The 239,895-nt window shown below is 40.0% G+C and overlaps 2 protein-coding genes, 1 long non-coding RNA gene and 1 pseudogene across 15 annotated transcripts; 1 reads left to right on the forward strand and 3 right to left on the reverse strand.

Annotated features, from left to right (window-relative positions):
* Nucleotides 1-29,158: 29,158 nt before the first annotated feature.
* LOC309621845 (hsc70-interacting protein pseudogene) lies at nucleotides 29,159-32,826 on the reverse strand (annotated as a pseudogene). The gene has a single exon. The product of its transcript is annotated as a hsc70-interacting protein pseudogene (transcript).
* A 14,813-nt stretch (nucleotides 32,827-47,639) lies between these two features.
* On the forward strand, nucleotides 47,640-104,728 carry JADE1 (jade family PHD finger 1). Of its 11 annotated transcripts, none has more exons than XM_082409166.1 (11): nucleotides 47,640-47,833; nucleotides 65,115-65,192; nucleotides 74,765-74,850; nucleotides 77,924-78,081; nucleotides 79,988-80,175; nucleotides 82,733-82,944; nucleotides 85,922-86,089; nucleotides 87,283-87,399; nucleotides 91,028-91,549; nucleotides 96,995-97,112; nucleotides 100,840-104,728. In XM_082409166.1, the coding sequence occupies exons 2-11, from the start codon at nucleotides 65,141-65,143 to the stop codon at nucleotides 101,748-101,750; spliced, it is 2,532 nt and encodes an 843-aa protein (XP_082265292.1). In that variant the 5' UTR covers nucleotides 47,640-47,833; nucleotides 65,115-65,140; the 3' UTR covers nucleotides 101,751-104,728. The 11 variants fall into 11 exon arrangements, with proteins under 11 accessions (XP_082265292.1, XP_082265295.1, XP_082265298.1 ...); XM_082409169.1 differs by lacking the exon at nucleotides 47,640-47,833 and adding an exon at nucleotides 48,006-48,123; XM_082409172.1 differs by lacking the exon at nucleotides 47,640-47,833 and adding an exon at nucleotides 48,029-48,050.
* LOC309621847 lies at nucleotides 104,184-113,157 on the reverse strand. The gene is made up of 2 exons (XR_014240290.1): nucleotides 106,530-113,157; nucleotides 104,184-106,149 (listed from the first exon to the last, which is right to left on the reverse strand). It is a non-coding gene; the product is annotated as an uncharacterized lncRNA (long non-coding RNA).
* A 3,413-nt stretch (nucleotides 113,158-116,570) lies between these two features.
* Nucleotides 116,571-238,289, reverse strand: LOC309621848 (sodium channel and clathrin linker 1-like). Of its 2 annotated transcripts, none has more exons than XM_082409176.1 (12): nucleotides 237,099-238,289; nucleotides 233,119-233,210; nucleotides 223,514-223,691; nucleotides 220,512-220,610; nucleotides 216,464-216,535; nucleotides 202,113-202,187; nucleotides 200,050-200,195; nucleotides 192,297-192,489; nucleotides 186,597-186,793; nucleotides 129,091-129,160; nucleotides 120,691-120,786; nucleotides 116,571-116,857 (listed from the first exon to the last, which is right to left on the reverse strand). In XM_082409176.1, exons 1-12 carry the CDS (start codon nucleotides 237,108-237,110, stop codon nucleotides 116,795-116,797), a joined length of 1,293 nt encoding a protein of 430 aa, XP_082265302.1. In that variant the 5' UTR covers nucleotides 237,111-238,289; the 3' UTR covers nucleotides 116,571-116,794. The 2 variants fall into 2 exon arrangements, with proteins under 2 accessions (XP_082265302.1, XP_082265301.1); XM_082409175.1 differs by having other exon boundaries at nucleotides 129,082-129,160.
* Nucleotides 238,290-239,895: the final 1,606 nt, after the last annotated feature.

Below are 239,895 nucleotides of genomic sequence, written 5' to 3' on the forward strand. Positions count from 1 at the left end.
TTTTTCTTAGATTCCATATATATGTGTTAGCATATGGTATTTGTTTTTCTCTTTCTGACTTATTTCGCTCTGTATGACAGACTCTAGGTCCATCCACCTCACTACAAATAACTCCATTTCGTTTCTTTTTATGGCTGAGTAATATTCCATCGTATATATGTGCCACATCTTCTTTATCCATTCATCTGTTGCTTCCATGTCCTGGCTATTGTAAATAGAGCTGCAATGAACATTTTGGTGCATGACTCTTTTTAAATTATGGTTTTCTCAGGGTATATGCCCAGTAGTGGGATTGTTGGGTCGTATGGTAGTTCTATTTTTAGTTTTTTAAGGAACCTCCATACTGTTCTCCATAGTGGCTGTATCAATTTACATTCCCACCGACAGTGCAAGAGGGTTCCCTTTTCTCCACACCCTCTCCAGCATTTATTGTTTGTAGATTTTTTGATGATGGCCATTCTGACCGGTGTGAGATGATATCTCATTGTAGTTTTGATTTGCATTTCTCTAATGATTAATGATGTTGAGCATTCTTTCATGTGTTTGTTGGCAATCTGTATATCTTCTTTGGAGAAATGTCTATTTAGGTCTTCTGCCCATTTTTGGATTGGGTTGTTTGTTTTTTTTTGATATTGAGCTGCATGAGCTGCTTGTAAATTTTGGAGATTAATCCTTTGTCAGTTGCTTCATGTGCAAATATTTTCTCCCATTCTGAGGGTTGTCTTTTGGTCTTGTTTATGGTTTCCTTTGCTGTGCAAAAGCTTTTAAGTTTCATTAGGTCCCATTTGTTTATTTTTGTTTTTATTTCCATTTCTCTAGGAGGTGGGTCAAAAAGGCTCTTGTGATTTATGTCATGTTCTGCCTATGTTTTCCTCTAAGAGTTTTATAGTGTCCGGTCTTACATTTAGGTCTTTAATCCATTTTGAGTTTATTTTTGTGTATGGTGTTAGGGAGTGTTCTAATTTCATACTTTTACATGTACCTGTCCAGTTTTCCCAACACCACTTATTGAAGAGGCTGTCTTTTCTCCACTGTATATTCTTGGAGGAGGCAGGTACTTGAACGTGGATGCATCAGAAGATTCAAGGAATGAAGGGAAGAGTGAAGATGGTAAAAGGAAGAGAAGTGATGGAAAGGCAGAGGTCTTAGATGAGCCAGTTCACAGAGATCCTTAGTTCCAAATTATCCTTTGTAAAATCATGCCAACAAGAAAAGAAGTGGACTTTTAGTGCAGTAATGGTGGAGCGTGTAGTTAGCAAGAGTTTGAGAAGGGGGTTTCAGTCGACTGAGAAGTTCTTATGGGAGAAGTAGGATCAAATAGAGAGAACAAAGACGCTTCACAAGGAGCCAGGAAAGAAATTTCCAGCCCAGTGGTCTGATGATGAATCTGATCCTATCTAAGTTGTAGCCCCACGATTATTAAAGAAAAAGTTATTCCAACGCTTGTTAAAACAGTAAGGAAGACTTTATTCAGGACTATTTTGATAGGTATCAAGACTATAGCAATAGGGGAGAGAGACTGGGCTCAACTCTAAATGCAGCAAGGATGAGTGGAGATTTGTAGCCAAGGAGCAGTGGGGCAGGGGTAGGGGTCCGTGGGTAGAAAATTACTGAGAGGAGACATCAAGAGTAGGGGGATTCTTGCTGAATTGACTTAACAGGATTCTTGCTGAAGGCAGGCCAAGGTGATCAGTTAGCAAAGGTGGGAGATTCTCTCTAACATGACTTAGCAGAATTCTTGCTACAATTGAGCTGTGCAGCAAGGCTGGGGGCCACAGTTGAGGCCAAGTCCAGAAGAGGTTCAGAGGAGTCTAAAGTTTGGTCAAGGAGAGAGTCTTTGTTAGTCCCTGTGAGAATCTGCTGTTGCCAGTGAGTATCCTGGTGCCAGAGAGAGTGTGACATTAAATAGCAAATAAAAAACACTGTGAGGGACTTCCCTGGTGGCGCAGTGGTTAAGAATTCGCCTGCCAATGCAGGGGACACGGGTTCAATCCCTGTTCCAGGAAGATCCCACATGCTGCGGAGCAACTAAGCCCATGCACCACAGCTACTGAGCCTGTATGCCACAACTACTGAAGCCCATGAGCCCAGAGCCCATACTCTGCAACAAGAGAAGCCACCGCAATGAGAAGCCTGTGCACCACAACAAAGAGTGGCCTCCCCTCGCCACAACTAGAGAAAGCCCGCGTGCAGTAATGAAGACCCAACGCAGCCAAAAAAAAATCAGAGGACTAGTGTGGTCTGTTTGCCTAAAGAATTTTTAAAAAACAAAAACAAAAACAAAAAAACACTGTGAGAAGTAGAGAAAGAGACAATGGAAGAAAGGGAAAAGCTTTATATGTTAGTACCTTTAATGGCATTTTTTTCTTGCTTTTTGAACAAGGGGCTCCACATTTTCATTTTGCACTGGGTGCACAGATTGTGTAGCGAGCCCCGTATACAGCCCAGGTCACATGAATATGTTCTCATCCATTTCCTTGGGATTCTATTTCCTCAGGCACAAACATTATGTCTGCCACAATCTGGTTTCCTGATCTCCTTATGAACAAATGCTTGGACAAGGCCAACCGCATATCTCCCAAGAAAGAACTTATTTTTAGGCATGAGGCAGTTGAAATTCAGATTATGGGGGAAAATACTTTCTATCTCTGAAGAGGCATTATCTATCTCTGATAATGAACTAATTTAAATGGTTAAGAAGAACATTATCATCAGGTTTTACATTTGTGTAATTTACTGGTTCAGGGTTTCCCTTGAGGGGTGATGCTATGGTCTGAACGTGTTCCCCCCCAAATTCATATGTGAAAATCCTAACCCAGATGCGATGGTATTGGTAGGTGGGGTTTGGAGGAGGTGCTTAAATCATGAGAGTGGAGCCCTTATGAATGGGATTAGTGCCCTTATAAAAGAGGCTCCAGAGAGAGATCCTTAACCTCGTCCACCACTTGAGGACACCGCAAGAAGGCACCAGCTGCGAACAAGGACATGACCAGGACATGACAAATTGCAGATTTCCAACTTCAAACACTTGAAGATCCAGCCTCCACCAGTTCCCTGATAGCGAAAGCTTTTGCTGCTATAATTATTATATTAAGATTCTTTGATTTTATCTTCACCAGGCTTTATATATGCACCTTATGCCACACTTTTCTGCCTTCTGAACTTGCCCTTCAACAGTTTTCTTCACTTTCTCACTTGTAGAACGGGACAAACTTGACAGGAAAGGTGAGAATGGGGAAATTATTATTGAAAATAAAATTATTTATTGATCTCTTCATTCTGTCTACATTTTAAATATTTATAAAAATACATTATATCTTAGTCTCTGATTAGTAAAACTGGGTGAAAAATGGATTGAAATTCTAATATTTTCATTCTGAAAAACTACTGCTTTATGAAAACTTCATCTGCACCAGAAGACAGCAGAGGGAATGATTATTCGTACTGCAGTCTAATCTTCCCCTTTTCGGGATATTTTACAGAGAACTTCTCCTTGCCACCAATTCATATCCCAACCTTTCCTTTCTTTCTTCTCTACCAAACACTTTCCCATTTTTGCAGGTCTTATAATCTCTTAATATAAACATTTGAAATTTAGAGTTTTTATGTTCGAGAATGACATTTTGTCTGACATTTCATTTAGTTTTTAAGACTTCAAAGCCTTAATCTCAGAATGGCAAACAATTTCTTCTAGAGGGCTAACACCAACAGGTGAGAGTGGCTCTCTGAGTGGCACACCTGAGTTTAGCAAAACAAAATCATGGTAGACTAGTGCCGTCTACCCTGAGCGTGAAATGGGGAGTGATGGCATGGGTGCCACATATTTTCTAACCTTCTTTAGCCCAAAGGGAGGGTCATATGACCTTTTTCAAACACCATGGTGGAAACATCCTGTGGTAGGAATCAATAAATGAAGACCATTTGGATTGAGAAGGCCTTTCAGTGCCTCTAAAATCTCACTCTGCCTACTCCTCAGATTCTAACTATGTACCCTCATGGTTTTGCCTCCTTCTGGTTGGTCACCTTTTGATGATTCTCCTGTTGTTATGTATAACCCATGACGGAATGGGTAATAGAACATGTTATATAAAATGTAATACAAATCTGTCAAATGTGACATTTTTTTTTAATTGGAGTATAGTTGCTTTACAATATTGTGTTAGTTTATACTGTACAGAAAAGTGAATCAGATATATATATATATATATATATATATATATATATATATATATATATATCTATCTCCCCTCTTTTTTGGATTTCCTTCTCATTTAGGTAAATGTGACATTTTAATTGAGTCAATTTGATACATTTAATTAACCCAAATGCCTCTTCAGGGTTATGTATTTCTCTAGAATTTTGTAGGGGAGGAGAAAGCATAAACAGAAATCAAGACTGGAGGGTCGACTTAACACATGCGTTTGAATATCCTAGACTACTGATCCTTCTAAAGCTGGTGGTGGGTGACATGGTTAAAGTGGAAGGAAGCAGGGCAAGTCAGAAGACCACGATATCCGTAACTTTCATAAAGAAACTGATAGAGGATGGGCTTAACAGTTTGGGCAAATGAAGCTTGTATTTTGTCTTGCTATACCTATCTCTGATTACCAATAATGAGCTTCATTATATATAAAATGAAGTTACATATCAATCTTCTCAAATGTCTTGGCTTATCCTTTAGTTGTTAGTTTAATATGTCATGATAGTGATGTTTATTTGACATGAGTTTTCCTAAAATCTGGCATGAATTCTTTTGATTTGGAGACCACATGAGTGCTTACCAGTCTTTAGATGGCACAGCTGCAATACAGAGACTGAGTTCTTCAGCAGATTTCTGCTGAGTTTAAAGATTTAAGAAGAATGGAGGAAGAAGAGGTCTAGTTTTGCTTAAAGAGACCCCAGGAGTAAAAACCTAGGTTAGATTCTCTGTAAGCTGCTTTTGAATTAAAGTTCAGTTTCAAGAATTAAACTGGGTCAGATTAACTCTAGAGGACCTCAGGGTTTCTGGGATACCTCAGAATCCCAGAAAGCTACTCATCTTCAGAAGACTCAAATCAGGATAAGCCTGGAAGATGACCAACCAAATACTATGGAGAATCCTGACTGTAGAAATCAACCCTAAAATAGCTTTTCACTCTCGAGGCGACCTCAGTCTCCTCCAGGACTAGCACAGGAGCCAAGAAGTTATTAGATATCCAATTTTGTGTTTTGAGCAACAGATGAGAGCGTATGTTAAGTTAATGGGCATAGGAAATCCTTTTGGTCATATTGTGATGGCGCTTCGTTTTATATTCTTTGAGTAGGGAAGACTCCAGAAGGAAACTCCTCGTAACAAATCACAATGGCTTCCATAATGGCAGTGGTTCTTGAGAAATGTCATGTTGCTTGACATGCAGGCTTTTTAAACTGTGCATCAGAGTATTTGTGTAAAACAGTGCTGTGAGAATCCTTCCTGCAAAGATGTCTATAAACATTTTCACTTTCTTGTAAATAATTACTGTGGTAAAAAAAAAAAAAAAAAAAAAGACCAACTAGAAAGTACAAGTTCAATGTCCTAAGTTCCTGTGCCCCATCCAAATTTGCTTTACAAAGTCTCTTTGGAAATACCAGGGATATGAATTTAATGGCCTGGGTGGGTTCTTGCATTGTAAGTTTACAAAGCAGTATGTTGAGAAAGCTTAGTGCTTGGAATCACCCAATGTACTTTATACATTTATTTAGAGAAGAATAGTTTCGTTTTAATTATTTATGATAATGGCTCTCAGTATACTAGTAAATGTCCTTGGGTGCATATTTTGTAAAAGTAATGAAGTCTTTGTAATGTGAGCTTTCTCTGCAGCTCTAAGCTGCCCTGTCTTTGCTAAAGAACCAGGGCAAAAGAGTGGGTCTGTGTTTTTGTATAAAAGTGTGTATAAATTACCAGGCTTGAGATTTAGCAAGGTGCTATTGAACTTGATCAAGGATTTCTAAGAACTATTCCCGGGTATCCTCACTACCCTCACCCCCATCACCCTCCCTCACAATCAACATTAGCAACTTAACCAGAAAACATCACCATGAGGGGGATGAGCAGCCCGTCAGAATATTGCTGTTATTGTGTTTCAGTGTTTTTCTTGTTGTTCTTCCTTTGTTGGTACTATCTTATGGTATTGCAATAAAACACATAGCAAGAAAGAATATAAATCTACTATATTTCCCTCTGGCCTAAGTTATATATGCTGTGGTTTATGGATAAGTCTTATTATGTCAAGGAACCTTCTTTCTTCTTTGGCTTCTTTCTTCTGCTCCTCTCACCCCACCTTCTCTGCCTGGGATTAGCTTTTTTTTTTCTTCACCTCTGGGGACTCCTACACACCAAAAGTGTGGGAGTGTCCACAGAGCAATCAGCATGCATATGTCATCCATTTAGCTAACAATTTGAAGGGCTAAGACCACCAAAATTACAGGTTCTGTTTTATACTTTTTTAGTAGCCCCCGTAGTGCCTAGTTAGGGGTTCAACAAACCTTGATGATGATAATGATCCATGCTCACATTAGAGTCAATGCAGCAAACCCCTGGCACGCTTTGCTTTAACATTTACAGCTTTGCTATATGCAGGTGACCTAAAAGGTGCTGGTGTATTGTTGTCTGCAATCAGAAATCCTATCTCATAGGCGTTTTGTGAGAGTTAGATGAGATGATGCCTTTAAAGTACTTTGCAGGAAAGAATCAGCCAACCTCGAAAGCTGGTGGGTGAGATTCACTTAGCTAGTGAACAAACCTAGATGTGTCTTAATTACTGAATGGTGGAGATCTGGAGACGCAGGAAGTCTGTAGCTATAGCCCTTAAAATTTTACTGTAAAAATATTGTTCCATTTAGCCTCACCATCAGTCCATAGGCTCCCAGGCAGAGACTGATTGTTAAGAAAGCTGTATGTAAGCGCCTCATACTCAAATGAGATCCCAAGCGAATCATTGTCATTCAGACAGGAAAACAGTTCTAGTAATATCAGAAGTATCCTACAAATTAGACATGGCTTCTGTGTGAGTCAAGGAGACTGATCAATTTTGCTTAAAGTTCTGTCTTCAGAAAAAGAGCCTGCTGGACATTGGATTTGTAATAAATGGATCACCAGTGAATTAGAAGCAATGGCAGAAATCAGATAACCTGGCCATGGGCAAGGGGTTGACTCTCGAGAGGCAAATGTAGTACATGATCCACGAGGCAATAAAGCCAAACCAGACATGAGGGGAACACGGACTGATCAGGCAACCTGCTACACATGGATGGGCGCAAAATGGGGAGCAATTTCTAAAACTAATGGCAAAGCCACCTGCCCATCAAGAATGGAATGCTAGCTCATGGATGCAGCAGAAAGGACAATGCAAAATGCTTTAATTAACACCTCTGGGCTTCCCTGGTGGCCCAGTGGTTAAGAATCCCCTTGCCAATGCAGGGGTCACAGGTTCGAGCCCTGGTCCGGGATGATCCCACATGCCGCGGAGCAACTAAGCCCGTGTGCCACAAGTACTGAGCCTGCACTCTAGAACCCACGAGCCACAGCTACTGAGCCCACGTGCTACAAGTACTGAAGCCCGTGTGCCTAGAGCCCGTGCTCCGCCACAAGAGAAGCCACCGCAACAAAGAGTAGCCTCCACTCGCCGCAACTAAAGAAAACCCTCACACAGCAACGAAGACCCAACACAGGCAAAACTAAATAAATTAAATTAATTAATTTAAAAAAAAAAGCCTCTATTCACAAAGTTTTCTCTCTCTCTTTTTTTGTTTTCACAAAGTTTTCTCTTTAAATGAAAGGGGACTGTTGCAGTTATGTACTGCCATGTAACAAACTACTCCAAAATTATTGGCTTAAACCACACCATTTTATTTATTTGCTTACAACTTATGTTTAAATCCATTAGTTCGTGATGAGATTCCCCCCGTTCTTGCCCCAAAATACAGACTCCCAATCTTATTGATCACCTTTGGAAGAAACTGGGAACCAATTAGCTAATTTAAAATCTGATTAATAGAGAGACAGAATTAAGAACTTATCTTGTCCTTCCCATATGATCTGCATTTCAGTATAACGAAATATTTGAAAGAGGAAATGTTTTTTCTACAAAAATTTTCCAGCTAATAAACAAAGAAGCAAAAAGGAAAATACATCATCATTTGTAGCCCCTACTTAACTACTGATTGTGGGCAATGACCATCAGTGTCTGATAATGTCGTAAGAAGAGACAATCGGACATCATGTGTCTCCTGATACACGTGTGCCACACCATCCATGAAGCCACCTTGCCAACAAAACCACACACATAAACAAACAAAGCCCTGAATCTGCTCAAGACTTTAGATCTAACTAAAATTTCACAGGAAACATAAGAGAGAGTGGAACATATTTTCTTAAAATACATTATGAGGATGCAATCAGCAAAATGTAGACTGTGGGAAACTTAGTAGGTAAAACAAGTTTCTTCATTTAAAAAACAAATTACAAGATAAAGCAGAGAGAAGCAAGGGAAACAGAGAGAGAGAGGGGGGAGAGAGACTTAAAATACTTATCAAAGAATTGCAATGTATGGACCTTATTTGGATACTGACCCAAACAAATAAATTGCAAAAAAAGAAAAAAAATTATAAGACAAGTGAAGACAATCAGGGAAGTGTGAACACCAACTGGATATTTGATAATATTAAGGGATTATTTTTAATGTTTTTAGGTGTGATAATAGTATTGTAATTATATATATATATATATATATATATATATATATATATATATATATATATATATATATATTTTAGAAAGAGTCCTTATCTTTTAGAGATACATAGTAACATATGTGCAGGTAAATTGATGTACTGTCTAGGATTTCTTCAAAATAATCAGAGGTGGAACAAAATTGGCAATTTATACCTTATGAAGCTAGGCAATAGATACATTGGGAAATTTATACTATTCACTCTATTTGTATGTGTTTGAGAAATCCCACTGTATTTTTTTAATCAATGGAAACCACTAAAAGAAATGAAACATCATCACCCAAACCAGCATAGGGTGAGGGGAGGACACAGAGGATCAGGGGAAAAAAAAAAAATCCCACTGTATGTTTTTAATCAATGGAAACCACTAAAAGAAATGAAACATCATCACCCAAACCAGTATAGGGTGAGGGGAGGACACAGAGGATCAGGGGGAAAAAAACAAAAACAAAAACAGAAAATATTATGCATCTAATAGAGGTAGGAAAGAAGCAAGGAACAAAGCAGTTGCTCAAACAGTAGTCTCCCAGTAAATGAAGGCTCTTTACTAAGCCTTACACAGCCATGCTTAGACTCCACAAATCTTGCCTCTGTAGTGAAAGTACATTTTGAGCTAGGACACTGGGTTCTAATCCTGACCCTCCCTGCAGTAAGCCGTGAAGCTCTCCAGGCTAAATTGTGCATGAATGCTCAGGCTATAAGAACCCAGACATCATTTGGCCACTGGCAGCTTTGTGACGGCTGGGGCTAGAGATTCAGTTTGCGCCACAAAGAAAGCAAAGCCACTGGGTCGCCTGAGGAAGTAACCTGAGCCCTTAGCTCTAACCTGGTGAGCTAACTTTCAACCTACCACCTGCTGCTGTGGCTATTCAGGCAGAGCCTAAAGCTGTGTGACCTAACAGCCAACCCCTCAGACACTATTCCAAGAGCTCATCTCTTACAGACTTTTGAAATATGATTTGGCAAGTTTCTAATAAGAGTGATTTGCAGCCTATTTGAAAGAGAATAAATGTCAAAAGAGGGGGAAATGGGGTTGGAGGCGTGAATACTGCAAAGACTGCTGCTGGTGAATACCACACAGATAGTCTATATATCTTAGAGACTGTATTTTCAGAAGGCATGGGAATCTTGAAAAGGAAGAAAACCTTTCTTCACTCTCTCAAATGTTGTGAATTTAAGCTCTTTTCTTCTTTCCAGGTTCATCCTTTCAGGTGCTTTCTATTTATTTCCCCACATCTTCTCTGATTTTTTTTCTTTTTTTCCTCTTGATTTCACTTTAGAGTAGAATGGCGCTTATTGCCATCTCCTAATCACTGCATTTATTCCCAGATTTCTCCCTGGATGTGTGGCTTTCTTATGGCATTTCTCATCTCCATTCCTGTTCCCATTAGCTCTTTGTCAAAACTTGCTCTTAAAAAAAAAAAACCAAAAATTCTCCTTTTCTTTTTCCTCTGAATCTCTGAACCTTATTCTCTCTGAAACTCTATGGCTTATGCTGTTCTTGCTCTCGTCCCCTCTAGTGCGTAAGGCATCCATGAAAGGATTAAGTAGCAAAAAGCTCTCAGCGTAAGGTCAGGATGTGTTGTGATGTGGAAAAGCTTCTGTAGTGACTGTGCTTTATTGGTTGAGGTTGTTGTCCTTTTTATCCTCCTGGGGCACTCACTAGGTATAATGTCTGGATTCTTTGTTCATTTTGCTCATAAACTCTCGTAGGGCTCTAAAAGTCAGATTGCCTTTTCCTTCCTAACTCGCTTCTCAATTTGAATATCACCTTAAGTGGCATCTGGTTGCGGATGAGAAGAAAGGATTCAGAGAAAGAAATAGAATGAGAAGAAAAATGACCTATGTTACCTACCAAAACTGACCTTGAACTTTGATAAAGTCATAGCTAACTTTTTCCGTAGGAGATTACGTATACCAGCACAGGTACTGAATAATATATTTTGATGATGATGGGGATCTACAGCTGTTCTAAAAAGGGAAAGCCGTATGAAAGAAAGTAAAGAAAAAGAAATTGTAAAAAAAAAAAAAAAAAAAGAAAAAGAAAAGAAAGTAGAACAGTCCCAGATAGTAGACCCACAAGTTACTTATTTGGGCAGAACTAATAAACTTACTACGTCAACACTGTTCTAAGTACTTTACGTATATTTGCTTATACTCTTCTTCACAAACTTATGGGGTAGGTACCATTACTAGCCCAACTCTGCATATGAGAAAACTGAGGCACAGAGAGGTTAAATGTCTTATCTATGGTTATACAACTAGTAAGTGGTAGCTCTGGAATTTGACCCCAAGCAGCCTGGCTGCGTTGTCCATATAAGAAACTGCAGTTGCATTTTGATTTTTTAAATAGAATTTGTACTTGCCTTCATTAATAAAGATTTAAATGAAGTTTATTTCTCCAATATTTCAGTAGAAAATGAGTCTCAAGATACGGGCAACTTAAAAATTTTGTGTGGACCTGATCAGATTCCAAATCTTTGTTCATATCCATGTGTCCAGTTAAGTTATAATAAGAGTGTTTAAAAATAAGGCACAAAATTTTCAACAATAGCGTTACGGGACATAAGACAATTGTTAAATGATAGTTTTCAGAGAAAAATTATGTGAAAAATTCTAAGTAGAACCATAACAGAATATGTTAACATAACAGGAGAGAATCTGTTAAGGTTAAACTCTAAAAGATCAGAATGTATATACTGGATGAAAATAAGTGATTTTAAAAATCAATATGCAAAATTTAATTTAGGGGAATTTTAACACAGAAGTATACAGCTGTGACATGGACGTGCTATTTATATATATATCATAGGTAAGTTGTCAAGATGATGTAAATCTACCAATGCTAGTGGTAGCAAGGATAAAACTCAGATATATAAACCAAATTAGGAATTATCTATCACTCAGAGAAAGAATTACCTGCAAAATATAAGATTTTGACTATGAGCTAGAAAAAGCCTTTTGAGTCTTACTGTTAGCTCTTGCCCCTGTGAGGCTACAGAAATCTGTCTCTCTTGTGTTGTTTACAGTGAATTATCTGTAACCTTTTAATGGTTGGCAATGAACTTGCTGGCATAGCTGAGTGATTATCACTTCTTTTTTTCTTTTTAATTTATTTATTTTTGACTGCATTTGGGTCTTCGTTGCTGCGTGCAGGCTTTCTCTAGTTGCAGCGAGCAGGGGCTACTCTCCTTGCGGTGTGCAGGCTTCTCACTGAGGTGGCTTCTCTTGTTGTGGAGCACCGGCTCTAGGTCCATGGGCTAAGTAGTTGTGGCTCGTGGGCTCTAGAGTGCAGGCTCAGTAGTTGTGGCTCTCAGGCTTAGTTGCTCCGCGACATGTGGGATCTTCCTGGACCAGGGCTCGAACCTGTGTCCCCTGCATTGGCAGGCGGATTCTTAACCACTGCGCCACCAGGGAAGTCCAATTATCAATTCTTATATTACACAGATCAATACTCCATCATTAAACTTAGGACATAAATTTCAGCTGTCTGGGCGGAGGAAGAAACTGACCAAGTTGCTTTCCCAACATCCTGGTGGCAGGTGGCATAGGAGAGTAAACTGAGATTGTAGCTCATAGTTAAATATCATTTAGACTCAAAATTCAGAAGATTGCCAGGACATTGAGGGTGACTTAGACCCACCTCTTCCGTACCTGGTTCCTGGTTCTGCTCTATTCACATCGGTGGGTGTTCTGTGTGGCTTACAGGCCTTGATAACAGACTTGGATCTTCTACCATGGTCTCTTCCTTTCTTTTCTTACTAATATAAGGTTGAATTAGTGGCACCGTGGGACAAAATTCTTTTGATGTATGTGTACAAGCGTGTATGTATGCATGCCTGCTGTTCCTATTCCATATTATAAATATTCAGAAAATTTTCTTTTCTGACCCAACAACTTTTTAAATTTAACTTTAAAAAATTTTAAATAGGTAATTTACATAATTCAATTTTAAATTATATAAAAGTGTATACAGTAAGAAATCTTTCTCCCCTCTCTGTTCTCATTCCAACCAACACATTCCCATTCCTGCAAACAACCAATGCTATTAGATTTTTTGTACCCTTCCAGAGATAGTTTATGTATATATAAGAAAAATTGTATAGATACACTCTTTTTCTTTCCTTTTTCACACAAATGGCAGTCTATTTTATACACTTTTTAGCTTACTTTTTTCAGGCAACAATAAATCTTGATATCTTCTAACATTTTCTCTGGCCTGGCTATCTCTCCTTTCTTTTCCCACTCTCCCATTTGTCTCCCCTAATATGCATTTACTCTGCACTTTTGTATGCTAGAGACACATTGGTCCGTTCACTAATTAGTTGACTTCTTATTGTGCTAAATCTTGTACTTTTATGCACTTGATGTTGTCCATTTAAATGTAACCCCCAAATGATATAATATGCACACTTATGTCCTTTTTTGGTACATAGCACCAAGAATAATTATGCGTTTAATGAATATCTTTTCCTGACTTTGACTTCTGATATTTTTGCCACCCACGTAGTGTTTTGAAACCAATTCTACTTTTACTGCTATTCAGTTAAATGCTAGCTTGTTAATAGACAGCATGGATTGGCCAGGTTTTGATAGAAGAGATATAGGACCATTCCTTCATTATGTCAGTATGACAGGAAAACTGATGTGAAATAATTATAAACCTGTCAATTCTTTCAAATTGTATCTATAAACTCAGTACAACCTTAATCAAACTATTAAAATTTTTAAAAGAACTTGATAACCATACCTAAAATTGATATGGAAATGGCATATGAATAGCTAACTTAACTTTTAAAAACAAGAGTTTTTAAGCAAGAGTTTTTTAACTTTTAAAAACAAGAGTTTAATTTAATATTAAATTAAACTAAAAAGCCTTAGTAATAAAAACAGGGTAGTACTGGCAAAAGAACAAATTAATGAATGGAACAGAATAGAATAGACAGAGATACACCAATGTGCATATGATAATTATTGCTAATTTTGAGTTACCATAAAACAGTGAAGAGAAGATAATTTAGTAGATGGTTTTGGGAAAATTTACTCATTATATAAGAAAAAAATGTAACTGGATGCCTGCCTAAAGCCACACCTGGATTAAAGACCTAAACATGAAAGTTGAAATTATAAAATTAATAAAAGAAAATATAGAAAACTATTTGTGACTTAGGGGGAGGAAAGAACTTGGTTTTCATTTTTTCATTCTGAAAAATTTCATATATGTCAAAAGTAGAGAGAATAGAACAAAGAGCTTCCATATAGCCATCACCCAGATTTTAAAAGTAGTAAGATTTTGTCATGTTTGCTTCTTCTAGCCATTATTTCATTAATTTTTTTTTACTTTGTCAAAATATCTTAAAGCAAATCCAAGATTTCATATAATTTCATCCTACATAGTATACACAGTATACTCTTAAAAATATGGACACATTTTCTATATGTATCCACAATACCATTGTTGCACCTGTAAAAGATAACTCTCTCTCTATATATATTTTTTGGCCATGCCGCGAGGCTTGTCCGATCTTAGTTCCCTGACCAGGGATTGAACCCAGGCCCCGACAGTGAAAGTGCCAAGTTCTAACCGCTGGACCTCCAGGGAATTCCCAAGATAACAATAATTAAGTAAGGGCTTTTTAAACAATCAAAATTCTTCACATTAAGTACATTAGAATAGTTTCCTGGGGTGGGGGAGGAAAGGAAAAATGGGAATGGAGTATGGAGACAAAAGAGAATAAATAAGTAGAATAAGTGCAAAAAGTTGCCTATATTACTGATGATAATATATCATGGGCTGAGGATTATAGCTAACTCTCTTCTATGCCCAGGCAGGGGCAGGGGTGGGAGGTAAAGAGCTGAGACAGTTGATATCCTTGGATGAGCCTAAAATAACAGGCACTTTCATCACAGGATTTGAGAAACTAGACACAAATATCTGAACAAATATCTCTCCCACTGCCTGAATCTCAATATTAGAGACTGACTATAAAATGTTCTTTCTTAGACTGAAAAGGGGTCATGAAGTTCTCAAAAACCAAACCAAGCCAAAACACCATATTGAGGGGGAATGTCAAAGGGTCACAGGAGCCAACTAAAGAGCTCCCAGTAGCCAAAGTTGGAACAATTCAAGTAACTAAATAATAAGGTACAGTACCTTGGATTATAACCCGACATATAAATATCCATGAGTTCATACTAATATAAATAAATTATTGAATAAATTAATAAAAGGGGAAGAAGAGAAAAATGTCTCGTGCTCTCGTGCAGAAGAATTCCCAATAATTTATGTACATGTTCCACCCACAATAAGGGGGAACATAACGCTGCATTCCTTAAGTGTGGGCTTCACATAATGAATTCCTTCCAAAGAGGGCAGTATGGGAAAGGGAGAAAGGAGAAAAGAGTAACTTCACAGTGGAGGAACCTGATAGACGCTATCTCAGCCAGGTAATCAAGGGCAACATCAAGAGTCATAAATCATGTTGATAGAATGTACTCTGGGTATGATGTGATGAAAACATCACTATACCCCAATGAACTTCTCCCCAACACCCCGTAACCCCAGGCTAATCATGAGAAAAACATCACAACAATTCCAGTAGAAGAGCATCCTGCAATATACCTGACCAGTACTCCCTGAAACTGTTAAGATCACCACAAAGAAAGTCTGAGAAACTCTTACGGCCAAGAGGTGGCTAAGGAGACATGACAAATAATATAATGTGGTATCCTGGAACCAAAGAAAGGCCATTAGGTAAAAACTAAGGATATCTAAATAAAATGGGCTTCAGATATTAATAATGTATTAATATCGGTTCATTAATTGTAACATGTACCATACTAACGTAAGATGTCAATAACTGAGGAAACTTGGGGGTTGGGTGGAGTGGGGATGGAATATAGAAACCCTCTGTCTCCATTCTTCTGTAAATCTAAAACTGTTCTTTAAAAAAGGGTCATGAAGTCAGTGGTTAATGGAATACATGGTAAAATTTTCCTTTTCTCCATTCCAGCTGGGAAAGATTTGTCTGTTTGTTTTATTTTTTTTTTGTTCGTTTGTTTTTTGCTAAACACAGAAGAGATCTTTGCTCAGAGACACAGGAAGTGTTTTCCTTCTCCCACTTCTGGGGTTATGAGTGAGCTTGCCAAGTTGAAGGCAGATACCTTAGAACCCTTGAGTAGATAATATAACTATATAATTAGTTGGAACTTGGAGAGATTCCCAAGACAGCTGAGAAATGGCCAGTAGTGTACACTGATGGCCAGGAGCTTCTTAACGTTAGAATAAGGGGCTCATTCCCTTGCAATCCTCGAAGTTCAACCACATGCAGTTAGAATGATAGTTTCAACCAATCTGAAGTAACATAAGTGATTCTAGTCGTAGGATCTCTGAGCAAAGTGTTCAGACAGGATTACCTGTTGAGGCTTTCATCTCCTACTCCTAGCATGGTGCCTGGCACTCAGTAGGTACTTAGCAAATGTTCATGAAATAAATGGTAATGTGCTCCTAGAGCTCAGTGCAGTATTACAATATTTTACATTCGGTTCTAATAAAGTAAAGAGCTGTATAGCCTGGCTGGCAAAATGTTATAATTATCACCTGAAAAAACATTTATTAAATATCTTCTAATTCATGGAATTTATCTTTTATTAGTTCATCTACTATCAGTTTCAAATCTCTGAATAGCAGAACTGTGTCTTTTATTATGGGAAATATTGGACCATATGTCACTTGAAAGGTATTTTTCCCTAAATATTTATTAATGTGCTAGCTTGAACTCAGAACTGGCCTATCAGGAATGGTTAATGTTTGCCTCATGAGGAATCTTGACGCAGTTGAACGTTATAATTTTTGTGTGTATTTTTATTAGCTCAGAACCTTGCCAGTTCACTCATGCTAATCTGCAATTCCTGTAATTATCACACACAAAAAAAGTTAATGGGGCAAATTAACCCCATTTCTCAATGCAGGCTTAATAGGAAAAAGTTATTTTGAAAGCTCAGTGGCTTATAAGCGCTGCTTTACAAAACACACTGTAACACGCTTCTACTTCGAGATACAGCCTTAAGTAGTTAAACAAGTTCACTGGTATTAAGTGGGTATATCTCCATCCTTTATTTTTCCCTATTGACTTCATTACTTAAGATATATCTGACTAGATGCTGGCAAAGGACCTTCTGGAAGCATGCAGCCATGGTGGAGGGGAGTGGAGGGAGCGCCCTATTTGGGGAGGAGAGTGGACATCATTGGAGATAAGTGCGATTGAACAACTAGCTCTCATGGAATATCGTTGAGAGAGTAATAATTGGTTTTAATCAGGGATTATGCAGTGAATCTGTGGATTGAAAGAGACTAATAACTGCTTAATATAATCTAAGACTCAGAAAGATCCACGATAAAATAACTACAAAGAAGTAGAATCAAAACACATTCCTGGATGTTTTAATCATTGAAGTTGGAACAAAAGGGATAACCATGAAACCTTATTTCTAAAATAAATCCTTCCAGGAGTCAGTGAGTGGAGACCAAAGCAGACTTTAGAAGAACTAACTTCAAAAGAGATTCTCTATATTATAAGGGTGCAATTGTTAAACTAAAATGATCAAGACCTCCCGGAGATTCTAGGTCATGACTAAACCATCACCATCGACTCGGACATTTCTAGAGACCTAGCACACTCACCCGTCCACCCTCGGCTCCACTCACGGCCAAGGCTGGGCACTGAAGTTCCCCATCATTCGATTGGACAGTGCTACAGGACAGACCTCCAAACACAGAGCTTCCTGGGCACTGAAGTACACTGGAAAAGCTCTAGTGAGAGCGGGTAAGTGCAGCCTGAGTGTCTGGTGAGATCAAACCTGAAGAGAGAGTGAGATAAGGAGAGAGTTGAGTCATTAGTCAATTCTTTTAACTAACTCTGAAGTTGGCTGGCTTCACACTAGACCTGGTGATTAATGGTAGAGAGATAGCTCTTACAATTCAACTTCTGTAAGTAGAAAGAAATTTAAAGCTTCCCCTGAGCATTTGCTTCCTCTTTAACTGCTTCAAAACAAATCTCAGGGGCTTCCCTGGTGGCGCAGTGGTTGAGAATCTGCCTGCCAATGCAGGGGACACGGGTTCGAGCCCTGGTCTGGGAAGATCCCACATGCCGCGGAGCAACTGGGCCCGTGTACACAACTACTGAGCCTGCGCGTCTGGAGCCTGTGCTCCGCAACAAGAGAGGCCACAATAGTGAGAGGCCCGTGCACCGCGATGAAGAATGGCCCCCGCTTGCCGCAACTAGAGAAAGCCCTAGGACAGAAACGAAGACCTAACATAGCAATCAATCAATGAATGAATCAATAAATAAATCTTTAAAAAAACAAAAACAACAACAACAACAAAAAACAAATCTCAGTGTCTCTAGGCTGATGCCAGTTCTCATCTTGCACACAGCCCTTGATGGGAAAGAGGGAGCAGGCCAGCCGTCCCCTATCGGACAGTGACCCAGGGTTCTGTGCCTTTTCACAGCAATCTCCCAAAGGGAGAAACAGAGTCAAGACATCAAGGGACAAAATGGCAACCCTGAGAGGTCATTCCACGGTCAGAAAGCACACACAAGCTATTATTCTGAAGAGGGGAAAACTACTTGCAGTTTTCCAAGTGGATAGTCTGGAGTTTGCTATAGCAGTGCTTTTTAGTTCAATTATCCCTTGCAGAAAAGTATGTATATAAAAGTTAAGAAGATTCAATATGGAGAATAATTTTTTTCTGGCTTTGAAAATTTTTCAAATACGTAAGCACAATTCTTAGTTGCAGAGACTCAATTACTCAGTTATTGAAGATGATATGGATAAGGTGACCAGACCTACCATCTACCCGGCTGCACAGAAATCTAGGATTCATGCTGTTTCCTCTCTTCTCATACCAAATCTGTTAGTTTCATTAATTCTCCTTTCAAAATATTTTAATTCATCCAATTTTCTCCATTCTCATGACACCATTTTAGTTTAAATCACAGTCATGTCTCACCTGAACTATTACAATAACCTCTTTAATAGAACTCACTCTTGCTTCTCTATAATCTACCTCATGGCAGCCAGAGAGATCTTTTTTCAACATTTGTGAGATCACACCATTCATGAAATCATGTCATCTTCAATGGCTTCCTTCCAGGGCTATAGATGATCTAGCCCTTCCCTACTGTCCAACTTCATTTCCTATTACGTTCTGCCCTAATACCACTGGCCTGTTTGGGGTTCCTTGACTAAGCCAACCTCTTATCTGCCTCAGAGACTTTGCCTTCATTTCCTCTGGCTGTAATGCTGACCTCCTCATGACTGGTTCTTTCCTGTCTTCTAGGTCTTAGCATAAATGTCACCTCCACAGATAGGATCCCCCCAACCTGTCCCCTTCCCTTGTTATTCTCCCTTTATTAATATCCTTTGCTTATTTTGTTCACAGCACTTATAATCTGAAATTGTCCTATTTATTTATTAATGTATATACTTACTCTTTTTAACTTAAAAAAAATAAATTTATTTATTTATTTTTGGCTGCGTTGGGTCTTCGTTGCTGTGTGCGGGCTTTCTCTAGTTGCAGTGAGCGGGGGCTGCTCTTCATTGCGGTGCACGGGCTTCTCATTGCGGTGGCTTCTCTTGTTGCAGAGCACGGGCTCTAGGCATGAGGGCTTCAGTAGTTGTGGCACGCAGGCTCAGTAGTTGTGGCTCATGGGCTCTAGAGCGCAGGCTCAGTAGTTGTGGCGCATGGGCTTAGTTGCTCCGCGGCACGTGGGATATTCCCAGACCAGGGCGCAAACCCGTGTCCCCTGCATTGGCAGGCGGATTCTTAACCACTGCGCCACCAGGGAAGTCCATCTGTAACTTTTAATTCATGGAAAATTTCAAGCATTGTATATACTTACTCTTGATCTCTTCTCTCCCACAATAGAATCTAAGCTTCTCCAGGGTAGGAACCATGCTTGTCTTCGTGACATCATTGTATCTACAATACTTAGAACAGTGCCTAGAACATAGTAAATATTCAGTGGATATTTGTGAAATGAATGAAGAAAGAAAGGTCATCTAGAGCAGGGGTTGGCAAAATTTTTCTGTAAAGGGCCAGAGAGTAAATATTTTAGCATTTGTCATTTACAGTCTCTGTTGCCTATTCTTCTTCATGTAAAGACCATTCTTCACTCTTACAAAAGCAGACCACAAGCTGGATGTGGCCCAAGGGCTATGGTTGCCAAACCCTGATCTAGATCAAAAGAGAAGTTCATCCATGACCCTAGTTACCTCTAATATCTAACTTTTGTTTACTTGTCTGAGTTCTAGGGTGTAGTAGATAAACTGGAGTAGTATGTCAGCTGTTACCTCCTTGTCCATGACCCCTTCTTAGTGAACCTGTTCCACCCACAGTTCCTGGAGAGGAATAGCTTTATATGCTACCTGATTTCCTCTATACCTCCTACTTCCTACTCATGGCTGATTGTACTAGAGCTGAACTCTACCCTAATCAGATGATGAGGTCTCTATGGAATTTGGAATTGGGCCACTAAAATTGAACCACTTAGATGCCAGTGGGCTCTTGACATAAAATAGTAGGGTAGATCCATGACAAACCAAAGCCAAATGTAAGCTCATATGTTCAGGGAATAGAGATACCGCAATAAAAAGGAGGTCAGACTACTAAAGACACTGAAGGAGATATACAGGTAGAAGCACAGACCTGAAACCCCAGGGTCCTGAGAAGAAAGGAGTAGCCTTGGGTCCTGAATATCCAGCTCCGTGTCCCATGTGGTCTAGGCGTGCTTTGCTTATGTCCTTGGATATCTGTGAAGTGGTCTGTTGTTATCTCTCCTTAACTGACCTAATTTAAGAGAGCTTCTATTCCTGACAATGGGGCTGGGTGTTTCAAGTTACTATCAAAGCTATCGATCAATACACACATATTTAACAGATGTCTGCTATGTTTAGGATATCTGATAGACATCATGAGAGCAAACACATATGTACAAGAAATTGTTATTGCCTTCAGGGAGGGTAAATCTAGTTGAGGGATGAGACGGAGACATATGAAATCATAATTAACAGCGTAAGGCCATGTGCAGTTAAACACCTCATGACAGGATTCTATCTACGTGTCTAAGACTTTTTAAAAATCAATTTTAATGGTATTTAAAGCAAAATGAAAATGGATGCTGAGGAAATAATACTGCTTCAAAAGAATTACACAACAGTGCATACTGACAAATAAAATTGCTTTTTATCAAGAACTGTACTTTTGTCTAAGTATCTAAGGCACATTTTAACAGAATTTTGAAACTGCTAACGCTGAGTCAAATCTATCCAGATTAACTGAGAATAAGCCACTCCTGTGCTCTTTCTGAAAGAGATAACGACTCTCCCCAGACTATCTAAAAAGTGTTTGGTCTTAACAACAAAGGTTAGATAAAGTCCTGGGTGTGTTCAAAGCGAACTCTTGGGTATTTTATCAATACAGGTATCAGGTTACCAATTGCTTTAAAAATGCACTCCCTGATATTGTCTCTATGCTGACAAAATATTCACTCAGAAAAACAAGCTCTAGAGACCTGTGTCTGATATAAGTGCATATAGGAATTATTTTTTCCTGAACCAAGATTTGTAGAAGTACCACCTTCTAGGGATGCTACCTACAAGATCTACTCAGTCTGAAGTGGAAATAAACTCTATAAAGGCAACAAGTTTATCAGGATTTTTTTTTAAACATCTTTATTGGAGTATAATTGCTTTACAATGGTGTGTTTCTGCTGTATAACAAAGTGAATCAGCTATACGTACACATATATCCTCATATCCCCTCCCTCTTGCGTCTCCCTCCCACCCTCCCTATCCCACCCCTCTACGTGGTCACAGAGCACCGAGCTGATCTCCCTGTGCTATGTGGCTGCTTCCCACCAGCTATCTATTTTACAGTTGGTAGTATACATAAGTCCATGCCACTCTCTCACTTTGTCCCAGCTTACCCTTCCCCCTCCCCGTGTCCACACGTCCATTCTCTAGTAGGTCTATCAGGATTTTTTTAAAGTAAGTTTTTATCAAAGCATTGTTTTAAAAGGAAATAAAGATGGGAAATGGGGAGTAATAAAATAAGTTTTCTGTCATATCAATGCATAGAAATTCAGCATAGGTACCATAATCTACTACTTAGACCCCAATGGTTTTTCTTCATCCATGGAGTATATACACTGGATACAAAACAGGGTATGAGTCAGTAATTGATTTGTGCGCCAGTGCTGATAGTACTATACCAGTAACTAACCAGTGGTTGTCCAACTCGAGTGTGGATCAGAATCACTTGGGGGCTTGTTGAAACAGATTTCCTGGGCCCCACTCTCAGAGTTTCTGATTTAGTCGGTGGGCCTGAGAATCTGCATTTCTAACAAGTTCCTAGGTGATACTGATGCTGCTGGTCTGGGGGACCACACTGAGAACCAATGAACTGACAGCATTCACATAGGCTTTGGCCCTATCACTAGCCTGGACTTCCCTGCTGGACACACCTAGAGAGTCCACTAGGACTGTATGAAGAAACAGTCCGAGGTGGTTTCCATATGAATTCTATTGCCCAAAAGTCATACAGTGCTTTGGCGGATTCTGTCTGTAATTCTGATTAATTTTTTTTTTTTTTTAATTTAGTGGGAGATTTTTGAATGAAATTGATATGGGCTAAAGTCTTTTTTTTTTTTAATTATTAGCACCTTTAATTATTATTTATTTATTTATTTTTGGGGGCTGTGTTGGGTCTTCGTTTCTGTGCGAGGGCTTCCTGTAGTTGCAGCAAGCGGGGGCCACTCTTCATCGCGGTGCGCGGGCCTCTCACTATCGTGGCCTCTCTTGTTGCGGAGCACAGGCTCCAGACGTGCAGGCTCAGTAGTTGTGGCTCATGGGCCCAGTTGCTCTGCGGCATGTTGGATCCTCCCAGACCAGGGCTCGAACCCATGTCCCCTGCATTAGCAGGCAGATTCTCAACCACTGCACCACCAGGGAAGCCCTCTGATTAACTTTTAATTCCCTCATTTTCATATAAGGCCCAATGCCAGCTGCTAGTGGTGGCTTAGGTAAAGAGGCACACGTAGCAGGCTCCAATGAGATTCACCAGCAAGGAACCACAGCAGAAAATCTTCTCACCAAAGAAGTTCACACTGATGGCTCCAGTGACAGTGCTGGGCCAGGCCAGTTTTGGTGTTTAGAAAGGACTGTCCAGAGAAATGGAGTACTGACACATGCTGCAACATGGATGAACCTTGAAAACATTATGCTAAGAGAAAGAGACCAGTCCTCAAAGACCACGAACTGTATCATTCTATTCACATGAAAGTCCAGAACAGGGAAGTCTACAGAGACAGAAAGTAGATTAGTAGTTTTAGGGCTGATGGGGAAAGGGACAAGTGTGGGTGTTGGGGAGGAGATTAGCTCAAGGGTACAAGGTGTCTTTTTGAGGTGATGCAAATGTTCTAAAATTGTGGTGATGGCTGTACACGTCTGTGCATATACTAAAAACCATTGAATTGTACACTTTAAATGGGTGAATTGTGTGGTATGTGATTATATCTCAATGAATCTGTTAAGGGAAAAAAAAGGACTGTCTGCTGGCAGTTTGTTCATCCTCATACCATGCTCACTGTCTTCCTACTATCCAAAAAGCTTTCCTTGGTACTTGTGCATGCACAGACTGTCTCAAAAAAATGGCAAGATGCTAATATTAGTGGCCATTTCTAAAAGGAAAGAAGGGATTCCCAAAATATAATTAAGTCTTTGTTACCTATTATTTTTATCCAAAGTGGAAGAAAAAAGGTTATGAAAAAGAACAAAAGGGGACTTGCCTGACGGTCCAGTGGTTAAGACACCACTCTTCCATTGCAGGGGGCACGGGTTCGATCCCTGGTCAGAGAACTAAGATCCCGCATGCCGGATGGTGCAGCCAAAAAAAAAAAGAAAAAAGAGAAAGTGCAAAATGTATAAGACTGACAGAACAGTTTTCTGGTTTCTTTGGAAGGTGGTTTGTAAAATTAAAATTAAGTGTTCCAAGTGTGAGAATTAGGAAGAAACCACTGAGGCCTCCAGTCCAGGAAACACAGTTTGAAGGGGACCGTGAGACTTGGGCTCCAGAAAGCATCTTTATACATCCCACAGTATAGAGACGGTATTAAGAAATGAAATAACATTTCCTCTCAAGGGCTATATGAAGAAGCTTGTGTGTGAAGGAAAATGCCCTGAATAGTCCAGGCTTTGGACACACACACACACACACACACACACACACAAAGCAAATGGTTCAGAAAATGAAACTCATCCCAGAAGCAAATTACCTACAGTTAATTCATTAATATGTTTGCAAAACATTTTCTGAGCACATATAATAGCCCCCAACACTGTAGTCAGATATTGCCCTGCGCTCAAATGATACAAAGAAAAGAGAGGCTGCCCCAGTCCTCAAGGAGCTTATTGTCTAGGGGGAAACTCAACAAACCAGTGGTCCCAGTACTTTCTGGTGACCACTTTGATAAATGGTGCTTTGGAAGCACAGAGAGGGACAGGTAAATTACACTGTGGGCTTAGAGACAGCTTCCTGTAGAAAATGACCCTTGATCTGAGTTTTAAAGGAAAAGTAGAAGTTAGCTAGCTAGAGAATGAAGGGATAGATTGTGAGAGTGTGGACTTAAGAGAAGATTAGGAAGCTCAGCTTTGGAAGGCACTGTTGGCAGTGGCTTGGCTCCTTCATGGTCCCAGAACATGCAGAACAGGTCTACCGTGGTTCTAGCTTTCCCTGCGTAACCTTGACCCTTGGGGGTCTGGTGACATCACTTCCTCCTTTTATTCCTCCACGCCCAGAACTTGCCATTGGTGGTGGCTTGCCCTTGTTGCGCACTTCTGCTTGCCTCACCATCCTGATTGACTTAGCTCTTCCATTACCCGTGTAACCAATTCACTGTAATAAATGTCTTCTGCTCCAAAGACCAAAAAAAAAAAGGTGGGAGGGAATGGAAACAACAGACAGTATCATTTCTGATAGGAAACTGCAATTACCTGTGAATGGCTGGGGTGAACGGATGCGTGAGAGGAGAGGGACAAATAAAACAAGAGAAGTAGGGTGTTAGGTGCTAAACTGAAAGCAACAGGGAGCCATTGATGGATTAAGTAGGAGTCTGATTAGCATTTAGTAAGATCACCTTGGTAGCAATGCAGAGAATGGGTTTATTGGGGTTGGCCATGCTCAGCTTAGCGGTAGAAAAACTATTTAGGAAACCGTTTCAATAACCTAGTGAAAGATAATACTGGCACAGACTAGGCAGCAGTTCTCAAACATTTTGTTCTCAGGAGCCCTTTATACTCTTGAAAATTATTAAAGGCTCCACGATTGCTGACTTAGTTCTCCACAGCACATGCAGATACAACAAGGTGATAGAAAAGCGATTACCTGCTGATGAATATTTCTGTTTAAGAGCCAGGATAACTTCTCAAAAATCTCTCAGCTGACTCTCTTCCAGTACTTAAACTAGTCACTGAAAAGAGGGGGCAGGGGACGCATCATGCCTGGTTTAAACTAATCATGATTCTGTCTCTGGGGCCAGGGTTGGGGCTGGATCCAGCCTCCTCTGAAGCTTATAGAGGCACCTACTAGCAAGGAAGGCAGTGCAAAGGGTAAGTGCCATTAGGGTGGCAACTATTGGTGGCAGTCATAGGATTCACCTATGTAGAAGTTGTCAGTTAAAAGTCCCATGTCTAGTGATGATTAACCAGAGAGATAATGAAGTAAGATGAGCTGAGACCTGAGGACTGGACTCTAAGGAACACTGACACTTAAGGGACGAGCAAAGGAAAGGGAAGCTCTGAAAGAAACCCTGGGGCAGAAGGGACAGCGGTTCGAAGCGTGTGGCTCTAAGTCAGACTGCTGGAGTTGAGCGCTACGAACGCTATTAGCTGTCTGATCTTGAGAAAATCACTTAGATGTTCTAAACCTAAGTTTTCTCATCTATAAGATGATGGAAATAATTATGCTATTTCATTAGTGCTATTAAGAGGGAGGATTAAATACAGTAATTGTGTAGTTGGCACAGAACCTTAATAAATGAGGGCTATTGTCTTATTAGTATTAGTATTAATGAGGATCTGCTTCAGAAATGGAAAGATAATCAGGTGTAACAGAAGCCAGGAGAGAAGAGAATTTTTAAAATATCTCCAGTGGTAAATACTGAAAAGAAGTCGTTTAAGGTAAGGACTGTCAAGAGATACTTAGGGGGTGTCCTATTCACATTTTTAGCATCTACTATTGGCTTATATTAAACTAGCAGTCAACTAAATAAGATCTTTTTAGACAAACTCCAGGCAAACTAGGGCTCCTTCTTTCTGTACCTGTGTAGCTGACCGCAAGATTTAGTTTATCCACTACATTGTATCTAACCCTTGGTTTTAATCCAGTGTTCTAGCCTGACAAGACGAATTTGAATCTTTGATCTATTTGCTCACGTCAGATGGCATTTCCAATGTTAATGTCATCTGCATATTTGCTGTGTACATCTTGTATATTTTTATCTATTTTAACAGTTAAGTGGTAAGAATATTTAAAAGGGAAGTTACTTTTCTCTAAGCTTCATTCAGTTTCCTCATCAGTAAAATGAGTATAATTATATTTATTTCACATAGGGTTGCGATAAATAAGTAAATGCCTGAACGTGCCTAGTACTGTGTATAGCACAAAGAAGATGTTCCTACGTTCTTCCTGGTTCCCTCCTCTCTTCCTCCCTGTATCACTTTTTTCCTTTTTCTCTCCTTTCTTTTAAAATTTCTTTAAAACTTTGTTTTAACATACTGCCTTGCTTACAAAGAGAAACTACATGTAGAATAGGACAGTGTTTTGAAATCCAATTGGCTAGAATAGATTAAACTGAATTTCATGCCTTGAATTGGTGACAGCTCCCTTAAGTAAATATAAAGGCATAAATATACTTCTGTCTCCTTTTCTCATGATCTCCTAATCCCTGCTTACACACTCTACCTCCCATCACCTCCTCCCACATCCCCTCTAGCCCCTCCAAGCAGACCATAGTCACTTCACTGCTAATAGAAATATATTCACTGAGTATCTACAACGTGAATAGCCTCAGGTTAGGACTGAAGTTAAGATACTAGAAGCCGAAAACAATCTTGCTGACTTTTAGGACCTAATGAACTCTGAGTATCTGGGTTTAATCCCCTTAGAGTCTCTCCATTCTCCTGTAAATCAACTACCTCATGGTAACACCTGGGGGAAAGAAAGAAAGAAGACCCGTTATGGACTTTTGCCCTCTCTCCCAGGTAATATGTACATTTTATAAGTGTATTCTTTCATGCTTCCAACAAATATTTTTGAAACTTCTATTATGTGCCAGGCATGATTATAAATACTAAGGATATGTGGAGAACAAGGCAGGCAATGTCCCTGTTCTCATGGGATTTACAGTCTAGAGGGGGGAGATAGACAATAAACACAAAGAAAAATGCTTGAACAGGACAGTATTGGACATAAATGTGATATAGAACATTTGAACAAGTGACATGCTCCAGAGTGGCTCGTTTAGGTTGGGTGGGCAGGAAAAGTCCCTCTGAGCAGGTGACATTTCAGCTGAGACCTGAATCACAAGAACCAGTTACACTAAGATCTAAAGAACATTCCAGACAGAAGAAACACTAGTACAAAGCCCCTGAGGTAGGGATAAAATCGCTGTGTTCACAGGGCTGAAAGGAGGCCAGTGTGGCTGGATTACAGCACCCGACGGGGAGAGTGGCATGAGATAAAGTGGGAGCGCCACAGGCGAGGTCACCGGGCAAGGCCTTGCAAACCTGGAGGTCTGTTAGAATGTCCTGGGGAGCTTTAAAAACTATGTGGACCCTCTGCCAGAGATTCTGATTCACTTGATCTGAAGTGGAGCCCAAGCAACAAAAGTTCCCAGGGGATTCCTCTGTGCAGCCAGGGTTGAGAGTCAGTGATGTCTGTGCTTCGCAAGCTGTGGTAGGGAGTTTGTATTCTCTCCTAAGGGGAATGGGAAGTCACTGAAGGGTATTCAGTGGAGGAGAGATGGGATTTGAGTAATTTATTTAAAAGATCCCTCTAGCTTCTATACGGAGAATGGATTTAGTGGATCAAGAGAGGAAGCAGGTGATTGTCGTCTCTTTGTGCACATATGCTTTCATTTCTCCCGGGTAAATACCTAGGAATGGAATTGCTGGAAATAACCCAAATGTCAATCAAAAGTTGAATGGATAAACAAACTGTGATATGTTCATACAAATAAAATACTGCTCAGCAATAAAAACAACTACGGATACATGCAATAACATAGGTGAATATCAAAACCATTATGTTGAGCAAAATCAGGCAGACACAAAAGCATATATACTGTACTAATCCTCTTACGAGGAATAACAGTCAGAAATGGTTGCCTCTAGGGGGTAGAGACTGACTGGAAGGGGGTTAGTAGGGAATTTATTAGGGTAATGGAAATGTGCTACATCTCGATTACATGAGTATACACGTTTATCAAAACTCATTTGAACTGTACACTTAGAATCTGTACATTTCATCGTATGTGGATTTTACCTCAATTCAAAAAATGAAAAAGGACTACTACACACCTACTAGAATGATTTGAAAAAAATTCCAAGTGCTGGAGAGGATGCGGAACAACTGGAACTCTTAGATGTTCCTGGCGGGAGTGCAAGATGGAAAATAGTTCGGCAGTTTCTGATAAAATTACACAGGCACCAACCATATGATTCAACAATCTCACATCTAGTTATTTACCCAAGAGAAATAAAATATGTCACACAAAGACCTGTATGTGAATGTGTATATAGAAAAGCAACAGGGGTTACAGTTAGGAGGATCTTTGCAGTGTCCTGGTGAAAGATGATGGCATAGTCTAGGCTAAGGAGATGGAGATGAAAAGATTGGAGATGGTGTGGAGATAGGATATGGAGATGAAGAGAAGTCAACAAATTCAGGATATATTCTGGAGGTAGAAGCTGAGGGAACCCCAATGTTGATTGTATGAGAAGAAGAGAGGAATCAAGAATGACTTTTAGGGGCTTCCCTGGTGGCGCAGTGGTTGAGAATCTGCCTGCCAATGCAGGGCACACGGGTTCGAGCCCCGGTCTGGGAAGATCCCACATGCCGTGGAGCGACTAGGCCCGTGAGCCACAATTACTGAGCCTGCGCGTCTGGAGCCTGTGCTCCGCAACAAGGGAGGCCGCGATAGTGAGAGGCCCGCGTACTGCAATGAAGAGTGGCCCCTACTGCAATGAAGAGTGGCCCCCACTTGCCGCCAACTAGAGAAAGCCGTCGCACAGAAACGAAGACCCAACAGAGCCATAAATAAATAAATAAATAAATAAATAAAAGAATGACTTTTAGGTTTTTCGTGTAAGCATCTGGATGGGTGATGCTGTCATTTACGGAGCTGTGGAAGACTGGGATGAGTAGGCTAGGGGAGAGGAAAATCAAGAGCTCTTTTTTACCATGTTAAGTCTGAGATGTTTATTAGACTTCTTGGGTATTTTAGCAGCGGATTTCTGGAAAAGGTGCTTCCATCTTTTATTGTTAAAATATAAACTTTCAATCTGGTCCAGTGGACGATGCTGTGATGATCGGTGGCAGTAGAATGTAGTTCCTTGAATTTGTGGTAGAGTCAGGAACAGGCTTATAAGAAGCAGAATTAGATATACTTTAATGCTTCTGTATGATTGTGAACCCAACAGATAGAATAAAAAAAAATGTTGAGAAGGAGATGAAACAATAAGTAGTTTAATCCAAGCAATGGTGCAGTCACCTGACTGGAGGTTTCTAAGAACTAATCAGGCTTGAAAATTAGATAATGATATGATTTGGATTTAGGGATGTTAGTTATCTGCTGCTACATAACAAATTACCCCCAAATTTATATTAATAACAATATAAATGTTTATTATCTTACACAGTTTCTGTGGATCGGGAATTTGGGAACAGCTTAGTGAGTTTTGTTTTTTAGCAGGAAGGGCTTAATTGTTGTTGTTGTTTTAATATTTTTCAGGTTTAAAAAGTGTTTATAAAGCTTTTAATTCCCAGTAGGAAAATGTTATCTGAATGATTGTTCTAATAGCAAACCACTGTAAATTGTTTCAACTGCATTTGGGACAGAGGGAGAGAGATTATTTTCAAAGCACCATAGCTTTCTTCATGAGAAGGTCAGAGGTACACTGCTTTGTATTATTGCGACATCCATTAGGTGATCTTTCCTTCAGCATGGGCTTTATTTGTCAGAAGGGCCTTAGGCTTGACCTCCCAATTTGGCTGAAGATTTACTGATGAGATTCACAACCTTTGGGTTGCTCTGATATTTCAACATATTTGCCAAGTTGTGGGGCACATCCTGGAAGGCCGTCATAACTTCTGGATCCTGCATGGCCGCAAGAACCTCTGGATCACTAATACTGTTATTGAGCCCAGGCATACCCCCTGCCATTCCAGGCATTCCTCCAGGAAAATTACCAGGTGTTGGCCCAGGAAAGCCACCGGAAAAATAGCCATATTGAGTTCCTGATCGTCTTCTGACTTATTCCTCCCTCTGGGCTCTCTTTTGTTCTTCCCGAGCCTTCTTAACCCTTTCTATTTTTTCTTTGATCTCTCTCTCTTCATGTTTTCACTCATACTTTCTCTGATGTTCAGCAATTTTCTGGGCCCTTGGTTGAACTTCTTTCAGCTTTGCACTAGCCTCTTCGTCACAATCCAGTTTAAAGGCGAGGGCAAGATCATGGACTGCTTCTACACAATGGCCCAGAGGTATGTGCGCTTTCCCTGCCCACTCGTAAGGCTGAGCTGAATCAGGATTTATTTCAATATCTCTGTCACAGTCTCGGATGACAGCATTTGGCTTCTGTAATTTGATGAAGACACTGGCTCTCTTGGCATATGGAATGGCCAAGCAAGGATTCAGCCTGATGGTATCTGTGAACAAGTCAATGGCTTTCTGTAGTTCACCATCATTCAGGGCCTCAATGGCAGCCACACTTTTATCCTTTGCCTCATCCGTCATCCCCTCAGTTATCTCACCATTTTCATCTCCCATTTCTTGAGGGGGCGTCCGTGTCTGGTTCAATCGCACCTTCAATTTCTAGATCACTTTCCTCACTTGACGTTTCATCTGTCTTTATGTTTTCCTCTGCTTTCTCACTTTCTGGTTTTTCTTCCTTGGTATGTGCTGATTTAGTTTTATGAGTAGCAGGTGGTATTTTACCTCCAGTGACCTCCACCCACTCCCTCAGGAAGTGCATTTCTTCAGTGTTCAGGACACTGGCATCCTGCTTACACATTTTCATGAAGGTTCAAAGCTCGTTCACTTTGGGAAGGTCCATGGTCCGGCAAGGCTGAGGCTGAGGTCGGATTCCAGCCCAGGGCGCTAGCTCAGCGTGACTACGTAGAAGGGTGAGGCTGCTTAGTCTTGAGTCCAGGTCCCTCTTAAAGTCACAGTCAGTATGTTGGCCAGGGCTACAGTTTTTGAAGGCTTGACTGGGGCTAGAGAATCTGTTTCCCAGATGGGTGATTCATACACATGGCAAGTTAATGCTGGCTGTTGGTAGGAGGACTCAGTTCCTTACCACGTAGACGGCTCCCTGGGCTGCATGAGTAGCTGGCTTCCTCCACAACAAAAAATATCCAAGAGTGTGCAAGGTAGAAGAAGCAATGTCTTTTATGTCCTAGCTTCAGAAGTCACTCTCCATCATTTCCACAACATCCTATTGATTACAGGTCAGCCTCATTCAGAGTAGAAGTGTCTACACAGGGAAGTGACTAACAGGAGGAGAGCATCGTTGGAGGCCATTTTGGAGGCTGGTGTCAGCCCCCTCTTTAAGTTTTGTAGTTTATGATATATTAGTAGTATAAAGGGACTCATCTTCGTAGTGTTGTATGAGAAAAATTCCCCTAGATACTCGTGGCTCCAGACCTCATATGCAATTCAACCAGCTTTAGAAGATACCATCAAAAGAATTTGAGAAGATAAACGTTTTTTAAAGCAATAAGCATTTTTTAAAACATTGAGAAGGCTTACAATTAAATACAGTAGTGTTCTAAAAATCAAACACATGGTATTAGTAGTTTTGTGTAAAGGAATCTGTATATTTAGTGTGTCAAGTTTTTATAATGTTTAGGAGAATATGACCTATTGGAATGACACATTGTATGTGTAATGCTTATTTAAAATGTGTAACTAAGTAATTGATTTACATTTGTGATTTTAAGTGGAAATTTTTCAAATGTAAATACACTATTAGACATTTAAAAAACTTAAAATTAACATATTTATAAGATTAATTTATTAGATATATGTGAATTACTTAAGTCCTTGGGAAGTGTTTTTTGGTTTTGGTTTTGGTTTGTTTTTTGGTCAGACAACTGAAGAACTTAAAAAAAATAAATTGAATATATTAAATTTATAAATGTAGTTAAAATATTTAAAGTAGGTTAATTAACTGAGACCAAACATTCATCAAAAGTCCCCTTAGAGGGACTTCCCTGCTGGTCCAGTGCTTAAGACTCTGCGCTCTCAATGCAGGGAGCCCTGGTTCGATCCCTGGCCAGGGAACTAGATTCCGCCTGCCACAACTAAAAGAGCACGCATGCTGCAACTAAAGATCCCGCACGTCTCAACGAAGATCCTGCATGCGGCAATTAAGACCCGGCGCAGCCAAGTCAAATACAAAAATAAATATATATATTTTTAAAAAGCCCCTTTAGAAGGGGTTGTTTAAATTTAGCTATATCTATAAAATTTTATAAATTTATAAGCTTACAGGAAAATCTCCTTGGGTTTTGATTTTGTAAAGTCGAGCATTAATTTTTCAAAACCAAAGTAACTTTTGAATACTTTTCCTTGAATGCACGAAAGTTAACCTTAAGTAAATAGATCCACTTGGATGGCAGTGGGGGAAGGGGGAGAAGAGAGATTTTGGCTGATGGGCCAAGTGTTGCCTGACTAAACTTGGGCCTGACTCTTACTCCTGCCTGATGGCTGAGCTGGTCCACCAATATGAGCTCTTCCCTGCTAGGGCCAGTGGGGGAGGGGAGGAGGGCAGGGAACCAGGACTCCACCTGGATTGTCTGTTCCCCCCTCCCACCTCCTTGATCTCACTGTGCTCTGTGCATGTGATAAGTGCTGCACTAGCCTTAATACCGATTCACAGCATGATTCTCGCTCTCTCCAAAGAAGCTGAGCACATGGTATAATGGTCTTTATTAACTTGCTCTCCGATTGTCCAAGGGACTTCTAATGGACCTGCAGGACGAATTGTGGCTGTATTAAGCAGAGAGTACAATAAAAAACATCAGAGGGTCCTGGCCGCAAAAGCTGCAAATTCACCACATTGTAGTGATATGACTTATTGATATAAAACAAAAAAATAGCCAAACATTGATTAGTATGGGGTAGCACAGTCTCACATTTAGCTTTGGGTTGTAATATTGAAGTTTTTAATTTACTATAACTGAACTATGCCTGAACACCCTACCCAGCTGGGTTGTGGGCAGGAATGCTCTTAAATTTCCTATTAACTGTATTTTTGTGTCTTCCATGAAAGTTCACCTCCCAGTTCATGCTTTTTGCCGGGGATGGCACCTAGGTGCCTGAGGAGAGCCTCAGCAGTCCTGAGCGCCAGAACAGGGGCTGCTTTTTGTCACAGGATGCCCTGTTCTTCAAAATGGCACCTGTCTAGTGCCTGACCCTGCTGCCCTTCCCATGGGTTTTAGCATAGTTTCCTATTGCTGCTGTAACAAGTTATCACAGACTTGGTGGCTTAACACAACGCTTTATTCTCTCATAGTTCTGGAAGGTGTAAGTCCACTATCAAGGTATCATAACCTCCTGCTGAAGTTCCCAGGAAATACTTCCTTGACTCTTCCTAGCTTCTGGTGGCTCCTGGCAGTCCTTGGCATTCCCTGGATTGTAGCTGCATCGTTCTCATTTCTACCTCCATCTTCACATGGCCATCTTCCCTCTGTATGTCCCTCTGTGTCTTCCTGTGGCCTTCTCATTAGGATGAGAAGTCACTCATTGGGTTTAGGGCCCACACTAATCCAGCAAGATCTCATCTAAACTAATGACATCTGCAAAGACCCCGTTTCCTAATAAGAAAGGTCACATTCTGAGGGTCCAGGTGGACATGGATTTGGGGAGATACTATTCAACACAGTATACCATTCAACACACAAAGGTACTGGGGCTGCAAGTTCAGGCCATGTTTAGAGCCAGGTGCTCGAGGACATGGAGCGTTCGTTGTGATGTGGAGGATGCTGGGGTTTGCTCTCCACCCAAAGGGGAGGCATCAAGTGCTCTGTGCAGGGGAGTATCATGGTCAGAGGGGCATGAAGGATTGCTTTGGTCACAGTGTGTAAAATAAATTGGAGCAGGGAGGGCTAAGGAGGAAAGAAAACCAGTTTTACCATTGGATAATCAAGTGATAGGTAATACAGCCTTGAGTCAGGATAGATGGTATAGGAAGAAGAGGAAAGGGACAAGTGGGAGACGTATCGTAAATTCAGAGTTAACCAGACTTGGCAATTAACATGTGGTGGGTGGGAGGAAGCGAGTGAAGAAAGGGAAGCGTGTAGGGGGCTGAACAATATGGGTGGTCCCTGAACATCGTTGACTGGTTGCCAAATGAGAGATAGTATTACCCAGAGGGCTGGGATTAAAGAGAAAGGCAAGGCTTGAGGATCCCACAGTGGTGGACCCCAGAGACATTATGAGTGGTTAGGGAGTTGGAAGTAGGCTCTTTCAGTTGGATTACTTCCATGAAAGGTATTCTATGTTTGTATAAGAGGATTCCATGGCATAGTCCTTACCTGCTTTTGCTTTTGGTTTTTTTTTAATTTTTTTTAAACAAACCCAATTTTTATTTTATTTATTTAGTTATTTACTTTTGGCTGCATTGGGTCTTTGTTGCTGTGCATGGGCTTTCTCTAGTTGTGGCGAGTGGGGGCTACTCTTCGTTGCGGTGTGCGGGCTTCTCATTGCGGTGGCTTGTCTTGTTGTGGAGCACAGGCTCTAGGCATGCGGGCTTCAGTAGTTGTGGCTCTAGAGCACAGGCTCAGTAGTTGTGGCGCACGAGCTTAGTTGCTCTGCGGCATGTGGGATCTTCCCAGACCAGGGCTCGAACCCGTGTCCCCTGCATTGGCAGGTGGATTCTTAACCACTGCGCCACCAGGGAAGTCCTGCTTTTGTTTTTTTTAATACTCTTTACCTACATCAGGTTCTTTGTCTGGATAATGTATCTTTAATTTTAATAGATATTGCCAGGTTACTTTCCTAAAAGGCTGTAACAATTCACTTTTTTACTGGCATTGTATGAGAGTTCCCTTTCCTCCTTATTCCCACGATTAGTAGGTATTTCACTCTTTAATTTTTTCTATTTGAAAGTATGACTTCTTTAAATGGCTGCAAAACATTCCACCATATCCATATCAACATACCGTAAAATACTTAAACATTAAAATACTTAAACATTAAAATACTTAAACATTTTCCTATTTTTGGACATTAGATTGTTTCCCATTTTTTGCTGTAATAAAATTAATAACCCAGAAATGGGCATTTTTATACATAAATCTTTGTCCATCCAATGATACTTACAATGAAACTTATAATTTGAAAGAGGATGACATAGGTATAGTTTCCTCAGGCTCTTGCTTTGTTGTTTTTCTTCCTGTGTGCCTTTCTTTTCACTGATAATATTTTAGGTGGACTGAGAGAGTTAAAAGAAAGGGAAAGGGTTAAAACAAATAGATTTTTATTCCTTATTCACTACCAAAGTGATCTGGAATTGTATTAAGCTACTATCAATTCCCTAATTTTCCTATATGCATAAATGAAGTTTCTCATTTTATGGAGGGAAGAACAAATGCATCTTAGTATCCTAGCACTGTCTATAACCTACAAAAGCAGCTTAACTTTTTATTTTCTTAGACATCGAACTTCTGAAAAGCATCAAACTTTTGTTGCCATGATGATGAAAAAAAAAGATGAGATTTAAATCTTGATACCATGAATGGTATATATTATAATATATGACTGGAAAAATAAACAGCCTTTCTATATTCTTCTCCCTTAAATTTTAGCTATTAGAGTCAGAATGCTTCGATTGCAGAATTCTCACTTGAGCAAGGTTTTGATATAACATTATTCATATTCTTGGCCTTGGATGCCAATTAAGTCTCTCAAGTCTAAAATTGCTTGTTTGCTTTTTAAAGAAATCTGCCCACCTTACAGACCTACAAGTTAACTAACCAGCCTGCTTTCTTTTCCCCCCAGAGGACTTTGCTCTGTTGGTTTTCTGCCAGCTCTTCCTTTCAAACTGAAATAGTTCAGTTTCTCTGTTTCTAGAACATAGAATTCATTACTCCTGGATTTTTGCCAACAATGTCCCTCTCATGTTTTTAAAACTAAGATGAATGTTACAGAGTGACCTAGTGGGCTCGACCCATGATTAGAAGTCAGTCAGTGATATATTAGATGTCTCCATGGATGCTCTGTTCTGGGTAGTGGGGCTGCTAGGGGAATGGGCCTCTGGGAGGGCGGGGAGGGCGTCCAGGGCGAAGCCTCGGGACTGGAGGGGAGAAATATGTGTGAGAGATTAGGTAAGATTTGGCTGATGTGAGGCAAGACTCAGATTCTTCCCCTGCCCTCAGGGCCCTGGTGAGTCTCTACCATAGAAAGGGCATAGTCATTAATTCCTTCTGGCCATTTAGATGGAAAACAGAAAACCAGGTGACAGAGAATATTTATAAAGGGCTCTAGGAAGAACCACTCCATTTTTTTTTTTTTTTTTTAATCTTTCAGTTCTCCTTTTCTCTTCCTACCTCTGCAACCCTCCTTAGCCTCTTGTTTCTACTAGTATTGAAAAGGTGGGCCTTCCTGCAACAGAGCGGAAGTCTTAGGAATGTATACATCTGCACCACCTTAGGCCAGGTGAATTTTTCATTCATGTGGCTCTGCTGAATAACATAGGGAGATTTCTTTACTTTTTAGGCTACTTTCTAAGAATATGTTAGTGTTTAAATTCTTTTCCAGTTGGCTATGTATTTTAAAATTAAGCTTTTCATGTTGGGATAATTGTAGATTCACATACAGTTATAAGAAATAATGCTGGGACATCCTGTGTGCCCTTTATCCAGTATCCCACAATAGTAACATTTTGTAAAACTATAGTTCAATATTATTGTAGGATACATTCATGTATAATATCATTGGCATTGATACAATCGAGATATATAAAATTTCCATCACCAAGGATCCCTCATGTTGCCCTTTTACAGTCACATACACTTCCATGCTTCCCTAACCCCCTCATTATCCCTTGGTAATCACTAATCTATTCTCCATTTCTATAATTTTGTCATTTTAAGAATGTTATGTAAATTGAATCATACAGTATACAACCTTTCAGTATCAGCTTTTTAAACTCAGCATAAATTCTTGGAGATTTGTATATGTATCAATGGTTTTTTTTAACTGCTGAGTAATATTTCATGGTATGGATATAGTGCAGTTTGTTTACTATTCACTCATTGAAAGACATCTGGGTTGTTTCCAGTTCTTGGCTACTATGAGTAAAGCCGCTATGAACATTTGTGTACAGGCTTTCATGTGAACATAAGTTTTCATTTCTCTAGGCTAAATGCCCAAGAGTGCAATTGCTGGGCCTTGTGGTAGTTGCATGTTTAGTCTTATAAGAAACTGCCAAACAGTTTTCAAGAGTGGCTGGACCATTTTACATTCCCACAAGCAATGTATGAGCAATCCAGTTTCTCCACATCCTTGCCAGCATTTGGTGTTGCCACTGTTTTTTTTTTTTTTTTTTTTTTTTTTTTTTTAGCTATTCTGATAGTAGTGTAGTGATATCTCATTGTGGTTTAAATCTGCATTATTTTCCTGATGGCTAATGATGTTGAACATTTTTTCATGTGCTTATTTGCCATCTGTATTTCCTCTTTGGGAAATGTGTTCACGGTTTTTGCCCATTTTCTAATTGAATTGTTTGATTTTTAAAAATTGTTGAGTTTTGAGTGTTCTCCATATAGTCTAGATACTAGTTCTTCGTTGAATATGTGGTTTGCAAATATTTTCTCACAGTCTGTAGATTGATTTTTCATCCTCTTAACAGAGTATTTTGGAGAAAAAAATTTTTATTTTGAGAGACCCAATCTACCAATTTTTCCTTTTATGGATTCTGCTGTTGGTGTCAAGTGTAAGAACTCTTTGTCTACACCTAGATCCTGAAGATTTCTCCTATATATTTTTCTCTAGGCTTTATAATTTTACATTTTACATTTAAGTCCATGCCACATATTTTAAAGTAAGTTTTTAGTTCTCTGCTGTCTGAAATAAGCCTGAGCATGTGGAATCCGTTTTGCCCTCATTTTCTTTCTCAAGCATCTACTGAGTGCCAACTGACTCAAGTCACTGATACAATTCCTGACTGGGTACATGATCCTGACTTTGTAATGAGTTAGCTGAGTGATATGCTTAAAAGCATGAACTATGCAGGTAGACTGTTTGGGTTCAAATCCTGGTGCCACCTCTCAAAAGCTTTATGATCTTTGGCAAGTTACTTAATCCCTCTGAACATCAGTTTTTCACGTCATTCAGATCTGGGTAAAAATAATAATACCTACTTCTCAGATTTGCTGCGAGAAGAAAATGAGATATTAGGTATAAAATGCTTAGTGCAGTGCCTGGCACGTGCACAGAAAACATTCAATAATTGTTAGCTGCTCTCCTTCCTGCTCCCTGTGCAGATTCTCTAGGCACCTTCCCCAACTCAGTCTTCCCCACAGTCTCCATTTCTTTCTTTCTACCTCTCCTGGTCTTAATCATTATACTTCTTTTATGAAACCTGTTTAACCTATTTTAGCATTTAGTAGAATTTCCTATCTCCAAATTATTGTGGTATTTATATATATGGTCAGGTTACCTTTATTGTTTCATGTATGTATTATGTATCTTTCCAAATATGTATCTCTTTGAGGGCATGTTCCCAGCCCTCCATAGAGTCTAGCTCTGTGCTGGGTAACTGTCAAACACTCAGCAAGTCCCCAGTACAATGGTAGCGGTGAATCTAAATCACAACATGTTTGGGACTTCCCTGGTGGTCCAGTGGTTAAGACTCCATGCTCCCAATGCAGGGGGCACGGGTTTGATCCCTGGTCTTGGGGACCAAGATCCCGCATGCCAGTGAAATGCGGCCAAAAAAATAAATAAATTACAACGTGTTTCATTGAAAGCAATTTGGCAAAATTAATCCAAAGCCTTAAAATCTTTGACCTAGTAATTTACCTTTTCAGAATCTATCCTAAGAATGGTCAAATAGTTAAACAAAAATTTATGCATAGGAATATTTCTTACAGCCTTATTTGTAAAAGTATGGGTTAGAGAAAAACATAAATGTGTAACAATAAAGAATCAGGAATCATGCAAATTCCATTTATATGGTAGATTATTACACTGTCAATAAAATTCCATTTTCCTAATCATGGATTATAGAACTATAAGGATATAAGGATATTCACTAAAGCAGTCTATATTAGTAAAAGCATAGAAATAACCTAAACCCCCAACTATATGGATAAGTTAAATAAAATATTGTCAGAAAACAGAAATACAGTATGATCCCTTTTGTCTAAAAAATGTATGTCTATTTAGAGACACATAAATATACAAAAGACAGGAAAAATATACTCCAAGATTTTAGTGGTAATTGTCTTTGAGTAATAGCCTTTTGGTGATTTTTTGGCTTCTCTAAAATATAGTATTTAATACTTTTAGCATAAGAAAATAAGAATGAAAGTTATCTGTTTTTTAAATGGTGTTTTGGAGACTATTTAATTACACAAATATATTGATCATTCATCCATTGCATTAAAAACATTTATTAACTGCCTACCAACAGTTAGACCTAGTACTAGAAACATAACAGAGAGAACAATTGACAAAGTCCTTGAGTCACAGTCTAGTGAGGGGTACAAAAAATTACAACAGTGAGGGAGTATAGTGATAATACTGAGTGTCATAGAAGCCTAGAAAAAGGTGGGGTTAGGGAGGTAGGATAAGCCTATTTGGTAGAACTTGAGTGAATTAGAGCCAAAAGCAGGGGTGTAGATAGGGAAGAATGATCCAAGTTTAGGGTTACGCATTTTCAAAGGTTCTGAATGGAAACCGCTGAAGAAATGTGAAAAGCCATGGAGCAGGGGGAGGGTTTGGAAGGGGAACTAGCAAAAGTTAAGTAACTATGTTGATCACACATTCTATCCTTAAGAGTAAACACAGAAGAAAGGGCAATTAATGGTGTTAAATGAGAATGCTAAGATCATATTTTTGCTTTAAAAGATCACACTGACTATTGAGTAGGGAATGAATTAGAGGGGGACAGGAATGGAGGCAGGGAGACAAGTTAGATGGTGGTTTAAGTCACTGAGAAGATGGTAGTGGCTGTAGGGATAGAGAGATGAAGCCTGATGTAGCTGTGACCTGGTGATAGATTGGATTGGTGGTGGTGGTGATGATGGTGGAGGAGATGTCAAAGGAAAAGCAAGAGTCAAGGATGATGTTTACTCTTGGGTTTGCAAATTGTGGATGGTGGTACCACTAATTGAGATATGGAACAGATGCGGAAGCACCAATTGGGAGGGAAAATGAGTTCACTTTGGCTACACCGAGTTTGGACTGCCTGTGGGAAGTCCAATGGGGTGTTCAGAAAGTTATTGGAGATACAAGTATAAATGTATGTTTTGGGGGGCAGTCATGAGAGTAGATGAGAACACCAAGAGATACATGTAGAATGAGAAGAGAATAGGGCTTAGGACAGAACCCTAAGGAAAACCAACATTTAAGAGACTGAAAGTGAGAAAGCAAATTGACTGAAAGCTCGTCTGGGACAGAAATTTTTTGTGTGATGTAATTTACAACTCCTTCTGGGAAGCAATTAGCATTCCTGATAAAGTGCGTGAACAGTTTTCTGACAGACTTTAATAAGACTGAGAACTCCTTCTGGGAAGCTAGGGTTACCCATCCAGCTGATTGACTAGCCTAATAATCTTTAACCAGATGTTCTTTTTTTTGTATCCATTTCTAAACATGGCTGGTGAACCATTCCTTTTTTCTTATAAAATGTCTCAACCAAAATTACTCCTACAGTTGAATTTTCTAAAAAGCTTCTCATTTACTCAAAAACAATTTGTCTGAGGCATTGCTGTAACAAAAGAGAAAGAGGAGCCTGCAAGAGAATCAGAAGAGGCCAGAGAGAGAGAGAAACTAGAAGGGTGTTGATGTTATGTGAAAGAAGACTTTCACCAGGTGAAAGTATTTCAAGAAACAGGGCATGAACAGACAACAGTGTTAAATGTGAGTGAAAGGTCAAGTAAAACAAGGATGAGAAATTGCCCCTGATTTTAGCAGTAAGAATGTCAATGGTGATCTTGGCAAGGGCAGTTTCTCTGGGGTGATTGGGGGGCATAAGTCAGATTTCAGTAGGCTTGAGTGAGTACAGACCATTCTTTCAAAAAGTGTGACTATAAAGGGGAAGGCAGGGGAAGGGAGATTTGAGGCTGTTTCATTTTAGAGGGAGGCAGAAGTATATGAAATATGTTTAGGAAGGAGTTAGTAGCCAGAGAAGTAGAAGGTACCTGAAAGAGAAGGGCTAATCTTGAGTCAGAGACCAGAAAAAGGTGAAGCCAGTCTCAGGAGACTGAGCCCAGGTGAAGGAAGGTCACATGCCTCCCATTGTGATAGAAAAGGGGGAAGGTGAGCCTGCAGGGAAGGCAAGTTTGGTGGTAGAAGGTCAGAGGCATTCCTCTCCAGTGGCTTCTGTTACATCTGTGATGTAGAAGGCTAGGAGCTCTGCTGAAAATGCCTAGGTAAGTGGCAGGATGGCAGACTGAGGACAGGGAGAAAGTTCTGAGTAAGATCCCAGTAAGAATGGGAGATTGAGCTGTCTGGGGAAATAGCGAGTGATTTCAGGACATGGTGGAGGTGAGGATAATGAATACTTCTTGGAAACAACCGGCACAGGTCTGTGATTTTTTTCCTATGGTGCTTTGAAGTCCTGATTTAGGCATGAGGACAAGTAAACTGGACTGTTCTCAATGAAACCTCTGAAACTTTGCAGCTCCCTCTGGCCATCCGTTGAATATGACTCCTTAGTTTGGAGCCTAGGCTCTGTTTTCTTCTTACTTTATAGACACTTCCAGTTGATCTCATCCACTCCCATGGCCTCAGTTAACCTCTCTATGCTGATGAATCCTTAACCAATATTTGCAACCCAGCCTTCCTCTAGAGCAGCAGAATCTCAACCCCATCTGCCTTGCGGGCATCTTCAGTTGGTTGTCTCCTCAAGCTGAACTCATCATATTTCCACTCTCGCATTTCCTTTCCTCAGCAATTTCCTTCCTTTCCTTTGCTCCGGGAGCCAGGGGTTTGTCGTTTTCACCACGCAAGCCTCTCAGCGCTTAGTGAATGTCTGGTGGAATTTCAAATGAATCCACTCAGTTCTCTAAGCCAGAGGCCTGGGAGTCATCTTTTAATCCCACTTCTTCACCTCTGACATCCAATCCATCACACACAAGTCGTGTCCACAACTAAATGTGCCTCATGGCAGGAAAAAGAAAAAAGTGAATTATCAAACAATTTTAACAAAGAAACTTAAGTGTTGGCTTTAACTCCTTTTCTTTGCTTCCTTAAAATTGGAACTAAACCAGTGTGTGGGGGGTGCCTCCCTCCTTGCTTTCTCTCCCCCTCTGCACCCTGCAGCCCTAGAGAAAGTGGGAGCGAGTTTTTCATTTGCTAATGATTTGGGCTCAGGTTATAATGGACCATTAAGGTGTTTTGTGGAAGAAAAGAGGAAAATGGAGCTTTCCGGTGAGGGATAAAGAGACTGTGGAGGGGCACCCCGAGACTCGAGGGAGGAGGGGCCTGGGATCTGACCCAGACTTTTCCGAGAAGGGGGTCCGAGAAGGACCCTGCGAGGGGCCCGAGTTCTCCTGACCGTGGCCGGCTCTTTGTCCGCCCCGGCTTTGCGTGCAGGGACAGGGCTTGGGCAGCTCAACCCGTTCACTGCCCAACAGGACCTTCCTTTGGTTGCCTAGACGTTGCTCCCTCCCGGGACGCCACAGGGACCCCGTAAGCCCCAGAGACACCCCTTGGGCACCTAGATGGCTGGGGGAAGCTCTCACACCCCTGCCCGGAGCAGGCGCTGAACTGGGCGTGCTAGAGACCTCCGGAGGACCGGGACAGCCTTCAGCATGCCTCCATCACAGGCTGCTTTGCTTGCTTGTCTCCCCTCCGTGATCAGGGGCTGTCCTCCACGCCTCCGTCTCTCGTCGGGTAACTGCAGAAAGCCTCCTGCCTCGTGTCTCACCTTCACCATCTGTTCCTCACACAGAAGCCAGAGGTTTTGTTTAAAAACAAAACTCCAAACAACAACACCCCACTAGACCCCCATCCTCACCCCAACCCCAACCTGGCTAACACCTATAATCTTTCAGGTGTATGCTTCCCCCGCACCCTGTAGTTAACTGTCATCACCTGTTTATGTTTTTAACTACCCTAGGAATAGACCTATTTGCCTCTTTACTTGCAACCTTGTCTCCGGTGCTTCGAATGTGGTGGATGGAAGCAAGATCTACTCAGGTGGTTCTCAAACTTGAGCGTGAATCCGAATTACCTGGAAGGCTAGTTAAAACACACATTGCTGGATCCCCCTTTCCAGTTCAGTAGGTCTGGGGCGGGGATGGAAATAATGGATTTCTGACAGGTTCTCAGGACCAGTTGCTGCTGCTGGTTGGAGATTACATTTTGAGTTACCACCGCTCTGCATCTAGTTAGAGAAGACTGGAGGGGTAGATTGGAGCGACTTTTCAGAGAAGAAGAAAGGTGGGTGGGAAACAAGCTTTGGAAGTCTTGGAGGTAGTGGCTAAAATAGAGCTATTTGAATTTGATATTAAATTTGGCAAAACTTCCCAATAGTTGACAGGTTTGAGGGAGTAACTATGAGAATACATGGTTGAAGTGGCCTGTAAATGAAGTTATGATATGCAGGCTGGCAAAGACCTGGAAAAAAATTACTTTAAAAAGTAAAATACTGAAATGATAAAGATGAAAGAAGTGAAAAGGAAGATTGTAAAATGAAATATGTACCATCATTCCAATTTTATTAAAAATGCCTAGGAAAAAACCTGAAAAGATATGGCAATGTTTATAATAGTTATCCCTATGGGTGAGTTTTATCACCTTTCTTCGCCTTTCTAAATTTCGAAAATTCTCTCCATCATCTTGTTTTCCCTTCATGACTGAGAAAAGCTTCTCCTGTTTTGAACCTCCACAGTCTTGGGCATTTCCATCTGGCTGAATTAAATTATTTCGTCTTCTGTCCCTCTGTCAGACTTATTTCTCTTTGACATCTTAAATTTTGGCAGAAGTATGAAAATCAACAAAATTAAAATAATCAAATCAAAGACAAGCAAAAGAAAACAAAGAAAAGGAAGAAAGAACCTCAAGAAGAGAAATAATTTAGTAAGTCCTGACACCAGCAAGAAACTATCTTGGTCATTGGCCTTCCAATCATTCTATATATTAGACGGTTGTAACCACCTGCCTGCCAGGCTGTTCATGACTGGTGACCTCATCGACTGGTCAGTCAGGGAGCTCTATTCCTAATCTCTTACCCATCACCTCCTGTTTCTTCTCATGGGGTCAGGCATGTGCTGAGGATGGTTCCCAACTTTACTCTTCCTGTACAGAGTTCTACCTACTTATCCCTCTTTGAATTAGATCCTCTCCCAGCCAAATAATATCACTCAAAAAAGTTATTCTTTTCTGTAATTTATTTATTAAAATTACTTTAAAAAAAAACTGCTTGACTTAAGCTCTCTTAATAAAAAGGTTTATTTGGGGCATAAATTCAAAGTTCCAAACAGTTAAAGTACATATAAACTTTTAGAACACAATCCGTTTTATCCATGAGAGCACTTGTGCACTAAAAATTGTGTATACATTATTTGTTGTAACATATACCAGTTGGCAATGGTATTTGCCAGGAAGAATTTCTTGCTCATTTCTTTAAAGGAATGAGATATATAGGACTTTGGCATATGTATCTACTTCATTTCAAAGATGAACAATTCTGAATTTTGTGTCTATGCCTTATAATTCTTTACGTACAGAGTAGAAACAAATGAAATAACTAAACATTTACAGGTTTAATCATGTATGGTTTCAAAATCAGGAATATGAATATATATTCAAATTTTTTCTATAAAAATCTATTATTATGGAAGAAAATAATTAAACCGTATGCCTACAGCAAAATGAAAGGGATATATAAAATTTTAATTATCACCATGCACACTGATCCAACCAGGAAAGACTAGAATCTTGATATTTCAACTACAGTGACTACTCTGTACCTATTTTCTTGAATGTCCTTTTATCTCTGATAATAAAGTGTGAATTAACAGGACCATTCTAGAGACCAGGAAATGGTGATCATGAATGATTTGGTAAGTTACGACAGTAAGTGACAGAGTAGAACCAGAAACTCATTTTTCTAATTGCCAGCTTAGTACTTCTTATTCTAGACTGTATTAAATGTGCTGCCACAAGGCAAACCATGTCATTGCTGGTCCCATTTTAGAAATAGGTTGTATAAAAGTTTCCTTTGTGGTCAGGCAAAAGACACCTATTATTTAAAAAATGTCAATGGCTGATCATTAATGACGAAATGTTTTTACACCTTGTTTATTGATTCAAGTTGTCCTCCATTTCTACAAATAATCATTACCTTCTAAGTTTGGTAAGAACAATCAGAAATTACTGAGAAAAGGGATGTTGGATATCATCTTGTCTATCATCTCAGTGGGGAAACTAAGATCCAAATAAATTTTCCAGAGTTATAGTGTGAGTTGATGGGAGTCTCCAGACTTTTAGTCCAGGGCTATTTATGGCACACGGCACTACCTCAGCAGATCAGTATTCTGAAACTGTGGCGTAACTGAGGGGATGTTCCTGGGACCATCAGTCTTGATCAACGTTATCAGTGTTGGGAGTTTGTGTGCCATTTTACCTCTTTATTTTTCTCATCCATTTATTCAATACACTTTCATTTTGTTGCCTGATGTTTCGGGAGTGGGGATAGTGAGAAAAAAACAAGTTAAAAGCTAAGTGGCAAACGTGATTTAATTTAATTTATTTTTGATTTTTATTTATTTTTTTTGCAGGGGAATGAGTGAAGTAAGGTTGGCTGGAATGTAGAAAAGTTGCAATTTTCAATGGAGAGAAGGCCAAGAAAGAGAGATGGGAGGGATGGCCTTCCTACTGCCAGGGCCTCTGCTGGGCACTTTTATGGAGTTATCTCATTCCCCTTAACACCCCTTTAGGTATAGGGCCTGTTAACCTCATTTTATTACTCATGAAGAAATTGAGGATCAGAGCAGTTTTGTAATTTACCCCACAGTCACACAGCTGATGTCAGATTCAACGCAGGGTCTGTATGGCCGCGAAGCCTGTGTCCTTTTACTTTTGCTGTAGAGTATGTGAAAGGTGAACCAATGAAAATAACAGTAACTGCAGTGCAATATCAATAACAGTAATAATGATAGCATAGTGCTTTACATATGTGCTCTCTTTGAATGGGATTAAGTGAGCACATGAACAGGACTGATAGGGTGTCTTCATTAGTGAAGCAGGCAAGGGAGAAAGAGGACATATACTTAAGATTTCCTTTGGTTTACTTTGCTTTCTGAAAAATAATTGGAAGGCTCAATTAGTTTTGTTTTGCCACGTTTATCAGATTATTATGTTCTTGATGTGGGTGGATGGGTTGGTGTGTGATTGTGTGAAATCAAACCTGATATATTCAGAAGAATTCTCCCAGTGGATAAATATGCCTTTGGGTTTGATATTGAATTTTGTAATTAGTGATCTCTGTTCCTGTTTACTGAATGGGATTTTTAATCTGTACCCAGGTCTTTTCCCTTCTGAAGCTGAATGTCATGTATACTCATTTCTTTTGGGGACCCACAAAAGACGTATGTTAAACTCCAATGAAAAAGTAAGTTATACTCCTAAATTAATCTCTGGTAACTAATTTTATATTAGTCTGCAGCTCCAGTTTTAGAATTAAGCCCAATTCTCATATTTGGAAGGCCATGTCCAGTTCTGTAACACTGTGTAACATAAAGGTGGTGTCAATTTATAAATAATTACTGTCTTCTAATGAATTAGTGCTCACTTACAACTATCATTTCGATACAAACTTCGGTAAAGATGGGTTCCGGCTCCAAAACTGGATTTTCTGTATTTAAAAATGTCATTCTAATTCGCAACTCCCCAAAACTGTTACTACGAAAGAACTATGCCATTCAGCCTAAAAATAAAACCTCTCACCCAAACTACACTCCTTAATAGCCACATTTTAATCTACATAATTTTAAGCTAAGTTGAAAGAATCCATTTCTAGCGCAGTGATGTCAGACAGGAGTTGGAACTGGGACAGTGTGAAGGGGATAATTTAAAAGCCCCCCCCCTGCTTGGAGACACCTCAAGAATTTCTAGGCTCACAAGGGAGACGAAGGAAGAGATTTTAAAAGCTCAAGAGTGCTGCTCTCGGCAAGCCCCTGCGGACACAGGCCGAGCCGGCTGCGGCGAGGGCCGCGAAGAGTTAACAAGGGACCGAGCCCCCCTCTCCTCGGGCTCTCCGCGCGCTCCCCCCGCCCTCCTGTCCCCACCCTCTCGTTTTGGCAAGGGATTAAAGTGCTCCCCCCTGTGGCAGCAGTGACCCAGAAATGAGTTTGATTCACACAGTCCTTCCTCCATAACCAGCCAAACGCCCGTCCGAGAGTGCCTCCCTGCGCGAGCGCCGGGTGTGTGCGCGCGGGCGAGAGCAGGGGCCCGCCCGGCTCCCCGCCCGCCAGTCAGTCCGCCCGCCCGCCGCGGCCCGAACTCATGCGGCGCGGAGCGAGCGGCGAGGAGCCCAGCGCCGCGGCCGAAGCCCTCCGCAGCAGGTACGCGCGCGGGCCGCGGGGGGCGCGCGGGGAGGGCGCGCCGGGCGAGAGTCCGCGCGTGTCCGCGTGTGGGTCTGTGTGCGCGTCCCGATCCCGCGGCGGCGGCGGCGGCGGCGGCGGCGGCGGCGGCGGCGGCGGCGGCGGCGGCGGCGGCGGCGGCGGCGGCGGCGGCGGCGGCGGCGGCAGGACGAGCAGAGAGGCTCAGCCATATTTGATGGTTTTGTTGCTTTGCTCGGGAGTTCTCGGGAGTAATTTAATGCCGAAGGTCGCTGCCTAGTGGAAATAATATAGTACGTCATTAATATGGCGCCAAAAGATTGGGTTCTCGATATGTAGCGAGGAGGGAGGGCACGCAGCCGCCGAGTGCAGCGTTACTATCCCACCAGTAACTTGGGCATTGCCGGGGCGGGGGCCAGAGGAGGAGGAGGAGGAGGAGAGGATGATTTTTGGATCCTGAGAATTGATCTATGTTGGATTAGTAAGTTTTATTATGATTATTTTTCAATTTTGGGGAACTGAAGACTTAGAGCTTTTTCTTCTTTTGGGTTTGTGAAGAACATGCGGTTTTCAGGCGAATCATCAATTAAAACGCGTTCAGGAGCAGAAGCCCAGTTTAGTTGGCTTTAGTTTATTAGAATTTTTTAAAAAGCCGAAGTGCATTAGGTTGCATGAAAAGTGGAAAGCATAGTAGCAAGTTGGTAGACAGATGGCAATGGCAGAACACAGGTCCGTGTACATATATGAATCCAGAGTGTGTGACCGTGGTGGTGATGGTGGTGGTGCGGGGGGAAGGGACGACGACTGTATTTGTCCAAACATAGGTGTGTGTGTATAGGTACATCTATGTAGGGTGGCCGCAGCGTTAGCTCTTGTCACCGCGTCACCACATGTCCAAAATATTCATTGCATCAATTCAAGGGCAGTGAGGGAGGGGTGGGGGGGGGTGGAGGAACAGTTTAGCAATTAGATTCTTCCAAATTGGGTTTCCAGTGATCAGACCTTTTACTTATAACGAGACTGCCTGTGAAGTGTAAAACCCTTTATCGGTGAAATTAGGAAGGAGTTGCACTGGTAGAGCAAACTACCGATTAACCATGAACTTAAAACGGATTGCAACTTGCAACCTTTGGCACCATCTGCAAATTGTGGAGGTGGTATCGCTGGGTCTTCGCTGCCTGAAATGAACGTGCAGTGTGCACCCCGGGACTGCAAGTTGTAAAGCCCTTCAGTACACGTGTCTTGTGCCTGCGAGTGTGTATTTGTGAGTTGGGGGCTGTTGTTCTATAGCTAGCAGGCTTTCCGGGTTGTTGGCGCTGGCTTGCAAATGCGGGAGAGGGATGGAATGTGGAATGTTGACCGGGGAACCGAATCCTGTCGGAACGGTCCCATTTGCTGGAGAAATTCGATCCCTTCCACCTCCTTCCCGCTCCCCCCGCCCGCCTGCGGGCTGGAGGCGGGGCCGAGGACGCGGCTGCTGCTCAAAGTGGTGGAGCGCGGCGGCGGGAGGCAGGTGCACGGCACCCGCCAGTGGGGGTGCCTCAACTTCCGCGGGCGTTTAAATAGCAGCCTCTCTCCCCTCCCACCGGTAATAGGTGACCTGGCGGCCGAGGGCGGCGGGGGGAAGGGGACGGGGGATACCCGGGAGCGAGCCTCCGCGGCACGTGGGCAGGTGCTGGGTGGCCCTGGGGCCAACTTTTGTGGCCCGCCTTTGGCGTTGGAGGAGAGGTGGCTCCATGTGGAAATGGGGGCGGGCGGCGGCTGAGGCGCTGCTTTCTCGGCCGCGGCTGGAGCGTCACCTAACGGTCCCAGCAGAGCTGCCGGGCCCGGGGTGGGGGGCTTCGGGGGCGGGGACGCCCGGCCCACCGCGCCCGCGCCGCGGGAACCCCGCACAAAGCCCGAGGCGCGGGGGCGGCCACCGCGCTCCCGCCTGGGGAACTGCCCGAAGCCCGTCGCCGTCCCCGCGCTGATTCCGGCGGGCGGCCGCAGGCGTTTGTTTGTTGGTTCCGCGCCGCCTTCCTCGTCGGATGGCTTCCTGTGACAGAGGTGATACACAGTTTCCAGAACTGTCTGGGGGCGGGAGCGGGAGCCGAACCCTCTCCGAGCTGCTCGCGGTCGCCGCTGCTCCCGCTCCCATCTCACAACCGTTTCTCGCCGGCGCGCCCGCCCCAGCCCGAAGGTGCCGCCCGGGAGGGACTCGGGGAGGGGGACGGCGCAGCCGTTTCCAGCGGCGCAAGTGGCTTCTACACGCGAGGGAGCGTTTGATTTGCAACTGGGGCCGAGCGGATTGGTGCAGCTGGCGGCGGCGGGGCGGGAGGAGCGGCGGCGGCGGCGGGGGGTGGCCACTTTCAAATGGAGAGGGCGGCGGCGGGGACGCCGCTGCGGAGGGAGCGGGGCTTGGTTGCGCCACGAGAAGGTGTCATCACTGCACCGGGGCTAATTCCGGCGGAGGTGCCGGGAGTTACTTTCCCCTCCTCCCGCGCTGTTGTTTCTGTCGCCTTGGGAGGAGGAGGAGAGAGAGGGAGGGGGCAGCGTCGCCGCGCGAAGCCGCGGCCTTGCGCACACCCCGGCGGGCCGCGGGAGCCGCGCGGTGCGTTCTCCGGTGCGGGGCGGCGGCCCAGTTCTCCCCTCCTCAGGATCCCCCCCCCTTCCTGGGGTCCTCAGTTTTCTCTCAACCCACCCGCACCCTACCCCCTCCCACACGGGTTCCGCATCCACGGGTCCTTCGCCCCGGGTGCTCCCTCCCCTGTCGTACACCCCCGCCCCGGCTTCCCCACCCTGGGCTCCCCCTCCCCGGCGCGCGGGGGCGGCCGTAGTCCCGGCACCCCGTGAATGCAGCGTGCAAACAAAAAAGCGGGCGATTTAAACGTGCCTTCGAAACCCGTTAGGAATGCGTCGTCACCCGGAGACCGTTTAAAAGCAGCTTGGGCTGGTTTTCTAGTAACGAGGAGGGAGGCGCCCACCTCGCTTCGGCGGCGGCGAGGGGCTGCCGCCCTCTGTTTACCACAGCCTAGGGGGAATTTAAATTTTCTTTTTGTAAAGTGATAGCTGCAGTTGAATGACTTCAGACGGCTACATTTTTAGGAAATTGCGAGAGAATCTGAAGTTTCCATTAATGGGAATGCTTAGGGGCTTCTTTCCCAAAGGTTTTTATTAGGGAACTATTTTTCCTTTTTAGAAAACCCGCTGTGAAAGGCTAGCTCTCTAGTTACCTGTAGCTCGAGGCTAATATCTTTCGAAGTTAATGAACTAGTTTTAAGATCCAGAGAAATTATTTCCCTGAAAGCTGATTTAGGTAGTGATCCACCAGTGGTTGGAGATTACTTTAGTAAGTGGTATTTGACCAAATCACAGCTAATCAAGATTTAATCGCTTTTAGGTGGAGGAAGGAAGCGTTCGGTGTAACTAGACCGTACTTCCACAGACAACACTCTTGATACAATAATGTGTGGTAGTAGAGTGGGCAACACACACTGGAGAGCTAACAGGATGTTCCGTGTGTGACACTCTAGCAGATATCTGGAACTGAGAATTCTTAGTGTTCTTTTGTCCCAAAGGTTTCAGTCTCATCTAATGTCACTTTTAAATCAGATGACTTTCGGATTGTTTGGTTATTTTGCTTTCTTAAGTTTGTGTATTTTTTATGTGTATTTGATGACCTGGCATTTTCAGCTACTTGTGTTACGCATCTCCTTTCCTCCTTACACCAGCCAGAGATAAAGGCAGTAGAACTTGAACTTGATTCCATCTTAAGGTCATAGGCTGCTTTCCAAGAAGAAAAGTTGAGTGGGTTGTCACAGAGATTTTTAACTTTTGACAAAGGTTAGATATATGTTCATTTAGAAAGAAAAAGATCACCCCCCCCCCGCCCAAGTTCCTCCTCCATCACTTGACAGGTTTTCAGCCTATAAATTAGTATTTTAGTTTTATATTCGTTACGGAGGTTGAAAGAGTAGCTATAAAGGGAAAATAGTGAGAAATGATGAGTGTGCTGGAGAGACCAGGGAGAGAAACCTTTTTGGAATTTAAGAAAATGTTGTATTTTAGAAATGAACAATTGCTTAGCCCAGACACTTTGGGCAGAAGGATTAACTAAAAACAGAAACAGAACTTGGAGGACTTGGTGAGAATACAAGTAGATCTCCATGTGTTTCACCTTCATAAATACTCATTTTTGACTTCAAGGAGCCCTTAGTGGCTTAAAGTATTATTACAGAAGTGGTGTTACGTGTACATTGTTGAAAATTAGAGAAGCAAATATAAAAACACATTCCTACCACCTAGAAGTCAGCATTGTATCGTTTTCCAGATAATTGTGTACACGTATGTATGTATGTTTTAATCAGAATGAGTCATACTGTCTATACAGTTGTGTAAGGAGTTTTTGCTTTTTGGTTTTTTTTTTTTTTTTTCCCTGTTAGCTAGCTTGTCTCTTATTGGGAGATATTCAGATTTCCTCACTCGGCCCCAAAATATAACAGAGCAGCTTTGTCTAAAACACTGTCCAGTCAGAGATCATTTATTGCATCTGGTTATTTCCCGTAAGTAGGTTTTAGTCTGTGTAGTAACTTTTTGACAGAACCTCTGACATTGAGGAGGCATGCCTTTGGAATTAATCATGACTGGATTTGAAAGAGTTGGAATTAAACTAGCATTTTATTGTGATTTGGAAGTCTTCAATTTGGAGATTATTTGTTTGAAAACTACTTTAAAGACATTTGCGTGATGTTTTTATCCACAGACTTGCTGGAAAAAGAATTATCAACTGTTTGTGTTCCAGTACTGAGGTGGTTAGAACAGCAAACATCAAGACATCAGGCATTGACCAAACGCTTTATCTTTAGGGTTTGTCAGGAGTGAGGAGGAGGCATATGAATGTCACAGTTCGGTTTGCTGTCTTACTTTCTGTTGGGGAAGCTCTTTCCTCATTTAGTAATACAGGGCATCTGTTACACTATTAATGGTCAGTCAGAATTTGCATTCTAAACCCAGTTTTCCCACATGGTTAATAACAGTAAGACTTATCCTCTGGAGGAAAATATGACATCTTAGCCAATATCTTGCTTTTTATTTGGATTGGCATTAAAAATTGTTCAAACAGTGGGAGTTACACCAGTTAAAGTTTTTCCTCCCCTCTTTGTCCAAGCCTGTGCTAGCTAGAACTGTCACCATGTTTAACAATACCTTAAAAAAAATTTTTTTTTTTTTTCAAATAAAGGCTGGCTTTGTTTGGAATTTGTTAGTTTCTTAGGCGGTGTCAGAAGCCTGGTAGGAACCTTAGTTGGGAAAGTTTTAGTTCCTGAGACAGTAAGTTGTTTCCTTGAACGTTTTAGTGTTCAGTCTATTTTGTCTCTTTTCAAGACCTGGCAGCACTTTATTTGGTTATGAATTAAAATTTGGACAATTAATATGTTTATTTTTGTAGTATATAATACTTCAAAAAGTTGAGACTTAATTGAAAGAGTCTTGCCATTTGCCTGGTGTACTTATACGAAAATATTGTTCTGTGATTGTGAGGGGTATATATTCTGATGTTTTCACAGTTGGTGGGCTCTGATGGAATAAGTTTACTCTGCATTCCTAATAAATGGAAGAGTGTCCCTGGAGGGCCTTTTTACCTTTGAGTGGAAGTGACATCTTGTCTTTAAGTTTAGCTAGGGTTGACTGTCATGGAACAGAGAAAATCTAGTCTAAGGATATTATTGATCGTGACTCTGGCCATGTTATTGTGGCCTGGCCTTTATCTAGCCTAGACCTTGAATGATTATTAAGGATGTCTTCCTCACCTGAAAGCAACAAAAATAGATTGCCAGAAATGGAATAGAAAGCCTAGTCTCTGGGGAAGAGACTGGGTATTTCCATTTTTGAGTCCTTTTTTAACTCTAGAGCAGTGGTATATTATGTGCGCCTAACACATGTTCAAGGACCAAGCTTTTGATGAATATTCTAAAACAAGTCAGATATTAACTTTTTGCTTTTGGTTCTTCAGGTAGAGTTAAGACATAATAAGGTGACTGAGGACAGTTGAAGTAAGTTCATTTTTAAAACTTCAGGTTCTTTTGGGCTTATTTGCTGAAGGAATTAATCCACAGTTTTCTCTTGGTTGCTCTTCCAATTGGCAATAATATATACTTTTTAATATTGAGCATTTAATGTTTGCACAGGAGATTTTAATTTGAGAATTCGTGACAGCTGCTAAGAGTTTCTAAGCAGTTAAGTGAAGGTTTCATGGTTGAGGGTCCAAACTGAAGAATAAAAGAGCATTTTTTTTTTTTTTCTTTTACTCCTTACTCCAAGGTAAGCAGCAAGAATTGGCAAGGTTAACAAGTTGCTGGAGTTTGAGCTACCTGGTTTGCATTTGTTTAGCACAAAGTACACTTAACATGATTTAAGGTTTTTCTTAATGACTCATGGTCATTTTTATGAGCATCAGTTATTTCAGTGTTGAAATAAAATGATGCACTTAAAGATGTGTAGGCTGAGTTCTGGTGGCTTGTAACTTTTTTAAGGTCAAGGATACTTGAGATCCAAAACCTGTGGAATCTCTCCCACAGAAACAGCGAGTTGCACCGAAATTTGCATGTCATTTCAGTGTTTGGATGAATACCTTTAAGTGCATCCTGGGATTTCAGTTTAGCATTTAAATTCTGGTGACTTCTTTTTATGATTTCTCTCTGATCCTTTTACATCGCTGTTAACCATGTATTGTGGTTAAAATGCCTGTCTAGAACAGTCATTTTTCTGCTTATTGGTCACTGACTTGAAAATCAGATAAGCGTGTTAGAAGTTTTTATAACTTAGTGTACACTGGCCCCAAGTAGGAGCCTCAGGGGTTTCCTTTGAGAAAAATTCATGGGCTTCTTGGCCTTTATTTAAGTTGCTTAGAGCACCAACCCCCCCCCCCCCCCGCCCCTCCCTCTCACCCCCTTACTGCCAGTCTGTTGATTTATAGCAGGGATCAGTAAACTTTTTTAGTAAAGGGCCAGATAGCAAATATTTTAGGCTCTGTGGGCCTGAGGGTCTCTATTACAGCTGTTCAATTCTGCCATTGTTGCGAAAGCAATCAGTGGACAAGAGGTAAATGAATGAATGTGGCTGTCTCCCAATAAAACTTTATTTACAGACAGTGAAGTTTGAATTTGGTGTAATTTTCAGGTGTTCTGAAATGTTCTTTTGATGCCCTCTCCCCACACCATTTAAATATGTAAAAACCATTCTTAGCTCAGGGGCTGGACAAAAACAGGCTATGGACCCCTGATTTATAGTGATGCAGCCTTACTATACTATATGTACTTATAGTATATACCTGTAGTATAGTATAGTGATAACAGCATCACCTAGTCACCAGATTGTTTCTGCTGGGGCTGAATTCCCTTTCTGATAGGAATCTGAAATAGCAAGTTGAAATCAGAAGTTTGTTTGATAAATATGGAGGGAGTTGGCTAGTCTGAGGGCTGTGGCTCTTAACTCTTTGATTCCTGGATCCCCTTTGAAGATAGGATGTGTAATACAGGACCCTGTGTACCTAGGAAAGCACAGCTAGAGAGTCACACCCTCCAAGGGGACCAGGCCAAGAAGGGGGTATACATTATAACCTGGGGATATACATTATAACCTGGGAATATATCCAGAGGGAGATAGATCCAGAGGAAGATAACCTCTCTCCAAGTAGGGTGTATGTGTCACCAATCAGAAGTTAATGCCAGCTGCTCAGAGGTCTCATACCCCTGTGATAGTGTCCAGGGAACTACTAGCACACTCGCCTTCCAGCTCTACCTTCTGTATGCTCTGCTCCACCAGGCAAAATGGCATTTGCGACCATATTCACATCAGCTTCCAGGAAACTGTGTTTTCAAGTTCCAAGTTAACAGACTGTTACTTACTGAGTACATTTTAGTTGTCGGCTCCCTGGTAACATATAGTCCATGGCCTTAATCTTTGAGAGATGACCTCTTTGTAAATCACAGGAGGTGTCCAGGAGCAGGAAGCCTGTGGTACAGGCACTTGGGAGGAGGGTGGATGGCACAGGAGGGCCACCCATCTTGGGAACTGGTCTTTGGTTCAGCCACTGGCTTTGCCCTAGACCTACCTGTTTGTGTGTCCTTGCTCATGCTGCTTAACCTCGCCGGAATTTATTGTATGTACTTGTCTTTTTAAAGTCGGGAAAGGTAAATTATCTCTAAAATGTGCTCTAGTTCCGCAATTATGATTTTATGGGTTTCTTTGCGGAGGATTTCCTGTAGACACAATCCATGAAAAGGGTGAGACTCTTCAGCTTTAGCCTCAGAGAATACTTTCCAGACCTTGTTGCTTGGCTTTGAGACTGTCTTATGTTTCCATGACCATAATAACAAAACTTGTACAATTGTGATGAAATGTTTGTTTTCATATGTAATTCAGATGATGTGTAAATGCAGTTTTTGTTAAGTGTGCCATCTAGGTCTTCTAATGTACAACACTGGGAATCTGAATTTTTTTTTTAAACAGTACTTTAAAAAGTTTTGGTGACTTAACATTGTTAGTGGTAACTGATAGTTTCTGATGACCGGCTATAATCAGGGAACAAAGTTCCTCAAAACAGCTGCATTTCAGTCTGTGCACAGTGTAATTGTCATTAGCTGGTTGAGTCTGCTTTCTGCAGAAGCTGCTTTGTATATCCTGTATAAGAACATCTGATTTGAGCATTTAAAAATCTTTTAAAATAACCTGTATCACTTGGCATTTATTGGCTTATTCTTCCAAGGGTAGAATAAGGGGTTGTAGACTTCTTTCCATCCTATCCTTACCTTGGTTCATTCAGAACTGTCTCCTGCTAGCTAAGTTACACTTAGTTTTTTCTCAAGTGTTATTCTTCAATGAAGTTTTAGAGTTTGATCTGAAGATGTGCTTGTGTATGTGTTATAAATTAGAATTTGGTTCAGAGATCCCAAGAATATATTCTAAAGAGATTGGTCTTCCCTTAGTTTTCCCTGGTAAATTGTCAAAAGAAAAGTGTGAAAAGAGGACCTATAGGGCAAATAGGCTTTGTTTTTCCTATGAATTCTGACTAATAGCAATGTGTTAAGGAGGATTCTGAAGTCACGCCTGGGCTTGCGGGGCGGGGTGGGGGGGGCGGAGAATGACCTAATTTATTAACCATGCCTGCAATGGGTAGAGGAAATGGTGTGTTTGCTAACCATCTCTGGAATGTAGCTTTTTTTTTTTTTTAACTTTTTTTTCCGAAATAGTACTGCTCTTAAAGTGAATAGGAAGTTGAACATTTATTCTTTAAAGGTAGTTTAAACCCTAGTTTTCCTGTCTGCCTTAGTTTTTCTAATTGCATATGTTTTTAGTGACCTGCTACTGGCACTGGGTATTCTTATGTTTTGAAACCTTTACTTTTGAAGTAAATAATGAATGAGTGATGGTAGCATTTTACAGCATTATCCTGTTACCTTTTCTATTTTTTCCTCCTGTGCTATTTTATCAGGTATTTTGAAACAAGACAAGCCTTTGATACCCCATCTGAGGAAGGAGGTGGAATATATATATAGTTTATTGATGGCTGCTCATTTTAGGCTGGTGCCTGCCAGGGGCCAAGAAGGTGTGTTCCCAGGGTCTTCTATAATGTGAGGAGCAGGGAGGAAAGGTTTTGGATTTTAAATCTTTACTGTTATAAATAGCGTAGTACAGGATCATGGTAAAAAATTAACAACATGTAAAAGGTCATAAAGGGAGGTAAAAGTTCCCAACCTATTCTATCTGGAACACTTCAGTCACATTTCTCAGAGATAAACACTATTAACCTTAATGTTCTTCCAGAAATTTTCCATGAGTATGCAAGCATTTGGTGTATATATTCTCTTCTCTCCTCTTTTATATGTAAATAGGCTGATATTTCATTTTTTCCCCCCCCCCTGCAGTTTGCTGGTGTTTCTTTCTTGATATGTCTTTGGTATCTTCCATATCTGAGCATATAGATCTAACAGAAAGGATTTTGGGTAGATGGAAATAGGGATAGAAGCTCAGAATTGGAGGCCAAGGTGCTTGATCGCTTTTATTGTTTGGGGTGAATTCATTTACTCTCATGTAAAGGGAAGCTAACAAAGATACATTACAAATACAAGTGATTGGAATGTATTGTCATAACTGCTCTTTAGGTGTTGACTCTAATTGAGTCATCAATTATGGAGACCTGGGAAGGGTTTAATAGATTGTTTTAGGGCTCATAGGCAGAGATTGGATTATTTATAAATTGCCAAATGGAAGCTGCCTGATTCATTCAGAACCACTCTTACTTATGAATTCCTTAAAATCTTGAAAAATTGTTTTACTAACTTTTAAAGTCTGAGTTTAAAAATAATTTATAAAGAATTTCTGGTGAGCTAATGTGTTGTAGCACTTGGACTTTATTAGTAACATTCATAGGAGTAAATATTGCAGTTACGATTATCTGGTCAGTTCTTATAATCTTTTGGGAGAGGTGGTTGTTTATTGCTAATATAAACTCTTTTCAGCTGAATATTTTCAAGTATGATGTCTTTGCAAAGGCTCTGTAGTAGCTTGGGCAGCATTTCTTTCTCTTTTTCTTTTTTATAAATTTGTTTATTTTTTGGCTGCGTTGGGTCTTGGGTCTTCGTTGCTGCGCGCGGGCTTTCTCTAGTTGCGGCGAGCGGGGGCTACTCTTCATTGCGGTGCGCGGGCTTCTCATGGCGGTGGCTTCTCTTGTTGCGGAGCACGGGCTCTAGGCGCACAGGCTTCAGTAGTTGTGGCTCGAGAGCTCAGTAGTTGTGGCTCGTGGGCTCTAGAGCACAGGCTCAGTAGTTGTGGCGCACGGGCTTAGTTGCTCTGCGGCATGTGGGATCTTCCCGGACCAGGGCTCGAACCCGTGTCCCGGCATTGGCAGGCGGCTTCTTCACCACTGTGCCACCAGAGAAGCCCCTTTAAACACGTTTTGATGTACGACATTATAAAGGACACATTTTTAAAAGTTCCATTTTTCTGGGTTGAAATATTTAGACAAGGTTAAAACTTTAACATTTAATATCTAAGCAGTTTGTCAGTTAAATCAAATCTGTGACTATCTTTTTGACCAGATATAACCCTTTGGTTAAAGTGAGAAATCTGGGTTTGAGTTACAGTCACACTAGTATTTTTACGCTCTGAGCATATGAATTAGATAGTGTTGTCAATTTGAAAACTTACTATCTAGGCGATTAATGTTTGCTTTAAAAACTGAGGTAAGAAACCAGCTGGATTTCCTTCACATTCACTTAGGGATAGGAGATTACTGTGAAGTATAGGTCATTATTATATTTGGGTATTTTGTTACCTTGGGTACTGTATACTTCATAGAAGACAGAAAGAAGACATATTAAGGAAATGTAAATCATTTTTTATAGGGGAGGTAATAGTCTATGACCAATAACTTAGCAATAAAATTATCAGCTGCATAGTATTTAGAAATAATATTTGAATTGTGTGAACTTAGCAAACAGAACTAGCTCATTATAAAATACCTTTTTCTTTATGTAAGACTACTTGGTGTCTGAAAATACATTCTTTAACGTACATTTTTATATTATACATTTTCTAAATACATTTTAAAATATAGTACATTTAAGTGTTAGATCATTAACTTTGACAGAGAATGGAAGGGCACCTATAAATTTGAAAATAAAGTAGTGGAAGTTACTCCAGTTAAAGGTCATTTAGATATTAAAGTGAATCATTTTAAATTCCATAAAGCTGAGTGAGCATAGGCTACAGTTTATGTACAGGAACTCAGTCATTCATCCTATAGGTTATTTTAACACATAGCTAATCCACTACATTGCATTAGGTAATACATAGAGAAGTAGTATGTAGAGGTCTTTAACTGAACTTTAATTGAAGTTCTAGAACTTCTCGAGAGTGAAATAAATAAGAATGAAAACAGAGTGGACAAAATTGATACTTTGAAGGAAAAAAACAGCCTTTCTGCATATAAACCATAAGATAATTAAAACCACTAGGGTGTAGTCCTTATTGTAGCTGTAGAGTTTATGGCCTGATAAATGGTCCCTGTTCCACCACAGAGAGTAATTCTAGTGACTGGACAGTTTGTTTTCCTCACATCTGTCTTCTTCCCAGGAGTAGCATTGAGCAAACATCCTCAGATTCTTCATCATCTTATTCTTTTGTAAAAGCTCTTCTCTCTTTGTCCTCCAGGTCATTTCCCATTCTTTCTTAGCTGGAGTCGCGTGCCAGTCATGCCTCCCTGGCACCACACCCAGGTCACTGAACTTGCTCCCTTACAAATTCCTGAACCACTTGGGGATGGGTTCCTTCAGCTAATGGCTGCTCTTAACTTAGTGCCTGCTGACTTTCCCCCCGAATTTCAGTCTGAGGAAACTTAAATTTGAAAGTTTTGAGGTACCTTGCCATCTCACATACATATCCCATGTCCCACTATAATCCATGAATCCTGTAACCTTTATAGTAGTTATCACACTGAGGCTACTTATCTAGTTATTTGCTTACTGTATCTCCCTGTGGGCCATTCCGTACCTTGTTCACCGTATTTTTGGCATCTAACTTGATACAATTTTAATTGAATTAATATATTAGCTAATCCACTGCATTTTAACCTGTGTGACAGAAGAGGCTGCAGGAGAGTGATCTGCATGTAGGATGTTACCTGTGCTTCCTGAGGAGATGGTGCCCTTAGCAGCTACCACTCGTGCCTGGTTGTCTTGGCATGTCCCTGCGTGCTGCCAAAGGATTGTTACTTGACTGATCCAGCCAGGGTCTTTGGCCAGTGACTTCCTCTTACTTGGCCTTTCCAGGCAGTGTTCTGATTATAATCAGACTTCCTAGGTAATCTTTCGCTTTTTGGGCAAAGTCCCAAATGCCCAATAATTAGTGTTTTGTCTGCCTAGCTGTTATGCTTCTCATGGCAAATGGACACTCCAGGCTCCTGTAAATTGCATCACTTGGAGCCAGTTTTGATGAAATCAGACAGGATGTCAGGACATGCCCTATTGAGGACTGGACCCAGAGTTCTGGGGGTATCTGTTGTAGCTGCCCTTTGAAGTCTTGTTTTGCTCAAGACCCCTCTCTGTGATGTCTTCATTTCACATTGAATTCGAGAGAATCTCTTTTCTGGAACTTACTTTAACCTTTTAGAGACACACATACATAAAACATTTAAGTGATAATGCAAGGCAGGAGTTGATTGGCTGTTAAAGAAAATAGTACATTAAAAAGTAGGGTGAAAAAGTTCTAAAAGAAGGAAAAATGTGAAATGAGTGGTATAGAATGTAAATGCTTTTAATTGGAATGGTTGACAGGGTACTTAGTGACTTTGAGCTGAGCACTGGAGAAGAGGTGGGGTTGGGATGGATGGGTGGGGAGGAAAGGGCCAAAGGACCACCGTCAGCAGAGACTGAGGATGGAAAGAAGAGGTGTTTTCAAGGATAGAAGCCAGGCAAACTGGTTACAGGGGCTTGTTAGGAGAGATGTTTGGGTAGAGCAGGGAGGGGCCAGGTGGTGGAAAACCTGAGTTTTCTGGCTGGACCCATGTGCAGTGTGGAACAGAGGGAGAGATTGGCATAGGGAACAGCTTGATGAGGTCACCTCGTAGGATGGTTTAATTTGTTGTAACAATTGGAAGGGGTAAAAAATTGTGGGCATGGAGGACGGAAGGGTGGTGCCTAAAGTAATGTTCCATACAGGTGGCTGAAGACCTGGTGGGGCAGTAGGGGGACTGGAAAGGGTCATACGTTATGAAATGACAAGCCTTGGCAATTGAATAGAGAGGTAAGAAGGGATGTATATTAGTAAATAAATGGGCAAATAGCAAGATTCTGAATGGGAAGGTGCTGCACAGAGGAATACGCTAGGTTATATGTACATTAAGTATTACAGTGTTTTGCCCAAAATGTGCTGCTGCTTTTTGTTACCTCCCCTTTGTTCTTCAGGACTCGGCTCAGAATCTTACCGACTCAGTCAAGCTGTGTTTCTGTAGAGTCTTGTGTTTACCACTGTCGAGCACTAACCATGCTGAATTCCTGTTGACTTGTCTGTCTTCTCTACTAGACCAGGAACTCCGTAAGATCAGGGGTAGTCATTTTGCTCCAGCACCTCCTGATATATTAGGTATTCAGATGTTTGTGGGATGTATCATATGCTATTATGTTTTCTTGCTGCTTTCTCTGGAGTGTTGCAAGTAGCCCTTTTAATTGATTATTACTTATCCTACTACCATCTAGATAATAATCAGTGATTGCCCTAAATGATGCTAAGGGCCCTCTGCTTTCTCTCACTGGCTTTCATTGGACAGATGTTTGCAGCATGCAACCACTGTAGTGTCTGTCTTAAAGATAGTAACATGTGTGTACTTGGCTTTCTTTTTTTTTTATAGTTTTTTTTTTTTTTTAAACTTCGGGGTTTTTTTCTTTTTATTTATTTATTTATTTTTATTTATTTTATGACTGTGTTGGGTCTTCGTTTTTTCTGTGCGAGGGCTTTCTCTAGTTGCGGCAAGTGGGGGCCACTCTTCATCGCGGTGCGCGGGCCTCTCACTATCGCGGCCTCTCTTGTTGCGGAGCACAGGCTCCAGACGCGCAGGCTCAGTAGTTGTGGTTCATGGGCCCAGTTGCTCCGTGGCATGTGGGATCTTCCCAGACCAGGGCTCGAACCCGTGTCCCTTGCATTGGCAGGCAGATTCTCAACCACTGCGCCACCAGGGAAGCCCGTACTTGGATTTCTTGATGGAGTAAGTAACCCCAGGTGAGATATATCAGGCTGATGTCAAGGATTAAGTACGTTAGAGCCGCAGAGGAGGCGATTCTGGCGTGCACTCACCCCGTTACTGTACCAGGTTCCGTGGAGAAGTACAGCACAGCATTCTCAACTTTCTTTACCCAAGATCTTTTAGGGCTGGTGAAAACGGAATTTATTAAAACAAAAGTACTATTTTTACTCTTCTTTTACTTGCGTAATTTTGCGTGAGAGTATTTATGTGTGTGTAGGGGCATCGTTCCATTTTGGTCAGTGCTGGCATTCTGCACGTAGTGACTGAAGTGCGTGCTTCCTCTGGGAAACTGTGTATGAGAGCTAGCAGGAAAACATTTTGATTTTAAAAGATTCTCAGTTTTCCAAACGCTTCTCTTCAGGTAAATGTTAGTTGTCCAGATCCACGAAGCTGTGGCCAGCGTTTGTGCGCTCGTTTCTAGCTGGGGAGTGTGTGTGCGTGCGCTTCCTCAGCCTCTGCCTCTTCCTCGCGGTTCTTACACCCGCTCCTGAGGTGGGAACTGCATTCTTCTTGCCCTGATGCTTCACGCTGTTACTTTTAAGGAATTCCTCTTTCGGTAGCACTTTCCTTTTCTTTTTTTCTTGTGTTAAAGCTCTCTTGTAACGTAGGCCCCAGGGAGCTGGGGCTGAAGCTGTTGTTGGGAAGGAGTGGTCTTCGCCTTTCCGTCCCCTCCTTGTACGTCCTGACAGGTCAGGTCCGGAGCGGGGAGCAGGGGTGCCTTCTAGGAGGCTGGAGGAGAGTTCAGCTGTCAGCAGTTGGTGTTTTGGCACATGGTGACAGGGCGGGGAAGATAATCGTTTCAAGAGGGGAGGGGGCCACAGGAGTGTGTTGTCTGCGGAAGTCCTTCTGGAGTGGGCCTGCCCCAGGCCGAGTTGTAGGTTGCTGGGTGTCAGAGTTATGGGTGAACGGGGCTCTGCAGAAAAGCCGGGGAGGGGCAGTGAGGGTGGACTTTAGGACTGTGACCCCGCCCATGACCCGGGTCAGGACTCACAACGTCCCGGCTTCCTCGTGGAAGTTCTTTTAATGGTTTTGGAAGAATCATTTGGTAAAAACACACCAACTTTACCTGGTGAGTGTCTCAGAAAGAAAATATAAACTAGAGATTAGGGGCCTGAATATTTGAAAGAATCATACAGGTCTGTTTTGTAGGTGTGAGCGGACTGCAAAATGGTGTGCTTTCTGCTTCTTTTGACTTCAGTTTTACAGTTCTGCTTAGAGTGGACCTTTGGGCTTTTCATTTCCGACTTGTTGTAGAACAGTGTCTGTCTCCTTGGAGCACAGTGGCTCTCCACCTTGTTTTCCCACACCGGTCCTGTGTGCCACACTCTTAGAAGCTCATCACGTTGTAATGCTGTGATGCCCAATGCGGGGGAGGCTGGGATATACTTTTCTGAGGGGCTGGATGGGTAGGGGATGGATGGCCAGCCGTACTCTGACTTGGCAAGCCCTCCTCCCTCATCGGGAACCACTGATCCGGCACTAAGATCAGGGCCCTGAAGATGTCCAGGTGATCAGTGATTTTAGTTTGGAAAAGCGTTTTGGATTTGTTTAGAAAGCTGCCCTGTGTGAATATAACCTCGAGTTCATCTGTGTAAGTTCAGTGACTGGCCATTCAATCTTGGTGCACCGCCCTCTTTCCTAAATGCAGTCTTTCTCGATTCCGTGGTGCTGGAGGCCTGTTACCACCTGGCAGGAGTTGGCAAGGTGGGCTGGGTGTCTGCACAAACTGCTTTCTTAGTTTGGCTGAGTTAGGTTGGACAAGGCCTGTAAGGGGTTGGGGTGAAGAGTAGTGAAACTGGATTTGGGATTAGAAGTTCCCTACTCACAATGTGACCTTGGGTAAGTCACTGCTTAAACATTTTTTTGGCCTGAGTTTCCTAATGAGTAAAGGGGAGGGGTCTGGATCGGAATGAATCGCTGAGGGGTTGGAGATGACTAGAGGGTACATTTGCATTCCCAGTTGTCCCACTGGTTTTGTTCCTAGGACTCCAGGTATTCAGCTTTTAGGGTTCTTTTAGCAAAATTTGCCCGACAAGCATAATCATGCCCAGCGCGGTGTAAATATTCACACGTCCCGGCACATCCCCATCCCCACGCGCGCGCGCGCACACACACACACACGCGCGTAAAATACGCATCTGTCTGTGGTGAGGAAGCGCTGTGCTCATTGCCATGGGTTTTTTCCTGCAGAGCTTGCTGCCAGTCAGCTAAAGAGACTCCTGGAGTAGTTGTAGTGATAATGTCACAGGAATGAGAGAGAAGGCCTGGCACCTTTGGGAGACCTGCTGATCTGTGATTTCTCCACCCCTCCCCCTCCTTTTTGAACCTGTTCTGTTAATAATTGCACCTAATTAGGTATCTTTGGTCTTTTTACTGCTTGTAATTCAAATGCTACTTAAAGCCGATTGTTTGCTTTTGTGTGCTGTAAATCCTGGGCTGCCATCTGAAGCACAACTTGATGATTGTGTATTATCATGTTGGGTTAAGTGCTGTCTCATTGCCTTGCAGGCTGCCTGCTGTTTCCCGGGGAGATCATGAAACGAGGTCGCCTTCCCAGCAGCAGTGAGGATTCTGACGACAATGGCAGTAAGTCCTGCTTTGTTGTTCTTGGAACCTACCAGGGTTTGGGTCAGTGTAAAAACATGGTTCTTTAATGTAATGCTTTAAATAGCTGAGGCCCTTCGAATATCGGGGAGGTCAGCGAAGAGCCAAGGCCTGAGAAACACATCTGAGTGTGATACTGCAGGTCTGTAACCAGATCTTTCTGGGTAAGGTTGACTGCAGGCAGGCATTCCTCAGGCTTCCTGTTTGTTTTCCAGAGATGAATAATCCAGTTTCAAGAGTCACTGGTGTGTCTGTTTTTCCTAAACATCATTTACAGCACTTCACAGTTGCTCTTTATGAAAAGGGAACTTAATCGAAGCCAGTTAATTATTAACTAGTCCAACCCCGATACAAAGGGAGACTGAGGACTGCCTAGTGTGATGTGAAAATATTAAGCACACGAGTCAGCGCTCTTCAGTTGACTTGAGCATGACTGTATTTAATAATACTACTGTATGCATCTCAGCTCTCTGGCATCCTCATATTTTCACAGTGCAGCTGAGAACCAGAAGTTAGTTGGCTTCCAGGCAGTCAAAATAAATGTCACACAGCGTCTGTGTATTGGGAAGCTAACAGACGATCCGGGGAAGAGCTCCCTTCAGATAACAAGGAAATTTTGTACCTATCACAGTGCCTGAGCTCCGGCCCGTTATCTTATGTTTTATATTACAGATCAAATTTGGGAAACCTTGAAAGAATGCTTGCTCTGCTGAGTGATGGGAAAAGTATTGGGCCTGCTTTCAAGGAACTCTGTCTTTGGCATATATAAAATTGAGCTCCGATGGAAAGTCATCAGGACAGTCGGAGATGCCTTTTTGATGCACTGTGGAAAAGTATATATGTAGACACAAACTCAGGAGGGGAGGGCAAGGGAAACCTACAGAGGAGATAAAAGTTGGTTAGGTCCTGACGGATGAAATCGTTTTAGGCAAACAGGGTTGTTTTTCCACGCTCCAGGTTTTCGGCAGATTAAAAGCGGCAAATTAGAAAGCAAAGCGTTGCTGTAGGTGGCCACACACAGCCAGCGGAAACATTAAAAACAGAAGAACTCAAACACAGCAGTTTGACTGGCGCGTTGGGTGCAGGCATGGAGCAGTGGGAAGGAGAACTGGTGGTGATGGGAGGGTGTTGTGGGTGCTGGGGGTACCTGCGAAGTAAGCTGAGACCGGATGGTGAAGGGCTGGGAGCTCTTGGGACAGATGGTGGGAGCTGATGTTTGGCATGAGAGAGGAGTGAGCTGGGTACGCACTCCAGAGAGAGGGGTGTTCCTTCTGTTTCAGGGAGCGGTATTAAGGGGCTGTACCCCGCCTGTGGGAGCCTTCGGGAACCTTGAACTTCTTAGCGCTTATCTATTCACGGCCCTCACTACCTGTTTTCTCTATTTACTTAGGCTTTTTACTCCTTGAGACAAAAACATGCTTAGGTATTTCTTTTCTGCCCCCTGTGGTGCCTATCAAAGTGTCCTCTGGAGTTATAAGCACTCAATAAACACTTGCTGTTAGCTCGTGTACACAATTTGTCCTGCAGCAATTAAAAAAAAAAACTTGCTTTTTAAGTTCAGAATTAATCAGAAGAAGGGTTCATGAATTATGTTCGTGTACTAATAGTGCCTGGTAAAAGGCTGAGAGTCCTGTTTTCCTCTGATTTGGGTTGAGGAGCAGGTCCGGGCTCACTTTGCTGACTCTCAGCATTGCCTCACATCCACTGTGGGAGAGCTGGGTTAGAAAAGGTTCTCCTGGAATGTTCTCTCAGACTCAGACGCTTCCCCCTTCTGGACTAGAGGGTGTGCATTCTTGATGTCTCTGTGTGTCTAAACGTCCTCCTGTAATCCAGTGACATCGGATTAGGGCCATTTTAATTTAAACGCCAATTTAAAGGCTTTATGTCCAAATACAGTCACATTCTGAGGTATTGGGGGGTTAGGCTTCAACATATGAAATTTTGGGGGATGCGGTTTAGCCCATAACAGCCCTAGAAGACCAAATGCTTCATCTAAACCTATATTTCCACGCAGAACTCTAGGGGAAGAGAGTACCCGAAGTCCCCACCAAAAGTCTTCCCATCAGGTCACCTTACCGGTAATGGGCCTTTTTCGTCCTCCAGCTAATATGCTTATGTCTGTGCTGGCCTCCCTGAAGAAGGCAGGGATGGAGGACTAAGGTCAATATTTATAGGGTACAACCTGGGTTTTGTTCCACCCTAGGCTACACGTGGAAATAGAGTGGTGGTGGTAGAGGATGACGATGATAGCTGCTAGTGGAAAGGAGGCGGGCTGGCCTTGGGTCGTATCGTTGATTCCGTGTAAAGCGAGTGGTGACACACTATGGCCGTGCTGTCTGTCCCGGCCGAATGATTTGGTCATCATGGCGGATGATGGTCGTGGTAAACAGCTCTCAGTAAGACCCCTAGAATGCCAAGCCGTGGGAACACGTGTACATATCTGCACCGCGGAACACGCTTTCTCCCCGTTCTGAGGGCAGCCGCTCCCCAGCGTGGGCTTCTGCCACCGGCCTGCCTGTCTGCGCTGGAGCCCATCCTCTTGTGTAGGCACGTGGTGGGCGTGAGTAGGCGCCTTCCGCCCCTGCAGTCAGGTGCACAGAACCGAGCCTGCCCTTAGCTGAGTCTGAGTACTTGGCAGCCCTGCTCGTGAGGTGGGCGGTCCGTGCAGTGGCCTCTCCCCAGCCTTTCCAGCCTGCAGTCCCGACGGAAGTTTGGCAGCAGCTCCCGGCCCAATGCAGAGCATGTCCAAGTGGAGAAGAGGCAGCTGCGGGCGTCAGCTTGCGGCCCCAGCACCAGCCACAGTCACGGCTAGGCCCCGCTGGCCTCCTGGGCTGGAGCCCTTTGCTTTGATTTCTGGCCTGGCCCAGGGGAATACCGGTGTGGTATTTACAGTTGGGGGTGGACGGGCATTTTCTGTGCCAGTGCAAGCCCTCATCCAGCTGCGGTCATAGTTGTTGAAGCCTTTCTCCAGGTGCCCTGGACTGCCAGCCTTGGCAGTTGGATGCAGTAGCACTGGGGTGTTTGCAAGCTGTGTCTGTAATTGCTGGGCTCCTGGGGCTGGGTGGCTGGCCCAGCCGCTCTCTGAAGTTATGCGTTGTGCCAGGGTGTGGCTCGGGGAAACGAGCGCTTTCTTTCCTGCTTCCCAGTCCATGGTCCTCTGTGTTAGGGGTTTTGGCAAATGTGGCAGTGGGTCCACCAGCTATTTTTGGTGTTTCCATCCAGCCTGCAGGGAGGAGGGAGGAGCTGGAGGTTGAATCGGTCATCATTGGCCAATAATTTTATCAATCACGCCTAGGTAATGAAGCCTCCATAAAAACCCAAAAGGACAGAGCTCGGAGAGCTTCCAGATGGCGAGCGCGTGGTGACTGGGAGAGAGAATGGTGCGCTCTGAGAGGGCACGGAAGCTCTGTGCCCTTTCCCCATGCCTTGTCCTCCGTACCTCTTCATTTGGCTGTTGACTCATGTCCTTCAATATCCTTTTAGAATAAATTGGTGATCTAGTAAGTCACATGTTTCTCTCAGTTCTGTGAGCCGCTCTAACAAAGTAGTTGAACCCGAGGAGAGGGGCTCATGGGAACCTCTGCCAGTCAGAAGCACAGGTAATAACCTGGGCTTGGCAACTGGCATCTGAGGTGGAAGTTGGTCTCACGGGACTGAGTCTGGAATCTAATTCTATCTCCGAGTCAGAATGGAGTTGAATTCTTGGACACGGTGCTGGCGTCTGACAGTTGCTCGTTGGTGTGGGGAAGCTTCCACAAGCACGTGTTGGAGTTGGGTCTGGGAACCATTTTCACCTGCCTAATGCCCTAAATTTCAGGGCTGTGTTGACCTCCCTGTGGGAAGGCCTGGGGTGCGGCGAGGGGTCCGGGGCCCGGCACCTTGTGGGGACCCTGCCTGGTCTCCCGGCTTCCACACCTGCGCTGACCCTGAAACACTTCTGTCTTCTCCAGTTACCCGGCCAGCCTCTGCTCCATCACTGGTGATAACGAAGGCACAGAGAGTAGCTGAGTAAAATTCAAACCTACTAATTCTGCACTTAGTAATGCAGGTCGATGAGGGGCAAACATGAAGTTTTGTGAGGACTTTTGTTTTTCTGGGCTCTCTCCAGCTTACAGATAAAAAATGAAGAAAGACCAGAATTTTTAGTGGATGAAACATACTTTCTGCTTTGGACCCTTTATGTTACATTTTTAAATAACTTGCTGTCATTTTTTTGGTTTGGCTGTGCTTGGTTTCCTTCATGGCAAGTCTTTGGAGGTTTCTTGGTGGTTTCTCTTTTGCATAAAAGTTAACTCTGCTTCCACTTCTCTTCCTGTTTGACTATACCTTTAATTTGCTCCTTTCTCCCCCATCAGTTGCATCTTGTGACACCGCAGAGTTGTGTAGGAATTCTTGAAATGTGGAATTTTTGGCTCAAGTACTGCAGAATGTGGGCTGTACCCATGTCTCCTCCAGGCACACGGAGATGGCTTTACCACTCTTCAAACCCGACTTGTGGCTTGTCCTTGACATTGATGGGCAGAGCATCATCTTGGGCTTGAGGAGTAACTAGCACATCGTGATCTGGTTTGTGGACTTGGACTTAACAGAAGGGCTGGGTGACCATGAAACATTGTGTCAGTTGGTCAAAGGCCCAAGTATGTTGAAACATTCCTGGGCCAGTTCTCTTAATGTACCCATTAAGCTTTGTTTTTTGGAAGGTGGAAGTGAGTTGGACCGTAGAGCTAAGCCATGCTGGGATGGAAGGGCTGGGCTGTGGGAGACGTGGGGTCAGACCCTGATAGGAACAGCAGTGGTGTGAGAGGCTTGTCTTCTATCATGCAGTTCAGGCAAACAGAACTACATGACGTCTGTTTTCTTCTTTCAGATAGGACTTTGCACAGCACGGCGTTACTGGCACGGGGCTGGCCTCGCCTTGCTCTTTGCAGTCTGCTCTGTGCTGGCGGCACCGGCTGGCCCGCCCGGCTGCCCGCTTGCTGGTCCTGAGCACCTTCCCTTGTTAAGCCGGTTTAGCACTCCTGAAGACAGGGGAGTAGCGTTGAGCAACTAGAAGCGGGTCTGAGACACAGGAGACTCGCCATGTGGTCAGTGGTGAGGTTCTTCTGTAGTTTGCATCTGTGGTGATGCGAGCCGCCACCCAGGCCGCCATTCCTTCTCGTTTCTGAACCTTTCATGCGCTGCACCACCTGGGAGGCTTAACACACACGAACTACCAAACGTCGGAGGTGTGTGCAATATGTATTCGATTTACTCTTGAGGTTTTTTCCTTATTTTAGATCTAGGGCAAGACAGCGTGACTATTTTTAATATTTCAAAGGAGAGTGTTCGAGATAAATGCATAATAGCACCAGAAAGCAGGGTTCGTAACGCAGTGCCCGCACAGGATCCACGCTCACGATGCTGCGACCTGTGCGCCTTTTATGACTTGGATTATTCCCGCCACGTTTCTGTCTTAAGGGAAGTTGGGGATAGTAAAACAAAGCAAGGGTTTATTTTCTGTTAATTCTTCTCAGTGTTTCATGGAGATTAATTGTTGATACTCAAACAGCGTGTATGTCAAGAATTTAAAAGTCACGTACCCTTGTCACTAGAGCGGACTTAACTTTAGGTAGTAATATCTTGTGTGTGGGCAATAAAATAATTTTAGATATTATTGCCAAATTTTTAGAGTTCCTAACTGCTCCTGAAAGCAACAAGAAAATAAAACAAAATTTTACTTGCCATATTCTTAATTTAGCTTGTCATTAAATGTTAGCATTCTGAAAACAACAAAATGCAGCACCAACCCAGCATCATCTGAGCACGTGGTTTTTAAGAACTAACAGGTGGCCAGTGTTTTACTATAGTGTAAATCAGAATCTCCCAGTCCTTTTGGTGTTTGAAATACTCTTAATTTCTGGTTTAAAATTTTTTTTTCTCCAACATACTTTCAAAAAAAAAGTTCTATGACATAACTTTTTAAAATTAAAATGGGTGCGAATTAGTTTTGCTTGGATCATATTCTGGGATGTATCCAGAGGGAACATGGATGAGGGAGAACTGGCGTGGGAACGTCGAGGCACTTGCTTGGAGTCTCCTGTGGACTTGCCGTGGATGTCTCTGTACATGGAGGTGTGTTCCAGTCAGGAAGCAGTGCCCCCGCCATGCTGTCTCGAAAGGCGTTAGTGCTTTGTTTTCCATGGCCGCATCTTCCTCGGGCTCAAAAGCACGTCTTCTAATAGGTGAAACGGGGGTACGTTCTTGGTACCCGCCACCTTCAGCTCTTGAGCCACAGTCCCGAACAACGGCGCTGTGTTTTTGTTCACTTAGAGACGTTTTTTAAAAAATTGAGGATCTGCTGTGTGCGCAGCGCTGACTTCGGTATACTGTATGTTGTAAATAGTTATTACACAGTTTTAAAGTGAGTTAGAAGGAGGAAATCACCATCGACAACTGTCTGCTGCTGGACATGGGAGGGTCCAGCTTCTCACTGTTCAGCAGCGAAGTCTAGGTTTTACACAAACCACCTGTGTAGGGTAAAACGGAGCATTTTCTTTTCCTCTACTGTTAATGGATGGTAGAAAACCATCAATGATTTTCTGCACACATTTAAAATGTACACTTTGATACATTTTGACACGTTTACACCCATGAAATCATAAAACTCATGATAATCCTTCTCTCCCCACTTTCCCCAGTCAACCTCTGATCTACTTTCTGTCACTACAGATTAGTTTATATTTTCCAGAGTTTTTATGTAAATGGAATAATACAATACATATTCTTTTTATCTTTTCACTTCACATAATTATTCCTGCATTCATCTGTGTTGTGTGTGTCAACAGCTCGTTCTTTTTTATTGCTGGGTAGTATTCCGTGGTATGGCTATGCCACTGTTTGTTTATTTATTCACTCTGTCAGTGGATGCTTGGGTGGTTCTATAAATAAGCTAAGAACATTCCTTATGTCAGTGATAATTTAAACTTAGGTTTTCCCCCAGTCTTTCCCTTTCTGCAAAGTGAGTTTAATAAGATTAATTTTTCTCTTCCTCTTTTTGCATTAGGCAAATTAAAAGGAAGAGGAACAGACTGTTTCTGGGTGGACCAGAATTTCTCTTGGGTAATACAATCAGATACCAAATTTGTAGCATTTTTGAATATCTGTTTTTAAAAGCAGGCAACATTTTTCAAGAATATAAAAGCAGCCCTAGAAAAAGTTTCTAAATGATTGCTATTACTTGGATGTGTCCTATGCCAGCAAAGCTGCAAGTTTCCTGGCAACCTTGGAAACTACCCTGGAGGGATCCTGACAGATCCCCAAAAGGAGGCAAAAGAGGGTCATAAAACTTAAGAGTGCCTGAATTTGTTGTTGCTGCTTTAACTCTGAAAGTGTTTGACGTAAGCGCTTGTGTCCCCCGACCCCATGTTAGTTACTGAAGTACAGCAATGGAATGGTTTAAAATTCCTGATCATTTATAACCCTTTACCTAGTGATTCACAGGAGAGGGCACATCCCTTTCTGCCCTGCATCTCTTCCCCTCCCTGCGCCCCTGGGCCGTCCCATCTAGAGCTGTCTCGTGCTCTTCCCCGCCTCTTCTTTCCGCCTGTGGGCTGGCCGGAGGATGGCCTGCAGGACCGGAGGGTGGAAGAGAGGCCTGTCCGGAGACGTGAGCTGCCTTCCTCACCAGGTTCCTAATTTGGCTTCTGTCTTCCTTTTTCCAGTGATGACCAGATTCAGAACTTCCTACAAGTCAGGCTCACCCCAGTGTGCCCAGAATATTTCTTTCAGCATGGGAGTGAACTTATTCTTGTTCATTTAGGAGTCTAAAGAGATATACTTAGGATTGTTTTTTAAAGAAGAATTTTCTAAACTGTTACTGAACAGTGCAGTAGGGTCACCAGTAGGAAATCTAATTCCGCTGGCCCAGCAGCAGACAGTCAGTTGACCCAGTAAACAAGCCTCAGAACTGGCCAATCAAGGGTGGTGCTCTTCCCTGTCAGAGGGAAGCCTGGCAATCCCCTTTAGTCTCTGTCATTGCAAATCTGATGATAGGCTTATGGGCAGAACCTACTTCTTAATGTCCCCAAGGTTTTAAGGATGCTTTGATTCTGTGTCCCTTGTCTCTGGAATCTGTAGAGATGAGGGTTTCCTGTTTTGAGTGGCAAGTGATTTTACCGGTAGAATGGCAGTTCCCTCAGTTTTTAGCTTTTATTTGGGGGCGGGGAGTTGTTAATTTCTGGGAAATGGTACAGTTTGTTCACCATGGAGGCAAGTTACTGGGAAGGTAGACAGGTCGTCAGGAGGGCTGTTTCAGATCTCTGGTGTCAGTACGGCACCCACAGACAGGAGGCGGTGGCAGAGGCGGAGAAGAGGAGCTGGGTTCTGAGCTATTGGGCAGTTGAACTGATAGGACTCGGCCGTTGAGTGGGTGTGTGCCGAGTGAAGAGAGTCTAGCACGACTCTTTGATTTCTGACTTCAGGTAGAGATGGTGGTGATATGCGTCAAAGTAGGAATAGAAGAGCAGGTTTCAGTAAAATGTCTAGCCCAGTTGCTGTTGTGCTGGGTTGACTGATCTCAGGAACGCCGTGGGCTTGACTGATGTCTGATCTGAAGGTGAACACGGACCCGGTGCTTGGGAGGGAGGTTAGTGTGGGAACGCAGGTCTGACAGTCTCCTGGGCCCGCCAGGTAAGACTGTGGGCGTGGATGGGCGCTCCCCGGGGAGGGCACTGGAGCAAGGAGGTGAGAGAGCTCACGCGTGGAAGACGGGGACCCACAGAGTGGGGACACCAGGAGGGAGAATTGCCGCTACGGCCGAGGGAGCACCTCAAGCAGGGTGGAGCCGGTGCTGCAGAGCGGCCTCAGGCGCGAGAGGAGCTCAGACGTGGTGGCAGTTAAGAGACATAGGTGGCCTGGTAGGGCTTCCAGTTCCCATGGCTTGGCGGGGGAAAGGCCCCGCGACAGGGGATAAGAACATCTTGTCCTCAGAGCTCAGAAGAGAGCTGACAGGCATTCTCTGGGAAAGGGGAGTAGGCGATTTTAAAGGTGATTTGGCCGGAGCACCTAGTCTACGGCGGGTCTGAGTTTCCCTTTTTCAGGGATTGCTAAGTTCTGTTGTGGAGTCAGACCTTTTGGGGGATGGCTTTAGGATTTAGCACAATGATGTTAGTGTTTAAAAAGTTACTGAAAGTTAAAAAAGAAGTTTCTGAATTTATATTTACCAATGCGAGGCTTTGAGCCTCTTAAGAAGTGCAGGCTTATGGATGAAGGCCCTACCTGCATGGTGTTCTTGAAAGGCCTCTCGCCTCCTGTGAGCTGTACCTGTGACACCGCAGCCCTGAACACACTGTGTACGGAGTGGTCTTGTTGGCCTGCTGTGGGCAGTGAGTGTTTAAATGAGTAATGGGAGTGGAGGAGCTCCAGGGGAGAGAGGAGAGCTCTGGCAGAGCATCGGGCCGTCTCCTGGGGTGGTGCGGAAGGGAGCCTTGCTGAGTTTGGTTAAAAAGAAGAACCCTGTGAACACTCAGTGATTTGTGTACTTTTAATTATTCCTATTCGGATATTTGTTTCTTTAGGCCTGTCAACTACTTGGTCACAGAATTCCAGATCCCAGCACAGGAGAAGTTCATGCTCCAGACATGAAGATCGAAAGCCTTCGGAGGTATTTCTTGAATGCTGGCGTGACTGTGCATGTCGTACGTGTGTGCATGAGTACATGTGGTTGACACACACACCTGGTTGGTTGATATTGGTGTCCGTCTGTGCATTCTTGGGTAAGTTACTTAACCTCTCTGTGCCTCAGTTTCCAAATCTGTAAGATGGGGATAATGCAGGTGTTCACCTCATAGGATTTTTGTGAGAATTAAGTGGGTTAATACCCAGAGGTTAACATGTAGAAGGTAAATCCTGCTCAGTAAATGTTAGCTATTATTATTAATTCTTTTTATTTATTTTTTTCCTTCTCTGTTTCACCTTTGCTGGCTCCCAGCAACTTTTCCTATGGCCTGGAGATCAGCATGTTCAGCTGCTGCCGGTCACTGCCAGCCTCAAGTTAGTTTTAGTCATGAATTTGTGGCTTGTTTGGCAAAACCCAATGTAATTCTGGGATTTTGTTTAGGGGATCATGCTTAAGGCTTTTTCCCCTTCTTTTGAAATTTGTTTCTCATCTTACATTTCCCTGCTCCCTCACATTTTGTTACTATCCACCTATCTGTCATCTGTCTGTCCAGAATTGTTTTGGGGTGAGTTGCTTTGTGGCCTTTGTTGGTTAGGGGCCCCTCCCGCTCCTGAGATCTGCGCTCTGAAAGCCTTGGGCTGGGCTCTGAGGATCTGAGGGATTGAAGAACAGGCATTTTAGCTTGTCACAGTGTGTAGGTGAGCAGGTTATGGGGAAGAGAGTTTTCGGTCCAGCCCCTTGGTTTTGCACTGCCTCTTAGTGGGGTGACTTCAAAGACAGCTTCATCCTGTAGCGACTGAGCAAAGGCCGCCATCCATGAGGAACTTCTTCGCCGGTAGCGGGGAAGCCGGGGCGCTGTGTTGAGGAGCGTAGGATTATTTAGTTGTGGAATAACTTCCTCCACGAGGAAGTAGTATATAATATACTTTAGAATTGTGGAAAACCATCCCAGGGGACACTTAAACATTAGATCAGATGTTCACGAGAAGGTGGCCGTTTTATCACCTTGATTTATTCCAGGCCTTTGTCCTTCTGAGTCTGCGGTGCTGCCTTCCTTTCCTCTGGTATCGGGAGTGACTCTGCTGCTCTTTTTTATCTCTCTAATTCCCTCCACAGCCCCCTCAATACCTTTCTGATGTCCACACTGCACTCCTGTTAGTTCAGGGCAGGAATACAGGGCGCTCCCACAGGGAGCTGATGCCTGTGTGAGAGCACCAGTGCCCCTGGTGCAGCTAGAACCCCTCCCAGAGTCGGCACTGGGAAGTGTGGATGGCGCCGGTCTTGTCCCTGACCTGTGTTTTGTTCCAGGGTTTTTTTTTGTTTTTTTTTTTTTTAATTTCTGAGTTGAAATTACTTTATACTTGAAGTGCTAAGGTTGAGCCCTGCTGGGGACTCAGGAGCTCACGTCCATTTGAGGGCATCTGTTTCTGTCCTTGACCATCCTCATCCAAGTCTCTGAGTGCAGGAACGTTGGGCTGCCTTTTCTCATCTTGTTGCTTCAGTTTGATTTTCCTTCTTCTTGGGTAAAATCCCTTACTTATTACTTATCAGACTTAGTTGGAATGTGGTTTTAACTGATGTGCTTCCTGAAGATGTAGATCTGTGACTTTGTTTGAAAGGACTTTTTAGGGGTCTGGAGGGCGTGGCTGACAAAGTTAACGCTCCCTGGGGCGCGGGCATCTGCTGCAGGGCTCAGTGCTACAGGGGGACCTGACCTTGTGCTTTTGTGGGAGGTGCCCAGCCAGGGTCTTGCTTGTTACTGGGACTTTAGAGATGAGGAGCGGCAAACTGGGGGTAAGTCGGGCCCAAAATGGCAGGCTGGAGACATGGCCCTCTTAGTCAGACACTGCCTCAGACTTCCTTACGGCGGTGAAGTTCATTAAAGTGATCACCAGCCTGAAAAGCCACCAGGAAAAACAAATACGGACCTATTAGCAGGCATATAATGTGAACTGAGCTTAGCAGCACAAGAAAGAACTCCCTGTCCCGAGAAGAGAGAGTTCAGCATTGTGACTTGTGTAAACAGAGAGTGTAGCTTACAGATGCAGGCACACTTGGTGCCAAATACAACTTAGGGCCGGCGCTAGTGCCAGGGTCAGAGCTTCCTCGTGTGGCCCTGAGACAGGAGTGGCCTGGGCTCCGGCCGCGTCCCGCCCCGTCAGGAGGAGCGGGCCCGCGGGGCCGCCTCTGTGGCGCTCCCCTCCTGGCCCGAGTTGAGGCACTGAGGGGCCCTCTTGGCCGAGGGGTACTTTTGAGTCTTGTGCGTCTGTTTGTGGCAGGGTGAAGAGAGGGTGGTAGCTTGCTTGCTTTCTTCTTTCTTCCTCTCTGTCTCCTCCCCTCCTTCCCTCCTCTCCTTTCCCCACAAATGCTGCTTTCCTAGTAGAAGTTATGCCAGGTGAAGGTGTGCAAACAAACACATTCTTTACCAGCCCATTTTCTACCTTGCCTCCATTGGTGTGTCGTTGCTTCTCTCCCAGATGTTTCCATCCTGTACTCTGCCTGGCTCTAGCCAACCAGGACCCGCCCTCCCCGGACACCTTGCTGTAAGCCCGGGTGCCTGGGCAGGCGGAGGTTGGGGAGAGGCAGTCTGAATAGAGAAGAGGGATCCCTGGTGGCTCTGGGTTTTGGCTTGGAGTTGTTACGTGGTTAGTGGAGTTGTATTTCTTAAACATTTACGAGAAAGGCACCCTTGAGTGAAATAGCTCCCTCCAGGGCTTTTTTAGGCGCGTGTTTTCAGCAGCCCGCTTGGTGAGTTGGGAGATCTTAGAAGATTTTTCCGGGGACGACAGCGAGGCTCCTGTGTTGCGGTAGCTGGTGCAGACGCTGCCATCTCTCGGAGCTGGCGAGGGAGGGAGGGCGTGCGAGCTGCTGCCACCTCCGGCCCTGAGCGAGGCCCAGGGCGTGGCGGGCCGAGGGGTTTCCTGTAAGAGGTCAGACTGGGTCTCTGTTGAAACAGTGACCTTGTTACGTGGCAGCCCCATGGTTACCCTGCAGCGGTCAGCGCTCTGAATAAGAATGCAAATATCCAATGGCAGTGACCCTTTCTTTCCCTTTCCAGGTGTTTAGGACAGACCTGATCACCGCCATGAAGTTGCATGACTCCTACCAGCTGAACCCGGATGAGTACTATGTGCTGGCAGATCCCTGGAGACAGGAGTGGGAGAAAGGGGTCCAGGTGCCGGTGAGCCCTGGGACCCTCCCTCAGCCCGTGGCCAGGTAGACGTGCCCCAGGGGAGGGGTGCCGCCTCTCTGCCCGGGCAGCCGGGCGCCTGAGAGGAGCAGCAGTGTTGGGGTTAGCGGTGCGGCTTCTGGGGAGGGAGAAATGCGGTAGAAACACACCTCAGGTCCGAAGGGAGCGCTCTTAAGGGCCACGGGCCTCCGAACTTAACACTGCAGCCCCCTTGGGAAGGTGCCTCTCTCTTAGAGAGGAAGGTAAATGCCAAGGCTTCCTGGGGAGCGGCTGGCTGGGGAGGGACATTTGGCTGTTGGCACAGCTGCTGGAGAGAGGCGTCTGTCTGTTGGGTCCTGCCGGGGCCCCTCCGCCTCTGGGGAGGACGGGTGTGGGCAGCCCTGCGGGCGGGGAGCTTCCGGAGGTGTGTGTTGATGAGTGCCCCTCGGGGGCACTCCGTCCGGGCGCGCTGGGGCTGTCTCTGGATTTACTTCAAACCACGTTTCTCCTTAAGGGTCTTGAGGGTCGGCGCTTCGCCGACCGGCTTCAGCATGAGGCAGGGCCGGTTTGCCCGTTTCCTCGCCGTCCGGCTGCACTGGCCTTGAGGCTCCTCGCAGGGAGAGGGAGCTGAGTGCCCTCTGTGCTCGGCCGGCAGCCGGCTTTGCCGCCGCTGCGTTGTCAGTCACCTGCCTGCTTTGCGAAATGACCTCTTTCGCCATTGCCGAGTGTGGACTGAATTTACCCCTTGGCCCTCACCCACGTCCTGTCCCCCCGGCACCGGCGGTGGTCGAGTCTGGTTATGGTGTTTGGGGTCTCTGTGACAAATGTGCCCATAAAGATGCAGGCTGAAATGACCGCTCCGATGCCTCCACAGGTCAGGCTGCAGGTGTGGAGTGGACGGAGTGTTTCCCTGGGCTCTGTAGGGGAAGCACGGTCTGGTTGCCTCAGGGCTGCATCTGGGGCACAGCAGCGACTAGCTGTGCAGCACTGGCGATCCCAGTCCAGGGGTTACGAGCCCAGCACAAGACGAGTACACGCTAACCCAGCTCGTGGAAGTGTCGGCTGAGACCCCGCCCTTAGTTGAGTCGGAGGAATAACTCCCTTAAACGTGCCTGTCTCCGTGTCCTGTAGGTAGAGCCACCCTGGTAATCATAGGGTGACGGACACACCTTGACAGCCTCTCTGGACAGCTGGGTGTTAACGCGAGCTGCCGACACGCTGAGACGTGCGGGTGGAGGGCCGTGGGGCCGTGGGGCGCTCCTGAGGCCCCTTCGCTCCCCGTCGGCAGTGACTCGCCCTCTTCCTGCGCGGACTCTGTTTTGCGGGGGACGGCACTTCTCCAGGCGTTCCCGGGGCGGGGGGCGAGGGTGGGAGTGCGGAGCAGAGGGCACTTGCGCTCCTGCCCTGGGTCCCCAGCTGTGCTGGCCGCATCCCGCCCGTGGCTGGGACTCTGGCTCTCAGACTGCCCAGCGATGGCAAGGCCTGAGCTCTAGAGCCGGAGGTGACGGTTTCTCCCCTCGGCTCCCCAGCCTTCTGCTGTGTGAGCCCTGCCCGTGTGGCGTCTCCTGCCTCCTCCGTGTCCCTGGGCGCCCGGGCTTGGTGGCCTCCAGCAGGGGCGGGCAGGCCTGGTTAGAGGACACTGCTGTGATCTTTAACCCTTGACACTGCTGTCACAGCTGCTGGCTGGGCACGGCAGCGTCCTGGGAGGCCGCGTGGGGGAGGCTGATTTTGAAGATTTGTGCAGCGTTTTCACTTGCATCTATTTCTATTGTAGGGGTTTTAACGACTCCTACTTTGCTTTATCAGCAGTGGCGTTAGGGTTTTAACTCTCTGAACCCGGCAGTGGCCTAGGGTTTGGGGGCTGGAGGTGGAAGCTCGCTTGGGGCCTTCTGGCAGACTTCCTTCCTTGTGGCAGGAAGGGTAAACCGGCCGCCTTGTCTTCTCGTTAACCAGGGTCGTGTCTGAAGAGAAGTCCCTCATGTTCATCAGACCCAAGAAATACATCGTCTCGTCGGGCTCCGAGCCTCCAGAGCTGGGCTACGTTGACCTCCGGACGCTGGCCGACAGCGTGTGTCGTTACGACCTCAACGACATGGACGCTGCGTGGCTGGAGCTGACCAACGAGGAGCTGAAGGAGATGGGTGAGAGGCGGGGACCCTGCCGCTCGCTTGCGGACGGTGGGCAGCGAGCGCGCGAGGCCTGCGGCGAGGGGAGAGGCTCCTCGCCGCTGGCCACGCCAGCTCCGTCTCGGCCTCGGTCCGGTCTCAGGATCACGGGCTCTTTGTTGGAGACGCGCGTGTCCAGCTGCGGCAGGTGTGCCGAGAGGGACTCAGTCTGTGTGCGGCTCGTGGACAGAGCGGTGGGATTGAGGAGGGGTGTTTTCCACGGGCAGGAAAGCGGGGCTCCCAGTTCCTGCCCTGACCTACACCCCGCAGCCCCGCCAGTTACCTCAAGGGAACTGAGGCCCAGAGAAATGCAGTGCTTCCCCAAGATCGCACAAGGGTCTGGTCCACAGTTCCCTGCCCCGGTGTTGTGTTTCTTCCCCCTCCGGCGGTGCTATTCGGATGCCGCCTTCTTCAGCCGTGGCCTGCAGTTTCTCACAGGAAACTCCACTCCAGCCAAGCTCACCGTTTTCCAAACACATCCCTCGTGTTTTCACCTCGGTGATTCCCCTTAAGTCCTTTTCCAAACCTGAGTGCTTTCTCCTCTCACCCGTTGATCTGTCCTGGCTTTCCTTTGGTGGAGCCCTGCCTTAGCTGGGTGCCCTGCCCATTGCGATCTTTTCTGCAAGTCAACCGTTCTTGTGCACGTACAGCTCAGAGTACCGCGTTTGCTTGCATCTCCTTGTGTCACGACCAGGATGACGCTTGGATCTCGGCCCACACACCACTTCTGATTGCTAAGGGTTGCCTGAAGTGTGGTGATGGCAAGTCAGGGAGACCAAGTCTGGGCTTCCTGTGAGAGGCTGTGCGGATTAATTAGCATTGTGCTGTATTGTAGGTCAGGGTCGGGAAGTGGTGGCACAGGCTGTTTGTCTGCAGTCTAGCACGTGGTAAATAGTTACAGAGTGTTTCATGGAGGATGTCAGAGCCGTGCAGGACTAAGGCTTTATTTCGTGTGGGTGCCTGAGCCCAGCACCGGGCCTGGCATGTGACAGGCCGCCGTGCACGCCGCTCCCCAGCCTTTGAATGGGAACGTGGTGCGGACGGGGCTGGGGAAGCTGGTACTCCGATATTTTGATAAAGAAGGTCTCTTTCCTTATGGTCCTTGGTTTTAGGTGTTAGTGGCCGGGATGTTGGCAGGCGAGGAGGTGGGAATCTGTGCAGAAGTTTTCAGTGCTCTCTTGGAACTGAATGCTATGTTTTAGCTTCAGAGACTATAAGATCCTACTTTGTAAAGACAACTGTGACGCACTGGACCGACTGGGTGTCCGGTGTTAAGGCAGAGGGACAGACGGCCAGGGACCGGGGCTTCAGTGGCCGGTCTAGGTGGTGAGTGCTGGGCTGACTGATCAGAGTGCAAGGCGGTGCCGGCTACTTCGGCAGGATAAGCGAGGCAGTTGTAGAACATGTATTGAACGCGTGCTTAAAGACGTTTGTCTTAGCTTTTATTGGTCTTTTTAATGGTAAAAATTAATTATAGGGCATAGGACTGTAGTTTCAAAGCCAGTGGTGTTTTCAGAACTGGTAGGAGGAATTGAGATGAAGCCTCCTGGCCACGCGGAAACGATCTCGTCATGAAATAAGGTTTGAGATGATAGGTGGCTTTTTTGCATACGTGTTCAGGGCTTATCACAGTGTCAGCGCTAATGTGTTCTCCAAGTTTTCAAAAACTTGAAGTGTTAATTGAATTTATGATAATGCATGTAAGTTGTTGTTGGCCCTAATGACACTTCTGTTGTTTCTTGCCAGTTACATGTGTTTGAATATTTTTTACAAGCTGTTTTTTCTTTCTGCATGAGTATTTTCATTGTAGGAAGTTTGGAATACGTCCACAAATGGAAGAAAATAAAAGTCTTATCCCCACCACTAGCTATAACCATACCATGATAACCGCTTGAAGTTTGTTTTTGGCCATTCTTGCATAAGAATGCATTTTCTTTGATTCACCAGGAAGCTGTCTGTCTCCTTTGCTTGAGACGTCCCTTGTGTTTCCGTCTTTCATGTGTCTGACTAACTATGCATTTCAACTTAGTAAATTCAGAGGGTGAGGAGGGATAAACCAGGTAAAAAACATTTGAGTGTTCACAGTGAAATCTGTTCTTAGAGCACCATTTTAAGTAGCAAGAATGGAAATGTTTTTTGGAAAAAAATACCCAAACCATAATAGGTGGTCATGGTTTTGAAGTCACTTACATGCTAGTTGTTATATATAATATTGTAATGAAATGACAGTCTAACAATATATGTATTTAATATCCTGGAACCCTTTTGGGATTGATCTTTTTACAGCAAGCACTCCATCTTCAGTGCCTGACCGTAAGGAACAAACTGTTGGGTGAAAGTCTCTTTCTGCCTTTGAATTTAAAGACCCTTCCTTGGAAGGGTCTGAGGGACATCCAATAGAAAATATTTGGGGGCACTCAGGATAGATTTGTTTATAATGTTATTTATTCACTGTGCATTTTTATTAGTATAAATAGTATTATATTTATTAGTATGGGTTTATTAAAATGGTTTTGTGGCATTTTCCCTCCAGGAATGCCTGAGTTAGATGAATACACCATGGAAAGGGTCCTGGAGGAATTTGAACAGCGATGCTACGATAATATGAATCATGCTATAGAGACTGAAGAAGGCCTGGGGATTGAATATGACGAAGACGTTGTCTGTGACGTCTGCCAGTCGCCTGACGGTGAGGACGGCAATGAGATGGTGTTCTGTGACAAATGCAACATCTGTGTGCACCAGGTATGTGGGCAGCGGGGCCCGGAAGGAAGCCCCCTGGGGTGGTTCCTCCAGACAGGGTCCATGAGTTAAAGACGTGTGCCCATCTTTTTGTTCCTGACGGGTTCTTAGTGTTTGAAGGATTTCTTGTTACTTTTACAACCAGGAGAATAGGATCCTCTGTGGACCTCATTCTTTCTTCGTATAGTATCTTTATTCCTATCCACGCAAGTCAGGTTTACTTAGACTGTATGAGCCCCTCTGCCCTGCTCCAACACCTGGCTTTAGCTATTGAGAACCCTGGCGGGGGGACTCTTGAAAAGGCAGTTAGTTTGCTGTGTTAGTTGCCGTTGCACAAGCTGGATGGCTTAAAATCACAGAAGTTTATTGTCTTGCTATCTGGAAACTAGAAGTCTGAAGTCAGGGTGTCGGCAGGGCCATGCTCCCTCTGAAACCCGAAGGAGAATCCTTCCTCGCCTCTCCTGGCTCCTGGTGGTTTGCTGGCAGTTGTTGGCGTTGCTTGGCTCGCAGCTGCACAACGCTGGTCTCTGGCTTTGCCGTCACTTTGTGCCCTCCCCATGCATCTGTGTCTTCACATGTTGCCATCTTCTTGTAAGGACACCAGTCACGTTGGATGAAGGGCCCACCCTACTCCAGTGTGACCTCATCTTAACTGACTACATCTACTGTGACCCTATTTCCAAATAAGGTCACATTCTGAGGTACTGCGGTTAGGACTTACTTTAACATATACTTTTCGGACACTATTCAACACACAACATTTGCTAACATGTTAGTATATAAACTGAGCCCTTGAACAAGCGGAAAGGGTCCCCTTTTCTTGAAAGTTATTTCCTGTCCTCCGTGATGTCAATAGGATTTGGCGGTTGCTTCAGTAAGGTTGGGTACTGGGTAATTTAAAAAGCTTGGGGGAGAATCTTAGTCTTGACCCTTACCTCTTTCATTTATTTTTTAATGCAATAATGAAGTAATTGGTATTTCTGTGGGGACATGTGTTCACATACACTCTTTAGTTAATAGGCTCTCCAGAGGTACTTTCTTTGAATTCACCTGTTGATGCTGAGATTTAAAACAAACTTAAAGGCTTGTGTGGGACAGTGGCTTGGGTGACCTCTTGGGAAGAAGAATCAAGTTTGCTTTGTGAAGTTCCTGACTGTTGTTTTCTTTATAATGTGTCTGCTTCCTGGGTTTCCCTTCTGCCTGAGGACTTTACCAGTGGTGACCTTGTCCCATCTCATCCTGACGGGGAGACCACAAGTCTCTTGCTTATGAAGTCATGTTATAGCCCATCTTGTAGCTCTGGATTTTCAAATTATCTAGGCGCTTTCCTTGGGATAATGGAGAATTCTTATAGAGATTTTGTTGTTTCAAGGTCATGAGCAGTGTGACTGCCATTGTTGCTTTTATGTTGTTGGTGCCATTTACTTGGATGACGTTTCAGTTTTTTTCCTGCCATTTTACTTTTTTCCCCCCCACGAGACAAATCTTGTTTGAAAAAAAGGGTTCTGCTTGAAAAGTGCTCAAACCCTCTGTTTATAAATGAGTTAACTCAAGTCAGGGTGGGCTGTTCAGCGTCCCACTGCGGGTTAGTGGCAGAGTTGGAACTGGAACTCGGGGAGCTCTGGACGACACCCCCCCGCACACCCCCCGCCCCTGCCCCCACGCCCCGTGCCTGGTCTCCTGTTCTTTCAGCCATGCCACATTGCCTGTTAGCATTTCCTGTGGTTCCTTTTTCTTTTGAGATGTTCTTCATGACTTGTCTTTCAGGCATCCTTTATTTAATCTTCTATTTTACTTAGACTTGCTTTTCCAGTAAAAAAAAAAAAAAAAAAAAAAAAAAAAAAACCTCTTCAAATGAGACTTTGTCTAGAGTGCCTGATACAGACCTTTCTGATATTTGAAACCTTAATAGTGTCAGTTAGCTCTATTAAAAAAAAAATTTTTTTTTTTTTTCTTTTTTCAGTAAGTCTGTGTTGACAGTGGCTCATTCATGGCACCGACACAGCGCTCCTAAGCTCCAATCTTAGTGTCACTTAACTTCCCTGAACTATCATCCTGTGGTTTTCTTTTTGCGTCCTGGATATTCAGATTGCATAGCGGCTGTGTTTTTCCTGTCTGGAGAATTGGAACTATGTTACTCTGTCTCTCCACTTCCTGACTTGTAGTTCATTCAAGGATAAAGTTCTGAACAGTTTGGTGTTTTTAAAAGGCTCTGAATGTGCTCCTGGTACCATCATGGTTTTGTTTCTTCACTTCTTTAACGTTTGCCTTTTCTTTCTTTGAACCCTCTTAATGACTTTAAGTTGCCTTGATTCCTGCAGTTTTTGCTGTCTTGTGTAATTTACCATCTTATGCAAAGCAGGCTTTGTTTTAAGTATCCGCCAAAGAGACCACATTCTCTTTGTCTAGAATGTCTCATTTTTCTGCGCCTGTTGTGCTCACTTGTGTGTGGGAGGCAGGCGGGGTGTCGGCACCTGGTTAGTAGAGCTTGCTTAGCCCAGGGAGCGAGGCTGCTCCTTAGTTGCTTCTCGTTTTCACTGGTGTCTCGTGTAATAGCTTTGGGAGGCTCTCAGCCGCTTTGTGTTTTTTTCCCTCACTTTATAGCCCACCTATATCAGTAAATCAGAGAGGGATGCTTTCCGCCATCTAGCCCTGGAGAGAGTTTTGAGGATTTGCCGCCCAGTATTTAGAAACTTGGTATAGATGGGTGTGTGTAGCAACACGGCAGATCTTTTACAAACCTTTCTGTCCTCAGGTAGTTTTCAGGACCACCCTCTGGTAGGTAAGTACGTTGTGCCTTGTACCCGCCTCCTGACTGCTGCTGTGAGGCTGCCCGGCTCTTCCTGAAAGGAGTGCCTCTATTTTGGGGGTGCTTCTGTTAAAATCTTTCTAGGCGTTTTAAAATTCATAGACACACAGGGTAAAAATAACTCTCTCTCTCTTTCTCTCTTTTCCTTGGGGATGTGCTGTGGCTTTACAGGCCTGTTACGGAATTCTCAAGGTCCCAGAGGGCAGTTGGCTGTGCCGGACGTGTGCCCTGGGGGTTCAGCCCAAGTGTTTGTTGTGTCCCAAGAAAGGCGGAGCGATGAAGCCCACCCGCAGTGGGACCAAGTGGGTCCACGTCAGCTGTGCGCTGTGGATCCCCGAGGTGGGTGCCCTTCTTGGTGGTTCACCTTAGGAGCCATTCATCACTGGGCCACATTGTAGCTGAGGAGTAAAAAGACACCTTTGAATTGCTACCCTGTTTGCCACCTTAAATTGAATCTCGAGCATGCTGTCATGTGGTCAGTGGTGTGTAAATTTGTGGAAATGTTAACTGGAGGCAGCAGTGAGTTGGACTCTGGGTGGAGGTGTTCAGACTTCCCTTCTGATGCCACTGCAGCTGACCCTCCCGCTGCTGTCACGTTCCCAGAAGCGGACCCGCGGCCTGGGTGTGGCTCTGTCCTTGCCCTGGGGTGGGCCGTAAACTCCTGGGCCTGGTGAGCCATGCGAACAGCACAGTCATGGTTAAAGAACCACTGCTCTAGGTCACATTTTTGTGATTTTTTATTAAAATTCTTACTTAGCCTCAACCTTTTTAATTTCAGGTCTGGTCTAATTTATTTCAAGTCCCAGACCTTGACTAATTTAATTTGCTTGGCTCACTCTGAGACTATCATTTGTGATTCAGATTTCAGCATTTTTTGGCATATGATTTGGGTGCATTTTCCTCCTGAGGAAAAGTATCTGGGAGTGATTTGGATTGAGGCTTCACGACTTGGGTCTTGGTAGCATGGGATCTCACGGTTTGGTATTAACAGGGATGCAGTTCAGTGATCCAGGCTGAATACGGAGAGGGAGGGGACCTTATTTATCTTGGTAGTTTTCCGCTTTGTATGTAGTGGTAGTTTCTGACTGAAGAGAATGGTTTTCTTTAGTGAGAGCGAGATTAAAAGTGGTCAATATTTACTTCTGCTCCATCGTCACAACTGACTGTGGTATGTTCAAGATGGATTTCCAGTCTTGACCACTTCGGAGTGGACCGGAGGTGTAGTAGACCACCTTGTCTTTGCTGTCACTCAGGTGAGCAGTGAACACTGGGGTGTCTGAGCGTTTTTACAAGCAGGACGTCTGTGTCGGATGGCCCCCCGAGGAGGGCGTGGAGTCGGCCCAGAGCCGGCCCCTGTGCCGTCCTGGTGCTTTAAGGTGGGGTTTCACCTGCGCTCGGAGGGTGAGTGCCCCTTGGCACCCTCTGCTAGGAGGGCCGTGGGGAAGGAATGGAGCTCTAAGTTTCTGCTGTCTGTGTTCAGCCCCTGTCTGACGACCTCTGCCACCCTGTCTCGTCATGTCTTGGGCCTCTAGGTGAGCATCGGCAGCCCTGAGAAGATGGAGCCCATCACGAAGGTGTCTCACATCCCCAGCAGTCGGTGGGCGCTGGTGTGCAGCCTCTGCAATGAGAAGTTTGGGGCCTCCATACAGGTAATCAGCTTAGTCAGGATGGCATTTTTACCCTTCCTCGTGTTCCAGGGAGCGGGATGGGGGAGGGCTCTGCGAACTAACCGTCACAGGGCTTGGAGATGGGGCTAGAATCCAGGAAGCAGGACGAGCTTCTCACGGCCCTTCTGAGGTCGCTGAGGGGCGTCTCCAGCCCCGTATACACACCTTTATTGGTGGATAGTGTCCAGTGTGGCCGGAACCCCAGCTGTAACCATCACAGGGCAACGCAGAAGTCCGCCTGAGCTGCAAGGCAGTTCCGGTTTGTGTCTGGTTTCTCCCTCCCTGCCCCAGGCCTGGCATTGCAGCTCTTTCCACAGGCCGACAGCTCTGGGGAAGAACTGGAGTCTCGGCACTGGAGGCTCAGTCACCCTCTCGCCTGCCGAGCGGCAGCCCTGCCTCTGTGGCCGCCCCCGACGCCGCTGGTTTCAGGGGTGTGCACGTGGGGTGTCTTGTCTTGGCGCCAGTGTTGGAAATCAGCTTGGCACGCCAGCCCTTTTGCATTTGGTAAACGGGGACTCCTTGGAGCACCGACCGGCTGGGTAGAGGGACACCCATGAGGTGCTGCACCAGGGGTTCTGCCCAGTCTGAATATCTGATTTTCTTACGGCACCGTGTGGCTGGGGGAGGGTGGGGCTGGGGGAGGGGAGCTTGTACGTAAGAAGTCGGCCTGCGTTTTCTGTGTCCACGTACAGGCAGGTGTAGACAGCCATGAGGCAGATGACAGAATCACAGAGAGACTGTCGACGGCGTGCTGTTTCTTGGTGTTATCTAAAGCGCTGCCTGAGCAGTTCCTCTCCGGGCCTCACGTTTTTGGCATCTAGACAGTCGTGACCTCGGAGGCCTGAGGTGCTGTCCCACCACCGTCTCCAGACGCTGTCTGTGGCTGCCGTTGGCCCTTTGCGTCTGTGGGGGGCGCCAGCGCAGGGATACCGGCTTCTCCTCGGTCCCTACGTCACAGCCCGTGGGCAGAGGTGCCGCTTTGGGGTGGCTTCTCTCTTGCTGCAGGACGCGCAGCGGCAGCTCGGCGCACACACACACACACGCACGTGCGCACACACACGCACGCGCGCGCGCGCACACACACACACGCACGCGCGAGCACCCCCCCCCCCCCCCCCCACAGGCTTGGTCACACTGCCGGTCGTGGGTTTTAAAGAAATGACCTCATTTGGCAAACTCAGTTTGTATTTTGGCTGATAAATATTCCTCTCTGTAAGGTATCCACTGACTGGTGTTTCTTTTTAAAAGTTTTCATTTTACACGCCAAGCTGTTGTGCTTTTCTTCGTTATCACTTCCACTGGTGTTCAAGAATCCAAAATGTAACAAAATATTCAGAGGGTGAGGCATGAGACAGCTGGTGGGATTTGGCTGTGGACCTTGAAAATAGTGCAGATTTTTGTATGTGAATGGAATCTGCTTAAAATTAAAACATGACAAAAGCCTCTGGCCTGAGAGTTGTGTTAGGAGGGAGTGGAGGAGAAATTTTTTAAAAGCCACAAAATAAAAAAAGACACAGAGCTGGGTGTGTGTGTGTGTGTGTGTGTGTGTGTGTGTGTGTAGATGACCCATGTGAACACTTGCAGGGAACAAGCTGGGGCAAACCAAGGAAAATGGAAATCGTTTTCTTCCAAGTTACCCGATGTTCTTCTGAGGGTAGAAATTACGCCCTTTACTGAGTAGGTCCTTCACTGATGTTTCCAGGAGGCAGTCGATTGGGATCTCTGTGTCTCTTTTGAAGAGAGACGATAAAATGACTTTTTTGTTGCCGTTGACCTCTTTTTCCCAGAACATGAATTTGAAGGAGGAGAGGCCAAGGAAGTGTTTGATGATTTTTCGTATCTTCACAGAATAGACCGATTTTATTAAAGAATTCCTGTCTGAAATGTCTGCAGCTGGAAAGGCTCTGGCTTACGTTTCTGTAACATCTGTTTGCTGAGTCAACCTGAATAGGAAAACCCAGAGGAAGGCCATTTGGCGTCTTTACAAAGCCCCGTATAAATGTTCTGCTGTGGCGAGTTCCTCTTTTCAGGTCGGGGCGCCGAGTTAAAGTGTCGTTTAAGCCAAACACTGGTAGTGTCTCCGTCATCTGTTCCCACTTTACTTCCCACTTGGCTGCCTGCTAGGAGGGAGGAGCACTTTGTCTTGTACTGATAGTGACCAGGTGTGTGTATGTGTGTGTGTGTGTGTGTGTGTGTGTGTGTTCTGCCACTAAAGCTGATTTCACACATTTCTTGGAATTGAGGTTATTATTATAGATAAAATTACAGATTTATGTTAGTTCATGCGCTTTAAGTGTTTTCAGTGGGGGAATTGATTTTCTGTGAAGGGAGCTAGATTTTCTGTACTTCTGGGTAAAAGCGACTTTTTAATAATGGAAGAAATCATGACTGGCAATGAGTCACCTCTTAATACTGAAATGATTAGGGGACGAAGCCCCAGCCCACGCCTCTGCGATGTGTGGCGGTGCCGTGCAGGGGTCTTGCTGAGTGAGTTTAATTAATGAAGCTTGTCAGCTGGCCTGGGGCCGCCCGGCTCGGCTCCTCTCTGCAGCGCTGGCGCGCCCGGGATCCCTCGGCCTCACACGATACAGTGTTGCTTTTGAAGGGACTGGCTTCAGTCACCACAAGGAGCCTCCTTCCAGGAATTCGCCTAGCAAGATCAGATGGGGAGAAATCACTTTTCTCCTGCTAGGCCTCTGGCTTGCCGTCTGGATCAGAGGCACCACGGGGTTCCCTGGGGGGGGGGTGGTGAGAGTGGGGGGAGGCGTCTGGTAAGGACGGGGCAGAGCTGGGTGAGGCCTGGCCTCTAGATTGACCTCCCTTCGACCCACAGGCAGCAGGTCGCTCACGGTTGCGCTGCCAGGCGAAGCGCACACAGATCTCAGAGCTTGGTGCCCCCTGGCCTGGAAGCCCCCGCGTCTGGCAAAGCTTCCTCGGGTGCGGAGACCAGGCCCGTCCTTCGTGCCCTGGATTGTCCTGGCCTCCTCTTCCTTTCCAGTCTTCGGGAGTTTTTAATTCACCCTCCTCCGTCTTGAGCAGCCCTCCCTGCTGGAGGAGGGGTGTGCCATTTCTTTTCCCACTGGTGCTGGGACTCGTCCTGGCTGTGGGCTAGAAAGGAGGGTCCACGTTCCTTTAAATACTCTGGCGAGTGGTCATTCTTCCTGAGGAGATTCTCACCACTCAGGCCTTTTATATAAACATTACAAAAGCCCAGACCTATAAGAAAAGACAAATGAATGCCTCAGAATATACTCTGCATATTGAGCACACGTTCTTTTGAGTATAATCGGAGTGCCAGGGCCCCCTTTGTCTACACGTGCCATCTGTATGATTGTGTCTGCTTTAGGAGGCAATTTTGGGTGCAGTCGCTTTTCTAGGAGAGTTATGGTTCGGTTTATGAAAAAGAGTTCCCTTAAGTCCCAAGCTGTAGCTTATTTAAAACACGACTGGATCTGCCAGGGTTAATCCTCGTGAAGCTTCTCTGTCCTGGCACGCGCCCCAAGTGTAGCTCTTCCTGTGCGTGTGTCGGGAGGGGGTGCCTGGCACCCGGGGCCTCAGTCACTGTCACTCCCTAATCTCTCTCCTCTTGCTGTCTGCGTGTTCTTGCCAGTGCTCTGTGAAGAACTGCCGCACGGCCTTCCACGTGACCTGTGCTTTCGACCGGGGCCTGGAGATGAAGACCATCTTGGCTGAGAACGACGAAGTCAAGTTCAAGTCCTACTGCCCTAAGCACAGCTCACATGGCAAGCCCGAGGAGAGCCTCGGTGAGGGGGCCGCTCAGGAGAATGGGGCCCCTGAGTGCTCCCCCCGGGACCCGCTGGAGCCCTTTGGCAGCCTCGGGCAGAATCCAGAGGAGGCCCGCCGGGTGAGCGTCCGGAAGCAAAAGCTGCAGCAGCTGGAGGATGAGTTCTACACCTTCGTCGACCTGCTGGATGTTGCCAGGGCCCTGCGGCTGCCCGAGGAGCTGGTGGACTTCCTGTACCAGTACTGGAAGTTGAAGAGGAAGGGCAACTTCAACAAGCCCCTGATCACCCCAAAGAAAGACGAAGAGGACAATCTCGCGAAGCGGGAGCAGGATGTCTTGTTTAGGAGGCTGCAGCTGTTCACTCACCTGCGGCAGGACCTGGAGAGGGTAATGATTGACACTGACACCTTGTAGTGACTTAGAGAAGAAGATGGCAAAGAGGCGACCGCTTGCCCAGAGCAAGGAGTGGTAGCCAGTTCATTTACTCTCAGACCCTTGTACATACTTCAGCATGAGGTTGTGTCGGCCACATCTGTTTATGGGCTGGTAAACTTACCGTACACACACGGCCACAGAGTGGGGAGCTTCTCTGATTTAATTTTAAACACTTTCTCGTTAGTTCTTACTGTTCTTCTGGAAGATCAAATGGGGTGTGTCTTCCCCTCCCCTCTTCATTCTAGAGCTAGAGGGAACTGAGCCCCAGGAAAACGGCCAAGGGGTGGGCTCAGAATTGTTTACCAACTGAGTTAGCAAACCAGAGTGGACTTAATTGCCGGTGAGGGGGTGGGGCGGGCGGAGGTAGGGCAGTCTCTTGCTGAACCCGGGGAAACACTTACTAGGTGCTGGTCATGGGCTCATTAAGGAGAGGGAAGCACTGCCTCTCTGACCCAGCTCTGCCTCCTGTCTAACTCGCGGGGGCCTTCCCGGTACAGTCACTGAGCAGAGCAGGGCGCGGGTGCTGTTGTGTGTGCACGAACTTCCCTACACATGCGTCTCTGTTCCCCAGGGTACTCCGGCAGTGAGGTGCTAAGTCATCACTCAGGCTGTGTATATGTCGTGTGTGCATGTGTGTCTGTGTCCGTATGTGTCTGTGTGCTGTGTCTGGAGTGGGCGTGGGGCGGGACTCCTGGTGCGCAGGGGCCTCCGGTCTGACTGGGGAGCCCCCGGTCCCGCGCCACGAGCGCCCCCACCACTGGATTGGCCCACGTGCTGGCTCGTGGCTGCCTGGAGCCGCGGCGGGTGGCACTTTCCTTCAGCTGTTTGCTGGTTTGCGTCTCTCCCACTCTCCAGTGCCTCTGGAGTCCCAGTCTGGACCTCCCTTCGTGCTACAGGAATCATTCTAGGAGCGGGCTGTCTCTTCCCCGGGGCCCCCTGCTCCCTGCAGGTAGTTTCTGACTGAAGCTTGCTAGTCGGGGATGTGTCTTAGAGCGCTTTCTCGCGTCAGCTCCCCTGACCGCCCCGACTGCCGACCGTGATTAAATTCATTAGTGCACAGATGGAACTAAGGCTTCGGGCCCAAAGCAGCCCGTGCTGAAAGGCACCTAAGTGGCCTGAAACGGTTAACGCGTCTCCGCCAAGCGCCTGACTTATTAAATGGGGGCGGTGATGCACCTGCCTGGGAGAGAATCTGACTCAGAGGTGATTTGCAGCGAGAGTGCAGGCAGAGAATAGGGACACATGGGAGAAGTACGGAACCAAAAGAGACCTGCACTGCCCTGGTAGAGAAGGCGTGGCAGTGAGAGTGTGTTCCTTAGAAGAGACCCTTTCCGTACCTGACAGTGCGGGCTGCTTGTGACGCCCCTTCCGGCACCAGGTTAAGATTCCGGATTCAGGCGGATTCAGGCGGAGGCCAGGCGGGAAGAGGGTGTGTGAAGCTCTTGTGCTCCCGTGCCCCCCCTGGTGGTGAGTGTAAAGAAGACCTCGCCTCTCAACCACATGTATGTGTGGCCTTTTTGTTAGAGATGAGAAAGGGATTCAGAAGGGAGGAACTCGCATCCTGGTGAGAAGCCTTATCCCAACCTGACAACTGCTGTACTTGGGGTGCATGAGCTTTGGAGTCAGATAGTCCTCAGGAGGGAGGACGAAAAGTCTCATGTTTGGACTGTGTTTGTCTCACAATCACCACAAAATAAAAGTGTAGAAAATGCTTGTGGTGTACTAACTCTTTTCTGTACTTAAGTTACTCAGATTAACACGCACTTATGATTAAATTCTAAACATTTTTTTTTTTTTTTGGAGTCATCACTGTTGCGTTTTAAGTAGAATGATGCCAATGATGTATGAGAAACAGGGAATAAATCAGGATTTTTGTGTGTGTGGTATTACTTATGTTTACTGTATTAAAGAGTCTAAGAGATTTGAGGGCATTTAGCGTCAGTTTAAAACGGGCTTATTAAAATGAAAAATGTGTTTTCCAGAATTTTCCACGAGGCCTGCGATGGTGGAGGCTTTAAAAAGTGGAGATCTTGGCCGCCATGCCCCAGAATGCACAGTTATTTGTAACTATAAACAAGAGGTGTATTAGGCCAAAGACTCATCAGGGCAGGGGTGACAATAAGAATAAATCATAAGTCTGTTTTTCAAGTAACTTAAAGTCCTGCCCAGTTCACACAACAGCATTTCGTAGCAGGTTAACATGTGGGACTGTGGTCAAGGCATGTGGTCACTTCAGAACTGACAAGTGAGCAGCCTTCATTAGAGAGGCAGACAACTCTTGGAGTGATAACGGTAGCTGCTCTTTCCCGCAGGTATACACCGTGGGGCATTTTGCACACCCGGGTTCCAGTTCTGGATCAGAAAGTTAGATGACAGAAATGGACTCAGCAGGGTTTGGGAACCTGAAGACACGATTGCCGATATATGGCGGGTGCCATGCCAAGTTCCCAGGGCTGCCACTTCACTCTGGTGGGATTCCTTTCCCCCAAACATTGTCTTCTAAAGGATGCAATAAACACGAGTTCAGCAAATGAGTGCTTGCTCAGATAAAAAACATGCTACCTCTGCACTCCCGGCTGGGGCATCGAAAGGGGCCAGGCCCCGGGGGACCATTTTACTCAACATTTGGTGGAATGGTCACCTCTTGACAGTCTGACAGAGGCTACAGTTGTCCCTGAACAAGAGGCATGTTAAGCTTTAGTGTTGCAAGCAATGTTTGGGATTCAGGAAAACTTGAGATCATGATTGAGTTCCTGAGGGCAGTGGTTCTTAGCATGTGGTCCTCAACCAGCAGCAACATGACCTGCAGAGTTTTGGATCCCACCTCTGACTCCAGAAACGGTGGGGTTGGAGGCCAGCATTCTGTGTTTTAGGGCCCCTACGTGTTTGTTTGGGAACCACTGCTTTTGGGGAAAGCCTGACTCTTGGGTTTAACATGGTATGAGGGTGCAGCCGAGAGCTGGTTGTTTTGCGTACCACCTCGCTGGCAATTGGGAGAAGATGAAGCGGGGTTGGGGGGGAGGTTAGGTCTAGCCGTCTAGCAGTGTACAGGAAGGGCCAAGCAGGGTGTGTGTTGAGGACAGAGCCTCAGTTCAGCTCTACATACAGGGGCTGCTTATGGAAGTTGCCCTTTGGGGTGTTCTGTGCATGAGAGAGGTAAGGTTTGGGGCAGTCACTATACTAATGTGGTCAGCCGGCCTGGTTTATTCAGGGGCTGATTTGCTCCAATTGAAAACCCCGACCTTTGCTTCTTGGGGTCACAGTTAGATGTCTCTTATCAGAAATCATGGGGAATGGAAGTGGGATTTTCCCACCTAACAGCCAGGGTGGAAATCTTTCCTGGGGGAAGTGGTTGAAGACACCAAAATTAAATGTGAGTAATATACAAAGTTCAGGTTCTCTGGCTCTGCTCTTTCCATTGACAATTTTAAGTAAAAAAGATGTATCTCTGTTGTACATCTGACTTGAACAGGAGAGTAACCTTGTCCACTCCTACGGTGTCAGACAGTTGGTTTCCATTTCCTATTTCCACAAGTTGGATTCCCTGTCGTAATGTAAAAACCGTTCTGTATGTTTTCCAGTTGTTTTGAGCCTGTGATAAGGATCTAGTTTCGGCCCCTTCCTCTTTTTGACCTTCTACTCTTAATCTCCCCTGGGTGGAACAATATTTAGCAAAGAGAGTCGCCTATTAGCTACCTCCATCCCCAAACTGGTCAGAATTCTTATAAAGGACACCTACTTCCTGGCCTGGGGGGGGGAGGTGTGCCTGTCAGAGAAAGAATGTGCTTTAACCAGGGTGAATGACACTGAAATAAGATTTACTTTGAGACAGGAAGAGTGATTTTATTCTCAATTCTTTAAGATAATTTTTATTTTTATCAAGAAGTGTTAGGAAGATCTTAAACAAATAGTGAATCGGTTAGGATCAAGAGAAGCCTGACTTGGTGGTCCTGCTTTAGGCCAGGAAATTACACCACTTAACAACGCGAACAATGCAAATGTGAAAGCCAGCTGACCTGTTCCTCTTAATGCCTCGTGTCCTCTTGGAAAGGAGGCTGCCTTGAACACAACTGGGGAAGAACAGCTGGAATTGTTAGGGTTCTTTAGGGGTGGTGTATCTGTACATAAGCCAAAATGCAGGGCTGTGTGTGTCGCTTGTTGCCACTCTCGCTGCCAAAAGGTTAGTGACCTTCGGGGAAGGTGGCAGGAGAAGGGATTGCCCAAGCGTTAGGAGAGTGCAGTCATGCCTTTGGTGTAGGAGCTGATGGGGATACGCAGTCACTGTTTTCAGTCTTCCCACTGAGCTTACTGGGGTGGTCTTGTCCACATCTTCCTGAAGAAAGGTTTAATTGTGTTATCTGGTGTGTTGCATTTGACGTTTGTGTTGTCAGGCCCATGCAATCTAATCAGGTTTTACCAGTAGGTTTTAGGACTGAGAGATTTAAGGGGGTTTATTGATTAAGTCATTAAAATTTGATTCTGTATTGACTGATCACAGGTGGCTTTGAAAATGGGGAACAAATTTAAGTGTTGATTAGTTACTACTGGTTAATGAGCATATGCATGCAGTTCCCCAGTGGTTGCACATCAGACGCAAAGTGGAGCTCCTAGGGCTGGGGTCTTCTCAGTTACTGACCAATGAATCGGGAAGAGGGCAGTATCAATTTTTCAAGTGGTGATACAGAAAGCTGGCCTTGAGAGGCTGACCTAGCAAGTCAATGGCAAAGCAAGAAGGATGTTCCCTAGGTGTTCACATGCTGTAGGAACACATTAGCGACCTTTAAGTTCCAAGGTAATTCAGAGAGTTCAGTGTCCAGTTAACAAAAGAAGTTTACTTGGATTCCTGGTGACTACTTGGCCTTCTAGTGAGAGCCCTGTGTAGGGACATTTTTTGTGAGGGGCTCCTCCCTCTGATGGCCCTTGACCCTAATGCTTATCTAGTTCCATCTTCAGAAGATGCTTGATAAAGTGCAGCAGAGGTGGCTTCTGAACTGCTCTGAAGCCTCTGACGATAGAATTCATGGGAAGAAGATACTGAGGGGTGATAAGCAGAGTCCTTTGGCAAGAGCTGGCGCGTTTGGACTTGGACACCGATGGGCGTCTGTCTGTCTCTTCACCAGGAGGAGCCTACGGCCAGGTGTGGTGCAGGGGCAGGACCTCCTCTTACAGCCTCTTTTGTGCTGCTACCCACCTTGAGGGGTATACGCAGAATACTTGTTAGCACCCCAGAGGGAGGCTTAGAGATTAGATAAAATGTTTAAAGTACATTTGGATATCAAAAGTCACTCAAGGACCTAGTAGGACAAATTTTTCTCAGGTAAAGAGAAAACAAAACAAAACACCAAAGTCCTGTTATAATGTATTGCTTACTTAGAATCTTTATTCTCTACGTTCTAGGTTCGGAACCTCACTTACATGGTGACCCGCAGGGAAAAGATTAAACGATCTGTGTGCAAAGTCCAGGAACAGATATTCAATCTTTACACTAAGCTTTTGGAGCAAGAAAGAGTTTCAGGTATGCATTAAGCCCCGGTAGGTCAAACAGTAGGGCAGGGGTTTGTAAGCCCTCTGTTAAGGGAAAAAAAATGCTAGTTTCTTTAATTTTCTTTTATACTGTAGAAGAATCAAAGAAGCAAAGGCTTTCGTTGTTGAAGAAAATCTTTAGGCTTTCGAGGCACCATAGTCTAGAGGAGAGGGCTATGAATTGGGCCTCATGTATGGGTCAAATCCGATATTGTCTACTTAAAGGCTCAACACAAGCGAGTCTTAAGTTTTCTAAGTCTCCCCCGTTTCCTCACAGGGCCTCATGTATGGGTCAAATCCTATATTGTCTACTTAAAGGCTCAACACAAGCGAGTCTTAAGTTTTCTAAGTCTCCCCCGTTTCCTCACAGGGCCTCATGTATGGGTCAAATCCTATATTGTCTACTTAAAGGCTCAACACAAGCGAGTCTTAAGTTTTCTAAGTCTCCCCCGTTTCCTCACAGGGCCTCATGTATGGGTCAAATCCTATATTGTCTACTTAAAGGCTCAACACAAGCAAGTCTTAAGTTTTCTAAGTCTCCCCCGTTTCCTCACAAGTAATGTGAGGATGAGATCTCCAGCTACCTCCTGGGAACTACTGTGAGACTCGAAAGAGTAACTTACATATTGCAAAGCACTTGATAAATGTAAAGTATCATGGGGATACCTAAAAAGATTTATAATTATCTAGCCTTTGGATCTACCTGTAACATATGGTAAATGTATCTTAAGACTGTGTACTAAAGGCACACATCCATGTTTAGACAACATTCACAGTGGATTATTTTGGTGTAGTTGGAATTTTGAATACTTTTGAGATTCAGCACAACGTATTTATTTAGTGCTGCCTATTTTGCTTTGCTCTGGAAAAGAGAAAAAGAAAACTAAGACAGGGACTTCCCCCCTCCCGCTCCAGAGAACACTTCAGTGACTTTGAGATCAAGTGCATAGGAGGGCAAGTTGTTTAACCTCTCTGGGACTCTGTTGGTCTGTAAGAGGTTCGGTCCAGAATCCTGCCCTCTGAAGTGCTTTTCAGCACTAACATTCTGTGGTCAGAAGCCCCAGAAAGCAGGCGTTATAAGGATTTCAGAGGAGGAGGAGGGAGTCTGTTGAGTGTGGATCAGGCAGGACCATGACCCACGAGCAGGCAGGTCTTAGGGGACCTCGTGTCTGCTGCCCTTTGAAGTTACAGCAGCAATGTCTGCACTGCTTGCCTTTTGTACAGTCAACCGGCTTACTCTTCCCTTCTGCTTTTGTGGCTTTTCGTCTCTGTAGATTAGGAAACACGGATACAACAAAGAAGTTGTTATAACCTATGATGTTGAAATGCAAATTCTGGGTTTACCTAAAACTAACTGGATATGTGCGACTAGAGGCAAACTGGTCAGCCGAACAAAGAGAAAAAAAGCTTGGGGAGTTTTAAATGATATTCTTCAAGTGTGTTACATTGTTTTGATAGCATTAATGTATTAATAATATTATCCTAGGTAATTTCCTTCCCAAGAGTAAATATTTCCCAGATACATCGTGTATATCGTCAGCTAGACTTTAGAGTTTAGTTGTCAGACTTTTAAAATAAATTTTTCTGAGTTAGGGTATCACAAGTACAAGCAGCTTGACTCGGATTCTTTAAGGTGAACTTCTGTCTCTTCATTATTCCTACTTGAATGCAAATAAAATAGGGGACCTGTTTTCTCCCTTGCCCGTGTGTCCTTGTGTAAACAGCAGCCCCCCGCCCAAGGCTGTCTGGTGCGGATCACCCAGCCTCCAGCTGCAGAGGCCGAGCTGCTGTTGCCCAGGATCATTCGTGCAGGTTGTGTCTGTGGACCTTTGCCAGTGGAGGGCTTTCTGTGACTCTTGTTGAAAGTCCTGATGTAATGAGTGACTACCTATGAAGATAAGCTGTAAAGAACGTTTTCGTCTGATTTCACTTGAGTCGTTTTTCATGGTTATTGCAGGCAGTTGTTTTTTTTTTTTCCCCTTGTATTTCATGGCTGAGGTTTTTTGGTAAGCGGTTGAGCTTCTTAACAAGGTTAGGAAGTGTTTTGTGTAACAGCTGTAATGCAGATCTACGTTCAGAAGTCCTACTGCTGTTTCAGAACAGGAAAAGGGGTCCTCCCCACCCTCTGAGGAATGACCCATACTAGGTATGACGGGTTGGAAGCAATGGTAATCTTCCTGTGAACTGCCCCAGGGAACGAAGTGGAAACCCCTTAGGCTGCCGTGTTTCTTCTTCCAGTTTCAGACTTTTCAGTTGTGTCATTCGTGCCTCACACTGATCTACCTTGTAAGAGAGATGATTCCGAGTGAGGCAGAGATGGCCCTGACTTACACGTGTCACTAGGGTCCATGGTTTAAACTGTCCCGTGGTCCCGAGAATGGGCAGGGCCCTTCTGCTGGGTGAGTGTACTCAGTGGAGACAATACTTAGGGGAGTCAGAGGCTCTTCAGAGACATGGATCCCAAGTCAAGAGAGAAATCAGAGCTCGGAAGATGTCAGCCCCTCTTACCTTCCTATTTTCCCACAGTAGGTGACCGAATAAAAGAAATAGACGTGTGGCGTGAAGGTTGACCCTGAGTTTGATTATTGAGAAAGCAGGCATTTCTAAACCAGCAGATTGTAAAACGCCCTCCCCTACGGTCATGATAATTTTACGTTTAGAGTTGCTAGCTCTGTTCTGTTTACGTGCAGTGTCCGTTTCCGCTCGGCAGTTAAGCTCTCACACGGGCTCCTGCCTGCTACTCTGGGGTGGAACCTTGTTTTCCGGGTGGTTCATAACAACTCAGAAAACATGAGAACTGCTCTTTGTAGATGCCCTGGAGGCTCTTGCAGGAACGTGGTCCTTCTGATGAACTCTAGTATGTTATGAGTTCACCCTGTATTTTTCAAACTGAGGGTTACAATTTATTACCGGGTTGTGAGATGAATTTAGCAGGTCATCACTAGCATTAACACAAGTGAAATAGAATAGAAACTGTCAGAGTGCCTATCAAGCGATGAAGGCTAATATGATTGCATGAAAAGTGAGCTTTTACTGGGTTACATTGTGAAACTTAGTTCTTAACTGTGATTTGCCTCAGAAATGTTTGAAAAACACCAGTTTAACTTATCCTTGTGTTGGATGGCAATTCAGTTTAATTCCACAAATGGGTTTTACATATGAGAGTAAACAGATGTACTCTGTGTCAAGAATGATTTCAAACACCTTCCTTTATTCATTTCACAATTGACGTGTATTTATCCTCATCATAGCCATGTAGCCCTGTGAGGGTGCAGATAATTTGGAGAAAGAACCTTAAGAGCCCCAGTCCCCGCCCCCGTCTGTAGGTGTGGCAGGTGGCAGCTCTTGGCAGGCGCTGCTCTGAGACCGGGTGGAAGCAGTGCTTGCTTCACCGCAGACGGATTCCGCAGTGAATCCCATTTGAAAATCAGATCAGTTATTTTGTTTGACGGAAAATGTATTCCTTGAAAAGACATTGTTTCATGAAAAAGTACATGAACTTAAGCTGTTTTAGAAAATAGAGCATATTGAGTATTCAGATTCTCACGGCAGGTAATACCTTTACTATAAAAACCAAACTTTTACAAACTGGGTGGCTGTATGTTTTACTGTCGGGTGGGAAGTCTGCATTAGTAGGCCCTGCTAGGGGTCTAGAATTTTATTATTCCGGATTTGCTTCTGCTGTAATTTTTTCTTTATCTGTGGTTTTATGTTCATAGGTGTGCCTTCTTCTTCCTGCTCCTCCTCCTCACTGGAAAACATGCTTCTGTTTAACAGTCCTTCTGTGGGCCCCGACGCCCCCCAGATAGAGGACCTGAGGTGGCACTCTGCATTCTTCAGGAAGCAAATGGGCACTTCCTTGGTTCACGCGATGAAAAAGCCCCACAAGCGAGATCCATTGCAGAGTAGTGCTGGGAGTGAAGGCAAAACCCTGCTAAAGCAGCCAGACCTGTGCAGTAGAAGGGAGGGGATGGTGGTCCCAGAGAGCTTTTTGAGTTTTGAAAAGACCTTTGCAGAAGCACGTCTCATATCAGCACAACAGAAAAACGGTGTGGTGATGCCAGACCACGGGAACAGAAGAGACCACCGTTTTCATTGTGATCTTGGTAAGGGAGACTTGAAGGACAGACCTTTCAAACAGAGTCACAAGCCTCTCAGGTCCACAGACGTGTCCCAGAGGCATGTGGACAACACAAGAGCTGCCACCTCCCCTGGAGTGGGGCAGTCAGCACCCGGCATGAGGAAGGAGATGGTGCCCAAGTGCAACGGCTCCCTAATCAAAGTAAACTGTAACCAGACTGCAGTCAAAGTGCCTACAACACCTGCTAGCCCAGTGAAAAACTGGGGAGGATTCCGGATTCCAAAGAAGGGGGAACGGCAGCAGCAGGGAGAGGCCCGCGAGGGGCCCTGCCGCCAGCACTCAGACTACCCCTGTTTGGGCTTAGGCCGAGTTCCAGCCAAGGAGAGGGCAAAGAGCAAGCTGCAATCTGACCATGAGAATGACGGGTACGTCCCTGATGTAGAAATGAGTGACTCTGAGAGCGAGGCATCGGAAAAGAAATGTATGCATGCCAGCAGCACTATCAACAGGAGGACAGACATTATCAGGAGAAGCATTTTGGCCTCTTGATGAAACAGAGACGGCTTGGGAGCACCACGGGCTTGTCATCGAGCAGGCGAGAGTTCGGACACGGGGGACGAGCAGAAACCCATCACTCCTGAGCTACACAAACAAACACATTTACTTGCAATTCAGATTGAATTTTTTTTTTTCAGAGTCATTTATAAATCATTGTTGTGAGAAGTGTGTTATTTGCAACTTGTGGAGGAAACACAAAGAGTTAGATTGTAACCGTAAGACACTGCTAAGACTAGAGGCTGAATGAAACACTAAAATAAGGATGGATGAAACAAGTTTCTAAAGAGGGCAAGGCTTTTAAATAAGCCTTATGAGGTTTTATTGCCCTCTGTATTCTTCCCAAAGCACAAACTCTTGGTTACCTGAATATACAGAATCAGATATGGTTCTTGAGAAACGCTCACGTACCATTTAATAGCCCATAAAACTTATTTTCTAGGACTGTGGTGGATCTTGAAATCGTATTTATACTTTGGCCCACAAGGCTGTTTTTGTTGCATTATAGTATACGGGCAGTAGCTCTGAAGCTTCAGTAACTCTAGGGAATTCATGTGTAAATATAGCAGATGAGGGAAGAGAAAGTTTAAAAGTCATTACTGGAAGATCTGAAGGGACAGGGTAGAGCTGCTGGAGCTTGGAGATTTAGGGTAAATGTAAGCAAGGTCCTGCTGCCGGAAGCCCTTGAATGTGTTGTGGACATAGGGCTGGTGGAGAGTGAAGCCATTACAAAGTTCCATCTATGAGAAAGGGCAGTTGAGGTCCCGTCTTTACCAGTCCTCTTGACCTTTCTCTTCCCTAACCACTGCCTTTTGGGCCAGCTTGGAATTTCGCTGGCCATTGGCAAAAACTGGCCATCATCTGGCTTCCAAGAATACAATGGCTATTCAAGTTCAAGTGATGAACTTCCAGACTCTGGTGACTCATATTTCCCAGAGCCGACCACTAGTGCATATGTTGGGGAATCCGGCCTTCCAACATGAACGGATTCCTTTAAAAAAAAAAAAAAAAAAAAAAAGGAAAAAAAAAGCAAAATAGGTTATATTTAAAAAAAAAAAAATAGAAAGGCAATAAGTTGCGATAACCTCTTACCACATTGATTGACCAAGGTTATACAGGAAAGAGATTGAAGTGTAATAGGTTTTCTGGAGTCAGAGTTCTAAGCTCTAGTTCGTAACTTGGACTTTCTAATTGCAAACGGCAATAACTAGGAAGTTATCAGCAATAACAAAGTTAGCATTAAATTTCAGTACAATGTTCTGTTCTTGCACTCACTGCAGTGCATTATGTATTAAGACAGTGGGTAGTGTTAAGGTCCTGTTAATTTTTTTTGGAATTCAATGTAGTTGTGAATCAAACTTAAGGAAAGTTTAAGTAGCAATGAGATTTAGAATTATGGGCACTTGGAACAAGCCCAACTTCCCCTAAATTATCCTTTAGTTTGTTAATATCAGTATCCAGATTCCTGATTCATTTATACATTTGTTTCCATGTGGCAGGGACATTCTGATACTTAATGAGTAATGCTTTGAGTTCTGTAGTTACCTTTCAAGTCTTCCAGATGATTGTCAACAAGGAAAAAGGCTTATTGAATTCCATCTTGCTATGCAAGTTTTATCAGATGATCAAATAGTAGATCTGATACATCCCCATTGTATGTATGACATTTTCAAACCAAGTCTTAACTTTTCGAATACATTTTAGTAGCTAATTCAGGGGAGGGGAAAGAATGACCCAGGTTTTTAGATTGACTATTTTTGAGCTATGGGGCTCATTTTTCAAAGACTGTTGTCCAGATAAACTGTTGCTACAGATACTAGAAGTTTCTTATGAATCCAAGTTGTACATTAACTTGGCATAATTTAAAAAAAAATTTTTTTTTTTTCTGCATATGAGCAAAAAACCTTTTGCTGGATACAGGAGAAGGTGGACTCGATTTACAGTTATCTTTTGACTACAGCAACAGCTCTGGGTGAGAGTAGAATATATAGAGGGATAATTTGTCAAGCCATAGAAAGAAAATCTAAATTCTAGTAAGTGTATGACCTCTCACCATTATAAGAGGTACCAGATTCATTTGCACTATTAGGAATGCTAGTTTTGTGCAAAAATAATGCCTTACCTGTTTTTTCCCCACATTTAGGTTGAAAAGCTTTCAAACGTTCCAAGTTATGCTGAACCAAAAACAAAACAAAACAAAACAAAACAAACAAAAAAACCCCACACAAGAACAAAACACCCAAAAACAAAAAGCCCACACTGTTAATTCCTGCTCTGAAATGCAAATGGTACAGAGCTCGGTTTCTCTGACAGTGTAATGGCAGCTCTGTGAGTGAGTGAGTTTCATGTCCTGCTGGGAACTCTGTACGAGGCGGCATGAGCTGCAGCCAGCAAAACCTGCCCACTTGCCCTCTGAGTATGGAACCATTTGCTCTTCTCTCCTTCTCCTTCTTCTTCTTTTTTTTTTTTTTTTAAAGCTTTATCTTTCCTTGTGCATCCTGACCAAGAAATATCTTTGATTATGATCAATGATGTATTATGTCAAAATGTAGGCTAGTTAAACTTTTGTAAAGTTGCCTGGAATGTCATTTGTTAGGTTATAAACACAAAATCTAAATTGAAGGGTTATATGTGTTGTGTACAGATCTTAATTATTTTGAAATGGACAAACTTGTCATTACATTTGTAACCTTGTACAGAGGATTTTTCACTATGTGCCTAGCTTGGTGTCCATTCAGCTAAAGTTGAAAAAAAAAAAAGGTGCATGAAGAGTTAAAAATCAGAATTAAACAAAGTATATGTAGAGATGACTATTTTATATGACATGGCCCAATCCTGTATTTATTTCTACCCCCTTTTTGAAAGTATTTATAAAACTAGTTGAGGACAGCTGTATTTTTTTGTTGAACTATTTAGTAGAATTTGTGCCTTTTTGTCTGTATGTGAATAAATGCTGTACATTTTGCAATACATTTGAGAGTGTCTTGAAATCTGGTTTTGCTAAACATTTAGATGTATATGACTTAGCTGCATACGTGTGTGACGTCTCACATGACGGTACACGTCGACAGTCTCACAGCTTAGATCAGGAACGCGCACTGCAGGGAACGGGACAAGACTGTGTAAGAGCACAGGTTCACTAGGCTGCTTTCTGGCTCAGCTTTGATGGTGAGACACTGACATATGATAATGGTTTGATTTTAGGGTTCCCCACCTGGAGTTCTTTCCAGAATACAGTTTTAGATCTGAAAACAACCAGTTGAAGCAACTTACACATTAGGGTTGGAGACACCTGGGTTTAAAGGCTGAAGTACAGTTCACCAGCTGTGTGACCTTTGCCAAGTCACCTAACCTTTATAAGCCTCAATTTTCCCTTCTGTGAAAAGACAGTGACATCCTACTATCTTCCTGGGGTTGCTGTAATATTTAAAGCAAGCTCATAGAGCATCTCATATAAAGCATGTAGTAGGCATTTGGTAAATGTTTGGCTATTATTTTTATGATTAGGAACAAGACACTGACTTCTTCAACATAATGTTGACTGATAAGCCTTCTGAGGCAAAAAAATGTTATTTCTGAATGACAGGGAGACTGTGTTTATAAGGCTTTTAAAAAATAATTTTCAAAGGGCAGTTTCATTAAATGCATTCTTTTGATCACAGAATTCTGGAACATTAGAGCAAAGAAGAGGTATCTCTATTCTACAAAGAAGACATGTCCCACATCATAGCATTAGGCATTGGCGGGACTGGGCCAAGGCCCTAGTTCTAATTTCTAGTTTGGTGTTCTCCCTGCCTGAAAGAGGCTTTACTCAACCACTACATGCAGGCATTAGCATATAATGAAATGCACCTTTGTGTTGGGAACAGCAAAAGCCGGGAGGGTTACATATTCTCATGTAGATTACAATGTACAGGAGTCACAACAGGGTAGCGGTACAGTCCCTAATTTACAATTTTTGTAAATATTTGGCCAGTTTTTTTAAACATGAATTGTTCATACATTTGGCTAAAAGCTTGTTTATTTCTCCTTGTTCCTCCTTAGTGACTATTTACTTCCATGTAGCTTGCTCTGAGTAAGACCCCAGAGAGAAATAACTGTGATTCTTCCTACAAGGTCTAAAGTTGAATAACCAAGATAGTTCTCTAGGGAAATTAAGTCCCCAGGAGCCAGAGGTAGGGCCTATTGCTGGCAATTCTGCAACATGTGATGGGAAACGTGGCACCAGGGACTCGTGTATGTGTTTTTAGCCAGATCACTTAGAAAACGGTTTCTACCTTTGAAACATTCGCCATCTGCAGCAAACTTCGCAGTTAACTTCAAGGTTGAAATCTTCAATATGATTTCCCTGCAGTGCTCAGAACTGCATTAGATGATGTGCGCCAGACTTTGACTGAAAAAGAGGGTAAAAGCAAATCTGTTATCTCCTTCCTTGACTTTGACCATTCCCTATGCTGCTAAGTTTGATGTTGCTGCAATCCAGCTTTTCCTGAGTGCTGGTGGACTGCTCGTTGGGCATTTCCTCTTTGATGTATGCAGGTACTTGAGATTTTTGGAACTCATCCTTTTCTATATCCTGCCTTAAGAGAATGCCATCCAAGCCTGGAACCTGTTCTTATTTCTTCAACTCCTGTAGCCAAATGGTGATCTAGGTCTATGTATTATACGTAATACCTCTTCAGCATCTTTTGCTTCTCTTAATCCCACTACCGCTTGCCATATAGTGTTCAAGCCTCATCATTTCTTGCCTGGATTACTGCAGCAGCCTCTTACCTGGTTTCCTTGATTCAAGTCTTGCTGAAATTAATCACTCCTCCCAGTTTGCTGCAGTCTTGCCAGCGCTATCTCCATAGTGATAACTTCCACAATAAAAACTGACTTTGTTATTCCACATGCTTGTCAGAGAACCTCCAGGCTTCTGTAGATGATTACAAAAGGCTTATCAAATGGCAAAAGCACTGCTTGGTATTTTATGCATATTAATTTGTTTAAACCTCACAGCATGTGAGGAAGGCACTATTATCTATCTGCAGATGAGGAAACGGAGGCACAGAAATTAAGTAATTTGCTCAAGGTCAGTAGGTGGTAGAGCTGGGCGTCAATCCTAGCCAGGCTGCAGCTAAGCCCCCTGGGCTCTACTGCCTCTCAGAATATAAAAAGAGTTCACATAAAGTAGTTCACGTGTTTTTGAGTATATGGAGGAGTATACGTGTGAACTTTTAGTTCAATGAATTTCTGTAAAGTAAAGCTAATTATCTTGGTTTAAAATATTATGTTAATGTACTGCTTGAATGACTATGAACATAACCTAATGGGTAATGAGCAATATTGTTGGCTTGTAGTCAGTTAGTCCCTGCCTTCTTCTAGGGAGAATGGAATTAGTTAATTTAGTGTCCTATACATTTATGTAACACACACATGCACACACGTATTTACAGATATAAAATATATGCCTATGATAAAAAAATAGCACTGCTATCAAGAACTCAAAGAATAATTTTCTCTATATCCTGACACGTTACTTGGAAAGTTAAAGAGAATTATTTAAAATCACATTGCTTCTTGACGATGAATCTGCAGTTAGGACTAATGTCTTAAAACTTTGATGCTATGCAAAACCTTCAATTCAGTATTTTTGTGATATAAAGTATAATAAATCTGGTTAGCTTTTATAAATAAGTCAAGCAGATTAAATAGCAAAGATAAAAGAAAAAAAATGCATACCATCATTCCTAATGTATCACTAAAGTATCCTGATATTCTCACTACTACTTGGCTTATATATGGCAGAGTTCTAAATAGTACATTTATAATTATGGGTTAATTATGGTTAGTTTACCTATTAATCTGGCTGATGGCTTAATTTCCGGATTCTCATCAGTGTGAGACCATTTCTTCATGAAGCAAATCTTTTTCTCTGGTGTTTCCCTCCTCCATGTAGCAGCCTCAAAGGTGCCTTCCTTCTTTGCTTGCTCATTTTGGCTCTGCTCCAGCTTTACAGTTTGAATCATTTGAGCTTCTCTTTTTCATATCAAATGCTTGTGGTCATATCTTTGCCTCAAAGAGTCCCAAATACTCAAAGTAAGTAAATACTTTTCAAATACCTTGCTTTAAAATACCATGCTTATTTCGACACAGGAAAATCATATAATATAGTATCAACCACTTTATAATTGCTAAACACAATTTAACATATTTATTATTTTTTGGTAGATATTTGGTAAATTTTTTTTGGTGAAATTGTCACCACCTATTAAAGAAATCTGTCAGTATTTTTTTTTTGATCTGTCTCCTAAAGCAAAGGAAATAAAACCAAAAATAAACAAATAGGACCTAATTAAACTTAAAAGCTTTTGCATAGCAAAGGAAACCATAAACAAAATGAAAAGACAACCTACTGAATGGGAGAAAATATTTGCAAATGATATGGTTGATAAGGGGTTAATATCCAAAATATATAAACAGTTCATATAACTCAACATCAAAAAAAAAAACCTGATTAAAAAATGGGCAGAAGACCTGAATAGACATTTTTCCAAAGAGGAAATGCAGACGGCCAACAGGCACAGGAAAAGATGTTCAACACTGCTAATCATCAGGGAAGTGCAAATCGAAACCACAATGATGTATCACCTCACACCTGTCAGAATGGCCATCATAAAAAGAACACAAATAACAAATGTTGGCAAGGATGTGGTTGGTGGGAATGTAAATTCCATACTGTGGAAAACAGTTTGGATGGTCCTTAAAAAACTAAAAATAGAGCTACCATATGATGCTGCAATTCCACTCCTGGGCATATAACTGGAAAAGACGAAAACTCTAATTCAAAAAGACACACGCACCCTCACTGTTCACAGCAGCATTATTTACAACAGGCAGGACATGGAAGCAACCCGTGTCCATCAACAGATGAATGGATAAAGGATATATATATATAGATAGATACACACACACACACGTCTATGTATGTGTATATATACACACATATACATGCAATGGAATACTATTCAGCCATGAAAAAGAAAGAAATTTTGCCATTTGCAACAACATGAATAGACTTGGAGGGTATTATACCAAGTAAAATAAGTCAGACAGAGAAAGACAAATACTGTATGATATCAGTTATATATGGAATCTAAAAAATACAACACACTGGTGAATATAACAAAGAAGAAGACTTACCTATATAGAGAATAAACTAATGGTTACCAGTGGGGAGAGGGAAGGGAAGAGGGGCAATGTAGTGGTAGAAGATTAGGAGGTACAAACTATTACGTATAAAATAGGCTGCAAGGATATATCGTACAACATGGGGAATATAGACAATATTTTATAGCTTATAACCTTTAAACATTGTGAGTCACTATATGGTACACTTGTAACATAATGCTGCACATCAACTGTACTTCAATTGAAAAAAAGAAAGCTTTATAAGGCAATCAAAAAAAAAAAAGTAAAGAAATCTGGAAACCTTTAAAGGAGGTAACCCACTAATTTATATAACTTCCTTTGCTTAGATCTATATTTTTCACTAAAGTTACTTGACTTTTTAGGTTATGGCCAATTTCTTTTCAAGGTTTGAAAAAATACCCAAATCCCACTAGATATGAAGATGCTTTTCTTAGGAAGTTTTCTATGTAATGCATATAATTTGATAACCAAAAGGGCTTTTTGGGTTAGAGTCAGAGTCAGAAAAGGCAAAGAAAGACTCGGTCACAGCTCCGACTCGTTATAATAAGGCTGATGAATGAAAAAGTGAACGCAGAATTTTTCAAAACCTATTTTGTGTCTGTATTTTCTATCAAGAACACGAATCCTTGAACTGAAAAGGAAAGAATGGACACTAGTAAGAGTTACCTGAAGTCTAGGATGAAGCACTTGTTTGAGAGTACCGAGCTGTTTACAGTGAGTTCGAGCCTTGGGATGCAGAGGAATTAAACCCCGGGGCACCCGTAATTCCAGTTGGGCTTTGAATGCAGTCACTTTATCTGCCAACTTGAACACAGTTGCCGTTCTCCCTTGAAGTGACAGATTGAGTTTGTTGAGCAGGTTGAATATGCCACACAAGTAAGCAAGTTTTGCGACCCATTCTGTGTCACTGAAATGTGCTGCCAGTGGTGACTGTTTTTCTAAAAGAAATCTTTGAAGTGGTTCTTGTAACTCAAAAGCTCTGGCCAGTGATCTACTTTTAGAAAGCCATCTCACTTCTGTGTATAAGAGAAGACGTGTGAACACTGGGATTTTTGACATGTTTCAAACATTAGCAGAGATTTTGAAAGAGACTAAGCCAGGGCCTTCTTTCTCCGAGCTGGTGCATGATCACCTATCTCAGCTTTCAAAAGACTTTGAGCACTACTTCCCAACCACAAAAGACCCCTGAACTGGGAAGGAATGGATCTGCTACCCATCTGTGAATAAGCCTGGTGAATCAACGTTGTCCGTGCTAGAAGAGGATCAACTGTTTGAGATCACAAATGACGGTGGCCTTAAAAGTATGTTTGAGACAACTTCAAATCTCCCTATGTTCTGGATTAAAGTCAAGGCGGAATATCCTGAGATTGCCACCAAAGCACTGAAAAGCCTGCTTCCATTTCCAACATCCTATCTTTGTGAAGCAGGGTCTTCTGCAGTGACAGCGACCAAAACGAGATCACGGAGCAGACTGGACATAAGCAACACACATCGGTGTCACTGTCTCCCATCCCTCCCAGATGGGACCATCTAGTTGCAGGAAAACAAGCTCAGGGCTCCCACTGATTCTGCATTATGGTGAGTTGTATAATTATTTCATTATATATTATAATGCAATAATAATAGAAGTAAAGTACACAATAAATGTAAAAAACAAACAAAAAAACCCTGGGGGCACTCAGAGAACCTGTAGAGGCGACTACTCAGTCACTGTCAGCAAATGGGGGAGGTGTCAAAAGCACGAATTCTGCAGACTCTTAAGGATGCAGTGTTGGCAGAAGGGATCTGGTGTTGGAGAGACCTGGTTTGAAAGCCTGCAGTGCTACTCTCCATCTATGTGACCCTGGGCCAGGTGTTTAACTTTTATGACACCTTATATGTTCGGAAAAGGAATGGCAACACCTACCTAGCAGGGTTGTTGGATTATACAAGATAATAAATGCAAAATGCTAGCACAATGCTTGTATAAGGTAGGTGCTCAATAAATAGACATTATTAATACAGATCGGCATGGTTATTGTAGATCCAGGGGAAGATTCTCCAGTGGATCCAATGGATTCTTTTGGTTATTTGCAGAAACATGACTGTAGCTACTCTCCTTCTCCCTTATCCCCTAGAGCACGGTTCACATGAAAGGAAATCCTAGTCTCGTATTTTTAATCTTCACAGATCTAAGTGCCAACAGATTTCCTCATACATCATATTATGATCTGATGGCTTTCTTATTCTTGGAAAAAAGGATAAAAATCATGACCGAAGAGTTTCCGTGATGCCATACTAAAGGACTGAAAGGGTTTTAAATAAACGTAAAAGGAACAAGCAGTGATTACTAGGAAGCTACATGGATTTACTAAGAAGAAACCCATCTAACTTGTCTTCTCAGACAGGATTACTAGATTAGGTCTGGGAAGTATGACAGGTGCAGCATAAATGAACTTTCCTAGGCAGAAGCCTAGGTCTTTCTTGATGTTTTTATGATAGCGTAGAAGCTGCAATATGGGCTCGATTAAAAACAGGTTGACTGACCATGCCTCATGGGTCCTGATTATAACCTGTCATGGGAGGTGGTGGTTGGTGCGCTCGAAGAGACTGACTGCACTCAGATCTGTCAAGTTCTCATTTTTTCAGTGATTTTCATGAAAATATGGGTGGCATGTTTATCAAAGCTGTAGATGGAATTCACTGTAAATAAAAAATTGTCATGGATGCAAGAAATATAGCAATAAAACAAAATTAGACACAGTTCCTATGCTTATAGGTAACAAACTGGATGACAGAATTAGGAGGTAAAATGACTTCAGCACGCTGTAATAATATAATGAAAAGCGATAAATGACCAGTCCAGCTTCTGGGGCAAAGATCTGGCTTAGCAACAAAACCTTCAGAAAAAACTTAAGATTTCAGTCAACAGTATGCTCAATATCTGTCCAACAGTGTGATTCAACTTCCAAAAAAACTTACATGATTTTAAGCTGAATTAATGGATGGCGTAGACTCCAGACCAGTAATTCTCATTTTTCTGTCATCCTAAATACTAATGAGAAATTATATGAACATTTTCCTGAATCACTAACTCAGTAATTGTCAAAGCAGGCTTCCGTAAGAGAATATGTCACTCTTCTTGGGGTGAGGGAAAGGGGAAGGGTATGTACTGTGAAGCCACAGTTCCCTGGAGATTCTAATAAGCTGTCCCCCCCTCTCACCCCCTTGGGCAGGTATCACTTACCCTCTCCCCACCATTCCCAGTCATGATCCAGAACAAGGGAATTAATAGTTTATACCCTGAAAATAATGTTTGGCTCTGGGCATAAGACTGAGGCATCCCAAGCATACCTGGTGTAAAGTAAGGTGCTCGTAAATAGCTATTGAAAGAGTGAAAGGAGATATATATGTTTTCAGAGACCAGTGACTGGCTGGTGCAAGGACTCAAAACCAAGCCCTCTGAGGAAATGGAGATGCTTACTAAGTACAGGGAGAGCATGATAATTACTTTTAAAAGGCTGAAGATCTGCCATGTGGAAGATGGTTTAGACTAACTCTGTTGTACAAGGCAGAACGGAGGGAGGAGACACATTTCAGTTCAGTATCAGCAAGAACTTTCTAGCGGTCAAGGCTGTTGCAAAGTGGATTGGGCCACCTCGAGGCACAGCGAGCTGCCTACCCCGCCCCAGTGAACTTCAGCAGCTGTGCACAGTAACACTGGTAATTTGTTACTAAAAATAAAGGAGTGAGCTACAAGAACATGTACTTAAAAAGGAAGAAACTAGAGCAGGTTCAAAGTTATCTCTATAATGTTTTCCTCCTTTGCTTACATTCCAAAATACTTTTTGAGCGGAAGAAATAAGTGTAGGGTTAGAGCTAGTGCATTGGGAGTGTCTACGGGCATGTGGGGCACGTGTGAATTTTTGTGGTGAACCCTTGGGCTACAAGGCCACTTACTTAGTGTAGATTTTTTTCTTGGTGGTTGGGTGGGTGCCAGTGTTGTAAAAAATTACTTTAAAAATGCCTTTCCACCCTATGATTTTTGTTATCTAAGTATATACATATTTACTTAGTTCTTCCTTACGTAAATACTAAGAACATTAATATTGTCAAAAAAGCTACACATTTTTTAAGCTTTAACAGCTGGTAGTGAGGACTCCTCTTGGCGGTCCAGTTAAGATTGCGTGCTTCGGGGCTTCCCTGGTGGCGCAGTGGTTGAGAATCTGCCTGCACACTGCAGGAGACACGGGTTCGAGCCCTGGTCTGGGAAGATCCCACATGCCGCGGAGCAACTAAGCCCGTGCGTCACAACTACTGAAGCCCATGCACCTAGAGCCTCCGAGCCACAACTACTGAGCCCGTGCACCTAGAGCCCGTGCTCTGCAACAAGAGAAGCCACCGCAATGAGAAGCCCACGCACTGCAACAAAGAGTAGCCCCCGTTCACCGCAACTAGAGAAAGCCCACGCGCAGCAACAAAGACCCAATGCAGCCAAAAATAAATAAATACAATAAATAAATTAAAACAAAAAAAAAGATTCCGCGCTTCCACTGCAGGGGGCACAGGTTCGATCCCTGGTTGGGGAATTAGGATCCTGAATGCTGTGCAGCACAGCCAAAAAAAATTAAGGAAAAAAAAAAAGTTGGTAGGGGACAGATTTCATAGGCAACACTGGGGTGTTGCAGTGTCTGTCTCCTCTCTGTATACATATCTATATGTATACATACATTTTAAAGTAAGCTAAAAAAAATTAGTCATTATTTTTGATTAAGAAGTTTACAAAAAAAAGCTTATTACAGATTTATTTTGGAAAAATTGATAAAACACATTATGGCTAAAGAACAGAATTTATAATAAAATGTTTAAAAGTGTATTTTCGCTCTTCCTTGGTTTGTCTGAGTTGGCTTGGCAGACTGTGCAGCTATGAAATATTCATATTTGTTGAATAAACGAATGACTGAATTGTTACTAATGTTCTCCCATAGTTCTCACACCAGAGGAGAAATTAGAAGATTGTTGGCTGTCCCAATTTGCATATTTGTATACAAAGTGAAGAAGAGGTAATCATATCTCTTTTCTTCCTCAGGGAGACACGATAAAGAAACACAAATAAATAAAATGAACTAGCTATGTTACCCCCAATTTCAGATTTATATCATTTCTTTTCTCCCTTTCCTATTCATTTCCCCTGTCTCCTAAAATAAAGCTCACAGAGTAAATGATACTGTCTGTGTAAATGAAGTTAAGACTGACCAATATGAGGAATGTCAAAAACACTACTACATTTTTACATTAGAAATCATTAGCTAACAAACTTTTCTGGAAGAAAAATAACCATACACGTTCAGTTCTGTTGCTAATAGCTGAAGTCTCTTCAAATTGAACAGAGGTCAGAGAAGGGCCTATTATCGGCATTTTAGCAGCTTACCCTTTTCTTGGAGAATATCTAAGTATTCAAGAAAGATAGCCAACTGGAGGGGGGAGGTTATTAGTATTAAAATGTAAAGAGTAGGTACCTTTGGCCAAAGTTTGGAGAAAGTGCTTATGTTGAAAGATTTTACCTTAAAGAAATAAGTCTGGAAAGTTAGATTTTCTTTTTAAAACAGGATAATAATACTTATATTTCATTTGTCTACAATGTTAGTTTCTTTAGTGCTTTCTCTTACAGTCTCATTCTTTTGTCAGATATAATTCTAACATTTTCTCTAATTAAAAGTTTTAAAAAATAAACACTATATTCTATAAACATAAATATGAACATAACTCTTATTACATGGAAATCAGTCTGTGAATGACATGGGAAGGAATTTAGAGAATCAAATGAAAAATGCTTTAAGAAATGGAAATAAGCTAAGCGCCTATCTGCCATTTAACTGTCATGTCTGTATTATTTGGTCTCATCGTTGTGTCTGACACTAGCAACCATTTGCCCCCTCCTGCCTATAAGATCAGATTTCATCCGTCCTTTAGTTTTTGTCATCTTGGATTCTCTTGGTTACCAGCCTCTCACTGCTCCTATTCAGTCTCCTCCAGTGACTCTTCTTCCTGAGCTCATTCAACCAACGAAGACATTTTCTAAGGGCCTGTCCTTAAAGACTCTTTTTCAGTTTTTGAACAAACAATTCTTAATACATTCCATGTCCCAAGGAACCGTGTTGAGTGCTAAGAATACAACGATGAATGATAGTAAACCTGAGTCCTACTCTCAAGGAGCTTGCAGTCTGCTGGGGAGGAGATGACATTAAAGAAAAAAATTTCAAAAACAGTTATTTACAAATTTTGGTAAGTGCTATACAGGAAAAAAATATAGCATATATTAAGAGCAGTACAACAAGGGGACCTAACCCAGTCTGGAGGCTAGGGAAGGCTCTCGGAGGCAGTGGTGTCTGAGTAGTGATCTGAAGAACGTGCAAATGGCAAAGTATGTGCGGAGGCCCTATGTGGGGAGGGAGGATGACGTAATGATGGAAGATAAAGAAGGCCATCATCAGGGATACAGCATGAGAAACGGAGGGGAAGAGGTGGTCAGTACCTCACACGAGGCCTGGAGGCAAGCCCCTACACTCCACGGCTTCAGATCTCAGCTCCACGCCAAAGACCTCACGACTATCCCAATTTGTTGGCACCAGTCCTAAACTTTTGACTGCTGGTTGGATACTTACACATGCATATTTTCAAGTCACCTCAAACGCAACTCATTATCTTTTATCTGGACTACTGCAACGGTCTCCTAACTTGTTGTCCAGACGCAAACCCATCTACCCTAGTCACCAGAAAGCAGGGTACACCATGTTCAAACTAGGAGCAGAGAGTAACTAACTACATGGATCTATGAAAATCAATAGGACTGCACTAGTTCAATGCCCATGCAGTCTCAGAACTTAAGATTCCATTTGATTAATACTGCTTTGAGTAATAGCAAAAACAAAACAAAATAAAACCCCCAAAACCACAAGCAAATGAAAACCTTCCCAAATTCTTAAATATCAATATTTGATAAATACTGAAAATCGTGTAAGGTAAAAATGAATCACTACAATTATACATTAAAATACATGACAGGGACTTCCCTGGTGGCACAGTGGTTAAGAATCTGCCTGCCAATGCAGAGGACATGGGTTCGATCCCTGGTCTGGGAAGATCCCACGTGCCACGAACAACTAAGCCCATGCGCCACAACTACTGAGCCCACGCACTGCAACTACTGAAGCCCGTGCGCCTAGAGCCCGTGCTCTGCAACAAGAGAAGCCACTGCAACGAGAAGCCTGCGCACGGCAATGAAGAGCAGCCCCCGCTAGCTGCAACTAGAGAAAGCCCGCGTGCAGCAACGAAGACCCAATGCAACCAAATAAATAAATTTATAATTAAAAAATAAATAAATAAAATAAAATACATGACAGCATCATTTTAGAAAGTGCATAATTTATTACATGTGAGTTAATAATAAAACGGATACTTGGGAACTTTAAAAATGAGTTACGAGTAACAGATGTAAAATTCTCAAATTCTGGAACCTGAAATATTAAAATTCTAGCAATTTCTTAAAACTCTTTCTCATGATTAGCATAGTTTGAAAACTGTTACGCTCTTCCAAGGGAAAAAGGAGGAATTAAAAAATAGACACGTTGATGAAGGCAATGAGCTCTTCCCAGCTGGCTTTATTCTCTACTCAGTATAGGATTACCTTTTCTTTACTTACAGGAAGCTGTTCTGTTTTCCAATAATCCTCAAAACAGAATGGAAAATGCTTATGCAAAACGACACAAGCCTTAACCATTCTATGCAGGTTTTACCGTTTTAATAAACTTCTAGTCCAACAGCTTTCCCAAGTCTAAAGTTCTGTGAGTGAACTATGAATATTTTTAAATATTTTCCAGATTCATCATGGAGGCTGCTTTTCTTCTCTGTACTGTAATCGCACTGAGCTGCAATTGAAATAAACAATCAGTAAGTAGCTACTTTTTCTATGGAAAAATCTTAGACTAATACAAAGTATAATGCATCACAACTTACAATTATTGAAAATAATCTTATTATAAGGGGTCTTGTTAGAGGTCGCTTTTTGTGTTCATTTCTCTTTTACTCTTGAGACTTTAAAATGCCTGTATTACCCTAGAGATATGCATGTCAAATATGGCATTCCATAGCTCAGTGATACACGGAGAATTCCAAAACATATTTTACAAATGAATGAAAAACATCTAGATAAAAGTTAATCAGAAAAGAGGCTAGAACACAAACTAAGTGTGAGCCAGCACAATGCAGGGCTGGTAATAAAAAGATGATGACAGATCATAGTAAGTCTAATAAGAAAATAATCTTTAAATATTAAATTGGAATTGATAATACAGACACATGGTAAAAGATATCTAACAGTACAAAAGACTATACAGCATAAAGGAAGTCTTCCCATCTCTGTCCTTCATTCCACATCCCTCTTTCCAGGCAAAACCACTATTTCCAGCTTCTAAGTATATTTCTTGAAATATTCTAAGTGAGAATACATGCACATATTTCCTCACCCTTTTTTATTTAAAAAATGATAAAGTACTGTACACACTTTTCATATTTTTTTCCTGCTAAATGATCTACCCTAGAAATAGTTCCACATTAAATCTACTTTATTCCTCTTAACAGCTGCAAAATTTCCCGTGTATGGATACTCCATAATTTAACTGGTTTCCTATTGATGGGCATTTAGATGGTCTTTAATCTTTTAGAATTATAGGCAATGTTGCAATTAGTATTTTTACGTGCTTCCTTGCACAGACTTGCCCAGGTGCAAGTACACCACCTGCAGAATAAATTCTTAGAATTGCTGGGTCACAGGTTAGGTACATTTACAACTGCTGAGAGATACTGCCAAATTGGGTGCCAAAGAGGTTGTACCAATACACACTTATGTCAGTGATGTATGCAAGTGCCAGCACAATGTATTATCAAACTCCATGATCTGACAGGTGAAAAATAATATGTGATTACAGTTTAAATCTGTATTTGCCTTTTGGGTGAGGATGAGTTGGGCATTTAAAAAAAATGTTCAAAAGCCATCTCTCTTTTATCCTTTATTCACTTCATTGTACTGTAGCACTTTTTTTTGTTGATTAGCCACGCTATGTGTGTTTAGGATAAAAGCCTTTTGTCATATGTGTTGCAAATATTTTTCTCTGTTTGTCACTCACTTTACGACTTTTCTATGCAGAAATCTGAAATTTAAATAGTCACATTTATTAATTTCTTTTCATAGTTTCTAGGTTTTGTGTCCTGCAGAGAAGGGCTTCACCATACTGATTTTTTAAAATCCCATACCGTCAAAAGAACACAGTGTGGCATTCAATAGTTTAGAATGATATACTTGGAACATCTAACCATCGTCCAGAGATGGATGAAGAAGATATAGAAAAAGTTAATCAGAACAGCACATTTCGAGCGTGACTGAATGACTACACTGCAGGGCTTGTGCTGAACCAATGACATGATGCTGGGCTGCACTGGTAAGAATGACATGTGAGAGACAATAATAATCTTTTAATGCATCGGTCTTTAACCTTTTTGGCACCAGGGACCGGTTTCGTGGAAGACAATTTTTCCACGGATGGGGGAGGGGCGGGTGGTGGTTCAGGCGGTACTGCCAGCGATGGGGAGCGATGGGGAGCGACGGGGAGAGGCAGATGAAGCTTCGCTCACTCGCCCGCTGCTCACCTCCTGCTGTGCGGCCGGGTTCCAGGGGTTGGGGATCCCTGTTTTAACGCCTTTACTTCATTAAATATCAAGCCCTTCCCAGGATATTATTTTTAACAGGAGTTTCCAGTTTTTGGAAGAAAATGGGAAAATTAGAAAGGATTCAGAGAAGGCAAAGGTAAAGATTAAAAAAGACTGAATAGATGTCTTATAAAAAAGTTTATGACTTGGACACATTTAAAATAGAAAAAAATATTAACTCCAGGGAATAAATTCCTTTTTGTGTATGGGGAAAATGCTGAATGATTACTTTCCATCTTCAAATGAGAACAGAATGGAAGGAAAAAAACTTAGGGAAAAATCTGTGAAGTGGTTACTGACAAAACAATAAAAAGAAGGCTCACAAGGAGAATGGTGTAATCTCTGCCGTTAGGGAGTTTAAATAACAGGAGAAACATCTTTGTTGGACTGCTTAGGTTTAATTCTGTCAGGAAGGAGACAACTAGAGGTCAACTGGATTATATCGTTAAGGTTCTCTAACTGTACCCTTGTGCAGGTAGTTGATTTTAAGTAGGCATTTTCTTTACCACAGTCCTTGAAAAAGGTAAACTTGAAGCTTGTGATACAGCTTCAAAGACTGTGATACAGAAATTTAATTTCTATATATAAGTATCTTATTTACCACTTAATGACTATGCTAAGTGCTTTGTATGTGCTCATTCCTTTGATCTTTCAGTAACTCTATTGGGGAGGTGTTATTATCCTACGTTAAACATGAAGAAACTGAGGCTTAGAGAAGTTGAAATTGCCCAAAGTCACATGGCTACTTAATGGCACCAGGCTATCTGCCTGACTCCAAAACACCTCCTCTCAAGATACTGTCCCATACACCTTGGCTCCTGTTACCTTATAATCTAAATGAATAAGTGAATTCTTGAATAATTAATTAAGTCATCCAGTAATCCATAATTTCATAAGAAATTAAACTTACATGGTAAAACTATAATTACTTTCAAGAGGGAGGAAAATTGAAGGGCAAATTATGATTGGATTTTCTTTAAGTGCTATGCCATGTTCATACCAGAAGTAGATTTCAAAAAAAAAATCTATAAACATCATGAACACAAACTGAATTCAGTATTTAGTTAGTTACTGCTGTAATAATATCTAAGAATAATCTTAATTTTGATTGAAACAGTACATTTATAACCAAATATTATGTAATTAATAATACAGTAACTTGGTTTGTTTTTCTCTATCTATCTAAACCGTCTGTTTCAAGCCTATCTTTATAATCACTAAACTCTTTTCATTTTGATCCTAACAGAAGAGACTACTGCTCCTACTTTAGAACAAATGGCCCATTTCATTTATGTGATACGTGTGCATTAGGAGTAATTGCCCCTTATTATTTCATTGATGTTCTGCACTTTTTACTCTATTTCCCATTGGACAACTTTTATATGGTATTTTAGATTTATATGGTCATATACAAACGTGCATTAAATGAAGTTAACCCTATAAGCTAGGTAATTTTTTTCCACTTAGAAACTGCAATAAAAACAGTGCAATTTGAAACACTACTTTCAAAGCAATGTCATTTACTTCCGAATCTGTCAATGAATACCTGCCTAGTTTTAGACAGAACATAATTCTAGAGCAGTGCTGTCCAATAGAACTTACTGGGGTGACAGAGTTGTTCTATACTACGCTGTCCAATATGACAGTCATGGCTACATGTGGCTTTTGAGCATCTGAAATCTGACTAGTGTGACTGAAGGTTTCAATTTTAATTTTATGTAATTTTAATTAATTTAAATTTAAACAGCTGCCTGTGGCTAGCAGCTATCATATTGGACAGTGCAGTTCCAGATTTAGGTGTCAAATGGAGGAGGCTGATGTTTATTTCTGATTCTGAAGTTTACTTTTTCAACCTTAAACATTAAAGAGACTAATTTTAAGTAGTTTAATCAAATGAAAATAAAACTACTAGTTCTCTGGAAACTTCTGAGGAACTTTTCTTATCTCCACTCTACTCAGACTATTGTTATCCAGGGATAATGAGGAAGCGCCCTACCTGCTGGGAGGCTGAAGCAGCTCTCTGTTCCGCCTCACTTAGTCGTTTCTGAAGTCTGTTGGATTTTTCTTGATGCTCTAGAATCAACTTTTCATTCTATTAAGGGGAAATATAAGACAAACAAGTTAGAAATCCATACGTGGCACGGAGATGTTTTATGGAATAATCAATGAAAAATCTGGACATCATTTTACCACTTACAAAATGCAAAGATAATATATCTCCAAATTTACATTTTTCAAGTCATGAACTTCAAGGTTCAAAGCTGGTTTTACATTATGACTAAACTGGTTCCCCTCCCCTGACCCTCCACCACATGCCACCAAAGAAAGTGAATTAAACCTAAAAGCAAAGTGAATCTGAAGTTAAGACCAAGGCTTTCAGTTTGTGATTTGTTAACCTTGAGATGCTATATCACTGCTTTGGGATCACCTGGAGAGTGTGAGAACACAGACCTGGGCCCCACAACCAGAGCATCAGTAGGGGTGGGATGGTCCTGAGAATCTGCACTTCTATCAAGTTCTTGGGTGGTGTCGATGCTGTCTGCTAGCGTATTTAGAACCACTGTGCTAGACAAGCTTCCAGGGGAACTGTGACATAGTGTACGCATTATTAAGGTCAAGAAACAGAAAATATTCATTCTAGAAATCCTGATTCTTACAGAGTTAGACTTATCTTAAATGATTTATATGCTTACGGTATTATTTAAAAGGGGAAGAAATCAGTCTACATGTTTCCCAATACATTTGTATACTCCAGAAGGTATTAGGGTCAAAAGCATTATTAAGGCATTGGTATGGGTTGCATTATGTCCCTTAAAATAAAGATGTTGAAGCCCCAACCCCCTAGTACTTATGAATGTGACCTTATTTGGAAATAGGGTCTTTGTTGATGATTAAGTTAAGATGAGGTCATTAGGTTGGGTCCATATCCAGTATGACTGGTGACTTCATAAAAAGCGGAAATTTGGACATAGAGACAGACATGCACAAAGGGAAGAACACATGAAGACACAGGGAGAACATTATCGACAAGACAAGGAATGCCCGAGGCCACCAGAAGCTACTAGGAAGGAGGCCTGGAAAAGATTCTCCCTCAGAAGGAACCATTTCTGCTGTCTTCTTGATTTTGGACTACTGGCCTCCAGAACTGCGAGACAATAAGTTTCTGTTGGTTAAGCCACCCCCGTCCGTATTACTTTGTTAGAGCAGCCTCAGGCAACTACATAGGCATCATGAATATAAATCTGTCACAACATGGTGTCATGCAGACAAGTTAAAAGAATCTATCAATTAAAAAATGTATTAGCCTTCTCCATACTTACTAGCCTTAAAAAAAGATTTTGCACATGTAAAATTGTTATACAGTTCTTTGAACTAGATGGTTCCCATGTCATAACATACAAATGATAAGAATGAACGTCATGCCTAGTAATACAAAATACTGAACTAACAGTATCCTGCTAAAATGTGCTTATTCTATTTCTTATTGTGCCCAAAAGCAAAATTAAATTGTATGACGAGAACTATACTGGCTTTTCCAATTTACCAAGATGTTTAAATACGTAGTCTTAAATTTAAGAGACACATCATTAACACTAGAGAAAACCTGAGGAAAAACTGCCATCATCTATAATAATCATTTTCATAGTTATAATCAGACTATATATAATGTACATTTTACTATGCTGCTACCATAATGGTTAAGGCACAGTCCAGCTTAGATAAATCATAATATATGCAACTGTTCTTTTTTAATTGATCATTTTAGTTGCTTTTGATCTTCCAAAATAATTAACATTACTGTGTTGAATTACTGTGTTGACCCTTTAAATTTTTTAAAATTTTAAATTATTTCCTTAGAACAGATTCCTGGAAGTGGGAGCAACATCAAAGAGTTTTTGAAAGGCTACTGTTTAATTGTTTTCTAAATGGCTCATGTCAATTTACAATGCTATAAAACTGAAGTGTAATGACTTCACTATGGCTCCTATAGAAGGCCACAGAGAGCTAGTGGACCATACAGCCTGTTAATGAAATTCCAACAAATACCTTCGAAGTCTGCTCATCAAACAAAGAACTAGAGTTCTAGAAAGTTCTAATAATAATCTGGAAATTGTTTAAATTTTTTTCTTCAAAGAAAAAAAATGATAAACCCTTGCTATATTTAGTTCTAAAGCATTAATCTAAAGGAATGTTTTAATATATTCCAGTAGGAAAAAGTATTTTCTACATGTCTACTGTGATGGATTAAAACAAAATTGGAGGAGGATCTTCAAGATGATGGTGGAGTAAGACGTGGAGATCACCTTCCTCCCCACAAATACATCAAAAATACATCTACATGTGGAAAAACTCCTACAGAACACCTACTGAATGCTGGCAGAAGATCTTAGACTTCCAAAAAGGCAGGAAAGTCTCCACATACCAGGTCGTGTGGCTGACAGGGTCTTGGTGCTCTGGCCGGGTGTCGGGCCTGAGCTACTGAGGTGGGAGAGCCGAGTTCAGGATATTGGACCACCAGAGATCTCCCGGCCCCACGTAATATCAATCGGCAAGAGCTCTCCCAGAGATCTCCGTCTCAATGCTAAGACCGAGCTCCACTCAACAACCAGCAAGCTCCAGTGCTGGACACGGAATGCCGAACAACTAGTAAGACAGTACACAACCCCACCCATTAGCAGAGAGGCTGCCTAAAATCATAATAAGTTCACAGACACCCCAAAACACACCACTGGACGAGGCCCTGCCCACCAGAAAGACAAGATCCAGCCCAACCCGCCAGAACACAGGCACCAGTGCCCTCCACCAGGAAGCCTACACAACCCACTAAACCAACCTTAACCACTGGGGGCAGACACCAAAAATAACGGGAACTACGAACCTGCAGCCGGCAAAAAGGAGACCACAAACAGTAAGTTAAGCAAAATGAGAAGACAGAGGAATATGCAGCAGATGAAGGAGCAATGTAAAAACCCACCAGACCTAACAAATGACAAGGAAATAGGCAGTCTACCTGAAAAAGAATTCAGAGTAATGAAAGTGAAGATGATCTAAAATCTTGGAAATAGAATAGAGAAAATACAGGAAACATTTAACAAGGACCTAGAAGAACTAAAGAGCAAAAAACAATGATGAACAACACAATAAATGAAATTAAAAATTCTCTAGAAGGAATCAATAGCAGAATAACTGAGGCAGAAGGACGGATAAGTGACCTGAAAGATAAAAGAGTGGAAATAACGACTGCAGAACAGAAAAAAGAATGCAAAGAATTGAGGACAGACTCAGAGACCTCTGGGACAACATTAAATGAAACAACGTTCGATTTATAGGGCTCCCAGAAGAAGAGAAAAAAAAAAAAGGACTGAGAAAATATTTCAAGAGATTATAGATAAAAACTTCCCTAATATGGGAAAGGAAATAGTCAATCAAGTCCAGGAAGTGCAAAGAGTCCCAAACAGGAGAAATCCATGGAGAAACACAACAAGACACATATTAATCAAACTATCAAAAATTAAACACAAACAAAATATATTAAAGAAGCAAAGGAAAAGCAACAAATAACATACAAGGGAATCCCTATAACCTTAACAGCTGATCGTTCAGCAGAAACTCTGCAAGCCAGAAGGGAGTGGCAGGACATATTTAAAGTGATGAAAGGGAAAAACCTACAACCAAGATTACTCTACCCAGCAAGGATCTCATTCAAATTCAATGGAGAAATTAAAACCTTTACAGACAAGAAAAAGCTAAGAGAATTCAGCACCACTAAATAAGCTTTACAACAAATGTTAACGGAACTTCTCTAGGCAGGAAACACAAGACAAGGAAAAGACCTACAATAACAAACCCAAAACAATTAAGAAAATGGTAATAGGAACATACATATTGAGGACTACCTTAGATGAAAATGGATTAAATGCTCCAATCAAAAGACACAGACTGCCTGAATGGATACAAAAAGAAGACCCGTATATATGCTGTCTACAAGAGACCCACTTCAGACCTAGGGACACATACAGACTGAAAGTAAGGGGATGGAAAAAGATATTCCATGCAAATGGAAATCAAAAGAAAGCTGGAGTAGCAATTCTCATATCAGACAAAACAAGACTTTAAAATAAAGACTATTACAAGAGACAAAAAAGGACTCTACATAATGGTTAAGGGATCAATCCAAGAAGAGGATATAACAATTGTAAATATTTATGCACCCAACATAGGAGCACCCCAATACATAAGGCAAATGCTAACAGCCATAAAAGGGGAGATCGACAGTAGCACAATCATAGTAGGGGACTTTAACACCACACATTCACCAATGGACAGATCAACCAAAATGAAAATAAATAAGGAAACACAAGCTTTAAATGACATGTTAAACAAGATGGACTTAATTGATATTTATAGGACATTCCATCCAAAAACAACAGAACACACTTTCTTCTCAAGTGCTCATGGACCATTCTTCAGGGTAGATCATATCTTGGGTCACAAATCAAGCCCTGGTAAATTTAAGAAAATTGAAATCGTATCAAGTATCTTTTCTGACCACAATGCTATAAGACTAAATATCAATTACAGGAAGAAAACTGCAAAACATACAAACATATGGAGGCTAAACAATACGCTACTAAATAACCAAGAGATCACTGAAAAAAATCAAAGAAGAAATCAAAAAATACCTAGAAACAAATGACAATGAAAACACGATGACCCAAAACCTATGGGATGCAGCAAAAGCAGTCCTAAGAAGGAAGTTTATAGCAATACAGTCCTACCTCAAGAAACAAAAAAAAATAATCAAAAAAACAACCTAACCTTACACCTAAAGCAATTAGAGAAAGAAGAACAAAAAACCCCCAAAGTTAGCAGAAGGAAGGAAATCATAAAAATCAGGATAGAAATAAATGAAAAAGAAATGAAGGAAACCATAGCAAAGATCAATAAAACTAAAAGCTGTTTCTTTGAGAAGAAAAACAAAATTGATAAACGATTAGCCAGACTCATCAAGAAAAAAAGGGAGAACACTCAAATCAACAGAATTAGAAATGAAAAAGGAGAAGTAACAACTGACACTGCAGAAATACAAAGGATCATAAGAGATTACTACAAGCAACTATATGCCAATAAAATGGACAACCTGGAAGAAATGGACAAATTCTTAGAAAAGCACAACCTTCTGAGACTGAACCAGGAAGAAAGAGAAAACATAAACAGACCAATCACAAGCACTGAAATTGAAACTGTGATTAAAAATCTTCCAACAAACAAAAGCCCAGGACCAGATGGCTTCACAGGTGAATTCTATCAAACATTTAGAGAAGAGCTAACACCTATCCTTCTCAAACTCTTCCAAAATATAGCAGAGGGAGGAACACTCCCAAACTCATTCTATGAGGCCACCATCTCCCTGAAACCAAAACCAGACAAAGATGTCACAAAGAAAGAAAACTACAGGCCAATATCCCTGATGAACACAGATGCAAAAGTCCTCAACAAAACACTAGCAAACAGAATCCAACAGCACATTAAAAGGATCATACACCATGATCAAGTGGGGTTTATCCCAGGAATGCAAGGATTCTTCAATATATGCAAATCAATCAATGTGATACACCACATTAACAAATAGAAGGATAAAAACCATATTATCATCTCAATAGATGCAGAAAAAGCTTTTGACAAAATTCAACACCCATTTATGATAAAAACTCTCCAGAAAGTAGGCATAGAGGGAACTTACCTCAACATAATAAAAGCCATATATAACAAACCCACAGCCAACATCGTTCTCAGTGGTGAAAAATGGAAACCATTTCCACTAAGATCAGGAACCAGACAAGGTTGCTCACTCTCAACACTATTATTCAACATAGTTTTGGAAGTTTTAGCCACAGCAATCAGAGAAGAAAAAGCAATAAAAGGAATCCAAATTGGAGAAGAAAAAGTAAAACTGTCACTGTTTGCAGATGACATGATCCTATACATAGAGAATCCTACAGATGCTACCAGAAAACTACTAGAGCTAATCAATGAATCTGGTAAAGTAGCAGGATACAAAATTAATGCACTGAAATCTCTTGCATTCCTATACACTAATGATGAAAAATGTGAAGGAGAAATAAGGAAATACTCCCATTTACCATTGCAACAAAAAAGAATAAACCTATCTAAGGGGACAAAACACCTGTATGCAGAAAACTATAAGACACTGATGAAAGAAATTAAAGATGATACCAACAGATGGAGAGATATACCATGTTCCTGGATTGGAAGAATCAACATTGTGAAAATGACTGTACTATCCAAAGCAATCTACAGGTTGAATGCAATCCCTATCAAACTACCAATGGCATTTTTCACAGAATTAGAACAAAAAATTTCACAATTTTTATGGAAACACAAACAACCCCAAACAGCCAAAGCAATCTTGAGAAAGACAAACGGAGCTGGAGTAATCACGCTGACTTTAGATTATACTACCGACTATACTATAGACTATAGTAGACTATACTACAAAGCTACAGTAATCAAGACAGTATGGTACTGGCACATAAACAGAAATACAGATCAATGGAACAGGATAGAAAGCCCAGAGATAAACCCATGCACAGATGGTCACCTATCTTTGATGAAGGAGGCAAGAAAAGACAGCCTCTTCAGTAAGTGGTGCTGGGAAAACTGGACAGCTACATGTAAAAGAATGAAATTAGATCACTCCCTAACACCCTACAAAAAAATTAACTCAAAATGGATTAAAGACCTAAATGTAAGGCCAGACACTGTAAAATTATTAGAGGAAAACATAGGCAGAACACTCTGTGACATAAATCACAGCAAGATCCTTTTTGACCCACCTCCTAGAGAAACAGAAATAAAAACAAAAATAAACAAATGGGATCTAATGAAACTTAAAAGCTTTTGCACAGCAAAGGAAGCCATAAACAAGATGAAAAGACAAGCCTCAGAATGGGAGAAAATATTTGCAAATGAAGCAACTGACAAAGGATTAATCTCCAAAATACACAAGCAGCTCATACAGCTCAATATCAAAAAAACAAACAACCCAGGCCAAAAATGGGCAGAAGATCTAAATAGACATTTCTCCAAAGAAGATATACAGATTGCCAACAAATACATGAAAGGATGCTCAACATCACTAATCATTAGAGCAATGCAAATCAAAACTACAATGAGGTATCACCTCAGACCATTCAGCATGGCCATCATCAAAATATCTACAAACAATAAATGCTGGAGAGGGTGTGGAGAAAAGGGAACCCTCTTGCAGTGTTGGTGGGAATGTAAATTGATACAGCCACTATGGAGAATAGTAGGGAGGGTTCCCTTAAAAACTAAAAATAGAACTATCATATGACCCAGCAATCCCACTACTGGGCATATACCCAGAGAAAACCATAATTCAAAAAGATACATGTACCACAATGTTCACTGCAGCACTATTTACAATAGCCAGGACATGGACGCAACCTAAGTGTCCATCGACAGATGAATGGATAAAGAAGATGTGGCACATATATACAATGAAATATTACTCAGCCATAAAAAGAAACCAAATTGAGTTATCTGTAGTGAGGTGGATGAATTTAGAGTTTGTCATACAGAGTGAGGTAAATCAGAAAGGGAAGAACAAATACCGTATGCTAACACATATATATGGAATCTAAAAAGAAAAATTGGTTCTGATGAACCTAGGGGAGGGACAGGAATAAAGACACAGATGTAGAGAATGGAGTTGAGGACACGGGGAGGAGGAAGGGTAAGCTGGGACTAAGTGAGAGAGTGGCACTGACATATATACACTACCAAATGTAAAATAGATAGCAAGTAGGAAGCAGCCACACAGCACAGGGAGATCAGCTCGGGGCTTTGTGACCACCTAGAGGGGTGGGATAGGGAGGGTGGGAGGGAGACGCAAGAGGGAGGAGATATGGGGATATGTGTATATGTACAGCTGATTCAGTCTGTTATAAAGCAGAAACTAACACAAAAATGTAAAGCAATTATACTCTAATAAAGATGTTAAAAAAAATATTAGAGGAATTGGATTAAAAAAACCAGTCAGACATGCACAGAAATAAAGGGGATCCTAACAATTCTGAAAAAGCACAAGGTATACTGGTAAAACTGAAATAAGAGCTCTATCTTTGTCATTTAAATATGATGAATCACTAACTTTCAAAGCTTTTATTCATATTATATTAAGTGTGCACTTTTAGGGTTATGTATGATTTCTACAAGAAATACTCACATCCGTATGGTATTTCCAAGTAGAGAATTAATTTGGACTTGGCTCAGGTAAAATTCTATAACATGTGTATCAAGCTGCAGCAGAAAGCACTTCCCAGGAGGGTCATTATCTTACCTCAGTTACCTTTTCATTTGCCATTTCCAGCTGAGAAAGCAGCTCTTGGGTATGAAGTTTCTGTCGAGTCAGCTCACTCCTATTAATCAAGAGAGAGGGAAGAAAAAAAAAAAAAGAATGGAAGAAAAAGCCATTAATATAACTGTTCAAAAATCTAACAAAATAGAATCTTTATTAGTGAGATACATGTTCATGTTTTGAACAAAAATATCTTGTGTGCAAAATAAAAGTTGCTCCTTAATAGACCATATCTGAAACGACTCATTTCTTTATAAAATACACATATATTCTGGACATTGGTTGTACAACAGTGTGAAAACACTTAGAACTATTGAACTGTTGACTTAAAAATGAATGGGAAACTTGCAGGTGGGTGAACACGTGGAAATTTGGGCAGAGTTTTGGGCCTGGAGAGGGTAAAGATGCTCCGTGCCCCTCTCTCATGCCTGGCCCTATGCCCTTGTCCACTGGATGCTCATGTGTATCTTTTATCATAACCTGTAATAAACTGCTAAACGAGAAAGAAGACAGCAATAATAATAACAACAGAGAAACATTCTGCATGATAAAAAGCCATCTCTTGGCTGGCAAGGACCAAAGTATTCTACTCCTGGCAAGCCTGTTCGCATTTGCAGCAAGAGGGCATTGAGGACCCCTCAAGAATAGACCACTCGAGCTTAGTTACGCCTGCGCAGAAGGATGACTTCTGCACCTTTTTCCTATCCCTGCGTGCCTCACACTCACCACACCTCAGACTGCTGTACTTTTTTATTCTTTATTCCCAAAATAGCTTGAGGCCCTTGTCTTCAGGGAGGTAAATCTGAGACTGGTTCTCCTGTCGCTTGGCTGCCTACTGAATAAGCCCTCTGTTTGCTGCAAACCTCGACAACTCAGCGTTCTGGTTGCTACCTGTCAGGCAAAACCAAGCAGGCTCGGTAACACTAGGACGTCAGTAGTTCACAAATGAATTCATCTAGAGAACTGACAAATCTGTCAAAAAGAGTTGGATCTTGAGAGAAGATTTGCTTACGTGGCAGCTGTGTGGCTGACAGGGTCTTGGTGCTCTGGCCTAGTGTCAGGCCTGAGCTTCTGAGGTGGGAGAGCCGAGTTCAGGACACTGGACCACCAGAGACCTCCTGGCCCCACGTAATATCAATCGGCAAGAGCTCTCCGAGAGATCTCTGTCTCAACGCTAAGACCCAGCTCCACCCAACGGCCAGCAAGCTCCAGTGCTGGACGCCCCATGCCAATCAACTAGCAAGACAGGAACACAACCGCACCCATTGGCAGAGAGGCTGCCTAAAATCATTATAAGTTCACAGATACCCAAAACACAACACCAGACGCAGCCCTGCCCACCAGAAAGACAAGATGCAGCCCAACCCGCCAGAACACAGGCACCAGTCCCCTCAACCAGGAAGCCTACACAAACCACTGAACCCACCTCACCCACTGGGGGCAGACACCAAAAACAATGAGAACTACGAACTTGGAGCCTGCGAAAAGAAGACCCCAAACACAGTAAGTTAAGCAAAATGAGAAGACAGAGAAACACACAGCAGATGAAGGAGCAAGGTAAAAACCCACCAGATGAAACAAATGAAGAGGAAATAGGCAGTCTACCTGAAAAAGAATTCAGAGTAATGATAGTGAAGATGATCCAAAATCTTGGAAATAGAATGGAGAAAATATAAGAAACGTTTAACAAGGACCTAGAAGAACTAAAGAGCAAACAAACAATGATGAACAACACAATAAATGAAATTACAAATTCTCTAGAAGATTCAATAGCAGAATAACTGAGGCAGAAGAACGGATAAGTGACGGGGGAGACAAAATAGTGGAAATAACAACCGGAGGACAGAATAAAAAATAAAGAATGAAACGAATTGAGGACAGTCCCAGAGACCTCTGAGAAAACATTAAATGCAACAATGTTCGAATTATAGGAGTCCCAGAAGAAGAAGAGAAAAAGAAAGGGACTGAGAAAATACTTGAAGAGATTATAGTTGAAAACTTCCCTAACATGGGAAAGGATATAGTGAATCAAGTCCAGTAAGTGCAGAGAGTCCCATACAGGATAAATCCAAGGAGAAACACAAGAAGACACATAACAATCAAACTATCTAAAATTAAATACAAAGAAAAAATACTAAAAGAAGCAAGGGAAAAGCAACAAAACACATACAAGGGAATCTCCGTAAGGTTAATAGCTGATCTTTCACCAGAAACTCTGCAAGCCAGAAGGGAGTGGCAGGACATATTTAAAGTGATGAAAGGGAAAAACCTACAACCAAGATTACTCTACCCAGCAAGGATCTCATTCAGATTTGATGGAGAAATTAAAACCTTTACAGACAAGCAAAAGTTAAGAGAGTTCAGCACCACCAAACCAGCTTTACAACAAATGCTAAAGGAACTTCTCTAGGCAGGAAAAACAAGACAAGGAAAAGACCTACAATAACAAACTCAAAACAGTTAAGAAAATGGTAATGGGAACACACATACTGAGGACTACCTTAAATGTAAGTGGATTAAATGCTCCAATCAAAAGACACAGACTGCCTGAATGGATACTAAAACAAGACCCGTATATATGCTGTCTACAAGAGACCCACTTCAGGCCTAGGGACACATACAGACTGAAAGTGAGGGGATGGAAAAAGATATTCCATGCAAATGGAAATCAAAAGAAAGCTGGAGTAGCAATTCTCATATCAGACAAAACTATACTTTAAAATAAAGACTATAACAAGAGACAAAGAAGGGGACCCTACATAATGATCATGGGATCAATCCAAGAAGAAGATATAACAATTGTAAATATTTGTGCACCCAACATAGGAGCACCCCAATACATAAGGCAAATGCTAACAGCCATAAAAGGGGAAATCAACAGTAGCACAATAATAGTAGGGGACGTTAACACCTCACATTCACCGTTGGACAGACCAACCAAAATGAAAATAAATAAGGAAAAACAAGCTTTAAATGACACATTAAAAAAGATGGACTTAATTGATATTTATAGGACATTCCATCCAAAAACAACAGAACACACTTTCTTCTCAAGTGCTCATGGACCATTCTTCAGGGTAGATCATATCTTGGGTCACAAATCAAGCCTTGGTAAATTTAAGAAAATTGAAATCGTATCAGGTATCTTTTCCGACCAGAACGCTATGAGACTAAATATCAATTACAGGAAAAAAACTGTAAAGAATACAAACATATGGAGGCTAAACAATACGCTACTAAATAACCAAGAGATCACTGAAGAAATCAAAGAGGAAATCAAAAAGCACCTAGAAACAAATGACAATGAAAACACGATGACCCAAAACCTATGGGATGCAGCAAATCAGTTCTAAGAGGGAAGTTTATAGCAATACAATCCTACCTCAAGAAACAAGAAAAATCTCAAAAAAAAACCCAACCTAACCTTACACCTAAAGCAATTAGAGAAAGAAGAACAAAAAAACCCCAAAGTTAGCAGAAGGAAGGAAATCATAAAGATCAGAATAGAAATAAATGAAAAAGAAATGAAGGAAACCATAGCAAAGATCAATAAAACAAAAAACTGGTTCTTTGAGACAATAAACAAAATTGATAAACCATTAGCCAGATGCATCAAGAAAAAAAGGGAGAACACTCAAATCAACAGAATTAGAAATGAAAAAGGAGAAGTAACAACTGACACTGCAGAAATACAAAGGATCATGAGAGATTACTATAAGGAACTATATGCCAATAAAATGGACAACCTGGAAGAAATGGACAAATTCTTAGAAAAGCACAACCTTCCGAGACTGAACCAAGAAGAAAGAGAAAATATAAACAGAACGATTACAAGCACTGAAGTTGAAACTGTGATTAAAAATCTTCCAACAAACAAAAGCCCAGGATCAGACGGCTTCACAGGCAAATTCTGTCAAACATTTAGAGAAGAGCTAACAACCATCCTTCTCAAACTCTTCCAAAATATAGCAGAGGGAGGAACGCTCCCAAACTCATTCTACAAGGCCACCATGACCCTGATACCAAAACCAGAGAAAAATGTCACCAAAAAAGCAAATTACAGGTCAATATCACTGATGAACACAGATACAAAAGTCCTCAACAAAATACTAGCAAACAGAATCCAACAGCACATGAAAATGATCATACACCATGATCAAGTGGGATTTATCCCAAGAATGCAAGGATTCTTCAATATACGCAAATCAATCAGTGTGATACACCATATTAACAAACTGAAGGATAAAAACCATATTAAAATCTCAACAGATGCAGAAAAAGCTTTTGACAAAATTCAACACCCGTTTATGATAAAAACTCTCCAGAAAGTAGGCATAGAGGGAACTTATCTCAACATAATAAAGGCCATATATAACAAACCCACAGCCAACATCCTTCTCAATGGTGAAAAATGGAAACCATTTCCACTAAGATCAGGAACCAGACAAGGTTGCCTACTCTCACCACTATTATTCAACATACTTTTGGAAGTTTTAGCCACAGCAATCAGAGAAGAAAAAGAAATAAAAGGAATCCAAATGGGAAAAGAAGAAGTAAAACTGTCACGGCTGATGACATGATCCTATACATAGAGAATCCTAAAGATGTTACCAGAAAACTACTAGAGCTAATCAATGAATCTGGTAAAGTAGCAGGATACAAAATTAATGCACAGAAATCTCTTGCATTCCTATACACTAATGATGAAAAATCTGAAAGAGAAATTAGGAAAACACTCCCATTTACCACTGCAACAAAAAGAATAAAATACCTAGGAATAAACCTACCTAAGGAGACAAAAGACCTGTATGCAGGAAACTATAAGACACTGACGAAAGAAATTAAAGATGATACAAACAGATGGAGAAATATATCATGTTCTTGGATTGGAAGAATCAACATTGTGAGAATGACTGTATTAACCAAAGCAATCCACAGATTGAATGCAATCCCTATCAAACTACCAATGGCATTTTTCACAGTACTAGAACAAAAAATTTCACAAATTTTATGGAAACACAAAAGACCCCAAATAGCCAAAGCAATCTTGAGAAAGACAAACATAGCTGTAGGAATCAGGCTCCCTGACTTTCGACTATACTACAAAGCTATAGTAATCAAGACAGTATGGTACTGGCACAAAAACAGAAATACAGATCAATGGAACAGGATAGAAAGCCCAGAGATAAACCCATGCACAGATAAGGTCACCTTATCTTTGATAAAGGAGGCAAGAAAAGCCAGCCTCTTCAATAAGTGACGCTGGGAAAACTGGACAGCTACATGTAAAAGAATGAAATTAGAACACTTCCTAACACCATACACAAAAATAAACTCATAATGGATTAAAGACCTAAATGTAAGGCCAGACACTATAAAACTCTTAGAGGAAAACATAGGCAGAACACTCTATGACATAAATCACAGCAAGATCCCTTTTGACCCACCTCCTAGAGAAATGGAAATAAAAACAAAAATAAACAAATGGGACCTAATGAAACTTCAAAGCTTTTGCACAGCAAAGGAAGCCATAAATAAGATGAAAAGACAACCCTCAGAATGGGAGAAAATATTTGCCAACGAAGCAACTGACAGAGGATTAATCTCCAAAATATACAAGCAGCTCATGAAGCTCAATTTTAAAGACACAAACAACCCAATCCAAAAATGGGCAGAAGACCTAAACAGACATTTCTCCAGAGAAGATATATAGATTGCCAATAAGCACATGAAAGGATGGTCAACATCACTAATCATTAGAGAAATGCAAATCAAAACTACAATGACGTATCGCCTCACACTGGTCAGAATGGCCATCATCAAAAAATCTAGAAACAATAAATGCTGGAGAGGGTGTGGAGAAAAGGGAACCCTCTTGCACTGTTGGTGGAAATGTAAATGGATACAGCCACTATGGAGAACAGTATGGAGGTTCCTTAAAAAACTAAAAATAGAACTACCATATGACCCAGCAATCCCACTACTGGGCCTATACCCTGAGAAAACCATAATTCAAAAAGAGTCATGTACCACAATGTTCATTGCAGCACTATTTACAGTAGCCAGGACATGGAAGCAACCTAAGTGTCCATCGACAGATGAATGGATAAAGAAGATGTGGCACATATATACAATGGAATATTACTCAGCCATAAAAAGAAACCAAATTGAGTTATTTGTAGTGAGGTGGATGGACCTAGAGTCTGCCCTACAGAGTGAAGTAAGTCAGAAAAACAAATACCATATGCTAACACGTATATATGGAATCTAAAAAACAAAATGGTTGTGGTGAACCTAGGGGAGGGACAGGAATAAAGACGCAGACGTAGATAATGGACTCAAGGACACGGGGAGGGGGAAGGGTAAGCTGGGACAAAGTGAGAGAGTAGCATGGACATATATACACTACCAAATGTAAAATAGATAGCTAGTGGGAAGCAGCCGCATAGCACAGGGAGATCAGCTCGGTGCTTTGTGACCACCTAGAGGGGTGGGATAGGGAGGGTGGGAGGGAGACGCAAGAGGGAGGGGATATGTGGATATATGTATATGTATAGCTGATTCACTTTGTTATAAAGCAGAAACTAACACACCATTGTAAAGCAGTTATACTCCAATAAAGATGTCAAAAAAGAATGATTAAGACTGTAAATTTTACATCACAATTTAAATAATGGTTAAAATTGTACATTTTATATTATGTATATTTTACCACAATACAAAAAGCAAAAAACTCACACACACATATTTTAAAAGTGCCAAAGTGTCCTTAATATCAGTATCTTGAGGTAGTATTTGGCATTAAAATGAAAGTATATTCATGTGAAACAGATACAGTGTTTTGTTATTTTTAAGATTCATATATGGTGCTTCTTAGCGGGGCTCAACTCTTGGAAATTTAAGGTAAGGTTAATCACTCAACATCATTTCAATGTAGTACATTCAGGATTAAAATTTAAATTTTGGTTGGTTGTATATTTGCCTTATTTTATGCATTCATATCCTTTATGCTTTATTAGCTGGAATAATCTTATGCACAGAAGACAGAAATGTTGTCTTTTTTGCTGTTGTTGTTCAACATATAAGCATTGTATTGCTTTTGGCTAAAGATAATTTCAAGAGTCCCAGGTTAGAAGCAGACACAATGTAGTCTTTAAAATAACTTTAAAAAAGATCAAATCAATTTCTGAGTATTAAAATAGTTAATTCAGGATTGGTTTTTATCCTTTGACCTTAACTTCTGCTTCTAAAGTAAATCGATAGATTAACACTTCCAATTATGAGCCTTGAATTTTTTCCAAGTGAACCTAAAAACCTGGTAAGTCCCTCTCGTGTCCTATATTTGAGTGGATAGTTGTTAAAATCACCAAGCAGTTTGTTATAAATACATAGAAGAGAACAAAAAATAATGTCCACAAATCAATTCCAGAAATATCTACGAACATTCTTTACGGCCAAGTGCAAGGCATGCGGTGGTAAACACATGGACGTTGCCACAACAGAACTTATAGACTAAGGGGAAATGACTTATTCCTACTCAGTGGCTTCATCTATACATGTCACTGGCTTTGAGGAGCTTGAGTATCTATCACTGATTGCGTGACAGACAAACGCAAACGTTCTACCTTAGCTTTATTTTGGTGGTAATAATAATGCGGGATAAATGACTGTGCTTCCTTCAAAGTATCTTGTGTAGTTTAAATTACTGCTGCTCCTCAACATAACATAACAAAGAAAAGCAAAGTGACTAACGTGGCCAGTCTTCTAGGCCAAATGTAATTAAAGGTAAAAGTTATGCACATTAGTGCTGATGAGAAATAACCTTTGAGTACTATGGAGAGGAAGATGATACAACGATTGTATTTATAAAGTTAGCCAAAGCTCAGTTTATACAAAACCTTATCAGAAAACACCTACTGCATAAGTTGATGCCTAAGCTATTCATTTACCCATGACAATTTATCTGAATAATAGTAATCCTAATAATTACTATTAGATAGTAATAATTTCCCACAAAATTTAAGATCACAAAGATACAAATTATTAACTCTAAGTTACTTTTTATCTGTGTAAATATCTGTTCTGTCGTGTATCAAGCGCTGTCACCCTCCACTGGACAGAGAGCAACACTGCTATTCATCAAGACAGTGAAGATGTTGGTGACGGTGGTAATAACAGCAAACAATCCCCCAGCGCTTCCTCTGTGCCCAGCACTGCTCTAGATGCTTTATGGAAACTACCTTATCTAGCTCTCATGATAACCCTGTGAGATCCCCAATTTTACATATGAGAAAATTAAAAGACAGAGGCATCTAAAAATAAAAGTTAAGTAACTTGCCTAGACTCACACGGCTTGTCAATTGGAGAGTGAAGAATTGAAAAACCGGGCCCTTTGGTTCCAAAGTCTGTGCTCTTCACCACTCCCCTGTACTGTGCACCATGGCAGGCAACTGCTAAATGTTTGTTAGATGAATAAGTGAAAGAGCATGTACGTGTGAGTGTGTGTATTAGAAACTGTAAGGAATAGAAATATTTACACATGTACTTGGAAACCTGACAAGTTACATCTTTCTGATTTCTTCCCTAAAGGTTCAGTCCTATATTCGAATTTAACATGACTAACATCAAACTGTTTGCATCCCCTTGCAAACCTACTTTTCTCTCTCTCTCTCTCTTTTTTTTAAGTCCTAGGATAAAACCTACTTCTCATCCTGCTACTCAGTTTTTATACTGACAACATCTCTGCCCTCACTGCTTAGGTTAAAAACCTTAAAGTCAACTCTGTTTCTCACTTTCTCTTGAATGCAACATCTAGTTTGCCCCTAAATAGATTCTTCCTTTGCAGTGTTTTTTGCATCTATTCTTCATTTCCTTTATATGTGTATATGTATACATATATATTTTTTGGCTGCATTGCGCAGCTTGCGGGATCTTAGTTTCCTCACCAGGGATTGAACCCCAGCCCACGGCAGTGAAAGCACCAAGTCTTAACCACTGAATTCCCTATTCTTCAGGGAAGAACCCTAATCAGGGAATTCCCTATTCTTCATTACTACTCGGTGTTACCATCACAGCTGAAGTTCTTATAACTTAATTTTTAGATTTACTGCAGTAGCCAACTGCTCGGGCTTCTCAGGATCAAGTGAAAAACTGTATGTAAAGCATCCACCAGTGCACACAGAAGTGTTCAACTGATGGAGTAGTTTTCCCTAACTAACACATCACTAGCATATTTCTCTTTCTAAAGCACCACTTTAATAATTTGTTTCCTCGAGCAAGAATTTCCAGTGGCTCTCTGCTACTGGACAAAACAGTCCAAATTCCTGAGACTGCATTCAAATTCCTCCAAAATTTTGTGTAATTTATCTTTCCAACCTTATCTCCAATAGGAGCCTTCTACTTCAGTTAGGCTCTCACTGTCTCACCAGTAAATCATATATGTATCATCTTTAGGCTCATGTTTGTATCACTTTCTGTACCCTCTTCTGAAGATTTCGCGTTAAAATCCTGCCCATTCTTTAAGATTCCACCCTTGTTCCTCTTCTTTCCATGCCTCCTTCCCAGTTCCTTTTAATCCAGACGGTTCTCTTCTCGCATCAAAGCGTTGATATTTATTTTATGTAGAAGACATTTAACAATTCTGTATTATAATTCTAATTAGTGGTTTATATGTGTTTATATACATATACACTCATACACACACACACATAACTCACAGGCCCCCAAGTATAATGGAAACTTTTAAAAAGGGGATTGTTTTTAGTTTCCACAGTATACACCACAGGGCTTTACACATAGGGATTTAATAAATACTTGCAGGTTTAAGAAACCTAGCAGTTAGAAAATTTTATTCCCTATTTGCTCAACAGTTACTGAGAAATCTACCACAAAACATACTTTAGATAAAAATTTTTAAACATTTATCTAGATTTATTTATAGTCTACTACTTTCTCCAAAGGATTTGAAGTGCCTAAGAAAAGGTAACTTTTCAGTTAAGCATTTCCCTCAATCTCACTCCTGAATGAAAGTTTAGAATGTATTAAAGGGTGGAGAGAAAAGTGATTTCACCAACTCTATCCCCCGAGGCTTTCCTAGAGCCTGCCTGTCAGTACTTTGCAACTCCTTATTTCTCTGTCAGGATATTTCATTGCAGGGATAACGGAAAGACCCAGGAGGACGATCTGACTCTGCATTATCTATGAGAAAATGTCTCTTCATTAGAGAATATAATTGAGAGTTCCCTATGTCATTAGTAATTTAGGATAAACATAAAATAAGACTTTCCAGAAAGTTTCACAGTGGTATTACACTCAAACACTTGCCAAGTAAAGCTATACAATCTCTTCACTGGAAATCTTTAAAAACAGAAACATCCTTACCAATCGGGAATGATTTAAGTGTAGCCTGCCAGAAGGTACAGAGATAGATGACATTTCCAGTTTCTATATGACATTATGGCAGTTAAAGAGCACTTTATACTAATTACAGACTTCAAAAGGAACTGTACCCAAGTTCTCTATAATTTCTAACATATTACAGAATATATCATAAGGTTTAAGGTAAAATTATCTTCTACCGATTTCCATGAAACTATAGAAGAACAAGGAATTCCTTATACTATCACTGGGAATTGCTTAGCCCAGCAGTGTCCTAAATATTTTTAGTTCACTTATATTAATTCATGTGTATGTGATAGAAAATCCTAGTCATGCCTACAAAATATAATTTAAAAATTAGTTGTAAAATCTAACTGATTTACTACCTTCTGTGTAAGTAAAATTTTATAAAAAATTATAAACAAAATAATTAATGCTGTATCTATTAAAAAAATATTAGAATCAACATTGGGAAGTCATCCAATTCTTCAGCTGGAGGTGGAAGTGGGTGAAGGGTGAGCACCAAAGGCAAGAGCCCTTCCTCTGTGGTCCACGGACAGGCTTCAGGTAGTACGTTCACAAATACCCTGAACTATACACAAGATCTTGTGTGTTTACCTAGTCTGGGAAGAAGGTCTATAGATTTTCTCAGATTTTTAAGAGGTCTGAGGCCTAAGGAAGGATAAGGATTTTGTCTGAGCTTTTTGCCTGGAATATACAAAGTTTTTAGAGAATTTTTTTCTTTTAACGTATGAGCACACTGATTGGAGTGTTCCAGTGTTGAATGTCTTTCCTACACAAACCACATCCATAATGTTTCATCTATAATTATTTCCACTTCTGCTTTCATTAAGGTGGTACAAGAATTTAAAGGCACTTGGCAAGCAGTCCAAATACAGAATTATTCTAGATTTTTACAGTATTCCCTCTATTTTATCGTTGCTTATCCAGACTTAATTCAACAGCAAATTCTCCAAAGTATACAATTCAGTTTTAAAAGAAACAATAACTTTCTCTTTGTACTCACAGATCACTGGTTTATTTAATTAAATTATGTATTTCTAAAACAGGTATAACTGGCATAACCTGGTTTGGGAACAATCACACTGATACTGTAAAACAAGTGACAGAGTGTCTCAGTTGACTAGGTAAGGGCACAGAGAAAGTCTCGGGCCCTGGTCAGCATGCTTTGTACAGAAACTTCACTGGTTGACGTTGCCCACAATGAAGTGGACATCAGCCAAGAGGGTTTTCTACTGCACATGAACATTAATACTGTACCTTATTATTTCTTTGATATTGCAAAGTAGTTATTATTCTCATCTTATAGGTAAAGAAATTAAGACTCAGAAAAGTTATTTAATGTTCCTAAGGTCAGGCAATGATTGAATGGGCTTCATACCCAGTCTTGTAATCAAAACGTTCTCTCAACTAAATCACACTGCCTCTTACCTTAAGCCCAATCATTTACAAGAGATGTTAGTAAAGCATATCTGTGGCATTATATAATATCAAGATCTAAAAGGCAAAGTGAAGATTCTCTGAAAAAAATTTAATCATGAGTATGCAGCAAAATGGTCAGTAATTGCAAAGACTGTGACCTTGACTTCGTGTGTGGCTTCAAAAGACCTGACTACTAAAAAAGGAAATTCATCCTAAGGTTTCAAATCTTATTCAGTTAACTAAAAATACCACAGGTTACAGGCCAGCTTTAGATATATTCAAGCACCCTTGGTCACAGGCCCAGGTTCGTTCTTTCCCTTTCTGCACATTCCCCCTAAGTGATCTCATTTAGGCCATGACTGTAGAGGAACACAAATGAGCACTTCAAATGCAACTTGTCCAAAATGGCAACTACTTCTTATCCATACCTTCCCAAGTTTCCTCCCTCCCAGTAAAGGTCATCGTCACCATCTACCCAGATGCTCAAGTCAAAGCTTAGACGTCATCTTAGATTCCTTCCATTTTCTCATCCCCTATATTCGACTTATGAGTTCCACCCTACACCTCCCTAATATATTTCATAACTACCCATTTCTCTCCATCTCCACCCACAACACTCTGTTCTAAGCCACTATCATCTATTGCCTAGAATACTGTCATAATCTAATATCTGGTTTCCCTGACTCCATTTTTGCCCCTTCTCTAGTCTGTTTTCCACATAATAGCTAAAGTGGTCTTTTAAAGACCTAGGAATGTCTAAAATTCTCCAATGATTTCCTACTGCTGCACTTTGGACTTTAACTTAAAATAGACTTACTTAAATATCTTGCTTAAAGTAAGTACAAACAGCTTACTTACTTAAAATAGCCTACAAGATTCTCATGGTCTGATTCTTGCCTAGTTCCTCAACCTGACGGCATTCTCTCTCCTCACTCACTATACTCTAATTACATGGGGCTACTCCCTAACACTGCACCTTCGTACTTGCTATTCTTTCATCTGCCTGGAATATTTTCCTGGCTTTTTCATAGAGTTGATTTCTTTCTATCATTTGGGCCTCAGTTTAAATCTCACCTTTTCTGACTACTTTTTAAGAAACGGTCCAGTCCCTTCAGCTCCCACCCTGTCCGAGTTACTATCACATCATCGCATTTGTTTTCTTCACGCCATTTAAAATACATAGAATTATCTTGTTTATTTGTTAGTTTACCTTCTTATTATTTCTCTCCCCACCCTGGAATGAAAGCTCTAAAAGAGAAGCTACATTCACAGGGCTTAGAACAGTGCCTGGCACACAGAAGGCGGTTTTTAGTCTAGATAAATTTTAGTTAATTCCACAGAATCACTTAACTAGTCCATTCAAAAAGAACATTTCTCATATCCTATATCTCGCTTTTTCAAAGTTTTCGTCTACTTGCTCTCATATGACAACTAGTTCCAGAATTCAGTGATTACATTTGAAAGTAGCCGTCAAACTGTGTAATAAATTCAGGAGACTACTACTACAAAAACCAATGTGCTACGGAGCTCTATTTATAGAAATCATTTATAGAAAGCTTATTTTAAGTAACTTGAAGAATGAACTCAAAGTTTCAAAGTAATGTGTGAATTTTCTTTACAACATATAATTTTAATCTTAGGATAAGACTGAGGGAATTACAAAGTTCATTCGTTCAATATATACTGAAGTGAGTGCCTCTGCTAGGTGCTAGGGAGACAAGGAAGAACAAGATCCAGTCTCCGCCACAGTGAAACTTAGGAACTACCAGAAATACTGAAAAGCTACGAGGTTTAAAATACAGGTAGTAAATGCTATAAAAAATTCACAGTGCTATGGGAACACATATGGAGGATCAGGGGATTAGAGCTGTCTCTCCAGAGGAAGTAGGCTCGTAAGCCGATACATGAAAGATAAATAGAAGTTAGATGGACAAAGACAGGGTAACGAAGAGTGTTACAATCAAATCCATGTGTGAAGGCCAGGAAATAAGAAGGGATAATAAATTTAGGAAACTGAAAGAAAGCTCCGTATGAATGGAACGGAGTGTTACTAGGATATGGGAGTGGGGATGAGAGAGGAAGAAGCTGGAATCACAAAGAAATACAGCTTGGATTTTATATGTATAAGGTAATACAAGGAAATACAAGGATCGTACATGTCTTGATAGGAAGTTGAGACTTCACCATCAGTACACTGGGGAGGCACTGAAGTATTTTAAGGAGAGAAGTGACATGATTGATCTGAACATCAGAAAATCTTGCTGATTACAGCAGGAAAAATAGTAAGTAAATATGACTGTAGTAAATTAGGGGGTTTTAGCAGTAATTTAGGTGAGCAATGTTGATAGCCTAACTCTTGGAGGGAAATGGACAGATTCAAGAGTTATTTAGAAGGTAGCATTAGTAATACTTGATGTTTAGGGGTGTGAGGAAAAGGAGGAGTTCAGGATGACATCTAGAGTTTTGCTTGAGCAAGTGGGTAGATATTAACACATGGAAATGGAAAATACAGGATGAAACAAAGACTTGGGCTAGGTGTGAAATAATGAGTTCAGTTTTGAAGATATTGAGTGTGAGGTACCTATGGAAATGTTCAGTAGACAGCTGGAAAAACATTATTTCAAAAAGGTCAGCATTAGAAGCTGTTTTATAACAATAATTAGCCTTTTTCTGCTTGTCTCTGTCATAGAAATAGATATCCTAACTCATGCTGAAAGAGAACATTTCTACTCTAAACATACTTCAATTCTCAATATCACTGGTATATATATAACTGAAAAGGTACGGTTATGAAGTTAAGAGCAAAGTTTTCCCTACAATGCACTAGTCTCTTTGAAAATGCCACAAATACTTTAAATAAAATAAGAGAAGTTATGGTTCTTTAAGGCATGGGATAAGAGTTTGAAATTTGGGCCAATATCTCAGGCATTATAATTAATTACTATAATTGCTTAGATCATTTTGTTATTATTGAGGCACAGTTTAAGTTAAGGATGGGCCATGTATATTTTGGTTGATACACTGTAAGGGAAAATTTCCTCAACGCATGAAATCCTTTAGTGATGACTAAAGATTAAATCACATAAGGCTCTATTCTATATCATACGAGACAATTAAAAACAAAAGGTGTACTATTCGTTTCAGGGAAATGATGGATCTGCCAGCTGCAGCAAATGCTTTCTTTGAAACTCTCTTATGACAAATTAACATAGCATGTGCCAGATGTTTTTTTTTTCTGTTGAATTATACTATAATATGCTTCAGTTACTTTTAGTAATTATGCATTTTGTGATCTGCCAGTACCTGCAGCTGCCTCTCATTCTGTTAATTTAATAAAAAAAAAAAAAACTAAAAAAAAAATTTTAGAAAAGCAGTTATGGCAGCCAAACATTACAGATATACAGCCAAGAATAATGTTTTAGAGACTGAAGAGAATTCCTTAGGCTCGAATGCTGTATAATTCATATAAATATATATGAATTGTCCTGTCACTGGACAAGAGAAGAAAATATTACACATTGTATATTCATTCATTCATTTATTCAATACAATTTTATTGAACAGCTATATGCCAGGCAAGATGTTAGCTCATGGTTTTGTAGAAGAGATGGATGTAAATGATAGTTATGCTATTACAGTTCAGTAAATGTCATAAAGAAGAATAAGCAGAATGGTATGGGAGTATAGGAAAAGGAAAGATGCATTCTGTCAGAGGTATAAAGAATGCTTTATAGAAAAAAAGATATTTGAGTTGGGTACCTGGAAGGAAGAAAATTTTTTCAGGTGGGGAGTTGGGAAAGAACATCCCTAGAAAGAAATAGCATGTACCAATTACCCCTAGAATCATCCTTGATTCCCTTCTTTTCCTTCATACTCTACATCCAATCCATCAGCACCTTCTATTACCTCTAAAAATAAAAAGACTCCCAACTAATCCACCTTTCTCTTTCTTCTTAGTTTAAGCCACCACTATCTCTTATTAACATTCTCGTGATAGCCTTCTAAGTCCCTCCTCAGCTTTTTACTCACTTCCATTTTCCACACAGGAGACAGAGTGATCTTTAAAAAACAAAATCAGATCAGGTGACTTCTTTCAAAACTGTCCACTGGCCTTCACTCACACTTAAAACTCTTTAGCCTGGCTAATGAAACCCTACAAGATCAGGTCCCTGTCTGCAGCAGAGAGTGTTCACCAAACATGCCGCGTGCTCCATTTACATTTCCCAGGCTCCTATGCAGTTAGATTGGGTCCATATGCCTAGTTTGGCCAATGAAAGTAAAAGGAAGTGATGTGCATCACTTCAGAGCTGAGTTAGTTAAAACCCAGTGTTCTTCCATTCCTCTCTTTCCCTGCTCCAGTGATCTTAGAAGACCATGTGTTCAAGATGATGTAACCTCTACCAGCAGAGCCTTCCTGCCAAACCACCTTAGACATGTAATATGAGCAAGAAATAAACCTTTGTTGTGTTAAGCCCCTGAGATTGTTTGCTGTGGTGGCTGGCATTACTTTATGTAATACATTGCCTAAATCTTACACTACTGCCTTCATTTAGCATACTATTTCTTTTACTTCAATCATCAAGTGTATTCCTGCCCCGGGGTCACTGCACTAGCTGTTCTCTCTGCTTGAACAGCTCTTTCCCCTGACATTTAAATGATAGGATCCTTTTCGTCATTAGATCTTAAGGTTCATTTCCTCACAGGATCTTCCTCATCTACCAGTCTCAGGTGTCCACCCATCCATTATCACATTGGCTTATTTTAATTTTCTGCATAATACTTATTATCTGATTTTATATGTATGTATTTATTTGTTCGATAATTTCCACTTTCCCATCAATACTCTAATATCTTAAAAAGAAAGGCGGGGGGAACTTGGGCTTTGCTGTTATCCTTAGTACTTAAAGAATAGTGGCACCACTCAGTAAATATGTGATGAGTGAATGGAGTGAAGACTAGGAGTGGTAAAAGGGCTGGCCCTTACCAATGTTTGGCTTATTGGGGCGGCTGTTCAGTGTGGCTGGGACATGCCCTTCATGAAGTAGGGACAGGCAGATTGCTGATAACAGGGGGAGGAAAGATCATAAAAAACCTATAGGCAACAGTAAAACAGAAATTTTTAAGTAGGCAGGGCCAGGACTGTATTTGCTTTTTAGGAAAATAATTCTGAGACAGTGTGAAAGATGGAACAGAGGGGAAAAAAAAATGATGGCAGAAACCAGGGTGATCCAGGCTACTTTGACAGCCATGGTTAAAGATATGAAAAGGCCTGACCGATGTCAGGGACAAGTATGTTATTGCACGTTTATACACATGCAAGCATTTCTGCAGGACAGATTCTGATACCAGGTATTGCAAATGGATATGCATAGTTTAAATTTTTTTAGCTACTGTTACATTACCTTATACAAAGGATTTGCTAGTTTACATTTCCACCAATACTGTATACCCCATTCCTGTTTCCTCATATATTTGCAGATGCTGCATGTTAACCATCTTTTACATTTTTGCTAAATTGCTTGGCAAAATTGTTTAAATTTGCATTTCTTTAGTGTATGGTGTGGCTGAATTTGGTTTAATATGTTTTTTTTTTCTTTTTTTTTTTAAATTTATTTATGGCTGTGTTGGGTCTTCGTTTCTGTGCAAGGGCTTTCTCCATTTGCAGCAAGTGGGGGCCACTTTTCATCGCGGTGCGCAGGCCTCTCACTATCGCGTCCTCTCTTGTTGTGGATGGAGCACAGGCTCCAGACGCGCAGGCTCAGTAGTTGTGGCTCACGGGCCTAGTTGCTCCGTGGCATGTGGGATCTTCCCGGACCAGGGCTCGAACCCATGTCCCCTGCATTGGCAGGCAGATTCTCAACTGCTGCGCCACCAGGGAAGCCCGTCTTTTATCTTTGTTTAGCATCTTTCTTCATACAGAATTTTAATTTTTATGGTGAAATAAATTAATCAATCTTTGCATTCTGGATTTGTGTTTTGATTAGAAAGACTTTTCCATTCTAGGATAATAAAATTAATCTTATTTCTTTTAATACTTTTTTTAAATTTAGCTTTTTAATCCATCTGTAATTTACTTTGTATAGTGAATAAAGAGTATACTAAATGAGTTAAAATCTTTCCAACATCAACTTTTCACCATTGATTTGAAATGCCATATTATAATGAACAAAATTTCCAATTTTACATGGTTTGTTTTTCCGTGTTCTGTTCAAATTATCTATTCCTGTGCCAATACCACCATACAGCTTTCTATATTTTGATATCTGGTAGGGCAAATCTCATCTCATCTCATTTTTTTCCCATAAGAAGTTTTAAAATTTAATCTATAAAAATAACAATAGTTTCTCATTCAAGTAAGATTAGTACAGCTATATTACATTTATAGATGTTACATGTTAATATGTAAGCTTTAAAATGCTTTCCTCTTGGAAGCTCAAAATTTTCTGTGTTGTATACACTTCAAGATAAAAGAGTAACTAAGAGGAAATAATTAGAGATAAATTAATACAATTTTACAAATTAAAACAAACTTCAAACTGAAAGAAGATACCACAGAGGAGCTCAAATTTTTAAAAAGCTTCTTACATTAAGCTTTTTGATACTAAGATAAAATACTTCCTTCTGTAGGAAAATTATTTTATTTAATCATTTTGTGTTACATTTAACTATGGCTATACTTGCTTATGGGTAGATCTTAAGAAATCACAGGTACCTGGTAATCACATTTAATTGTCAGTTGTCGGAAGGAGCAGAGGTTTCCAAAGCCAGCAAAACTAGTCCAGAGAGGACTCTAGCATCCTAAGTGTTTTGTGGCTATCCTGGTATTTAGTATTTGATTTAGTCTCTAATATACTCCTAACTGTAGTAAATAGGTGGACACACAGTAAACAAGATAACAGCCAATTTATAAGAATTTAATTGCTATGAAGTAGAGATGACAGAGAAAAACAGCCAAGTGTTTTCAAGATTTGGTGAGACAGACTAGCGCTAAGTTTTTAAAGGGCAGATTTTCAGGAAGAAAACTTTGATGCTTAATATGGTGTAATAATAATACATTGGGAAGCAGGATGCTGGGACCTACCATGAAAAAGCTCATTTTTGATAGCTATTAAACACGTTTTACATGAATGGTAGGATGCATAAATTCATGGTACATACAGAGAAATCCTTACTGGGAGAGTCAAATGCATAAAATTAGCCATTTGCATTTTTAATGTATTGCTCTGTGTTTATTTTGCAATTTATTATTAATAAAAGACCTAACTGGGTTGAAGACTTGGGATTGCATCACTGAATCATTCTAAAAACAAAACTATTTCTATGGAGAGCAAATGAATCCTTCCCCAGAGACAGAGAAGTACCATCTAGCAGTTAGCTGGTGTACTATTGGTACAACACAGCATACATCAAACTGCTAATGCCCAATAAGGATGCTGCCGTAAATATGTCTAGCGTAGATCATCATATTCATATTTTTTTCATTGGAATAAGTATAAATTTTAATTTTCTACTTCAAAAAAATATAAATTTATTGTGGCTGCCATGTAATTCTGTATTACGACCAATAGGAGAGATGTGTCAGTGAAAATACTTTAGTAGCTACTTTTTTATTGCAAAAAGAATTTTGACTTGATTTCATATAGAGTCCTCAGTGTTACTTATGTCTCCAAAGAGGAAGGAGATACAATTCATATATATAAATCTTGTATAAAATCTAGTGCTTTCTAGAACTAGTAATGTTTTTGTACAATTAAAAACGAAATAAGCATGTATGCTTCTCATACACAGGTCTCATGCACTATATCCTGGTTTACTTTGAATACAACAATCTCGTAGTATTTATAAAGGTTATTCCCTAAGCACAGTGTTTGCTGTTTGCTTCCTAAATATTTTACACGCCAGGCATAAAGTTAAAGTTAATACCTTAAATTTGTTACCATATAAATAAAGCCTGTAGTAACACATGGGGTTTACAGGGTTGGGCCTTTGGGGGATTCAAATTCAGGTTGGACTGACTCCTGAGATAGTGCTTTTTATCTGTAATACCGTGCTGCCTCCTTATGTACTAAAAATATTATATTGTTTCTCAACATTATTAAATATATAATCCTTTCATGAAAGGAAATCATCTTAATGCAAAATCTTGTGAAAATATTTTCTACTTTGAAAGACAACATTTTAGTTTTGACATGTCAGAGCATGCTAACACAATTTTAGTGACATAGTAGAGACATGCCAAAAGTTTTCTTAGTATATTGGAATGTATCTCCATTTTCAATCCCGTGGCTTAAGCAACCAACGTAACGCATATTAAGCAAAGGTTAACTATACCCTATGCAAACCGGATTTTTCCCATGCAAAATCCTAAATATATACAATTAAACCTTTTATATATTTTAGAAAATATTTTCTCACATTTTAATAATTTTATAAAAATTATATAACCAAGAAGTATTTAACATAATTATTTAAGCATAATTATTTATGCTTAATTATTTATTAATTAAGCAATTATTTAAGCATAATTATTCCTTTTAAAAGGATGTCTAAAGAATATAACTAAATCTAAACATTCAAAGCATGTAAAAAATGACCTACTTATTTTTGATAACCATTTTAAGTCATCTTCCTCAATCTACCAAAAATGTCACAGGACATGGGCTCTTTTAAATTTAATAAAAACGGTAGCAGGGGCTTCCCTGGCGGCACAGTGGTTGAGAGTCTGCCTGCCAATGCAGGGGACACGGGTTTGAGCCCTGGTCTGGGAAGATCCCACATGCCGCGGAGCAACTAGGCCCATGAGCCACAACTACTAAGCCTGCGAGTCTGGAGCCTGTGCTCCGCAACAAGAGAGGCCGCGATAGTGAGAGGCCCGTGCACCGCGATGAAGAGTGGCCTCCGCTTGCCACAACTAGAGAAAGCCCTCGCACAGAAACGAAGACCCAACACAGCCAAAAAAAAAAAAAAAAAAAAAAAAACAACCGGTGGAACAAAGATCATACCACATTGCCACAAAAGGAGAGGTGATAGCTGGAAAAATCTAGTTCTTTTTTCTTGTCTTTAATAAGAGCATTAAACGAAGGATTCTTTCCCTATATAGTTACTGTGAATTTATTAAAAATTGTGTTATGCTGAACTAGAACAGCAGAAGGAAAAGCAGTAACAACACTGTTCATTTAAACTTGAAAGGAAAAGATCATGATAAGAATTGAAAAGGATGTGGAAAATATCTCAAGGAGAGTCAAGAACTAGCAATTTGGGGACAGTAGGCAATTAAAAAACAAACCAAAAAAAATCTGAGTATAGAACATGTCTAATTTTAATAATAATATATATATTTGCATGATGCTTTACAGTTTACCAGATGCTTTGATATTTACACCATTTCATAAATAACCCTAGCAAACTAAGGTAGTTTTTATTCTTATAGATGATAAAATTGAGAATTGAGAAAATTGATTTATAGATAATCACACATTTGTGGTGCAGACCTTGGACTTGAACCTATTGTGTTAGCTTTTTATATACCCAACTGACTCCTACACTAAGATCTTAAGTCAGTCACTCATGTTTAGGAGAAAATTTTTAGGTCTTTAAAACTGATACTTCAGTAGTTCCTTGTTTAAGGCCATTAGTAAATACATGATTCTAAGCTTATGTTTTTCAATATTTAAAAGTCAAATTAAGAGTTATGCATAAAAGATGGAGACTATTTTGGGAAGGCATACACAATCCTCTAGGATTCTGTATAAACCGGAAACTAAATGAACATAATGCCTTCAGTTACGTGCTAAATGGATGATCTGAAAAGTTCATATTAATTCTGAAACTACTTAATAAGCTTTGATAACAGTGTAAGTTTGTAGTAATGACACACAAATTGAGTTTGGTATAAATTCAAATTCACAGAAGTGGTAAAAGAAATAATTAGTTCACTAAAAGTAGAGATAAAATTGTTAAAAATGAAGCAGCAGAGTAAACCTCTGTTAGTATACATCTTCACAGTCTGACCCCCCAACTAGAACATAGTGTCTCTGATGGCATGGTGACGTTTGCTCACTTTCATGCTGATGTTAAAAGGCTATTTTTAAGAATACTGCATAATATTAGAAAAACAATATCCTACTGATGTTTGGTATCAAGTAATGGTATTATTCTCTTGATTTTGGAGGAACTATTCTATTTCCATTTTTTCCTGTTATCTAAGAGGTAAAAGAAAATCACTAAATTACTGGAAATTTCGTAGTTTTAACTTGTTTAGGATTTGGAAGGCTGTTTACCAACACTTGGTTTTTTAAGGCTGGACAGAAAAGGGGGTAAGCTTTGAAACTGAAAAAACTAGTTAGATCTACTGGATTCAAGCGTACTCCTGGAGTTAAGATATAAACTGTGTGACTAGTCTGGGCAAGACCTTGTTACCTAGTGTGATCTGCTGAGCATATCTGATCCGGGGCACCAGCACTGTGGAAAGTCTATATAAATCTACACACTAAGATTTAATTTAAGTAGGAATGTTCCTTACAAGGTTGGTTGTTTTGTTTTAAATTGGTTATTCCGTGGATTCTTTCTATTTATTGCTCTCTTAGGGCAGATAACCACTTCATGTTGCTATGTTAGGCGTTCTACTTTTACGGAAAATTGTTTTCAGTTGCGAATCCGACGAGGAGGTAATATAGCAAAGCGGAGATGGAATCTATGAGATAAATGAAGAGTCTGGCCTCATACTGGAGCAGGGACAGTTTATCTATTGTCACAGTAGGGTATGTGGGGAAAGATGCATATAGGAATACAAGTGCAATGGTGGGAACTGTGGAAGTTCTGATAGCTTCTCTTTTCTCAGTGAAGTAGGAACTGAAGTTATCACATGAAAGTGGCGGTAGGGGAGGAGATGTAAAAGGTTTGAGGAAAGACATGAGGGAATGAAACAGTCACCAAGGAGTATACAGACTGATTGCCTGGCAGGATAAGGGCCCATTTGAAGTTATGAATTTAGAGTGAGAGCAGTAGGGTGGCTGTGTTTTACTCTGGCCACCTTGAGCTGAATGGGTGAAAGTACAGAGAAGGCAAGGAGTTGGATTTAACCAGGGCTTGTTTTGGAAGAAAAGAAAGAGGGTCAGGAGAGTTGAGAACGGTTATCCCTGCTGGCCCTTTCTAAAACTGCACTCCCTCTAAAAATATATACACTGCCCATTCTCTTTTCCACTCTATTTTTCTCCTTTGCACTTAATTATATCTATTGCATTATATACTTAATTTCTCCTGTTGACTGTCTGCCTCCCATATTAGAATAAAAGCTCCATAAGGACGGGGTTTTTTGTGCTGTGCTCACTGCTATTGTCTTTTAAAAGGTACGATTCCTTGCTGGATAACAGCAAAGCAGTTATTACAGCATTTCACTCCCCCACTTCCCACCACTGCCCTGTGGTTTAACAAAGAGAAGCGAGTGGCTGTTTTATCACCTAGCAGTTATTTTTAAAGGACTAGGTGCTTCGGATATAATTTTGATCTTTAAAACTGGTAATATTAATTTCTTATTATAATAAGTGGTCCTTAAGGTGATGCGGACTTCTCTAAAATTTTCTTAAGTAGAAGAGAGTAATAAGAAGTGGAAAGTGATAAGAAATGAGATTAGAACACATGTAAGGGCTAGGTCAGAAAATCCCTGTGGCCAACTTCTTCCTAATTGGGGGTCGGAAGGGTGGGAGAGTGGAATGAATTAACAAGATTTATAATCTAAAAGGTATCTCTGACATAGTATGAAAAATAGATTAGAGGGAAGACAAGCTCGAGGTTCCAGAAACCAATCAGAAAGCTGTTGCAGTGATCCAGGTAGGAGACGAGAATGGCCTGCACTAAGGTAGGAGTAGTGAGTAAAGGCAAACGGATTCGAAAACCATTAAGAAGGCAGGATCAGCCTCAAGGACTGACTGGAGGTATAGGAAAGGTGGTACGGAGAGAGGAGCCGAGGCAGATGGCTCTTCTAGGTCATTCTGTGGACCATATCCAAACTGTTTCCTAGATCCCAACTATTGGAAACTATAGGGCTACTTCCATAGTATCTGAATTTTAGCTAAAAACACCACCAAAAACCCCATGAAAAACAAATAACTTCCAATGTTCAAAAGAATTACATTACGATGGCGTGATGGCAGGCAGCAGGACTGATGAGAGTTTGTGGCACGGACTCATTTTAGCAAACTCCTGTAGACCAGTCATATATAGGGCTACCTACTCTGCTTACTCATAAAGCTGACATTGCATCCCAGAATTCAGGCTGAAGGGATTCTTCTTTGGTCTTGTACTGTCGGCTAGCAAAAACTCCCTTAAAAAATCATATTTCAATAATTCTCAAATGAATCGCCTATACACATTTAAAGAATACTTATCAAATGCCCAACACTATGCTATGGATTTTATGTTTACATAAATATTTATACTCATATATACATGTACCTTCAAAAAAATACTATGTGCCAATAACTGCTGGTGGTGCCTGTGGACATACACGCACAGTTCACAGAGGTCTGTAATATATGACCAATGTGTACTTATTTAGATTTTAGAACAGCAGTTCAAACATGAGTTCAAGCGTGATTGGATAAATAATCCTTGCCACATTGTTTTGTGTAATATTTTCTCCTCTGGAAGTATGATCTTGATTATGAACAGTACTAATTCTTAAAAGTTAGTTCACTCAATCCTAATGCCTACATCCTGAACTATGTATTCCTTTGTCATCTGCGTCTTCCCAGTAATTCTTAGAATGAATAACATTTTTAAAAGTTTACAAGATGGGAAAAAAGTTTCACTGTAAGGCAGCGGTATAATTATGGGAATTCAAGTTTCTTGGAGATGTAGTCTCTTGAATAGTGGGGGCACATTATACTTCATCGTGTTTCACAAAGTTCAAATGCATTTCAAAAATTAAAATTCTGCAGAAAGGATCAAAATTGGAAGGAGAGTTTGGCCTAGAAAAGAAACAATAATTGAAAAAATTCACTAGGTTTCATTCAACAAGTATGTTCTGAGTACCTATTAAGGTTGGACATTCTTTTAGAGTCTAAGGATACAGTGGAGAGCACAAGAGACAAGTTACTTTATGGAGCTGATATTCTCCTGGAGAAGAAAGAAAATTTAAAAATGTAAAGAAATATAAAATGTGATTATTGTTAGTGATGAGTGCTATGAAGAGAAACAGAAGTGGGTAATGTGATAGAGTAACTTCTTAAGGGCAGGGTCTTGTCTTATTCATCTTTGTGTTTCTAGCATCTAGCAGGATGCTTAGAAAAGAGTGGTCAGTCACTGAAATGTTTGTTACATAAATTAAAGGGAGTTTTTAGGTATCTGCTTTGTTTCCAGAAGTACTGACATAAATCTGCAAACTGACATATTAGATGCTTTAAACTGCATGGTGTAATTTTGAACTTAATAACAGAATGAAAGGACAGAGAGCCAAGATGCTAGTAATCTTGCTGACACTTTTAAAGGTATACTAAAACCCTGAATCAGAGCCAATTTGGATGTTTTCAGATAAGTTTACTAATATAATAAAGTATATAAAATATTAATGTGCTTCTATTCTTGCAGAGTTAACATACATCACTTAAATAATCTACATGTAATTTTTAATACAAAGATAATATTAAACCAAACTGATTTATTCATTACTTTTTTTTTCTGAGAACTGTGGAAAAATCAAATGTAGTAGGATCCAAAGTGGTGACACTGCCTTTCTCTTAAACTTGATGCAAAATATCTGCCAAGTGACAGAAACTTTCTCTGAGTAGATTTACAGTTTCTAAACACCAAAGCAATACTGACTGAAGAGGAAGCTATTATGCTAGAAAATGAGATGTTACATCTTTACAGGACATCCTCAGCGTGGGCAGGCCCTCACTAAGCAAGATGCATAGTTACAAGTTATGCTCCATTTTTCAAGACTTTTTAAGATTTCAGCCAATAATGACACACACTTTTTCATCTCTCATTTCAACACTGTGATACAAGTAAATCAAATTTAGGCACTTCTGCCCCATTAAAATAATTGTCCTTCACATACTAAGTGAAGTAAGTCAGACAGAGAAAGGCAAATATCATATGATATTGCTTATACATGGAATCTTTAAAAAATGATACAAATGAGATTATATACAAAACAGAAACAGACTCACAGACTTAGAGAACGAACTTATGGTTATGGGGGGGGGGCCGGGGGAAGGTGGGGGGAAGGGATAGATTGGGAGTTTGGGATCGACATGTACACACTGCTGTATTTAAAACAGATAACCAACAAGGACGTACTGTATAGCACAGGGAGCGCTGGTCGATATTCTGTAATAACCTAAATAGGAAAAGAATTTGAAAAAGCATACATACATGTATATGTATAACTGAGTCACTTTGCTGTACACCTGAAACTAACACAACATTGTAAATCAACTATGCTCCAATATCAAATAAAAACTATAAAAAGAAAACAAACAAACAAGAATAATTGTCCTTATATCCCAGGCTTAGGACTCTACATTATTAGTTGCTGCAAAACATAAAATAGTTGTTTTTAAATGTTTTCTTGACTTAGTTCTCTAGCCCAGCTAGAGGCCCATCAGTTTCCCTTCATGAGCAGCCGATTAAATTCACACCATGACCACTTCCCTTATTGGGCTCTCACACTCTGGACCACTGTACACCTGCCATAACCACCGCAGGGACAGATATCAGAGGACCAGGGACAACCCCCATGCTTCCGAGCCCACTGCAATCATTCAAATTAGCCAGTCCTAAACCTACCTTGCCTCACTCCTTCTAGCAGAAATCACAATAAAGGCTCTTGTCCACTGTTCCCCCCCATCCCTGACTCCTTCTGCCCTGTGATTGACCCTGGTGCTTCCCCCGTGTGGCCCTGTGTGGTGTGCTGTGTTCACCCCAGAGAACTGTGAGTATAAGAAGTTGTAAAACTCTTTCCGGTGTCTGTCTCTTGATCTGCGTCCAGCCTCCCTATATATCTCACTCAAGGTAATATGGTTAAAACACAGAGATATACAACAGATTTCTTTTAGTTAAGAAATAATACTAAGAACAACTGCTAATGTTTATTAATTACAAGTAATATGTTGTGTAAGTACAACATTGGTTCAAATGATCCTGATACTAATTTCCTGTAAAAGTCCTGATTGATTTATTTTGTTCATTTCAACTTCTAGGATCTGTAACTGACCACAGACACGTGTAAATTCTGTGTAAGACAAAAGTTATCTAAAGCCTAGTTTTCACCAAGATATGTCCATTACTATGCCAAATGAGGTGGGATATTTTTAAAGAGTGTATGTGTGGATCCAGTAAAGGCACACTAGGTTATTCAGATTAATAAACCCATTAAAAACTCTACAACACTTGAAAAGCATTAACGAGATAAAAATATAGCACAGCAAAAAGTCCCAAGACAATTTTTGAATGAAAGTTTGTAATGAGAAAAATAAGTAGAATATTGGGTCACCAATGCTTCTTATGCCCTGGAAGGCATTTACAATACCCCACATTTAGGATCTGGTTCTATTATCACTCAGAGAAAGAGGTGCTTTACAGAGATCCTCTCCAACATTGATCTGAGACCTGAAGAGGTATCCCCTCGGGATAAAGGTGAACCATATCTGAATCCATGGCCCTCCCCTTAGTCATAGGACTACAAAGAAGCTATTTTGGGCATGAGCAAAGCAGGAAAAGAAAAGGAAAAAAACATTCCTGAGAAGTTGTGGCCACAGACTAGCCATCTTACAGATTTACCTCAAAAAACCAATACCTAGAGTAGGACAGAAATCCTCCCCTTGGTTGAGGTGCTCAGAACTGGGAGAGCTCCCAGGAACCCAGAAGAAGCAAAGGCAAAGCCTCTCTGTGAAAGTCTCATTACAAAAATTTTCCAGGGCGGTTACTAACAAGCAGATAGAGAAACCAGACAACATGCACAGAAACCAGCAGAAACAGGTCTGTCTGATGACAGATGTTGGAATTATCAGATGCAGACTTTCAAATAATGTTTACCACTTTAAAAGAAAAGCATGACAAACTTGAGAATATCAGCAAAGGACATGAGGCTTTACAAATATAAAATAGTGGACTTGAAAAAGAGCTCAATAGAATTCCTGGACATAAAAAAATACCTTAAGATAAAAACCCAGTGGGCATATACAGCAAGCAGATTGAACATAAAAAAAAGAGAAGTTATGGAATATAAGATAGATTTGAAGAAACTGTCTGAATATAGCACAGTGAAAGAAAAAGATGGAAATAAAGAAGGTAAGAATGTAATATAAAAGTTTAATGCACCTTACAACAGGGTCCCTGAAGGATGAGAGAGAGAGAATTGAGCAAAGGCAGTTATTTGTTTTGTTTTAAAATCAACCTTACTGAGGTATAATTATGGAAAATAAAATGCAGCCACCCTGAGTATAGAGCTTGGTGAGGTTTGACAAATGCATACACCCACGTAACTACAATCACAGTTAAGATATAGAATACGACCATCACCCCAACATGTTCCCTCATGACCCTTTGTAGTCACCTCCCTCAAGCCCAACCCAAGCCCTAGACAGCCACCAAGCTGTTTTGTCATCATAGATTAGAATCGTCTTTTCTAGAATTTCATATAAATGAGATCATACAGTATGCACTCTTCTTTGTCTGGCTTTTGTTTCATCTCATTTTTGAGATTCATCCATGTTTGCTGTATGTGTCAGTAGTTTGTTTCTTTTTATTGCTGAGTGTTTATCCATGCACCTGTGGGTGGACATTTGGGTTGTTTCCCATTTTTGGGTATTATAAATAAAGCAACTACAAATATTTGTGCATGAGTTTTGTGTGTGAATATATATTTTCATTTCTCTTGGGTAAACACCTATGAGTAAAATTGCACAGTCATATGGTAAGTACTCATTTCACTTTGTAGTAAGCTACTAAACTGTTGTTGTTATTAAGTTGTAAGACTTTTTTTTAAAATAATCTGAATACAGGTCCTTTGTCAGATATACTAATTGCAAATCTTTTCACATAGTCTTGTTTCCATTTTCTTAATGGTGGCTTTTGAATAGAAGTTTTAAATTTGATGTAGTCAGTTTATCAATTTTTTCTTTTACGATTTGTTCTTGTGTCCTACGTAAGAAATCTTTGCTTACTGTAGATTTTCTTCACATTTTTTCTAGAAGTTTTTGTTTCCCTTTTATGTTTAGACCATGATTCATTTCAAATTATTTTTACGTATGGTGTGATGGCCCATAATTTCCCTACCCCCTGGTATTCAGACCCCTACACTTAAGGGGACTATACCCAGCAACTCAGTTCTAGTTAATGGAAAAAGGTTAGAGTGATGGGCTGTCACTGTTAAGATCAGGTTAAAAAAAGGCCAGGACCTTTGTTTGTCCCCTATCTCCTTCTCTCTGTACACCTCTCTCTCTCTCTCTCTCAGCCCTCACTCTGAGGGAGGTAAGGTGTCATGTTCTGAGTTGATCTATGAAGACGCCCACAAGGCAAGGAACTGATGTGTCCTGCCAAGAGCAGTGAAGATCTGAGGGCTGCCAGCTATAGAGTGAGCTTGGCAGCAAATCGTCTCCTGGTGGAGCCTTGAGATAACTACAGCTTCGGCCAACACCCTGACTGCAGCTCCATGAGAGACCCTGAGCCAGGCATTCTGATTCAGACATGAATTCCTGACCCACAGAAACTGCGATAATAAATGTCTGTTGCTCTCAGCCACTAAGTTTTAGAGTAAGGTGTTAGGCAAGAGTAGATAACTGATATAAAGGGTTTTCATCAAATTTGAAAAAAATCTTGGCATTTTTTTAAAAAATTTATTTAGTTTTTAAATTTATTTTTGTCTGCATTGGGTCTTCGTTGCTGCGCCTGGGCTTTCTCTAGTTGCAGCGAGCAGGGGCTACTCTTCCTTGTGGTGCGCAGGCTTCTTATTGCGGTGGTTTCTCTTATTGCGGAGCATGGGCTCTAGGTGCCGGGGCTTCAGTAGTTGTGGCATGCAGGCTCAGTAGTTGTGGCTCGTGGGCTCTAGAGCACAGGCTCAGTAGTTGTGGCGCACAGGCTTTGTTGGTCCACGGCATGTGGGATCTTCCCTGACCAGGGCTCGAACCCCTGTCCCCTGCATTGGCAGGCGGATTCTTAACCACTGCACCATGAGGGAAGCCCTATTTCTTAAAATATCTCTACTCCTACCCCACCCCCACCCATCTTTTTTTTTTTTTTTTAATTTATTTATTTATGGCTGTGTTGGGTTGTCGTTTCTGGGCGAGGGCTTTCTCTAGTTGCGGCAAGTGGGGGCCACTCTACATTGCGGTGCGCAGGCTTCTCACTACTGTGGCCTCTCTTGTTGCGGAGCACAGGCTCCAAACGTGCAGGCTCAGCAATTGTGGCTCATGGGCCCAGTTGCTCGGCGGCATGTGGGATCTTCCCAGACCAGGGCTCGAACCCGTGTCCCCAGCATTGGCAGGCAGATTCTCAACCACTGCGCCACCAGGGAAGCCCCCCACCCATCTTTATACTGCTGGATATTGTCTTTCAAGTCACTGAGGTTCTATGCTCATTATTGTTTTCTTTTTTTCTCTCTATGCATCCATTTTTGGATAGGTTTTTTTTTTTCCTGTTTTTAAGTTCTCTGATCTTTTCTTCTGCAGTGTATAATTTGCTGTTAATCCCATCCAGTAAATTTTAAAATTTCTGATATTATAATTTTCATCCCCAAGTTTCCATTTGGTTCCTTTTTGTAAATTCCATTTCTCTCCTTGTCATTTTTATGTGTTACTTTAAACCACTGAACATATTTACAATTGCTGATTTAAATTTCTTGTTTATTAGTTGCCTCACCTCTGTCACTTCTGGGTGGGTTTCTATGCACTGATTTTTCTTGGTTATGAAAACTATTTTTGCATATCTAGTATTAAAAGTGTTGGACTTGTCTGGCAGGCAGTTAGGTTACTTGAGGACAGCTTGATTATTTTGAGGCTTGGTTTTAAGTCTTGCCAAAGTGAATTTAGAATACTTTTAATTCTGGACTGGTTTAGTTCTAAGGTGAAGTGATTCTGGAATCTTTACTGCATGCCCTGTGTATTCAACAAGAATTGTCCACACTACTTGGGTGTAACCATATTATATTTCTTAGCCCTGTGTGAGCTCTTGATGTTTTCCAGCTTACAGCTCACCAGTCATTGTTTGCCTGGCCTCTTGGAGGAATTTCACTCTAATACATCATGACTTAGATTTTAGAAACACATTCAAGAGGACCATTATGCAGATTTCTAGATCTCTTTCTCTGGGTAACTCCATCTTTTCTGGTTCTCTGCCCTGCAAATTTCAGTTTCAGGCATCAAACTCTGATCTCTGTTCTCCTCAACTGAGAGGGATCACTGGGTAGTGACTGGAATCTCCCTTCTGTGGACTATGGTCCTTAAAGTGCCTTTAGGCAGAAATCCAAGGTGAGTCTAGATTTCATCTTATTTTTCTTGTCTCTCATGGATCAGAAAAGCAATTGTTTCAAATATTTTGTCCAGTTTTCTAGTTGTTTCTGGTGGGAAGTTAAGTCTGGCACCAGTTTCTCCATTACGGCAGAAGGTAGAGATTGCCACAGGCCATATTTGAAGAGTTGACACCTGGCAATTTTCTAGAACCAAAGCCAAGCCACACTTTCAGAAGGCACAAAATACAACAAATAAAATGAAACCTATACCTATACACATCACAATGAAATTATAGAAAAACAAAGAGAACATTTTAATAGCAGCCACAGAAAAAGAGATTACTTTCAAAGGACTGTGGACAGATAACTTCTCAACAGAAGCAATAGAGGTCAGAGGTTAACAGATTGTTGTTTTTAATTTTCTGGAAGAAAACAAGAGTCAACTTAGAATTCTATACCCAGCAAAAATATCATTCAAATATGTACATAAAATAAATATATTTCACAGATACACAGAAGCTGATATTTTAACCAGCAGCATATCTTCACTAAACGAACTTCCGAAAGATCTAATTTAGACACAAGGAAAGTAGTCCCAGCTGGAATGTTTGAGATAGAAGAAGAAATTCAGAATAAAGAAAGTGGTAAATATATGGGCTAATATAAATGAACTGTAATTACATAAAACAATTAGTAAGGTGAAACCAAAACATTACAAAGCAGACTTTAAAATCTGGCAACAACAATATATAAGTTGGGCAAGGGAAATGAGTGGTGTTAACATGTTCCAAAATTCTTATATTATCTTGAAGGAGGATAAAGGTTTTGATTAACTTTAGACTTTCCTATAGTAAGTATATATGTTATAATTTCTAGGGTAACTACCAAAAGAAAACATAGTATATAATTTCCAAACCTTAGGGGGAGAAGTGGAATGATGAAAAAAATACTAAGTCAATAAAGAAGACAAGATAGGAAAGAGAAAGAAAGCAATGACAGAATATAAAGTACTACAATAAAACAATGAAAACAAATCTCAACATACTTTAGATTACACTGGATATAAATGAACTAAATGGTCTAAAACAGAACAATATATTGTTTCTAAAAGACATATCTGTGGAAAACAGAAGTAATTAACAATAAGATAACTAAAATGTCCCCATATATTTAGGAATTTTAAAGTGTGCTTATAAATAACATATGAATTGAAAGAAGAAAAGATAAAAATTTAAAAATATTTTGAATTAAATAATTGTGAAAATACCACACATATCAAAACTTGTATGCTAAAGCTACATCAGTATCTAGTGGACAATTTATAACATTTAAGAATGCAAAAAACAAAAAAAAAGAAGAATGCATGCATTGGGAGAAAAATGAAAACCTGTGAGACATGCTTCTATTTCAAGAAGTCAGAAAAGGAACAGCAACATGAAAGTCTTATTTTGTCTGATATAAGTATAGCTACCCCTGCTCTCTTTCAGTTTCCACTTTGGACCCGTGTCCTTAAAGCTGAACTGAATCTCTTGTAGGCAGTATATAGGTCTTGTTTTTAATTCATCTAGCCACTCTCTACTTTTGAAAGAAGAACTCAATCCATTTACATTTAGAGTAATTATTGATATGTAAAGATTTACTGATGCCTTCTTATTAACTATTTCCTGGCTGTTTTACAGTTCCCTTGCTCCTTTTTTCCTCTCTTGCTGTCTCCTTTGTGAACTGGTGATTTTCCATGATGATGTGCTCTGATTCCCCTCTTTTTCTTTTGCAAATCTACTATAGGTTTTCGCTTTGTGGTTACCATGAGGCTAACACAAAACATCGTGTGGATGAAACAGTCTGTTTTATGCTGAGAGCAACTTTGCTTGCATACAAAAACTTTACCTTTTTACTCCCCTGCCTTTTAAGTTTTTAATGTCACAATTTACCTCTTTTTATATTGTGTATTCATTAACAAGTTACAGTAGTTATAGTTATTTTTAATACTCTTGTCCTTAACCTTTAAACTGTAATTGTTAACACACCATCATATTACAGTATTAGAGTCTTCTGAATTTTATTATTTATCTTGATCAGTGTGTTGTATATTTTCATATGTTTTCATGTTACTTATTAATGTTTTTTCATTTCAGCTTGAAGAACTCCTTTCAGCATTTCTTGTAAGGCAGGTCTAGTGATCATGAATTTCCTTAGCTTTTGTTTATCTGCGAAAATCTTTATTTTGTCTTCATTTCTGAAGGATAACTGCTAGATAGAGTGCTCCTGGTTGGCAATATTTTTTCTTTCAGCACTTTGAATATACCATCCTACTCTCTCCTGGCCTGTAAAGATCCTGCTGATAGGCTAATATGGGTTTCTGTGTAGGTTACAATCTTTTTTTCTCTTGCTGCTTTTAGGATTCTCTCTCTTTGATTTTTGATAGTTTCATTATAATGTGAAGATCATTTTGGATTGTAATAATGGGGTAATCCATTCGCTTCATGAACCTGAACAGCTAAATCTCTCCCCAGTTTTGGCAAGCTCTCAGCCATTATTTCTTTAAATAAGCTTTCTGGCCCCTTTCCTCTCTTTCCTTCTGCAACTCCAATGATTTGGATATTGTTTCTTTTGATGTTGTCTGATAAATCACATTGGCTTTCTTTACTCTTTGTCATTCTTTTTCTTTGTTCTCCTCTAACTGGATTATCTAATACTTGTATGTCTCCTCAATGTTCCTATCCTCTAACTAACTGATTCTTTCTTCTGTTTGATCTATTCTGCTGTTAACGATCTCTACTGAATTTTACATTTTACTCATTGAATTCTTTAGCTCCAAAATTTCTGCTTGGTTCTTTTTTATGATTTCTATCTCTTTCTTAAATTTCTCATTCTGTCCCTGTATTGTTTTCCTGATTTCACTGAATTATCTTTCTATGTTTTCTTGTAGTTCATTGAATTTCCTTAAAACAGCTGGTTTGAATTCTTTTTTAGGTAAATTGCAGATCTCCATGTCTTTGGGTCTGGTTACTGGAGGACAATTGTGATCTTTTGGTGTTGTCACATTTCCTTGATTTTTCATGTTCATTGTAGTTTTCTGTTACTAATTTTGGATTTGAAGTAGCAGTCATCTCTTCCAATCTATACTGTCTTCAGATGAGAGGTACCTTTTGTTAGTCCTGATATAGATTCTGGGGCTTTCTCTGACCTCGCATGGATACACCTACTTTATGCTCCTTGCTCTCTCTCATGGCAGAATTCCAGAATTCATAAGCTCATACATCTCCTCTCAATTCCTCTCCTCTCAATTCCACTCCAATGTGTCAAAATTCATAAATATATACATAATCTGACAGAATGCTGTAATTTCTCCTCTGAATATCTGGACTTCTACAAACGCTCTCTTGTCCATGGGTGACTGCCCAAATCAGTTATCTCCAGATGCTCCCAGATTGTGGCTGAAAGGGGCTAGAGCCAGTTGATAGGCTCCTGCCAGTTCCACTGCCCATACTGAGGTCTGTGTCTCTATTACCCAATGCATGGATGGGCAAGACTCCTCTGGGGTCCCTTCGTGTATGTATAGTCCTGGATCCCACAACTCCCACAGGGGCACTTTTATTTGTGGATGGATGACAAAGTTTTGTTGTTTAAGGGAGAGGAACAAAAATGAAGGATGTCTTATGCTACTATAATGTTGACATCACTCCTCCAAGAGGATTCTAACTAGGAAATAGTGTGGGTATTTCTTGACTTGGGAGGTGGTTACATTGGTGTTTGCAATATACCTTTTAAAAAACTGTACATGTTTTATGCATTTATACTATATTACAAAAATTTTAAAAGAATAAAGAGGGTATGCCCATGGACCCTAATCTAAAAGAGGTATGAAAATAATTTTTAAAAAACAATTAATAAAAAATAGTTTCAGACTCCAAGAACTTCAGTAATTCTAAATTACTAAACACATTATTATGGACTGGAGAAATACAGGAAACTTGAGGAAAATAATGGTGCTTGAGCTGGAATGGCAATATCCGCAAATTGAGCAAAACAATGCATGTTTGGTCTTGTGATGGTTGTAAAATATGCCCCCAAATTCTTTGAGATTCTTCTTTTCGAAAAGTGAAGCCTAATTCTTCTCACCTTGAATATGGGCTGGACATAGACTTGCTTCTAATGAACAAGATAAAGTGGAAGTGACATGTGACTTCAGATACTACATCATAAAAGGCATTATGATTTCTTCCTTTTTCTCTCTTTTGGATTGTTTGCCAAGGGGAAAGACAGCTTCCATGTCATTAGGATACTTTTGCTTCTCTGTGAAGAGGCTACGTGGCACTGAACTGAGGTGTGGCCACAACACACTAGGAACTTAGGTCTCCTGCCAACAGCCATGTGAGTAGGCTTGGAAGTGGATTGTCCAGCTCCCATCAAATCTTCATATGACATTTTATTGTAACTTCATGAGAGAACTTGAACCAGAATCACCCAGATGAGCTACTCCCAAATTCCCTGACTCATGAAATTATGAAAGAATAAATGTTGTTTTTAAGCAACTAAATTTTAGGGGAATTTGTTGCATAGCAATAGATAACTAATGCAATTCTAGAGTCATGGCATTGGGAGTGGAAAAATAGGAGACATTTCAAAAGAAGAATCAACAGTACTTGGATACTGAAAGAAGATGAAGACAAAGAATGAGTCGCAGATGGCTAAAAGGTTTTATATCCAGGAGATTAGGGAAATAGTACCACCAATAACAGAGAAAAGACCGTTAGAAGTAGAAATCTATTTGGAAGATGTAATACTGTAAATTGGGTTTCGGAATGTGGAAATTAAGATAATAACAAGACAAATAGTAAATATCCTATAGATAGTTACAAAATTAGGACAAACATTAGGTAAGGTGTAGGGCTGGATGGGGTACAGTGGAGAATACAACAAAGAGGTGATAATTAGTAGTATAAGAATAGATATCTTTTTAAAGAAAAGAATCTGAGATCAGAAGCTCTACGTTATTTCAAGTTTACGTGTGAGGACCTAAACATAGAGAAAAAAGTAAAAGAAAAATTATTGAAGCAGCCAGATAAAATAAGGTTGATAATAAAACATAGGGAAGAAGAGCAAAAGAGAAAGAAAAACTATTTTCACTTCAAAGACTGGTATAGGCATATGAAACTATTAAACAAGAGGAGAGAGAGAGAAAGGGAGGGAGCTAATCAGTTTGTTTCTTTATTTTGGGGACAGAAATCATAATGTTTTTCCCAAATGAGCCACATTTAAAGCTTTAGGAGATTAGTAATTCATTAATGAAACTGATAATAGAAGTCCTAAACAGAGAAGATAAAATCAAAATAATATCTATGGGAATAGTAATGCCATAATAAAATTAAACAAGAATTCCCTTTTGTGATATTTCTTTCTTAGATTTCAGCATTCAGTTATCTTTTAGTGTCAAGACCTGTTTGCACCTTAAAACCCCCCCATCAAGTATAAACATTTCATTTATGTAAACATTTGCTATTACAGAACTTATAAACCAGGAATCACTAAAGATGTCATTTACTATTAATTTTTGATTACTAACATCTTTATGTTCCAGTAAATATGTTCCTCCAAAATTACCATTCACTGCTGAGCTTTGGATCTTTTCTTCTGCAGTATATTTCCCAACTTCAATTCTCAAGCCAGATCAACATTTATTCCTAAAATCTATTACATCTCTGAATATTTGAAAACTGGGTTTGAGTAATCAAAGAAGCCTTTTATTATCTTGACTTAGCTCATTAGGAAGAGTTCTACCAAAAGATGAATGACTTTACCAATCTAGCATCACCTTGTTAATATTATCAGTAGGTACTAAAGGCCTTGAGTGATTATATCAAATAACCAGTTACCACAGTTTCATATTTTGAGATTTACTCACATATTTTCACTAATAAAGTATTTTATTCAACTTTTTTTTTTTTTTACAATTATAGCCTATCTGGTTGGTTTAATGTCACTGGTATGTTCTTTTATAGTCCTCTAAGTTGATTTAAGTCTACTCTTCTTTCTCATCTGTGCTCTCTAGTTTGATCCTTTTATTTTTTTAAATAAATGTATTTATTTATTTATTTTTGGCTGTGTTGGGTCTTCATTGCTGTGCACAGGCTTTCTCTAGTTGTGATGAGCGGGGGCTATTCTTCGTTGCGGTGCATGGGCTTCTCACTGCGGTGGCTTCTCTTGTTGCAGGGCACAGGTTCTAGGTGCACGGGCTTCAGTAGTTGTGGCTCACAGGCTCTAGAGGGCAGGCTCAATAGTTGTGGCTCATGGGCTTAGTTGCTCCGCAGAATGTAGATCTTCCCGGACCAGGGTTCGAACCCATATTCCCTGCATTGGCAGGCGGATTCTTAACCACTGTGCCACCAGGGAAGTCCCCAGTTTGATCTTTTGTGTGTGTCACATGTAGGAACACTTATATTCTGTGCCCATGCCAGATCTCTGCCTCAGTTTATGTTTTGGAGGAAAATAATTCATGAGATTCATTGATTTGTCTATAATCGAAAATATATAGACAAAATATAACTACACAAATTTTCCTTCATTGAACGCTTATATTAGAGGTTATTTTAAAAGCATGAAACATCTTAGAACATTTAAAATAATTTTAGTTATATGAATTTAATTTATAGGGCATATGTTGTAAAAATGAAGGTGCTTATTAGTCAAATATATTTAATCCTACATGTTAAAATATATACGTACAGAATCTAAGATGTATACAACTTAAAATCTAGAATATCTATAATTTTTGAAGACATTCTTTGATTTCCCTGAACTAATAATACCCTCCAAAATATGGATAATCTCACAACTCACAGGCTCTTATGTAGTAACGAGATAACTCATGAGAATCATGTGAAAATGCCTTGATAATAAAATACACATATATAGGAGTCAAGATGGTGGAGGAGTAGGAGGATGTGGAGTTCATCTCTCCCCACAAATGCATCAAGAATACATCTACAAAATGGAACAGTTCTCACAGAGTACCTGCTGTACACTAGCAGAGGACCTCGGACACCTAAAAGGACAAGAAAGATCCCCATGTAACCGGGTAGGACGAAAGAAAGAAAAAGGGAAAAAAGGAAGAGGAGAGGAAGTGGGATGGGACCTGCACCCCTGGTGGGGAGCTGAAGGAGAGGAGAGGTTCCCACATCTGGGGAAGCCCCCTCACTGGTGGGGAGATCAGCTGGGACCGAAGGGGAGCTTCGGGGGCTCGGAGGAGAGTGCAACAACCGGTCTATGCAGGCAGGACAGAGTGAGACCTACACAGATGGTCCTTACCACAGCCTTGTGCACCCCATCCTGAGACATGTGTCTGCCGGTGCACACAGGGGCTGGGTGTTGGAACATGGGGTTTGGAGAGCAAACCTGGGGAGGGGACTGCTGTCAGCTGTGAGGATACAGCCAGAAGGGACGGGAATGAGGTGCTCTGCAAATGGGAATGCTCATGGAGGAAACCCGGACCACCAGAGAAACCAAGCACCATTGTTGAGTGACATGCAAAGGGCAGGGCCACCATTGCAGCCTCTATCCTCATGAGCCAGCCCCTTCCTCCCAGGCACTAGGGAGGGTTCCCGCTGGAGTGGGCTTGCATGTCCCTGGCCGCCACCTCCTCCGGCCCCTCCCTGGCTGGGCAGCCTACTCGCCCTGATTGCCACCACAGGCCCCTCCTGCCTAATGGGCTTGCATGTCTCAATCACCACCCTGGCATCATCCCACCTGCAAGGCCCACATGCCCTGATTGCTGCCTCGGCCCCCTCCTGCCTGGGAGGGCTCGTGTGCTCCAGCAGACTCGGGAGCAGAGCTGGTGGGCGGCCCCCATACAGAGGTGGGGCTGAAACCACCGCTGAGTCTCAGGGGCCGTGTGACTAAGGAAGAAGAGCTGAAATCTCTCCTTGTGGCTGCACGAACCGCAGATTTACACCTCTGCTGACAGCTTCGTAAATTCAGCGCCTGTGGAACATCCAAATGGACAAAAAATGCTCCTGCAGCTGAGATGGGTCTGGCTTCAGCAGCTGTGGGATTTGTGGGCATGCACATGTGAGGGCTGGGCCAAGAAAGAGTCTGAGCTGCCTCCATAGCTCCCTCAATGGGCCCAGATACATGACTACTGCAGTCCTGGGACCTGACTTCAGTGGACCTGTGCTGGTGGCCTGGTGAAAGCAAAGCCTGAGAGTCACCAGGGCCAATTACTAGCATACTAGCAGATGCCCCAGGGAATATTAATTGGTGTGAGCTCTCCCAGAGGTCCTCATTTCAGCACCAAGACCCGACCCCACCAAACAGCCTGCAGGCTTCAGTGCTAGAACTCCTTAGGCCAAACAGCCAGCAAGACAGGAACACAGCCCCATCCATCAACAGACAGGCTGCCAAAAGTCGTACTAGGCTCAGAGCCACCCAAAAATATACCCCTTGACAGAGCCCTGCCCACCAGAAAGACAAGACCCACTGCCACCCACCAGAGGGCAGGCACCAGTTCCTCTCACCAGGAAGCCTGCATAAGCCCCTGGACCAACCTCACCCACCAGGGGACAGACACCAGGAGCAAGAGGAACTACAATCCTGCAGCCTGTAGAAAGGAGACAACAAACACAGTAAATTGGACAAAATGAGATGACAGAGAAATGTGCTGCAGATGAAGGACCAAGATAAGAACCTACAAGAACAACTAAATGAAGAGGAGATAGGCAATCTATCTGAAAAAAAATTCATAGCAATGATAGTAAAGATGATCCAAAATCTCAGAAAAAGAATGGAGGCTCAGACCAAGAAGATAAAAGAAATGTTTGACAAAGAGATAGAAGATTTGAAGAACAAACAGACAGAGATGAACAACTCAATAACTGAAATGAAAAACACACTAGAAGAAATCAATAACAGAATAACTGAGGCAGAAGAACGAATAAGTGAGCTGGAAGACAGAGTGGTGGAAATCACTGCCACAGTAGAACAGAATAAAGAAAAAAGAATGAAAAGAAATGAGGATTGTCTCAGAGACCTCTGGGACAACATTAAATGCTTCAACATTTGCATTATAGGACTCCCAGAAGAAGAGAAAGAGAAAGGCCTGAGAAAATATTTGAAGAGATATTTCTCTAACATGGGAAAGGAAATAGTAACTCAAGTCCAGGAAGTGTAGAGAGTCCCATACAGGATAAATCCAAGGAGGAACACACTGAGACACATAATGATCAAACTGACAAAAATTAAATACAAAGAAAAAATATTAAAAGCAACAGGGGAAAAAGCAACAAATAACCTACAAGGGAATCCCCATAAGGTTATATACTGATTTTTCAGCAGAAACTCTGTATGCCAGAGGGAGTGGCATGATATATTTAAAGTAATGAAAGGGAAAAACCTACAACCAAGAATACTCTACCCAGCAAGGCTCATTCAGATTTGATGGAGAAATCAAAAGCTTTACAGACAAGCAAAAACTAAGAGAATTCAACACCACCAAAACAAGCTTTGAAACAAATGCTAAAGGAACTTCTCTAGGTGGGGGCAGTGGGAGAGGCTACAACTAGAAACAAGAAAATCACATATGGGAAAGTTCACTGGTAAAGGTAAACATACAGTAAAAGTAAGAAATCATCCACACACAAATATGATATCAAAACCCACAACCATGAGGAGACTACAAATGCAGGAAATGGGAATTGCATTTGAAATTAAGAGACCAGCAACTTAAAACAACCTTGTATATATATAGATGGCTATATCAAAACCTCATGGGAAATGCAAACCAAAAAACTACAATAGATACACACACAAAAAAGAAAAAGCAACCCACACACAACACTAAAGATGGTCATCAAACCACAAGAGGAAAGAACAAAAGAGGAAGGGAAGAAAAAAGACCTACAAAAACAAACCAGAAACAATTAAGAAAATGGAATTAGGAACATACATATTGATAATTACCTTAAATGTAAATGGATTAAATGCTCCAACCAAAAGATACAGACTGGCTGAATGGATACAAAAACAAGACCTGTATATACGTTGTCTACAAGAGACCCATTTCAGACCTAGGGACACATATAGACTGTAAGTGAGCAGATGAGAAAAGATATTCCATGCAAATGGAAAACAAAAGAAAGCCAGAGTAGCAATACTCATAGCAGACAAAAGAGACTTTAAAATAAAGACTGTTACAAGAGACAAGGAAGGACACTACATAATCATCAAGGGATCAATCCAAAAAGAAGACATAACAATTATAAATATATATGCAACCAACATAGGAGCACCTCAATATATAAGGCAAATGCTAACAGCCATAAAAGGGGAAACTGACAGTAAAACACAGTGATAGTGGCATACTTTAACACGCCACTTACAACCAATGGACAGATCATCCAGAAAGAAAAGCAATAAGGAAACAGGAATCTTAAATGAAACATCAGACCAGATAGACTTATTGATATTTATAGAACATCCCATCTGAAAGCAGCCGAAGACACTTTCTTCTCAAGTGCACATGGAACATTCTCCAGGATAGATCACACCTTGGGCCACAAATCAAGCCTCAGTAAATTTAAGAAATCGTATCAAGCATCTTTTCCAACCACAATGCTATGAGATTATAAATCGATTACAGGAAAAAAAAAATTGTAAAAAGCACAAACACATGGAGGCTAAATAATATGTTACTAAACAACCAATGGATCACTGAAGAAATCAAAGAGGAAATCAAAAAATAGCTAGAGACAAATGACAATGGAAACACAATGATCCAAAACCTATGGGATGGAGCAAACGCAGTTCTAAGAGGCAAGTTTATAGCAATACAATCTTACCTCAGGAAACAAGAAAAATATCACATAAACATCCTAACCTTACACCTAAAGCAACTAGACAAAGAAGACAAACAAAACCCAAAGTTAGTAGAAGGAAAGAAATCACAAAGATCAGAGCAGAAATAAATGAAAGAGAGATGAAGAAAGCAACAGAAAAGATCAATGAAACTAAAAGCTGGTTCTTTAAGAAGATAAACAAAATTGATAAACCTTTAGCCAGACTCATAAAGAAAAAAAAGGAGAGGACTCAAATAAGTAGAAGTAGAAATTTAAAAGGAGAAGTTACAACAGACACCACAGAAATACAAAGGATCATAAGAGACTACTACAAGCAACTATCATGCCAATAAAATGGACAACACAGAAGAAATGGATAAATTCTTAGTAAGGTACAATCTTCCAAAACTGAACCAAGAAGAAATGGAAAATATGAACGGACCAATCACAAGTAATGAAATTGAAACTGTGATTAAAAAACTTGAAACAAACAAAAGCCCAAGACCAGATGGCTTCACAGGTGAATTCTATCAAACATTTAGAGAAGAGCTAACACCTATCCTTCTCAAACTCTTCCAAAAAATTGCAGAGGAAGGAACACTCCCAAACTCATTCTATGAGGCCACCATCACCTTGATACCAAAACCAGACAAAGACACTACAAAAAAAGAAAATTACAGACCAATATCACTGATGAATATAGATGCAAAAATCCTCAACAAAATACTAGCAAACCAGATTCAACAGCACATTAAAAGGATCATACACCATGATCAAGTGGGATTTAGCCCAGGGATGCAAGGATTTTTCAATATATGCAAATCAATCAATGTGATACACCACATTAAGAAACTGAAGAATAAAAACCATATGATCATAAAAATTATAACCTCCCCAAAACCCCCATACGATCATCTCAATAAATGCAGAAAAAGCTTTTGACAAAATTCAACACCCATTTATGATAAAAACTCTACAGAATGTGGGCATAGAGGGGATCTACCTCACCATAATAAAGGCCATATATGACAAACCCACAGCAAATATCATTCTCAATGGTGAAAAACTGAAAGCATTTCCACTAAGATCAGGAACAAGACAAGGATGTCCACTCTCACCACTTTTATTCAACATAGTTTTAGAAGCCCTAGCCACAGCAATCAGAGAAGAAAAAGAAATAAAAGGAATCCAAATTGGAAAAAAAGAAGTAAAGCTGTCACTGTTTGCAGACGACATGATACTATACATAGAAAATCCTAAAGATGCTACCAGAAAACTATTAACGCTCATCAGTGAATTTGGTAAAGTTGCAGGATACAAAATTAATGCACAGAAATCTCTTGCATTCCTATACACTAGCAATGAAATATCAGAAAGAGAAATTAAGGAAACAATCCCATTTATCATTGCATCAAAAAGAATAAAATACCTAGGAATAAACCTATCTAAGGAGGTAAAAGACCTGTACTCAGAAAACTATAAGACACTTATGAAAGAAATCAAAGGTGACACAAACAGATGGAGAGATATACCATGTTTCTTGGATTGGAAGAATCAAAACTGTCAAAATAACCATACTACCCAAAATATCTACAGATTCAATGCAATCCCTATCAAATTACCAATAGATTTTTTCACTGAATTAGAACATAAAATTTTACAATTTGTATGGAAACACAAAAGACCCTGAATAGCCAAATCAATCTTGAGAAAGAAAAACGGAGCTGGAGCAATCAGGCTCCCTGACTTCAAGCTATACTACAAAGCTATAGTAATCAAAACGGTATGGTACTGGCACAGAGACAGAAATATAGATCAATGGAACAGGATAGAAAGCCCAGAGATAAATCCATGTACCTATGGTCACCTAATCTATGACAAAGGAGGCAAGAATATACAATGGAGAAAAGACAGTCTCTTCAATAAGTGGTGCTGGGAAAACTGGACAGTTACATGTAAAAGAATGAAATTAGAATGCTCCCTAACACCACACACAAAAATAAACTCAAAATGGGTTAAAGACCTAAATGTAAGACGAGACACTAGAAAACTCTTAGAGGAAAACAGGAAGAACATTCTTTGACATAAATCACAGCAAGATAAGATATTTTTTGACCTACCTCCTAGAGTGATGAAAATAAAAACAAAAATAAACAAATGGGACCTAATGAAACTTAAAAGCTTTTGCACAGCAAAGAAAACCATAAACGAGATGAAAAGACAGCCCTCAGAATGGAAGAAAATATTTGCAAATGAAGCAACTGACAAGGGATTAATCTCCAAAATATACAAACAGCTCAGGCAGCTCAATATCAAAAAAACAAGCAACCCAGTCAAAAAACGGGCAGAAGACCTAAACAGACATTTCTCCAAAGAAGACATACACATGGCGAAGAGGCACATGAAAAGATACTCAGCATCATTAATTATTAGAGAAATGCAGATCAAAACTACAATGAGCTATCACCTCACACCAGTCAGAATGGCCATCATCAAAAAATCTACAAACAATAAATGCTGGAGAGGGTATGGAGAAAAGGCTACATTGTTAGTGGGAATGTAAATTGGTACTATGGAGAACAGTATGGAGGTTCCTTAAAAAACTAAAAATAGAGCAACCATATGATTCAGCAATGCCACTCTCATATATCTGGAGATATATCTGGAGAAAACCATAATTCAAAAATACACATGCACCCCAATGTTCACTGCAGCACTATTTACAATAGCCAGGACATGGAAGCAACCTAAATGTCCATTGACAGAGGAATGAATAAAAAAGAGGTGGTACATATATACAATGGAATATTACTCAGCCATAAAAAGGAAGAAAATAATGCCATCTGCAGTGGCATGGATGGACTTAGAGACTGTCATACTGAGTGAAGTAAGTCAGACAGAGAAAGACAAATATCATATGAAATTGCTTATATGTGGAATCTAAAAACATGGTACAAATGAACTTATTTACAAAAAAGAAAGTGTCACAGTTGTAGAAAACAAACTTATGGTTACCAGGGGGGAAAGAGGAGAGGGGAGGGATAAATTGGGAGATTGGTATTGACATATACACACTACTATATATAAAATAGATAACTAATTAAGAACCTACTGTATAGCACAGGTAACTCTACTCAATACTCTGTAATGACCTATATGGGAAAAGCATCTAAAAAAGAGTGGATATATGTATATGTATAACTGATTTACTTTACTTTATATCAGAAACTAATACAACATTGTAAATCAACTATACTCCAATAAAAATAAAAAGAAATACATGTATAACTGGGGTAAAATTACTTTTCAAAAAAGTCATATTCCTGAAGTCATAAATTGTAAAAGGCATTAATAATCTTTCTAGCCCAGACTACAAGCAGCAGACAGGGTAGTATTAAAACTATTTTGATAGACTCAAGGTAGTTAAATTCAACATTCTATGTGTTTCCTTTTGGCAAGGCATTTCGCTTGATACTTCAGGGAATACAAACAAAAATAAAACACATTCACTATCAATAATGTACTGGGAGTGATCAGTTGGTGTGCACAAATTACATATACAATATAGCAAAATCCAAGCATCCAAGAAAAATATTTTATGGGTTTAGAGTAGGATAGAGTTTATAATGTTTATAAATATTTTTCAGTAAAACATATGAATAGGCACAATTAAGGAAATGTTTCTGTGTATCTATATACATGTATATATGTGTGTGTGCACACGTAGATACACCTGTATCATAAATAGCTTCCTATCATTTCATGTCAGGTTTTGCTACAGAAGTGTACACATATAACTTAGAAAAAGACTGTTTTCAGAGTTCTTTTGAATTTGGAATAGCAGATAATGAATTGTGGACTTGTATAAACTTTTTGAAGTCCAGAGTTTCCTCATGTATGACAAGGGAGTGTGACAGTAAATTTTATGTGTCAACTTGGCTGGGCCATGGTGCCCAGATGTTTGCTTAAACATTATTCTGGATGTTTCTATGACAGTGTTTTTGGATGAGATTTACATTTAAGTCACTGGACTTTAAGTAAAGCAGAATGCCCTTCATAATGTGGGTGGGCCTCATATAATCAGTTGATGGCCTGAATAGAACAAAAAGCTGACTTCCCCCAAGCAAGAGGGAATTCTGCAGTGGACAACTTTTGGATTGAACAGTAACACTGGCTTTTCATGTCTCCAGCACGAATGCCTGTGGGCTTGAAATGCAACTCCTTAAATCTCTAGCCTGCCAGTTTTCTCCATCAGTTTGGACTCACCAAGCCTCTATAATCAGTTGAGCCAATTCCTTAAAATAAACCCTTCTATAGACACACACACACACACACACACACCCTATTGGTTCTGTTTCTCTGAGAAACCCTAATACAGGGGGTATAATAGCATTTATTTCATAAAGTTTTTGAGATGATTAAAGGAGTATGTAAAGTGGCAAACAGTGTGTATTCAAGAAATTACAGCTATCATAAATATACTCTTTAGATTGATGCTAAGTCTACATTATTTTATATAGTTTTGTTTTTCTGTATGTAAGCATTGTGAACTGCCCAACATCAAGAATTACATTATGACAAACACATGGTGGTGGCTTTCGACTGCATCAACTTAGTTAAGCTGGAATTATGTTTTCCAGGATTCCTTTCCCTGCCTGGTCCTAGGCTGGTGTTGACCATAAGAGAAATTTGTGCAGTAGGCTGTGAAGCTGGTGGGCACCTGGCACTGTGGCAACTCATGCACAGTTGCTGATATGTTAGGTCACTATGTTGGTGTGGGGCACCACCAGAACCCACAGCAATTCCATCTTCTGCCTCTTGGCAGATGTGCTCTTTTGGCCTCTTGGGTCATATACAGATCCGTGGTGAAGGGCAACAGCTTCTTCTGCAGATCATCCATGAAAGTGGTTGGAGGTAGATGTGGTGAAAGACAGGTGGAAATAGGGTCCTTGTTTGTCCTTGTGAGTGCCCTCATCTACATCCAGGTTTCCTTCACAACCGCTGATTTAGCTGACACACAGTGACTTCAGGCTTAGCATCAGATGCAGACACAATGACATTGCACTGATTTCTCTACCAGTGCCACTGTGTAAGGCCTAATTTCCAAAATAAATCCCATATTCTATATCACCCAGAGTAGCTCTGTTCCCCTGAATAAAACCTGATACATAGAGGAACTGGTACCAGAAGAAGTTCCAGAGGAATATAACCTTATGAATGGGTACTCTAACTGTTTGTGAGTTATCTAGAATTGGTTCTATGCTTTGATTAAATTTAAAGGCCAGTGGTAAAGGGGACACTGGTAATCCATGGTATGCAAAGGTAAAAGAGTTACTTAAATTATTACCTGTATAATCAAGTGCCTGTACAACATGTGGTTTTGAGTGACCAAATAATCAATGACATAGAATAGTTTAGTGAATGAAGAGTATAATGCAGCTTTTAGGTACAATGGAGAACTTTGAAAATAAAAATAAAGAGGTCAGAGTTTTCAATTCTGAGCTCAAAGTCTAGATTAGGGGCCTGAAATCTACCATGACTACCCTAAAAGAAACCCTTATCTCCACTGGCTGCAAGGCTGAGTTTTCTGATAATCAAATCCAAAGTCTAATTCCATGGATGGCTGAACTACACCACAGCCTGAATTCCCAACCTTGCAGGGTCTTTTCATCCCTACAAATTGAAATGGGGACATGTGAACAGACAGACTCCAATGAAGCTGGAGCCTTGAACCCTTAAATTCTGCAATGCCTCCTTTGCCAGTAGAAGCAGTCCTTCTACTCTGTTTGGGAAGGTAAGTCTCCTTTGCCTGAAAGGAGGCCTCACCTGAGAGGGCTGCCTTGCAAGGAGTAGGTGACTCCCTTCACGATTTACCTTACCATCATCCATTGCTTCTATATCGATAGCCAGACTGAAGTCTAATAAGCTCTAGGAAATGAGGTACAAAACAAGACCCGTGAGGAGGCAGAATGCACTAAAATAGTTATGATTTTGCCAATTTTACACATAGAGAGTATGTGTGAGAATAGATCCTAAGGGTGTTAGATTACAGCAGAAAGAATAAAACATTGGATTAAGCCACATTTACCAATATGGGCTCACAAAGCAGATATTCTAGATCCAATGAATTAGCTTGAGTATTTTGGTTTGCTTGGTCGGTTGAACAAAATCTGGATTCAAAGTTGAGCTATACTGAACACTGAAATGTAAGAAGCTCCTTGTTATAGAGTAGAGCAGGGTTTCTCAACCTTGGCGCTACTGACACCATTGGCTGGAAAACTCTTTGCTGTGCAGCGCTGTCCTGAGCACTGCACGATGTTTAACAGCATCCCTGTTCCCCATACACTAGATGCCAATAGCATCCCTGAATGTGTCTGGACATTTTCAAGACAAATGTTCCGGGGAGGGGAGGAGGACAAAAATCATCCCCACTTGAGAATCACTGGTGTCGAGGACGTTATCAAAGGTTAGGGAGATTGGAAGGCCAGGGTAGGTATTTTAAATGTTAAAACCAATTCATCCATCCTTCAACTATGTCCCTCAGGAGGATCCAGAGGACATTCCCTTCACCAAGACGATGAGAAATATAGTCACAAGGGTTGCCCCAGTATCCCTGAAGAGCTGTGTAGTGGTTATTCTCTGTTGGACCGAAATGACAGTGGGAATTGCTACCATGGAACTGGGCTTCCTGAAGTTAAAGAAAATGATACAATTCTCAACAGCAAGGGTGATGTACTGACATTAAATCTCCAAAGAAAACGCAATTGTCATTACTGGAATGGCAGTAGAGTTGAAGTAGTAATCAGTAGAGCCTGATTTACAGAGATCTTTGGGGCTTGATAATTTTATCACTGTCACCCTAGAACTGAAATAGATGGGCAGTCTACTAAAGTTTTATTTGATTTGCAGAAATAGAAAAGCTCTAGGTCTTGTGAAAAGCAGTCTCAAATCATTGTAAGACAGTGTCATGACCCTTTAACCAATTCTCAAACTTGAATCAGTTCACAGACTCAGAGCTCTTGAATGAAGGAAGGAGCTGCAGGTTCCTTTGAAGGAAACTTTTATACATCCATATATACTTCCTCCTGGCCTTCCCCTAAGAAGGACCTGTGAAGAGCAGGCAGGGTTACCATGCAATGGGGAAGGGGAAATTCAGACACTTTCAGGATTACTGGACACTTGCTGAAATGAGAAATTCCTGGAGACCCCAAATACCACTGTGGTCCACCAACCAGAGAGGTTAATGTAGGTCAGGTCATCAAAGGAGTTTTGGCTTGAGTTGTCTCACAGTGGGCCCAGGGTGTACATAATCCTACCCTGTGGTTATCTCCCTGGTTCTGAGATGCATAACTGGAAGAGATATATTGAGCAACTAACTGGCAAAATCTCTACATTGGTTCCCTAACCAGTGAAGTAAGGGCTATTATGATAGGAAAGTCCAAGTAGCATTTGATAAACTATAGTGAGTACAGAAAGAGTAGAATAAATGCTGGATTTTTTGTTTTATCTTCTTTTCAGAAAGAGTTGTTTCTATAACATCTTCCAAAGGTAACCAAAGAATTTTTTCTTTATGTAATATCATTCTGAAGTCACAGACTTTTAATATACTTGGTATATTGCAATTTACTGCGGATATTCTTTTTGATGCTCAAACTGTCACCACGTGGGTCAGTGGGAGCTTCCTCAAGTTGGCTCCTGGGTCCTTTTAATCTTGATACCTTCCTAGCCTTTTGCTACCACAGGGTGTTTTCCAGGCTCATCTTGTACTTTCCTATCCCAGGTCTGTAATCAGTCATTCATCTAAGGAGTCCTGGTTTCTTTTAGGATACCTCATTGCATCTGAATACTGGTCACTGTATCTAGGTCCTTTTAGTGGACAAAGCTAGGAAATATATATTTTAAAGAGTAAAACACATCATAAGTTCATATACTAATATTTCCAATTTCAATTTAGAAGTTTTATTAAATTTCTTTGAGTTTTTTCTCCTTATGATGAAAATCTTGGTTCTTAAAGACATTTATATAATTACTCATTTGCTTTATTCTATAATTATAAGTTTCACAGTAATAATACCAATGTTATTGCTAACAAAGACTACTAAAAACATTTTATAATTTTTTTGCATTTCCTTTTATCCTTAGGATTAATCTCACTAGGGTATACAGTCTAATTACTGTGTTAAATGTCATGTGAAATAACTCACCTGCATAGTTACGCCATCAACTTCCTACAGAATTGTTGATTTATTAAATTTTACTTTCAATTTTTAGGTATTGTTTTTAAAATTTGATTTAGTTAAAAATAATTATATAGGGACTTCCCTGGTGGCATAGTGGTTAAGAATCTGCCTGCCAATGCAGGGGACATGAGTTCGATCCTTGGTCTGGGAAGATCCCACATACCACGGAGCAACTAGGCCTGTGCACCACAACTACTGAGCCTGCGCTCTAGAGCCCACAAGCCACAACTACTGAGCCCATGTGCCATAAGTACTGAAGCCAACGTGCCCTAGAGCCCACGTGCTGCAACTACTGAAGGCTGCACACCTAGCGCCTGTGCTCCGCAACAATAGAAGCCACGGCAATGAGAAGCCCACGCACCCCAACAAAGAGTAGTCCCGACTTGCCACAACTAGAGAAAGCCCGCGCACAGCAACGAAGACCCAATGCAGCCAAAAACAAATAAAAAACAAAAAACATTATATAAACATTTATATAGTTTCAAAGTCAAGCCTACAAATCTATAAAACAAGATTCATTTAAAGAAGTCTAGTCTTCATCCTTAAAAAAGCAGAATGTGCGTGTGTGTGTGCATCTGTCTGAACGTAGTGTATATATAGCATGTTTGTATATATATATGTACACACACACACTCAAATGCCCTCCCTGCCAATGGTAGAATACTATACACACTATATACTACTTTTTTTTTTCACTTAATATGTTTTAGATACTCCTCCATGTGCTAGTATTTTGACTGGGATTACACTGACTCTACATATAGTCAGGGTGGGGAGTGTTAACAAATTTATAATACTGAGTATTCTGATCAATTAACATGATCTCTACTTACTTAGGTCTTCTTTAATTAGTTTTATTTTTCATTATTTATTTTATTTTATTTTTTAAAATTAAAAAAAGTTTTTTTAAAATTACTTTTAATATCCTAGTTTTCATATAGAAGTCTTATACCTCATTTGTTAAATGTATTCCTGGGCATTTGATATATTTTGATGCATTGTAAATTTTACTATTTTTAATGTTTTATTTTGAAATGTTTGTTGCTGGTATGTATGTAGAAACACAATTGGTTTTTGTATGTTCACCTAATACTCTGTCTATGAATTATTTTGGATTTTCTACACATACAGTTATGCTGTCTGTGAAGAATGACTGTTTACTTTCTTCCTTTCCAGTTTATACACCTTTTATTTATTTTTCTTGCCATAGTGCACTAGATTAGGACTTCTGGTACAAATACTAACAGAAGTGGCAACAGTGGTCTTCTTTGTCATCTTCCCAATCTTCAAAGGAAAGTTATTAACACTTTATTTTATTTTATTTTGCTGTTAGGAATAATGTTTACAATAGATGCCTTTATAAAATTAAGGAAATTCTATTCCTAGTTTGCTAAGAGATATATTCAAAAATCATAAATGGATAGATATTAAATTTTCTCAAATACTTTTTCTGTATCTATTGAGAAGACGTTATGATTTTTCTCTTTTAATTAGTTAATTAATAAGTTAATGTGGTAAATTACATCAATTTATTTTCTAATACGTTAATAGTTTTGCATTGCTGGGATAAAGTCAAACTGGTAATAATTTTTTTGTTAGTTATTTAATGCTCTTAGTAGATACTTTTTATAATTCATGTAACTTTTTTAGTCGTGGTAGAGGGCAGGTCCAAATTTCCTACCTCACCATTAAATGGAAGCAAAATTTTTTCTTTTCTCTTAAATTCATTCTAAATACATTTTCATTCCAGCATTCCACCAAAACTGTTCTTACCATAATTAACAAGACCACCACAGAGTGCCAAACTGAAAGGTTCATTAGAAACTTCATTCTTAAAGGGCACACACAAAATCTTATGTGCACCAGGACCCAGGGCAAAAGCAGGAGCTTTTGATAGGAGCCTGGGCCAGACTTACCTGTTCGTCTTGGAGAGTCTCCTGGAGAGGTAGGGATGGCTGTGACTCATCCTGGGGACATAGACACTGGTGGCAGCCATATGTAGAAGCTATATACTGTGTGGACACTGATGCTTGTGGCTGCCGTCTCGAGATCCTCCCTCTAGCTCATTAGTGCCAAGACCTGCTACCACCAAACAGCCTGTAGGCACCAGTGTTGGGATGCCTCAGGCCCAACAACTAACTGGGTGGAGACACAGCCCATCCATCAGCAGACAGGCTGCCTAAAGACTTCCTGAGCCCACAGTTGCGCCTAGACATGGCTCTGCCCACCAAAGGACCGAGACCCAGCTCCACCCACCACCGAGCAGGCACTGGCCCTGCCCTCCAGGAAGCCTGCACAAGCCTCTAAACCAGAGTCACCCAGAGTGGGTAGACACCAGGTGCAAGAAAACCATGATCCTGCAGCCTTCACACCCAGCCCATGCACAGCAGGCCAAGGCACGCTTCGGAACACCACAATCCCCCATAACCAACTATGTCAGGAACCAGCCCCTGCTCACCAGCAATCTGACACCAGCTCTGGGATTCTTGGGCCCTGTAGCCAGACTCCAGGACCTGGCTCTGCCTGCCACTGGTACATCATTAACCCCAGGACCTGGCATCACCAACCAGTGGGCAAGCAACAGCCTGGAGTCTTCTAAACACTGACTCTGCCCACCAGCGAGCCAGCACTAGCCCAGAGCCCACTAGGGTTCTGCAACGAGCTGCTTCGTGACCAGGTCTCACTAACCAGTAGCCAGCAGCATCCGCACAAGGTAGGGCCTGGCAACCAACCAGGCTAGGGGACAACAAGCCTACCAGACTGCCCACATGGTCAGCCTGCCACAACTGAAGGACACACGCAGACCTCTTAGGGGGAACCCATAGAATGTAGAGCTTGGGCGACAAGAGGGGAGTGTGTTGCTGGGACGCATAGGACACTTCCTACAAAAGGCCACATCTCCAAGGTTGAGAAGTGTAACTAACCTACCACATATGTAAAAATACGAATAATATGAATAGCAACTTAGGCAAAATGAGGCAGCAGAGGAATATGTTCCAGACAAAGGAAGAGATAAAATCCTGGAAGAAGAAATAAGTAAAGTGGAGATAGGCAATTTACCTGAGAAAGAGTTCAAAGTAATGATCATAAAGATGATCAAAGCACTTGGGAGAAAAATGGATGCACAGAGCAAGAAGTCAGTAGTTTGTAACAAAGAGTTAGAAAATATGAGGAACAAACAACCAGAGATGAAGACTACAACAACTGAAATGAAAAATACACTAGAAAGAATCAACAGGAGACTACATGATGAAGAGCAACGGATCAGTGAGCTAGAAGACAGCGTAGTGGAAATCACTGCCATTGAACAGAAAAAGAAAAAAGAATGAAAAGAAATGAGGACAGTTTAAGAGACCTCTGGGACAACGTCAAGCACACTAATATTAGCATTTCAGGAGTCCCAAGAAGAAGAATAGCGAGAGAAAAGGCCTGAGAAAATATCAGAAGTCATAATAGCTGAAAATTTCCCTAACCTGGGAAAGGAAACAGTCCCCCAAGTCCAGGAAGTGCAGAGAGTCCCAAAAAGGAACATACCAAGAACACTGTAATTAAAATGACAAGAATTAAAGATAAAGAGAGAATATTAAAAGCAGCAAGGGAAAAGAAACAAACAACATACAAGGGAATGCCCATAAGGCTATCAGCTGATTTTTCAGCAGAAACTCTGCAGGTGAGTAGGGCGTGGCACTATATATTTAAAGTGATGAAAGGAAAAAAACCTACAACCAAGAATACCCAACAAGGCTCGCCTTCAGATTTGACAGAGAAATCAAAAGCTTTACAGACGAACAAAAGATAAACTTCAGCACCACCAAACCAGCTTTCCAACAAATGTTAAAGGAACTTCTCCAGGAGAAAAAGAAAAGGCCACAACTAGAAACAAGAAAATTACTGAATGGAAAACTCACCAGTAAAGGCAAACATACAGTAAAGGTAGGAAATCATCCACACACAAAGCTAGTAGGAAGGTTAAAAGACAAAAGTAGTAAAATTATCTATATCCACAATAAGCAGTTAAGAGATACTCGAAAAAATTAGATGTAAAATATGACATCAAAAATAGTAATCATGAAGGGAAGAAAGTACAAATACAGGGTTTTAAAATGCATTTGAAATTAAGAGATCGGCAATGTAAAACAATTAAAACTGCTTTATATATAAAGCAGTACCTATACTGCTTTACAAAAACCTCATGGTAACTGCAAAACAAAAATCTGTAACAGATATATACACAAAAAAGAACAAGGAATCCAAACATAACACTAAAGATAGTAATAAAGTCACAAGAGAAGAGAACAAAAGAAGAAAGGGAAAGAAAAGGCCTACAAAAACAAGCCCCAAACAATGAACAAAATGGCAATAAGAAAATACATATCAGTAATTACCTTAAATGTGAATGGACTAAATGTTCCAACCAAAAGACACACAGTGGCTGACTGGATACAAAAAAAGACCCGTATATATGCTGCCTACAAGAGACTCACTTCAGATCTAGAGACACGCACAAACAGAAAGTGAGGGGATGGAAAAAGGTATTCCATGCAAATGGAAATCAAAAGAAACCCAGAGTAGCAATACTTATATCAGATAAAATAGGCTTTAAAATAAAGACTGTTGGAAGAGACAAAGAAGGACAATACATAATGATCAAGGGATAAAATCAAGCAAAAGATATAACAACTGTGAATATATATGTACCCAACATAGGAGCACCTAAATACATAAGGCAAATATTAATGGACATAAAAGGAGAAATTGACAGTAATACAATAATAGTGGGGGACTTTGATACACCACTTACATCAATGGACAGATCATTCAGACATAAAATCAATAAGGAAATCCTTGCCTTAAAAGACACATCAGACCAAATGAACTTAATTGATATATATAGAGAGAGTATTCCACCTGAAAGCAGCAAAATACATTCCTTTCAAATGCAAATGGAACATTCTCCAGGATAGATCACATGCTAGACCAGAAAACAAGCCTTGATAAATTTAAGAAAATTGAAATCATATCAAGCATCTTTTCTGACCACAAAGCTATGAGACTAGAAATCAACTACAAGGAAAAAACTGTAAAAAACACAAACATGTGCAGGCTAAACAATATGCTACTAAACAAGCAATGGATCATTGAAGAAATCAGAGAGGAAATAAAAAAGAGACAAATGAAAATGAAAACACAACAATCCAAAACTTATGGGACACAACAAAACAAGGTCTAAGAGGGAAGTTTATAGTGATACAGGCTTACCTGACATTTTTCCAAAGAGTAAATGCAGATGGCCAACAGGCACATGAAAAGATGTTCAACATCACTAATCATCAGGGAAATGCAGATAAAAACTACAATGAAATATCACCTCATACATGTCAGAATGGCTACTATCAAAAACAACACAAATAACAAACGGTGGCAAGGATGTGGAGAAAAGGGAACCCTCATACATTGCTGGTGGGAATGTAAATTGGCACATCCACTGTGGAAAACAGTATGGAGGTTTCTCAAAAGCTAAAAATAGAACTACCATGGGATCTGGCAATTCCACCCTTGGGTATATATACAAAAAAAAAACCTAACCACTAATTCGAAAAGATACATGCACTCCAACATTCATAGCAGCATTATTTACAATTGCCAAGACGTGGAAGCAACCTAAGTGTCTATCAGTAGATGAATGGATAAAAAAAGATGTGGAGTATATACACAATGGAATACTACTCAGCCATAAAAAAGAAACTAGTGAATATAACAAAAAAGAAGCAGGCTCACAGATATAGAAAACAAACTAGTGGTAACCAGTGGGGAGAGGGAAGGGGGGGAGGGTCAGTACAGGGGTAGTGGATTAAGAGTTGCAAACTATTAGGTATAAAATAAGCAAAAGGATATATTGTACAACACAGGGAAAATAGCCAATATTTTATAACTATTATATAAATTAAATAAAACCTTTAAATATTGTGAATCACTATATTGTACACCTGTAACATATAATATTGTACAGCAAATATTCTTCAATTAAAAAAATAATAAAATGCAAAAAACCCCCACAAACCTTAATGGTTAGGACTGTATTGTCTTCACACGAGCTGCCTAAATTTGAAACCAGGATCTGTCACTTCATTAGCTATGTGACCTTGAACAAGTTCCTTAACCTCCCTCAGTCTCAGTTTATCTGTAAAATGTAAACATCACCTATTTTTATCACTTACTCTTTTTGAATTTTTTTTTTTTAACCATTCTGTCCTGATTCTTGTTTGCCTCGATATTTTTTCTCAGTCTCAGTGGAATTTTCATCTCTCCAAACTAATTTTCAGAACTTAGTCCTCGGATAGCTTAATTTCCCTATCCAGACTTCGTTTCTATACCTTCTCATTCCATGACTTTAAAAATCATGTGTATGTTAATGATTTCCAAATATACAGCTCCTGTTGCAATATTTTTCCTGAACTCCAAACTTATGTATCCAACTAACAAGTTGATATTCTGACTTAAATGTCTTTTAGGTGGCTCATACTTAACACGGCCCAAAGCAAACTTTAAAAAAAAATGATTTTCAGTCCTTCAAAACTTAATCCAAGTTACCATCATTTTTTACTTGGATTATTATAGTACTGGTTTGCCTTCTCTCTTCTTCTACCCTTGACCCTCTCCAGTCTATTCGTCACACAGCAGTCAAAATGATCTGTCGAACATTTAACCCTGATTATATCATTTTGCTAAAAGCCCTTCATAGCTTCCCATTTCGTTCGTCATAAATGTTCAAGTTCTTTCTGCATGGGTCAGCAAATTCTTAAAGGGCCAGAGAACAAATATTTTAGGCTTTGCAGCCAAATAGATTTTGTTGCAACTATAGAACATTACTATGCTATATCTATATACAAATAGTATTAAGATTCTAAACTGCTATGTCCAACAAAAATCATTGTATTTTCTGAAGTATGCATAAAGTTTATAAAACAAACAGTATTAGTTTGGTTTATAATGCTTAATATTTTTCATAGTAGTTTAATAAATATTTGCTGAATAAAATATATAAGTACAAGGCCCAGATTTATACATTTTTACAAAAAAGATTATGGCAAGAACATTAAACTAAAAGATAAATAATTTCTTCTGTTAAATGTATCAAACAATTAATAGTGGACTTACTTTAGACTACTGATTCTAATTTCCGCACTCTCAGTGAGTTTCTTCATTTCTTCTTTCCACCTACAGGCTGCCTTCTGCTGAGTTGCTAAGAGATGCCTCAGTTCAACTGTGGAATTTCGATTACTGTCTTCCATCTCTCTTAACTGAACTTCAAACCCATGTTCCTTTATTGAAAATTCATGCTCCATCGTACTGATCTAAGGAATAAAATGAACACAGTATTTTTTCTTTTCTGTTTTTCTAGGAGATATAATGATCAATGGTATATACAAAAGGAATCATTTTTTGTGTTTGTGGCATAGAAATATTTGGATGAGAAACTTATACAAAAATTAAGTTTATAATTTGTCTCCATCACAGATGAAGATTTATCCTATTTTATACCATAAGTTTAATGAAACCAGAATTATGATGGACTACAAATTTTTCACCACTTTCCCCAACACCTTAAATGCCAGTAGGAAAAAAGTATACTATCTGAAATAAAGCTGCTCTCATCATCTACTTTTACTTTTGTTGCCAGAATCCATAGAAAATATTCATGCTCTCAGTAACTGAGAGTTGGGTTTAAACGGAAGCCATTTACGTTTTTAAAACACAAGAAGTGCTCCTTGGTTTATTATAAAGGATACAACTCCCGCACAGTCAAATAGAAGAGACACACCAAGCAAGGTATGGATGTAGGGGGAGTGCGGAGCTTCCACGCCCTCTCCAAGTATGCCATCCTCCCAGCACTCTGATGTGCTCATGAGAAGCTCATTTTAGAAGCTCCTCAAGTCACTTTTGACTTACATACTAAAGTTCAGATTGTCTTTCAAAGGGCAGGAATTCCTCTACCACTTCAGTTACAGTATAAATAAACAATGTATTTTGTTTTTCAGGAAAACACTACGGTGATTTTCAGAAACTCATATGGAAATGTCTTCAGTTATTTCTAGGTTATTTATGTCATTATAGTAAAAATACCTTAATGCAGAATGAACATACAAATAAATGCTCTTTGGATACCCTAAAAGCTTTCTCAGCTGGGTTCAGGGAGAGAATTAACCCTAATGACCTAAAGTACCCAGTGTATGTAGTGAACTGTCTGCTTTTGTATGCAGCTAGAATGAAACTACCTATTACCATACTTGGGGCAACTGAGGAAATAGTTACAAGAACAATTTCTTTGGTGCACTCTCAGGCCATCTTTATCTTGCTACACTAAAGAAATATCATAAAGAATACCTATCTTGTGATATTCTAATGTGCTTTAAAAATGGTCACAGCTGGAATGACTTCTCGTGATTGATTAAATATGGCTGCTTTTAAACTCAAAAAAGAATGAATAAGGAACTCGATTTTACCAATTCAAAAACACCAAAGAAAACTCAACAACAGCTAAACCCACGGCTCATGGGGGAAAACTGCAAACATCCTGTCCTCACTACCCTTGCTAAATGCAACATCTTCCTAAAACTCTTAAATTTGTTTTCTCAAATGGTACCCAAGTAGAAATTTGACTTTATAAACACTGGCACTGGAAAAAACAACTTTGGATTTATTAATTGTGTATTATATTACTGCTGTGCAGGCCTCCTGAGGCTCCGTGACTCCTGCTCGATTTAAACCATTTTTGAATTACTGAATTCTACAAATTTAGAATTGAATATCCTTCCCTGACTCAATCTCCATTTTCTCTGGAGAAGCCATGGTTCTGATATCTTAAGTGGAAGTATTTAATTCTGTCTCTGTCTCTCTCACACATGTATTAAAAACTGATCTATGCATCTATATAGCTTTAGCACTCTTCCTGCCTACTTAACTCTCCATTTCTTCCACTTGGAAAATCTATTTGCAGTTTGACAAGCCTTTTTCAAGGTCCTTCATGATAACCTGTCTCTAATTCTACAAGCTTGTATTATGCTACTATTCCCTTCTCTTCCTTTGTTTCTGCCACAATGCTTTCTCATTCTTGGGTCTTTTCACATGTTGTTCCCTTTTCCTGGAATAATCTTTCCCCTCCTGCTTATCTTAGTTATCTCTAGTCAACTTTTGGAATTCAGCTCAATTATTGATCCTACAGGGAAATTCTCTTACCATCTATCTAGAAAAAGCTCTCATAGTGCCCTACGTTTTTCCTAAAGGGCATTTATTAGTTTGCAAAGATACATTTAAAGTTTTCCCACCTCCATGCAAATAAGTTTTTAAGGATGGGGACCATGTCTTTTTTGTTTACTATTACATTTTCAGCACCTGAATCATAGTAAGGATGTCAAAACATATCTGTAGACTGAATAAATGATAGCTTTCTGGTATCAAAATTTAGTCTTCAAACAAACCCCAGATACTTCAGCTGATGCAATTCCGATTGTTAAACTGGACAGGTCTACGCTGATGTTGGAAGGATAAGGACCAAAACAACCATGTCTTCTATAACAACAAAAGTCCTACTAACGATTCAATTCAGAATGTTGGGTTGGAAAAAAGGATTTATGGTCTTCTTCCCTTCTTCTGTGTCCTTCCTCTGCAGAAAACTACTCAAAAGTAGACAAGATTGCTAAAAACTATCCATTTCCTAATTTTATATTTTTATGAGGGGTATTCAGACCACAGAGATATGGAGATCCTTTTCAGAAAGAAGGGAGGAGGAGTTAGGAAAAGAGAAAGCTGGGGCGGAAAGGACAGCAGTGGATTTAAGATCAAATGAAAACTTCACATAATAAGTTGTTAAGGTTCTCAGCCAACTGACCTCTCAACATCCAACTGTCTTGATCTTTTTGGCTCCTTTCAGTTTATCTATGAAAGATCACACTCTTTTTCAAGGGGGAGAAAAGCCGCAAAGTGTAGCACTAGATTCCTATGTTGTCAAAGAAGGAATCGGCTACAAAGGAGCAATTTATCTGACAGCCCTCCTCCATAAAATATAATTTACAGCTATCTAGTTAGTTCAGAACTTTTGTCCCTTATTTACCAATGATTCTTCTCTTAAGCTAGATGCAGACTTGGCACAAAGGGAGCATTTTTGGTAGATAAGCTTTCTGTCATCTTTTTGTTTTCCAAGAAACATCAGTTACTATCCTGAACGGTTAAAGATAGAACAGGTGCAGTATCAAGTGGGGAAATTCATCATTAATAGTTTTTAGTTATTAATCCATATGAAATTTAAAATATAAGATGAAGATTTAACATTTTTTCACCGAAGTACATTGACTTTTTTTTAATTATGTAAATGTTTCAGTGTGGAAACTTTCAAGCATACACAAAATAGAAAGACTATTAGAATGAATCTCTATACGCTGATCACCCAGCTTCCATAATCATCAAACTCATAGCCACTTTTGTTCTATCTATAATCCTACCCACTTTTTCTCTGCCAAGATTTATTTCTCTCTCTCTTACAATGAAGTACATGAATCTTAAGGATACAACCAACTTTTACATGTATACTGACATACCAGAGTCACCACCCAGATTTAGGTACCGCAGGAGGCTCTCTCACATGCCCTTCTAATCAATATTCACCCACCTAAAATGTGACCATTATTCTGATGCCATCCTTATAGGCAATTATGCCCATTCTTCACTTTCATATAATGAAATTAATAGACTATAAGCTTTTTTATGTCTGGCTTCTTTGTCCAAATTTATGTCTGTGAGACTCACCCACCATTGCTTATAGACATAGTTCATTTTTTTCTTCTATTCCCGTACATGAACACACCACAATTTATTTATATCATCTCATGTTGATGGACATTTAAGTTATTTTCAGGGTTTGATATGATTAAAACTTCTATGGATATTCTTATATACATGTTTTGATGAACACAAGCACTCATACCTGTTGGGTATGTAGCCAGTATTATTATTATTTGGCATAGTATGCATGTATGTCCAGCTTTAAAACATACTGCCAAGTGGTGGTTGTACCAATTTACATTCCCCAAAATAACATGAAAGTACCAGTTGTTTTACAACTTTGTCAACACTTGATATTGTCAGTTTTAAAATCTTAGCCATTCTGGTAGCTATGCAGTAGTACCTCATTATAGGTTTAATTATATTTCCCAGACATATAATGAAGTTGAACATTTTTTCATATATTCTCTTTTATAAAGCGTCTATTTAATTCTTTTGCCCATTTTTGGAAATGGGGTGTCTGTTTTCTCCTGATTGTTAAACGTTTTTTCCTTATTAATTATTTCCTTATTAATTGGTGAAAGTTTTTATATTCTAGAAATGAATCCTTTTTTTTTTTTGGTTGTATGTATTATAAATTCTTTCTTCCACTTTTCACTCTCTCAATGGTGTCTCTTTTGATGACTTAAAAATCTTAATTTTAATGAAATCCAATTCATCCATCTTTTCATTATAATCAGTTCTCTGTGCTGTTTAAGAAATTCTTTCTTAAGGTCATGAAGATTTTCTCCTTAAGTTCCATCATTTAATATTTCACATTTAGGTCTACATGGCAGCTCAAATTAATTTAAATGTATGGTGTGATATAGGGGTCAAGGTTTATTTTTAAAATATGGACCCAGTTGATCTATTATTATTGTAGCATGATTTATTGTAAAGATCTAGCATTATCTGTCATAAAGATAATTCTTTCCCTATTGAACTTCCATGGTGCCTTTGTTATAAATGAGGTGATTATGAAAAGTGGGTTTGTTCCTGGACTTTATTTTGTTCCATTGATCAGGTCGATTATTCTTATATAGATTACACACTATCTTAATTACTATACCTTTCTATCAAGTCTTGATGTCTGGTAGTGTGACTTTGCCCCTTTGTTTTTCAAAGATTTCCCATAGTCTAAAGCACAAAGCACAAGCTTCTTTGCATGATATGTAAGGGTCTCTTTTTCAGAGTTAAAGCTTTTCTAAATAACCACAGTGTCTGATACTTGCAAAAGGAGGCATCCAATAAATATACACTGATATGAATTAGGTTGGAATGTGAGTTCTTATGAGAGCTCATAATAACAAGAAAAAAGTGAAACACTAATGTTACCACCCCATATCCTTACTATGAAACTGGAAAATATGGAGCTTTATCATAAAGAGTTAATGCCACTTTTTACAAAAGTCACATGGAATGCGGAAAGGCAAGCAACATGTTGATGGTGATACCTGCGCTTGAAGCTCCCTCAAACAGGTTATCATGTTCCTATTGCCAAACCATGTAAGCATTAGAGTAAAGAAGGGGGGAAGGAGAGAGAAAATAAAAGGGAATTTTCTTCCAGAGGAGATTTTTGTCCCTTGCTTTCTTCCTGTCATGGAATTTTTAGACTACCTATGAGGGGTTCTCAGATCATACTGACGTACCATCCACTATACAGCTAGTTTTAAGAGTTCTATTTTCGAGACGCTATTATGGAGGGAAAAGAGAGGACGGCAGTCCGTAAAGTTATCTAATCTATAGTTTTGCTAGCACTGCTTAAATTGTTTTGGCAGGAATATCAGTGCATTTCATGGTTGGAAAAGAATTTTTTTGTGTGTGAATAGTGAAAGCAATCATTTTCAAGTATGCTTGCCAAGTTCTACAATAAAGAAGAGACTGGCTAACACTGCATTATGATTTAGTGCTATCTGATGAGAAGGCAAAAAAAAAAAAAACCAAAAAGACCTTAAAAATGTTTTACTAGGTCTCTGTGAATATTCTCTATATTTTGATTTTCACAAGTATACATTTAATTCTAACTAGTTTTGAAAATACCTTTAATTTGGCTTTTTTTTGAGCCTCGAGAGCAATCTTTCTTAAATCCTCAGTCTGTTTCTGTAACTGCTCATTTTCCTGCTGAAGTTTCAGCCTTTGTTCACTGACAAATCCACAGTTCTCTCTCTCAGACTCCAATACATTTTGAAGTTTCTGAATCATTTCTTGGCAACGTGATATCTCTTCCGAGGAACTGAATAAAAAAACAAAACAAAAGGAATCTTTAAACTTAATGATCTGTAATAGAAGTCAAGAAGTCTGTCTATATTTTATACTGTAGACCTGTTTTCTTTGTTCTGAGCCATTTCTCCTCACTATAAACTTAAGCTATGTGGTTTCACAATGTTACGTTACACCAGGCAAATACGTTCAATTTAAGCAATCTTAACTAAGAATAGATAAGCTGAACTGTTATCACTCACCTAGAAAGTCAATGTGAAACCTCTTTCAAATTTTTACTAACACTGAGAATCACTGTGTAAAGAGGACTTCAAGGGGACAAACTAAAGCTAATGGTGAGGAAGGTGGAGTAAGTAATAGTCAAAACTCCTTTCATTATCAATCAACTCTGTAGGAAGACATTAGCTGACTACAATAAATTATGGACTATAATAAGACCCAATTCATATTTTCCTGTTACATGTCTTAGAAATGGTTTTTATAAACTTCTAGTTGTATAAACTTCTTGTTTTATCACAGGTTAAATAGGTTATATTTCTTGAACTTTCTCAACAATGGATTATTGAGTGACACAACCTCCAGACATGTATCTTGTTTCAATATACTGCTAATTTTTATTCCTATCTTTTAAAATTTCCATCTTTTCAATCCCAGATAATCAAATACTGTGAACATTCCCTGGTCAATAGGTGTCACAGGGAATATATAAGGTCCTTTACCCCCATAATACTTGTAGCCCCTTCTTTCGTATCTCAACCTTGGCTGATTCCTAATGAAATGATGGATCTAGGCAATGATCCTCAAAAAATGCTCAAGTCAGAAAGATGCTGAGATCAAAAACAACGACACATTATGTGCTTCCAAACAGGAGTCCAAAATATTACCATTTATGAAGCATTCTTACAAAAAAAGTGAAAGCTGAATCAGATCAAGTCTCTTGATTTAGTTATTAGTTTTTAGGAACTGCATGGGGCAGGAAATAAGGTAAATGACACCACATATATGCATGTAGGTAGAGGAAACTCTACAATACTAACAACCCAGTTTTTCAACAAATTATTTATAAGAAAAAATAGAGAAAGGAGGAGATTCTTAGAGAAAAAAAATATATATATATATATCCATCCCCATATGTACACATACACACACACATACACCACCTTTCCTTTATCCATTCTTCTGTCAACAGACACTTAGGTTGTTTCCATATCTTGGTTATTGTCAATAATACTGACTGCAATGAACATGGGAGTATGGATATCTCTTTGAAACAATGATTTTGTTGCCTTTGGATCTATACCCAGAAATAGGATTGTTGGATCATATGGCAGTTCTATTTTTAATTTTTTGAGGCACCTCCATACTGTTTTCCATAGTGGCTGTACTAATTTACATTCTCACCAACAGCGTAGAAGGGTTCTCCCTTCTCCACATTCTTGCCAACACTTGTTATCTTTTGTCTTTTTGACAACAGCCATCCTAACAGGTGTGAGGTAATACCTCACTGTGGGTTTGATTTGCATTTCCCTGATAATAAGTGATGATGAGTACCTTTTGATATATCTATTGGATGTCTATGTCTTCTTCTGGGAAAAATCTGTTCAGGTCCTTTGCCCAATTTATGTGTTTTTTTCTTTTTTCTTTTTTTTTTTTTGCTATTGAGTTGTTAAGTTTATTACATATTTTGGAAATTAACTCCATATCAGATGTATTATTGGCAAACATTTTTTCCTATGTCATAGGTTGTCTCTTCACTCTGTTGACTGTTTTCTTTGCTATGCAGAAAGTTCTTAGTTTGATGTAATTCCACTGGTCTATTCTTGCTTTTGTTACCTGTACTTGTGGGGTCATATTCAAAAAAACCGCTGCCAAGACCAACGTCAAGAAGCTTTTTCCCTATGTTTTCTTCTGGTAATTTTATAGTTTCAGAACATACATTTAAGCCTTTAATCCATTATGACCTTATTTTTGTACATGGTGTGACATAAGGGTCCAATTTTTCTTCTACATGTGGATATCCAGTTTTCCCAGCACCATTTATTGAACAGACTATCCTTTCTCCACGTGTGTTCTTGGCACCCCTGTCAAAGATCCAGTGACTACCAATGTGTGTATTTATTTCTGCACTCTCTACTCTGTGCCATAATCTATACGTCTGTTTTATGCCAGTATTGTACTGTTTTGATTACTAAAGCTTTGTAATATATTTTGAAGTCAGGAAGTGTGATGCATCCAGTTTTTTGTTCTTGCTGCAGACTGCTTTGGCTATTCAGAGTCTTTTGAGGTTCATTATGAATTTTAGGACTTTTTTCTATTTCTGTGAAAACACCATTGGAAATTTGATAGGGATTTTATTGAATCTATAGATGGCTTTGTGTAGTATGGACATTTTAACGTTATTGCTTCGTTCAGTTTATAAACACATCTTTATATTTATTTGTGACTTTGTCAACTTACTTCCTCAATGTTTTTTAGTTTTCAGTGTACAGGTTTTTCACTTCCTTGGTTATAAATTCATTCTAAGCATTTTATTCTTTTTGGTGGTATTGTAAATGGAATTGTTAATTTCTTTTTCATATAGTTTGTTGTTAGTAAATTCATGTATTTGTTCTAATGGCTTTGTGGTTGAGTCTCCAGTTTTCAATATATGGGATCATGTCATCTGTAAACAAAGACAATTTTACTTCTCTTCCAATTTAGATACATTTTATATTTTCTTCTTGTCTAATTTCTCTAAGACATACTATGTTGAATAGAAGCGGCAAGAGTGGGCACTCCTGTCTTTTTCACGATCTTTAAAAAAAAACTTTCAGCTTTTCACCACAGGGTATGACATTAGTTGTGGGCTTGTTATATATGGCCTTTACTATGTTGAGGAACACTTCTTCTACATCTAATTTGTTGAGAGTTTTTATTACGAATTATATTTTGTGAAATGCTTTTTCTGTATCTATTGAAATGATCATACGAATTTTATCCCTCATTCTTTAATGTGGTGTTGCATCACATTTATTGATCTGTGTATGTCAAAAGCATCCTTGCATCCTAGGTTTTAATCCCACTATGATCCTTTTAATACACTCTTGAGGTTTTTTTTTTTTTTAGGATTTTTGCATTTATGTTCATCAGGGATATTAGCCTGTAATTTTATTTTCTTATAGTATCTTTTTCTTGCTTTGGTATCAGAGTAATGTTGGCCTCGTAAAATGAGTTTGGAAATGTTCTCTCTTTTTCAATTTTATGAAAGAGTTTAAGAAGGATTGGCATTAAATCTTCTTTAAATGTTTGGTAGAATTCATCAGTGAAGCCATCTGGTTCTGAATGTTTCAAAAATCCAAGGAGGTTTTTGATTACTGATTCAGTCTCCTTAAGAGTAACTGGTCTGTTCAGATTTTCTATTTCTCATATGGTTGTGTGTTTCTAGTAATTTATCCATTTCTTCATGGTTGTCCAACTTGTTGGCATATCATTGTTCATAGTAGTCTCCTATGGTCCTTTATATTTGTGTGGTATCAGTGGTAATGTGCCCTCTTTTATTTCTGATTTTTATTTATTGAGTTTTCTCTCTTTTTTTCTTAGTCTAGTTACAGGGTTGTCAATTTTGTTTATCTTTTTAAAACACCAAGTCTTAGTTTGGTTGATCTTTTCTATTTTTTAAAAAAATTCTCTATTTCTGCTCTAATCTTTGTCATTTCCTTCCTTCTCCTAACTTTGGGCTTAGTTTTTTCTTCTTTTTCTAGTTCCTTAAGGTGTAAAGTTGGGTTGTTTATTTGAGATCTTTTTTTTCTTAATGTAGGGCATTTATCACTGTAAACTTTCCGTTAAGAACTGGTTTTGCTGCATCTCATAAGTTTGGTATATTTTGTTTCTATTTTTGTTTGTCTCAAGATATTTATTGATTTCCTGCTTGATTTCTTCTTTGACCCACTGGTCGCTCAGGAGTGTGATATTTAATTTCCACCTATTTGCTAATTTTTCACTTTTTCTCCTGTTACTGCATTTCAGTTTCATACCATTGTGGTTGGAAAAGATACTTGATATAATTTCAGTCTTCTTAAATTTGGTAAGACTTACATTGTGGCCTATCATATGATCTATTCTGGAAAATGTTCTGTGCATGCTTGAGAAGAATGTGTACTGTGTTGCTGTTGTATAGAACGTTGTTAGGTCTATTTGTGCTTTAGCATTGCCCAAATGTGCTGTCTTCTTATTGATTTTCTGTCTGGATGATCTACCTATTGCTGAAAGTGAGGTATTGGAGGTTCCTTAGTATCATTGTTTGCCCTCTATTTCTCCCTTCAGTTGTTAATATTTGCTTTATTATACTTAGGTGCTCTGATGTTGAGTGCATATAGTGTTATGATTGTTATTTTCTCTTGACAAATTAACCCTTTTATCATTATAAAATGACCATCTTTGGTCTTGTGATAGTTTTTTACTTAAAGTCTACTTTGTCTGATATAAGACACCCTGCTATCTTTTGGGTACCCATTTGCATGGACTATCTTTTGCAGTCCTGTAACTTTTAGTCTATGTGTTTCCTCATATTTAAAATCAGTCCCTGGTAGGCAGTGTATAGCTGGAACTTGATTTTTAATCCATTGAGCCTCTCTATGTATTTTCATTGGAGAATTTAATCCACTTACATTAAAAGTCATTATTAATAGGTAAGGACATAACTATTGCCATTTTGTTAATTGTTGTCTGTTTTGTAGTTCCTTGGTTCCTTTATTACCATTTTGTTGTCTTCTTGTTGATTTTTGTACTATGCTTTCATTCCCTTATCGTTTGTGTACCTATTACACATTTTTTCTTTGTGATTGGCATGAGGCTTACATGAAACATCTTAGTCTATTTTAACCTGGTAACGACTTAACTTCAATCACATAAAAATCTCTACAATTTTACTTCTCTGCTCTCTCACATTTTATGTTACTGATGTATAATTTACATCTTTTTATATTGTATATCCATTAACACATTATTGTACCTACTGTTATTCAAAAATTTTTTTATCTTTTAGCTTCTATACTAGAGTTAAAAGTGATTATGTACCACCATTACAGTGTTAGGAGTATTCTGAATTTGACTATATACTTATCTTTACAACTAAAGGTTTATACTTTCATGTTTTTAAGTTGCTAATCAGTGTCCTTTCATTTCAACTTGAAAAACTCCCTTTATTATTTCTTGTACAATAAGTCTAGTGTGATGAACTTCCTTTTGATCTCTTTTTTTCTGGGAAAGTTTTTACCTCTACTTTGTTTCTGATGGAGAGCTTTGCTGAGTATAGTATTCTTGGTTCCCAGTTTTTTCTTTCAGCACTTTGAATATATTAAGCCACTCTCTCTTGGCCTGCAAGATTTCTTCTGAGAAATCCATTGATAGTTTTATGCAGGGGTTGAAGGAGTCCCTTGTATGTGATGAGTCCCTTTTCTCTTCCTGTTTTCAAATTCTCTTTTTTTCTTTGACTTTTGACATTTTGATTATAAGGTATCAAATGAAGCGCTTGATGTTCATTCTATTTGTTGTTCTTTGGTCATCATGGATCTGGATGTTCATTACTCTCCCCAGATTTGGGAAGTTTTCTGTTACTATTTCTTTAAATAAACTTTCTACCCCTTTCTCATTCTTTGCTCCTTCCAGGATTTTCATAATGTGGATACTGATTCACTTCAAGATGTCCCATAAATCATGTAGGTTTTCTTCCCTCTTTTTTCATTCTTTTTTCTTTTCTTCTCATTGCATGATTTCAAATGACCAATCTTCGAGTTTGCTGATTTTTCTTCTGCATGACCAAGTCTGCTGATAAAGCTCTCTATTGAATTTTTCAGTTCAATTGCTGTATTCTTCAGTTCCAGGATTTCTGATTGGTTCTTTTATGGTTTCAATTTCTTTGTTAAACTTCTCATTTTGTTCATGTATTGTTCTCCTGATTTCATGTAGTTGACCATCTGTGTTCATTAAGTTTCCTTAAGACAGTTATTTTTAATTTTTTGTCAACAAATGGATCTCCATTTGTTTTGGGTGGATTACTAGAGTCTTATTAGTTTTCTTTGGTGGTGTCATATTTGCTTGATTCTTTGTTGCTGTCTGTGCATTTGAAGGAGCAGACTCCTCTTCCAGTCTTTAGACTGGTTTTGGCAGCTAAAGACCTTCTCCTGTCTTGTCTCAGAACTGATGGGACTGCCTCTGGGATCACAGCTAAGCGGGACTGAAACCATGTCATGTGGCTGTTGCCAGGTCCATGGTTGGCAGACCTGTAACCAGGGGTGCAGTCAGGTGTTGTGTCTGTTAGGATTCTAAGGTGCTCCTGCCATGTTCACTGAGCTGGCCTATGGGCAGGCAGAACTGCTTCTGGACTGTGGTAGGGTGGGACTAGAGCTGGGTCACAGACTGCTTCAGGGATCATAGTCAGGTCTGAGGCCTGTAATGGGGGCATCTACAGGAGTGGCTTCTGCTGGGTCCCTTGGGTGAATCCCTGGCCATGTAAGACTGCCTCAAACTGTGGTAGAACAGGGCTGGATCCATGTCTTGTGGCTTTTGTTGGGTGTACAGTCTGGTCCATCACTGGCAGACTTGTTACCAGGGGCACAGTCAGGTGTGGCTTCCAGTGGGTCCATTAGTGCTCCCATGAGGTTACTGGGCTGGTTCCCGGGTGGGCAGCATTATGTTTGGGCTGCAGGAGAGTGGAACTGGAGCTGGGTAATGGGAATGCTTTGGGGGACACAGTCAGGTCTGAGGTTGGCAGGCCTATTACTGAGAATACCTATAAGGGTTCCTTGGGAAGGGGCTAGGTGCGGGACCGGGCAAGGAGGGCTGGAGCCAAATCCACAGGAAGATGGGGCTGCTTTGGGTTCATAGGTGGGACCATAGTTGGAGGGCCTGCCACTGGTGTGCAGGCCTGCCTCCTCATTTTTGGGCTCCACTAAGGCTTTGCAACCTCCTACCTGGATTCCAGTGCTCCCACAAAGGCATTTTTGTCTATGGATGCCTGCCAAATATTTGTTTCTGTGGAGAGACATGGGCTGGGGACCTCCTATTCTGCCATACTGCTGATATCATTCCTCTTTATTTTTAAAATACCTATTAAACATATTCTATAACAGAGATCGAAACTTCATGCAACTTAAGTAAGTTTTACTATAATAAGTAATACTCTGGGGGGAAAAGGTAGAGAAATATTCAGAATGGATAGGCCAGATTATAAATTTATCATTTTAACAGACAATGTAATAAATACAAATGATGGATTATTACTGAATATTCAATACCTCTAAACTGAATATATAAGCAATAAATATAAGCAGACTGCTGTAATAGCTGCATAGTTAGTATGAAAAAAGTGATCTTATGAACATCCTATTTAACTGCCAGAAACAAGAAACTTAAAATAAAATGGTACAGTATTGTATCTTTTCTTCCTGAAGAAATTAGTTTTCAAAAATAATCTTGAAAAAAAATTCTATTCGGTGCTAAAAAGTCTTTTTTCAACATAAGATATGAGTCCTATAAAAAATAAAAAATCTGTCAAAAATTGTATGAATTCTGAAAACCCAAAAGAATAACTTACTTTATTTCAAGTTGTTTGATTTTATTTTCTGCTGTCTTAAGTCTTAGCTGAAGATCATCTTTTGAACGCTCTGCAACCAGGCATCTTTGGTGCATTTCTTCTAGTTTTCTGTAATCATTTTCATTTATTCTGCCTTCAAGGTAAATCTGCAGAAGAGGCTTATATGTATACTACTCTGCACAAGGAAATTATCTTAAGAAATTATACAGTTTAGAAACTGAAATAAATGATGAGAAATAAAAACTCATGATCATGTGTTCATCTGTCCCATTATAACATTAAAATATATCAATAATTAATTTTGGTTGTTTCATATTTAGAAAATAAAATGCTGAAAACTGACATATAAAGTAATTGCTTATTTTTTGAAATTATTCAGGCTCATTGTACTATTCAAATAGTTTTAATAAATGTTAGAAAGAAATATAAAATAGCTGAAATTAAAAAAATACTCTAAATGTTACCACTTGGAGACAACTGCTTTGATTCTTTGATGAACACTTTTAAGACAATTCTGTACTGCAATATTCAAAAGTACAGACACATACTGTGGTGCAATGAGTAGAACTATCTGAAGGTGAGTCCAGAATCTCACTCTAGGTTAACCAGACAATGATCTAGCTGAAATGGGGGTTTCCCCTTCCCTAGCAGAAGTGGTTGTATTCAAGCTCTGCTTCCTGTGAGACTGGGCTTCCACCTATGACCTATGACAGAGAGGCTGTAGCATCCCATGAACTGCAAGGTCTCCAGGTGCTAGGCAGTTCACATTTTCAGACACACCCTACACACAAGTACCCTCCAATCCAGAATGCTTGGCCAAGTAACCTGTATTTTCTCCCACTGACAAGACTGCTTTGTCACTCCTGCTCTACAAAAAGACAGAGTATCAAAATGTCAATGTCCTGCTACTAAAATACAGACCTATACTGCAGGACTAGCAGTATTTTGACTATAGCATACTTGTCTGTGGAACAGTGGGAGAAGAGAAAGCTGTGACTTTTCTTTACCTGTTGCCTTTAGCCTTGTAGGTTTTACATTTCCCCAATAAAGCCTATTCCTTAACCTATGCCATGTTATATTAAAAATATTCATCTCAAACCCTGATGGCAGGTCCAATCTAAATGGGACCTATTCCTATTCCATAACAGAGGGAAACTCAGAAGGGATCAACCTTGTAGGAGTGGTGACCATGAATGGCCTACCCTGAACATAATATGTATATTTCTTTTTTCTTCCCCCACAAATGGGATTATATACTATATTCTCCTTTGTAAATTACTCTTTTATTATCTGATGTTGTCATAATCTTTTTATGTCAATAATACAGATATAACACATGTTTTTTATAACACATATAGCTCTTCTTTGAAAATCAAACTCTGAGTCTACCATTTACTATTTTTTTAACATTGGGTAAATTACTTAACCTCTCTATGAAAGTTCCTAATGCAGCACCTAAAACACAATTTGATTTGCTGAATCAAATTTAGCTCTTTTTCTCCCCAAGGTATTTTAAAAGAGTGGGATATTTACTGCTAAATAAAAAAAGTTATCTAAGTAAGAAATAAATTTCAAACTATAGACTTCTTGCAATATTCTTTCTCAAATGTCACTGGGGTAAATATTCTTTCCTAACTATGATTAAAAATCTGTATTTTTAAAAAGGTAAAAATCATAGCAATTTATAATTTTTTTGGTTATATATACTTTTTATATTTATAGATGGCCTACACCCAATAAGAGTTGGCAGAAAATTTAAAAAGAGAAGACAAAATAAAATTTAATATTGGAATGAGGTCTAAGCAAGGAATACAGTTACTTTGTAAAATTTATACTTTTAAGTAAAAAGTTCAAATAATGTGGCCACTCTTGTTAAGAAATGTATACAGGCAATACCAGTACTTAAACGCAGATTCTGAAAATATTCCAAGCAAATAAAAGCACTCACCAGGAGAATACTTATAATATAGGGGTTGCTAGTAGATAGTATGATGAAAGCAGACAGTAATGTTGAATACTTGCAGTTGGGTTTTAGGTAGTTATTTTTTCCTTTTTCTCTTTACCTTTTCTAGTTCTTCTTCCACTGCTTTTTTCTCCCTAATGGCTCGTTCAATTTGGCCTTGTTTTTCAGCACACTCCTATAAATTCAAATCAGGTTGTAAATAAATATATTTGTAAAACCTTAAGAAAAATGGGGAAAAATAGAAAAGGAAAATGATATGTTCATAATTAAGAATACCACACTTACCCTTATTTGTATAGCAGGACCATACTGATTATTAGGAAAAAACAAACAAACAAACAAAAAACTCAAATCGTCAAAGAACTACCTATCTCAGGATTTCAGAGATCACCTCTGGCATAGAATGCCAAGGAGTTCTAAGTAAACATACTAGATAGAAAATAGAGGTTGAGGGATTCCGGGGAGAAAAAATAAATGAGACCCCTTTCTCATATTACAGTTTTCCTTTTCATATACTCTTACCACATATTTTAAAAGGTAACATAGAACTAGACAGTGACACAACACCACAGGATAACCTATGGCCTAAAAGATGCATGGGTATATAAATTCTAGAACAGTTAATTTTCTTTTGCAAAACTTATAAGCAGCCAGTGGACATAGTAAAAATATTTTATTAACATGAACATAAAACATTTCTGACTCGAAAGGTTTTAATCAGTAAAATCAAACAAGCATATCAATACTCAATAAAATTTAAAATTTTGCAAATGAGACTGAAACTAAGAACAATCATTATAACGACTGGCTCTTCACAGCTATTTGTTTTTCTCTATGTATTTTTGAGAATGGGTGTGGTTATTTTCTACTATTACGCTCTGGATGAACCTGCTTTGTTGACAGTACACTGCTAATATTCAATTATCTTTATCATAACTTTATTTTACAGAAATACTATATAACAGCATGTTTTTAAAGTTCAAAATAAGCTTCTAAATTATGACCCCAAATTAATGAACTCTGATTATAATGAAGATCTTTAAACCTATGTTGTAAATAAGATTATTAATCTAAATTTATCTTTTATTAAGATAGAACTGTTAGTGTATAAGATATGTAACTTTATTTTTTTTTTTAACATCTTTATTGGAGTGTAATTGCTTTACAGTGGCGTGTTAGTTTCTTATGTATAACAAAGTGAATCAGCTATACATATACATATATCCCCATATCTCCTCCCTCTTGCGTTTCCCTCCCACGCTCCCTATCCCACCCCTCTAGGTGGACATAGAGCACTGAGCTGATCCCCCTGTGCTATGTGGCTGCTTCCCAGTAGCTACCTATTTTACAACTGGTAGTGTATATATGTTCATGCAACTCTCTCACTTCAAACTTACCCTTCCCGCTCCCCATGTCCTCAAGTCCACTCTCTACGGCTGCATCTTTATTCCTGTCCTGACCCTAGGTTCTTCAGAACCATGATTCTTTTATTTTTTAGATTCCATATATATGTGTTAGCATATGGTACTAATTTTTCTCTTTCTGACTTACTTCACTCTGTATGACAATCTCTAGGTTCATTCACCTCACTACAAATAACTCAATTTTGTTTCTTTTTATGGCTGAGTAATACTCCATTGTATATATGTGCCACATCTTCATTATCCATTCATCTGTCAATGGACACTTAGGTTGCTTCCATGTCCTGGCTATTGTAAATAGTGTTGCAATGAACATTGTGGTACATGACTTTTTGAATTATGGTTTCCTCAGGGTATGTGCCCAATAGTGAGATTGCTGGGTCATATGGTAATTCTATTTTTAGTTTTTTAAGGAAACTCCATACTGTTCTCCATAGTGGCTGTATCAATTTACATTCCCACCAACAGTGCAAGAGGGTTCCCTTTTCTCCACACCCTCTCCAGCGTTTATTGCTTCTAGATTTTTTGATGATGGCCATTCTGACTCGTCTGAGGTGATACCTCATTGTAGTTTTGATTTGCATTTCTCTAATGATAAGTGATGTTGAGCATTCTTTTATGTACTTGTTGGCAAGCTGTACATCTTCTTTGGAGAAATGTCTATTTAGGTCTTCTGCCCATTTTTGGATTGGGTTGTTTGTTCTTTGATATTGAGGTGCATGAGCTGCTTGTATATTTTGGAGATTAATCATTCGTCAGCTGCTTCGTTTGCAAATATTTTCTCCCATTCTCAGGGTTGTCTTTTCGTCTTGTTTATGGTTTGCTTTGCTGTGCAAAAGCTTTTAAGTTTCATTAGGTCCCATTTGTTTATTTCTGTTTTTATTACCATTCCTCTAGGAGGTGGGTCAAAAATGATCTTGCTGTGATCTATGTCATAGAGTGTTCTGCTTATATTTTCCACTAAGAGTTTTACAGTGTCTGTCCTTACATTTAGGTCTTTAATCCATTTTGAGTTTATTTTTGTGTATGGTGTTAGGGAGTGTTGTAGTTTCATTCTTTTACATGTAGCTGTCCAGTTTTCCCAGCACCATTTATTGAAGAGGCTGTTGTTTCTCCACTGTAGATTATCTTTATCAAAGATAAGGTGACCATATGTACGTGGGTTTATCTCTGGGCATTCTATCCTGTTCCATTGATCCATACTTCTGTTTTTGTGCCAGTACCATACTGCCTTTATTACTGTAGCTTTGTACTGTAGTCTGAAGTCAGGGAGCCTAAGTCCTCCAGCTCCGTTTTCCTTTCTCAAGATTGCGTTGGCTATTCGGGGTCTTTTGTGTTTCCATACAAATTGTGAAATTTTTTACTCTAGTTTTGTGAAAAATGCCATTGGTACTTTAACAGGGATTGCATTCAATCTGTAGATTGCTTTGGGTAGTAGAGTCATTTTCACAATGTTGATTCTTCCAATCCAAGAACATGGTATATCTCTCCATCTGTTTGTATCATCTTTAATTTTTTTCATCAGTGTCTTATAGTTTTCTGCATACAGGTCTTTTGTCTCCTTATGTAGGTTTATTCCTAGGTATTTTATTCTTTTTGCTGCAATGGTAAATGGGAGTGTTTCCTTAATTTCTCTTTCAGATTTTTCATCCTTAGTGTATAGGAATGCAAGAGATTTCTGTGCACTAATTTTGGATCCTGCTACTTTACCAAATTCATTGATTAGCTCTAGTAGTTTTCTGGTAACATCTTTAGCATCCTCTATGTATAGTATCATGTCATCTGCAAATAGTGACATTTTTCATTCTTCTTTTCCAATTAGGATTCCTTTTATTTCTTTTTCTTCTCTGACTGCTGTGGCTAAAACTTCCAAAACTATGTTGAATAATAGTGGTGAGAGTGGGCAACCCTGTCTTCTTCCTGATGTTAGTGGAAATGCTTTCAGTTTTTCACCATTGAGGACAATGTTGGCTGTGGGTTTGTCATATATGGCCTTTATTATGTTGAGGTAAGTTCCCTCTATGCTTACTTTCTGGAGCGTTTTTAACAAATGGATGTTGAATTCTGTCGAAAGCTTTTTCTGAATCTATTGAGATGATGATAAGGTTTTTCTCCTTCAATTTGTTAATATGGTGTAACACATTGATTGATTTGTGTATATTGAAGAATCCTTGCATTCCTGGGATAAACCCTACTTGATCATGGTGTATGATCCTTTTAATGTGCTGTTGGATTCTGTTTGCGAGTATTTTGTTGAGGATTTTTGCATCTATGTTCATCAGTGATATTGGCCTGCAGTTTTCCTTCTGTGTGACAACTTTGTCTGGTTTTGGTATCAGGGTGATGGTGGCCTCGTAGAATGAGTTTGGGAATGTTCCTCCCTCTGTGATATTTTGGAAGAGTCTGAGAAGGATAGGTGTTAGCTCTTCTCTAAATACTTGATAAGAATTTGCCTGTGAAGCCATCTGGTCCTGGGCTTTTGTGTGTTGGAAGATTTTTAATCACAGTTTCAATTTCATTGCTTGTGATTGGTCTGTTTATATTTCCTCTTTCTTCCTGGTTCAGTCTTGGAAGGCTGTGTTTTTCTAAGCCTTTGTCCATTTCCTCCAGGTTGTCCATTTTACTGGCATACAGTTGCCTGTAGTAATCTCTCATGATCCTTTGTATTTCTAGTGTCAGTTGTCACTTTTCCTTTTTCAATTCTAATTCTCTTCATTTGAGTCTTCTCCCTTTTTTGCTTGATGAGTACGGCTAATGGTTTATGAATTTTCTTTATCTTCTCAAAGAACCAGCTTTTAGTATTATTGATCTTTGCTATCGTTTCATTTCCTTTTCATTTATTTCTGATCTGATCTTTATGATTTCTTTCCTTCTGCTAACTTTGGGGTTTTTTTGTTCTTCTTTCTCTAAATGTTTTAGGTGTAAGGTTAGGTTGTTTATTTGAGATATTTCTTGTTTGTTGAGGTAGTATTGCATCGCTATAAACTTCCCTCTTAGAACTGCTTTTGTGCTTTCGTTGCATCCCATAGGTTTTGGGTCATCATGTTTTCATTGTCATTTGTTTCTAGGTATTTTTTCATTTCCTCTTTGATTTCTTCAGTGATCTCTTGGTTATTTAGTAGCATATTGTTTAGCCTCCATATGTTTGTATTTTTTGCAGTTTTCTTCCTGTAATTGATATTTAGTCTCATAGCGTTGTGGTCAGAAAAGATACTTGATACGATTTCAATTTTCTTAAATTTACCAGGGTTTGATTTGTGACCCAAGATATGATCTATCCTGAAGAATGGTCCATGAGCACCTGAGAAGAAAGTGTATTTTGTTGTTTTTGGATGGAATGTCCTGTAAGTATCAATTAAGTCCATCTTGTTTAATGTATCATTTAAAGCTTGTGTTTCATTTTTTTCATTTTGGATGATCTATCTATTGGTGAAAGTGGGGTGTTAAAGTACCCTTCTATTATTGTGTTACTGTCAATTTCCCCTTTTATGGCTGTTAGCATTTGCCTTATGTATTGAGGTGCTCCTATGATTGGGTGCATAGATATTTACAATTGTTATTTCTTCTTCTTGGATTGATCCCTTGATCATTATGTAGCGTCCGTCTTTGTCTCTTGTAATAGTTTTTATTTTAAAGACTATTTTGTCTGATATGAGAATTGCTACTCCAGCTTTCTTTTGATTTCCATTTGCATGGAATAACTTTTTCCATCCCCTCACTTTCAGTCTGTATGTGTCCCTAGGTCTGAAGTGGGTCTCTTGTAGACAGCATATATACGGGTCTTGTTTTAGTATCCATTCAGGCAGTCTGTGTCTTTTGATTGGAGCATTTAATCCATTTACATTTAAGGTAATCCTCGACATGTATGTTCCCATTACCATTTTCTTAATTGTTTTGAGTTTGTTATTGTAGGTCTTTTCCTTGTCTTGTTTTTCCTGCCTAGAGAAGTTCCTTTAGCATTTGTTGTAAAGCTGGTTTGGTGGTGCTGAACTCTCTTAACTTTTGCTTGTCTGTAAAGGTTTTAATTTCTCCATCAAATCTGAATGAGGTCCTTGCTGGGTAGAGTAATCTTGGTTGTAGGTTTTTCCCTTTCATCTCTTTAAATATGTCCTGCCACTCCCTTCTGGCTTGCAGAGTTTCGGCTGAAAGATCAGCTGTTAACCTTATGGAGATTCCCTTGTATGTTATTTGTTGATTTTCCCTTGCTTCTTTTAGTATTTTTTCTTTTTAATTTTTGATAGTTTGAGTAATATGTGTCTTGGTGTGTTTCTCCTTGGATTTATCCTGTATGGGGCTCTGCGCTTCCTGGACTTGATTGACTATTTCCTTTACCATATTAGGGAAGCTTTCAACTATAATCTCTTCAAATATTTTCTTAGTCCCTTTCTTTTTCTCTTCTTCTTCTGGGACCCCTATAATTCGAATGTTCGTGCGTTTACTGTTGTCCCAGAGGTCTGTGATACTGTCCTCAATTCTTTTCATTATTTTTTCTTTATTTTGTTCTGCGGTAGTTATTTCCACTCTTTTATCTTTCAAGTCACTTATCCGTTCTTCTGCTTCAGTTTTTCTGCTATTGATTCCTTCTAGAGAATTTTCAATTTCATTTATTGTGTTGTTCATTATTGTTTATTTGCTCTTTAGTTCTTCTAGGTCCTTGTTAAATGTTTCTTGTATTTTCTCCATTCTATTTTGAAGATTTTGGATCATCTTTACTATCATTACTCTGAATTCTTTTTCAGGTAGACTGCCTATTTCCTCTTCAATTGTTTGCTGTGGTGGGTTTTTACGTTGCTCCTTCATCTGCTGTGAATTTCTCTGTCTTCTCATTTTGCTTAACTTACTACATTTGGGGTCTCCTTTTCACAGGCTGCAGGTTTGTAGTTCCCGTTGTTTTTGGTGTCTGCTCCTAGTGGATAAGGTTGGTTCAGTGGCTTGTGTAGGCTTTCTGGTGGAGGGGACTGGTGCCTGTGTTCTGGTGGATGAGGCTGGATGTTGTCTTTCTGGTGGGCAGGGCCGTGTCTGTTGGTGTGTTTTGGGGTTTCTGTGAACTTATGATTTTAGGCAGCCTCTCTGCTAATGCATGGAGTTGTGTTCCTCTCTTGCTAGTTTTTCGGCATAGGGTATCTAGCACTGTAGCTTGCTGGTCGTTGAGTAGAGCTGGGTCTTAGCATTGAGATGGAGATCTCTGGGAGAGCTTTCGCCATTTGATATTATGTGGGGCTGGGAGGTCTCTGGTGGCCAATGTCCTGAAGTCAGCTCTCCCACTTCAAAGGCTCAGGCTGACACCCGGCCGGAGCACCAAGACTTTGTCAGCTACACGGCTCAGAAGAAAAGGGAGAAAAAAGAGAACGAAAGGCAGAAAAAAATTAAATAAAGTTATTAAAATAAGAAATAAGGAAAATATTTTTTAAAACCAAAAAATAAAAATGTAATAAAAGAAAAGGAAAGAAAGAAGAGAGCAACCGATCCAAAAAACAAATCCACCAATGATAACAAGCGCTAAAAACTATACTAAAAAAAAAAAAAAAACGGACAGACAGAACTCTAGGACAAATGGTAAAAGCAAAGCTGTACAGAGAAAATCACCCAAAGAAGCATGCACCTACACATTCACAGAAAGAGAAAAAGGAAAATACACACACACACACACACACACATATATATATATAAAAAGGAAGAGAGCAACCAAGTCAATAAACAAATCTAGCAATGATAATGGGCTCTAAATGCTAAACTAAGATAAACATAAAACCAGAGAAAAATTAGATGCAGAAAGCAAACCCCAAGTCTACAGTTGCTCCCAAAGTCCACCGCCTCAATTTTGGGATGATTCGTTGTGTATTCAGGTATTCCACAGATGCAGGTACATCAAGTTGATTGTGGAGATTTAATCCGCTGCTCCTGAGGCTGCTGGGAGAAAGTTCCCTTTCTCTTCTTTGTTTGCACAGCTCCTGGGGTTCAGGTTTGGGTCTGGCCCTGCCTCTGCATGTAGGTCGCCCTCTGGCGTCTGTTTTTCGCCCAGACAGGATGGGGTTAAAGTAGCAGCTGATTAGGGGGCTCTGGCTCACTCAGGCCAAGGGTAGGCAGGGATACAGAATGTGGGGTTAGCCTGTGGTGGTAGAGGCTGGTGTGACGTTGCAACAGCCTGAGGCGTGCCATTTGTTCTCTCAGGGAGGTTGCCCCTGGATCACGGGACCCTGGTGGTGGCGGGTTGCACAGGCTCCTGTGAGGGGAGGTGTAGATAGTGACCTGTGCTTGCACACAGGATTCTTGGTGGCTGCAGTAGCAGCCTTAGCGTCTCATGCCTGTCTCTGGTGTCTGCACTGATAGCCACGGCTCGCACCCATCTCTGGAGCTCGTTTAGGCGGTGCTCTGAAGCCCCTCTCCCCACGCACCTTGAAACAATGGTCTCTTGCCTCTTAGGAAGGTCCAGACTTTTTCCCGGACTCCCTCCTGGCTAGCTGGACGCACCCTCCTGGACGCACTAGCCCCTTCAGGCTGTGTTCATGCAGCCAATCCCAGTCCTCTCCCTGGGATCCAACCTCCGAAGCCCGAGCCTCAGCTCTCAGCCTCCACCCGCCCCGGCAGGTGAGCAGACAATCCTGTCAGGCTGGTCAGTGCTGGCTGGCACCGATCCTCTGTGCGGGAATCTCTCCGCTTTGTCCTCTGCATCCCTGTTTCTGCGCTGTCCTCCATGGCTCCGAAGCTTCCCCCCTGCCTATTCTCCGTCTCCGCCACTGAGGGGGCTTCCTAGTGTGTGGAAACTTTTCCTCCTTCACAGCTCCCTCCCAGAGGTGCAGGTACCCTTCCTATTCTTTTGTCTCTGTTTTTTCTTCTTTTTTTGCCCTACCCAGGTACGTTGGGAGTTTCTTGCTTTTTGGGAAGTCTGAGGTCTTCTGCCAGGGTTCAGTACGTGTTCTGTAGGAATTGCTCCACATGTAGATGTATTTTTGATGTATTTGTGGGGAGGAAGGTGATTTCCACGTCTTACTCCTCCACCATCTTGAAGGTCCCCCAAGAAATTTAACTTTAATGTTCCATATATGTTCATACAATAAGTTGCTAATCTATGAAAAAGTAACTTTGTGGTGTGAAATTTGGGATTTCTCCTATGTTCATAACTCACCTCATGTAATTTTTTAATAGACTATTTTTTAAGAGCAGTTTAGCTTCACAGCAAAATTGAGGGGAAGTTACAGACTTCTCCTATACTTCCTGTCCCCATACATACATTGCCTTCCCTGTTATCAACATCCCATGATGGAGTGGTACATTTGTTAAAACTTATGTACCTACATCACACAATATTATCACCTAGAGGCGATAGTTTACATTAGAGTTCACTCTTGATGTTGTACATTTTATGGGTTTGGACAAATTTATAATGACATATATCCACCATTATAGTATCATATAAAGTAGTTTCACTGTCCTAAAAATTTTCTATGCTTTGCCTATACTTATTCATCTCTCTCTCTCTCCTCCTTAAGCCCTTGTAACCACTGATCTTTTTACTGTCTCCATAGTTTGCCTTTTCCAGAATGTCATATAGCTGGAATCATATATTATGTAACCTTTTCAGACTGGCTTCTTTAATTTAGTGATATGCGTTTAAGTTTCCTCCATGTCTTTTCATGGTGACGTAGCTCATTTCTTTTAAGTGCTGAATAATATTCTATTGTTTGGATGTACCAGTTTATTTACCCATCACCAACTGAAGGACATCTTGGTTGCTTCCAAGTTTTGGCAATTATGACAAAGGCTGATATAATATAAACATCCATGTGCAGGTTTTTTTGTGAACATAAGTTTTCAACTCCTTTGGCTAAATACAGAGGAATGCAACTGTTGGATCCTATAGTAAGAGTATATTTACTTTTGTAAGACAACAGCAAACTCCCTTCAAAAGTGGCTGTACCATTTTGCATTCCTACCAGCAATGAATGAGAGTTCCTCTTGCTCTTTGTCAGCATATGGTGGTGTCAGTGTTCTGGATTTTGGCCATTGTAATAGGTATATCTGGCACTTATTTGGTGTAACGAGTGGTACCTCACTGTTGTTTTAATTTGTATTTTTACATAGGATTTGGAGTATCTTTTCATTTACTTATTTGTCATCTGTAAATCTTCTTTGGTGAGGAGTCTGTTAAAGTCTTTGGCTCAATTTTTTAAATCAAGTTGTTTGTTTTCTTACTGTTGAGATTTAAGGATTCTTTGTATATTTTGGGTAATAGTCCTTTATTAGATATGGTGTTTTTTTTTGTAAATATTTTCTCCCAATCTATGATTTCAATTTTCATTTTCTTGATAGTGTCTTTCACAGAGCAGAAAAATTTAATTTTAATGAAGTCCAACTTACCAGTTGTTTCTTTCATGGATCATACCTTTGGTGTTGTAACTAAAAGCTCATTGTCAAACCCAAGATTATCTATATTTTTCTCCTATGTTATCTTCTAGGAGTTTTATAGTTTTGCATTTTACATTTAGGTCTGTGACCCATTTTGAATTAATTTTTATGTAAGGTCTGTATCCAGATTCATTCATGTGAATGCCTAATTGTTCTAGCACCATTTGTTAAAAAAAGGTTATCTTTGCTCCATTGTATTACCTCTGCTCCTTTGTCAAAGATCAGCTAACTGTATTCATGTGGGTCTATTTCTGGGTTCTGGGTTCTGTTCCATTGATCTATTTGTCTGTTGTTTCACTGATATCACCCCGTCTTGGTTACTGTAGGTTTCAAGTAAGTCTTGAAGTGCGGTACAGTGTCAGTCCTCTGACTTTGTTCTTCTTCTTCAATGTTGTATTGACTATTCTAGGTCTTTTGCCTCTCCATTCAAACTTTAGAATCAGCTTGCCAATATCCACAAAATAACCTGGTGGGATTTCAATTGGAATTGTACTAAATCTATAGATCAAGTTGGGAAGAAATGACATCTTGACAATATTGAGTCTTTTTATCCATGAACATGGGCTAGCCTCATTTATTTAGTTCTTCTTTGCTGTCTTTCATCAGAGTTTTGTAGTTTTCCTCATATATACTTGGTTAGATTTACACCTAACTATCTAATTTTGGGGGTGCTAATGCAAATGACAATGTGTAAATGACACTGTGTTTTTAATTTCAAATTCCACTTGTTTATTGCTGGTATATAGGAAAGCAATTGACTTTTGCATATTAACCTTGTATCCTACCACCTTGTTATAATCACTTCTTTGTTCCAGGGTTTTTTATTTTTTATTCTTTTGGACTTTTTACATAGACAATCATGCTATCTGAAAACAAATTCTTCTTTCCCAAACTGCATACCTTTTATTTCCTTTTTTGGGGGGGTCAAACTGCATTAGCTAGTACTTCCAGTATGATCTTGAAAAGCAGTGGTGAGAGGGGACACCCTTGCCTTGTTCCTGATCTTAGTGGGAAAGCTTTCAGTTTCACAGCTGTAGGTTTTTTACAGATATTCTTTACAAAATTGAGGAAGTTTCCCTTTGTTCCTAGTTTACTGAGAGATTTTTTTTTAATCATGAATGGGTGCTGGATTTTGTCAAATGCTTTTTCTGCATCTATGATATGATTCCCAAATGATTTTTAATGTAGATACTAATAATAAGGTTAGATCACACTTCTGGGTCTGGTGAGTAGCATATAAAGAAAGATATGTTATAAATGTGTTATGCATCTCTCTTTATCTAATCCACCATTTAACTGCCAAACGACAGTGGTTGAATATTTGCTTAACCTGAGATAACAAAGTTAAAATGAGACAGAAAAGTAGAAACCTTTAAGGAGAAATATAAGAATTCTATCAGAAATGCACTAAATACTAAAGCAAACATTTAAAATTACTATTAAAAGCTTTTCAGATATTAATCACCACCAATATTCCTACCTTTTGGAAAAGAAATGACCAAATGATACTAGAAATTTTTTCAAGAACTCATGGAGTCCTTCCAAAATCATACCCCCTTTATAGTGTACCATACCCACTTTATAGTGTACCATAAAGAAAGTCTCAACAAATATTAAGAATCAATATCATATAGACCATGACCTGTGGTCTCTATTTAACCAGATTAGAAATTAGTAATAAAAAGGAGTCTAAATATCCATGTATTTGGGAATTTGAAATTAGACTTCTAAAAAATTCATGGATCAAAAAAAAGATCATAGGGCTTCCCTGGTGGCGCAGTGGTTGAGAATCTGCCTGCTAATGCAGGGGACACGGGTTCGAGCCCTGGTCTGGGAAGATCCCACATGCCACGGAGCAGCTGGGCCCGTGAGCCACAATTACTGAGCCTGCGCATCTGGAGCCTGTGCCCCGCAACGGGAGGGGCCGCGATAGTGAAAGGCCCGCGCACCGCGATGAAGAGTGGTCCCCGCACCGCGATGAAGAGTGGCCCCCGCTTGCCGCAACTAGAGAAAGCCCTCGCACGAACCGAAGACCCAACACAGCCAAAAATAAATAAATAAATAAATAAATAAAGTAGCTATAAAAAATTAAAAAAAAAAAAAAAAGATCATAATGAATGTTTCATTTTACATGTATAAATTTGGGCGTTTATAATCAATCCTCTCCCTCATTTGCTAGAGATTAGCAAAAAACCTCTGCTACTTGGCAGAAGTAAAACCTTGAGTATTTGAAGAGAAACATATGCTGCATATGTTGCTCTCCAAAGCGAAATATGTGGCTTGAGACAGACTCCCTCTGGCCTTTTCTTAAACCTATCCAAAAAATCTACACATTAACCTAAAATACAAGACTTTATCCTTCCTGCAAGCATAACTTAGCTTTGGGTTAGCTAAAGTATGCTTAACTTCCCTCCCTGACTTCATGTTTAGTGCACAGGTGGTAAAACTGGTAATGAAGAATAGAAATCAATAGTCGACACTAGGTTATTATGCCTCAAACTGTAGTCTGAGTTTCCTGAGAAAATCTGCTTTTTGAAGTAGCTGAACATGTCTTTCTTCAAATATACCTCTAAATGCTTAATATTTCAAACACTTCAATTAGTACAGTTTTTTTCACCAAACCAACATGACATCAGATAATATATAATATCTTCAGAAAAATCCACTTAGCTATGAGTTACAAATGTTTTACTATAAATCCTAAGAGGCACGTTCTGTAATAATCTGAAATTATGTCTTCTTTTTACTCTAAAGTGAGTTTACATAGCTCTGGTTGTTACACAGCTAAGAGTTATTTTTAAAATCCCTGCAGGTCTTACCTAGTACACATTCCTAAATAGAAAGAAATAATGTTCTTGTCCCTCCAGAGCTTATAATTTATTAAATAATCCTAGACTGGGGTAAAACCCCTCTTCTTCAAAGTTGTAAATCTTTTGATAGTTAAATCAGTCCATGTAAGAGAACAAGCAAAATAGCAAGGTGACAGAAGAGGAAGTAAAACTGAAAAACAACAAACAATTAGACATGACTAATGGGCCACACTGCATCCCATTAATTTTACTTAATGTTCCTATAGTGTTAGAACAAATGACATTAAGCAACCAAAAAGTAACACTGTTTCTTGTTCTAAAACTCTCAGAACCCACATACAATAACTAAGGTCTCATCATGTACACTGGTTTGTAGAATGTGGAAAAGATGTGATCATTCTTTCAGAGGTGTTTAAATATCAATCAGTCAATACGGATTTATTGAAAACATACTGTGCAAGATAGTGTATTAGGCAATGGGGAAAATAAAGGAAAGCATAAGACTCTTCTACCTTGAAGTGCTTACAATCTAATTGGAAAGATAAGATTTTCATGAAGAAAGACAGAGGGGGAGGGAGGGACTGAGAAGGAAGACAAGGAGACAGAGAAAGAGAGGTGTAATACAATGTATAATATTTATTACAAGACATAATTCATTGCTAAATTTTGTAAGAAAGATTAAAAGTGATATGGAGATTCAGGAAAGATGAGAGTTTGTAAAGTTGAAAATATCTTCCCAATCTCTGGAAATTCTTGTACTTTTATGCCCCTGTGAGCAAGGTTATTAAATTCCATTTCATCAGATCTTCAAGTTAAATTTATATATTTAATTCCACCTCTAGTCACACAAGCACTCTCTCCTCTCCCTTCTTTGCCTACTCATCCTTGAGTACTCATTTCTTTTGGAAAGACTGTCTTTCTTTTCCCACCATCATGTATACTTTTTCTTTCTTCCTGGTCTCTCAGATGAACTCAGCAAATGGTATCAGCTACAGATGGATGCTTCAACAGCACCCTGTACATTCTTTGTCCCAAAAAGATAATCATAGTAAAATGTGATAAATGCCATCCATCTTTCCTACTAGACCATAAGTTCCAAGACTGCAGATAACACGCTTATCTTTGATTTTTATTCTTTTCCTAGCATCTATTACAGTTCCTGGCTTAGTAAGTATCTTCTGAATAAATGAATGCACAATAATATGTATCCTGTAAAGAAGATGTGGCACATATATACAATGGAATATTACTCAGCCATAAAAAGGAACGAAATTGAGTTATTTGTAGTGAGGTGGATGGACCTAGAGACTGTCATACAGAGTGAAGGAAGTCAGAAAGAGAAAAACAAATACCGTATGCTAACACATATATATGGAATCTAAAACAAAAAAATGGTTCTGAAGAACCTAGGGGCAGGACAGGAATAAAGAGGCAGACATAGAGAATGGACTTGAGGACATGGGGAGGGGAAAGGGTAAGCTGGGACGAAGTGAGAGAGTGGCATGGACTTATATATACTACAACATGTAAAATAGATAGCTAGTGGGAAGCAGCCGCATAGCACAGGGAGATCAGCTCGGTGCTTTGTGACCACCTAGAGGGGTGGGATAGGGAGGGTGGGAGGGAGATGCAAGAGGGAGGGGATATGGGGATATATGTATATGTATAGCTAATTCACTTTGTTATACAGCAGAAACTAACACAACATTGTAAAGCAATTAAACTCTAATAAAGATGTTTTAAAAAAAAATGTATCCTGGCCTTTAAAGTAAACAATATTCAGAAGAAAATAGCAGTATAGTCTTCTAACATACCATTTGAAGGGCTGAAAGTTCCTCTGTTAGTCGAGAAATCTGTACATTATATTGTTTTCTTGTGTTCGCAACCTGTAAATTAATATATCTATGAATTATTTAGGTCTACAGTAAAAATAATTAACATCCAATAAAAACATTTAGAATAATAATTTTGATAAAAAATAAAATTCTAAATTTTAGGGCATAAAGGATAAGCACACGATGTATTAAAGAGTCAAGAATTTATCATAACAGTGGAAGTAAGTGAACAGGATGATGTCTCCTAAAGTGTTTGTCAAATTTTTGGTCTTTATAATGGGTTCTCTTTCAATTAAAATGTACCATATTAGAAATGAAAACAGAAAATTTCAAAATATTTACTTATTAATCCCTTTATAAATAATAACTAAAGTCATTACAGGTTAACATAAAAAATACACTTTTGTGAAAATATGTGTATTTCCCAAAAATTAAAAAATTTTTAGAAGAGTGGTATTAGTTTACATTTTTGCAAATTTCCTTAATGTCTATGGCTTAATAGAAGATAGCTAGACTCTCATATCTATTTCCATGTTCAAGCTGTTGTGTTGTTGCATACCATCAACTTCTGGAAGACAACCCTGCAGAGTCATGAGAGAATGACTGTGAAAAAAGCAAAGTGTTTTACTATAATTATGAAAGTAGGTATGATTTTGCAGACCACCTGAACAATACTTTGAGATCTGCTACCACAGAGCAAGTCAGGAGAAAAACTGAATTATACACTAAAAATGTAATTAATAACTTTTAAGGCACTTTTGTTTTATAAACAGAAGAATATTTTTATAGTACACATCATATTTCAGTGCCACATTACTTTATAAGAAAAACCCTTATTTTAATTAGCAGTTAAATATCTTCAGAAATAGTAGAATTTATGTGTACAGAGTATTTTCAAGAATTAGTCACATCTCCTCAGGATGGCTCCTAAGACAATATTTTTTTCTAATATCTACTCATGTTTTTAATAAATTTATTTATTTATTTTTGGCTGGGTTGGGTCTTCGTTGCTGTGTGCTGGCTTTCTCTAGTTGTGGTGAGCGCGGGCTACTCTTCATTTCAGTGTGCGGGCTTCTCATTGAGGTGGCTTCTCTTGTTGCGGAGCACAGGCTCTAGGCATGTGGGCTTCAGTAGTTGTGGCTCGCGGGCTCTACAGCGCAGGCTCAGTAGTTGTGGCACACGGACTTAGTTGCTCCGTGGCATGTGGGATCTTCCCGGACCAGGGCTCGAACCCGTGTCCCCGGCATTGGCAGGCGGATTCTTAACCACTGCGCCACCAGGGAAGTCCCTACTCATGTTTTTAAAAAGACCATGAAGAATATTGATCCTGATGATATATCATCAGTACACATTTATGACCCAAAGGTATTTGGAAATTTTCTAGCATCTTATAAAATGGATTATTTCTCAAACATGATGTAAACCTTCTTTAGAACATTTACAACACTGCTATATACTTTAGTTAATTAAACTAGAGTTATTTTTTGGAAGGCCTGCCAAGCATATTATATGTGGGTCCATTTCCGTTCCATTTTAGGTTATAACTTGATGTAGCTTTTCCTATGAAAAACTATATTAAAGATCAATCCACCTTATTTACAGGTCAGTGACAATCATAGTTAGCATTTATTGAGATTTAATGTGTTATGAACTGTTCAGAGTGCTTTACGTGTTATTATCTCATTAATTCTCACAACAACATGATGAAGTAGTTATTATCCCCATTATAGACAAGGAATATTCAGGCTGAAACTAAGTCATGAAGGTTCCTAGAATAAAATAATTTTGGTTCTTATAAGCCCAATCATGTCTGTCTGTCTCTCACATAGTTTTTTAAAAGTGTTCTTTTTAGTATCTAGAAATGATGCAGGTAACATGAGGGTTTATGACCATAACAGTATATATATTTTGAAACCACTTATGTTAATAATTTCAGATAGTCTTTACGAATATGTAGGAAAGCATATTAATGTAAATATTACAGTAAAAATGAAAACAGGAATTTCTGCTTTTGCTAATTCATCTATCTGACAAAATATCAAATTAAAAATTACAACCAAGGCTTTTTGAAGAAGTGGCTGGCTGATTCTAGGTCTGAGGCAAGGAAAGTACAAGATGAGAAATATCATTTATCCAGGAAAACTAGAGAGACAAATTGAGAATAAAAGTGAAGACTGATGGCAATGAATCATGAAATAAAAAAATAAAAATGAATCCATCATAACAAAGGGGGCAGGACTCTAGCCCTTACCAAAAAATAACAGCTAATAAATGTATAGAGAGATTGACAGAATTAGAATTTCTAATTACCCCATATATTTATTTATTTTAGACAAGGATTATCAATGGATGATAAAACCACTGGATGAAAGATTTTGGTGGAAAAGGATAGCTGCATGGTCTTCAAGTAACTTCCCCAATTATTTATAAAGTATACAATGGAAAGATCTGGTCTGAACACCTTAATCATGTGGCCAAGCTTAGAATCACCAATGTACAACTGACATTACAGCTTCCTGATGCGATGAAGTGGGATGTAGGTATACATATCACTCTGCCAGAAATGACCTGAATCTAATCAAAACGAAACAGTCACATGAATCCAAATGTGGACTATTCTGAAGGATTCTACAAAGGATTCTTGTCATATACAAAGGAAGGCAGGGGACTGGGTTAAATTGACGGAGACTACAGAGACGTGGTAGTCAAATACAATGATGCATAAACATGGATTGGATCCTGAATTTTAAAGACCAAACAGCTACAAACAATAGTTTGGGAAATTCGAGTGTGGATTGAAGTAATGTTGATTTTTTTTAAGACATGGTAATTGTGGTGTGGTTGTGTAGCAAAATGTCCTTTTTCTGGGGAAACAGATGACAAGATGAAGTGTCATGAGGCCTGCAGCCTATGTCTGAATGTTTGGCAAAAGGGAAGAGTGTGTATGTAACATAAAGAGAGATGGAATGGGTGTAGCAAGACACTAAGAGTTTTCTGGGTGAGAGGTAAATAAGTGTTCATTATACAGCTCTTTCCTTTTTATGGGTTTGAAAATTTCTAAAAATAAAAAAAATACTAAATTCACGATAAACAATTTCTCATAGTGATTGAGAGTAGAGCTCATCTGCAACCCAGTTCTGCTACTTCCTAGAGGTGGAACCCTAAGCAAGTTAGTTAACTACTCTGCTTTCCAGTTTTTTCATCTTTAAAATGGGTTTTTGTGGTTTCTTCCTCCTAAACTCACTTTACACTTTTTAACTTTACCACACCACTTATGAATTAATTCATATCCACACCAGAGGAAAAGGCAAATAAATGTATGTCTTCCCTCTCTCTTTATATGAAAGCAAACTTATATTTCCAAGACAGTTTTAACTTTCATAAGGCTTGCAATTCAAACTAAGAAACAACTCATTGCTTTAACACAAAAAAATAAGATTTAGTCTTGATAGTGGAATTGCAAACAACACAATTCACAAATCATATAGGTATCTGCATGATGCGATTGAAACAATGCTGGGCTCAGTATAGCAAGCAGAAGTTGTGAGTCTAAGTTCTGGCTTTAATTAGTGTACAATTTTGAGTGAGCCAATAACCTCTCATGGGTTTCAGCTTCATTACAAATAAAATAAGAGGTTAAAGCAGATTTCTCTGGTACTCCAGTCCGAAGATACTCTAAGATACTGCAAGTAACAGTAGGTTTTCTTCTCTTGCTTCTTATATGTTCTAAGTTTCTTTTTGACCCTTCTTCTTTACATCATACTTCAGGTGTGTTAATCTTCACTATATTCCTAGCCTAAATCTCTCTCCTTCCCACTTGCCCTATCCCCTACCTCTACCTCACACTGGCACTAATGTTAGGGGCTACTATCATGAGATGATTTTTACTTGAAATTTAGCACAATTGATACAATCAGCTGACAATTAATTAGCTAGGTCCACAAGGCAAAAACTCAGGTAGTATCTACTCTTAAGCTGTGAAATTCTGTAAAATTTTGAATTTTAAATATAATTAAAACCCCCTTACTTCCTTCCTGGTTCTTATGGCAGCATCTTGCACAAGCCGAGAAACTGTTTCTTTCATTTTCTCTATATCTTCTTCTTTTTGCTTCTCCTCAAGCAGAGCCTTCAGAAAATAATAATTTGATGTTATCATAGGTCACATCGTTATTAATAGAGATTATATAATAAATGGGTAAAAACCTATCCACTAATCACTTTCTTGAAAGCATACCTCTTATGCGAAACTTCTGAGACATCTCCACTTTGAGATCTTGCCTAAGTTATGAATGATATTTATTTTCCTTAACGTCCTCACCTGACCTTGTCCTAACTAAAAATTTATTCTTTTCCTTTGATATTTGTTTCAGTCAGTACCATCACTCTTCTAATCTCTATGGCTTGGAATTTAGGATTATTTTTTAATTTTCTTTCTCCTTTATTCCCTATGTAAAATAAATAATCAAATCTAAATATTATATTCTTGGAAAAATCTCTTAGATTTCCCTTTCTTTCCATTATTTGGTTTTATTCAAATTATGTCCCTTGTCACCTCATACCTCCATCACTGTAGACACCACCTACTTCCTCTCCAGGAAATTTCTAACCAACCAATCATTCTCATCTCACCTAAAAAATACTCTTATAAGCCTAGTTCTGTTGTCAGTCACATCCCATTTCTTTGCTTCCCTGTGGAGCAGAACTCCTCTAAAGTCTGCACTTGCTCATTTCCAAAACTTTCTGTTGTGTTCACTCTAATCAGGCTTTCACTGTCCATGATCTCTATACTGCTGACCCATGAGAGTCAATTTTGCGTAATTATTTTATTGATCTGTCAAGCAGCACTTGAGATAATGGATTACTTTCTTTTCCTTGTTTTACCTTCTTTACTTGGCTTTTAGCACACCCTAGTATTGGTTTTCCTCTTAACTCACTGATTATTCCTTTTGAGTCTGCAATGCCATTTCTTCCTCTTCTCCTGAACCTCTTTATTACTGAACTACCCAAGTCTTAGTCCTTGGTCCTTTTCTCTATCCACATCCACCCCTTGGTGGTCTAATCCAATCTCGCGGTTTTAAATACCATTTGTATGCTGACAAGTCCCAAGTTTACATCTCTAGTTCAAATATCTTCCTGAGCCTGGAACTCCTCCAATTTTAGGTTTGAATGAATCTTTTTTCTTTTTTTTATAAATATCATTACAGAGTAAGTGGGTCTGTGTTCTGATCCCACTATCTTGCAAAGATACCATACACATTCCTATCTCTGTTTTTGTTGTTTAATATATTTCCTCCTACTTAAATAGGTAAGCTAGGGAGAAGTAATAGCTGTTCTGATATAACAATCTTGTCATGGAGAATAGGACAATGGGGAAAAGGGAAGTTTCATAAGAAACTATGGTAAGGTTGTGCTTCATACCTGTTTGCATGATTGGTTAAGAGAACTTCTTGACTTCTTGGAACAAGCAACTGAAGGTGGGAACCCTCTGGCAATTAAGCAATAAGTCAAGAGGGAACTTAATACTGTAGCCATAAACAGGCAATTTACGATTCAAGTCCAATTTGTGGACTTGAGACTTGGATGAGAAGATTTAAGGGACAGGAATGAGTATTATTACTACTACCTTCTCTGTCCACTGTGCTCCACACAAAATATTCATCTTTACGACCTGATGTTAAGAACGCTCATAGGCTTTGGAGGAGAGAGAGAAACAATTCTGCCCTGCTCTTAATTTTTCTAGTTAACTTAGGCGTTTAGAGGAATTCCCAAGCATATTATGTATTTTGTGCCTTTCATCCATTCTAAAAGATCACAGAAGGGAATAGTATCTGAAAGGTATAAAAAGCACCTTAGCATTCTCACAGCTTAGATTTGGATAATTATTTCTTTTTTATTTCTTAGTAGCTTCTTAACATGCAACTTATAGCTTGTTTTGTTTTTAATATTTCTCTTGGAAAACCATCTATCATGTAAAAAAGAAAACATAAATAAAACAACGTTTTTCCTTTGTAATCCCCATACGTCCCAGTGGAGTACTATGCATATACTAGGAATTCAATAAATATTGATTAAATGAAATAATAATTTAATGATTGCTTCGTAAGGGAGCCAGCAACATTAAAAACAAACCTATCGGGGCTTCCCTGGTGGCACAGTGGTTAGGAATCCACCTGCCAATGCAGGGGACACGGGTTCGTGCCCCGGTCCGGGAAGATCCCACATGCCACGGAGCAACTAAGCCCGTGCGCCACAACTACTGAGCCTGCACGTCTGGAGCCTGTGCTCCGCAACAAGAGAGGCCGCGACGGTGAGAGGCCCGCGCACCGCGATCAAGAGTGGCCCCCGCTCGCCGCAACTGGAGAAAGCCCTTGCACAGAAACAAAGACCCAACACAGCCAAAAATAAATAAATTAATTAATTTTAAAAAAAAAACCTATTTTGTGACTTCTAAACTAAATACCATTAAATGAAAGTGGTAAAAGACAAAAGATGTGATATGTGGTAGCACAGTAATCACAATTATTAGAGGGTTAAAAAAAAAAGAGCAGTGACATGAAGGCTCCAGTTAATAAATCTTTATAGTTAATTTAATTCCTGTCAATTAAGCTTCTGCTCTATTAGAGTAATTGTGTAAGTAATGAAGGCGAAATAAAGATTAATAAGATCCATCTGATTCAAGTGACTAAAATATAGAGTATACATACTGCAGTAAGTAACAGATTTTTTTTAAAAAGTATAAAGACTACAGGGGATGAAGATTAGTTACACAAGGATTGGCGACATAAAAAACGTCTAATGAAAGTTTTAGGAGAGGGTTGACATTTTATCATATTTTATGATGTTAAGTCTTAACATCAAGAATGTATCAATAGTATGTCTATTAATGGTGAGCAATTTCATTTTTATGCGTTAATTCTGTAGTTACTGATTCCTTTACTATCAGGTCATATGAGGGAATGTTCAGTATTTCATTGTTTTATTTATTATCTATTTATTATTATTTATAAACATGGTTACTAGTTTTCTTACCTGATTTTTTTGAAGGTTAGCTTCTTCTAGGAGTTGCATGCTATTTCTGGCTCTTACAATAGCTTCGTATTTCTTATTTTCTAATTCATAGCACTTTGCTTGTAAGTCTCTGGTCTGTTTTTCCAAATGTATTTTTTCTGCTCTTAATTGGGTAGCTTCTTGGATTGTCACACATAACCTAAAAATTAATAGTAACGTTGAGAAAGTTAAATATTTTTAAAAGGGAGGGAGATAGGAGATTTACAGAGCATCTATTACAGGACAGGCATTATTCCAGTTACTTTCACATGTATCTTCTCATTTGATTCACACAAAAGTTCTGTAAAGTACGTTTCATTATTTCCATTTAAAAAAATAACAAACAGACCCAGAGAGCTTAAACATTTAATTAAGGTCATATGAATAATGAGCAGTGGGGCTTAGACTGAGCCTAGATATTCTGACTCTGATTATGTTACATTTTCTACACTTTCTTACTTATGTTAACTCATACTGTCTTATACAGTTACATGACAGTGTTATAAAGCAAATCCTTAAAGAATAAGTTGTTCTTTCTATATGGTCTTTTTGTCTTTTAGTTTTTTGCTTGGCTCCCCTTTACTACTCTCTACCCAGGTAACCCATGTTAATTTACTAATGTATATCTCTGAATATTTTTCTCCATGTTCACAAAATCATATGTATGATTTTTATATACATACACATATACACAAAAATATACATACACTGTATATACACATCAATCCATAGGTTTTTAAACACAATTTTTCATGTTATAAAAATTAAGATCACAGTATATACCCTTTTCTGCACTTGCTTTTTTTATTCAATAACACCTTGTAAAAATCCCCTCAAGCAATACATCCAGAAGCTCTTTCCTTTCCTAGTCTGACGGATGCAACTTCTCCTCACTGTTAATTTGTATCTCCCTAATTACTGGAGAGTTTAGGCCTATTTTAAAAGTTTGTTAGCCACGTGAATTGTCTTTCAATTTCCTCCTCATATCCTTTGCCTACTTTTTCCTGATGGCTTATTAACTTTGCTTGTTCCTTTATAAGAACTTTTTGAATATTAACATATTTAACCCTCAGTCTGTTCTGTACGCTGCAAATATTTTTTTCCAAATCTACTTTTTTGTTGTGGCCTATTGACTCTATTTAGGAAATCTTTATTACACTAAAAATGCTCACTTGAATACAGCTAAATTTGACTATTTTTTTCAACATCTGGGATTTCAGTTTTTATAAAGATGATCTCGTTTATCCATAGATGGTTAATGTAAGCTCCTAGATTTCCTCAAAAAAATGTTATGCCTTTAATATTTTTGCCTGTAAATCTTTAATCAATCTGGAATTTACTTCTGAATGCGCTATAAGACAGGGTCCAATTTAACTTTCTTCCAGATTGATAGCCAGTTGTATGAGTACCATTAGTAACTGATGAACTGAAATAACCCCTTATACCTAAAATGTGCAAATATCATGATTTACTTATAGATTGTCATGATCCACTGATCTATTTGTCTAGTCTAGGCCCAAGTCATATTAACTTGATTATAGTGGCTTTATAACATGTTCTGATATGTTCTGGTAAGACAGTTCTTCCCTTGCATTACATATGTTTCTTTGTTTTGTTTCAGGCATTTCTTTTCTAAGTGGTGGCATGAGAAGCCATAATGAACATAACTGTATTTTCATTGTCACCCTTGCATTTCCCAGCTTTTGCATCACACATTTAGCTGTCCTATTATTTGCCATATTTAGGTTTATTAAGGTTGTACCTCTTTCAAAATGGTGATTTTTTTTTTCACTACATAAGGTCCCTCTTTATTCTATTTACTGCTTTTACCATTAAACCCTACCTTATGTAATATTAATATTGTCATTCTTGCTTTCCTTTTGTTTACAGTTGTTAATATTCTCCACTAACACCTTTATTTTAAATTGAAAACAAATCTTCATCTTTCCTTTCTTGATACCTTTGTTCTAGTTCATTTACTCTTTTAGGTATTTTCTAAAATAACACATTACTAGGCTTTAATCAAACTCTGCAGGTCTCTGCTTTTTAATGGAATACAGTCCTCTCATACTTTAATGATTTACATATATGACATTCTTCATTCCATCTTACTTTGGTTAAAGCACTGTGGTAGAAGAGGAAGCAATCTCTACCTCTCCCACAGAGGTATAGGACATCTGGCACTTTACTAGCATCGTTCACCCATTCATTTCACCATGGCCTCTTGGGGGCCAGGCAGAGGAGGTGACTCATGAAGGGTTTATGCCATCTTCATCTCCCAAGAGTCCATGTGTCTCAACAGGGCAAGCTTTGTTTAGGACTCTGTGAATTCCAATCTTCAGTCAAGGCACTCTGACACTCACCTCCAGGTTTCACACCCACACATGTCAGAAAAAGCCTTGCAACTAAAGGATTTACATGTATTTAACAGTGCATCAGCCACAGCAACCATGTGGCTCTGAAAAGTCACACTGGTGTTAGGGGTGGAGTTACAGGAAAGTAGATTCAGATCATCAGCTTCATAATTTAAAGGTTTCCATAATTTTATAACATAAAAGACGTATTACTCCTGTTATTATTCTCATAAAGCACTTACTTCTATATCCTCTACAGCCAAATCTTATATGAATCCTTTCTTTCAACTTACTAAAATTGGGCCAAGTTCCCGCTCTATAATAATAGCAACAACAATGATAATAGCAAACACTTGTAAGAACATTCTTTGTGCTAGGAACATTACATATGTTAAAGAAAACATAATCCTCAATATCTTCAATGATGCTATGAAATAGGTTATAGCATTAGCCTATGAGGTAGGATATGAGATTATATCATATAAATTATGAGGTAGGTTAAATCATTATATTTATTTTATAGATAGAGAAACTGAAGAACAAAAAGGGTAAGCAATGTGCCCAAGGTTATTGATCTAGTTACTTGTGAAGATGGAGTCTGAACTCAGTCAGTTTGGGTCCAGAGTCAGTGTTCCTAACAAATATGCTATGCTACCAAATAGAAACTTCCACCTAAGGATGTCCACTCTCACCACTATTATTCAACGCAGTTTTGGAAGTCCTAGCCACAGCAATCAGAGAAGAAAAAGAAATAAAAGGAATCCAAATTGGAAAGGAAGAATTAAAAATGTCACTGTTTGCAGATGACATGATACTATAGATAGAAAATCCTAAAGATGCCACCAGAAAACTACTAGAGCTAATAGATGAATTTGGTAAAGTTGCAGGATACAAAATTAATGCACAGAAATCTCTGGCATTCCTATACACTAATGAAGAAAAATCTGAAAGAGAAATTAAGGAAACACTCCCATTTACCATTGCAACAACAACAACAAAATACCTAGGAATAAACCTACCTAAGGAGGTAAAAGACATGTACTCAGAAAACTATAAGACACTGATGAAAGAAATCAAAGATGACACAAAGAGATGGAGAGATATACCATGCCCTTGGATTGGAAGAATCAACATTGTGAAAATGACTATACTACCCAAAGCAATCTACAGATTCAATGTAATCCCTATCAAATTACCAACAGCATTTTTCACTGAACTAGAACAAAAAATTTTACAATTTGTATGGAAACACAAAAGACCCCAAATAGCCAAAGCAATCCTGAGAAAGAAAAACGGAGCTGGAGGAATCAGGCTCCCTGACTTCAGGCTATACTGAAGCCTGAAGCTACACAAAGCTATACAAAGCTACAGTAATCAAAACAGTATGGCACTGGCACAAAAATAGAAATATAGATCAATGGAAGAGGACAGAAAGCCCAGAGATTAAACCCACACACCTATGGTCATCTAATCTATGACAAAGGAGACAAGAATATACAATGGAGAAAAGACAGTCTCTTCAATAAGTGGTTCTGGGAAACTGGACAGTTACATGTAAAAGAATTAAACTAGAACACTACCTAACACCACACACAAAAATAAACTCAAAATGGATTAAAGACCTAAATGTAAGACCAGACACTATAAAACTCTCACAGGAAAACAGGGAAGAACATTCTTTGACATAAATCACAGCAAGATCTTTTTTCACCTACCTCCTAGAGTAATGAAAATAAAAACAAAAATAAACAAATGGGACCTAATGAAACTTAAAAAGCTTTTGCACAGCAAAGAAAACCATAAACGAGATGAAAAGACAACCCTCAGAATGGGAGACAATATTTGCAAATGAAGCAGCTGACAAAGGATTAATCTCCAAAACATACAAACAGCTCATGCAGTTCAATATCAAAAAAACACACAACCCAATCAAAAAATGGGCAGAAGACCTAAATAGACATTTCTCCAAAGAAGACATACAGGTGGCCAAGAGGCACATGAAAAAATGCTCAACATCACTAATTATTAGAGAAATGCAGATCAAAACTACAATGAGGTATCACCTCACACGGGTCAGAATGGCCATCATCAAAAAATCTACATACAATACAGGCTGGAGAGGGAGTGGAGAAAAGGGAAGGAACCCTCTTGCACTGTTGGTAGGAATGTAAATTAATACAACCACTGTGGAAAACCGTATGGAGGTTCCTTTAAAAACCAAAAATAGAACTACCGTATGACCCAGCAATCCCACTACTGGGCATATACCCTGAGAAAACCATAATTCAAAAAGGCACATGCACCCCAATGTTCATTGCAACACTATTTACAATAGCCAGGTCATGGAAACAACCTAAATGTCCATCGATGGATGAATGGATAAAGAAGATGTGGTACATATATACAATGGAATATTACTCAGTCATAAAAAGGAACAAAACTGGGTCATTTGGAGAGATGTGGATGGACCTAGAGTCTGTCATACAGAGGGAATTAAGTCAGAAAGAGAAAACACAAATATCGTATATTAATTCATACATGTGCAATCTAGAAAAATGGTACAGATGAACCTATTTGCAGGGCAGGAATAGAGACGCAGATGTAGAGAATGGACGTGTGGACATGGTGGGGGGAGGTGGGGGATGGATGAACTGGGAGAATGGGATTGACATATATACACTACTATGTGTAAAACAGATAGCTAGTGGGAACCTGCTGTATGGTGCAGGGAGCTCAGCTTGGTGCTCTGTGGTGACCTAGATTGGTGGGATTGGGGGTGGGGTGGGAGGGAGGTCCAAGAGAGAGGGAATATATGTATACATATAGCTGATTCATACAGCAGAAACTAACACAACATTGTAAAGCAACTATACCCCAATGAGAAAAAAAAAAGAGGGGCTTCCCTGGTGGCGCAGTGGTTAGGAATCCGCCAGCCAATGCAGGGGACACGGGTTCGTGCCCTGGTCCGGGAAGATCCCACATGCCGCGGAGCAACTGGGCCCGTGAGCCACAACTACTGAGCCTGCGCGTCTGGAGCCTGTGCTCCGCAACAAGAGAGGCCGCGGTAGTGGGAGGCCCGCGCACCGTGATGAAGAGTGGCCCCCGCTCGCCGCAACTGGAGAAAGCCCTCGCACAGAAACGAAGACCCAACACAGCCATAAATAAATAAATAAATTTAAAAAAAAAAAGAAAAAAAAAAGAAACTTCCACCTAAATTACACCGATTCAGATCTATGTATCTATCTATAACTACATAGCAAGGCACTGTTATTTCAAGTTAAGTTGGTGGTGAGAAAACATACCAAAACCCAGGGTACTGAAGGAAAGTTTGCATATTGAACATTATCACCCCCCAGACTCTTTCTTCAGGATTTGGAATACACTCAGGCTTGTGCACTTCCATTCCCAGCCCACGTCAAAAGACTGATGGATCCTACTCTGGAGAAACTGGCTCAAGAAAGAGTACCCTCAGATTCTGATATCTGGGGACTGCCCAAGGAAAGAGTCAGCTCACTGCCTAAACATAATATAGTAAGTCTGCCAGACTATAAGCCCACCTATACATACCTACCTACCTATCTACTTTATGGTGTCTTATTTTTTTAAAAAATTGAGATATAATTGACATACAACACTACAGTCAACCCCCATATCTGTGGTTTCCACATTACAGGATTCAACCAACCAGACTGAAAATATTTTTTAAAAATTTCCGAAAAGTAAAACTTAAATTTGCTGTGCACCAGCAAGTATTTACATAGCATTTATATTGTATTAGTAAGTAATCTAGACATGATTTAAAGTATACAGGAGGATGTGCATAGGTTATATACAAACACTGTATCATTTTATATAAGGGACTTGAACATCCACGGATTTTGGTATCCACAGGGGTCCTGGATCCAAAACCCAGTGCATACTGAGGGACAGTTGTGTATTAGTTTCAGGCGTAAACATAATAATTCAGTATTTGCATATATTTTGAAATAATCACCACAATAAGTCAAGTTGATATCATCACATATACAATTACAATTTTTTTTCTTGTGATGAGAACTTTTAAGATCTATTCTCTTAGCAACTTTCAAATATACAATAGAGTATTATTAACTATAGTCACCATGCTGTATATTACATCCCCGTGATTCATTTCTTTTATAACTGGAAGTATGCACCTTTTGACCACCTTCATCTATTTCACCCACCCCTGCCCACTCCCTGCCTCTGGCAAACATCAATCTGTTCTCTGTATCTGTGAATTTGATTTTTAAAAACATGGACTGTTTCATGGATTTGAGTGTGGGTCATGATAATTTTCTTTGTATATTCCAGTTTTTAGTATATGTGCTGGTGAAGCAGGCACTTTGGTGTCTTATTTTTAAATATCAATGGATAGAAAGGATCACCAAGCCTTTGGAAGGAAGACAGACAGGCACAAAGAAAAAAGGAATGTTAGAGAAAGCAGAGACAATGCAGGTGGCAGAATAAAACCTTAAAAATATTTTCATATATTTTACTAAGAGATGATATAACATTTATACTAAGATACTATAGAAAAAGAAACATTCAGAGGATAAGAAATGGCTCTTTAAAAAATTTATGATAGCTAAAATAAAATATTCAACAAATGGTTAGTTAGAAGAAAATTTAAAGGAACCCCCAAGAAAGGAGAAAATACATGAAGAAATGGAAAATGGGAGAGAAAAAACAGGAAAATTAGGGAATCAATCCATTAGATCCAATATCCAACTAATATTATGCTAAAAGAAAAAATGAAAAAACAGAGAAAAAAAATTATTCAACAAAAAATCCCGAAAGTATTGCCAGAAGTGAAGAACATGAATTTCTATATTTAAATGTCCCCAGTAAAATGAATGAAGACGAATTCTTACTAAATGTGCACATCTGCAATTGTAGAATATTAACTGTGGAGGTCGTGGGTAGATGATCCCGCAAGTCTCTGGGACGGGGTCTGCGGGGGTGGGGGAACAGGTCAAACACACAAAGCAGGAATTTCGAATGACAAAGGAAATTTTTTTTTCTGCAGCTGGAAGCTAGATAATATGAGGAAAATGTCAACATTTTAAGGAAAAATGATTTAAAACCTAGGATTTCCAACCTACGATTCATTACTCACCCAAACTATCACCTTTAAAGGTAGAATAAAGATATTTCTAAACAATGTCTTAAAAAAATGTACCTTCTATGTGTACTCAGGAAGCTGAGGAAGAATGGTATCCGTTAAAATGGGAGCGGGGAGGGGGGGGGACAACAAATCACAACAAGGAAAGAACAATGGTTCGAATTCTTAGTCTTACTGGCATATTCTTACTTTGAAAGAAACACCAAATTAAAAAATATGAAGAGGTGGTTTAAAGCAATTCTGTTCATTTCACTCTGACCTTATTCAACAGAGCATATACAAATCAGCAGTCTTTCCCAGAGAACTGGCATTCCCTGGAGATAATTCCCAGTACCCGTGAATCATCTAAAAAGCAGGGAGGCAGAGGCTTTTTTTTGGAAGATGGGAGAAAATGATTTATGCTTCTTAGGTGTTTGTGGCATTTGAAAGGATCACAAATGATAATTTTATAAATAAATAATAAATATAATTTTAATAACTCAAATAGTAAGTATTTACTGAGGCCAAAGTGTCTGATTTTATGGAACAAAGATGACCATTAAAAACATAGCTTTTCCATAGCTAGTAGTTCCATTAAACAGGATATATTCATACCTAAAACACTGGCTGAACATTGCTTATAGACACATATCAACTACACTAATAATTCTGCTTTCTCTTATATAAAAATACAAGAGTTTTTTTAACTTTAAATTATAACTTTTTAAAATCATAATAGAAACAACATTAACTTAATAGCTCCAAAAGACAGCCAATGTAAAAATTTTCTTTTCAGAGGCAGCTAGCTGAATACTGAACTTTAAAAAATATCCTTAGATTTTCTTACGTATGCAATAATCTCTTTTTCGGAAGCTTTCAGTTAGGTTATATTATAACTTTATACTAAAAGCAGAAAAAAAAGCAACACAAATCTCAGAGCCTTCAGTACCAAAAAGACAACTTAAAGCACTGATGAACAACTTGATTCCTTATGAAATACTATCAGAATCAAAGGAACTGAAATTTACATATTCAGATTTCACTATTTCAAGTCTCTAGCATTTATTTTCATAGCACATAATGCTACTAAAATAACAAATGAAAAATCTACAACCACAGACTTTTCTCTAAGGTTAACAAAAAAGTTCAAGAAAGCAGTCAAATAATCATTCAACTGTTGAAAAGTTTAGAAAAATGCAAAACAAAACCCAAAAAACCCTAGCACTTAAAAATGACAACATCTTTCATCAGAATCTCAAGTTAGCAGTTAAAATCAATTAGTTCTGAACCCACTGTGAGCAAAGAAATTAGTTTTATTAGCATTTTGGAGAACAAGAAACAGAAGCTCAAAGACACTAATTTTTTTCTGAACAAAGAGTATTAGCCATGGATCTGTGACTAGAACTGAGATCTCAATTTTTGATGTCCTCAGATCAGTAAACTATTTCTGAGTGTAACAGATTCCAATCACAGAGTAGATTTTTCAGCTATAAACCATGTGATTTTATGTGCTGTAGTCACTGTATCTTTAATAGATTACAAATGACAATTTTCAAGTTCCTTAAGGGAATATCCAAAAAGGACTAGAAAACAACAACAAAAGATTCTAGAATGAACATCTGCATTAAGACAGCAATTAAAGACAAAGCTACAGAATATATTTAAAAAGTAGCCCAGACCTTCCAAGGTAACTGAAAATTTTTGTTCCATAAGACTCCAGGAAAAACATCTATAATGATTTCTCAAGTATTTCTCAGTAAGAAATGATTTTTCTATATAATTTTTACCCAACTTCGCTATTTTTTTTTCTGCTTTAAAATGAAAAGAACATTTCTGATTTGGGGATTAACTAAACTTGACTATTACTGTTTTGGAGAAAAGGCAAAGACAAAAATGATCTTTGAATATATGTTCAAAACACATGTTCAATCTTTTGAATATGATTTTTTTAATAAACAATGTCCAGCAAACCAGATTTTAAACCTATGATTATAGTTTGTTTAGCATTTATAAAATATATATTCTAGATGATATCATAAATCATAAACAAACTCTAATGTGGAATAACTTTTGAAGCTTATAGACAAAGCTAGATGTATTTAGCAATTTACCTTGTTTCTGATTGTTTTATACTAGATTGTAATTGCTGTAAGCGCCTATCTGATGCTTCCTCTCTTCCTTGGGCAGACACCATATCCTCCTCCTAGAAAATAAAGAAACTGGATGCTTACTTTTAGTTTGTAAAAATTCAATACATCATTAAACAGCATAAAGAAAACAGTTCACTCTGTAAAGTTACTATATTGCTAGAATTTCATATGTAAGTTTAAAGCAATATTACTTTGGAAACAAACCATGCATATACTAAAAAAGGGGGAGGAGAACCTCACTATCAATTCTATATTAGTAAAACAAAAATCAAAACAGTCACTGCGTATGGATTTCTATCAATATTCCAACTATTTCTATAGCGCAAGTCTAAAACAACAACACAGGGATTTGTTTTGCAGATAATGTCCTCAGAATATGTTCTCTTAGCTAGGTTATGCTGCATTCCATTATAGTCATAGGATATTTCTACTTTAAATAGTGACGCTTTAAAATAAATTAATAGGTTTTATTTGTATCATCTCAAAAAAAAATTTCCTGTTCATCCTATCCTACTTTTTGTTGTGTTCTTCTATTGGCTTTTAGCTGTATCTCTTTGAATTATTTTTTGGTGGTTGCTCTAGAGATTGTAATTTGAATCTTTAACTTATCCCAATTTATTTAGTTAATATTAATTCAGAGAAAACACTGGAACCTTGCTACAGTGTATTTATTACCATGAAACATCCTAGGTTTTACTGCCTTTGTTGTCATACACTGTATGTGCATACTTTATAAATCCAGTCAAGTCTTTTAAGGTATTGACAAGAGAAAAGAAAACATAAATTATGTACATGTATTATTTCATATTTACAACTCCTGTTGCTCTTAATTTCTTCCTATATCTGAGTTGTCACCTGGTGTCATTTCCTTTCAGCCTAAAGAATTTCCTTCAGCAGTTTTTGAAGGACAGCTCCACTAAGCGACAAAATTTCCCAGTTTTTCTTTACCTGAAAATGCCTTTATTTTGCCCTCATTTTTTTTTCTTTTTTTCTTTTTTTTTTTAAACATCTTTATTGAAGTGTAATTGCCTTACAATGGTGTGTTAGCTTCTGCTTTATAACAAAGTGAATCAGTTATACATATACAATACGTTCCCATATCTCTTCCCTCTTGCATCTCCCTCCCTCCCACCCTCCCCATCCCACCCCTCTAGGTGGTCACAAAGCACCGAGCTGATCTCCCTGTGCTATGCTTGCCCTCATTTTTGAAGTACAGTTCCACCGGACATAGAATTATTTATTTATTTATTTATTTATTTATTTATTTTTGGCTGCGTTGGGTCTTCGTTGCTGTGCGCAGGCTTTCTCTAGTTGCAGTGAGCAGGGGCTACTCTTTGTTGCAGTGCACGGGCTTCTCATTGCGGTGGCTTCTCTTGTTGTGGAGCACAGGCTCTAGGCACGTGGGCTTCAGTAGTTGCGGAGCATGGGCTCAGTGGTTGTGGCTCTCAGGCCCTAGAGCACGCAGGCTTCAGCAGTGGTGGCATGTGGGCTCAGTAGTTGCGGCGCGCGGGCTCCAGGGCGAGTGGGCTCAGTAGTTGTGGCTCGCGGGCTCTAGAGCTCAGGCTCAGTAGTTGTGGCACACGGGCTGAGTTGCTCTGCAGCATGTGGGATCTTCCCGGACCAGAGATTGAACCCGCGTCCCCTCCACTGGCAGGCGGGTTCTTGACCACTGCGCCACCAGGGAAGTCCCTGGACATAGAATTCTTAATGAGCATTTTTTTCCGTCAGCACTTCAAATATATTACTTCAGTGTTTTCTGCTTCCACAATTTTTTGATGAGAGGTTAGCCATTATTCTTAACTCTGTTCCCTGTTCATATCATTTTTCTGTTGCTGCTTTCAAGTTTTCTCTGTATAATTGGCTGTCAGTGTTGTCATGATGTGTTTAAAGTGATTTTCTTTGTGTTTATCATACTAAGGGTTCACTGAGTTTCTTGGATCTGCTAATCTTTTCCACCAAATTTTGGAAGTTTTCAGCCATTATTTCTTTAAACATCTTTTCTGCCCCCTACTTCTGCAATTCCAATTACACTTCGATTGGCTTGCTTCATATTGTCCCACAGATCTCTGAGGTCCTGTTCATTTTTCTTTCATCTTTTAAACTCTATTCTTTGAACAGGAAAATTTCTATTGATCTGCTTTAAAGTTCATTGATTATTTCTTCAGCTCACTCCAATTAATTTTTGAGCCCATCTAATGAAATTTTTATTTGGGTTGCTGTACTTTTAAACTCTAGAATTTCTATTTTTAAAATTATTTTCTAGTTCTCAATTAAACATTCTCTATCCATTCCTTCACTAAAATCTTATTTTACTCTAATTTAAAAATAGATTTTCTTTAATTCCATGAACATGTTTATAATAGCTTATTTGAAGCCTTTGCCCGCTAAATCCAACAGCTAAATCCAAACTCAATGAAAATGAGTTTCTATCAACTTCTTCTTCCTCCCCATCCCCCACCAGTCATACTTTGGTGTCTAGTAAGTTTTGATTGAAAACTGGATAATAAAGATAATGAATCACAGTTTCTCTGGATTCTGTTTTGTTTTTTCGAAGATTATTAGCTTTTTTTGTTCAGTTAGGCAATTCTCTTACCTAGATTCAAACTCTGAAGTGTGTCCCCCACAGTGTGCAGCAGCTGGCATCTGTGATGCGTTCTTATTTCTTTCCACTGTTGCTCTTCTAACTAGGCTCCCAGGGAACTCACTGTGCCTGCATAATTTGAGGATCCGTCAAGATTTGGGCAGAGGTAGGGCTCCTCCTCTTTGTGGCTTTGTTGCTCTTACAGATTCCCCTGTAATTTCCAAATGCTCTGCCAGCTTTGGGTTCTGTCCACTAATACTTCAAACATTGATGCTTCAGCTTTTGGCTGCTCAAGTTGCACACATCTCGGGAATGCACTCAATTATAAAAAGCAGCAAAACCTAAACATCTAGTTCCATATAGCTCTATCTTTCAAGAGTAGATGTCTCTCAGGTCTCTGCCAACTTTTTCACTGGGTTTCCTGGGGACCCTCTCCAGCTCCCATAAGCATAGTTTGGTTGTCAGCCATGGATTTGGTCAGAGTTAACATTCAGAATTTGGGTCTCAATTTTTTCTGTGTGTGGTTCTCTTGCTGCCAATATTTCTTCTTTAAATTTTCAACTGCTTTTCTAGTCCTAAACTTTGATCTTGGGCACTACTATAAGAGCATATAAAGCTTTTGTTTTCTGAAGCCATAGCTGTGGGAATTAAGGAGAACTTTCAGGTCAGAAAGTTAAAAACTCATAATTCTTATCTCTTTCAGTGACTGTTTTTGGGTGCTCTGCAGTGTTTCAAAAAAATTTTATCCAATTTTTATAACTATTATTATTATCTATGAGAAGGTTTGCATAAGCCTTTCACAAGTCTACCATTATTGGAAATCTATAACCAACTTTTACAGACTAGGAAATAAGTCTTAGAAAAGTCACACACCTAGTAAGTACCAGAGTTAGAATTTTAATAATTAGATCCATCTAAATCTAAAGCCTGACCTTTCCTTGACACCTTCTTGAAACTTCCCCATTACATGTAAAAAGAACCAATCTTTTATGCCAATAAATAACACAAAATGTAGTATTAAACAAAACGTAGGATTAAATACTCCTTTTCCATCTACATATAACCAACAAACTAAAACTTGATCTTACATTAACATGCATTTCAGTAATGATGTGTTTATGGATGATTATGATATTGTGACGTTTATTGACTTAGGGTACAGTGAATAGAAATAAAGTTATTTCAAATGTTACAATTTAGCTTCCTAATTTCATATTTCATATTTTGAGGACAATAAAATGATTAATTCATTTTCCAGCAATCCTCTTTAACACCTAATCCAAAACAGATCAACAATAAAATACATAGAAAACAAAGCTACAGGCATCTGCATCCAGCTGCCTTAGAAAAAGGAAGATACCTTCTTTTGCATCTGTTCTTGAAGATCTTCAGTCACTTTAGTTAACTCTTCCACTTTTGCTGCTGCAACTCTCAGATCTAACTTGGCTTGCCTAAAATACAAAGTAAATTAACAAACACTGTTTTCATAGACCATAAATTTTTTTTAAATTAGAAATCTAAATTTGGTAAAATCAGTACCAACCACGATACACCTAAAAATGAATGTAAGGGATAAATACTGAAAGATTCCTTTATGTCGAAGAGTGTGAAGATGAAAAAATATAGCTGAAGAGATGAGTACAAAGTGGGAATCATTAATACTTTACTTGGATAAATTACGCTTTATACTCAAATAATTCAATAGATTTCATGAAGAACTTTATCATCTTGATAAATTACCTAACAAGAATGTCAGTGCATTAAGCAGAATATAGTTATGTCTATAATTTCCTGAACAGAGTTAGCGAAATATCACTGATTGGCCTTTCTATGAAAATGAACCTCGGTTTCAACACCTTGATCATTCCTTAAACACCAGAAGTCTGTATTATATAATCACTTAACATAATGAACTGAAACATTTGTCTCAAGATGGTCTAATATTTACTTTCTTCTGAGACTGAAGCTGCAAAGGACAAGTTTTTGAATGTTCTAGTAGTATCAAATAAGTTTCAATATCTTCTTGACTCCCCATAGAAAAAGATTTTAGAATAAAAAAATAAGACTTTCTGAATCAGAAAAAACGATTTTTAATATTATACCAATTAAACACTACGTGTAAATACAGAACATGTGGATTATGGAAAAAAAATACAGTTTTAGGAAGGAAGGTACTTTAGTGTAGGAACTGCCCATACTTGTTTCCTAATTATATTTTATGTATGTATTATAAATATAAATCATATTAGTGCTGTTGAACCTAAAGAAATTATTTGATGCAAAACTCACAGCAAATGTTACTTCATTACTTTTGACTCTAACAATATTTATAATTACATAATTGGTTAGCATAAAAACAGGAAATAAAAATCTAAGAGCTAAAATGTATCAGGTAGTTATTAGGTTCCAGGAACTGTCCTAAATGCTTTGTAAACATCGTTTCACTTAACACAATACCTGTAAATAAGTACTTTTATTATATCAAACTGAAGTCAAAAGAGTGAGGGTGACAGGTTTGCCAACTTGCCCAAGGATTCACAAACAAGAATGAAATTGGGGGCTTCCCTGGTGGCGCAGTGGTTGAGAATCTGCCTGCTAATGCAGGGGACACGGGTTCGAGCCCTGGTCTGGGAAGATCCCACATGCTGCGGAGCAACTGGGCCCGTGAGCCACAACTACTGAGCCTGCGCTTCTGGAGCCTGTGCCCCGCAACGGGAGGGGCCGCGATAGTGAAAGGCCCGCGCACCGCGATGAAGAGTGGCCCCCGCTTGCCACAACTAGAGAAAGCCCTCGCACGAAACGAAGACCCAACACAGCCAAAAATAAATAAATAAATAAAGTAGCTATTTAAAAAAAAAAAAAAGAATGAAATTGGTATTTAAACCAAGTCCTCTATGATATACTGTCCACCAGAAAAAGTGATACCAATAATATTTCATAAGATTAAGCACTTAAGAATATGCTTTGCTTTAAATGAATCCAATTTATAAAAATCTGAGTTTATTAGGCATAAATTTTTTCTACTTGCAAAATGATTCACCAAATGACAAAACAAAAACAACTCCAAAACCACCTTACACTAATGCATGCAAAATCTAAGCTTAGAGACAATTTCAGGAGTGCATCTACTATATGAATCAATCAACAAATCTACCAGTTATAAAATTCCATATATTGTAAAAAGAAAAACTTAAGGAGTAAGATTTTATATAGTAATGCTAAAACTGAGCAACTTCTGAATAAGCATAGCACCCACTGTGACTTGGCTTTCTTGCCTTCAGAAAGGGGATAATAATGCTTATTCTACTTATGTCATGGGGTTGCTGAAAACCTCAAAGTAGATAATGTACATTAAAGTGCACTGTTAAGTGTAAACAAATGTAAGATCAGAGCATGATTAAAGAAAAAAATTGTTAGAGCCACAGTGGGAATGAGGTGCAAATATGGGAGAATCCTAGGGTCAGGAACCCAGTTCTGTCACTAACCAGTGATGTGGCTTAATGCATATTCACTTGACACAAGACTGTCTCAGTGGTCTCATCTCCAACAACGGGGAGGTGGATAAGATAATCTGCCCGAACAAAAATTCTATAGTAGATGGTTTCCTGATTTCTATCTAATCTGCCTAACGATTCTACTTCTAAATTGTCCCTCAGTTGTGTAATCCGCTTCCACTTCATGGCCCAACCATTGGCCTCATCATTATTTCCAGGACTATTCCAATAGATTACAAACTGATCTCTTTACTGCTGGTATTCTCTTTAATTCATCCTCTATAATGCATCCTATCTGCAAAAAAAAAAAAAAAAAGTTATCTAATGATAAAAAATTCTTTTTTTTAAAAAAATTTATTTATTTTTTGGCTGCGTTGGGTCTTCGCTGCTGCACGTGGGCTTTCTCTAGTTGCAGCGAATGGGGGCTACTCTTCATTGCAGTGCGCGGGCTTCTCATTGCGGTGGCTTCTCTTGTTGCGGAGCATGGGCTCTAGGCGCGTGGGCTCCGTAGTTGTGGCTCGCGGGCTCTAGAGCGCAGGCTAAGTAGTTGTGGCGCACGGGCTTAGTTGCTCCATAGCATGTGGGATCTTCTTGGACCAGGGCTCAAACCCATGTCCCCTGCATTGGCAGGCGGATTCTTAACCACTGTGCCACCAGGGAAGC

This window comes from Balaenoptera borealis (genome assembly GCF_965194805.1).
Source record: "Balaenoptera borealis genome assembly, contig: HAP1_SCAFFOLD_1069, whole genome shotgun sequence".
Taxonomy (NCBI): domain Eukaryota; kingdom Metazoa; phylum Chordata; class Mammalia; order Artiodactyla; family Balaenopteridae; genus Balaenoptera; species Balaenoptera borealis.

What these genes read in the sequence shown, in the direction of transcription:
- JADE1 (XM_082409168.1), top strand. An exon ending in GTGCGCTGTGGATCCCCGAG is followed by an intron (nt 86,090 to 87,282) that starts GTGGGTGCCCTT and finishes TTGGGCCTCTAG; the next exon opens with GTGAGCATCGGCAGCCCTGA. An exon ending in TGCGGCAGGACCTGGAGAGG is followed by an intron (nt 91,550 to 96,994) that starts GTAATGATTGAC and finishes TCTACGTTCTAG; the next exon opens with GTTCGGAACCTCACTTACAT.
- LOC309621848 (XM_082409175.1), bottom strand. An exon ending in ATAAAACAATCAGAAACAAG is followed by an intron (nt 223,692 to 233,118) that starts GTAAATTGCTAA and finishes ATTAATTTTTAG; the next exon opens with GTTATGTGTGACAATCCAAG. An exon ending in CTAACCTTCAAAAAAATCAG is followed by an intron (nt 220,611 to 223,513) that starts GTAAGAAAACTA and finishes TATTTTCTGAAG; the next exon opens with GCTCTGCTTGAGGAGAAGCA.